This window comes from Doryrhamphus excisus, chromosome 1 (genome assembly GCF_030265055.1).
Source record: "Doryrhamphus excisus isolate RoL2022-K1 chromosome 1, RoL_Dexc_1.0, whole genome shotgun sequence".
Classification (NCBI taxonomy): domain Eukaryota; kingdom Metazoa; phylum Chordata; class Actinopteri; order Syngnathiformes; family Syngnathidae; genus Doryrhamphus; species Doryrhamphus excisus.
The window spans coordinates 12,061,377-12,349,734 of record NC_080466.1 but is presented as its reverse complement, the minus strand read 5'-3'; the positions used below and the strand labels follow the sequence as shown (position 1 = coordinate 12,349,734).

At 43.8% G+C, this 288,358-nt stretch overlaps 8 protein-coding genes and 1 long non-coding RNA gene across 17 annotated transcripts; 1 reads left to right on the top strand and 8 right to left on the bottom strand.

The window, feature by feature from the left end:
* Window positions 1-18,986: 18,986 nt before the first annotated feature.
* Window positions 18,987-27,156, bottom strand: LOC131136495 (arrestin domain-containing protein 3-like). Its single transcript, XM_058083381.1, has 6 exons — window positions 26,898-27,156; window positions 26,692-26,752; window positions 26,067-26,238; window positions 25,902-25,989; window positions 25,335-25,591; window positions 18,987-19,302 (listed from the first exon to the last, which is right to left on the bottom strand). Exons 1-6 carry the CDS (start codon window positions 27,154-27,156, stop codon window positions 19,183-19,185), a joined length of 957 nt encoding a protein of 318 aa, XP_057939364.1. The 3' UTR covers window positions 18,987-19,182.
* Window positions 27,157-75,205: 48,049 nt separating this feature from the next.
* On the bottom strand, window positions 75,206-85,656 carry LOC131141595 (uncharacterized). Of its 3 annotated transcripts, XR_009132551.1 has the most exons (5): window positions 85,474-85,656; window positions 85,064-85,176; window positions 79,123-79,213; window positions 77,369-77,567; window positions 75,206-75,969 (listed from the first exon to the last, which is right to left on the bottom strand). It is a non-coding gene; the product is annotated as an uncharacterized LOC131141595 (long non-coding RNA). The 3 variants fall into 3 exon arrangements; XR_009132549.1 differs by having other exon boundaries at window positions 75,206-77,567; XR_009132552.1 differs by lacking the exons at window positions 75,206-75,969; window positions 77,369-77,567 and adding an exon at window positions 77,719-79,041.
* A 3,306-nt stretch (window positions 85,657-88,962) lies between these two features.
* Window positions 88,963-93,689, bottom strand: si:ch73-109d9.3 (zinc finger protein 37). Its single transcript, XM_058091669.1, has 4 exons — window positions 92,995-93,689; window positions 92,810-92,934; window positions 92,098-92,140; window positions 88,963-91,048 (listed from the first exon to the last, which is right to left on the bottom strand). Exons 1-4 carry the CDS (start codon window positions 93,269-93,271, stop codon window positions 90,060-90,062), a joined length of 1,434 nt encoding a protein of 477 aa, XP_057947652.1. The 5' UTR covers window positions 93,272-93,689; the 3' UTR covers window positions 88,963-90,059.
* Window positions 93,690-95,896: 2,207 nt separating this feature from the next.
* On the bottom strand, window positions 95,897-103,170 carry si:ch73-109d9.2 (uncharacterized protein LOC565042 homolog). The gene is made up of 4 exons (XM_058082183.1): window positions 101,521-103,170; window positions 99,274-99,389; window positions 99,108-99,195; window positions 95,897-98,081 (listed from the first exon to the last, which is right to left on the bottom strand). The coding sequence occupies exons 1-4, from the start codon at window positions 101,792-101,794 to the stop codon at window positions 97,033-97,035; spliced, it is 1,527 nt and encodes a 508-aa protein (XP_057938166.1). The 5' UTR covers window positions 101,795-103,170; the 3' UTR covers window positions 95,897-97,032.
* Window positions 101,274-112,328, top strand: LOC131135832 (mucin-17-like). The gene is made up of 5 exons (XM_058082168.1): window positions 101,274-102,962; window positions 105,823-105,989; window positions 106,865-106,910; window positions 106,994-109,239; window positions 110,081-112,328. The coding sequence occupies exons 1-5, from the start codon at window positions 102,713-102,715 to the stop codon at window positions 112,205-112,207; spliced, it is 4,836 nt and encodes a 1,611-aa protein (XP_057938151.1). The 5' UTR covers window positions 101,274-102,712; the 3' UTR covers window positions 112,208-112,328.
* A 3,381-nt stretch (window positions 112,329-115,709) lies between these two features.
* LOC131135817 (voltage-dependent T-type calcium channel subunit alpha-1I-like) lies at window positions 115,710-217,148 on the bottom strand. 4 transcript variants are annotated; one of them, XM_058082134.1, is made up of 35 exons: window positions 216,546-217,148; window positions 211,787-214,317; window positions 178,441-178,535; window positions 178,143-178,276; window positions 177,714-177,811; window positions 177,432-177,591; window positions 175,967-176,279; window positions 175,494-175,586; window positions 174,713-175,268; window positions 160,362-160,735; window positions 149,886-150,037; window positions 149,625-149,810; window positions 147,329-147,446; window positions 145,937-146,092; window positions 143,960-144,047; window positions 143,691-143,878; window positions 141,192-141,476; window positions 138,041-138,141; window positions 137,825-137,948; window positions 135,551-135,619; window positions 135,285-135,469; window positions 135,077-135,203; window positions 132,975-133,100; window positions 132,788-132,877; window positions 132,349-132,541; window positions 128,362-128,513; window positions 128,183-128,292; window positions 127,994-128,127; window positions 127,863-127,933; window positions 124,439-124,517; window positions 124,132-124,253; window positions 121,694-121,966; window positions 121,442-121,592; window positions 120,152-120,711; window positions 115,710-118,482 (listed from the first exon to the last, which is right to left on the bottom strand). In XM_058082134.1, exons 2-35 carry the CDS (start codon window positions 212,139-212,141, stop codon window positions 117,892-117,894), a joined length of 6,609 nt encoding a protein of 2,202 aa, XP_057938117.1. In that variant the 5' UTR covers window positions 212,142-214,317; window positions 216,546-217,148; the 3' UTR covers window positions 115,710-117,891. The 4 variants fall into 4 exon arrangements, with proteins under 4 accessions (XP_057938117.1, XP_057938127.1, XP_057938137.1 ...); XM_058082144.1 differs by having other exon boundaries at window positions 211,787-212,098; XM_058082154.1 differs by having other exon boundaries at window positions 211,787-212,066.
* A 12,938-nt stretch (window positions 217,149-230,086) lies between these two features.
* On the bottom strand, window positions 230,087-244,045 carry LOC131121059 (E3 ubiquitin-protein ligase RBBP6-like). Of its 4 annotated transcripts, none has more exons than XM_058065276.1 (20): window positions 242,793-244,045; window positions 240,398-240,497; window positions 240,274-240,313; window positions 237,955-237,996; window positions 237,751-237,839; window positions 237,581-237,677; window positions 237,362-237,504; window positions 237,089-237,261; window positions 236,904-237,007; window positions 236,452-236,837; window positions 236,302-236,365; window positions 236,164-236,218; window positions 236,031-236,082; window positions 235,623-235,958; window positions 235,378-235,473; window positions 233,681-235,250; window positions 232,737-233,596; window positions 232,562-232,623; window positions 232,404-232,488; window positions 230,087-232,337 (listed from the first exon to the last, which is right to left on the bottom strand). In XM_058065276.1, the coding sequence occupies exons 1-20, from the start codon at window positions 242,956-242,958 to the stop codon at window positions 231,230-231,232; spliced, it is 5,628 nt and encodes a 1,875-aa protein (XP_057921259.1). In that variant the 5' UTR covers window positions 242,959-244,045; the 3' UTR covers window positions 230,087-231,229. The 4 variants fall into 4 exon arrangements, with proteins under 4 accessions (XP_057921259.1, XP_057921260.1, XP_057921262.1 ...); XM_058065277.1 differs by having other exon boundaries at window positions 233,681-235,247; XM_058065279.1 differs by having other exon boundaries at window positions 230,087-232,334; window positions 233,681-235,247.
* An 862-nt stretch (window positions 244,046-244,907) lies between these two features.
* Window positions 244,908-275,993, bottom strand: LOC131121043 (general transcription factor 3C polypeptide 1-like). Its single transcript, XM_058065275.1, has 39 exons — window positions 275,178-275,993; window positions 273,366-273,554; window positions 273,120-273,296; window positions 272,903-273,046; window positions 272,619-272,715; window positions 272,420-272,543; window positions 272,020-272,205; window positions 271,828-271,943; window positions 271,563-271,615; window positions 268,685-269,025; window positions 266,777-266,892; window positions 266,575-266,681; window positions 266,346-266,499; window positions 262,655-262,761; window positions 262,429-262,565; window positions 261,863-262,147; window positions 261,655-261,800; window positions 259,134-259,231; window positions 258,955-259,051; window positions 258,695-258,878; window positions 258,520-258,616; window positions 256,987-257,119; window positions 256,854-256,917; window positions 256,719-256,780; window positions 255,682-255,790; window positions 255,471-255,613; window positions 254,827-254,969; window positions 254,680-254,764; window positions 254,501-254,613; window positions 252,379-252,438; window positions 252,201-252,294; window positions 251,950-252,122; window positions 249,897-250,310; window positions 248,030-248,169; window positions 247,849-247,953; window positions 247,517-247,788; window positions 246,241-246,647; window positions 245,841-246,027; window positions 244,908-245,191 (listed from the first exon to the last, which is right to left on the bottom strand). Exons 1-39 carry the CDS (start codon window positions 275,396-275,398, stop codon window positions 244,982-244,984), a joined length of 6,090 nt encoding a protein of 2,029 aa, XP_057921258.1. The 5' UTR covers window positions 275,399-275,993; the 3' UTR covers window positions 244,908-244,981.
* Window positions 275,994-276,432: 439 nt separating this feature from the next.
* Window positions 276,433-288,071, bottom strand: LOC131136951 (axin-1-like). The gene is made up of 13 exons (XM_058084332.1): window positions 287,828-288,071; window positions 285,205-285,896; window positions 281,464-281,657; window positions 281,221-281,376; window positions 280,998-281,132; window positions 280,815-280,911; window positions 280,583-280,720; window positions 280,089-280,479; window positions 279,816-279,993; window positions 279,546-279,719; window positions 278,753-279,052; window positions 278,525-278,674; window positions 276,433-278,450 (listed from the first exon to the last, which is right to left on the bottom strand). The coding sequence occupies exons 2-13, from the start codon at window positions 285,823-285,825 to the stop codon at window positions 278,324-278,326; spliced, it is 2,661 nt and encodes an 886-aa protein (XP_057940315.1). The 5' UTR covers window positions 285,826-285,896; window positions 287,828-288,071; the 3' UTR covers window positions 276,433-278,323.
* Between the last annotated feature and the right edge of the window lie 287 nt (window positions 288,072-288,358).

Sequence of the window (288,358 nt, the reverse complement as noted above, 5' to 3'; positions counted from 1 at the left end):
GCCAACAACTTGGATTCCATAGCCTCCTCCCCTACTCTAATGCGATTGGTCAGGACGTGAGGGTTAGCTCCAGCAACCCCCCACAGCTCATATCAGTATAGAGACACCCCCCCCCCCCCCCCCCCCCCCCTAACCTGTTACATACTAATGGTCATCAGCAAACGGTAAAGAGGAATATTGGATATAATTGCATGACTACTGGAGGCTTTAGGGATTATCAGTGGTGCCTTGACCAGTTTTTGAGGTCTTTTGGACATTAAATCTGTACAGCCATTCAGAACAGCTAGCCCAGCAAGAGTGGATAAGATGGAAAAACATCAGTCCAGCTGTACAGGAGCGTTCCACTGACACTGACTGGCAGATCCAAGTTGACCTCAGAAGACTGCTGACATTCCCAGCCAACACTTGGCCCGGATTTGGTTTTAACAACGGATTCTGCTGGAACAAATTTGTCGAGTTCGTGGAAAGCTCATATTAAGCCAGTTGAAGTCGGGTGCCCACTAAAGCAGCAGACCAGGAGAGCCACCGAGAACATCCTGGGGGTCGCAGTCGTGGTGGGGAATACATGGAGCACCACAGCTCACCCGAGGACGCCCAGTTTACCAAGTATCACCAAATGGGTATCCAAACACCGGAAAATCCAAACTATACTTAACTTTTTTAAGTGACAAACTGGTCACTTCTAGAGCCCAATCAACGGTTGATGCTGTTTTCATTTGTAATGCTGCAGCCGTGGGATTACAATTTGTATGTATGTACAATATTGATGTATGTAGTATGACGAGAAAGTAAGAGTGTGTATTATGTATGAATAAACTTGTTGTCATAAAATTGCAAAATGGCGTGATTTGTCATAATCTACTCATGCAAAACCAAATCTGAGATTTCACATCAGGGTATTTTGTGTGTGTGCATGGTCTCCCATATTCATGCATGTGCAATTGAGTGTCTTTGTATGCATGTCCACTCGTGATTAATTGCACATCAGCAGCTTCCAGTGTCATTCACTTCTTTATCTCAAGGTTACAGAGTGATGAGCCAAAGAAGATAAGTGGGTGCAAACAAAGGATTTATAAATCATCAAGCACTTTTCTAGTGTTTACCCTAACATATCTTATCCGCTAGAACAGATTAGAAATTGGCGGATGTGCTGGCAGTCAAACGACAAACGAGATAAGTAGTAAGAAGTAAAGTGAAAGAAACATGAAACAGTTGAAGACAGACCAAACCCTTTTTCTTTAAAATGCTGTGTCTGTCTGTAGTGTGGCAGAGATTAAAGTTGAAGAAAAGACAACAGGGGCATTTGGGCAGAATATGGAACGTAATTAATGTGTAATTATTAATTCATTCATTTTCTACCGCTTATCCTCACAAGGGCCGCGGGGGTGCTGGAGCCTATCCCAGCTGTCTTCGGGCGAGAGGCGGGGTACAGTCTGGACTGGTGGCCAGCCAATCACAGGGCACATATAGACAAACAACCATTCCCACCCACATTCATACCTATGGACAATTTGGAGTGGCCAATTAACATAGCATGTTTTTGGAATGTGGGAGGAAACCGGAGTACCCGGAGAAAACCCACACATGCACGGGGAGAACATGCAAACTCCACAAAGAGATGGCCGAGGGTGGAATTGAACTTGGGTCTCCGAGCTGTGTGGCCTGCTGCGCTAACCACTCAAACGCCATGCAGCCTAATGTGTAATTAATGCCAGTATTTATTTTCACTTATAACATTGTGGTATCATGTGGTGTGATTTATTGGTAGAATAAAAGCACAGAGAAAAGAGAAATCCTCCACAGCTTCCTTCTGGGTTTTTTGTTGCCTTTATCACATGGACATGGTTTGATAGAAATGTAGAAAGGATAGTCTGCATTCTGGTGTTTTCCAAAAAGCAGATTTCAGATTGACTGTTAACTTAATTTGAGTTGGGTATAGTTCTTAAAGCAAGATGAGTCATCCTTTATAAATAACAGGAGCAAGATGTTAAATGAAGCTTTTTTTCAGCTGTGACATATGACTCAAAACAAGATGTTTTCAAGTCCTTTTGACTTAACAAAATTTTCTAGCTCTATTGTCTAAGAAAAAAAAATGAAAAAAAATACTCTCAAGGTGATTTTGTCTTGTCTTAAAGGGGACCTATTGTACTTTTTTCGCCCTTTGTATTGAGTTGTGGACTCCTATAGAGCAGCTGCAGACAATAATTCGCACAGTTTTCTCTATCTTCCAGAAGGTCTATGCTATGGTTTATACCACTATAACCCCATACCACTATTGACCGATACTACATTTTTCTGCCAATATCGGCGGAATATTATCTGACATCCCTAGTAATGCTGCATGTTGAGTTAACGCACAGCTACTGTGTTTTTGTTTTTGAGTTTGGAAAAGTTAATGCTAGGTATAGAGTTCCTTTCTGTGTTGTATGAGAAATCAATGTGACAAGGAAGTTCCGATAATGCTTAAAAATGACCAAAATACTTGTATTACATGGTATCGACATGTTCACAACATGATCACAGCATGGATATAAACCATAAAATGCTGTTCGAGATTTTTAGAGGTGTTAAAATAGAATAGAATGGGTGTGTCCCATTACGTGCATTAATGAGCTGCTCCTTTTTCGCTGTTTTCGAATCTTTAGAACGATGATGAGCAAAATTGCCCTAATAAATTTACAACTATATTTAGGTCATAAACTGGTTTTCTACGCATTAAATGGGAAAATATTTGATTCACTAATAAGGACTCCTACCTTGTGAAGATTTACACATCGTGGTTTGGTCTGGAGCCAATTAATCAGAATAAAAGAGATTACTGTCTCCGGCATCAAAATCACCCCATCATTCAGGATCAGCAACGTGTGTGCAACACACTGCAGCTCCAACCAATCCAAATAGTGCAAGCTTTTACTTAAATCTCATTTTCAAAGGGTGGCTAAGGCTATCTAGCAAATTTATAATCACTGCAAACAGAAAGAGATAACAGGATTGAAGGTGAGCTGGCAGGAGCCGATGCTCATCTGAGGCTTAAAACTTTTTTTAAACGGAGAACACTTTAAATTACGATACATTACTTACGGTAAAAAAGAAGAAACATATAACCCTTTCATTCCATATGCAGCTAAATTCTAACATATTTCCTGGAGCAGATTTTGGTAATTGATACACAATAGTGTAGTGTCCAGAGGTTAGACGTCTGTGCAGGTGAAAAACTAACTTCAAGCGAAATAGTAACCACATCACTACACCTCATGTTTGCCTGATTTCACTGCCACTAAATGAAAAGAGACAGGGATGTCTACTTGGTTTTCTTACTTCTGGTTGCTACTGTTTACGTCGGTACCAATGCATTCAAGATTTGGAACATGCTGTTAAAAGTCCAATTATTTAGTTATGTGTAATGATCTGTGTGAAATTGGTGATTCATGCAAACATGCATTGATGGCAAACAGGGAACTAATCTCTCAGCCTGTATTTTTATCAAAAAGCAAAGTCTTCAGTACACACAAAGTTTTCCAAATGACTTTCTCTCATCAGCCAAATTAAGAGCAGGCGAAAAGAAACCGACAGTGACACAGCAAAACGTATACAGCTCTCTTGTCCACAAGTGTAAGATCGCAATGTGCATACTGCAGCATATTGAGAGTAATATTTGTGTAATATTTGACCTTAGCCATGCGGGCGGTGTTTGATGCAGCTACTGGGCAGGTGTACCTAATGTTGTGGCCAGTCAATCGGTAACTGTTACCACTGTCATTAGACAGTGGTCCCTTTCAGGCAATATTGTAATAGTTATGTGATGATAACTTAATTGAATAAGACAAATACATTTCAAGGGAAAAAGCGGTCATGCTGCCCTGATGCATAAGTGACTGACGTAACACAAACTTTATCAAATCAAATGCACCGTACATACGCTACGAGACAAGTTTACCAAGTAACTTTAGATACAAACAAAAATCAAGGTATGGTTCCCATGAAATACTCATCCCCCACTTTACAATAACCTTCTTGTTTTCTTTATTTGTCCCTAAACACATTATACCTAAAATAAATGGATGGCTATATCACAAAATGAATGTTTAGATGCCATATTCTCCTTTGAAGATACTTGTGCAACTCAAGGTGAGTATGGCATCTCAGCCTTGTTAGTCACTAAAAATTAAAAAGAAAAAAAAACTTTGCTTACCTAGTCTGCTACAGCAGTCACGCACACACGTTTGGCGACAATCTGAATCAAAGACACAGAGTAGACCATGTGTGGGCGAAAGATGGAAAATGCTTTTAAATTGAGGAAGGTGCATACAGTTACAGTTCACAGTCTTATTCATACACAAACATGGAGGCAATCGCGTATCTTTGGCAGACTTTGTCAATTAACATTTTTATTGCATAGAGGGAAGAGGAGGAGAAGGTGGGGACTGAATGTCACAAAACCCTTTGTAGTGTTTGTATATCTGCATGCATGGCTGCCTCATGCTCACACTCATTAATGCAAATGAGCCTGTGTGCACACAAAGTAGCGATTTATGTTTTGAGTTTGAGCAAACTTCTGAAACACTGGAGATGTGCGAACATGTTCAAAACTTGCAAGTTTTTTTACTGAATTGTGACTCACAGGGACTTGTTTCCTTCATTTACTCACCCCTTCTACCGCAAGCTAAATTAAAGAAGGTATCCAGGCAACATGTCCAAGTGTAAAACCCTTCCTCTAACTGCATTTGTTTACATGTATTAGCCACATGGAAAAGGCAGCAGATTTGCTCCTTGCCTCAAATCAACTCTCCTTTCCTGCATCAGAGCTGAATCAGTGGCTCCACAAAACCGACAACTCACTCGCTCAGCCCGCAAATACCACGGGCTCGCAGATGCTCAACAGAGATTAGAGTTTCGCTTACTCATGAATGTTCCACAAAGACACAAGTTTCATTGACCCAAGTGCTCGACAAAGACAATTTCACTGACTAACGGACAGACAAACAAAATCTCGAGTTCCACTGACACTGTCGTGACAATGTTTGACTCGTGTTAGACAAAGACTCTATTTTCATTAAATGCTCAAAGACTCAAAGCTACTCCTTCACAGGTTGACAAAGACCTATGTTTTACTGGCTTGTGGGTGCTCAACGAAGACTTGAGTTTTACCGACTCATGGCTAACCAATCTTTGAGTTTCACTGGTTCACGGGTGCTTGACAAACATCGGAGTTTCACTGAGTCCACAAGGACTCAAGTCTTATTGACTCACAAGTGCTCAATAAAAACATGAGTTTCACTGACACAGGGGTGCTCAACAATGACTTGGGTGACACTGACACTCACTTGCTCGACAAAGACTCACATTTCACTGATTCACAAGTACTCAGCAAAAACAACAAAAACTCACTGACTCACCTGTCGACGAAGACTCAAGTTCCACTCACTTATGATTGCTCGATGAAGAGTCAAGTTTCACTTACTCACGGGTGTACAAAGATAGGAGTTTCACTGATTCATGAGTTTTTGACGAAGACTGAAGTTTCACTGACTCCTTTGTAGCCGCTTGTGAGTCAATGTCAGCATGTAAGACTCCAGTCTTACATGCTGACATTGACTCACAAGCGCTCGATAAAGACCCAAGTTTTACTGACTCAAGTGCTCGGGTGCTCGAGAAAGATTCAAGTTTTAATTACACACGGAGCCAAGCTTACTGTGCATGTGCAGGTGACTCGAGTACCTGATGCACTTCAGTGAGTGGCTCATGAGAAGTCGAGTCAGTCCCATCACTAATTGACAAGGCAATATTGTTAGGAAAATGAAAGATTCCAATTCATTCGATTTATGGTCTTTATATGCAATAAGCTTCCACCAAAAGTCTTGCTGGCAAACTGAACTGTCGGGCCATGAATGAAAATGGGTCTTAATAGTACATGCACCTCTCCTGCAGTATGCAGCTTCATAAATAGTGTCATGGCTTCTTTACAGCCCTGTCACCTCTGCTGGATCTCTTCCTGATGCTAATAAAACCTCAGTGTCTCCTCTCCATTAACCCCTACCAGCAATTCCACCTGGCTGGTCTGTGCTCGTTTCACAAAAACCTACATTTAAAAGATGTGCAAGGAGGAAAGCAAGAAGTGAAATAAACTTGAATGTCAGATCCTTGATTGTTAGCTTGTCAGCTTCTCCTTTATGGTATTTCTAATTGAGTCAGTGAGGAAAAAAACAAGAAAAAAGTAACCGCCACTGAGATGAAAATGCAATAACCTCATCATTGTCATCGGCTGACAAAGCGTGACGATTGAGGGGCGATGAAGACAGCAGAGGATGCAACAGAACTGTGTGGAAGTTAAGTAAGATGGAAGGATGAGAAGACTGAAGGGGAAAGAGACCAGAGAGAGGTGAGTCAGCTTTCTCGGTGCATCAGTGTCAGCTGCAGATTGATGGACATTTTTGGAAGAGGGTGGGGCTCTTGGCAAGCTGGATGAAAATCTACCCTGGTGTACTTGTTTTGGGGAAAGGTGTTCCTTGTGCATGTGTACATTATCCTGTATCACATTTTCAGTCTGACCTCATGATGGAAAGGGCAGGGCTTGACCCGTTTCTGTTCCAACATCAATCACCATCTCATTCCCCCTGCCGGGCTGAAAGCTTGGCTGTGAACCCATGACCCCACCTCTTCACACGCCACATGCAGGGCCAATGGGAGCACACCTGCCCTGCATGCTCTCAGGTCAGATACATTTCAACATAAAGCAGCCATGTGAGGTTAGTCTGCAGCTTGGCGGGCCTCAATAATGCAGGCCTGACTTCTTCCTTTTTGTCTTACTTTTCAGTGGCTATCCAGGTAAATGGGATCACATACCTGTCAATCTCCCCAATTTTCTCAGGGAACTCCACTGTTTTCCATTATTTCCCATCGCACTCTATTTTAAAGAGTTTTCTGTAAATTGCCTTCTGGTACTGCGGGTGATCCATGCTTGAGCCACAGCAATCTGCAAAGATAACTGGCATTGGTAGCAAACATTTTACCTTGTTTTCCGGGAAATTTCCCAATGTATGCTGTGAATACATCGTAAGCTCCTCAATCAACTACAAATTACAGTTTTCACATAAACCCACTCTATCAGACCATGGAGGGACAGTGGCGCTCATTCTGCAACATACTCCTCCAGTTCCGTTCCCACAGTAAACTACCACTAAAATACCTTACTTGCCTATAAAAGGTCATTCACATTATTGCGCCGTGCTGTATAAAGTGTAATTTTACTTGCATTTACCATCTTTCTACACACTATTTGTAAATATGCGAACCTTGTTCAGCTTTTATTATTTGTATTCACCTTTATATTCTTATATTTATTCATATTGCATTGCATTTCACTGTAACCAAGCAATTTCCCTTGTGGATCAATAAAGTCTCATTGTAAATGGCATGCCAATGTTGCGAGACATCGATACTGAGCTAAAATGCCAAATAAACACTGGCTAATGGGAAATAACATATAGCAATCCCCAGATAGCATGGAAATAGGCCTTGAAGGGGCTGTGAGTTTGTTTATGTCAAGGGGACAGTGCATGTTAATGAACATAAAATCCATCCATTTTCTGTACCGCTAATCCACACTAGGGTCGCGGGTATGCTGGAGCCTATCCCAGCTGTATCCCAGATTTGGACTCGTGGCCAGCCAATCACAGGGCACATATAGAGAAGCAACCATTCACACTCACATTCATACCTATGGGTAATTTGGAATCACAAATTAACCAACCTAACCAAAAAACCTAACATGCATGTTTTAGGATGCATGAATGTGGGAGGAAGCCGGGGTATCCGGAGAAAACCCATATGCAAATCAAACCCAGGTTACCTAGCTGAGTGGCCTACATGCTAAGTGCTCGTCCACCTACTACCTGGGCCTACTATAAAGTCTTAATTTTTATATCTGATTGTGGGAACAGTATTGTCTAGCAACCATGATTTAAGATGTTTAGTAAATGAGCTAAGGGTGGGCAATCGTATACAAATTTTCTTTCCATCTTTTGAAAGGCACAATCTGAAAACACCGCCTATCCAAATGTGGTTCTTCTAAAGCAAAGTATAATCACTTGTGGAACAAGTTGAACTGTTTTTCTCCACTGAAGCAGCGGCTTCTGGAACATCTGAAGAATCAATGGCATGTGCAATGATTGTAGTCATTAAGCATTTATTGTGTGAACGGAACTGCCAGAGTCTGTTAGAGAATGAGCTCCGCTGCCCTCTATTGTCCGATGGAGTGGGTGGATGGGGTAGTACATGATGGATAGCAGTTTTCCCCGTGTCCTTCTGTCTCTCACTGTTACAAACTCCAACGCCAAGCTGTTACCAACAACTTGCTCGGCTTTCTGGATCAATTTGTCCGTCCGTTTTTTTTTTTTTTTTGCTGATGCAGCACCCCCAACAAACCACAAGAAAATACAACGCCCTGGCAGCCACAGACTGGTAGAAGATCTCCAGACACATTGATGGACCTAAGCTTCCTCAGGAAACATTGCTGCTGTCCTTCCAGTCCAGTCTGCGGTTCATGTGGACTCCCAAGTACTTGTATCGGTCCAGTACTGCCACATCCCAGCCCTGAATGTTGATGGGCTCACCTTCCTCCTGAAATCGATCACCAGCTCCCTGGTCTTGTCCACATTCAGGAGCAGTGGTTTGCCTGGTCCCATCACCAATCCTGTACTCCACCTCCTGTCCATCTCTGATACACCCAACCCCTGTAGAGTCCTCAGAACTTCTGCAGGTGGCAAGACCCAGAGCTGTACAGGAAATCAGAGGTGTACAGGTTAAACAGAAATGGAGACATTGCCTGGTTATTGAACAATGCCTGTTTACTGACTATGCCTTTTGCCTGCCGTCTTTGGATACCTTTTGTTTATATGGACTGATCCCCTGTGTAATGACATTCACAGAACAGCTGGATACAATTATTTTTTGAAATATTATACAATAAATGTATCCACCATCACTAGATGTGTTTGTTGCTTGTATTTCAGATGTCATCTGGGCTCGGGCGATCTTATAAAGAATATGTCTCCTTTAGCGGAATTTATGGAGTCTTAAAGGGTGACTTCTATCTCAAGGACAACTATAATTTCAAGAAGACATTCAAGCATTCTTTCAAGTATATATATACACACACACACACAATCCGGATTGAACATTGTTTCCTGTTATTGTTTCTCTGTAGCTCAAATATTGCCTGAGTTGCAGGGCATCAAACCAAGGGCATAATAAGTGAGAAAAAGAGTTAAAAAGAGAAGGCGAAAAGGGGTAGAGCGATATCAAAACCCTTGTGGCGACAAAGGTAAAGCTGTGATTGAGGTGAGAAGCGGATGAGCCGGTGTGGAAATCGGGATGAGGAAAATTGCAAACTCCAGGGAGATGGGAACGACTGAGTCAATAAGAATCAACAAAATCTTAGCCAATAACCTACTGTAGTACACTCAGAGGGGAGGAGACATTTGCATCTCTGATTGCATCAGATTTGTTTCATTTAGAAGCCTACTTGGATATCTGTATGCAGTCATGAAAGAACTGCATGATATAGTAAGTCTGAAGTGTGCTGAAAAAATAAGTATTTTTTACTCTGGAGGCTAATACACAACCTCTTCTCTTTGTCTCACCTCCTGGTTGGAGATTGACCTCAGGCTTTTTTCCAACATTTTGAGCTTGTGATTCACAGCCAGGATAAGTCCATATCTCCCACTTTTATTTCCAGTTGGCAGAGATTTTGTGTTTCTGTGATTGTGTGTGTGTGTGTACCAGCACATGTCTAAAACAATATAATAAAATAAAATAGAATAGAATGCCTGAACCTTGCTACAACAAATATTTTGAAGTCTAAGCAAGTGGACTTGTGGAAACAGTGCAGAGAAACAATTACGAAGTTTAGTAGAGGGATGCCCAAACAGACATAGAAAACTCCTGTCTGACCAGCATGCTTTCTCTCCACATTTTATTCTTCCATCCATCCATCCATCCATTTTCTATGCCACTTATCCTCACTAGGGTATGCTGGAGCCTACCCCAGCTCTCTTTGGACGAGAGGCTAGATCCACCCTGCACTGGTGGCCAGCCAATCACAAGCACATCTCGACAAACAACCATTCACACTCACATTCATACCTATGGGCAATTTGGAGTGGCCAAAGAATCTAACATGCATGTTTTTGGAATGGGGGAGGAAAGCATCTTCACCATCTTTCTGACTGTGTGGTCAATATGCTAACCACTCACCCAACTTGCAGGTCCCACATTATATCTTATTTTTCTTCTCATTATTATTATTAGGGATGATCCGATGTTGCCGATTCTGAAACAGATCACCCATGAGTGAAATTGGTCGATACAGATACTGATTAAATACATTAAGTGTCATTTTAAAATGTATTTATGATGAGTGCTATTCGATGGGGGTGCTGTATAAGGGGGAAATGTTAAGAAAATTGCAAGGTCTCTCGATTGCCAGATGACCCAAAAATTTGTTAATTATTAAAAAATAAAAAGGGTCGGGGGTCTGTTGATCCTGGTCCCACCCCTTTCTACTGGCAATATGATATGAAAAATGCAACCATTAATTGAGACAAAAACAAATTTGACTTTTTTTTTTACATATATCACGAAATATATCATGAAACGTACAGAGGATGATATGCCTTTGTTAAGGAGACTTTCAATATGAGGGTGTCTGCCGGTCTGTCTGGTGCTCTTTCAGGACCTCCAGGTAGCACACATCAGGGCACCAGGTTGGAGTTCATTTTTTTTCATGCAACTTTTCTTTTCTTGTTAAAATCCCGTCTCATAGACCCAATTTCATGTATCATCTTGTCCCATGAACTGAGTGTCTCGTGACACCACTAATATGTAGTATGTAATATCGGTAAACACCAGGAGGAGTGAGGTTTGTGAAGGAGGCAGTAGATTAATCCTGCCCAGGCTGGATTGTGTTTGACCTCAGGAGTTCCACTGTGATTACGTGTCCTTCATCAGAAAAGTCTTGCCTACTAATCAACACAGTGAGTTCAGCTCATCATAAAATGACCTCTGCTCTCAAAACAGCACTTTATTTTTTGGCCTACAATTCCTGGCTTTAGTGTAGGAGTGCTGCTATCACTAATTATCCTGCAGCAGTTGTTTTCAAAAGTACTACTCAGGACACTGAGCAGGATATACCTTCAGTGGGTGGCCTGAATAAAGGGCAGGAAGAATGGACCACTCGGGTAGGGATGGCGGATGCCAGGCAGAAACACTTTGGAAGACGACCAGCCGCTAACCTTGGAGGCAATTTTGATGTCAGCTAGCAGGTTTGAGTGGAGGATGCAGCGGCCAGTTAGCTTATTGCTACCATGTTCTAAACTTCCTCCACTGTCCTGTCTGTCACTTCAAAAACATTGTTGGAAACCATCACAACAATGACAATGCTTGCATTCTGGAGTTTGTTTTAAGCAAAATCACATGCAAAACTGCCCGTCTCCCAACTCACTACCACCAGCACCATCCCTGGGGAGACAGAGCCTTCTTCCCCTCAATCTGGAACACTCAACCAAATCACAAGAGCAGAAGGCCGGCAAAATATCACACACTAATGTGAATGGAAAGTTCAATGTCCAAATCAGAAGACTTTACCCTTAACCAAATTGCTTTCTTTATGTCCCATGCTGATGCCGAGCATGCATCGTGTTTCCCATGAGCTCAAGTCAATTCAAGATTATTTGTGGGGTTTTGGAACCCCCAAAAGTAGGAAATGTATTTATTTATTTATAAATTTATTGTAGCCTTTCTGTAAACTCCAACTGCACTAAAACAACAGTTGTTTTTTTCGTAACATGTTTTGCTGAATTCCTTAAGTGTAAAATGCACCCACCATATAAGGTTGGTGTCTGCCAAAAGCCCCACTCCAATAGAAGGAAGGATGTTCAATAGGAGTAACTTCTGGTAAGACCATCTTCTTTCATATTGTGAGCCACATCTTCAAACCGCAGATGTGCCTTTGAGCATTTTCTCAATACTCCACAATAATGGCCATATTCTCTAATCCTTTAAAATCTACTTACCTGTACACACAAAAATCCCTGGATGATTAAAATACACTTAAAATACTGTTTTGTGATTATCATTGCCCCTGATGTTTTGGCACTAGATTAAATATTGCCTCCCCCTGGATTCAGATCATTCAACATAGCCAATAAAAGATTAATGCCATCACAAAAAGAATTTTGTATTTTGTTTTCATTGACTCTCTCTCGAAATACCTTTTTCCTTTTCCATCAAAAGAAAAAAGACAAAAAGGAAAGCATGCCTCACAGCAGCTTCGGGGACTGCATTCTATCTGTCTTCGCCGATCAAAGTTTTAAATGTTGGAGGGGGGAAAAAAGTTTGTCTGTGTTTTCTAAATGACAACTCACAAAGCAATTGTAAATTTCAGATTCACCGCCACAGATTTTTTTCTAGCAATCTGACTGACAGACAGACAAAAATCTTGACAAACAAAGTAGTTGTTCAACTCAAGAGGGTCTGATGTCCTCAAACTTCTCACATCGTCCTTGCCAAGTCCTTCATCAGTGGGGGCTCCCCTTTGAAGTCGCCTTTGCTTCTTGTGGTACTACATCCTGTCCTAGTCCATGTTCCTATGGAAATGCATCCTGTCTGTCACTGTGTCTGGCCCTCAAGTAAACTAACATTATAGCCTATATGTCTGGCCATATGGGGTCACTGGCTTATAACCTACACTACCGCTCAAAAGTTTGGGATCACTTGCAAATTTCTTTGTTTTCCAAAGAAAAACATTTTCATGCATTTCACAAACATTTTTTTTTACATCACAATTTTTTTTTCCATTTCACAAATCATTACGTCTCACAGCTGGCCTGGGAATGCCTTGGTGTCCTCCCGGTGGAGCTGGAGGAGGTGGCCGGGGACCGGGAAGTCTGGCCTTCCCTACTGAGACTGCTGCCCCCGCGACCCGGACCCGAATAAGCGGAGGGAAAAGATAAAAAGATACATCACCATTTATCAACTTCTATGAAATTGGCGGCACAAACCAGAATTGTTTCTTTGCACTTGGAAGTGTGACCAACCACAGCAAAGTGGCCATGCCTGGAGGCGAGCCATGGGTGGAATATAATAAAACAGACCGTATTCGCCAGAACCACAAAATCCAAAGAACATACAGGTCAATAGGTGCAGATTCTGGAAGAACTAGAAAGCTAGGTGTGCTGGTTATCGTGTGTAGCTGCTCTATAGGAGTCCACAACTCAATACAAAGGGAATAATAATAATAATAGGTCCACTTTAACATGCATAGTTTGACATTTAAAATAAGCAGCAAACATGACATATAATAATCTATCCATCCATTTTCTATGCAGCATATGCTCACTAGGGTCACAGAGCCTGGAGCCTATCCCAGCTGTCTTTGGCCGAGAGGCGGGGTGCACCCTGGACTGGCGGCCAGATCAAATAGACAAATGAACATAATTTCCCCTACAGTGGACACCCTTCCAAAGTTTGGAGACACGTTTGTCTGCCCTTGCAAACTCGCCTTGCCTGACGATGCTGTATATCCCTGTTCTTGTATATCTTTCTTTAAATTTGTCAACAGACACATTTGTAGGCGTTTTCTAGGTTAGATCCAGCAGCCTTGCTTGCTGAAACAGGTTAGAGCCAACTACCTCCCTTGAGGCTCTGATGCACAACAGCAACAGCTTCTTAACACGTTCCATGGTTTGTGATCTTTGTTAACACTGTTACTGCTTCCGCAACATTAGCACACTTGATTACATCGTTATCCTTTAGGATGGTACTTATTGATGAGGGCTTCCAGTACATGCTGCTGAGAGCGGCCACATGGATGTCATCTGCAAACATGACGATAACTTCTTTCTTGAGTGAAATGTTGCTGTCACTCGCAACCTCTTTTGGACTCATAGTGGCTTATTTAGAGCTACTTCATTGCATTACAAGCTGCCGTCGTGAAGGGTGAATTAAGATTTAGTCTCGGGTGATATAAAACAAGGCAGCATAAACAAACCAAGCACAAATACAATTTGTTACACTCCCCATATTGCATGCTAATCAAGTGGGTAAACACAAACCAAGGAAAAATTTTGCTGTGTACCCCGCCTCTCCGCCAAAGTCAGCTGGGATAGGCTCCAGCACACTCACATGACCCTAATGAGAATAAGTGGCATAGAAAATTTTGGATGGACATTTATTATATCTACATACTGTATAAATACAGTATATACCTTACCCCTGTCATAGATTGCATACAGTATATCACGTTGTTTAATCATTAACATGCTAATATAACATGCTAATATATGAGCAGTATATCCTTTCAGTTTGTTCCAGTTCGCAGTGTAGGCTTTTTTGTGTTGCGGAGCGGGTGTGCGTACATCTGTGTTCGCCAAAGACAGGTGCAATGTGCACTTCCCCTGACATATGTGCAGATTGGAGCCATCTTCCCATAGTGACTCCAATCACCCCGCTCGTTCAGAAAGCAATCAGGGACTCTGTGGATTCTTTTCTGTATTTCAATCACACTCTGCATCGCTGATGTAATTTGTCATTAGCAGAATGAAGAAACTTTTAATTGAGTCTCAACTGTTTGGGAGCCGATTACCACTCCTTACTCATCTCATTTGGGCATTTTCTGTTTGTATCCTTTTCCATGTGAAGGATTAATTTTGTTTTTTATCATTTAATTATTTGTGTGCGTGTGTGTGTGTAGGCATGTTTTCAGAGTGGAGAGCCTGCATGAATCTAAAGCTGCCTTGCCTGTTATGACCTCTCCAATTAGTTTTGCCATAAGAGCTGCTTCTCAATGTGAAATACATGGATTGACAGAAAGTCACTAGGGTGGATAACCGCACATTTGCAACACTGCAAATTTATGGATGTTTGGTAAAAAAAAATCATTCTGTTTTTACATTTTTTCTCCCCAAATATTGCCATATTTGTCCTGTGGAAACACATCTCATTCACTCTAAGTCATCTTTTGCATGTCATGCTAACATTCGGTCATTTCATCTTTAATGATGGTGGCCACAGTCCAGTGGTTGGGACCAAAAGAGCATCTGTCCACGCTTATAATGATGCTCATCTCACTTCCAGGGTGATGGCTGTCCTTTTCTTTATCGCACTGCAGCTTGGGAGACATACTTAATGGAGAAAGTGAACTAATAACCAGAGGTGCGGATTTGAGTCACACGACTTTGACTCCCGTAAGAATGTTGTTGACTTTCCAATATCACCAAAGACTTACAACTCGACTTGAGCTTTGATGTCGATGGCTCGGGATTTGACTTGGGCTTTAGTCTGATTGTTGCACACATGAATAAGAAAACGATGTGTGCTAGTTTTCTTCTTTAATAAGTGAACTGGCACTTTACCAACGTAACTCTGCTGCATACTTGAGCTTTTCAGTAAAGGTGTTGGTCCATCCATCCATTTTCTGCCGCTTATCCTCACTCGGGTCTTGGCTATGCTGGAGCCTATGTTGAGTAAAACATGTCCCAATTGAAAGTATTCCACTATAGTGATAATTATGTGATGTCCAAGTGCACAAGATACAGTAGTTTCCCTTTTGATTTTGACTAGAATGCATGTACTAAAGTGCAAATGACGCCAAAACATATGCTACTTTTGTTATTTCCAACATGAAAAATGACATTCAAAGGCATATTTCCTGTGTTAGATGTGTACTCGGATGTTAAAGTATTCAATTTTTTTCAAACATTTCTTTTCGATTTTGGAGGAGGAGGGGCAAATTATGTCTAATGGGCACTACACACAGGAGGGGACATGGCCTCTCCTCCATTCAATCAACACCAACTGCATTTCTTCTGCTGGACAACTTTGATGACCCCAAATTCTCTCCCCATCTGATAGCCAATCAAAACTACGGGAGACTCGTAAAATTTGCTCTGCAGGTGAACACATTGCTCAATGATCTTGCTGGTCACAGCTGCTGATTGCCTCCCTTGTGTGTGGTTTGTTACGCACTGGCAATGAGTTTCACCAATCGCAGCCGTGTAGTGTCTCCCTTGTGTGGCACCCAAAACCGGTTTACCGGTTTACCCCCAACTGCACATCCACTCCAATGCATTCTCAACGCTTGTGGTACAGTTATGGATGAATTGCTTTTGTTTGTTTTATATTTTTGTGTATTCTGTCCGCTTGTTGGGTAGAAGGATGAACTGCCCCGCACATTTCTCCTGAAAATATGAACCATAGTATCCAGTTGGGATGAGCGAGTACACCATCTGTATCGGTATCTGTATCTATATTTTCATATATCTGTTCACCCAACTAAATGATCTGTATCTATATCTGTACTCGGAGTGGGCGGGGCATAAACCGGTAGTGAGATGTTGCTATATTTATGATTATTCTGCTACATGTGTACTGTGTATGTGTGTAAATACTCTGTAAGACTTATTTGATTATATGTTTATGGTCTGGGTGGGGTTGTTGATTCATGCAGACATGCAGTGATGCCGCATAGGGAACTCATCTGTCCTTGTCCAATGTATTTTTTTCAAAAAACACAGTATTCAGTGTTCGAAGCTAAGTTTTCTAAGTGGCTTCATCCCACCAACCAAAGACAGCAGACAACGTGACACAACGAGCCATATACAGCTCTCTTGTGAAATGCACGATGCAGGAAACAAGTTTAAGATGCAACGTCTAAAATTGTAGCATAATTCTTCTCATAACCTACAAAGCCCTCCACGATCTGACCCCCCCATATCTCACAGACCTGCTACATCCACACAATCCCCCGGGTCCCCTTCGCTCCTCAGACTCCAACCTCCCGGCACTCCACTGTAAGACCAAGCTCCGAACCGAGCCTTCTCCATCGCTGCCCCCACCCTCTGGAACTCTTTGCCCCATTCACTCCGTGCTTGCCCTGACCTTCCCAGTTTCAAAACGAATGAATGTTGTATTTTCATGTATCTTTTACTCTGTTTTCTTGCTTTTATTCAACTCCATTCTTCTGTAAAGTGTCTTTGAGTATTTTGAAAAGCGCTATACAAATAAAATGTATTATTATTAGTATTATTATTAATGTTGTGGCCAATCAATACGGCAGTCAAATGGTTAATGTTAATATTCATGTCACACAAGCCCGCGTACGTTACAAGTTTACCAAGTAACTGTAGCTACAAACTGAAATAGAGGCGAGCTGAAGAAAACCTAATAAAGTGGAGGCAGTGTGACCAACACAACACCAGCTCTTGTCAACTTGCCTAATGAGATGCCCTTGAGCTCCTCTCCGACTGCCGCTTGTAGAGCCGTCTTGGGAGACGCGGTCGTTGTGAGCGTGAAGACGAATTCATAATGAACATTTTCTTGAAACACAAATGTACTCGTTTCATACTCTTATACGGCAAAAAAGCATTATCTGTAACAGATACTCATTTGTAACGAGCATCCGGCTCATCCCTTGTGTCCAGCATAGTGCTGGCACTAATGCTAATGCTAATCCCTAACTGAGGTGCTAGCTAGACTGCTATTGTGTTATCTGTAGCAATGTTACAAAACACGTATTTTAGCAATGAAAATATCTGACAGTGAGTACACGCTCTGTAGGGAGATTCCTTGCGGACGTTGTTAAAAATATGGTGTTTCATTAAATTTTTAGAATAGATTATTGTTATTATTGATTATTGTTGTGATTATGTCACTATCTTGGCTTTATTGTGAGTTTGTGGTTGCATTGTTTGAATTTGGCTCCCAGACAAAAGTCTGACGGAGCCATCAAACTAAACTAAGGATGGGGGTGTTAAGAATTACTCACTGGGGGGGCGTGTCAAAATTACCTTTTCATTTTACTTCTGCTTCATTGTTTGATTTCTCTGACAGCAGTATAACAAATATGTTTCATTAAGTGACTGTTTTCATTTGGTTATTGTTTTTTTTCAAACTTTGTGATGTCATGAGCACTTTCGCGTCCAAGCAGGTTTAAGAACAAACAAATAAATTGTAAATATCAAACAGGCAATAGCTTTGCGGGTGTGCGGCTAAACGCCTCCACAGTGTGCGTGGAGCCAGACTACTTACCAAGACTCTGCCAAGACTCCAACTATACTCAAAGTAATTATATGCATGAAATGATGCAAGTAAATCACTTAATGGCTGTCTGAACCACCTTCTTTTGTGCAGTATTTGAAGAGATCATTTGCAAAAACAGTGGACGTTTTACAAATAAAATATGTTTTTATATAAATCGTGTAATACAATGCAACTTTTTATTGTTTAACTTTTGAACCCACTCAAGTGACACCCTCACGTCCGGCTTCTGAGTTCCACGGCACCAGCGGTGCTTGGGACAATGTGTGTCTGACAATGAGTTTTCCTCCACGGGCAGGCAAGGAGGACGACACACCCTCGCGTCCCATTTCTCCTGAGCTCCGTGGCACCATTGGTGCTTCTGACAGAGTATGTCCAGCAATGAGTGCTCCTCCTCGGGCGGGCGAGGTTTGATTTCATACATTGTAAGTCAGGGGTCTCCAGCCAGTAGATTATGAGCTGCCAGTAGCTACTAAACACTTTTCAATTAGCTCTCCAAATACTTTATTCATTCATTATATTGAAAAGTGTTGTTCACAGTAGTCGGGAAGTAGTTTGGGAGTGTGACCAATAATAGTGGAGTGGGTGTGCCTGGAGGCAGGCCATGGGTGGAATAAATTAAAGCAGCCGTTTTGGAAGGAAGCACAAATCCAAAAATAATGCAGCTGGAGCTGCATCTAGGTGCAGATTCTGGAAGATCTACAATGTTTTCTGTGCTGGTTATGGTGTGTCAGCCCTGCCCACGTACCAGTACCAGGGCCTGCCCACTAGAATGCTGTACTGAGAATTTGTCCAAGTGGACCACAGTAGAACTGCCAGAACCAGAATATGATTGGCAACTCAAAGAATGGCTGTCAATGAACACCTGAAAATAAGTCATTTTATTTCGCTTAAACACTTAAATAAACATTTTGGTCATTTCATTACCTGTATCATGAAAATGCTGAGTCATAATATTGATCATGTTTTCAGACATGTGGTTCATGGCTACGCCACACAATAAAAAAACAAAGGAGACGATACAGAATACAACTTATATTTCACCATTAGCTAGATTCGTTTAGTTCGCTGCCCATGAACCTGGCACTTTTACTTCCACGTCCCAAGCTTGTCTTTGGGTTTTTTGTGATGTGGTTTGGACGAAGCCAGCAGAATGACCAGGGGAAGTTTGATGTCTGGATCTCTAGCCAAGTGATCACCAAGAGTGACCTGCAACCAAAAATCAGATTTTAATCGCAGTTTGCAGCTCAGAACAAACAAACTTGAATCACTGCATGCAGGGGTGTCCAAAGTGCGGTCCAACGACTGCCTATTTTTTTACTGCCACTCAGCAGCCTAGTCTACAAGTAAAATTAATCAATTATTAATTAGATATATTATTCAATATTACTAATGATGTTTTGCTAAGAATGCTCGGCATACACTGCTACATTAGATTGGTATGTATCAAAATGTATAAAAGTGGCCCTCTGCATCCTTTCATATGACATAATAAAACATCAATATAGCAAAAAAGAACTGTAATGGGAAAAAGTTTCAGTTAAGCTATTAAAGCGAGTTCCATGAGCGTGTACATAAAGGAGGAATACAAGTGATGCATGCTTATGGAAATCAATACATATTCTATTTGACGCACAGTAGGACTGGTATTGCATGAAGAGCACCAGTAATAATCAACCCTGCATTTCCAGGACATGTCCTACTTTCATGTCTTTCCCTAGCCATTGTCTTTCTTTTGTCGTGTTTTTTTTTTTTTTTTTTTTGGAAAAAATGCTATGGTTGTCATTGTATTTCAAATAATGTCTTAAAATTGCAAATACTTTTTGTTAGATAGTTTGTTATACTTATTTGTCACACAGAAGAGACATTATTTATATTATGTCATTCCATTTCACCATTTTAACTGAATTTGAGTCTTTGATTATAGATCGTATTTTGTAATACAGTCGTCCCACGTTTATACCGGTTAATTATTGCCAGACAAGACCATGTTAAATACATTTCCATGATATGGCATTCAATAATACATTTTATACGTTTGTAGTTAGATCATAGAAAACCAGTTTATGACTTTGTAAATATGGGTTTTAACTAGGGCTGTCAATCGATTAAAATATTTAATCGTGATTAATCACATCTTTCTTAGTTAACAAGGGACATATTTTAGACATTGGTTACCAACATAAAACGCCTGTTTTGATGGGCCCACCCCGAGGGTCTACACATCATTGCCGGGGACTTCAATAGGACAGATCTTAAGATTGTACTCCTGAAGTTCCAGCATGCTAAATGCCCAACAAGAGGGGAAAGGACTCTAGATCAAGTGTACTCCAAAATCAAACACGGACACAGAGCAATGCCCCTCCCCCACCTTGGACAGTCAGACCATCTTTCCCTGCTGTTAATCTCTGTGTACACCCTCCTAAGACCGCAGATCCAGGCCCACCACAAAGACTATAACAACTTGGCCTGAAAATGTGCAAGTGAATTACAGGACTGCTTCCAATACACAGACTGGAAATCAGGACCTGGAAATAGTCACAGAGACAGTTCTGAATTACATCAAGTTCTGCATGGGAGCCGTTTCGGTGACAAGAGCCATCTGGGTTTTCCCAAACCAGAAACCCTGGGTGACCAACCAGGTCCTCAAGGCCCGCACAATTCTGCCTTTACATAGGTCAGGTGACAGAGCACTTTACAGCTCAGCCCGGGCTGACCTGAGGAAAGGAATCAAGAAAGCCAAAGCGGACTACGAGGAGAAAATGGAGTCCCACCTCGCCAGAACTAGACCACAGAAAGTGTGGCAGGCCATCAAGAGCATCACCAACTATAGCGGTTGTGATGTGATGGCAGACCAGTGTAAGTCCTTGGCAGAGGAGCTGAATTGCTTCTTCGCCCGCTTTACACCACCGAGGCAACACTCATCTGCTCTAACCGTGCCCCCACCCACATCAGACCCCAACGCACGCCCACTCATTCTTGAGGAGCAGGAGGTGAGACGTGTGCTGAAGGGGGTGAATCCCAGGAAAGCTCCCGGCCCTGACAGAGTACCTGGCAAGGTGCTCAGAGCTTGCGCTCACCAGCTGTCCCACATCTTCTGCAAGATCTTTAATCTCTCATTGGCCCAAACGATCGTTGCCTAAAGTCAGCCACAATAATCCTCATCCCCAAGAAATCACCTCCAACCAGCCTGAACGATTACCCCCCTGTTGCCCTCACCCCAGTAATCATGAAGTGTTTTGAGAGACTGGTACTCCGACACATCAAGGACTATCTCTCCCCTACACTTGACCCCCACCAGTTCGCCTACCGAACGAATAGATCTACACAGGACGCCATCACATAACTCTGCATGCCGTGTTGAGTCACCTGGAACAGCAGCAAGATAGATGCTAGATTGCTCTTCATTGACTACAGTTCGGCCTTCAATACCATCATCCCGGACACTCTAAACACAAAACTGGACACACTCGGCCTCCCCCCTCTCACATGCAGCTGGATTATGGACTTTCTGACCAACAGGCCACAGAAAGTGAGGCATTGGCTCACCACAGGGCTGTGTCATGAGCCCCCTGCTGTACTGTCTCAACACCTACAACTGCAGTCCGGCCCACAGGAACAATATGATCGTTAAATTCGTGGTCGGGCTGATCTCAAACGGAGATGAGACAGCCTGCAGAGAGGAGGTTCAGAGACTCACAACCCAGTGCTCTAAAAAATAACCTGACTGAATACCAGGAAGACTAAAGAGATCATCATGGACTTCAGGAGGACGAAAAGTGATCACCTCCCCCTCTACATCAATGGCGAGGACGTGGAGAGGGTCCATGATTTCAGATTCCTGGGAGTCCAGATCTCCGGTGATTTGACCACTTCCTGAGAGTCCTCAAGAAAAACAACGTGGCCCAGAAACTTCTGTTGGCCTTCTACCGTTCCTCCATTGAGAGCCTGCTGACGTAATGCCAAACCATCTGGTATTGGAGCTGCACTGCTGCAGACAGAGAGCGGCTGCACAGGACAGTCAAAGCAGCACAGAAGATCATCGGCTGCCCTCTCCCCTCCCAGGCAGACCTCCACAACTCCCAGTGCGTCAGCAGAGCTCTCAGGATCATCCAGTTGTTTCAGTGACTACCTTCTGGGTGGCGATACAGATGTATCAGGGCACAGACAAACAGATTAAAAAACAGTTTCTTTCCTCGAGTCATCATCTCCCTCAACAAGATATAACCAAGGCAACCAATCGTCCTCTACAATGTAAACCCTTTGTTATTTATTATTTATTCTTCTAATTCTTCTTTTTATTTGTCTAATTTCTATATTTTGTACTGTCATACTGTCTTGCACTGAAAATGGAGCTGCTGCAATTTCATTCTACCATATGTAAAATGACAATAAAGGGCATTCTGATTCTGATTCTGAGTATCCCATTGCCGAGCTGAGTTTCCAAATATGGTCACCCCTACAGTACATCAGTCCAGTAATCCCTTGTGTATAGGGGTAAACTGCTCCCAGACCTGACCATGAAAAGAGAATTTACACAAAATAGGATTCCTTCTTTATCAATTGAATATTTTCATAGAGCTAAACCTTCTAAATATGATTCTTAACATTATTAGAGCACTCCAGACATGGAACAACACCCCTATAGTCACCTTTACACTCATATTGCCAAATACAGTAGATATAATAATAGAATATAAGATATTATAGACATAAGGATGACATAGCATAGACACACATTAGCATTGACAGCGTATTTCCTGTGGTAGCATTGCCTCATCAATGTAATGTCACTGGCACCTTGTGACCAGTGGAGAATAATACTATTCACTGAATGCCAAACATTTGGACTTTTGAGCATTTAACCATTGTTACTCATGAAAATGCTCAATTTAGGCCAAGAATAATTACTATTTGCTTAAGTATACATATTTACTAATAATCGCCCTGGCTCAACTACAAAACAGCCTGAATTTATTAATATGTTTGAAAAACTGTGACAGAGTGAGGGCGTGATGATTGTGTATGTTTTCAAATATGGGTACATGTGACAATATTGACATGGATTAACACCACACTAATGTGATTCCTGTGGTGAACCCTGAATGACACCACCTGTCTCTCTCACAGCCTGAGGCCGCCAGATCAGTTTACACGACCCTCTAACTGATTAATTGAATAGCGGCTCAAATTTCCAGTGACCTAGATTTTCATTGGCTGATGGCAGCCTTTGAGGAATAAATTAGAAGATAAATGGAGCAAATGTTCATGGAAAACTGAATACAGTCTTGCCACTTCACACTTTGAATTGCGTAGCTTCTCATCATCGCAGTAGCATTGCACGCTATTCACTTGATGCCAGAATTTTCTGTATGATTCAATCGTTTTTAACATTTTTACTAAAACTCGCTGACATTAGCACACTTCCTAATCAAGTGAGGCTGCTGTGAGCATGCTGCGTCATCGCAAGGTACATTTGCTAACAGAGTCAAAGCTTTGAGTGCTTTTTAAGGTAGGGAAGTCCACTTGCCATCCCAGTTAATTAAAGAAAACATTCATTCATTCATTTTCTACCGCTTTTTCCTCACGAGGGTCGCGGGGGGTGCTGGAGCCTATCCCAACTGTCTTCGGGCGAGAGGCGGGGTACACCCTGGACTGGTCGCCAGCCAATCACAGGGCACATATAGACAAACAACCATTCACACTCGCATTCATACCTATGGACAATTTGGAGTGGCCAATTAACCTAGCATGTTTTTGGAATGTGGGAGGAAACCGGAGTACCCGGAGAAAACCCACGCATGCACGGGGAGAACATGCAAACTTCACACAGAGATGGCCGAGGGCGGGGACCAAACCCTGGTCTCCTAGCTGTGAAGTCTGCGCACTAACCACCAGACCGCCGTGCCGCCCTTAAAGAAAACAATTTACAAAAATAAATAAATAAATGTGACTCTCGTCTCAGATCTCGCAACATTAAAATGTGGAAATATTTCCTATTTTGAGAAAATCTCTTCCATGGGAAAGAGCAGCCAGGAGTCTTTCAGACGGGAACTATGGCGTGGCAACTGTGAATGATAAAGAATGTGGAAGGGGCAGTTTGCCAGGCAGGATTGGGAGCACACATTAAGTGCTTTACATTAACCTTTACTTGCACTCAGCGTTCCCTGGGTCATTGGCTTGCAATGTGTGACTGCTTTTGAGTTCAATGGCTACCGCTGTTAATGTCCAAGCAGAAGCCTTAGCAATTTCATACTTGAAATTTGTCAGATCAAAACTCCATCCCTGCATAAGACTTCTATCAAAACGTCTCATTATAGTCCCCCAATTATGACATATATTATATTAAATATGAGATATATTTGTGATGTCAAAAGAGCTCGGCACTGATCTGGAAGTGGTAAACTATTATGGCAGTTTTCCAGCCCACCACTTGACACCACTGACTTGAACAATGTTTGGCATGAGGAACTAACTTGTCAAATAAAAAAAAATGTTACGTCCAGTGCTAACAATTGCTATCAAGACAAGCTAATTGTTGCTAGTATCCAATCTTCAAAGCTGTTGACTACCAATGTTTGTAACGGGCAGAAAAAGGCATCTGCTTTGACGAACTACAGAGGATGAAGACATGGAAGAAAGCCAGGAAGCAAGTATACAAGTAGATAATGTTGAATGACATAAGGAAGAGCTAAACAGAAAAACAAACAACATGAGAAGTAAAATCCTTAATGAAGCATATGTGAAGAAAGAAAATGCATCACTTTGTAAACAAAGAGACGGGCATGAAGTAAACGCGTATGCTTAAAGAAGCAAAACAATGACAAGGATCACTTTATATCGCAAATGGTGTGCTGAGTGGATGATTTGGAGCAGTTGACATGCATGAACAATGCGATTGCGCTTCACATGACACAGGTTTTATGCCAGTGCAGCTGACAACTGGGAGGACAAGATGAATTTCCTCCAACAGAGGATCAGGCGGCCAACTTTCTGGATCGGATGGTTTGTTACAAACAAAAACAATGGATGTGCTAGATACTAAACACGTTGTCTCTCTCCAAACAGCCAATCATTTTTTTCCAAGTTTGATTCTAAGGAAAATCTGGTTGACGTCCAAATAAGTGACTTGAGCCTACTAGCAAACTGTACAAACTGAAACATTATTTGATGTTGTTCCCACCATAAGAAAATAACAAACGGTACAATTGAGAGTTGTTGATATCATTATATATGATTACCTTGATTGTGTGCTCGAGCTTCATCAAAGAGCAGTTGAAGAAGGTGGGGGGGAGCTGTGAAGGGATACTCAGAACATTCCTTATGGTCCGATTGGTCTGAGCTTGGACTGACTCTCCCGTCCCGAAGAGGATCTCATTGATGTGCACAATAGCCTTTGACTGAGCGACAAAGGTCTGTTTCTCACAAAGGTAGAATTTGGGTGTTACCGCTTGAGTTGAGCCGTTGAGTACTTCAACAGACACTTGCATGGTTTCACCTACAAGGAGAGACGAATGCCACTTATCAAGTATGCCATTCATCCATTTTCTGCTGCTTGTCCTGTTTAGGGTTGCATGGAGCCGGAGCCTATGCTAGCTCACTTTGGGCGAAAGCCGGAATACATCCCAGATGGTCAATCTTAAGGCACATATTGGCAAACAATCACATGCAGCCTTCGTGGAAGTCAAAGTGCATAAACCACTGGGCCATCAGTTTATGTTGAACACTATTTAGGAATGTAGTAAGATGCCTTTATTGTCATTGCACCATTTGACTCAAGGAAATAGTGGCTTTCGAAATGTGCTTACCTTGCCTCAGTCCCGTTTTTTCTGAGCTAACATTCAAAGTCACCTTTCCAGATCCATAAAATGACATTTTCATTGCGGACTGCTGCTCCTATGAGACACAGACACACATGTCAGAAAGAACACTTCTGACAAGAACATCCTGCTGATCTCAGCAATAGTCCATACCTGAAGTCCAATGATGATCATTTCTGATTTGGAAGCAAATGGGAATTCAACATTGGTCAGAAATGGGAATTCAATCTTCCTTTTGTGGATGCTCCAGATTGACATGCTCAGCTTTGCTTTTAAAGAGTATTCAATTCTGCCCCATTTTCCCTCGTACGATGAAGGCATATCTCTGTCAGGAAATGATGATTACATGAGTTCCAGAGGCTTTATTTAGTATGAAAATTGGCATACGGAACATTTTAAGACACCTTCACCAAAGAGAAGAAAATGTGGAGTTTGCCTCTTCTTTGTAGCTACAGCAATACCTTGGTTCCTGTACACCCGAGGATTTGTTTTTCAATGAAAACTATTATTATTACCAAAAATATAGCTGTCAACTTTCGTATACCGTCTCAGTTGTCATCCGTGCACACACCTAGAAAACTTGTCCGTATCATTTTTTGATATTCAAACAAAGCATCAAGAACAACAAGAATGGATCGTGCTTCTTTTCTGGGACATTATAGACAGACGGTGGTTGGTGCACGGTGGTCTATTGGTTAGCATGTTGGCATGCTAATGTTTGATTATTTATTAAATCAGAAGTGTGTCCCAATACTGGACTTAAAAGAAGCATACTCACATATTTGGAATTACAAAGGTGAAAGGGTACACATTTCTCCCTTGACCAATGATTTCTGAACCTTGTAGGAAGAAGAAAAATGACACAACAAAGTGACAAAAGATTATTAGTGATTTAGAAAAAATTCAAATCTTTAGGACAAAGCTTGGAACAGGGATAGTTAGAGGTTTTAGTTTAACTTCACACAAAGACAAAGCAATACAGACCATCGCCTTTATTTTTATCCTGAAGAATAATGATCTCCAAACGGAAGTAGTGCTTCTTCTCTTGGTTGAGCGTTGTGGTTGGCCCATCTTGATCACACCATTTGACCTCAGCCTTCCCTTTGGCTTTGACCATCAAACACTGCACTTTGGTCTCTTTCCTGGCCTCCACAGTCACTCTGCCAGAGAGGGTGTCTCCCGGAGAGAGTGTTGCTCTTTCATTCATCTGATCGTACTCCACAGAGAAACACTTGATTATCATGGCAAGGTCACATCAGTCGCACTTCTTGGTTGTGTTGAGTCAACGCAGGCAATGAATCCGGTCAAGTAATGGACTTCTGTTGAACCTGCATTTGTGTCTCATGGTCATGTGATCAGGGCTGGAGGTGTCGCATTCACCGAGGTAACCCAAGCTAAGGGCCTCACGTCAGCTAAATACACCGGAAACATCCTGAATTCATAGTTTTCATGGGACTTGTAGGTTGGTATAAAAGGTTTCAATAAATCCACATTTGCTAATTAGTGAATGTCAAAGGGTTGTTTTTATTTAAATATATATTTCATTTGTTTTACTTCATTATACATCACATACTAGAATTAACAGTTTCACATAATTTCCTCCCCCATTCCAAAAACATGCTAGGTTAATTGGCCACTCCAAATTGTCCATAGGTATGAATGTGAGTGTGAATGGTTGTTTGTCTATATGTATCCTGTGATTGGCTGGCAACCAGTCCAGGGTGTACCCCGCCTCTCACCCGAAGACAGTTGGGATAGGAATGAATGAATGAATGAACATGTCCAAAAGGAGTAGGAAAAAACAAAGCAAAGTTTGTTGAAATGGGCCACTTTAGTGTGTTCATTTAGTGTTTTGTTATTGGTGATTTTTCAGGCATTTTTTTTTAACCAAGGGTCAGTAACCCACGGCAAACATGAAGGAAACGTTCATAAAAACATTTTTAAATTCCCTGAATTAAAAAATATATACAGGAAATTATTCGTGAAATGAAATGTCTCTACAAAGACGGTCAAGGACAGGACCAACAGAATTGCAACAAAAATTACCAGTAGGCAAATTGGTGACATTAATTCAGCATAAGCATATTCAATTTCCTGTGATGAGTCAAGTAATGCAAACGATATTGAGCACACAGCACTGATAACCGAATCTACTGGGCTTTTTTATGTTCAAGTAGGCTACGTCTTGTTTTAATTTAACACAATCTAACACAAATACGTATTTCAGTGTTGGAATTATTTTTTAAAAAGTAGTCCTACAGGTGCACTCTACACTTCTGTTTGTTGAATTCTCTTCTTGTAATAGGTACACCTTTAAAAGTTTATAAGCTGTGTAATGTTGTGTGCTCCAGGATATTTGTCTTTACTGTAGAGAAAGCAAAATGGCTCTTTAGATGTGAAAGGTTTCTGACCCTGACCCAGCCGATCCTAACTAGACTTAACGGATGTCAGCCAGTGTGGCTGCACAAAAGTACATTGGTAAACCTTACCCCCTGACACTTGAAAGGGGACCTCCAAGGGACTTTTCTACTTTTCTGACCTATAAATGTTGTTAGAATGATTTATTATCGTTTGAAACAACACTAACGCGCCAGATAATGAGGTTTGCGTACTTGGAAGTGAGTCCCTTTTAACACAGAGTTCCACTGATGTCAACGCAACACGGACATCCTTATATGGGCATGCCCAGCAACCCTGCTCTGCTTCGCTCTGTTCACCATGTTAGCACATCAAACAATGGCTCCCAGGAGATGTTTGTCCCTAAAGAGGAACGTGGTAGGCAGAAGTGGTTGGAGTTGCTGAGAGAAAAATAGAAAAATATGCTCATCTGTCAAAGGCACAAAACTGTCTACCAAACCAACATTACTTTGTGGTGTTGAGTCAGCAGAAGACCAAGCTGTAAATAACAATTTATCAGTGTCCTAACTGTGTTAATTTCTGTAATCTTAATTAATCGGACAAAAGCGATTGTCTGTGTAGCACTGAGTGTGAATACAATGAGTGCAGGGAGTGTGACCAATCACGGCGGAGTGGTCTCAGCAGGAGGTGTGCCTGTAAAAGGGCGAAAGTGGAGTAAATTACACAAACCATTGGGGTGGGAGGCAGAAAACCTAAGGAAGAGGTGCTGAGTCTGGAAGATCTTGAAAGCCTTTTATGTGTGGCTGAGCTTGCAAAAAAGGTGAATCAGATTTTGTTCCCGAAAAACATTCAACAAAAAAGAAGAATTAGTAACAGAAAGTGAAAGTGTCGAAATTAGACTTTAGTTTCTGTCAAGATCTTTGATGATTCGTTCATTGATGGCAAACTAAATTTCAATGCTTTTACAATAATCAATGGCATTGAATTCAATGAAATATTGTTTGATGGACATTTTCCAAAGAAAAATGTTTTCCCATAAAATCAACGTTGTCTGACAAAGTGCATGGTGCAGTGTTCCGACTACATGTTCTTTAGCATTCCAACTTTGTTAAACGTTGTTTGTGTGTGTGTGTGTTTTGGTGGCTGAGGGGGAACCTCCATAATGGTATTTCTGGACATATCCCAAGTTATTACTGTAAATCAGACAAGCTTTTAAGATCTCTAGCAGTCTAAGAGTCCCTTCGATCCCTATCAGAAGCCCAAGACCGCCATATAGAAATTACATGAATATGGATTAAAAAAGAAAACGTCTGATTTGGAATGAACAACAGCTAGATGGAAGGACAAAGGGAGGAGAAAGAAAAACAGAAACTTGTGTACAGCTATAAATACATGAGATTGAGGGAAAGGCTTTGGAGCAATGGACAAATGGGGCGGGAGTGGTTGGTCAAAGAGACAATTCATGTCAACTCAATCTATTCCACAAACGCAATAACAATGGATGTTGGCATTATTAGATTAGAATCATCCCCAGAATCCTCCCCATTTCTTTTCAATTGCCATTGTTCACTCGGGTGACAGGTTTAAGCCCTTAATATGCCTCAAACATTCATTCATTCATTCATTTTCTACCACTTATCCTCACAAGGGTCGCGGAGGGTGCTGGAGCCAATCCGAGCTGTACAACCTGGCTGGTCGCCAGCCATTCCCACCCACATTCATACCTATGGGCAATTTGGAGTTACCAATTAACCAACCATGCATGTTTTTTTGTTGTTGTTGTTTTTGGAATGTGGGAGGAAGCTGGAGTCCCCAGAGAAAACCCACACATGCAAGGGGATAACATGCAAACTCCACACAGAGATGGCCGAGGGTGGAATTGAACTCGGGTCTCCTAGCTGTGAGGCCTGCGTGCTAACCACTTGGCCGTCGTGCAGCCTCATACATCTATTAAAAGTATAAAATGTTTGACCACTGACCACAAATGAATGATGATAGATGGAACAGATGGAATCAGAGTCATGGTGTAGCATTTAGCCTGGTCATCACGCTAGCAACAGGGGCTAGCAAGCTCGAAAAGATGTTTCTCCAAGATGCATCTACATAATCTACCCTGCTTGTGTTGTCATTCCAATAAAGACTGCCCAGCATATATTAACTTGTGCATTCGGAAACTTTGCCCAGAACTTAAGAAGCTAATATGCACCAGGGATGTCATCACAGACGAGTGGAAGAGGATTCCAGTAACAATCTTTGCAACGCAAAGGCTGTGCTCGGTAACAATGGGCTGTTGACACTTTGGGCACAATTTGGACATGTTCACTGTTAGGCAGACTCACTTGTCAAGAGTGTTGAGTCGATATGCCTTCAGCCAGTTTCAACATGATGTCCTCATACTGTGAATCATTACACAAACATTTAATTCGGGTTTCATTTTCCTCTTCAGATGATGAATGCGAAAATCCTTTTGGTGTCACACTCTATCCACTCCACCGTACGTATTGAAGGTCAGGCCAATGAATTGAAATGCTAACACAGCTTTGAGTGTACTGAGATTCAAAACAAGTTATTGAGCATTAACTAATTCCTTTGAATGTGTGCGTGTGTGCATGTACTGTATGTGTACACATTGGCATACAGAATGTACACTGATATTCTTGGCTTGAAAAGTGGTGGCATTAAAACCTGATTAGATTACTCCTTGAGAAAAAAAATCATAATGAGAAATAATTTAAGCCGCACGGTGGACTAGTGGTTAGCATGTAGGCCACACAGTCAGGAGATGGGAAGAACTGGGTTTGATTCTCCGCTTGGCCATCTCTGTGTGGAGCTACTGCTCTTTCCTCCCCCATCCCAAAAACATGCTCGGTTCATGGGCCACTCCAAATTGTCCATAGGTATGAATGTGAGTGTGAATGGTTGTTTGTCTATATGTGCCCTGTGATTGGCTGGCCACCAGTCCAGGGTGTACCCCGCCTCTCACCCAGAGACAGCTGGGATAGGTTCCAGCATACCCCCACCTTAGTGAGGGTAAGTGACATAGAAAATGAATGGATGGGGATGGGGAAATAATTGAATTACTGTATACTGTGTTGCCATGGCAATACAGGCAGTATTGGCAGGAAGGAGGTTCACTGGTTCATTGGTTCAGCAACTAGACGCGTCATCAAACAATGGCAAACAGAGTGAGCCTTCTTGTGTCTGTGTCTGCTAGCATACCCACAAAGCAAGAGTGGACCTTCGTGAAGAGGGTTGCCAGGTCACATGCTAGAACTTAAGAATGGAAAAGATGCTTTCAAAGCCAAATGCCACAGCCCCCGTGTGGGAATATTAACAAGCAAGGTGATCCTATCAACACAAATGAGACGGATTTATTAAAAAGTGGTGGCAACATCGAAGGCAACAAAAAAACGAGCCTATCTCAAACACATCCTCTCGACCCAGTTTTCTCATCTGGGAAAAAAATAGTCAAATAGTCAAAAAAAAGTAAATACAAATGGAACATCACAAAATGGTGTGCGTTCACAGAAAGGCTGCTCTTTAATCCTGCTGAAAAGCCAGCATCTCAAGAAATGCTGCAAGCGTTTCACAGACAGTATGAATTGTCTGTGAGAAACTACACAAACGGCAATTCCACAGCTTTATAGTGTGAAAGATGATATATATATAATGAAATATTGCATTACTATAATATACTATTACTGTAATGTATTATTTATTATAGCATAGCATCAGTGGTTTATTTGGTCTAAAAATGGTGACAATAATATTGTTTAGCATCAATTTTCGTTGTACTTAAATTGATGTTAAAATCTCGTCCTCGTGCATCATGTCATCGTGCGAGGTGGAGGTGAGTCTCATGACAGCCCCATTCAAAGGCCATTTACTGTAAGTGTTTGTGGCTGAGGCTTAGCAGACCTACATCCTTCATACATGTCAACATTTGCATTTGAAAAATTGGACATTTTATGGAAAATACGTATAGGAAATTCTTCCTACTTCTTCTTACACACCACAACCCCACTCCACCCTGACAAAAAAAAAACTGAAAATTTATGGGAAACTACTTTAACGGGAGGCAAAATATGTTTCCCAGGATAAACGGAAGGCAGGACAGGTATAATCTTTCATCATGAAGAGTGGCGGAGTCCATCTCAGCTGACGGAGGCACCAATCGTTGACTCAGAGACTCCTAGAGTGGGATGTGGGAGGGTGTTACCCTGCAATGGCACCATGACAACACAAGTCTGCCATCATCTACTTGGTGAGGTTAAAGCTGCATTGTGTTTTCACACGTTGAAACACACTTAAAACACCTCAGTAATGTTGGGCAAATTTCAAGTTACTTCGACACAAAAATGGAACTTAAGCTTTGTGGTGGCGTCTCATGACATTTGAGAGGTATTTTATGGGATTAAAGCTCAGGGTGTACCTGGGACATGCAACGCTACGGAAAAAACGTACAAATGAAAATAAATGATTTAACATTTAAGGTTAGTTTTTCCTTCACACTTGGCACTTGCAACTTTCTTTGTCTCCACTGTTATTATGATTATTTTGCAGCTGTGATTAATAAAAAAAAAGGAGAGTTTGTTTGCTAGTTAACTACAGTAACCCCTTGCTGTAGCACACTTCGAATATCGTAGTTATCATGTATTTAACACGGATGGGTCTGGAACAGAGCTTGTTTGTTTCTTTCGGCTTTTTTCCTGATTACGGAGTCGACACAGCGGCCCTTTTTGATCTTCATACTGATTTTTGGCTGGAGCCCTTTAACTGACGCATGCTGACGAATACCGATGGTGCTTACTAGTGGAGATTCCAACCTGAGGCGTCCGCTCCAAAGTTCAGAAAGCTACCTTGATAAACCAGGAGTCAAGCGCTGATGACATCATAAGCCACGTTTACATGAGTTTTTCCTCTTTCCGAAAGGAATCTTACAGAATGACTTTTCCGAAAACAATGGTATCCATGGAAAGGAATATTCCAATCTCTGGTCTACATGCGCCGCTATAGTCAAACAGAATAGTCAATGGGGCATGCACAGTAAAGCGTAAACATCAACATCACGTGATACCGACTTCCCCCGAGTTTTTCTTTCACTTGTTAGACTAACTCTGTATTGTGAGTTTTTTGTTCGTCCAGTCCAATTTAGTTTGGATCAAAAACAAACTTGTTTTGTATAGATATACGTATATTTTCTTTTTTAAGAAAAACTGGACTTGTAAATAAAAGGTTTCGATTCTGTTGCCAACCGCCAATAAACAACAGAAGAAGAAAAACACGACGAAGAAGAACGCACCCTGACAACTTTCCGTTTGAAATCCACCACTGTGAATCCGATTATACATTAATTCCGATTGGCACTTTTTTTTCAGAATGAGATGTATACAGAGGTTCAATTCTTTCTGTTTGAGCAAATAAACCGAATGCAATTGGACTATTTGGGTCCATGTATACGTGGCTATAGACAGGTGATGGAGCTTGGAGACAATAACCTCCGATTCTGGTCGCCATGCTTACAGGCTTTCTATAGCAGAAACATTTTGTGATTAAAAATACCTTACGGGGGCTGCACGGTGGTCGAGTGGTTAGCACGTAGACCTGACGGCTAGGAGACCCGAGTTCAATCCCACCCTCGGCCATCTCTGTGTGGAGTTTGTATGTTCTCCCCGTGCATGCGTGGGTTTTCTCTGGGTACTCCGGTTTCTTCCCACATTCCAAAAACATGCAAGGTTAATTGGCGACTCCAAATTGTCCAAAGGTATGAATGTGAGTGTGAATGGTTGTTTGTCTATATGTGCCCTGTGATTGGCTGGCCATCAGTCCAGGGTGTACCCTGCCTTTTGCACGAAGACAGCTGGGATAGGCTCCAGCACTCCCCGCGACAATCGTGAGGATAAGCGGCAGAAAAATGAATGAATGAAAATAACATCCGGACACAGTTGGACGCACGTCGTGTGACTACCATGACAATACACACCCCATATTGGAAATGTAAGCGAAACAAGGCAAAATCTTGGCATATGTTTTCTGAATAAACTGAAAAATGCCCTCAGCAGCCACATTAACGGCGTCCTCCCAACACCAGCATCAGCTCACCATTATAACCGTATTTCCTGAAAGAATAAACAATACACAAATGTCTTTTCCCTCTGGAAGAAAAAAGGCACATTTACACACGAGGCACAGCGGCACGACTTGATTGGTTAATTACGTCTCGTCAGACACAAGCCGAGCAAGCATCTAAGGGCCGTTATTTTTTTGTTCTTTTAAGCAGTCGCTTTCTCTCTCTCACACACACACCACTATAAAATGATGTATTTGTTTATGACTAATACCGCAAAAACTGTGTGTAGCACAGGACGAACGAGTCTAACAAGCCAGTCTTCCACTCAGGTTTGGACCATGGAAGGCGATGCATTCTAACTTCTGTCATCACCATCACCGTGCCCCCAAGTTCTTCGAAGATGGAAGAGACACACACCAAAACACGCACGCTTACCCTGCAGATATATTCCTACCATTACTGGGCCAGGAACTATTATAGAAGTGCTGCGGTTGCATCTGCTCCTGAGTGTGTGCGCAGCCCTGAGCGTGTCATCTATTTCAGCAACCTTCCCCTCTCCTCAAGTCAACACAGCTGAACACTTGCCGCCTCTGAACTCTACGCTACCGGCTTGAGAAGGACAGACCTTGTTGTTCAGCATGTGTCGGAACACATGTAGTGTGTATCTGCCTGTGCAACAGAAGGCCGGGGAGAAAGCGTATGTGTAAGCATTCGCGAGTGTGAATGATATTTTGTTAACAATGCAACAACCACCGACAGATGTGCCAGTCGATAGACTGGAGTCGGTCGGGAATGATCAAAATCACAAGCTGGGTCTTTTTAACATTAGAGGAGGATTTGTGTGTGTGTTGTTTGTGGGTGTCAATCCGCCTTCTAAGCCACAAGAACAGAAACTAAACAAGGCATTCTACACAATGTGTTGACAGTGACATTGGGAAACTGTCAAGGAGCAAGCATCACAGTGCTCGTCGACATCCTCGCAGCAGCTCTGCCCTGAGAAACGTTCTACACGCACCCAATCAAAGGCAAACAACGTCAGTCAACAAAGAGCAGTGTCTTTGTGCAGTTTACATACATGAATGATAAGGCGTGGTATGCAATATTCATGTGTCTATGTGTGTGCATACAGCATGAATTTGATAACAGCACCATGGAGTGTGGTGCTATCCGTGGTCTTACAGTGCCACCTATGGAGGCTCCTGTTCAGTGGCCTCCATTCACTCTCACGATGGAACCAGAGTGGGTTTCTTCTCAACGTGTGTGTGTGCTTCATTCCAACAGCCACACTGGACGGACTGTAAAGGTGAGAGACTCAAATGAAGGGAATACTTGTTGTGTGCAGGCACATCTTGTCTGTCTCATCTAAAGTTTTCTTGTCCCTTGAAGGACCCCCCCCCAACTCAACACCACACAACATTTCTCTCCGACCATCCATCCAATCCTTTTCACATCATTTAAATATCCTTCTACATTTTTATTGTTTAACCCTTAACTCTGTTATGACTTTATATAATGACAATGTATCCCCGCACGCTCAGCAGGGAGTCCTGCCTCGCGAGTTTATGATTAGAATTCCAAGATTCCAAGCTAAAAATATATAAATGATTCATATAAATATGCATATTTCATTACATTGTATCATTCTTTTAGCTAAATTAAGGATTTAAAATGATTTTTCAAGGCACAAAGATCATTGTGTTTTCAGGCTATACATAGATGGTACCTACAGAACATGATACATACAGTACATGGTACATAGAGTACATGGTACATACAGTACATGGTACATACCCAAAGATTAGAATCGTGTCTTTTGTCAGAAAAAAAAACACTTTCTTTCTACCTTTTTCTGTTCTTTTGTAATCAGCAGTAGAACAAAAAAAACAGCTTTTTCTGAAAAGATCCATTTCAGCTGTAACGTTGACTTTGACCTAAATTTAGGTATCTTTAAAAACAACTATGTCACAACACAAATAACACAAACAAATGTGTTTTCCAGTTTTACATGAAAATAAAAATGTGTTTATATCTAAAACACCATGAACCAGTTACACTTTTCACATGTGTGCGCACGCAAACACGTTTGTGCGTACAGACATTTCCTCTCAATGCGTTACCTCTTGCACAGTACACACCTCGATGCTTTTTGACTTGGCTGCGGAGTGTTTTTTTTACATTGGAAATATGCATACCGAGCTCTTATAAAGTGCCACCTTGTGGCCGTTTTTATGGCTTAAAACCGCACCAAATGAGCTCTTCTATTGTGCAGTTGCATCATCACCTCTTTTTCCAGTAAAAGACATACACGAAAAAAATTTATAAATACATCTTTGATAGTGGATAAGTTGAGCATAAAAATGGCTAAATGAAGTAAAATCCAAATGAGACACATTAAAAAACATTGCGTTATGTCGTATTCTACACTGGTCGCTATGTGAGACATGCACCAGTCTTGGTCGGCAGAACAACAGGCTTTTATGACAGGTTTGAAGTATCTCACAACAGGGAGCTGAATCCGATCTGAATCTAATTTGATCATTACAAACAGTCAACCTTATTGCAAATGTTGATCCCAAATCGGAGGACAATGTCCAAGCTCGCAGGAGGGTTTGTGTAGCTTGCCAGTCATCCAGGTCATGCTCATGAGTGAAGAGTCAAGTGGATTATTCTTGTTTGTTGAATATGTTTCATTTTGAATCCAAAAAGGTTCTTGTGGTCTCTCTGGTGAGTTTGCCCAATTTTGCCGTTGTTACCTAGTGTGGTTGCCGAGCGACCGCCCCTGTATAGCAATAGGTTGCTTCCTATGGAATGAGACAATCTTTGGGGAAGACATGTTATCATGATGGCACAAAGTGATAATGGCCAAAGAAAGTGGGCAATGCAGATTTGCCTTACACGCCGTTGTTCATTCAGCCATTTTCTTTCCACAATCTGTTTATTAATTGTCTCCCACAGAGACACAGCCTCATCTGTGCCTCCTCTTCCTCTGTGGCTCTCGACTCCCTCGACTTGTGTTAATACATGACATGGCAGGAGGCGGAAGCTGTTGCCGCTGGGGCTCAGAGAGGTGAGGAGACACTCTTCCTGTCCTCTCCCACCTATTATTCTCACTCAGCATCCCGCTCTGCAAGCAACACAATGCTTGTAGTTAATTGTGTTCGGTTGCACCCATGGCTTCTTATTCTGGGAAGGATTTTAAACTGGTTTTACTGGTTTATTTTCACTTCAACAATAAAATAAATGTCTGGGGTGCTTCATGGCACAGTCGTGTTGCAGTATTCTGTAGGAAAAGTCTGAGTCCCCCAGTCAATGTGCATCGTCACTGCCTGGATAAACTCCATAGATTCGTCTATAGTATAAAGCTGTCCAACTACTTTGTCCCGGGGGGCACTTTTTCAGACAGCAGATGAACGTTATACATTTTATATTTGACGTCAAGGATCCTACTATTTTTTTACCTCACCAAATGACCATTATTGTCCAAAATCAAAATGCATGCAATATGTTTACGTTGGTTGAGGATCATGTGACAGGAGCACTTTGCAGCTTTTCGGTACGTCCAGCCAAAACAGTCGAACGGTTTCTCCACCGAGGGCAAGGTACTTAAAGAAGTGAAAGGATGTGTGGGTGAGGAAGTTAACACTACAACCTGAATTGGAACTTCCTGCAACATTGGAAAGAATCTCTGCATACTATTAACCGTGTGGGTTTTTAATATGTGTCAATCTAAAGTTGGAGAAAAATGATTGATTTATTAACATCCAGGGAAGGGACATTAAGATGCGACATGTCAGAAGTGACTGGGTATGCATCTGAGCCATAAGACAACTGCACTTTATAAAAAAGGTCAGAGCAGACACTATTTGCTCAGGAGACTGGGGGCACTCTGAAGACCTTCCATGACTCTGTTGTGGCCTCTGCCACTTTGGGTGTGGTCTCCCAGCAGTAACACAGCAGCTGACAGGACGAGGCTGGACAAACTGATTGAGAAGGACGGCTCTGTCCAAGGATGTCCTCTGGAACAGGTGGAGGAGGTGGGCAAGAGGAGCATGACAGCCAGGCCGTTCTCCATGACGGACAAAGAACTCCCACCCCCTCCAACACACACACACACACTTCACTAAGGAGCTCCGTTATTGGCAGAATGATACAAAATGTGTGGAGGAGATGTATTGGAGGGCTTGCCTTCCTACAGCTGTCAGACTCTATCACAAAAACTGTTCCAGAAATCCTGTGCAATAACTGTGCAATAAACTGCAATAAACCTGTGGCACACAGTTGTAAATGGTGTATATAACTTACTATATTACTTGTAATACTTTGATTATTTCTCTTGTGGGGTTTTGTATCTGCTGTTGTGTGATCATTTGCCCTTGTAGGACTAATACATATTTTTTCTTAGTATTATTATTATTCTGCCTCATTTTGATCTCCTGTGTGTGTTTTTTCTAAATAGTTGACTTTATTTTAAATGTCAGCAGACAGCTGGACATCCCTGCTGTGAACATGCCGTGATTATTATCTTTGAGCTTCAACAAACAACATTTCATTGCTTTTGTCCAATTTTCATTGTAAAATGATATGAAATGAAATGAAGCTAAAATCTTCTCGTTTCATCTTCCGTGGACCCAATCATCGTGATGTGAGTTGGGTGTCTCTTGACACCCCAATAAAGAACACAGTTGGACTCACACAGTGTTCCAACAACACAACAAGACGCTAGACGGGAATGCAAACCAAGGCAAATTTGTGCCATACATTTCCAGCGTTAGTCGGCAAACACGCAAATTGAGACAAACTTGTTGGTGTAAACGTCCTCGACCACGCTTGTGAATTGAATGTTGGTTGGTGCGCCACCATGACACACCACGGAGACTGAAATTTAGGTACCAAAACAAAGGTAATGCCTTTTGATTTTACTTGAGTTGGGGCTCTGTAGTACTGACGGAATGTCCTCAGTGTCTATAAAAGTACCATTTTCGGTACCAATCCCTAGCAGGGATAGCTGGGTCCTCACAGAGCTGCTTTATTTGAGTGACCTTTACGCTTGCAGTAAGTACTCAGTAAGTGCCAGTAGCCATCTTTTCTACCTGATGAGTTGTTTCAAAAGAAAAACTTCTCAGGTCTTATGTGAATCCCCTAATGGCATTTCACACACTTTAACACAGAGTGTTAATGGGCAAAGATGTAAAAGCTATGATAATCCTTTTGGAAATAAAGAGCAGATCACGCACTCTGAAAACTGTAGCAGTAGTGGACTTGCACGACATTTACTAAAGGTGTGTCTGCAGGGGTCTCCCAAATGGACCTTAGAAAAAGCTAGAAGCAGCCGTGAAAGGACTCAGGGCAAAGTCACAAACAGATAAATAGGATGATTTGTTGCCTGATGGAGTACCACTTGTCCATTTAAACCCTTTTCAATGGCGGCTGTGCAAGAAAGGCGTCAGAACAGAGAAGAAAAGAGACAGAAGTCAGAGACAGACATGAAAGAGCAAAGTAGGCGGGAGAAGGAGGCCACCAAGGAGACAAAAGCTTTTGGAAACAGCACAAAAGCCGACATGTTAGTTGTCATTTGACTTGGGGGAATTTTAGAAATGACAACCCAGCCGTGAGTTGAAAGAGAAGCATAAACAAGAGAAGGGCTACAGTGGGCGACAGGGGAGTTCTGAAATATTTTGGGTGCACAAAGCAAAGCGATGCTGAGGGGTGTATGCATGTTTGTGTGCAGCTGTGAAATTCCACCGTGACTGTGTCTCCACCCATGTCACCCAGAACAACGGTTGTCATGGGAACACGCTGTCAGAGGAAAAGGCATATTTCCATCACAGAGACTTTTTATTTTTATTTTTTTTTGTTCAATACAATATACTAGGGATGAGCCAGATACTCGGTATAAACCAAGTATCCATTACGGATAATGCATTTTTGCCGAATACGATTAGCGTACGGTGCATTTGACAAGACAGCACTGTGCAGGCTTGTGTTACGTCAGTCACTTATTCATCAGGGGTAACATGACCACTTTATTTCCTTGAAATGTTTTGTCTTATTCCATGAAGTCATCCGAAAACAGACGTGCTACTTAAATATAAGCGTTTTGTTTGTTTTCAGTTGGCGGTTCACAGACAGTGGTAACATAATCCGATTGACTGCCGCATTGACTGGTCACAACCTTGCGTACACCTGCACAGTAGTTGCATCAAACACTCCATACACTGCCTGTATGGTTATGGTCACATATTACACCCCCTGACTGTTTAGCAGTATGCACCTTGCAATCTTAAACCTGTTTCGTTAGTGGTGCATTTCACAAGAGAGCTGTTTCACTGCCAGTGTTTTTTTTTGTCTGCTCTGTTTTAATATAGCTGGTGAGATAAAGTCACTTGGAAACCTTTGCTTTGAGTACTGAAGGTTTTGTTTTTGATGAAAATACAACGGTTAAAGACAACTTAACTTCTTCTCTTCAACTTGCATGTCACAATATTTCCTGAACATAAAAAAAGCATTGTTTTTCGGCAGCTTCTCCATGGTGAAAACCCGGTATAAAATAAAACAAAATGCAAATAATTACAACAACCCTCAGGCAGTAGCGGTTCTAGCTATGGGCCATATGGGCAATTGCCCAGGGCGGCTTTCTCCAGTGGGCGCTGCGGAGGGGGAAAGAAACAAAAATCAAATCTAATGCTCAGCGTTCACCAAAGCCCCATCAGGTCAGCACACGGCAGACGGGCGCCCTCTAAACTGTAAAGTTGACTCGCCAAACTTGATCAAAAGTCCACCACGTAATGTGGACAAAACCAAGCAAGGTCTGAAGGGGGTGGGTGCCGCTGGACCCCGGCCTTCAGGTTAATTATAAGGTAACAGGGGGTATGTGTTTTGGCACCACACCATTGATCCGCCCAAGGCGTCATTCATGCCAGAACCGCCACTGCCCTCAGGACAAACAAAGAACATTGTGCTTGTTCTGATCACAGTTGCTGGTAGCTGCGGTAAATGAGGATCTGGTAAATGAGGATTTCATCAGTGTGTAACAAACACGATTAACAAAGCAGACTCGGGATATCAGGAGTCGGGTTTTCATGCAGAAGTACAAGAGTGTCAAGTGTGGAAATGGATAGGATGCAGCAGGTGTTGCTTGAAAATTGGCAGAAATGGCAATAAGAGCATTTGCTGTTGTGGAGGGATAATTCATTCATTATCTGTGGCAGCTACTTGTGGTGCACACGGGCAAAGAAAACAGATTGCACTATTATGGTAGCCTTCACAGAGGACAACAAATCCCCTGCACACTGGGGATGACGATGACTGTTTATCTTGAACACAAACACACGACTATTCTGACTTGATGATGAGTCTGGTCACATTAATCAATTATCCACTTAGTTCTTTGTGGTGTAATCAGGTACACTATTATTCACTATTTTACTTCGAAGTACTTTGTCCTGATCATGTATGACATTATTTGTAAGCCTTTTGTCATAGAACATTAAATGACGCTTGAGTAGCATCACTTCTGTGTGGATATTTTCACTTTTTTGGGAATAGGATTTGATCTTTCATCAGAAAGTTCCTTCAGTTTTCTGTCTGTCAGCACATTATGCAGGTGGATGTAGTATCATGTAGAAATGTGTGGGAACCTCTCCTACGTGGCCCCTCCTATCGGTGGAGACAAAGCTCAATGACGAGCACAGAGGTCAGCATTTTCTATTTCTGTGACTCCACTTGCAGAACTAACACCATGTCTGCACATTGACATGGCATGCCGGAACACACACACACACACTAAAGACCAAAATGCTGGTTCTTGTCCCATTTCATTTCCAGCCAGTTTCAATATTATGCTACCGTAGACAGTAATGTGGGTTGGATTTGATATATTTTTCAAGCTGACTCAACATTTCTGAAGATGACTGACAGATAAAACAACATCACTTGATGACTCAAGCAAGACTTTCTTAAGCCGGCAGGCCACAAAAGGAAACAGACTCAGAATGTCGGTTGTATTTGCAAGAAGGTACCTTGTACCTCTTTACTTATACAACAGTTGGCTTCTCAGTGATGATGAGAACTGGAATGGAAAAGTGAGGTTAATTCCTTCATTTCTGCTGTAGACTGAAAACATTTGATGGCATTCCACCCTTTACTGGGCAACGACCACTTTAAGGTGCTGATTCTCATCCCAATCATTTCACACTCAACGATCCAGTGAGAGCTGAAGTTCTTGGCCAGATGAAGCTAGCAGAACCCCATCATCTGCAAAAAGCAGAGATCCCATCCTGCAGCCACCAAAGCAGATGTGGCTGTGCCTAGAAAGGATGTCCATTAAGGTTAAGAACAGGAAGGGCAGCCTTGAAAACTTTCACTGGAAATGAGTCTGACTCCTTGTCAGCAATGCGGTCAGCCAAAAATTAAACATAAGCATAACATTAAGCATATTTTTATTGGGGAGACTGGAACAGTAGAAGTCAACTCAAATCTTTACCAGCATTCCAACTGATGTGCCACAGAACAAAAGGAAGAGAGAAGGCAGATAAGCATAACAAAACAATACAATTCCTCATTTCATAACAATATTTTAGAGTCATGTTTGCCACCGGTAAAGTAATTCTCTCTCCCAACAAACATGGCTCCCAAATGTAATAAACCCTCTGGAAGGTTTCATAAATCTGTTTTTTTCTTGTTATCCTTTCATTCTTTTCAACGTCCTCTTCATTTCACGTCTGTGCTTCTGCTTCAGTATGTGGATATGTTATGTCATGCAGGATTTTGTCAAGCACAATAGACTTTAGTTCATTGGCCACTCCAAATTGTCCATAGGCATGAATGTGAGTGTGAATGGTTGTTTGTCTATATGTGCCCTGTGATTGGCTGGCCACCAGTCCAGGGTGTACCCCACCTCTCGCCCAGTCAGCTAGGCTAGCTGATAGGCTCCAGCATACCCCTTCCACCCTGTTGAGGATTAAGCAGCATAGAAAATCAATGAATGAATAGACCACATGTGTCAATGGAAGGGCGAGACACTGCAGCAGTAGACTTTAGTTCCAGCGATGGAGGGATTAGTGTTTGAGATTACCTGATATAATCTCTGGTTGACTATAACGTTGTGTAAGAGCTCCAAGAAGGTGCTGTTCTTGTCTTCCAGAAGAACTTCATGCCTTCTGTGTGCATCTTCATGATTTTGTTGTGTCCAGCCTACTTAATCTTTTCAGGTGGATAGAACACACACACACGCCTGACAGAGTTTAATCGGGGCTCAGGCTTTAATTGTTGGTGTTAGCTGTGGAGTGATGATGCTCGTCACGTCCCTGACCAAAAGAGGCAACAAAGACAAACTAAATGACCTTTGTTTGTGTTTTTGTGAAGTCTGTGCGTGTCCGCGGTGTCGGCAAATACTATCCCAGACGGCAGATTTCTGCTGTTATCTCTGTCCTGTTTGGCACAGCTTTCCCGGGGAAAATGTGTCCCCAAGCATGGCTCTATCATCATGGCCATCTTCCTCCAAGTTGAGAAGCTTCGCAAACCTCTGAATCATTCAAAAGTTTGATATTCTTCTCTCCTGCTTGAAGTCTAAATAATGCTTTTATCAATATCTCCTGGCAAAGACAACCCCCGAGGCCATCTATGTATTGACAGAACGGTAATAGACCTTTTAATTTGCTACAGTGGAGATAAAAAAAGGCTCCTGGTGGAGTTTTCTAGTACCTTTTTATGCATAGCATAACCTTGGTGAGGATTCTCAAGTAATGATGCCCGATGGAAAACTACAAAAAGAGCGCAAACACAAAATTATCACTGATTAGGAAAAGTCAGTCAAAACTGTACAAGGTATCTCTATGGATATGGACAGGATATGATGTGGTAAACCTACTTCCTCCTCCTAGTACAGTACGCCCCGGGTAGCCTGTTTTTGGTGAACGTTGAAATTCAATGTGTTCATTTTCCGATTAGTGTACACCTAGTGAGTACAACTGTGTTCTTTCATTCGTCATTAAAATGCATTTAAATTGTTTTAGGCCTGTCAAACTACAATTGTGAAATGATGAAAATATATTTTTGCTAACATTTTTGAAAGTCAATCTGTGATTACATCATAAATGAGCAACGTATATGTTTTTATCAAATTATGAGTAATAATAGTTTTTTGCTTCATGCTTATACAACTTCAATGGAAGCTAGGTTGGTGTCCGATGGAAGCCTGGTTAGTAGCATGAATCTGTTCCAGCTGAATCAATTATTCCCATACAAAATATTGTACTGCTACCTTGGTTAACATTCGCCCTGCACCTTTTTCGGTTATCATCCACAATTTTTTCCCCCAACAAAACTGGGTGAAGTGATGTTAAATGTTTGGTCGCCCAGTCATTTGTTGTGTAATTGTATTGTATTCTCTACATGTAAAACTATAATTGTCTATAAAATGTGTTTTGTGTTGACATTGTATTGTGTCTGCAAGAATTGATTTACATTATTTTCTATGGGAAAAAATGTTTTGATTAGAGTCAGATTTGGTTTAAATTGGACCATCTGGAATTGATTGACGTTAACAAAGGCAGAAACAGAAAAATGTCAATAGGCGATAATCTTGTCTTCACTTTCAATGTTGATGAGCTTCCCCAACATTAATTAATTCATTTAATTTTCGACCGCCTATCCTCACAAGGGTCGCGGGGGAGCTGGAGCCTATCCCAGCTGTCTTCGGGCAAGAGGCAGGGTACACCCTAGATTGGTGGCCAGCCAATCACAGGGCACATATAGACAAACAACCATTCACACTCACATTCATACCTATGGACAATTTGGGAGGAAGCCGGAGTACCTGGAGAAAACCCACACATGCACAGGGAGAACAATTCCCCATTACCTCCACATTTCCCCATCCATGTGAGTTTGAGGAAGCATCAGCACAGCTACAGTATATTTATATCGCATCACGTTGATGGTGTACAACTTCCAACGAGGACTTTAATAAAATGATTAATGCACCAGTCAACAGCATCCATATTGGATTAACATAAATATGGACAAAACAATGTGAGCATTGAGCAATGAAACACTAAAACACGTCAATGGTAAACTTCTAATTTACTGCATGAGTGATAGCATGGATCCAAAAGGTCTGAATTATGAACACTGTGGAAAATGGCTGGTAAGACATCATGTTAAAGAATGGGAAGAAGAGTGAGTGATAATGGGAAAGAGAGAAAAACGAGAGAGGGTGTGGAGATGGAGAGGAGGAAAAAAGGGAAAAATGGTCCTGTCCCCAGGTTTGGCTTAGAAACACTTATAACTCAGGACCATAGATTATGACAGTCCAATCTTCTGGGCTGCTGCCTGAAAAATAACCACAAGCGTCCAGCTGCCACACACACAAATATTCAGAGAGGAGCGAGGGAGACGGTATAGGGAAATGAAGGGCCTGATGAAAGAGAGAAGGTGGGATGTAATTGAAATGAAATGAGGACGGGTGAATGGAGAAAAGGCTGAAGCAAAAAGAAATTCCCAGTATAAACTGGATTGATGGCAGAATAAAGAGCATAGGGATTTGGGATATTGTTGGAGAGTTTGTGGAAGCAGCGCATGGAAAATAATGATAGAAAAAACTTCAAGGTGCAGAGCAGAAAACAAACAGGAGTGTTACTTTGTGTTCCAAGACATATTTTGTGCTGCATGTTGTGCCATTTTTCCCCACACCCAGCTTGCATCCGTTGGCTATACAACAGTAGATCCGTATCACAGAAACGTACTATTACCTTGGCGGGGGCCACTGAGGGGACAAAACTTGCTGGGACGCTTAGCCTGTACGGAACTTAAAATGGAAAATGGACAAACAGTAGAGCCACAGGAATTCACAGGGGGGCTTCCCAAGACAAGCGGTAGAAAAAATGGATGGATGTTTTGAACTAGCCGAGGTCACAACTGCTCCTACGGCAGATCTACGTGCAAAAGAACAAGAAACCCACGGAGGACATCTGTTTGACATGTAGATTTGCAAGTCCTAGACTGGCCATCCATCCATCTTTTATGCCGCATATCCTCACTAGGGTGCGGGTATGCTGGAGCCTATCCCAGCTGACTTTGGGCGAGAAGCGGGGTACGCCAGTTTTGTCATGTCACTCTATGGGCACTTTTTTCAGTTTGCAAGACAAACTTCGTCAGTGTCTGAATAAATCTGGCAACATTCTAAACTCTCTTCTCTCAAAAGAAACTTTACAATACATTTAGAGTAGTTACTGAGGAACTAAGGCTTATACACTTAGAGTAGTTACCGATTAGCTCAAACATCTATTTTGAGTAGTTACTGAGGAACTAAGACATACGCTTAGAGCAGTTACTGATTAACTCAGACACACACATTTGGAGTAGTTACTGAGGAACTACGACTTACGTATATGCTTAGAGTAGTTACTGAGGAACTACGACTTATATGCTTAGAGTAGTTATTGAGGAACTATGGCTTATATGCTTAGAGTAGTTACTGAGGAACTACAACTTATAAGCTTAGAGTAGTTACTGAGGAACTCAGACACATATATTTAGAGTAGTTACTGAGGAACTACACCTTATATGCTTAGAGTAGTTACTGAGGAACTACAACTTATAAGCTTAGAGTAGTTACTGAGGAACTCAGACACATATATTTAGAGTAGTTACTGAGGAACTACACCTTATATGCTTAGAGTAGTTACTGAGGAAGTCAGACACATACATTTAGAGTAGTTACTGAGGAACTAAGACTTGTACGCTTCGGGTAGTTACTGAGGAACTCATGGAACATACATTTAGAATAGTTCATGACAAACTAATGAGTAGTTGTTAGGGCTAGGTAGGTTTGTTCCTCTTTAGCTACTGTAATTGTGTCTACCTTATTTTAAAGTGTAAACCACACATACGTACATTCACAATAGCTACTGAGGAACCAATGAATAAATATCGAGGATGTAATGAGTAGAGTAATTACGGAGGAACTAATGCATATGCATTTAGAGTAGTTATTGAGAAACTAATGAGTAGAGTAGTTACTGAGGAAGCAAGGCACATACTGTACATTTAGAGTGTTTACTGAGGAAGTAATGAAGACAAAATGATGAAGTAATGAGTAGGGTTAAGGTTAGGTAGGTTCCTTCGTAATGAACTACTACTACTACGACTACATTGTTTACCTTATTGTGAAGTGGTACCCTTGCAACGTATTCTGGCGTTGACTGATAAAGTTAAGCAAACTCGAATGCAACATAGGCTCCGTACTTTCATTTTGGGCTCTTGGCTCTACTTTCCTCATTAATGATGGAATCCAGCCTTGTAACCAAATGTTTTCTTATTTTTAATAAGCCTTCAAATTGTGTGATGATTGACTATTTCTACCATAGCTGTGGTCAAAAGTACCCCAAAATAGCTTTGACATATTTGAAACACACAGCAAGCAATGCCGATGAATATTTTAACTGACCAAACAGTGGTTTTACTTTCTTTTGCTATTATTTGAAGACATATCACGAAGACTCATTAAGACAGCACCAAACTCACTCTGACACCTGATAAAAAAAACTTTAAAAAAATGGTCTAATACCCCCTACTGGGATCAGTCAAACAAGAAACGACAGCTTCTAATTATGGAAGTTGGATGATGCCAAAGGCAAGGTAGGTAGGCATGACCAAGACAAGGTCAAATATGTATTTATGATTGGCAGGAAGTTTATTTTGGCATCATGAAAAGCAGAGCCAGAGTTTCACAAGAGTTATGCTGGGGCTGCATTTCAATAAAGATACCATAACTTTGACTGTTACTCCAAGATGCAATTCATAGTAAGATGCTGAATGATGGCAGTGTTGCTGTGATACTGCAGTGGGAGGACTAATATGCTGCATTTCAATAAGTCAATGTTAAAACAAATATTATCTACATTTGACATTATTTTCCAATACTTAAATAATCTGTGGCTGCACGGCGCTCGAGTGGTTAGCACGCAGGCTTCACAGCTAGGCGACCCAAGTTCGATTCCACCCTCGGCCATCTCTGTGTGGAGTTTGCATGTTCTACCCGTGCATGCGTGGGTTTTCTCTGGGTGCTCCGGTTTCCTCCCCTATTCCAAAAACATGCTAGGTTAATTGGCGATTCCAAATTGGTATACCATACCATATGTACCATAGGCATGAATGTGGGTGGGAATTGTAATGGTTCTCTATGTGCCCTGTGATTGGCTGGCCACCAGTCCAGGGTGACCTGGCCTAGCCGAATCCGAACAGTAACAAATTTCAACTTTTTCTTCTTGTAATGTTTTGACTTTATTTCCATAATATTTATTTTTTTCCCCCCAAAAATACAACATTATTTTGTTTTGTTTGTTTGTCATAATAATATACTCTTAATGTAAATATTGGGCTCCTCCGTATTTATGATATGTTATATATAGTTTTTATATTTCCACTGTATGTCTCAAAATAATGATGTGACAATGAGCTTATTGAAATTTATTATTTTGACTTTATTCTTTCAAAGTTACAGCTGCTTTTTTTCCACTTGTACTGTTTTTTCAACTTTTCTTAATGTCAATCATATTTTGACTTTATTGTTGTAATGTTACAACTTTTTCTGCAACCTGATTTTCAAAAAAATCAACTTGTTTGACATAATATTATGACTTTTAGAAAATGATTTTACTTAAATATTTGAACTATTATCACGTGACAATAAGAGATCACTGTTATTTGTTTTAATATGTTTTATTCTACTTCTAGTATTTAATCTTGTAATTATGACTTTATTTCCGTAAAGTCCATAAAGTCAAAATCTTCAGCACCCGGTCCTCATCTCTGCATCCTGGGGTCGCAACGCTCGCAAGCCACACCGTGACGGTCATATTTTGACATAATATGACTAATATTATAACATTCTCTGAAACTAAATTTTCCAAAAAAACTACAACTTCATAATATTATGACTTTCCAAAAATAGTCTCTTTAATATTTCAACTTCATGCTCCATGTCATTTTTCTTCACACATATGACATTACTGTTGCAAAATTACAACATTTTATCTTAATATTTGGATTTTATTCTCATAAAATTAATGAAGGTTTGTTTTTTTTCTTGTTAAATTAAATAAACGGCCAATAAAAAAAAAACAGCTGGTTGTAAAGGACCCCAGAGGGGGGCTGCACTTTATACGGCAGTGTTGATGATGAGCTGAAGAAAGGGGAATGACGAGAAGTTGGCAGGGAAGTGAGCAGACGCGAAAGGTCAGAGTTGTAGCCAAGGTGAAAAGGAGGGAAGAGAAAGTCGCGGGGGGGGGGGGGGTGATGAGAACACCTGAGGAGAAAAGAAAGCGTTAAGAGTAATAGAGGTGGCAGGCCAGATGATAAGATGATGGACAGAGTGGGGCAATGAAGAGCCAAAGAGCTGCAGGACTGTGAGAGGTGGAGAGGGTGCCGGCGGAGCTCATTATGGCTTATCACTATGGCGGGGCAAAATATTACGTGTACTATGTGTGGCGGTGGGGGGTTTGTGTGTGTGTGTGTGAGGTCAGTCTTTTTTATTAGAATTTCCAGCACAATCAAAATGATTTGAATTGTAAATTTGGTCAAAGTGAGTTTAGTGCACATGCATGCTGCAATAAATACATATCCCAGCATGCATGCTGCAATAAATACATATCCCAGCATGCATGTTGCAATAAATACATATCCCAGCATGCATGTTGCAATAAATACATATCCCAGCATGTATGCCGCATGCCTGAGCAGTGAGTGCAGCATACTAATGTAAAGCCAGATGTGTGAAGCGCAGCCCGAGTATTGAAATGCCTGTTGCATTCGTTGGTCATCCACCTCCATTCCTCCTTGTCTTGCTTCCACAGCTCATCCCTGCTATCAAACTGTTACCCCCCCCCCCCCCCCCCCCCAGCACTACCCCACCCCGCCCCCCACCATCGCCCGGCTGGCTGTGGACCACACTCCATAACGTTGAACTCTGCAGCTCTTCCTCGTGCCGCTAACTGCTCCCTCTCTCACCTTCTGTCATCGTTCCCTGCCCCAAGTTGCACCTTCCATCAACCATGCATCCCGCTCATGCTCCCCCACCCACTCCAGACACCTCCATCCATCTCTATCAGCTGTATACTTGAAGTAAGCCAGACCAGAGGCAGACTTCTCTCTGCTTCTTCTTTGTCCTCTTGCCTTCTGTCCTCCCTCTTCGTCTTCACTTTTGTTTGCATTTCTTTTCTCCATGCTCTTTGGACTGCACTGCATAGAAGTAGTCCATGACAACACAATTTTGATGGTAATACTTTTGGTTTCAGGGCTGGACTCCAGCTTCAACAAGAATGAAAATGAAAGTCAAGTTGAAATTACTTGAGTTCTATTGTAGATACAACAAAAATATTTTATCTAATAAAGAAAGTTCCCAAAACAAACTAACTTGATCTTTTAAGTTGGAGAAACTTTGTTGTGAGTAGAAATGACCTGAAATAATTTGCTTGATTTAATCACAATTTTAAGGCAGCGAGGTTGCAATTTTTTGAAAGTTGAGTCAACTTGGATTTTTTTACAGTGTAGTCATGATAAACGAGGGATTACTTCACTGTTCACTCCTCCTACATAGTGGATGGCAGAGTTGGAGCAGATAACCTTTAACCTCTTTAAACCTCTGCTGTCATCACACAAGTGTGACACACACTCTATTGACACTGTATGACATAGACATGAATGGGGATTGATCTCTTTCTCTCTCACACACACACACACACACACACACTGGGCTTCAAAGGGGACCATGGGCATGCACTGGGTCTGTAGGCTGTGGCTTCATCCATCTCCACTATGACCACCTCTTCATATCATCACACCCCATCCATCCATCATTCTCTGGCTCCCTCTCTCCCTTCTTCTGCCCCCTGAGCCCCCCCCCCCCCCACCCTGTCATATCTTCAACCTACCTCTCTACGCTTTCATCCCCGCCTTCCTTTCTAACCTTTAAGCCAACCTCTGACTGGGAGTGTCATTAAGTTCTTCTCGTCTTCCATCTCTCGCTCATCCGGCATTTCAGGACGTTCCCTTATAATGTGCAATGTTTCCTTGTGTGTGTCCTCTGTCCCTGAGGGCAGGTCAATGCTAAGAACAGTAACAATAACGTTTGACGTAAAGAAGAGTAAAATTAATGAATAAAAACAGTGAAACAATTGGCATGATGAAGAAACCATGAACATACAACTTGAACATAGAACGGCAAATTGCCATCGTAAAAAAAACCAGGGCAGCAGACTTTGTAAAAGTTCCTATTTGTGTCATTGTCAACGTTTGTCTACGAATGTAAACCAACATAATAATGCCTCCTCAACATCCTCAGAACTGCAGATCATCTCACTTTACCGCAGGCAAAAACATACGTCACATTCAGAAGACTGGGTTGGGTTTGTTTTTGGAGTAATAAAATGAAAGAAACCTACATAAAGATATGTACATTTAGGTTGGCAAATTGGGGCAAATCAATGTAAATGAAAGCCTGGCCCCTGCATCATCTTTAGATCAACATATATCGATGGAAGCACTTTATATCGTATTTCAGTTAGCTATTTGTGGGTGTGGAGGCTTTGGCTGTGTGCGGTTTAATATTCTCGTCCTCCCTGGTGTGCAGGCCACTGCACACACCCAGTCTAATTTCATTGAGGCCTGCAGCTGTCGGCACACAGGCCAAATAATCCATGTGCGATGAAGAGGGGCAGGCGAAGAAGAGGTGCGAGGTGAGATTCGTAGCAGCCTGCGTGATATTAAACAGCGATTGGGCTGATTCGACGCAGCCGCGTGTGTCCACGCACGCACAGGACCATAACATGCTCAGAGGCATATACATGTCTGCATCCTGCACAGCTTGGAATTAAAAGCTGAAAGATGGTTTGCATCCCACTATCTTCCTCTCCCCGAGAAGACTCCTTCTCTCTCAGCTAGAAGGATAAGAGGCTGTGATTAATCCCCAACTTTCCCTGTTGAGGAACAAGCACTTGTCTTTGGGACATTGCCTGGGAGAAACAGATTCTGTGTTGAGGATGGAGATCAGCAGGAGGAGATGTAGAAGAAGTAGAGGTAAGCAGAAGGATGCATTTAGTTTATGCTGATGGAGTTTAGAGGAGATGGAAGAAGAAGAAGATGCTTAAGGGCAAGCCATGAAGTTAAGATGCAAGAGAAGTAATTACAGTGGAACATCTTCAAAAGAACCCAGAGCCTTTTCTGGACGGCTTGTCATCACTCTTGTCATGGATGAGATGGAGCCTATCCAATCTGAGATGAGGTTCTGGTGGCTGGTGGATATCAGGACATATAGACCGCGAACGCCCAATATGAATGTCTTTGGAATGTGGGAGGAAGTCGGACCACCCAGAGAAAGTCCAGGCATCCATGACTGAAAAGTCAAACCTATGAAGCACATCTCTGTGATTTCTTTCAAGACAACAGAAACAAAGAGAGTGATTCCAGAGGCCCCCAGGACCACCCTCCATATTTACACTCACCAGTAGAGGTGTTATTCCATGTCTACTGGGCTCTACTAATGTCAAGAACTATTTAGTTGCTATGCTGCAACTACGGAAATATTCCACTTATCAACATTGAATCCTATATTATGGAAATTCAATGACCAGGAATCATTCTGGTGGAAAAGTCATTCTACAAAGTGTACAATATAAGAATATTTTACCAATATGTTTCTTCAAGAACATATTGGAAGCAACAATAGAACGGGTGGAGAAAAGTGTCTGGCTTGATATGTGATAGAAGAGTTTCAGCTAAAATGAAAGGAAAGGCATACAAAACTGTGGTGAGACCAGCCATGTTGTTTGTGCCACTGAGGAAAAGACAGGAAGCAGAACTGGAGTTAGCAGACATGAGGATACTGAGGTTCTCATTGGGAGTGACCAGGATGGATAGGATCAGGAAGGAGTACATCAGAGGGACATTACATGTTAGAGGCCTTGGAGATAAAGTCAGAGAGGCCGGACTGAGATGGTTGGGACATGTCGAGAGGAGAGATAGTGAATATATTGGTAGAAGGATGCTGCCAGGTAGGAGGCGTAGAGGAAGACCAAAGAGGAGGTTTATGGATGTAGTGAAGGAGGACATGAGGGTAGTTGGTGTGAGAGAGACAGATGCAGAAGACAGGGTTGGATGGAGGAGATTGGTTTGCTTTGGCGACCCCTGAAGGGAAAAGCCCAAAGAGAAAGAAGAAGACGTTTCTTCAAGAACCATAACCATAAGTAAGGCCTCAAACCAACAGCTGATTCTATTCTCTGCACATCTGAACATCACCCAACTTTGTTTTGGTAAATTCTGAAAATATAAGGCACATTTTTATCTCTTTCCTTAAAGATATGCTATTAAATCAACATGCTGTTAAAATTGTCTCATTTTTATTGACGGATGAAGATAGGACGGTATCGCTCAAATCGTGTAGAAATAAGGCGAGAGCGCTATAACCGCCTCTGTGCAAGTCAATATCTTAGCTTTAAAGTTCAATTGTGAGCAAATCCCTCATTTTTCCACATGTAATCCTGTTTGTGATCTGGTCCCTCCTTCATTTAGTCTCTCTCCTGTCAGACAAGGCAGGTGTCTGATTTGGCATTCAAAATGCTGCAAAAGAGACCAACCGAGTGAGAAAATACAAATGTAAACTTAGCCCATCCAACCATCTGTCCATCTGTCCGTCCATCAATTCGTCCGTCCATCATCCATCCATCCAACCATCCATCCTTCATCCATCCATTCTCCATCCATCCATCCGCGCATCCATCGATCCGACCATCTACCCATTCAACCATCCATCCATCCAGCTGACTATCCATCCGACCATCCATCCATTCATCCGACCATCCACTCATCCATCCATCCATCCAACCACCTGACCATCCAGTCAACCATCCATCCATTCATCCATCCACCTGACCATCCATCCAGTCATCCGGCCATCCATCCATTCATCCATCCATTCATCCACCCATCCATCCATCAATCCATCCATCCACCCATCCACCCATCCACCCATCCATCAATCCATCCATCCATCCATCCATCCGTCCAACCACCCATCCATCCATTTGTCTGTCCATCCATCCGCCCAACCTTCCATCCTCCCTCTTCAGCTTGAGGTCAGGTCGAGAGAGCAGCAGCCTAAAATGAGAAGTCCAGACTTCCCTCTACCTCCACTCCTTTGTCCAGCTCCTCCCAGCATTCCCAGGCTAGTGAAGGGACATAGTCTTGTCAAAATTGGGAGCTTTACCTTTGGGCTTAGCTCCGTCTTCACCACGAACTGTTGCAGACGGCGCATCACTGCAAGCTTGGGGTGTCACAAGACACAACTCACAAGCCAACACCATGTGTGTGATTGGGTACACGAGAACGATATGAGACGAGACGAGATTTTAATATTAATTTTAAGAGCACAATGAAAGAATGAGCAGACAGGTCTGAACATCTACGTGTTTTGTCTGACACATTCAGTAACTTGTTGCTACTGCTTGGACATTAACATGGCGGCAGCTGTACAACCCCGATGGAAGAAGGTAGGTTGGATTACAAGGTTTATAGTGTGTGTAAAGCAGTTAATGTGTGGTTCCAATAATGCCTTGGGCACTCCAAAAAATAAATCTTGTCACCGTCTTGCCATCCTGACTGCAGACGCTGCACCAAAGCGCCTGTCAGTGTCACGTTCCAGCATTCCCTCGCTTGGGACTCACTCTAAATCCAGTGTAACCAGTGTTTAATTAGTTGTAGTTAGCAGTAATTAGTTGCCTGTTGGGAAAATATCCAACTATAATCAGAAGTGTTAGGTAAGACTCAGGGAGAGAGGAAAAATGACCCGAATACACAAATTTGCTTTAGAGTTTGCTTTAGGTAGTGTATTGCATATTTACAAGCATAAACCACAAAACAATAACAAAGAAAAAAAGAAAATACAAGGTATACAGTGACAATTACAACAACAAATACAGTGGCCATTCAGTAGGTGCTATTTACAAGGATATACAAGTATGCAACGTGTGAGATTCACAATGGTTCCGCTGATATTCAGCTGATAATTAGTCCATCGAGTCTTGGTGACCCAATAATGAGGACTTCGTGTGAGAGGTAGTGACCAAAAAAAGAGAAAAAATTGGGGAACAGTTCAGGTTGGCTGCAGTGCAATCATCTACCAGCCCTGAAGGAGCAGGTGGGTCGTCAGTTCATCCACTTGGAGTCCAAGTGCTAAGCAAGAGCTGTCCTACCTAGTCTTTGTAAGAAATTATAAGACAACTTGAACAGTCCAGCTGCAATGGATTCAAAGCCCTGAGAATTGTCATCAGGAAAACCCTGGGTTGCTCCCCTCTGTGAGTGGGAAGAATAAATTGGGTCCGAGACAGTCTTTCAACTTGATGGGGACACTAAATAGGCCAATTAAATAAACCAATTGGCCACTGTGGTGTGCTGGCAGAGCATAGTGGGGGGAACAGGACGAACGTAAGAAATTATATTTACTACCTTGTGACATATCACCTTGGTGCGTACGTGTGTATGCTAACCAGTGTGTTCTGACAGCAGGGATTGGTGAGTTTAGTCCATTTGTCACAAAGCCCCAGCCCAAGGCTAAAGGTGCTATCTGTCATACCAGATGACACTAAGACTGGAAGTCCATGACGGGGCGGTAGGAAGTGGGGGTTATCACACCACAGCAGCGAGGATGTGTAAAGTAAGGCAGGTCGGGTGATGAGAATGAGGTGAGCAAAGGACGGCGGGGTATTTCCAAGGAGAGAAATTGAAGAATTATAGATATTATAGTCAAGAGGTGTTAAAATGAAGCTCAAGCAAAACAAGGATGTGTCAGGGCCTTAAAGAAATAGAAATGACACGTGAAAAGAGAAAGAAGCAAGCCCAGGTTTAACCTCGGAATGAAAATCAGTTAAGGCGCAGACTGGAGTGCAGAGTGTTAAAGTCGGAGATTTGTTTCATGGTGCTTTCAAACGCGCACCGCAGAGGTGTAACTCTCTTTTCAATTACGTGCGACAGCCGCTGTCCCCCTGATCCATGCACTTACTGTGACAAGAATGATGGTGGAGCAGACAGGTGAGTCGTAGGAGAGAGAGAGAGAAAGAGAGAGAGAGGGGGAGAGAGAGAGAGAGGAAGACAAAGGCTGAGCTGGGAATGCCAGCGCTGGAAATGTTCAAATGTTCATTTGCACGGTTCATTGTGGTTCATTGTATTGCTTTACAAAATATCAAAGTTTCACGATGTGACCCTGCTGGAGATAGTCTGTACACCCCTGGTTTGAATGCATTAAGCTCATAAAAACCCCATTATGTATATGCAGTGAACATTGACTGTATTTGTATTACAAAAATAACCCAACATGTATTTTTACTGCTGCTTTACATACAATAAAAGGTCAATTATTTGATTAGTCATGATGAGCCTTGCACCATCCACATGACATTTTGTGTCATAACAGAGATCGTACTCGGCCTTCCTGCCTCCTTGTTTGTTCCGTAGGGTATCTTTGCCCTTTTACCAGCCATCCATTTCACATTATGAGCCTGCATTACTTGAACATGCAGCCCCGTCTCGTCCTCAACTCTTTCATCACATGGAGCCAGAAGCAACATCGTGCAGGAGCTTTTCGCCCTCTGCTTGGCCGATAATATGCGACGTGTCAAACGGGGGGGAGGTGTAGACGTTATACCATCATTCTGTTTTAGCAAATCTTCACACGGTCTTTCCACCAACCTGTTATGAGCAACTTTAACATCTTTTCTTTTGCAAAGTTGATCCAATAATAATAAGTACAGTCATTGCTCTCATGATTTTATTTATTGGTGTATTCTGTCAAAGGTTGCTTGTTAATTAGTTTTTTTACAATAGGAATGAGGCGAAAAAGAGAATAAACAGATGTTCCCACATGCCTCCCGTCTTTGAAAGTTCAGTGGCATGCAAGCATGGGGCTTGTTTAGAAGGGAAAATCTCTGGTTTTGTTTTCTGATTGTTAGAGAACAAAATCGTGCAGCAGCAGGGACAGTCCGGGCTGGACACAGAAAGCAAGGTTTCAAACGGAAGGCTTTGTATCTGTCGGGCCTTCAACTTACTTTTGGAATGTTTGGAACAACACAGTGCTGCCGTGGGGTGGGATTGGTGGACGGCAGCTTGCCACCGGTCAGACGAACACATTTTAGCGGACCACACCACATAATCACACACAGACATTACACTTCCTGGCTGATTGAACTGGCTCCATGTGCTGCAACCATCATTTGCAGGCTTCCTTTCTGAGGGTAGGTTACAAGAAAGAAAATATAGAGGGACGCATAACACAAAGTTATTTCTTCAGGCTCAGAAATGGCAGCCAAAGTAAAAATGTTTAAAATATAACAGTGAGCAAACTGGAGCGCATTGGTCCCAATTCTATTACAGTGGAACTTTGGTTAGAGTCACTAATTGGTTCCAGAAGGACGCTAACCAAATATATTATTTCATAAGAAATAATGGAGCTATTCATGGCCCATTATAAGTTCAAATATATAGAAATACAGGGGGTATGTAGTATTCTGGCCACTAGGCAGCAATAATGTATGCCTTACATGGATGACACTTCCATCGTTATTACAGTACTGTAAAACAGGATTATAAGGGGCGGCGGGGTAATAAGGGATAATTTTCGGAAAAATGTTTTAAATGTAATTCTGCCTTTTCATGTTAAACAGGAAGCTGCTTTGTGTTGTTTTTTTCAAAGACGCATATATTCTTGACCAAATCTTTCAAAAACATTTTCCCGAAAATTGTCCCTTTTTTTTTCTTCTTTATTTCGAACATCATCCAAAGCACAACAAACCAAACATAAATCAACACAAATAAAAATACCTATGTACACATAAACATACACATGTTCGAAAGGGAATGGGAAGAAGTCAAGACATATTAAGTCCCACCCCCCAACCACCCAGATTCCAACCTCATCCCAACAAAACAAATATTATTCCTTGTCTACCAGAATGAAAACCCCACATCCAACCACCCTCACCCAGCTTGAGGCGCCCAACTACGCGCCAAGAGCAACCGGTTCATGACTAGTCATCGAATCGTACATAGTCCAGTACAAAAGAAAGAAAGAAAGAAAGGAACCACTCCAACTATACAGTCACCACACCAGTCATCACAAGCTAACATGGATATAAAAATGTTATGGTATTGTTTCAGTAAGATTGAAAAATAAATGTAAAATTACCCCGCTGTCCCTTATAACCCCGTTTTACGGTACATTGCTGAAAGTAACAAGCCACGTCGGCAAATATGGAGACAAGAGTAGTTAATACTTTACATATCTTTAACTTGTATTCGAACCAACATTTGTGGGCGTGGTTTATGCAAAGTGGAGAGTTTATGGGCTTTTAAACACACCCACCAGAGACATAAATACTAAAACTCTACACTTCAAATGTTCAAAACTAAAGAAGCCAAACTTTTTTTCTCTCACGGAGGAAAAAACTTAACAAAACATTTTTGTGTTTGTTGTAATTGGAATGCTCAATGACTCCTCCTCACATTTAAGAGGACAATTTCTTTTCAATAGCACTCTGACTCAGAACTCTCTCACTGCCTGAGACAGGCTCTGATGTTTCAGACTGGCTCCGCTTTTGTTCTTCTTATTATTTCATCTTTGTCTGCTTCTGAGTCCTATCTGCTTTGTGCCCCCCACCCAGCACTTTAGCTTTCTGTTCACAGATTGCCTATTTTTCTACAGAGGACCCTCTCACTGAGTAACCCGAGGTGCATTGTGTGGACTGTAACAAACCGTTTTCGAAATGGTAACCATGCAACTGTGCTCTAACGCGAAGCAGAGGCAAACTTTTTGACACCGGTGCCACGTTGGGTTAAATATTTTACAGGGTGGCTGGGCTGTCAAGCAAAACACATCAAAAAAGTAACCCAACATACAGGACTCAAAAACGAAAAGTAGAAATCAGCCACAGGGCTTATCCAAGGTCACCATGAGGGTTAGCAGCCCAAGCAGGGAAGACCAGACTTCATCTAACTCCTTCCTAGACCAGTAGAGAGACATAGTCTCTCCCAACATGTCCTGGGTCCTCCCCAAGGCCTTGTACTGGTCGGACGTACCCTGAACACCTCCCCGGGCAGGCATCCTGACCCAGATGCCACCTCATCCACTCCATGAGCCCAGCCACCCTATGGAGAAAAGTCCTTCCCAACGCATTTTGGCCACTACCCAAAGCTCATGACCACAGGCCAGGCTACAAACATAGTACAACTCCTAAATGGAGACCTCCCTCTTCATCACAACACATCACTGCAGACACCGCAATGATTCGCCTGTGGATCTCACTTTCCATCCTTCCCTCACTCACCATCACAAAGTCCCCAAGGTCCTTAAAGTCCCCCACTTGGGGCAGGATCTTATCCCCTTAACGTAGACTCTACTCCACCATTTTCAGGGTGTCAATATGGACTCCGACTTGCAGTTTGAGTCCTGGCCGCTTCGCACTGGCCTGCGAACCCATCCAGCTAGCACATCATCTGCTAAATGCAGAGAGCCAATCCTGCAACGACCAAACACTTCATCGACACATCAAAGTTACAAGAAGAAAAGATTTACCACTTTTCTTGTCATTCCATCGAAAGCTGTAACTGCATTTTGCAATGCAAACAACCCAGAGTAGCCACAATGGGTCATAGGAGATCATTCATTTTCTCCTTTCCACATTCTTTTCATTTAGATGTGATTGTTTGGGAGAATGACATCCTGTCACCACACAGCTTATCACGCACAATAAGTGTGGCGTTTCTTTGCCATTTTTGATCTGCCTCCAACACACCTGTACCCACCCAGGGGCCCGTATCAGAGGCAGAAGGAGAGTTAAGGCCTTTGCTTTTACTCCATCAAATCCTCCACGGAGCCCAGAGCTTTGTCTTTCCATTATTTTGGTAGAACTCTACTCTGTTCTTTCAATGTTCTCCCTGCTTGTCTGGAAGATTTCACTTTAACCACTTTACAGTGTATGACCTTGGCTTCACAAAGGGAAAACAAACAGGTCTGAGGGGCTGCAGTTCTGGGGGTCTGCAGTTCTGGGGGTCAGCAGGTCTGAGGGTCTGCAGGTCTGCACCACTAAGCAGAAAGCAGCTGACCCAACGTTTCCTTATAATGAGACACAAATCATACCATCTGACAGACAATGTGAAAAGTTGAGGAGGTTTCACAAATAATAGAGCTACTTCATGGAATATGTCCATTTCCAGGAGCTCAAAAGTATTTGGACATTTGACAACGAATGAAAATGGATCTCTCAAAGACTTCCGGAAATCTGAAGCCCATCAACATCTCCAAGTCTTTTCCCCGGAGATGCTTTGTCTTTGTCCGTCTGTTGGTGCTTGTTGGCGCCAATTTTGTCTTCAGTACAGCAAGACGGGGAATAATTGTGGAAAAATAATACTGTCATTAATTTTCAATATGAAATGTGGGAAACTGAAGATTTTACAGCACTGTAACACCAAATTGCATCCCATGAGGATTCATGACACCAAAATTGATGATTTTTTACTTTTTATTTTACTATTTAACTTTTTACTTTATATTTATGAAATAACATCGAAAGGCATATTTTCTGAGTTGCATGCAGTATGTAGCTGAATGTTGACAGATTTATATTTCTAATATTTTTCACCATTTTCACCAGTCGAGGACTAGAGAAGAATGACATGAGGTCCCTTCAAGAATGCACCCTCTTGGATAGAATTTGCATGGAATACGTTTACATATTGTCAGGGTGCATTTTTCCCTTTTTTAATAATATGCACGATTGTGGTATGGCAGGTCTTTGCTCGAACACTTCACATTTCCAAAAGAGTTGGAAATGAGTTTGATACTGTGTCTGGTGTGAGGCGGGTGTATCCCGCCTCTTGGCCGAAGACAGCTGGGATAGGCTCCAGTATGCCGCGACTCTCATGAGGATAAGCGGCACAGATGGATGGATGGATGGATGGATGGATGGATGGATGGATGGATGAATGGAGGATGGTCAGATGGACGGATGGATGGTCAGATGGATGGATGGTCAGAGGGATGGATGAATGGATGGATGGTCAGATGGATGGATGGTCAGATGGATGGATGGTCAGAGGGATGGATGGTCAGATGGATGGATGGATAGATGCATGGTCAGAGGGATGGAAGATTGGATGGATGGAAGCATGGATGGATGGATAGTCGGCTGGATGGATGGATGGATGGATGGATGATGGAAATAAACCCAAAAGTCAATAGATAGAATTCTACGACTCTTAAAATAATGTTTGTTTTAATCGCTAATTTCAAGGCTAGCTAAACAAGTACTTGTATCTTCCAGTCTCTGTATAAAGCTTTCACTGTCAATCACACCTGCTGTGGCTGATTTTACATCCATCTTACATTTTACATACATCTCTTCCAAAACCATGAAGAGGTGTGGCATTACAGAGAGCCAGAGAAGCAGCATCAGTACTAAAGGACAAAACCCTGTTAACCCTTCAGCCAATACATCATCACTGACATGACTCAGCTCCACTCCGACAAGCACCGGTGGTAGCAAGCTGCCTGTTGCCGTCCAGTAGAGTGTAGCAAGCGACAAACTGCTCTAAACCTCTACACTACAAAATCATCTAGAGCTGTTCAGAGTCCATATTGATCTAATAAGATGAGAAAAAACATAAAAACTAAACATGAAAGAAAAAATGGTGGAAATGGCAGAGATACTGGTATGCCTCTGCCTGGATGGATGGATTGGAAGGGATTGACTCTCCAAAGATGGCTCCCCCTGCTGCCTCAGCACTTTGCTATGAGGTCTGGTATTATTCATAATTGTGCAATATTTATATATGCATAATTTCTGTCCAAGGTTGACATTTTCAATTTCACTTTCACCTTTGGTTTCTATTCATGATGGCGTTCCCATGAAGCAGTTGAAATACTAATGTCTGGACCAGGACTAGGATGAAATATGCAGCACATTCTCAGACTCGCTCATCTAAGCGTTCTCGCCAAACCCTCAACTCTCCAGGGACCAAACATCATATCTCACATCTCGACCACTGAGGTCAATAGTGAGTGATGCTGATGCGTTTGATACTATTAAGCAGTCTCACCTTTACCGGAAATGAAGTCACACACTTTGGAATTGTTGTCCACTGATCCCTCTCCCTTCTTTCTCTTCCTTACAGTGTTTAGATTTATTTTTTCATATTTGAATAATCCCTTGGGATCAATCTTTGTGCTGTTTTATTTGTGCTACACAAGAGTCAGTATTGCCAACCTCTACCAGGAAAGAGCGCATTGATCTGTCACAGATTGAGATTATTTCACCACTTCATAAAAAGGTCAGCTGTTACGTGAATTTCGGTTTACATTTGATTTCATTCTTAGCCAGCAAGCATCCAACAGCAGTTGATCAGCGGTGGACAAAGCTACTGGTGTGTGTGTGTGTGTGTGCTGTATACAACCCTGCTGCTTCGGGAGTTCCATAATTCCATATGAGCTTGATACCTCAGCTCATGAGGTTTACAATTTCCATTTCCCATTGCTGCTGTGTTTTCCATTTGAGTGTCTCTTTGGAAAATCCAATCTGATTTATTCAACATTTGCACACGTCCAGGTTAGAAATCTATTTAAATCTATTTTCCCAGGACTGATGCAAAGAAAGGTCTAAAGAGGGATTCTCGCGCACCTCTCAAATAGCAGCAGCATTAGGTCTTGATAAATGAATCATAAATCAATAGTAGGATAAAACATTAAATTAAGTATTCAGTATCTGCAAGAATAGCCAATAGACGCACTTTGGCTTTTATTTTATTGTGTAATCCAACCGGCTCGGATGGTGGGGACAGCAGGGGACAGAGAGACACAGGTTGTATCTGAATCCGGGGTCTGCATCCTACCAGGCCAGTAGCCTACCTGGTCTACGAAGGCCAGACATCGGGAGGCTCCTCCTCCAGCCACAAACCAGCCTGGTGAATCCCGACGGTATAGCCTTCCGGACACTTCCTGGTCGTGTCACGTGGTCTCATGTTTACCCTGATGTCCTAACAGAATATCTACCTTCAATCGCGACAGTAAAGTAACAAAAGTCTGAGTTTTTTAAATGAGGTTTTACAGGAGAGGGAAGAAATGTTATCCTTCTACAGATTTATCCCCAGCTCACAGCTAAACCTGAAATAACACCCCTATAGTAACATTTACTCTCTTATTATTCATTGATAACATCAAATTGCGCAGCAGGAGCTAGCTAGCAAATTAACCAGTTAGCCTCAAACTTTCTTCTAAACTTAAAGGCCCAAAATGTACCACTTCCACACAGAATGGGAGGAAAACATTTTTTTCTCTCTATGATGTAGGTCAAGCCAGTAGTGTTAACATGTAGTGTTAAGTTAATGTAATGGAAGCTAAAGTCTCAATGTTTTGTGTCATCCCTTTCGCCTAGTGACCAGAATACTACATATCACTTGTACCTCCATTCAGTTTGACTAAGAATATACTATAGTTTACCACATAACAGCAATCATTTTTCATTAGTTCATCTAATTTCTGAAAAAAAACAGAGCTAGGGAGCCATAACTGAACCACAACATTTCAAGGGATGTACATATATTTATTCCATCAAGTGTATTATATGCAAACATTGACGTCATATTGTACACAATCCAGGGCGATGGTGACTCTTTTCTTTTTTATCACACAGTCAAACCATTTTATAGCTGATATATTCAATGCAGGATCCCATTCATGAATGTGAAAATAGAAAGCAAATTAGTTCTAGCAATTACACAATCTCTTTGGCTTAGCGGAGCTCGGTACTCAACTATGGATATCAGAAAATAGCATTGTTCATCATCTCCCGCCAACGGAACAACATTCCCTTTATTTCATATTCACACCTTTGCTCCCATTTTAAATTGGTACACTCACTCTTTCTGTCACCCTCCCCCGCTCTGCTCACACGGGCCGATACGTTGCGGCCACTCTCAGCAGTTGCTGAGCTCCTCGCTGAGGACAGCTTCATCCATTGTGTGTGAATAATGTCCAAGGTCACTGGCTGCGCTCAGAGGGCGATCATGAAAATCCTACTGTAGCTAACCATGGACACCACTGCCCTGTTAGACAGACGCTGGGTGTGGCGGGAAAGGAAGGAACAATGAGTCAGGTGGAGGTCGGTGTTATTGGATGTGCTGAGCAAGGACTGAGACAGAGGGAATGGGGAGCAGACAAGACAGTGGGGAGGAAAGGAGGATACATGGGGGTAGGTGAGAAGGAGTTTATAAAGGACGGGTAGCAAATAAAGGGGGAGTGGTTGGATAAGGTGGAATTAGGTAGGGTTGCAGGGTTCAGTTTTCACTTCCATGGTGATGGCTTTCCTTTTCATTGGTGCACCAAAAAAAAGCAAACAACCTGCCTGGATAAAGAAGTATACAAAATAACATTCATCCATTTTCTATACCGCTTATCCTCACTCAGGTCCCAGCTGTCTCTGGGTAAGAGGTGGGGTACACCCTGGACTGGTGGCCAGCCCCAAAATTACGTTTAATGAATTTACAGGATGAACACGGGCCACCTGTATACTATATGGCCAGCCGTCGAGGGTCCCTGTCACAGATGGTGCACCACCAGGAACACCACCTGGAACACCACCAGGAAAACTATAAGGAATACCACCTGAAACACCACCAGGAGCACTACCAGGAACACTACCATGAACATCACCAGGAACACCACCTGGAACACTACCAGGAACATCACTAAGAACACCACTTGGAACACCACTTGGAACACCACCTGGAACACTACAATGAACACCACCTGGATCACCACCAGGAACACCACCAGGAACACCACCTGGAACACCACCAGAAACACCACCTGGAACACCACCAGGAGCACTACCAAGAACACCACCTGGAACACTACCTGGAACACTACCATGAACACCACCTGGAACACTACCAGGAACACAATCAGAAACACTACCAGTAACACCACCTGGAACACTACCAGGAACACCACCAGAAATACCACCTGGAACACCACCAGGAACACCACCTGTAACACCGTCAGGAACACCACCTGGAGCACCACCAGGAACACCACCTGGAACACTACCATGAACACCACCAGGAACACGACCATGAACACCACCTGGAACACTACCATGAACACCACCTGGAACACTACCAGGAACACCACCAGGAACATCACCAGATAGACAGCTTACATGACTGCTCTCCAAATTTGTTTTCACTGCTGTTACACTCAGCAAGATGTAAGAGGCTTTTTTCCCTCTTAATTGGGGTGATGCTTAAGGTCAGGACAAGCCCCCGTGGGACGAGTGGTTGGTGCTGTGTTTGCTAAACGCTTTGTGACTGCGTCTTACGGCGTGATATCTCAACGGACAGTGAAGCAGACGTATTTGAAAGCGCTGATTTGGGGTCAACCCGGGTTCCGGCAAGCCTGTTATTTTCCATCCTGGTGAAGATGAACAAGTTTGCTCATATGCTACATCAACCTGTAAGGCAACCAGGAACACAGCTTTGTGGAAGTTTTCCTCATTGAAATGGTGGTATTTACATTTCCCATAATTGGGATGCACATGGTGTTTTTGGCTGTGAGCGTGTGCATTACCCCTCAGCTCCCCATGCGCCTCCATAATTAGCGAGAGCTTGATAATGTAGTCTAATGGCTTCACAGGAACATTCTGAAATACTGATGAACATCTGCTTGGCAAGAAACGTGCACACTCTCATCCATTTCCTCTCAAGCTAACATGTTTGCTAGAATCCATGTAAGAATACACAGCAAGTAGGATGGACCTCTGAGAATGTATTTCAATCTCCAAGTAAAACTCCTGTAATTAAAAAAATATCTACGCACGGTATTCTGCCAGATTAGTGTTGGTATTCATGGAGAAACACCCAGGAGAGGCCTCAAATTCTTCATATCTGCAGTAAATAAGACAAGTCTCATTACTAGCGATGGAACTGGAAGTCTACAGTGGACCATTCAGGAAATTAGCAGTTTGTCATTGGATTTTATTATTATTTATTCATTTTATTATTTTATTTTTTTTGTATTTTGTCCACCTAAAATAGACTTTTTTCCTCACAGAAATCACATATCATTCACCATGAACCGATAATAATTTATAAATGATTAGAAATAGAAATTACAACATATTGATACGTGAACAGACAAAGACACAACAAGATAAGACCGATAAGACACCAAGCAGTGTGCTTCTGTTGTTCATCAGCGATGGAGGGTGGGACTACAAGCTGGAACCATGCAGGGCGGACTTCATCGGCATCCTTCCGTCTTCGTGAGACGGTGGAGTAGTTCCGAGGAGATGGGCTTGGCGGCAACGGTTGAACATTGGCTTAAAAGTACATCAAAATCTATCTAGGATCACCCCCCCCCCCCCATTCTCTAGCAATGGACTGTTCTATGTTACTGTGCATGTGCAGATACATTCCGTTGATGCTTTTTTTGTTGTTAAATGTCATTTTTAGAATGCACTGTGACCAATACACCCCCGACTTAGCTCACCGCTTCTCCTTGTGTCAGTCCGTCAGATGTTTGAGAGTTTGTTTTTAGCATTTTGTATCCGACATTTCCGTCTGAGCATCAACAGCGCTGACCTCAGTTTGGGAACTGTGATGCAACTGGATCAAGACTCCATCCATCCATTTTCTATACCGCTTATCCTCACGAGGGCCGTGGGTATGCTGGAGCCTACCCCAGCTGTAAACCCTGTACTGCTGGCCAGCCATGGACCAAGACTCTCATTTTCTTCCTTCATGCTCAGACGGCAGGATGGATGGACAAAGGGACAAAGTGAAGGACCAAGACGTGGAACCATGTGAAGGCTCCTCAAACAAGCCAGCTAATTGGACACAAGAGGCCTGTCAAGTTTAGTGATGAACACTTTAAAAATACTTAAAAACACTCACATCACAGACGACATCTTGAAATATTAATGCTAATTACACGATTGCGTAAGTGATGTCTGGACTCACTGATGTATGGTAGAAGCCAAAATGGCAACATTTCTATCCTTTTACAAAGGAAAAGAAAGAGAAGCCGTCTAAAGGACACACAGACATTTAATATAATTGCAGTCCCTCAGATCTCAAAGCAGTTGCATTATTTAACAGCAGGAGTGGGATACCCTCCAGTGTGTGTGCATCTCCGCTATAAATACACCTGCATCGACGGCATGTTCACTCAGCTGCCTATAATCCCAATCTTATTTTCTCTTTGGCAATTCCCTCCTCTCAATGAAGAGGCCCTCCAAATTCTTTTGAGTCTTTGGGTTCATCCACCACAGATAGAGGTAGATCATGCCTCTTGCCCTGTCCTTTGCATCTCCAGTGCTAGCCAACCATGTCTGACCTCAACTTCTCCCAGATGTCCTCCAATCTGCTGACTTTCCGACCCTGCCTCGCTTCCAAGGAAGATCGGAGCACAGGGCTGGACTGGGACAAAAATGTGGTCCTTGACTTTGACGAACATCTGACCTGCATCTTCCGCGTTGAGAGGGAGCAACTTTTTCCCGGTAGCAGAGTCGGTGAATTGGACTGACCTGCCGCTGAATGAACGTGTCAAGGCAGCGATACACGTCCAACTCGCCCTCTCTGTTGTGTTGCGTTTGCAGAGGCATGACATTTAGTCACCGTGGCTGCCGATGCAAGGGGCAGCAAAAAATTCATAAATAAATAAACGGCCCATTATTGATCGGCCCACTGGGAAAACTCCCAGGGTCTCACTTTGCAATACGGTACACCATACGGTACTGAGGAGCTAAGGCACATGCATTTGGAGTAGTTACTGAGGAACTAATACACATACATTTCGAGTAGTTACCGAGGAACAAAGGCACATACGTACATTTAGAGTAGTTACCGAGGAACAAAGGCACATACATTTAGAGTAGTCTCCCAAGAGTTTGCTGCAGCGGGACACTCTGACCCTCCTTTATTTCTCCACAAACACCCGTTGTTTCTCTTCTCTTGGCCCGCCACAGACTTCTCCATGGCAACTGCTATGTATCGCAATAACACCCTGCAAACTGAGCTCCAGGTTGGGCGGGGAAGTGTCACAGGCACTCATACCCCCCCCCCCCACCATCCGACGCCTTTGCCGCTTGTACTTCTGTATAAGTGACAACAATTAAGGGCTACATCACCATAGTTTCTGGGGAACTAAGGCACACACATTTAGAGTAGTTACTGGTGAGCTGAGGCACATATGTTTAGAGTAGTTACTGATGAGCTAAGGCATATATATTTAGAGTGGCTACTGGGGAACTATGGTACATACATGTAGAGTAGTTACTGAGGAACTGAGTCATATACATTTAGAGTAATTGCCGGGGAGCTAAGGTGCATAAATTTAGAGTTGTTACCGACGAGCTGGGGCATATACATACAGTAGTTACTATGGATGCTGAGGCACTTACATTAAGAGTAGTTACTGAGGAACTAAGGTACATACATTTAGAGTAGTTGCTGAGGAACTGATGCACATGCATTTAGAGTAGTTACTGAGGAATTTAGGTATATAGTACGTAATGAGCTATGAGCTAAGGCAAATATGTTTAGAGTAGTTACTGATGGGCAAAGGCATATATATTTAGAGTTGTTACCGAGGAAATAGGGTACATACATTTAAATTACTTACTGACGAACTGAGGCAAAAACATTTAGAGAAGTTACAGAGGAACTGAGGCATATGCATTTAGAGTAGTTGCTGAGGAACTGGGGCATATACATTTAGAGTAGTTACTACGAATGCTGAGGCACTTACATTAAGAGTAGTTACTGAGGAACTGATGTATGTACATTTAGAGTAGTTACTGATGAGCCAAGGCATATATATTTAGAGTTGTTACCAAGGAGATAGGGTACATACATTTAAATTACTTACCGAGGAACTGAGGCATATGCATTTAGACTAGTTGCTGAGGAACTGAGGCACATACATTTAGAGTAGTTACCAAGGAACTAGTGCGTTATGGTTAGCTGGGATGGGTCCTCATTAACTACTGTAATTGTTTGTACCTTACGGTAAAGCGCTACCAACTCCCAGGACTCCCCACAGCCAGGCCGCCTCTATCTGTTGGTCATGGGCGCCATCTCTAGACCATACATCAGGGCTGTGAGTCCATTCGTTCTGGTTGATACTTGTTGTCACAAAGGACTCCTGGCACCCTTCTCCCCCCGCCTGCACTCACTTCTTCACCTCTTTTCCAAACTCTCTGGTGCTCTGAACGCTTGACCGTAAGTACTTCAACTCCTCCGCATCCTCTCTCTCTTTGCTCCTCGCATGCTCACACTTCCACCCCTTGCACTTCACCCTCGACAAAAATATAACACTTTGTTTTTCCTCCCATCGTTCATGAGCCAAACTCAGAAGATGGAAAACTTTTTGTACGTGCACAAAAGGCATTTCAAATATTGTTGACCAAAAAAAGTCTGTTAGTGATGATTTCAGCCCTGCTAAGATCATTCATCTACCTCACAGGTGTGGGATATCAGAATGCTGATTGGACAGCATCAGCCTTAGACAGCCTTAGACTGGCCACAGTAAAAGGCCACTCCCTAATGTCCACCTGTCACTCCCATGTTTGGTGCTGTAGGTCATTTTGTGATGTTGAATGAGACAACGCCTTTGAAGGCCTTTTTTTGTTTTTAAAAGACTTCTCTGTCAGATGCCATCTTCACTTCACGTGGCATCAGTAACAACTTTCATTTGGGCCGAGGATTGTCTCCTGTCTTGACGGACAGCCATTGGGATCCTCCGGCTCAGTGCCAGTGACATTTTTTGGAACTTTTTGTTCCATAACCCTCATGATCTTTGAAGACGTTTCAAATGACTTGCTGATGCAGCTCAACCAGGCCACCACATTCAAAGAGAGAAAGCTTTTTAGCCTTTGCCATCAAGAGCTCATCATAGTGTGAATACCTGACGGAAAATGGACATTTTGCTCAAGACGTTGGCTTTTAAAGTCTGTGGTCTTAAACTTTTGATCAGCTGATGAACAGCCTTAAAGCTTGTTTGTATTAAATTGCTTAGTAGGATTGTGTTTGTTTGTTTCACTCTCCTTTCTTGCATTTTCAAGCTCTGCTTCGAGCCTCCTTAAGATCCAACAATGCAAAATGTTCAATCTCATTTTTTCAACAATTCTGTGTGTATAGAGTGTATAGTTAAAATGATTTTGAATCCTCAGAATATTTCCCATCTTCCTCATAAATGTTGTGAGGCTTGGAAGTAAAAAGCATCACATCCATTGCTACATTCCAAGCAAGCTAGCACTGACAGTCATGTAGAAACAGTCTTCTCGCTTCTTGGGAGAGGTGTGATTTAATTTCTGTGAAATTGACTAAAAATGAATCTCCCTTGTGAACGATGTGATATACACGGTGACTGTACAGTTTAGTCACCTTATCTTCTGACGGTGTGGAAATATCCTGACATTGTCTCTCCGACTTGTTGTTGATAGGGTAACTGCACTTTGTGGAATTTTGCCCATCATTCCCAATCCTTATGTGAAACATGAATATATATTTATTTCCTTTTTCTGTGCATTATAACACATATTTCTATTATGAAGCCCTATAAAAATAAACCTCTACCAAGGTTGCATGGTTTGATATCCATGCTGTGATCATGCATTAACACATACACTGATGATAACATGGAATAGTTACAGTATCTTGCCCTGATGATGATTTAAAACACTACCCAGCTTTTTTCCGGAGTGCATTGATACTAGCTAACTAACACGAGAACTCGCTAGCTGCTCGTCTCAAAGACTCAACAAGATGCTGGTTTGACATCAGTGTTTTTTACCTGAGGACTGGAGCACACGTCTTGTGCTTTAAACACAGCCAACCCAAAGAGAGTGGACATCGGAAGTGTTGCCGCTGTTGTTGTGTAACCATGTGTATTGATCCGCTGAGGAAAGAAGTTTGGGTAGTGTTTTAAATCATGAAAATAGACCAAGGTATACAACTATTCCATGTTATTCCATGTCCAGCATTGATATCAAACCACGCAAGAGGTTTATTTTTAGAGGGCTTCATAATGGAAATAGGTGTGTCCCAATGACAGCATTGTTAGCAAGCTCATATTAACTCATTTTCTACTGCTAGAATGCACAGAAAAGGGAAATAAATGTGTGTTTATGTTTGACATAAGGATTGGGAATGATGGGCAAAATTCCACAAAAAGTGCAGTTCCCCTTTTCATGCATGGCCAAAAATACACAACATTGTCGACCTCTTCGATTACTTCGGCCGTCTAGCAGGATGGGATTACCCTCTTCTTATCCACTACTGTAATCCTAGTCTTGTCGACATTTAACAGGAGCCCCTTTGTTCCACTTTCCGTCTTAACTCTCTGTACCATGCTTTGCAGAGGGTCTCTTCTGCTGCAAATGAGAGTTGTGTCATCGTTGAAACACAAGTTCCTCAGCCACTTGTCTCTAATCTGCACCCCACTCTCAAAATCCTCAGTAAGAGCTCTCATGACAAATGTGGAAATTCGCAGCTTAGCCTGACATCCTGTGTCTCCTACTGATGTTCTCACTGATGATTGGTGTTACACCCGCAAATGTAATAACTGCCCACAAACGTAATAAACCACAAACGTAATACAAATCTGCAGCTTTGAATGTAATAATCAATAAATTTCCCACAAACGTAATAAAATTTGCCTACTGCAAACGTAATACAGAATAAAAAAGAATTATTACATATGTAGGAAAGTGAAAAGCTGTAAATGTAATAACTTCCCACAAATGTAATATGAGACAAAAAAAATGATCTTTGTGGTTGTTGTTGTTGTTTGTTCTTTCTTCTTTTAATGAAGGAAAAGGTGTAGATGTCATTTTGGGGATTTTAACAAGATAATTCTTTGTGGAAAAAATATTATTCAAAGAGTATCATTTGAATACATTAAAGGAATCTTTAATTATTAAATTATAATTTATTTTAAATTAAAAAAAAGATAACATAATTGTGATAATTGCAATTGTTTTAATAAAATTATTATTATTATTACATTTGATTATTTCTTTTGATTATTTCTTGCCCATATACACACAAAATCACACATACAATAATATACTGTAACGAAAACGCACATGTACGCACACAAACAAAATGTAATAATTTCAGTATTACGTTTGCAGTGGGCAAATTTTATTACGTTTGTGGGAAATTTATTACATTTGCGGGATTATCACATTCAAAGCTGCAGATTTGTATTACATTTGTGGTTTATTACGTTTGTGGGCAGTTATTACGTTTGCGGGTGTAACAACTGGCATGGAAACTACTGATCGAGACGAAGCGATGCAGAGTTCTTCGTGATGCTCCACATTCAGGGTGGTGCCAAGTGCTGAATGGTTTCTTCTTTCAAAGGTGGTGTCGGGGGTCAACAGCTTCATAGATGGAGGAACCAACAGTGTTCAAGGACCTGTCCCTGTGTGGAAAGTATAGTGCCAACCACAGCACCCTGGGTGTCATCTTAGATCTCACGCTCTCTTCGACCTTTCCACATGAAGTCCATCACCAAAACCCCCTCAGGACCCTCATCCCAGCCTAATCACCGTTCACTTGAAGCACAGCATTTGGGTCTTGTTTGGGACACCAAGTAGCGATCAAACTTGGTAGCGACCGACTCTGGTACCAGGGTCATTGGGAGAAATTCCCCAGATGGGCGCTGAGACTTTCTAACGATATGCTCAAGTTACAGAATCTTTAAATAACGCCCTGCACCATGTTATTTCTTCAAACACATAAATAGATTTAAAAAAAAGATTATTCTACTAATTTTTGTTCAAGAAATATAGCAACAAACTGGAGCCTGTGTCTTTTGGAACCCTCAAATTCTCATGGAGCAGCTGAGACATGCCAAAGAAAGGATTTGTGTGCTTCTGTTCCGACACAAGACAATTCATTCAGACGTTGAGTCCAAGTTGGCACGAGGACGCCAAGAGGATCCAATAATCAGGAAACAACTTTCTATGTTTCTCATTCTACTTGAAGACTTTAGTTTCAGACCTTTTAGTATTGATTTTGTATTTTGTATTGATCAGAGATCAGGAGATGAGCCCACCTGGTCTTTGAAGTGCTTGGTTTCTACCATCAATTCCAGCGAAATGTAAGACGCACCCAACAAATTGAAAAAATAAAAAGATTTGTCCATACTGAATGTAGGGCACACCCGTCTATAAGATGCAGGTGTCTATGTTTAACATAGGATTCATTCCTTCATTCATTTTCTACCGCTTATCCTCACGAGGGTCGCGGGGGTGCTGGAGCCTATCCAGGCTGTCTTCAGGCGAGAGGCAGGGTACACCCTGGACTGGTGGCCAGCCAATCACAGGGCACATATAGACAAACAACCATTCACACTCACATTCATACCTATGGACGATTTGGAGTCACTAATTAACCTAGCATGGGGTATTTAAGTATTTTTATTGGGGGGGTCAATGGATGAAAACATATTGGCTACACTGGCCACTTTTGTATCTCATAATGATTACTTTTTCTCTCATAAATATAACTTCGGTCTTATAATTATGATGTTTCATCTCATAAATTGGACTTTTTATGTCATAATTGACTTTTGTATTTATAATTACGACCTTTTATCTCATAATTATGACTTTTATCTTGTTGTTGTGAATCTTTATTTCAAAATATGACTTTTCTTTCGCATAAGTATGAGTATAAGTATTTATGTATATGCATCAATTTTTTATGCTGGTTTTCCTCAACAGGGTTGCAGGGGTATGCTGGAGCCTATCCCAGTTGTCTTAGGGGAGAGGCGGGGTACACCCTGGACTGGTGGCCAGCCAATCACACGGCACACATAGACAAACAACCATTCCCACTCACATTCATACCTATGGAGAATTTGGAGTCGCCAATTTAACCCAGCATTTTTTGGAATGGGGAAACAGGAGTACCCGGAGAAAACCCACGCATGCACGAGGAGAACATGCAAACACAGAGAGATGCACAATACGAGATTCGAACCCACATCTTCCCGATTTCCTAATCTCCTAATGATGCCTTCCCATTGGGGTAGGGCGTAATGACCCTTCGGAAGGCTTTCATCACTAAAGTCAGCTCCCTCTATATCATGTTTTAATGGACACCTCCTGGCTAGTGAGCGAAAACAGTTTGAATTAAATGTGATTTTACCAGCACAGTAAAAGAATAGAATATAAGAATAGAAAATTACATATACTTCATAAGGAGTTGTATTTTTTTGTTAGCAGACCCCTTGGGTCACAGTGTTCCATTAGCACACAGTCACACAGTGCATAAAGCGAACAGCAGCGATGCCCCCTGCAGCATCTGAGGCCCAGTATGAGGTCTGCAGCAATTCCAACCTTACAGGGTTTGCATTCTGGTATTAAAAGATCTGCTAATATCTCTTGGAGGTTATTTTTCTGTCCAAATAGCATTATGTTTCAGCTAATTAGCGAAAGCATGTGTAATCACATCAGCACATAAAATAAAGTTGGCCTCACGTCGACAAGTTGAGGAGCAGGAGCGTCAACTTTTATGAATTTGATGAAGTGTCAAAATAGCCATTAAAAGGAATTCATGAAAGCTGTCAGGTTATTTTTGCCAGAAAATGATGTCACGCTGTGCTGTGTACTACTCCTTTCAAAACAAAGTCAGCAGAAAGTGACAGCGACAACCAAATAGAAAAATATCGTGACGAGGACGGTGCCGGAAGTCAATATCCTTCAAGCTGAGAAAATGGAGAATCCTTTGATGACTGTGAAAAAAAATAATTGGATAAGAATTTACTTTCAACACCCAAACAAGGTATATACACAGATATGCAATGATTTATTATTTCATGGCTGGGGAGACCTTTCCTCCTGCACCATCTCTCCCGTCTTGCTGCAGGGACATTGTTGTCCTGCTGATAATGATCTGCACGCTTACGTTCCGTAGAAACAAAAAACACACACCAACTTTGTTAGAGAGCCCCGAAAGTTTGACGGGGAGGAAAGAGGAAGTGAGGGGGCAGTCGTGGGGGTGTTTTAGGACGACATCTGAGCAGACGGACCAGAAGAGAGCAAGGGAAATGATAATGATGTGTGCAGATGGACAGCAGGAATCAAATCTTTTAATCTCTAAAAGTGGCAAAAAAGCAACCTGCGGCATTTTAGACCAGAAGTCCACTCGTAGGTCAGTAATATATTTAAAAAAGGTATATAGCAGTATATGAGATAATATCGTGTCTCATTAGCAAGAACGGCAGTAAGGTGAGAAAAGTTTGGTGTGTCATTCATTTGTCCTTACTTCAGAGGAAGGAGTTTGAGCAGCTTACAGGAAGTTGCTGTGGCTTTGTTGATGGATATTTTGGAGCAGGTAGTGAATATACCGTGGTAGAAAAGCTCTGCAAAAGAGCGCTGGGTAACAATGGTGTACCTCGCAGGGGCAGCCTTGTTAAGGCGAGTCGACATGATTGGGGTTCCGTCCGTCTCTCAGAACCTTGCATCGCCAGTGCAGCCATTTTGGCAGGAGATTCCTGCCAGCCCACGCAAAGCTCTCAACCTTTGAGACAAAGCAGACAAAGGTTGGTGCTGTGCTGCTTTATGTGACGGTGTAATGATGGTTTGTGCTGGTAATAATATTTCATCATAAATGGTCACAATTATTATAATTATAATATTATTATATATTATAAGATAATAAGTCATAAGTATTACATTATATAATATATTATATAATTATATTATATTATATAATTATATATTATATTATATAATATATTATATTAGGGCGGCACGGCGGGCGAGTGGTTAGCGCGCAGACCTCACAGCTAGGAGACCAGGGTTCAATTCCACCCTCGGTCATCTCTGTGTGGAGTTTGCGTGCATGCGTGGGTTTTCTCCGGGTACTCCGGTTTCCTCCCACATTCCAAAAACATGCTAGGTTAATTGGCGACTCCAAATTGTCTATAGATATGAATGTGAGTGTGAATGGTTGTTTGTCTATATGTGCCCTGTGATTGGCTGGCCACCAGTCCAGGGTGTACCCCGCCTCCCGCCCAAAGACAGCTGGGATAGGCTCCAGCACCCCCGCGACCCTGGTGAGGAAAATGAATGACTTATTTATAATAATAATTAATAATTAATAATTGTTATTATAATATAAATATATATTTTATTATTTAATTATTGTTATTATTTAATTGTATATTATTATTATTTAATTTTTAAATTAAGTCAGAATTATGAATCTATATGTGCCCTGTGATTGGCTGGCCACCAGTCCAGCTGGGATAGGCTCCAGCATAGCCCCACCCTACTGAGGATATGCGACAAAAAGTTGACATTATGAGAGGTGTTTGTTTGTTTCTGCTCTTTCCTGATTATGGAGTCACCACATCAGATAGTTTGACCACATATTTTTTCAAACCGCATGATTTTGGCTTGAGCACTTCATATTCCGGATGCCCTTCCTGACCAATACCAATGATGGTTACTAGTGGAGGTTAGAACCACTACACCACGGCGGCTCCTGGCATTATGAGAGATGAAGTCCTAATGGTGCCATAGAACTCATTCTATATTTCAGAATTCACGTGATTTCCACTGTAGTGCCTTCACCTACTGTAGTTGTCATACATACTTTGGGGTGCCTGGAAGGGATTCAGTGGCTTTGCATTATTTGCAATGGGAAATGCAAGTCAGTTTTCATCTGACCTTTTGAATGGAATAGCAAAAACCAAAAAGCTACTGCTGAGTGTCTGTTTTGGTGACCGCAAAGGAAAGTTGTATACAAAACAAGCACACATTTGCATGAATGAGCTGGTGCAGAAATATTCCTAAACATGTCTGCGTAATACACAGGAGAAGTTGCTGGCGGGGCAATTTCAGCTTCTGGACTGGAGACAGATGATGGATGGAAGAGAGTTGATGACTGTGTTGGGTGACTGCTCACCCTTTACCTTCTCATTTATCCCCGTCCTGCTCTCTTCCCATTCTTTCCCTTCATCCCTTTCCATGTTTGTGCAAATCTGGCTCCTTGTTTCAGCTGATGAATGATAGATGGAAGATCTGGCTCGACACATCTCTGTTCCTACCGCCTCCATTGTCGGCCTCACTCTCATCTTTGTGGTTGTGGACTCGTACGTTTATAGAGGAGCGCTGCGGGAAAGACGAGGATGAGGGAGTGGGTTATCATACTGTCAGAATCTATCATAGCGAGTAATATTAGTAATATATTTAACATTCCGGAAGAACTATGCTCATGTTTTTATGCCTGAAATTGGCATATTTTCCCTTATTTTGTCTTCTACGTCAGGTAATCCGTGTGACTGTAGGGGGGTTATTTCACAACCCCGGGGAGGGCTCACTTTAATACTGTAACTGGGACAACTGTAAACCAAAAAATATGCTAACCAGGGTGTACTCTAACAGGGGTTCCACTGTACTGTAAAATCTAGTAAACTGCTGCTGATTTTCTTGCAACAATTATAAATATTTGTTTGGAATTTTATTTCCCATCGGTGGATTTATTACTCAATCGTTTCATTTTATTAATATACAGTGGTGTGAAAAAGTGTTTGACCCCTTCTGAGCGACACTCCAAGAGGTCACAAAAGGCCCCACACCAACATCCAAAGAACTGCAGACCTCACTTGCCTCAGTTCAGGTCAGTGACAGCATAAGAAAGACACTGGGCAAAAAAGTCCAAAACCACTATTGACCAAAAAGAACACAAAGGCTGGTAAAGGCCAGAAAAAAAATGGTTTTTACTGAACAATATGAAATAAATTATGGGGGGAAAAAAAAGGCCAGAACATGAACAGACAAAAGTTGAACTTTTTGTGTTGTGTGTCATATTACATCTGGCAGTAAAAATAAGAACATCATAGCAACAGTAAAATATGGTGGTGGTGGTGTGACTGTGGTCTGGGACTGCTTCAGGACTGCTTCAGGACCCGGAAGACTTGCAGCCAAAAATCTGTTGGTGACCCCAAGCTGAAAGCCACTTGGCTTCCACATCATGGACCATGATCCAAAACACGCCAGCAAGTCCACCAAAACAAATGAAGACTTTGGAGTGGTCGAGTCAAAGTCCTGAGCTGAATCCTATTGAGGTGCTGTGGCACGACCTTCAATGACCTTGATGCTGGAAAACCAACTCATTGCAAGTTATCACCAAGGTTTGATTGCAGTTGTTGCTGCTCAGCCACTTATTAGCTTAAGGCCAATCAACCACACAGGGACATGGAGCTTTGGATAGTTTTTTTTTCTCCCTTCATAATAAAAGGTTTCATGTAAATGTAAATGATCTGAAATATCCCCCCACCACTGTATAAAAGTGCGAAAGCAATGAAAGAGAAAGACGAAGGCACTCCAAAGGGTCGGTGATATCCAGTAATGAGTAGCTGCAGTGATGAATGGCGGCCAACGTGTGACTATTTAACCAAACTACCATCCGTCCCCCGGGAGACACAGTAAAGTTGTGCTCCGACCAGAAAGTGACAAGCGATTAAACTGTGTGAGATAGCTATTAGGATTAGCAGAGAGCAATTAAATGCTAATGATATACTGAATAATGAGCCTCGGCTCACTCTCATTAGCAAACTGTTGTCATTGGTGTACGAGGCAGAGGCTGCAAGGAACAGGAAGGAAAGGAAGGATCAATCGGAGGACACAAAGGGGCGCGAGGGAGAGGAGAAGTTGTGAAACGTACATTTCCTAATGATCCTGTGCCGAGTGGTACAGTCAGATGGGCATGCCTTGGTATCCTCCTGTCCTGGAAGCGGCACAAATTCTCTCATTTCCTGAAAGCAGATTTTCAGATTGCGCTGATGAGAAATGTATTCTTAAAAAAAGGATTTTAATAAGGCCTGTTTTGCAGATGTATGTACATTTCTTTATTTTTATGGATAACCTATTTCATGTCGCCAGCTTGCCCGAAGCTTCCTTGGCTATGTCAAGAGCGCCTCCATGAGGCCGGGAGGCAAAAGGCCTCACTGTCCGAAGGGATGAGCATCACTTTGGAGACCTGCCGGTGCACCAGAGTAGATTAAGAGGAGAACATTATTTATACATTTCTCCTCAATTATTTATTCAGCAATCCCTTGCAGTGTTTACTCAGGGGTTCTTCATTTTATGCTGCTAAGCTCCTCAAAAGACACGGAGGGCATCCCTGGATACATTTCATTTCACATTCACACAGCTTCCAGCGGGATACAATTAATAAAATGCTTCTTCTGTCAATTTCCTGGATACTTTCATTCTTTGCATTTTTTGTCCGTCTCTATTTGAGGCTTATGGCTAATAGAATAAATGTGACTCAGCTAATCCTTCCTCTCTTTTTCCATCCCCAGCCACCCTATCTTCTCTCTCTGTACATTGCAGGACAGCATCCTGTCTGCTCGCTCGGGGCCTGTCAGTAGTTTGTCCAGATAGGAATGGCAGGCTTAGCCCGGGAAAGGGAATGAAGCCGTGGATATGTTTTTTTCCCCTCCTTCTTAGCTTCCATGACAGCCACCTATAAGGGCTCCTGGACCTTTAATGGACAGAATATGAACATTACACGGCCACAGCCGCCTGGCCGCCTCTGATAACACACACACATGCATTTCTATTATTTATTAGTACTTGTCTAGCATGCATACACACCCAATGTTTACCCCGGCAAACAAACAGAAACTAGGCAATCAAAGTGACTCAGCAAAATATATGTTGGTGTAAAGTCTACTTATAGGAGCCGAGGGTGTTGGGAAATAGGAAAAGGACTTGTTGCCCAAGGTGACTCATTTGGGGGGGGGATTGGGGGGGACGACAAACCAGTGTGATCTTCCTATTCCAATCACAGGAATAATAAATAATATATTATTATTAATAATAATAATAATAATAAACAGAAACAAATGTGTCTTTGTGTCTTCAAAGTATGGTTAAATCATAAATATGAAAAAATAACATTAAATAAATTATTACAATGTTTAAAATCTATAAGCAGATTGTAAAGACAAATTACCGTCTGTTAATTGGCTGCTGATTTCTGGGTGCTTATGGGTTTTGGATGTACTTATGGATGTGTGTGTGTTTACAATGTACGTTATGTTATAATGGCTCAATATGCTGCTGTTATTTCTGCGGTGCAACACTGACCCCTACTGAACGTTCCACTTATTGTTCTGAGTGAAAGTACATGTCCACATGTGATGTGTATTATGTGTATATTAAGTGTATTATTAGAGTAGCATCCTTGACTGGTCTGCCATCATGAAGACAATAAAACTGATCAAATCAGTACCAAGATGTATGGCTGCTGCTGTTTTTAAAATTGATTAAAGAAAAGTTGTTGGTGTTCTATACTGTGTTTGTAGGCAGTGTTATTGTAATGCGACTGTAATTAGTGAGAAAGCGAGATGCATTCAGGGACACTCCAAACATCACAAAGCAGCTTTAAAATGTGTGTATGTGTGGTCAAAACTAAAGAAAACCACGAAGTGCCTATTGTTCTCACTCACTTTTCATGCAATGATGTAAAATATACTCAAAACATGTAAATGTACCTTAAATGAACATGTCAATTTAACAATCAACTTTTCTCTTCACATTATGACTTTACTCTGAATATTTTATCTTTACTGTTGGAAAATTTCCATTTTAACTGTTTTTTTCTGAGGTGGGGGTTCTTCTTTATTTGTATTTTTACAATGTGGTGAGGGCCAGTAAAAGAAGACCCCCGGGTGTACTGTACATTATTGTGGAGTTACACAACATTACTTCTTGTCAAAGCATCTTCCTGCTGGAAAATATTGAGTGACTTGGCTTGTGCAACCACTTTCTATTTGACTTCCCATGTAAAAAATAATGACTTCCAATTTAAGACAGAGACAACAAACCCCGAGTGGGAGGGGAAGTGGGTGGGTGCGTACATACCCGCAGCTAAATGACGGGAATGCCGAGGCGCCTTTCCATGTCCGAGGTCGTCACATCAGTGCTGCTTTACCAGCTCAACATTTGCAATCCCATGCTTGGGTTAAAATGTCAAGGTGCATTATGTGCAGTTCGTGTGTGGGACAATAAATGATCAGCACTGATCAACACTTTGAATTCATGGCCACTCAACCAGGCTTTGGCGATGATGGAGACAAGGTAGGCTTTCAGAGGAATGTAACCTTAAATGTTTATTTATCCCTTTCACTCATCATGTATATGCATTTTGAATTTATGCATGTAGTGCAAAACTATAAAAACATGTTATTGACATTGATATTCCTATTGTTACGCCAAAGCACTATATTACAGGTGTAGTGACACCTCGCAGGACTCACGCTGTGTATTAATAACACTGCGTATTGTACACGGACCAGAAAATGTATGCAAATCAAGGAGAGTCAAAAAATGTGTCGTAAATGTTTAACGTTATCCGGAAAACATGCAAACCGAAGATGTCCTGCATTCTGATGGCTGGAATGGACGTTCTATTCCAGGTTAAAGCATCCCTTAATGCCCGTCTTGGGAAACAAGGAGGAATACAAATAGTGTTCACATGTAGCCAGACACTTGAGCCCGATATGGCATTGGCTTCTGGCTCAATGATTCATCACCGCCAGAGCGCTCGGATAGGAAGCAGTGGTGCTCAGACAATTTGCGTTTCACACTCGTTTCACACTGCACGAGAAAAGTGAGGGTGAAAGGGAGGTCATCGTCCCTGCTTGTCTGGACACATTGGCGTAGACCGTGATCAAAGGGTCACGTATGGTCCGTTTCTCCACCTGCTGGCCCCCGATGCTTCAACATGACATATTTCCAGACTGGGAGTAGCTTCTCCTCAAAGTCCACCCCAGATGTCCCAGGCGGCGTGTGTGGCATGCATCTTCTCTGCACCAGTAAACATCTGTCTACCCTGACAGGAGATGCACCCGCAGGAGCCCCGTCACTCCTCACTCACCACTGGCTCATCTTTAGAGTTGCCTTGGAATATTTTAAAACCAGCTCTTGGTGTTTACTGTTGACTTTGGCCGAAATCTTTGACAGTACACCAAATAGATCAGCCGTAAAATGTACCTCCGTCAAGTAATGCAAGGGAGCAAGCGCCAGTGTTCGGCATATACAGTACTACGATTAATTAATAAATCATAGCTTTATGGTTTATAATGGCCTGTTATTACTTACATACTGTATGTATATTTCAACAAATATTAAAAAACAGCCAAAATATAGAAATAGAAGGCATCCAAAGACATGTGTTATGTAGTAGTCCATACTGGTCAGTAGGTGTCAGTAATGTTACAATAGCCAATCAACGGGGCACACAGACAAACCTATGGACAATTTGGAGCCGCCAATTAACCTAGCATGTTTTTGGAAAGTGGGAGGAAACCGGAGACCCCAGAAACCCACGCATCCTCAAGTAAAGTAAAAAAAAAAAAAAAAAAAAAAACAAGGGATGAGTCGATATGTCTTGCCTATATGCTTATAAAGGTGACTATAAGGGTGTCATTTCTAGTCGAGGGGACTCTGTTAAAAAATATTTACAAGGTTGGTATGCTCCAACTACATAAATATTCCATTTATAAGTAAGGAATCCAACTTTGTGGAAATAACTGGAACCAATTAACTACGATAAACAAGGGCTTGAGATTGGGTCCACAACGAGACAAGATGAGATTTTTCAGACAATGAAAAAATATCCTATATATATTGCCTTCTACTAATTACAGCTCTACTATATTACACTCTTCTGTACTCCGTGTGTATTCTACCGGCACCGCCTCCACCCACTGAGACAAAAAGACCATATGAATGACAAAAAAGGGCTCACTTCGTTCGTGCAGTTGTTCTATGGACCAAGGTGCTGAAATCAATGCAGAGTGAACCGTATTCCTGTTTGTTTGGAAGCAGGAGACAAGGAAAACAGACATGCATGTACATAGCAGAATATATTGGGGTCTTTTCATATAGAGCTGTTTTTTAGTCAGGAACTGATATTTTCCGAAACGTACCTATAGTTACTGCTGATTACTAAAGAACAGAAAAAGGTAGAAACAAACTTTTTTTCGGGTGAAAGCCGCAAGTCTAAACTTTATTTTGTTAGGTTCCATTTTTCTATAGCTGTAGAAGCCAATATTCTGTGAGCCGTGGAAGATCAACGTAAAATGGCCCAAACTGAAGGGGTTGTCTTTTGAAAAATGGCTGGGAGTGAATGAGTTAATGAATTCATTCATAATCGCCCCAGGCCATGTTCCCACGACATCTTCTTTTTTCAAAAGAGAAATCCTGTCACGTTTTAATCTTGCAAGATCCTGTGAAGCCCCAATTGCATACACAGGGGCTACTAATATAACATGACGTACTTCATAGAAATGTGTACATAGAGTCAGTACTGGCTGGTGTTCAGTGACATGCCGCAGCTTTTATTCTTTCCATCTTGTCAGGCGTTTGAATCACACGGAAAGCTTTCCGGCTCTGAATTGAAAACGAGCAGCCAAAGCAAAGAGAAGCGAGAGAAGTCGTTTTAAACTTCACGGGCATTCTTCCAAAGACTGAGATGAAGGAGGTGGAGCTGAAGGACTTAATTAGAAATGTGCTCAGTGCTCCTACAACAAATGGGAATGAAAGAAGAACACATCAAAGTTCAAGTACTTCTGCCAGGGCTGCGTACAACAATACGAGTGGAGCATAAATAAAGCAGCGTGGCCTTCATCGCTTGGCCTGAATGTTTTGTGGTGCTTTTTGTTTCACTCCATTTAAGTAAGGACTTTGTTTCTCAGGTCCTGTGATTGTCATTGTCATCTATTTGTTCCATAAAGCAACATCAAATGTCTGAAAAGGAGAAGATGGGAAGGAGCACATCTCTCCATGTCCCAGCCCCACGTTACAGTCTCCTGCCCCGTCTGCTGTGCGCTGCTGGTCCTGCCGGGGCAGAGCTACCTGTGCACACCTGAGAACAACTACTCAACTACTATCGCGTTTCATTTCCATTTGTATGTTGAATTAAGAGGCACGCTTACAACACAGAGTCACGCAGAAGAACACGGGAATAGAGCAGCGACACAATTTAACATTAATGAATCAATGGTGCGGAAGTGGAGGAAGCAAGAGGATGAGCTGCGCAAAGTAAAGAAGACTAAACAGAGTTTCCGCAGGAACAAAGTGAGATGGCTACAGTTAAAGGACAAACTTGAACAGTGGTTTGTCGAACAGAGAGCAGCAAGTAGAAGTGTCAGTGCAATCACTATTCGAATGAATTTGCCGTAACAGCATCAGAATGTTTTCTACGTGTTTACTGAATGGAGGAAAAGTTCCCCTCCACTATGTGATATAAATGTTGCACTACATGTTATACCTTGATGTTGTTAAAATATAAACTGTCACAAAAATACTAATACTTTAATGTAATATTTTTCAATTGCGATCAATAAAAACTGTTGGAAAATACTGGACTACAAGGAACAGATTAGGTAAACGAGAAGAAACAACCCAGATACACTGTCTGAGTTTTGCTAATGGAGTGTATTCAATATTTACATCGATTCACAATGTTTTCTTTCGATAACTAGTCCATCGAGTCCCGGTGATACGATGCCGTGATGACCTTGTGTGAGAGGTAGTGACCAAAGGGGGAAAACATGGACAACAATTCGGGTTGCTGTGCAGCAATCTCCTACCAGCCCTGAAGGAGCGGCTGGGTAGTCCATTCACGTGGAGTCCAAGCCAGTCCAGGATCTCAGCCTCCCCCGCTTAGCTCGCCATCAATTTCTCTGTACCAAAAAATCCTGGCCTGTATAAACACAGGGCCACAATCAATCAATCCTTGCCGACTACAGGCAGTAGACGGTGTTAGTGTTAAGTGTCGGTGTGCACACAATACGCAATATACTAATTGCATAAAGTATCTAGAGTATAACAATTAATATATTTCAATCTGTGACATAATATTGTTCTATATTATTCATCCCATAATTCTACCTGAATGCTATACAATAGTAAAGTGCATTCATCCATAACTCATTCACAAGTAGTGATAAAGTACAACTAGGTGGCTAAGGTAAGTAAAGCCAGTATTAGCAACACTTACCAGTTCCGTTCGATATATACATGAAATGCTCCTCGGTAGTGCTCCCAGGTAGTGTTCCCAGTCGCGGCAGTGGTAGCGGGGGCCTACAATGTATTTAATACAGCAGTGTACAGCAAATTATTGCGCTGGAATAACTTTGCGAAGCCTACTATGTGCGGCTAGCGCTTCCCCATGTGTGTTTTGGTCAGCGTCTTCCGGTTATCTATTTATTGGTTCTTGGGCGTCATGTGATCGAGAGGTGACCCCTGATTGGGTGCACGGAATCACATGACTCAATCATATGAAGCTGACTAACGCGCGTTAGTTTAATAATAATAATAATAATGATGATGATGATGATGATGATAATAATAATAATAATAATAATAATAATAATAATAATAATAATAATAATAATAATAATAATAATAATAATAATAATAATAATAATAATAATAATAATAATAATAATAATAATAATAATACATACTCTTACCCCCCCCCCCCCACGCTCTGCTCTCCTCCCATGCCAAAGCCTTAAAAAAGCACGCACTTAAAACTGAGGGAGACACTGAAGGCTTGTATTCAAACACACGGCCTGTAAAAATATCCAATTTTTCTTTCAGTGTCTTTTATTTGTCACTGGAAAATGTCAGGGAACACATTTAGCCGTCCAAAGTGGATTCCAAAGCGGACGTGCTAACCACGTCTGCTGAGGGGCTAAATAGATCTCCCTTAAGTTGTGATAGCATCTACAACAGAGGAGCCGCTTATAATCCACATTCCTCATCCTATCACTTTCACACACACCTTATTTCCACCTTTTGAAAATAAGATTAAAACCTTATCAGCTCCAACACCCGCTAGCTCAAACTTTAACTACATTTTACCCACTTTAATCCTGCACAACCATGTAATGCACTTGTGATACACACTTAAACATACGCTGCTTTTTAACAATTTGTCTTTTGCCATTTTAGTTTTTAAATGAGCATGTCCGCATCATAGTCTAGTTCAGGAGTGGCAAACTCAATCGCACCGGGGGCCAAAACTCAAGGCCTACTTCAGGTTGTGGCTCGAACTGGAACTCGAACATGACCCCCCTCCCACGTTGACATCTTTTTACATTGGAGTGGGGGAAATGTGCATTTTTTTGGTGTCCATTCGTGCCTGCTTGAAATGTAGTCAAGACAAAAACATCAAAACCTGTGAGATATGTAACCCGGACAAGTTAGCAGATGCATGATGTGCATTTCCCAGCATCCTTTGCTTTAGTTAAAATGATCACTCTTGTGCCTTTTTAAGGTGTTATTTTGATTCATTTTTAATAATCTAAACAGAAGTTTTGCCTCTCTATAACGTATCAAAAGTTCATTCTTCTACCTTTTTTCTGCTACTCTTTTTTGTGGATGTGGCTCCCCCAGCAGGAAGTACAGGGTGATGGTGAGATAGTGGTGGGAGTTGATGACCCTCTGTTGTTTTGTGCTGCCTGGGTGTTGGCAAATACAAGCCTGAGTGAAAGTTGAAGTTTGCCTCTGATCATTTCTTGTACGACTCCAGCATACAGTAAGTTGTATTGTAATGCGGTTATGTACGATGATATTTTTGCTTTATTATCACATTTGTGTGTTTCTACTGATTTAGGATGAATGAGACGTGCTTTTTACAGAACGCCGAGTGCAGAGCTCGGCAACCATTTCCATTCAAAAGCCATTTTGCCTCCTCAGGAGTTGAAAAACGTCACACAGCTTATAAAAGTTGTTTAAAGGTTCTAATCTTTTCCAATTTCCCTTGTTGTAACAACATAATTGAACTAAGGCAGGGGTCGGCAACCCGCAGCTTCACACTCCAATCAGTAGAACATTATAGATTAACCTGAGCATTGCTTTTTGTTGCTTTCATATATATACAGTGAAGAAAATAAGTATTTGAACACCCTGCTATTTTGCTATTTCTCCCACTTAGAAATCATGGAGGGGTCTGAAATTTTCATCGTAGGTGCATGTCCACTGTGAGAGAGATAAACTAAAAAGAAAAATCCAGAAATCACAATGCATGATTTTTTAACAATTTATTTGTGTGATACAGCTGCAAATAAGTATTTGAACACCTGTGTATCATCTAGAATTCTGACCCTGAAAGACCTGTTAGTCTGCCCATTAGAAGTCCACCTGCACTCCATGTATCATCCTGAATCAGATGCACCTGTTTGAGGTCGTTAGCTGCATAAAGACACCTGTCCACCCCATACAATCAGTAAGACTTTAACTTGTAACATGGCGAAGACCAAAGAGCTGTCCAAAGACACCAGAGACAAAATTGTACACCTCCACAAGGCTGGAAAGGGCTACGGAGCAATTACCAAGCAGCTTGGTGAAAAAAGGTCCACTGTTGGAGCTATCATTAGAAAATGGAAGAAGCTAAACATGACGGTCAATCTCAATCGGAGTGGAGCCCCATGCAAGATATCACCTCGTGGGGTCTCAATGATTCTAAGAAAGGTGAGGAATCAGCCCAGAACTACACGACAGGACTTGGTCAATGACCTGAAAAGAGCTGGGACCACCGTTTCCAAGGTTACTGTAGGTAATACACTAAGACGTCATGATGTGAAATCATGCATGGCACGAAAGGTTCCCCTGCTTAAACCAGCACATGTCAAGGCCCGTCTTAAGTTTGCATATGACCATTTGGATGATACAGAGGAGTCATGGGAGAAAGTTTTATGGTCAGATGAGACCAAAATAGAACTTTTTGGTCATAATTCCAATAAGCGTGTTTGGAGGAAGAAGAATGAAGAGTACAATCCGAAGAACACCATCCCTACTGTGAAGCATGGGGGTGGTAGCATCATGCTTTGGGGGTGTTTTTCTGCACATGGGACAGGACGAGTGCACTGCATTAAAGAGAGGATGACTGGGGCCGTGTATTGTGAGATTCTGGGGAACAACCTCCTTCCCTCTGTCAGAGCATTGAAGATGGGTCGTGGCTGGGTCTTCCAACACGACAACGACCCGAAGCACACAGCCAGGAAAACCAAGGAGTGGCTCCGTAAGAAGCATATCAAGGTTCTAGCATGGCCCAGCCAGTCTCCAGACCTGAACCCAATCGAAAATCTTTGGAGGGAGCTCAAACTCCGTGTTTCTCAGCGACAGCCCAGAAACCTGACTGATCTAGAGAAGATCTGTGTGGAGGAGTGGGCCAAGATCCCTCCTGCAGTGTGTGCAAACCTGGTGAAAAACTACAGGAAACGTTTGACCTCTGTAATAGCAAACAAAGGCTACTGTACCAAATATTAACATTCATTTTCTCAGGTGTTCAAATACTTATTAGCAGCTGTATCACACAAATAAATTGTTAAAAAATCATGCATTGTGATTTCTGGATTTTTCTTTTTAGTTTATCTCTCTCACAGTGGACATGCACCTACGATGAAAATTTCAGACCCCTCCATGATTTCTAAGTGGGAGAAATAGCAAAATAGCAGGGTGTTCAAATACTTATTTTCTTCACTGTATATACGTATATATATATATATATTACTATTTTTACCATTCAGCTGTACAATTTATAATTAGGGGTCTGTGTGTGTGTGTATAATTTTGTGTTTTGGCCACTGTGCAGCACTTTGGGCAGTTAACAGTTGGAAATGTGCTATATGAATATAGATTGGAACCCCCTTCTTAACTGTGCAGCCCAGAAATATGTATTGACCAAACATCTTCCACTGTATATACAGTGTAGACAAATTGCAGAATGGGTACATGAATGAAACCAATACTTGGCCTACATTTAATAAATGACAGCAAAAACAACAACCCCTAGGTAAATGATATTTGAATACAGTGGCACCTCGGTTAGCATACTTGCTAGCATATTTTTCCATTTCGGTTTGCATACATTTTCCAGTGAGCTTACAATATGGCAGGCGTGTGTTCTTAATGTACTTTTTATCAGAAAACATCCTTGACAGGAGCCTTGCTACTCCACAGGAAGCTGAAGTCAGCGATGTCATCAGCCGTTAACTGGAGTTGTTTGCTACCAACACAGTCTCTTCTCACGACGGCAACATAAGATATGGCTAGCTTACCGGTGGGGTAGAACACCCCAAGCACATATTGGCAACAAAACGTAGCCAAAGAAAGTTGCAAGTGTCAGCATTTTGATAAAGAAGGTGACAAACACTGTCACATTATTTTCAGAATTCCAGAAATGACTCAAGAGCAAAACATGAAGGTAGCTTCCAGTCCGGCTCTTGCTGCCCGGTTGTCGTCTTTGGTAGCAATGACGCTAACAATGAAGGTGCGAGTGTGGGTTTATCCCTTTCATTCATCATCCATATGCATTTTAACAATAATTGTAAAAATATGAAAACATGTTTGGCTTTCTGGGACGGATTCACTAGGTTGACATGGATTCAGTTAGAGTACGTTTCGGTTAGAGTCGGACCTTCTGGAATGGGTGAATGACACTAACCAAGGTTCCACCGTACATGGAACGGACTTCAAGAGTCAAATACAAAGTATTACAGGGACCGCAAAACGTGACAAAAGACACAAACTCAGACATTTACACACACACACAAAAAGCTGCGGTCACGACCGCCATCAGTCGTCCATGTGTATCCTCTGATGGCGTTTCAGGTTGCATTTCTGTGTGAAGCGTTTTCCGCAGGCTAAGCAGCAGTATGGTCTCTCCCCAGTGTGGACTCTCCGGTGGGCTTTGAGGTTGCTCAGCTTGGTGAAGCTGCGACCACACAGAGAGCAGCAGAAAGGCCTCTCACCGGTGTGAGTCTGCAGGTGGGTCTTCAGGTTGCTGAGATGGGGGAAACATTTGTCACAATGGCCGCAGCGCAGGGGGTGCCTGAGGACGCCCTCTGGGTGGGACGAAGAGTGTGCGTGGTGGGAGGTGGCACACGGGGGGCCGGTTCGACTAAAGGTTAGTTTATTTGCAGGCTGATTCCGTGGAATGGCAGCAGGGGGTATGGCTTTAGATGTGGTGGGAATTCTGTTCAGGGGATCCAAGTTTAAGGCCTGAGAGTAAGATTGAGATGCTGCTGCCGTGTTGTTGGACAGTGCGGGCGTGGGCTTTTTCACGGACCGAATGAGATGCTTCATAGCAGCCTGCAGCCTGTCACATGTAGCGTCTTTAGAATTCACCTTGATCCCCTCCTGTGCCGTGGGTTTATGGGAATTTGTATTGTGCTTTGGTGCTAAAGAACTCAAACTGTTCCTCTTTATTGCACATGAGGCGGATGTAATCCCGGACTTTGTCGTCGCTTCCTTCTTCACATGCCGGATACCCTCAGCCTCATGTGAATCCACGATAATCTCCTGCTTGATTGGCACAGCGAGCGAGGCAAGGTTCTGTAGTCTTCCCTTGGAGGAGGAGCTACAAAGCTGATGTCGAGTAGCAGGACTCATATTCCCGTCTGGAAAACAGTCTTCCTGGTCTGCTCGCTGTGGAGATAATTGGGCTGTGTTTGGATCGCCCTCTCTGTCACCTCCAAGTCTCTGATGATGCAGTGTTTGGCCAGTCCAAGCAGCGTCCATCTCCAGGGACAGATGCTTGGGAGATGCCCTCACGTCCTCCGGGCCTTCAGGAAAGTGGAATGCGTTAGATATGCATGTATGTGCTTCCATCCTTATCATTACCCTGCGCTTCTTCATCAAGAGGATTTGACTACGGCCTAGTGTTAGTCAAAAATATTGGTACTGAAAGAAATTGTAGATATTCTTGGCCTAAATGAAGCATAAGCGGATCAGACGCAAGCAAACAAGTCATGTATATTACTTTACACTGGGTTCAATGTTTTCACTAATGTTACATTGATAGACAATAGCCACTGCAGAAAAACACAGGAACTCTCCAAATGCGGTCTGATTGGTCTTATTTAATATTATGTCGACTATATCTGGTAATAGGAGTGACTATAGGGATTATTTCATGTCTAGAGGGCTCTAATGTAAAAAAAAAAAACATAGATAGAAGGTTGTAAACAGTATTAGTATGCTCTGCATATGAAAATATTCTATTTAGAAATGGAATGACTTCGGGTCTGGTAGGGGTTAACCGCACCAAAAGAGGAATTACTGTATGTAATGCACCTGGCATCTCATCTATATATAACCATATGGAATACTTAACCACCCTTGTTTGCATTATTCTGTCATTCGTAGTCACGGCGAGTGAGACGCCAAAGATTAATTACAATACTTGCAGATAGCTCAGAAATATTTATCATTATGTTGACATGAACAAAATATTAGGAGTATTGTTGTTATTAACTAATTTTGTGGATGGACATGCAAGTGCTGTTTTAATGTATCTTTTAGTCAGGCAATCAATCTTTTTGGAATCACCACTAAAACTGTATTTTGCCAGGCTTTTTGTCTATTAAGTCAATAATAGCATATGGATAAACCTTTATTTATTCCATTCCATTCCAACATAGGATTTCACTTTACCACTTCAAATGTGTGTTCACCTCTTTGCCATGTCTCCACAAAGTGGCGTACTGGCGCTCAAGTCATGTTTTTTTTTTTAAAGATCACATACTTTGCCTGCAAAACGGCATACGCCATCTTTATTGGTGATACTGCAGTCTGACAGAGAATAAGATGATGTTGCAAAATGACAACTTACCGACTTCTTTCTTCACCACTGGTATCACATCATCTTCTGTTGTCTATTAAAAAAAAGAACATGGTCGCATTTACTCGCTTAACTTCATACTTGCATCCACAAGGATCCTTAGCAGACCAAATGATTTGCTATTTGTTACCCGGCAGTGCACACTAGCGATGGATCGTTCAAAACCATTTGGTTCTTTGAAGTGAACGAGCAGTCATTTGTTTGTGTCTTGTCTATTTGAACTGTCAAAGCCGCACGTGACTGGTGGCGATTTTCCTTTCGACATCGGGCTGGAGGAGCGAACACGAGTGCACACACTGCACAGGTTGAGCACACCCAGAGGAGGAGGGAGATGAATTCATGGTTCGTTTACGTACATTTCAGTTTTAGTCTGACCTTTTGGAAAAGGACTAATGGTGAAACCCAAGGTTCCACATCGATTTAAGCAGGAAGATTCAGAAAAGCTTTTCGGAGCCGAAAGAAAAGAGCTGAAATTCCCATTACTCTTACTCTTACTATTGTTTTTATTAGGGGTGTCGCAAGACAACACCAGACTACAAGAAAAGTAAAATTCAACTTCTACTACTAACAAACTCATGGATGGGATGAATGCTGTTAACCATGTATTTATGATTATCATAATGGCATCTGCCTTTTTTTCCTGAACGAGACATCTTATCATGTCTTATGACACCCTGCCTCTTTATGGTTGTGAGATATTTACATGTGTGTCCTCCTCGGGGCTGAGGACTGATGGAGCCTCGTCCGATTGCATTTCACATCTTTGGGTCCCTAATGACCTTTCGGCGCCGTCTCTCTCTCTTTTCACACTGCAGTCCATCAAAACATCTGAAAATGAATGCAGATGGTTATTTCCAAATGACTCCATGCCTTCATGCATGTTCTTACCATCTTGCAGGTCTTCAAGCCGATCTGCTGAAGCGTCGCCAGTGTCATTGCTAGCAATATCAACACACACGCCTCCTTCTTTCACACTTAATTTCCTCTCAGCAAACTGCAGCTTGATCCTCAGGGTTTCCACCTCTTGGTTCTTGCGCTTCACCTCCTCCAAGAAGCTGTCCTCCACCAACTGCGTGACCTTATACATGGCGGTCTTCACCACAGTCTCCATCACGTCCAGGAGCTGCGTGTGGAAGGTGACAACGAGGGTGTCCATATCTGACATGATGGCGCCTCCGCTGCTACACCGATAATATATGTTTAAAAACAAACCAAAGGAAAGTTTAGTCTTGTCCGTGCCACCGCTGCTAGACTACGAGCTTAGCATAGTTATGCTAACTCCCGATAACACATTTCATGAAAGTCAACAAGAGCGCCATCCGTGCCAATTATGTCGTCCTGGTACCACCCGCTTTCATATTTGCCCCCAACAAGAGCGGCACGGCACAGCTGCAGCACGCACACCAACACGCCTGGTAAAGCCGTTAGACTGGGTTGTCACCAGGTCGGAGGCCGACATCTTGTTTGTGGTGGTGACGCCATAACACGCAGTACGGTGGCCGCAAGAAGGACAAAACCTGGAACCAAACGCGTTTGATTAAAGTGAAACCCATATGCTGCACTAGATTGTTGCTTGTGGATGAGGTTTTAACTTTATGGTTAAACTCCCACGACGTTATACGTACGCATTCGCCAAATCTGACACTCCGCGTTTATTTGAAAAAAAAACAGCATAAAATTGTGTCATTTTCGGCGCTGTAATGAAGACAGTGACTCAATCTCCTACTTATAAAGTCTTAACGCGTGTTACACTCACAAGTTGTTGGAACATGTTCTGCCCCTTGGTATCGAAAAACAAAACACAATTTAACACAGTTTAAAATGCAATTGAAATAAAAAAGGCAAAGTTCTTGATCACAATTTAAAATATATATGAATTTTAATAAACTACTCCTGGAACCTCAGTTTGTTCCAGAGGGTTCCTACTCTAAACGAAACTGACTTTAACTCAATTATTTTTTCCTATAAGAAATTACATAAATCCATATGAATCCGTGCCAGAAGACCCAAAATGTTAACACAAAACACATTTTCAGAGTTTTACATGCAAAAAAATGTAACTGAATGAAATACATAGAAATGATGACAGAAATGGATGAATGAACAATGAAGATTACTTTCACCTTCATATAAAATGTCAAGTGTACTCTACTAATTTGCAAAAAACTGCATAAAACTTTAAGTTAATTGGACTTAAATCATTAAGTTTTCATCATGACCACACCTCTTTATCTGCCCTAGTAGCCCTGAGTTCATTCATTCATTAATTTTCTATCGCTTTTCCTCACAAGGGTGGGAAAAACGAAAAGCTGTCTCTACACAGCCAGGGTACACCCTGGACTGGTGGCCAGCCAATCACAGGGCACATATAGACAAACAACCATTCACACTCACACCTATGGACAATTTGGAGTGGCCAATTAACCTAGCAGGTTTTTGGAACCGGAGTACCCGGAGACTCCACACTCCACACGAGGGTGGAATTGAACCCTGGTCTCCTAGCTATGAGGTCTGCGCGCTAACCACTCGACCGTCGTGCCGCCCGCCCTGAGTTCATCTCCAATTAAATAATAAGTATTATATTCCTCAATTGCTGTTGTCATCACTCAAAAATGCTGAGTGTATTCAATAAGTCTCTGACATCGCCAAGTTAGCGTCATGGCCACAACTTCCTCCCACATTCCAAAAACATGCTAGGTTAATTAGCCACTCCAAATTGTCCATAGGGGTGAATGTGGGTGGAAATGGTTGTTTGTCTATATGTGCCCTGTGATTGGTTGGCCACCAGTCCAGGGTGTACTCCGCCTTTCACCCGAAGACAGCTGGGATAGGCTCCAGCACCCTGTGCGACCCTTGTGAGGATAAGCGGCAGAAAATGAATGAATGCATGAATAATCATACTCAATGTTTGTCTGTGGATTTTCACTTGTAAATCTTATTTTCTCGTCAGAATGCAACTGGCAATGAATCCTACAGTCTCCAGTGGGAAGTCCCAGCTGAACCCATCCAGAGTGGCTATCGTCTTGAAAGGGACTGTGGTCATGGACTACCCTGGACTACCCCAAATATTTTGGCACTGAAGATTCTGTTTAGAACATTGTGGTTAGTAGTGGCAGTTTTGCCATGTACAGACAGCTGGGATAGGCTTCAGCACCCCCCACAACCCTTGTGAAGATAAGCGGTAGAAAATGAATGAATGAAGGTATCAGGTGCACGTTTTTTCTGTAAATGTCGAATAATACATGTTTGGTTTATTTGCATATTTTGCACTAGCCCATGGCATTTTACTCGTGGTGAAATGTCCTTGTGATGTGAACTTGGGACATGATGGTGAGATTTAGTTTTTTTTCTACAAGAACTTTAAAAAACTTTTAAAGTGGTTTTATGAATATGTATTGCTTAAAATGTTTTAAATGTGTATTGCTTAAAATGAGAGTGGATTCATCCATCTCATTGTATGTGATTTGTTATAATGTAACTTATGTAAGTACAGAAGTAACGGTGTTGCAAGACATTTTTTCACTTCCATATGAAATGTTTAGGTACCCGTTTCCTACATGTAAGAGCTAGCCATTATGCTGCCTGATTATGTAAGGCTCACATGGGGAGAAGTAAAACTGCAAAAATGCATTTTTGTCATTTGCTTTTCTTTTTTATTATAAAGTCACTACTACTTATGAGTTGAATGAACTTGAAATTTATTGAAATATTAAGTAAAATAATTATACACAACAATTGACTTAACAAACAATTGTCAGTTAAATCAACTTGATGTTGATTCTAATGAACTTAAGATATTAGGTTTAATGGTGGTGCAAAGCAATTTATGTTTGTGAATTATTTTAAGTTAAATGAACTTGGCTTTTAGTGCATTGTACGTAAAGTACCTTTAAAGTCTTTAATTTGAACTCACTCAAGTTTCATTCATCTCATTACTTACTTATTACAACCGGTTTCCTCTAATCTTTTAAGTAAATTAAACTTATCCAGTTTTACAGTGTACACTAAGGAAGGAGTCCAAGTAAAACAAGAACACAGTAGTGAAAAGGCTACTGGAAAAACAGTAAGACTCTGGAACAAAAAAACAGCTGACAGAAGGTCAGCACGCAGAAAACAGCGAAGCAACAAAAAACACAGAGGCGGAAACCAGCGGGCAGATACTCACAAAAATAGAGATAAAAGCCAGAGAGTAAGGGAACAAAGGGTGCTGCACCTAGCCGAGAGCGGAGGACATGCAACAGGCACACAAGGAACATCAAGGTTGCCAGGGATCTTATATAATCCCATCCCAAACTAATTGGGTTCAGGTGTGCAGGAGGAGACCGCCGAGCGACACAGATCATGACGCAATGTGGCTTTCCGAGCCATTGCTGGCAAGTAAAAAGGGAAGCAGAGCTTGGGGGAGACCTTAACTGGCTTACAGAGATGCCCATATAAGGAATTCAGTTCCTCTGTGACATCACAAAGGGGTTGTTTTACCACGCCCTCAGAAACCTAGCGTTTTGAGCCATCCCAAAATTCTTTCAGGGCTCACTTTCGAATGCACAAACGTCATTATATGAAACTTTGGCATGGTTTAATACCAGAATACAACATTCTAACTACATTTATTGGTCAGAAAAGTAAAAAAATCATACATCATACATCATAGTTCCCTTTAAATCATCGTTTGGAATGCGCCGAATACCAGTTCACTGTACGGTATGCGTGCATCATAAACAGCCGGATACCACATTGGAATCACAGACATAATGACAGTTTATTAATCCTTCTGTTATATTTTCAAACAAATATCATCATTGTAATTAAATAGAAAGAGCAAATAAATGAAGTGACCGGGCAACACCTTTTAGATTTTCACACCTGAAAAAGCTGCTGAAGTATTTTATTGTATTATCAGATAGTTTCATTTTAATGTGTATACCTCTACAGATGTGTCAAATGTTTGCGTTGGTGTGTTTTCAGATGATCCAGACGTTTAAAAGTGAGGCCACACGCGGTGCAGCAGTATGGTCTTTCTCCTGTGTGGGTGCGCTGGTGCACCTTTAATATGTCTGCTCGTGTGAAGCTCTTATGACATGTGGCGCACTGATGGGGTTTCTCCTGGGTGTGGATTCTCTGGTGCAGCTTCAGATTCCAAAGACGGCTGAATTTGTTTCCGCATGTAGTACAGCAGTAAGGCTTGTTGCCGGCCTGGCCACATCTGTGAGTCTTCAGGTCGTAGAATGTGGGGAAGCCTTTGCCGCAACGGCTGCAGACATGAAGCCCCTGCCCTGAGTGGATCTTCTGGTGGACGTTGAGTTGACCGACTTGAGTCGATGTTTGCCCCATGGTTCCCCTGTTTGCTTGCTTTTGCGCCTTCAGAGGGGCAGAGGGAGGAAAGGGCTGGTTACAAATGTGCCCCCTCGCTCCTCTCCCTGCTCTCTGATGCGCATTATCACAAGCGTGGAACGCCTTTGGGTGTCCATACAGATCTCCTCCACCAGCCAAACCTGAGTGAATGTCAACATTTTGGTCCTGGTAGCTCAATCTCTCACTTGAAGCGTGTGCAGAGTGCAAGAGGCTCTGATTCTGAATGTATCCTTCCTCAGTGATCAGCAAACAAGAGAATTGTCTTGAATCAGCATTAGTCCTGAGCCCCATCCCGCCTCTATATATAGCTTCCCCCGTTTGGAACGTTTGCCGCTCAGCCTCCTCTGGTGCGTCAACATCCCCTTCATAGTGACCAGTGTACGAAATGCTTGGTTGTGATGATCCTTGCACTTCCAAGTTGTCGATGTCTATCATGCTCTCGTCTCCATAGCCACTGTTTTTAATGTCGTCCATGACGTACCTGCCCTGGAGAGGCAACTGGCCGCCCGAGTCAACTGTTGGAGACGATTCTAGCCTCTGGTTGAATGCTTCCCAGTTGATGTCAGACTTTCTCTGTAATCTGGAGTGTTTACTTGGACCTGGCAGAGCTGCTGTCTGTGTTTCTGATTAACACAAACAGGAGACAAGAAGCAACATCAATAATTCATTCACTTCCTGTGCCGCTCAAACCTCATTGGGGTCGCAGGGCAATATAAATGAGATCAAAATGAGGTATGCTACGATGAGAGTTTTATGCTGCCGATTACAAGACACTGATGACATGGATTTATGATACATTTATGATACTACCCTAAGCTGCACCCATTGTCTCTCCAGACAAAGGATGCTTGCAATATAAATATTCATTCATTCATTTTCTCCCGCTTATTCTCACAAGGGTTGCTGGAGCCTATCCCAGCTGTCGTCGGGCGAGAGGCGGGGTACACCCTAGACTGTTGGCCAGCCAATCACAGGGCACATATAGACAAACAACCATTCCCACCCACATTCATACCTATGGACAATTTGGAGTCGCCAATTAACCTAGCATGTTTTTGGAATGTGGGAGGAAACCGGAGTACCCGGAGAAAACCCACGCATGCACGGGGAGAACATGCAAACTCCACACAGAGATGACCTAGGGTGGGATTGAACTCGGGTCTTCTCGCTGTGAGGTTTGCGTGCTAGCCACTCGCCCGCCATGCAGCCCTGCTATATAAATATAAATAACATAAATCTAAAAATAGGTATCTTAATAAAACTTGTAATTAGTTATTAAAAAGGGGTTGAGAGTGTGTGATTTTTTTTTCATGTGGCCCAGAAACCAAGAGACCAGAGACCAAGGAACCATAAAATCACCTTAATGTCGACAAAAACATTTGATTTACTTTTACAAGAGAACATACAATATACCTAGTTCCCTGCTGCCTCGCCTTCTGACTGTGTTGTCCAGCCGTTTGACTGATGACCACACCGTGAGCCTCGCAAACTCCCCATCTCAGTCAAGTGTCTGTTCTTCAAATCCCGCATTCAATTAAAGATTCTTAACAAGCTATCCCACAATAACGTTTTTGTGACATGTGTTGGTAGTTAAGTTCCACACGGCATATGATCGATCGGAGCATGCCGGATAAAGATAAAATACTCACCATCCAAATCCTCAGAATCATTTGCTTCGGGTGTGATGCGAAGGCCTTCCTCCTTGAGCAGCCGGTCCAAATTCTGCACATTTGAAGACTGCCGGCAAGAAAAACCAAACCAACTTTGTCATCCGACCATGTTTGTTCAATACACAGAGTCATAGACAGCAAATACCTGTGATGCTTTCATGTCAGTGCTGGCCTCCTCCTCTGAACGACATGTTTGTCTATCAGCTCCCTCTTGGCTTTGCAGAGCTTCTTGCATCCCATACTCTTGCTTAAGATTATGCCCTGCAGGAAAAAAGAGTGAAAATATTTGGGATTTGTGTTGTGCAAAACCCATTTGTACAAACACTTTGGACTATTACTGTAACAGTCTTCTCGCCGGGCCCACTAAACCAGCTGTAAAACAGCTGCAATACAGCCAAAGTGCTGCTGCTCGAGTTCTGGCTAGAACCAGGAAATATGCCAATTTTAGTCCAGTGCTTAAATCACTGCAATGGCTTCCAGTCGGTCGGAGAATGGTCTTTAAAACAGCTTGGATTGTGTGCATGAGTTTTCACGGTGTAGCCCCAAAATACATTTCTGACATCTTCAAGCCATATGAGCCACCACAGGCTCCAAGAAGCTCAGGGAGTGTTCTCCTGAAGGTGCCCAGACTCAGGACTAAACACGATGAGACTGTGTTTCACATTCTTGCTGCCAGAATCTGGAAGTCTTCCAGAAGATGTGCAACTACTCTTAACTTTGGCAACGTTCAAATCCAGGCTCAAATCGCTTCCATTCAACAGTGCATTTGACAACTGAAAGTATTGTATCTGCACATCATGAAATAACTTTATGATGTGACTGTACCCTTCTTTCCTGTAGAGCTTGAATTACCTTGTGTAGAAATGGTCTCAAAAATAAACTTGCCTAAACTAAGCATTAATCAGTAATTAATCAGTGATCACTAATATAATGTAATTAATTGGTACTAGGGCTGCAGCTATATTTTAGCCATCGAGTATTCTACCAAAATCTTTGTCGATTAAGTTAAGTTTATGGCTATATATATATTATATGTCTTGACTGGACATAGTACATAGTGTAAGTTGTGCTTATGTATATATACTATATGTCTTAAATGGACATAGTACATAGTGTAAGTGGTGCTTATGTATATATACTATATGTCTTAAATGGACATAGTACATAGTGTAAGTGGTGCTTCTGTATATATACTATATGTCTTAAATGGACATAATACATAGTGTAAGTGGTGCTTATGTATATATACTATATGTCTTAAATGGACATAGTACATAGTGTAAGTGGTGCTTATGTATATATACTATATGCCTTAAATGGACATAGTACATCGTGTAAGTGGTGCTTATGTACATATATGCTATATGTCTTAAATTGACATAGTACATAGTGTAAGTTGTGCTTATGTATATACACTATATGTCTTAAATGGACATAGTACATAGTGTAAGTGGTGCTTATGTATATATACTATATGTCTTAAATGGACATAGTACATAGTGTAAGTGGTGCTTCTGTATATATACTATATGTCTTAAATGGACATAATACATAGTGTAAGTGGTGCTTATGTATATATACTATATGTCTTAAATGGACATAGTACATAGTGTAAGTGGTGCTTATGTATATATACTATATGCCTTAAATGGACATAGTACATCGTGTAAGTGGTGCTTATGTACATATATGCTATATGTCTTAAATTGACATAGTACATAGTGTAAGTTGTGCTTATGTATATACACTATATGTCTTAAATGGACATAGTACATAGTGTAAATTGTGCTTATTTATATATACTATATGTCTTAAATGGACATAGTACATAGTGTAAGTGGCGCTTATGTTTAGGGCTATATATACTATATGTCTTAAATGGTAAAAGATCATTCATTAGTTGAGTTCAGGCTTAGCAACCATTAAAGATACAACAAACAGACACAACTTTTTTTAAAAAAACATAACCAAAATGAAGGTAAGACAACAAAAACCTAAGCCAATGACACCACTAGTCAATTAGTCAGGCAATAATAAATCAACTAACTAGTTAACTACGTCCATGATCAAATGATCACAATGACGTTCACGGCATGAACGACACAACCAACCAACCCTCGTGAGGATAAGCGGTATAGGAAATGCATGGATGGATGTCTGAAACATTTTAGTCGCAGACTGGAGCTCTGCTTCGTGACCAGGGTAGACTGTGTTTACAAACGTGTTTACTTGGTCCTGGAACGTCACAACTACTTCTTGATACAGAAGCCACTTTTTTAACCAAGGTGACAACTGGAGTTGATGAACAACTCTGCCATGCTGTCATTTCGTTTTCACGTTAGACTGAAGAGACACAAGGCAAGAAGATAAACCGCTTAACATGGGATATCACCTGGCTGGATCATTTCCGGCTTCTCTTCGTTAAGCATCTCCAATCCGCCGTAGTCAGCACATTTCGGGCCCCCATCGCCCAACTGCATCTCTTTGCGTCGGCTCTCCGACCACTTCAGCTTCCTCTTCAAGCGCTCCACCTGCTCCCTGCACCGTGCAACTTCATCCATGAAACTGTCTTCCACAAGCCTGGTGATCTCGTACATGGCAGCTTTGAAGACAGTCTCCATCACACCAGACAGATGCGACTGAAAGGCCACGAGTGGGTCGGCCATGACGGTGGCCGTTACAGTCCTGAAAATAGCTTAACAAGTATTTATCGAGCTAACTTTCAGTTGAATTAAGTCCATGAATTGTCCCATTTGCGGGTGATGGTTTCGTTACAATCGCAATGGAGATATAATGTGGCATCTGATGAATACCCCTGGCACTGACCCTCTATTTTAGTTGGCTAACGTGAGCTTAGCAGAGAGGCTTCCATGACCAAGATTAACTGTAATTTTTTTCTTACGATGCATATGGCATTAATATTCAAAGGTAGGCACGAAAAATAACCGTCAACTACCATGAAAAAGCAATTCTACTTAATTTTGTGCGGCAAGTGAATTTCATCTTGGTTCCGTCAACAATCACCCATCCGCCATTTCGACTACGGCGAGGAATTAGGGACAAAATAAAAAAAACAACCGCCATTAAATTGATATGACAATTAATACTGCAGAAACAATTTAAAAATATAGGTTATTAAATATAGAACTTGTTCTTAATTATGTACAGGCAATCCAATTATTTTGTTCCGTAAATATTCGCCCTGCCGACATTTTGACTACGGCGAGTAATTAGGGTCAAAACTTATCAACTCGACAACAACTATTGTTTGCGTTTATCGTTTTAGACATCTAACTCTATATACACTGAAGCTTTGGTATGCTTAGACACAGAAACCTTGTTCGTAATTAGAATTGGCTATTCTTTTTCTCTTTGTTGAAAGTCCGCGCGTGCGCATTTGTCGTCTGTTACTGACAGAGACGACCGCAGCAGATGTGCGTCACGATGCACGTACACACAAAGCCAGGACGGTTCCAGGAAGCCATGTTGACGGCGGTAGTCACTCCACATTTCGACTAACGTGGAAATACTGGTAAAACGCAGGAACCTTATAACTAACTCGGAGGAAAGACCACCATACTAGGATGTCTGCGGATGCTTTTCAGACACAGTACGCCTCCTTTATGGAGAGTATAGTGAAGAGTACCATCGCGGAAACTACGAAACTTTTCGAAACTATGGTCGACGAATTAAAGTCGGAATTATCCAAGGTCAAGAAGGAGAACGAGGCCCTCAGAACAACATCCAGAGAAAAGGAGAACGCCAAAACCGTGTCGACCACCGAGTCCTGTAAATGGGACGGCCCTGACATGCGTGATTCCGCTGTTCAATGTGGTGAGTTTTGTTTGGGAGTCGTCAGATACTATCGGGGCTCGTTTAATTGTCAAAGTTAGTATTTGTAAAGATACATGTTGCAGTATATATGATTATATTAAGTTCATCTAGTCAAATGGGGGAAAACAAGAAAGGATACACACAAAAATCCCTTGCGTAATGTTACAGCAATGCTAATGTCCACCTCAACATGTTGATACCATCCAACATCAGTCGGCAGAAAACACAAAAGTTGACTATATTAGAAGATAAATGATGGCATTTAACTTCCGGTAGCAAGCTTTGTGTCATCGCACAGGCTGCACCTTTTCCGGTGACACTCGCGGTGCATGACTTGAAGGCAACACAGTCGGTCACAGGAAAACGGTCGGCGACCAGCAGCGTCTGGATCAAAGTCCAGCCTGCCAAGCACGTAACTGATGAACACTTGAAAGGCCGAGCATCCGGGACTGATGACACAAGAAGACGTTTGAGAATAGACAAGAAAGTGGTCTGCTAAGTGGAGCTACAGGGAGACTCCCTTAGAAGATGTATGGGTTGAAATGAGGTGTTAGGTGTCAAATATAACTATATATGTTGCTGTAAGGTATGTGAAAGGTACTGTTAGGATATTTGACAAGATATATGGAATTGTGTGTGTATGTGTGTGTGTGTGTGCGACAGAGAGACAGAGAATGGAAAAAGTATTCATGTGGTCTTAGTTAGACGATGATCCAAGGTGAGTTTGGTATAAGACAAATCATATTCCTAAATAAATTCTGAAATAGATTCCGAAATGAACACCTAAGTCACACTGTACACGGAACCCATGAAGGACATGTATAATTCTGTAATCAAATAAGGAATTACAATAATTAAATGAATAGTAAGTGGGAGAATAGACCACAGGATAACATTGTTTGATCCTTCTCCTGAACCGACATAAGGCTCACTCGGGATATTGACTCTTCCAGCACTAACAATCTTTCCATCTCAATAGTAAGACCACTATGCTGCTTAGTTATTACTGTCACTTTCATAGGAGCAGAAGCTTCATCATGCTCAATGATAACATCTTGAACCTGAACGAAGGTCGTGATCATCGAACGTTTAACCCTTTAGGTGTCAGAGGTTTTTTCAACAAAATATTCAGATTTGCTGCTACTATTTTTAAAGGTTGTGGCTTGAAAATGGTTAGTGATAAAGGCATACTGGAAATGAGAACAAGTATCACTCAAAGTCATATTCTGATATATTTAGGTAGAATATCCATATACGAGATACATATATCCCCATATTTTTTTCCACATTGTGAGTTTAAACAAAAGGTAAAGCCAAATGTGCATGCAAAGTTTTATAAAAATGTAAACAATCTTATGGAACAATAGCCGTACAAACATACACAAATCTTATCTAGCCTATAAGGTCCTTTACAAAATCTAATGTTGAATCTTCCGTGCAATCATGCCGCAGTCACGGTAGTCTCTGTAGCCAGGTTAGCGCCGTTAGCGCTTCCATCTCACGTTCCCATGATGACTGACGGTAAACATGGTTGATACCGTCTTTATAAAGAAACCTTTATACTGTCTTTTTGCTATTGAAACCCACAACGCAGCCTCTCCTCCTTCCTATCTCTGCGGGGATCTACGATCGCTAGCCGTAGCGAAGAGACGCTCAACGCTAATAGCTGATCCAGAGTGTCAACAATGGAGGAAACGGCAAACTACAAACGTAACAACATGAACATCCATAGCTGCACACTTGCTTAAGAGGCCGCTATGGCACAAGAACAATAAGGAAGTAATAAGTAAAGCACTATTAAAGACTAAAAACACAGCAGAACATACGGAGCTGCCTTAACTAGCTTGCACTTGGGTGGCGCCATCTTGGCGGAGGCATCAAATCCAGTCTATATCCATATGAACATATGCTTGTTTTTCATTTGGTGCTTACTAGAAAAATTTATATTCTATAAAATGTGGATAGCCATCTCCTGGTGAAAAGTAGTAACTACATGAGCCATCATATTTGTCTTTGTGGAGTGTTAAATTCAACAACGTTGCTTGACACAATTCTGCGACTATGGCGCTTCAAAGGTTGATACCAAACGTGTGTCCAGTATGGGTGGGTGTTTCTCCTTCCTCAGGACATTTTCACTTCCCTGGTGATGGCTTTTCTTTTACGTTAAAGTTTTTAATTCACCATGGAGCCTTGGTAAGCACAAAATGAATGGAGCACCACCTGTATTATGTTGCTGTCTGTGAAAAGTGATTTATGTCATTGTTGAACTTAAATTGGAAACAACCTGCAAAAAGAGGTATTTTAGCTGCAAATGTGTGCATTGATTCCGGGATTTATTTTGCTCTCCCAAGTTGGCTTCATCACGTTCAACTTGAACTGAACCCACTGCTTTTGAAGCCGGTCTGACTGCTTCTGTTCACTCTTCCGTTTGGCTGGTGTGTTTCGCTTTCTTTCGAGTCCTGGATGAGTCAACTTTGTCAGCTTGCTTGTTTGTGGAAGTCAGACAGAAAGGTATTTAACTAGACGCTTTAAGGGAACAAAATCTGTGATACATTTGTGACTGGGACCGGAGAAACTGCTACACTGCTCACCTCTTATTTCGAATACAACATGAGGAACCTCACTGAAAAGTGAAACGTGTCATCCTGTTTGCTGCTCTGTCTGCTGTGGGGGTGCTGTGTGAGTTTGCGTATGGACCAAAATGACTGTCATTCTTTAATTTTTAAATGTTTTCCTCAGATCCTAAACAGATAAATACCGGCGAGTCCTGAACATATGGAGCTTTGTTTATGGGTTCTGCTTGGTGTGGCAAAGGCATGGTACCATTAATTTTTGGTTTGACTTTTATTCATGTCTGCAGACCTTCTTCCCGGCCACCCTTTGCTCGGTGTGCAGTGTCAACCAATGGGACAAAACACTGATCATCAAAACCATCGGTTTGATCAAGAGGAGCTGGTATACAACCTACTGAAGGACCATGACTATGATGCTGCAAAAGGAGGACATTATCAGCTGGCAAAACCTGAGGTGTGTGTGTAGAATTTGCTTGCAAAACGTTAGACAAAACACAACCTGTCTGAGATTTAACATGTTGACCATTGTCACACACTTGGGAGTTTGTACAGGCGATATCTGGTGGTGTGGAAGTGGTAAGTTGTTAAAAGGAATGCGTTTGGTTCGCTGGCTATCTTGCCAGATAGAAGATGAGTCAGCAGCCTTGAAATATGGCGTGAAATATACTATATCATTCTCAAAACCGTAGAATACATCTAGGAGAAAAAATGTGGATCTGTTCACTGCCACTTTGGCACACTTGTGGGTTTTTGACTTTCTTCTACCTGCATCTGCATCAGTGCTTGTGTTTTCCCCGGCCCGTTTGAACAAAGATATTCGGGAGTGCTGACCCTCTGGTAATACACATTCAGTCTCAAACTTGACTTTGTCTGATGACCAGTATCAGAAAATGGTCCTGGAGACATGCCGAAAAACTTACTCTGGTTCCCCCAGTATTTCAGCAAAGGCTTTGCACACAACGAACATGATATCAAAAAAGACTATCGAGCAACAGACATTCAACCAAAACCACACCACAACAATTTGGAAGGTAATAGTCCATGGGCAGTTCTGTGTGGGAGGGTCCTGGACGAAGCGTCCTTTTTTCCCTTGCTGGTGTCAGTGATGAAAGGTCCAAGAACCAGTACGTATTTCAACATTTGAGCACGAATCTAACTCATTCTTCACGGCGAAAGTAGCAAGATTAACATATCTTGGTGACACCAGCATGATTCCACTAGTCGTATCCCATCCTTCCATTCACAAGAGGTCATGTGCATGCATGTTGTGGTTGAAGTTGGTTGCTGTGAAATTTCACCATTTTTTTTTCTCCACTGGGTATTTTGAAGGTCTCTGAAGCCACTGTCTACAGCAAGGAAGTCTGTACTGTTCCAGGTAAGTCATTCTTGCCATTCTGTGGAACTGATTCTGCAGTCAAGCCATTTATTTGACAATTATTTCTTGCTTTACACCCACAGATTCAGCACCAAGCTCTCCCGGTGGAAGTGAAACAGAAGGCCCCCGGATTGACCAGCAATGTTTGAACGGACGTGACAAGGGTCTAGTTCAAGCCAGTCTGGAACGGGATTGCAATTTACTTGAGTCACAGAATCAGTCAATGAACTCACATTCTACAATAAGTCATAACATGGAAGTGGCATCCAGTGCTGACCAAATGTTATCAGAATTCAGGATGAAAGGCTGCACCGGTTCTACAACCTTCAAAGAACTGCCAGCAGCATCACAGGTAAAAATTCAACAACGATCATTAAGTGAAACCCCTGGAAAGGAGCATGCCCATGTCGCTGTGGTGCAGCACAGTGGTGTTCCCCTTGCAGAAGAACAGCAAGTGGAGCAAACGCTGCTGAAGGAACAACCAGAGTGGGTACAAATTATATGTGGCTCGACTAAAGATAAGACCAACATTGAAATTGATGTGGCAGTAAAGACAAACAGAAGAGAAAGGAAACAGCCCTCAAATAAAGTGAAACACCTGCAAAAGACTCAATCAAATGGCCATGCAGGACATGATGAAAACAAGAGTTGTCCTTCATCGTCGTGTAGGCTTCCAGAAGTCTCTCCGAGTCAGTCAGAAGTTAACATTGTTACAACATCAGCGCAAAACAGAGACGTATTGGAAGACGTGGAAAACCCTAACGCTGCGCCTCTGTCAGAAACAGGTGTATCCTCTCAATCCCCACACCCCTGCACGGACAAAGTGTCCAGTCGAGCGACAAGCGGTGGGCTCCCATTACACAGACTGACTGCAGCATCACTGCCAGAAGCATCGTGTAAGCTCAGGGAACGCAGCACATCCGTAACGCTTCAGGATGCCATGCTGCTGGTTGAAGCGATGGATCAGTCAACGAAGAGTCGTGCCTCCGCACAAGAAGAGACAACCCAATCCATATGTAGATTACCATCTGAGGTCCACTCTCCATCACCTACTCAAGCGCTATCATCACAGCCACAACCAACGCCACAACCTGAAGAAGAGATACCAACAGCAGAGCAGTCGACAGACACATTCAGTGATTCCCAGTCTCGCACTGGAGTAGTGCAACAACAGCATCGCCTGTCAAACATGATTACATCTGTATCATCTACAGAAGCAGAGTCATTGGAGCAGCGCTCACCTTCTCCGGTTATATGGCCAGCAACTTCACAAACACCGGGAGACCAAGTCCAGAATAAAATCATTGTTAACCCTAAATCATCATCCTCCAGTCATCCACCACGTACCATCGCCCCGTTGTCCGCAACTCAGATTTCAGCTGTGGTGTCAACTGTTGCTGCTGCACAGAATAAATATTCCTCATTTTTGGGACTCTCTGAGAGGAAGAACGCCACCTACACAACGGCTATTGAGACGACCATCAGCTCAATAGAGCAGAAGTCACACACTCACACACAAATAAAAATAATCATTCCTAGACCTACATCAGCTGTTATGGCAAGTCCGACACAACCGTTGGAGGCAGCAATCCTAATTGCCCAGCAGAATTCTGTCGAAATGTCAAAATCGCAGTCGAGTCCTCAAATTACTTCAGACGGAAAGGAAAACTCATCACCGACTGTGCAAATACCATGTATTTTATCACCGGATTATGGTGGTCTAGGAATGACTGAAGAAGCAGAGGCATCTTTGACCGAGAGTGTACCAATGGACTCTTTTCCAGTGGCCCCAGCGATGGCCAGATCACAAACACCGCCATTGGCCACCATGCTGGCTGTTGTTCCAGAACTGCAGTCTCATGAAAGGGAGGTGTCGGAAGTCGCCAAACCGGACAGCACACCCCCTGCTGTACACGTCCAGGCACCAGCCCCAGCCCCAGAAGTTTCTGGGTTATCAACCAGCCTTTCTCCCACTTCAAAAGAAACCTCTGCTGATGGAGCTCTCAGTGACTCTTCAGTGTCAGAGAATATATCGTCAGCCGCCATTTTGGAAGAGGAACCAGCCGCTTGTGTGCCACCTTGTTCACGTTCCGGTGTGCACAAACGTGTCTCGGTGAAATCAACAATAGATATCGACAAGGCTGAGTTATCGACTCTACCCCATCAACCGACTGAGCCTTCTTCCACCACGAATGAAGCCATCATAAGCAAAGTGATACAGTTAACCCCCATCATACCCAAGGACCTATCTGACCCCCGTTCACAGTGGACTAAAACACAGTTCCTTGCACAGTTGGCAGTGATACCTATAAGCCAGGATCCCCAAAAGGTAATGTGAATGTAGTGTGTTTGCTACCGTGATGGTACAGTAACTATGACTTTCTTTGTTTATGAGTAGGGCTAGGAATTGTTGAATATAAATGTCACTATGTTTCTTTTGACAGGAGGGCACTTTCACAATGTTGGTGGAAGCTATTTTTTAATGACACTCTTATTTTGATAACACAAACAGGATATAACCCTCTTATTTTAAGTGCTGTGCCAGTTTAGAAAATCCCTTGTCAGTTGGGAAGAGAGACATACCGTGCAGGTTAAATAACTTGCCTAGCTTTAGCCCCCTTCCTGGGTCTTCCTCGAGGCCTTCTACCGGTCGGACGCGCCCTGAACACCTCCCCAGGGAGGCGTCTGGGGGGGCATTCTGGCTCCTCTCAATGCAGAGGAGCAGCGGTTCTACTCCGAGCTTCTCTGGGATGACGGTGCTTGTCACCGTCTCTCTAAGGCAGAGCCCAGCCTCCCTACAGAGAAAACTCATTTCATCCGCTAGTAGCAGCGATCTTGTCCTTTCGCTGACTACCCAAAGCTCATGACCATAAGTGAGGGTAGGAACCTGGATCCACTGGTATAAAGTCATTGAGAGCTTTGCCTTTCGGCTCAGGTCTCTTCACCACAACAGACCAATGCGGAGTTCGCATCACTGCAAACTGCACCAGTTTGGTGCGGTTTCTCGCTTTTCGGTCGGCAAAGTGAGCATCACATAGGAATTGAAATAAGTGGAATGTTAGTCCCGGTACCCAGTGATGCTGGAGACTCCATGCCTAACCCTAGCTAACCCAATGCGAAATACTACATGTGCTGCAAAACCAGTAAATGCATGTATTCATATGTTCTAGGTATCAACAAATGGGTTTGCAGAAGGCCGCGCTACTGAAGACGGGACAAAAGCAGATCACAGCAGAAAGCTGCCGAAAAAGTCAATTGTCGCCCGTCTTCGATCGCACCTCAAAATGCACTCCCTAGCTAAAAGAAGAGACACACACCCTGAGCCACTTGAAGGAAAACAGCATCGCCTCGTGAGCGCCAAGAAACCTTCATTGGAGAACGTCGGCACTACTGACCAAGCATCCGCCGAGTCCATTCCTGTCAGCACAAAAGCTCCCCCAGAGCTACAAACCGAAACCAGCTTTTGCCAAACAACGCTCAAGACACAAATGACTACAGATATCAGTCTACCTGAAAGAACTACTTTACCGACTGTTCTTGTTTGCCCCAAAGACCCAGTTGTCAGCAAAGACGCACCGTCTCTTCAAAGCAGGACAAACAGCACTTTCATTATTTCCTCACTGCCAGACACTGGGGAAAGCATCACCCAGGGAAACACAACACAGCGTACATTAGATGACGACAGTTTCAAAACAGTAGCACAGACAGAACCCTTGCCAAGAAACCCAAAAGAACCAATTATTGCTCAAGAATGTGAAAGCAAAAAGCTAGAATGCTCTGTCTACCTCAGTTCATTTCTAGATAGCAATGACAGGATCAGGACGAGCGAAGATGAGGTTAGCTCAAACAAGTCAAAAGCTACTACTGTGTGTCTAAGGTCAAGTACGACTAAAGACACCGCCAGTCCTCAAAATATTACGTTCCCATCTGGGTATCGTAAAAGGTGTATCACCGCTCAGGAAAATGCTGTTCCCAAAAAGACCCAAACAAATTACCCACACCAGGACAGGTCGGCCCTTAAAAAGACTGAGACTTTAAGGCCAAGGTCAAGCAGGGATGATGCTGCTTCAAGCAAACCCCATTTTCCTGCTGCCACTCCAAAGGAGTCCAATTTAATGAAAAGTTGTTCTAGGTCTAAAAAGTCCTGCAGTGAATCACTCGATAGTCCTAATTTAGCCGAAGAAGAGCACACAGCGAAACAGTTAAAGATGTTGGGGAATACTCCACCCACAACAGACGGTACCAGTCCAAGTGAAGCTATTGCCAAGAAGCCCAGATTCAGTCAAAATTGTAGTATTTCAGAAAATGTCAAATTACGTAATGCCCAGAAATTGGCTACAGCGGCAAAAGCAAAGTCTGAAAACATCAAATTACGTAATGCCCAGAAATTGGCAAAAGCAGCAAAAGCTACAACTATAGCAAAAATGAACAAATCAAAACAACCCAAATTAACCAAAACAAACCAAGTGGCCCACAGTTGTACCGGCGAGGAGACTGGGAGCAGGGAAGGAAGCATGGAAACTACCTCCTTTAGGGGAAAAGCCTCTTCAATGTCACCCATCCAGAAAGAGGCACGGCCCCCAAGAGCTCAGACTCACACTGTCGTTTCTCACCTGAGTCTTTCACCCCAGCCGCTACCTGTCAAAGCGGCGCCTGTTGCATCACCACTGCAGCCCTTAAACCTCGCCGGTTCTCGACTGCTCAAGAACCAGTGTGGCGAATGCGGTCGTGTTCTCAGCAGCGGGGCTGCCCTCGAGAGCCACATCAGTCTCCACACAGGCCACAGACCGTTCTGCTGTGCCCTGTGCGGGAAGAGCTTTCCTGACGCCAAGGGTCTGAGACGGCACGGCAGAGTGCACCGCAACGGTAGGATCCATATCTGCCAGCAGTGCGGGAAGGGTTTCGTCTACGGATTTGGACTCGCCAAACACATCCAGATGGTGCATGGGAAAATTAAACCATTTGTCTGCCAGATCTGCAACAAGGCCTTCTTCACAAAGCGAGACGTGGAGGACCACATACGGATCCACACGGGGGAGAAACCATTCCACTGCCACTTGTGTGAAAAAAAGTTTGTAAGGAAAGTGGAATTAAAGGTGCATCTGAGGTGGCATAACGGAGAGAAAAGACACTGGTGCCCGTACTGTGGGAAAGGATTTTTAGACTACAATAACTTGAAAAGACACAAGTTAATCCACACGGGGGAGAAACCGCATTCTTGTCCTCACTGCCCGAAACACTTTACACAGTCAGGCCACTTGAAGAAGCATGTTAGAAATGTACATAAAATCCAATGAGAAGAGTTAGTTGTTTTCTTTACAAATGTGTCATGTGACACGTTTATGTTGTCACAATTGATAGAGGAGGTGAATTCAATAAAAAAGAAGAAAAGCCATCACATGGACTTGTGTTGAATTATTTTCATTGCAATGTAATGAAAAACAAATTGTATTACGACTGTTGCATGTTGCAGTTTTATTAGTCAGATATAAGTATGCTTTACAGGTCTACCTTCTAAATCAGCCAACCCTTTAGTCGTGAAAAACATTACAAAACTCATTGTACTCTGGGTAACTTTAGTCCAACTATTATGACAAGCTCAGAGAAACCAGGTTTATGCTCCTTGTGTTTTTTTTGCAAAGAAAGCAGCCACTTAAAATGACAAAAAGCAGCAAGGCCAGCAGATCTTACGCTGCAGTGATAAATACTTCCCCACATTGCCAACGTAAATCAACACTATTGCTGTAAACGCAACAGTTTGAGACCAGCAGGAGGCGCTCTAGCACTCCTGTCAGCCCATAGGTAAAGTAGTGTGAATGCTCCCACCCATCTTTTTTTTTCATTTCGATTTAAATGTTGGAATTTTCATCTATCATTCATCTATGCCACTGATGGATCCGGCTGTTGCCGTTCATGCAAAAGAATATAAATCATAGAATAAATATCCTTGCTGGTGTGTCGTGTTGGAATTTTACTAAAATTACAGCTTTTACCAAAATTGTGGGAAATGTGGCGTCTGGGGGAAATTTCATCATGCATATTTCCATATGGCCTTCTAAATTGGATTTTTTGTAAATTAGAGCACTCAAGGTGTGAACTAACACCCCTATAGTCACCTTTACACTCCGATTACCCAAAATAGAAGACATAAAGTAGTAACATGTGGAATACTACTCACCACGACACCTTTGAATGCGTTATAATCCTGTGTTATAAAACTGGCCCCTTCCTGGCCCTTCCTAGGTGAGAAGTCAGCAGGACCATGTTAACCTGGGTCAACCCTTGTGTTCTGAGGAGTTGTGCTGCTAAGCTGAGAGGAATCCTGCATTTCATTTTCAACCTGGTAATGGTTTCATTATATTTTCAACATGCATACAGAGTTCTCTTTAGGAAATAACAGCCCTGTCTTCTTCACCGACTCAAGTGTGTGAGTAAATTAGCTAAAATGCTAACATGCTAATAGTTATCATGCTTGCACCTAGCGAGACAGCCTCAAGTACAGAAAGTGCCAAGGCGGCCCTATAACCTCCTTGCATGAGGCCCTATAACCTCCTTGCATGAGGCCATGTGTGTATTTGCCTTTAGACATGAGTAAATTAGCTAAAATGCTAACAGTCATGCTAGCACCTAGCAAGAGAGCCTCAAGTACAGAAAGTGCCAAGGCTGTCCCTAACGTCCCTCTATAATACCATGTGTGTATTTACCTTTAGACATGAGTAAATTAGCTAAAATGCTAACAGTCATCATGCTAGCACCTAGCAAGAGAGCCTCAAGTACAGAAAGTGCCAAGGCAGTCCTATAACTTCCTTGCATGAGGCCATGTGTGTATTTGCCTTTGGAAGTGAGTAAATTAGCTTAAATACTAACATGCTAGCAATTAGCATGCTCACACCTAGCAACATAGCATCAAGTAGTGAAAGTTGCCAGGCACTGCAGTGGTGTCTGCACATCATGTCATGTGTTTTCCAATTGAAAGCAGCACTTGCCTTATCATGCAGTACTAAAGGGCAGAGAGGTAGTGACGTGCAGGTCGATACCAAACTATCGATTCCTGACATGATGATAACACAGCTTAATGCTGTATCATGGATTCATGTTGATATTTTGAGGTGACTGCAGTCACTGTGTTTAATTAGAAAAAAAAAAACTTTAAAAATCTACCAGATACATGAGCTGTATGGTATCAGCTGGGAAAGGAATCATTGTAATCGCACATGACTAACACAGTCGTTTTCAAAGGGAGGGGCTGGGAGGAGGAGAAGATGGCGGCCATATTGACAATGAATGAGCACAAAACACTGAAAAGTCTGAATTGCTCATGTCGAACAGAAGCTTCTTACATCCAAACGATTCGAGATATTGACACAACAAGATGACCGTGAGTGGCTCCGGGGTTGGGGCTTCGCATAGATCTGCTCATTTTGCAAATCGGTTGAGAAATGACCGCAATAGACGGGTCGAAAACATAGAAAGTTGAAGAGCTGGAGAAAAGAAAGACAGTGTCTTTAACATGGGAGTCAATCGGAGAATTTTGGGGCTTTTGTCGCTTCTAGGGGCCACAGAAGGCGATCCGTACATCTCTCAGACATAAGAGTTACATTTTTGTAAAGTGGGCAAAGATTTCCAAGTTCTCACCAAAAGAAATCAAGCTAGCTAAAACGGTGTGGCCAGGAGGAGGAGTTGTTTGCAAAAAAAAAGTTATTTTTCGGCCTCCGATGTTCTAGTTTCAGAGTGGTGGATTTTGGCCCTGCGCACACCTCCTTCTGACAAATATAGAACCCAAACTAAACATCCAACAAAAAAACGAATTAGCCACAGAGAGAGTTGAAAAGTTTGTCTAAAAAATGAGCCATTAATCACACTTCTTTGTGACCGTATGGCTGAGCTACAAGGCTGTGAAAAGTCTGTTTGAAAAAGTCTAAAAATTTTCGTTTTTCTCTGGCATGTGATGTTTCTAAAAATGGATTTGGGTGTACCTAATCTAGGGGCCCGTTTTTTAACATTTTTGTTAATAGCATCGCCATGCTAACACTAATTTGTCCAAAGAATAAATAGCGACCTAGTTCCGAGTGTCATGATTCCGGCGGTGTAACGTGTGGGGGTCCTTCTTGCGGTTTTGGCCGCATTAAGTGTGGAAAAAATTGGAAGATTAAGATATAATAACGGCTGAATGTCGGCCGAGTGGTTAGCACGCAGGCCACACAGCTAGGAGACCCGAGTTTGATTCCACCCTCGGCCCGCTCTGTGTGGAGATTGCATGTTCTCCCTGTGCATGTGTGGGTTTCCTCCCCCATTCCAAAAACATGCCACACACTCACTCCAAATTGTCCATAGGTATGAATGTGAGTGTGTACTTGTATGTATATACTAGATAGTGCACTTGTATGTACTTATATAGACTTATATAAAATTGAGCCCACACTGGCTGGGGTCAGTGGGTCAATGTTAACAATGTCAACATTGTGATTTCCTATCCTATTTGAACACATCCAGATTTGGCGATCCTGAGAAATGTCAATCTGGATTATGTCAAATATTCACAGCAATATGGCAGTTCAGTTGTGGACTGAAAAGTATTTTACATTAAAACGTTTTAAAATGTTACATTCAACCACTGCGAGCATGCATTCAAAGTGTGTTTTTGGTGTAGGTTCGCACCATGGTGTGTACAGTTTGGTGCAACTGGGGTGCATTGCTGGGCAGTAATGAGAGTGAGAAAAGTACCAAATTCGGTGTGAGTAGGCGTTTTAAGAAGGTTTTATGTGGTTTGTGGCATGTTATAAATAAGGTGATGATCAGTAAAAGTCAGACAGGAAGTAGTTTTATTCCAGGACTGTCCAAAAGTCTTGTCAGTGCTTGAGAGCAAACCCTGCTGTGTGGTTGTACATTTCATCACCAACAATGTCAGCTTTTGCTGTAAAGCCTCCTGTGGTTACCACAAACATCAGCATCATCACTTCCTCACATCAATGGCGCTGGTTCGAAAAATCAATCACTCTACATTTCACAACCTGAGTAAGCCCTTCTGCACCCTCTTTCTCACCCAATCATGTCCTCTTGGAAGGCTTGAAACACACAAAAAACAGATCAAAAGAGAGCATCAATTCCATTTCCCAACAGCAGGGGGCAGTGCAACACTTGCTGTTTTTGTCATCTACGTCTACCCTGAGAATACAAAGACAAGAGGAAGGAGGCTTGGAGAAGAGGAAAGAAAGAGGTAGAGAGGGCACTAAAGGAGAGGTCACAGTAGTGCAGCAAGCTTAAAAAATCAACTGGACCGAAGCGGTAGCTTGATAAAAATAAATAATACTGATAATATTATTACTGTGGATGTAGTTTGCATTCAATTAGAAAAGCATTCTATCTTACTGAGAGCTGTTTCTAATTTGAATGGTCATAACATGTTTTATTCTATTTAAATTTATTTTCATTGTATTTAAAATGGGTGCCTCAAAATAATTCAGTTTCAGAACTCTTTCCACCAGCAAACCCAAATCCTAACCAAATCCTGACCCTCGCCCTGACCCTAATGCCCAGACGCTAACCCAACCCTTGAAAACCGGCTTAACTAAACCCCAGCCAAAGTTAGCCCTCACCACAACCACGAACCGTAAGACTGGGCTCACAATCTGGTCCTGATCGGCGAGCGTCCACTCCGGTTGCGGAAACCGCACTCGCGAGAGCAGATGTCCACACGATAACTAGCTTTCTATACAAGTTCTTGTAAACAATCACCATATTTGTCTGCACAACCGAGGTGTTGATGATATCTGTGTTGACTTCTCCAATGAGTTATTACAATACTGTATCTTTTTTCATTATTTTTATTAAGTAGTGTTTAATCACTTCATATTGCTTTTTGTTCTTGGAGTGTACAATGTTGATCAATATCCCGTTGACTTGACCAGAGAGTGCTCCGGCGTCTGCAGCGTCCCCCCCAAAAAGATTCTTGACGGAGATGGCTCGTGTGAACATGCAACGGGGATTTCAATCTTGCGGAATGCTTCGGGGGGCCGCAATGGCGCCGCAACAGATTCAGTGTGAGGTAACCGAACAAAACCCCACTGCCAAACCCCAACGGACCTACAGAATCCAAACTAACCAAGTGCTTCTCAAATAGTGGGGCAGTTTGTACAGTACAGATAATATAGATAATATATGATCAGATTCTCAATAGTATTTCAAAATCGGGGGTACATGACGGAAAAATAATCGACAATCACTAACCTAGTCCGATACAAACCATAACCTCAAACCCTCACCCCAACCACAAACCCTAACCTCGACCAACTCCACTGCCAAACGCTAACACCTACAAACCCTGACGGAATCCAACCATCTGCCACACCAGACCAAACACTCACCCCAACCACAAACCCAAACCCCACCGCCAAACCCTAACACACCTGCAAACCCTAATCAAACCTCAAACCCTCACACCAACCACAAACTGTCAATCCCTGACACTCACCCCAACCCAAAACCTCACCCCGACCACAGACCTTAACCTCACCCAACCCGCCGCCAAACTCCAACGCACTAACCACAAACCCTGACCATAATCCAAACAACTTAAAAACCCAACTGTAAGCCAACCCCAAACCTGAACACAAACCCTGCAGTGGTTAACTTCTTTTTACAATTGCATGAAAACTAAGAACGACAACTCTCAGAATGGTGCAGCGGGAAAACAACGAAGGCCGTGGCGAGCAAATCTAGCAAGAAGTACTAGTGACTTTGTCATAACTTTGAAGTAACTTTGTCTCTAAACTCTGGGAAGGTTTATTTGTGCATCCGGTGTGCAAAAACCTGCACTGGGAGAAAAGAGTTTACCCTCATCCAAGAATGGTCTTGGTCTTGAAGTGGTTTCAACATATTCAAGTCATACACACGGCCTGTGATAGGACAGGACAAGGTAGGTGGGTGTGGCCTGAAACCGGAACAATTCAGGCCCTTCAAGTGTTCTTGACTCAGAATGTCTTCAGTCGTCCACAGAGCCCGACTCAGTCTGATTGGGAGGAAGAGTCGTGGCGTCAAACGACAACGTTCGCCTCCTGAGTTCGACGCTGCTGTCCATGAGCTGGGTCACCATGGTTAGAGGCTCCTCACCCGGTGGCGGGCTCATTCTCTCCTTCCTGTTCCTGCCCGACACAGGGGACACGGATTGGCTGAGGTGTCTGCTTTTGTGTGAGGAGGGGGAAAGTTGCGTGTGAGCGGACGTGTTAATGCTGCGGACCTCCTCGTCCATGTCGTCCAACTGGGGACCCGCGTCTGACCTGGGGGCAGGGCAGAGCCCAGCCGGCGAGGGGGAGTCCCCACTGATGCCCTGTGGGCTAATGGGCCGCTTCTCCACAACATTCGCTTCTGAGTCTGGTCCCGTTCGGGTGTCACCATGACCCTGACTGTGGCTCTTGCAGGAGATGACCCTCTGGGGTTGAGTGAATTTCAACGTGTGTACGCTGGACGACCGCTGACGCGGCGGGGTGTGGGAGGGGGCGGGCATGGGTAGGTGGCCATCCGTCATGTTGTCAGCTGAGCCGCTCTGGTCCAAAGAATCACAGCGCACGGCTTCCTGCACATGCACAAAGCCCAAATCATGAATTTATTACAAGGACACTGACGTTTGTACATTATAAAACTTTGATGGGGCACCAACCACTTAGGAAAGCTACAAGGCAAGCTTGTCAAGCTGGAAGTGCCTTGTTTCCTTGCAATTTCTCCTCCAACAATAACATACTAAACCTAGGGATAGGTACTTTCACATTTGTACCGATACTTGGTTCACCCGTACCGATTTTCTATACTTTTATGTGTGTTTATGTGGTAATAAATATAAACATTATAAACCATTCATTCATTCATTCATTTTCTACCGCTTTTTCCTCACGAGGGTTGCAGGGGTTGCTGGAGCCTATCCCAGCTGTCTTGGGGCGAGAGGCGGGGTACACCCTGGACTGGTCGCCAGCCAATCACAGGGCACATATAGACAAACAACCATTCACACTCACACACACACTCCATTCACACGGAGAAAACCCACGCATGCACGAGGAGAACATGCAAACTCCACACAGAGATGGCCGAGGGTGGAATTGAACCCTGGTCTCCTAGCTGTGAGGTCTGTGCACTAACCACTAGACACGTGCAGCTAAATAATAACCATTTTAATAAAAATGTTTTCAATATAAAATATTTCCCTTTCGATATATGAAGTTTAACCAATATACCAAAACATGCCAACTCTTTGTACTGTGACATTGCAGTAATTTCACACAATTACTGCAATGTTGACATTTAAGTAATCGGTAAAATCAGGGTATACCGTGATTTTAATAAAACAAAAATAAAATAGAAATAGTGATTTTATTATAATAATAATAAAATAAAATGTAGCTCTCTACTCTTTCTCATCTCACCCATCATCATCATCATCATCATTTACGTGGGTCTTGAACACCACTCGTTAATGAATCTCATTAAACTGCTTAAGAGTTAGGAAGTGAGTGATAAGAATATCCAATTCATGTTTTCTTGATCTTCCTGTTTATTTACACACACACACACACACATTATTAAGCCGTTTTTGTGATGTTCGGAGTGCGCCTGAATGCATCACGCATTCTTGTACTGAGAATGTGAAAGAAAGGAAGAAGGAAGTAGAGACGTGTGGGATGGACATACATACAGTATATAGTGTTGAAATTGTACTGCAGTGTGTGTTCAGGTCAGAATGAAGTTATAAAACAGTGTCAGGCTCTGTGGGACAGAGAAGAAGAACGCACCCTGACAACTTTCCGTTTCAGCAGGTACAAGATACCTCAATTGGATTGGGGAAAGGAATATTCCATCCCTGTTAATCCGATTATATGTTCATTCGAATTGGCGCTTTTCCTTCGGAATGAGGTGTATACAAAGGTTCCATTCTTTCCGTTTGAGCAAATAAACCGAATGCAATCGGAATATTTGGGTCCATGTATACGTGGCTATTGAAAGTTGTCATATTTGTCAGCATGAAGACTCACATAGTGCCGCACCTTTATTTGCTCTGCGCCGGTATGAAGAGTTTGCTTGCAATTACGATAGCGCCATCCAGCGCTATTTTTATACTATAAAATTGTCTCACGGGCCAGATTAAACCCATCTGTGGGCCTGATCTGGCCCGCAGCCCGTATGTTTGACACCCCTGGTCTAAAGCAAAACAAGTCACAGTTATAAATTTAGAATCCAAATAAAAGACACACCTGTCTCCGCAGCTGTCTGCTAGCAGTGCGGAATGATGCTGGCCTCTTGAGGACAGAACTCTCTGGGACATAGGAGGGACTCAGCTTGTTCCGGTCCAGACTCTCCTCTGGGCTGAGCCAGTGAGAGGGCCCCCTGCTGGCTCTGTGTAGAGGACTCAGCCTGAGGGACGGATGTCTGTCTATGCTGTAGCTGGACACCAGCTTGGATCTCTCAGCGCCGAGCTCCACATCTGCATTGTACCCGTCCATGCTGTGGGGCGAGCTCAGCCTGTGTCTGTCCATGGCTCGGGCAGGGTTGAACTTGCATCCGTCGATGCTGTGAGCCGAATTGAGTCTTTGTCTGTTCGCGCCGTGAGCCGGGCTCAGCCTGCATGCGTCCCCACTGTCTGATGGACCGGCTCGGTAGGGGGCGTACCTGTCCATGCTCTGGGAGCTGCTGAGGCGGATCATCGGCCGGGTGCTGCGTCCCGATCCCAAGGAGGCGTGGCTGATGGCAGGCAGAGCTCCTGGTACCTGGAGGAGGGAGCCGCCCCCGCTGGAACCCAGTGAGGACATGGAGCCTAGAAAGGAAGTTTTTGAGCAGATGATTACTTTTCTGCAAATTCACTGTGAACTCTGACTGTCGTTTCAGGTCCTCTATTATGTATTAGCCACCCAGAAAATCAGGAGGCGGGGTACACCCTGGACTGATGGCCAGCCAATCCCAGGGCACATATAGACAAACAACCATTCACACTCACATTCATACCTATGGACATTTTGGAGTGGCCAATTAAGCTGACATGCGTGTTTTTTGAATGGCGGAGGAAAGCAATACACAAAATACGATATGTGGAAATCAGACATGTATGCACATGGCAATACCAATTAATGTTCATTTATTGTGTGATTAATTAATCAATTAGGTCCTAGTGCCCCCAGGATACCAAGATATTATTTTTCTGAATGAGAAATCTTCCATCCATTCTCCTCCGCTTATCCAGGTCGCAGGGGAAGCCCAGACTTCCCGGTCCCTGGTCACCTCCTCCAGCTCCACCGGGAGGACCCCAAGGCGTTCCCAGACCAGCTGTGAGACATAATCCCTCCAGCATGTCCAAGGTCTGTCCAGAGCCTTCTCCCGGCTGGGCATGCCCGTAACACCTCACCAGGGAGGCGTCCGGGAGGCATCCGGACTAAATGCCGGAGCCACCTCAAATGGCTCCTCTCCATGTGAAGGAGAAACGGCTCTACACTGAGCTCCTTTAAATAGCTGAAAAATACCATAATATGTGACCTTTAACAAAAACGGACCTGAGTAGCTGTACGCTGTGTATCCTTCCATGCCAACCGGAGGATACGGAGGACATCTGGGGGGCTGACCGTAGCTTTCGCTGGGAAGAGACAGCATGCGTCCAAAGCTCAGCAAGTTTCCACGGCAATGGTCCTCACCCTCAACCTGCACCTGCAGTGAGATCAGCCATCATTATCATCATCGCCTGCATCAAGATGGACATTCACACTAAATTTCATACTTGTTTGTGATGTTGACATTTTTTTCCTTACATGGGCAGGTGCATCCCCGTTGTTTGCGGCATCTCCGCTCGCCGACACCGTGCTGTTCCTCCTGTTGGCCTCCTCACGCTCCCTTCTCTCCTCCATCTCCTCCAGCTGCGCCTCCTTGTTGCTCTCCTCCAGGTGCTTCATGAGGACGGCCACCACCACGTTGACCAGGACGAACTGAGCCGTCAGAACGAAGGTGACAAAATAGACGGGTGAGATCAGCGGCAGGTAGGTGAGGCAGTGGCGGTCCTTGGGGCGGCACTCCCGCAGCGTGTCCTTGAAGTTTAAAACACTTGTTAATACATATACAGTATCGTTCCCATTGCACAATACTATAAAAATACACCCGTGATGAAACATTTTTAATGTCTACATTTTTAATTTCTATGCCGCCGATTCTATGCAGGGCTGTGCTGGAGCCTATCCCAGCTGAGTTTGGGCAAGAGGCGGGTGTACACCCTGGTGGCCAGCCAATGGCAGGGCACATACAGACACACAACCTATGGACAATCTGCAGTGGCCACTGAAGCTTACATGTTTTTGGAATGGGGGAGGAAAGCGGAGTACCCGCGTGAACATGCAAACTCCACACAGAGAATTGAACCCAGGTCTTCCCAATCTCCTGACTGTATGGCTAACATGCTAACCACGTAGACACAGTGCGGCCATTAAACAGTCTAGTGCTAGGTAAATAGGTGGCTTCGAGGGCTGAGTCTGGGAGTCCGGCCTTGGTTTTGCCCTCGGTGGCTCTCTGGTCTAGGGGTCTCAGCCTGGCTGTGTGAGGCAGGGTCTACTGGGTGGTAGGAGGCAGTCCCTCTCCATCCATGCATTGTTCGCTGTTGAATAATACACTGTATTATGTACCTCTTGCTTTTGTTCACAACGAAGGAGGTTGCATCTTTCGCCTCTCATCTTATCTCCCCTCTCTTCCCTGCTTTGCTTGTTTCTTATGTCTCCTTTAGTCCCATCTTATTCTTTTTTAAGAGCCTCTCTCTGCACTGTTCTCCAAAAACCTAAATCATGGAATTGAACAACTGGTCTCGCCACACAATTGACACGATCTTCTCGACGTGAAGCTCAGGTTCGGAGGAACCCATCTGCCCTGACGGAACGTTCACCGCTGGGTACGTGGTATTAGGGGGAGTGGAAGGTCATGTGCCTGGCGATTCTTTCCGTGGAGGACATGGAAGACGTCTACCTTTTCGGAACCATGACAACAGGTCTGTTGCTGATTGGATTGGACACTTTCCTGATGTATCACAGAATTGGTATGATGGAGGCAGCGGATGGAGTTGCCCACAGCTGCCCATCGTGAATGATTTGGTGGGCAAAGCCGTTCACACTCCGACTGTGTCTGCCAATCACAACAAGGATGCCATCTTGGAGAAGATATCGGCCTTGCAAAGGCAGTTGGTTCAATTGGGAGACCAGAATGGACAATAGGGTGGTCCGGTCTATTGGAATGTGGCTGCCCGAACTAACCCAAACAATATTCTTAATCTGGATTTCAGCGTCCCCACTACGGCTAACCGTTGTGAAAACAACTTCTCCCAAGAGATTGCGGCAGCGGGACGCTGTGACCCTCCATTATTTGTTCACGGACACCTGTTTGTTTCTCTTCTCACAGAAGTCTCCATGGCAACTGCTGTTTATCGCAATGACACACTGCGAACTGAGCTCCAAGACTGGGCACCTGATAGGGGGAAGGTCGCAGGCCATACACTCATGCATCCAAAGACACACATACGCATTGCACTCACAGCCCCCTCTTCATCCAACGCCTTCGCCAGGGTACACCCTGGACTGATGGCCAGCCAATCACAGGGGCACATATAGACAAACAACCATTCCCACTCACATTCATACCTATGGACAATTTGGAGTGGCCAATTAACCTAGCATGTTTTTGGAATGGGTGAGGAAGCCGGAGTACCCGGAGAAAACCCACGCATGCACGGGGAGAACATGCAAACTCCAGGGTGGAATTGAACTCGGGTCTCCTAACTGTGAGGCCTGCGTGCAGCCCAAGCATCAACATATTAAATAATAAAGAAGGTGTTGACTATACTTTAAATTTGTAGTCAGAACTGTTGTATTATGTTAGTTAAACAAACTTATGCATGGAACACATTTTTTGAATGACATAAATGAACTAAATTAATTTTTTGAGCATATATTGAAAACATGTTGAAATGTAAATAAATGCGGCACATTGTACTTCATGCCATTCCCAACAGGGGGAGACATGGGTGGATCAAAGACCTTGAGCATAATTGTGTCTTTTCGCCTTTCTATCGTTCACCAGCAGCTCTTATTCTGCTTGGAGAGACAACAGTGACGTGCCCGCCGCTTAATGCACCACCCGTCTCATAAAGTAAGCTTAGTGTAAGACACAAACGCCCCTTCACATCCATCCATCATCACCAAAGCTGAGGAATAACCTTCATGATCCCGTTCCAGTTATCCCCTGTCGACACACGGAAGAGCGTGAGGAACGCCATGCCAAAGTTGTCGAAGGTGGCGTGCCGGCTGAGGCCCTCACATGGGTTCTCCTCAGAACACTCTAGAAAGGATGGGAACGGCGTTAGACGAAAGAGGACGGAAGTGAAAATACAACTGATTTTCGAATGCACATCATTAATGCATAAAAATGTATGCAAGACAGCTAGATTGTCTCTTTCACAAACACACGCACACACACACACACACACACACATTTGAAATACATGCATGTGCACACACACTAACCCAGTTTTCCAAAGAGCTCAACTCCCAGAGCTGCATAGATGAAGAACAGCAACATGAAGAGCAGACCCAGATTCCCCACCTAGACAGACATACATACATATACAGTACGTATATACATATACACAGTATGATAAACACATAAAGAGACAGGTATACACAGAAAGAGAGAGGGACAAACAAAAGGAGGTTGCATAGACAAGCTAAGCTTGATTGTGCCTTTATCATGCCTTCAGAATCCCAGATATCTCAGGCTCATTTATTCTGATAACAAAGAAAGCACAAGCGGCGGTGTGACGCCACATCCCTTCTTTGCTAGGAGGCGCCCAGATGCCTCGAAAGATGATTTACAAGCACTCTGATGAGACCCCTTTTTGCTTGTTGTTCCTGCTGAAAGCATGCCTATGGATGTTCCATGGATTATCTACCATATAAACATATTTGTGTTGTATACATGTTTCTGTATTTCCTAGGCCATCGAGGGAATTAACCTACCTAACCCTAACCGTTCCTCATTAGTTCGTCCTCAGTAAATACTCTACTCATTATTTCCTCATTAGTTCGTCCTCAGTAACTACTCTACTCATTATTTCCTCATTAGTTCGTCTCAGTAACTACTGTACACATTATTTCCTCATTAGTTTGTCCTCAGTAACTACTCTACTCATTAGTTCCTCATTCGTTCATCCTCAGTAACTACTCTACTCATTAGTTCCTCATTAGTTCCTCAGTAACTACTCTACTCATGATTTCCTCATTAGTTCCTCAGTAACCACTCTACTAATTAGTTCCTCAGTATTTACTCTACTAATTAGTTCATTAGTTCCTTTGTAACTAATCTACTAATTATTTCATTAGTTCCTCTGTAACTAATCTACTAATCATTTCTTCATTAGTTCCTCAGTAACGACTCTACTCATGACTTCCTCATTTGTTCTTCAATAGTTTCTCGATAACCACTCTACTCATTAGTTCTACTTCATTAGTTCCTCATCAGTTCCTCAGTAATTACTCTACTCATTAGTTCCTCCGTAACTACTCTACTCATGATTTCCTTATTGGTTCCTCAGTAACTACTCTACTAATTAGTTCCTCAGTAACTACTCTACTAATTATTTCATTAGTTCCTCAGTAACTACTCTACTCATGATTTCCTCAGTAACTACTCTACTAATTAGTTCCTCAGTAACTACTCTACTCATTATTTCATTAGTTCCTCAGTAACTACTCTACTCATGATTTCCTCATTAGTTCCTCAGTAACTACTCTACTCATGACTTTGTCACTAGTTCCTCTGTAACCACTCTACTCATTAGTTCCACAGTAGTTCTTCATTAGTTCCTATGTAACTACTGTGTTTGTGTGCACCTTATTGTACCTTAATCATAAAGCGTGGGCATTGCAAGTTTGTTGAGGGCTTTGTAGTTTGCAGAGGCTGACATCCCATTAGAAAAGCTAGCCAGGCTACAACCATGTCGGAAATTACTGGGCAAAATTGTTCCATTAATGTATTGCATCAATAAATGTAAGTTGTTTTTTTTTTATTCCTTAAACATCACACACTTTATGCTTGTAAAATAAGTATAAAATGAGCAGGAATGGAGAAAGAGAAAGGTAGTGTGTTTACACAGCTAAATACGGATGCTAACTAACCAAGTGCCTCATCCATTGCTAGGAGGGCCAGGCAGACAACCTTGTGTTGCTCTGTCCACGCCCCCGACTGCTGAACACCAGTCATCATTCCATTGGCTGATCCGGCATGCACTGCGGCCTCACCAAGAAATGCAGCTTTCTGATGGGATGTTTTCATTGCTCCCCAATACTAATATTTTAAAAAGTATTTGTTCCAATTCATTATTCCTAAAAAAAAGTCATTATTGGTGCCATGCCAAATATCGTATTGGGGTTCGGCCTCACCCCCAGTGTTAACGTAAGATGGCGATCAAGTGTGAAAATGTCTTCCTGCTCACACACGCTTCAAGAAATGACTCATGTGGGAAAATAACCTGCCAGGCCTCATAAATCACTAACCAAAAGTGGCATTTACACTTGCGCGCACTTTGTCCCCCCCAAAGGTCAATGAGTAAATTGGTGGTTAACAGGTGAGAAATAGGTGTAAAGTGTGTGGGGCTGCATTCCAGTGTGCACAGAAAATGTTTAAATGTTAAATTTGTGGCATGCATAGTTTTTATGAATGCACCACAACCTATGTGCAAGCAATGCAGTGCATATCAAAGCGTATCTTTTCCATCACATAAATTTTCTGTAGCCTCTTGGCTCTTTGGTCAGCAATTCCATGTTGTTGTTTTGTTCTATTTCATTGCCTCCTCCCTGCTCTTTGCACATTCTCTGCCCTTCTCACAGCATAGAGGCATGGAGAAAAGTGTCGGGCATGATGTGTGATAGAAGAGTTTCAGCTAAAATGAAAGGAAAGGTATACAAAACTGAGACCTGTTGAAAACTGTTGTTTGGTCTCGAGACAGTCTAAAGACAGGAAGTAGAAATGGAGGTAGCAGAGATGAGGATGCTGATGTTCTCATTGGGAGTGACCAGGATGGATAGGATCAGGAAGGAGTACATCAGAGGGACATTACATGTTAGAGGCCTTGGAGATAAAGTCAGAGAGGTCAGACTGAGATGGTTGGGACATGTCCAGAGGAGAGATAGTGAATATATTGGTAGAAGAAGAAAGAAAGTAGGAGACATCGAGAAAGACCAAAGAGGAGGTTTATGGATGTAGTGAGAGAGGACATGAGGGTAGTTGGTTTGAGAGAGACAGATGCAGAAGACAGGGTTGGATGGAGGAAATTGATTTGCTGTGGCGACCCCTGAAGGGAAAACCCCAAAGAGAAAGAAGAAGAAGAAGATATCCACACGCTGGAACAGGAGACTTTCCTTTAATCAGTGGGAAACGCCCTTCATGTAGAAGATCTTTGACTTTTGTGGTAGTATCCTACAAACCCTAAAAAGCTCCTGTCATGCAGAGAAACTGTGACTTGAAAATATCAGAATGGACCTGTCACATGGAGAATCTTTGACAAGCATTCTTTTCAGCAGATTCCTGCATTATATTATTCAAAAGTGGTCCTATCATATAGAGGATCTTTGACTACTGTTTTTTTAAAGCAGACTGCTACAAACAGCAGAAGAAATCCTCCGTCACCTAGAGGATCTTTGACGAGTGTTTTGGCAGTAGGTCATTAAAGACAGCAGAGCACTCCTGTCACATAGAGGATCTTTGGAGCTTTCATTGAAATAATACAAAATAGGAATGATAAAGCGGATAAAATGGGAACAGGGTAGTCACCCTGCCTGACAGTGAAGACTTACAGAGCCACCTTGTGCTTTGGCGTATTGTTTTTTCAAGGTTTCATTAAAAAAGCTGGTAAAAGTGACATATCACATGATGATATGCAATGAGGCGTACCTGAGGCAACGCTTGCATGACGGTGTCCAGCAGTGCTCTCATCCCTGTGGCCATCTTCAGCAGCTTCAGCACTGAAACACATGAGGAGCATTGACACGCTTCCATGTTTGCGCGCGTCCTCGCTGCCGTACCTCGCGTAATCCTCAGCACTCTCATGATGCGGATGATGGTGGGGTTGATGGGCAGCGAGGCGTTTAGGTCGATTTCCTCCAGCGTGATCCCCATGATGGACAGCAGCACGATGGCAAGGTCCAACTGGTTCCACCTGGACACCACAGCAGTCAGCGTCACATGTTTTCGCATGGAGATCATGTGACTACCTCTCTTTGAAAAAGCGGCGAAGGCCGAAGGCGATCAGCTTCAGGATGGCCTCGATGACAAAAACCACAGTGAAGACATAATTGCAGTACTTGAGGATATCCACCAGGTACTGCAGAGGACAGACACGGCATATTCATGATGTGCATCTGGTTGATGGGCAGCTGGTTGCCATGGTTACCTGAGGCTGGTTGTAGTGCTCCATGCTCATGGTGAGGAGGTTGGTGAAGATGATAATGGTGATGAAGAGGTCCAGGTAATGGCTGGTGCACACGTTGTGGATAGATCGACGCAGCGGCGAGTAGTCGGCATAGTACGGTTTCTCCAGGGCCTCTGCAGAACAATGAAGAACTTTGGTCACGCTAGAAATAGGACCACTAATGTTCAGTAGCGCTGTGTTTACGTACCATATATAACTACAGAGTAAAGTCTACCTCTTAAACTAGGCATCCCCTCAGAGTAATGCGTACTTGCAAAGTTATCTGTCCCCTCAGATTACTATTTACTAGAAAACTAGGTGTCACAGCGATGGAGAGGGGACCTCTAAAACAAGGAGCCCCCACAGAGTAATGGGTACAGTACCTACAAGTTTATGTGTCATGTGTTATGTGTGTATCAGAGTTACAGCCTACAGCATGTCCCTATAGAATGTGTACCTGCAAAACTAAATGTCTCCACATAGTTGCAAAGTCTGTCTCCTCAAAGTTGTGTATTTTTAGCTATAAAACCAGGTATACCAAAAAGTAACAAGTACTTGCCCCCACAGTGCACCTAGTATTACGTATGCACTAGGGGTGTGAATCTCAGCACTGAGGACAATTCGATACACATCTCGATGCACTGCCAGCGATACCATATTTTAACGATACATGGAATTTTCTGGCGATACGATGCAATACCATGCGATGCAATACCATACGTTACGATGCAATAATCATTTAGTTCAAATGAATGCAGTCCGATATGATATGGTGCACTTTCTTGTGATATGATGCAATTCAACATGATGCAAATAAGCAAAGGGAAAAAATGAAATTCAGTATGGTACTACAAAAAGGATTTGGCTTTATTCCTTCTAGGCACTTGGCAGTATTTTACTAAAGTACTGTCTGTCTTTTTTTTACTATGCACCACTTCTTGATCATTCTTTTTGACATCTTAAAACAGCAACAACTTTTCAAAAACAACTTTCCTCACACTTTCACATCGGCTATGCAATTACAATAGCAGTGGTTCAGTGGTGGAGTAAAACAATTCAACAATATATACACATTTATATACATTATATATACAATACAGCAACAGCAAAGTTAAAGTGACACTTTCAACAGTGCAATCAATGTTTGTTTATATTCCTGTCTGCAAAACATACTGCTAATATGAATGAGCTAGCAGTTAGGCTAATACAGTAGTGGGGAGCAGAAAGTGTAAAACAACTTCTACCCTTTTGAAATTGTTTCCAACTTCAGGAAGAAGCCAACTGCTCTGCTTTTCTAATGTCACCTGCTGTGCTGAACACTCCTTCGGGGACGGGGGGACACTTGTTGGGGACGGACACATAGAAGATCCACTTGTTCTGACCTGATTTGCTTGGTTTTTCCCCAGTGTCTGGCGAGGAACTAGACGGGGGCGGGCAGTAGACTTGTCCGTGTTGTGGTGTCTCCTTTTTAGGGGGGGTCTGCATGTGACCCCCCATGTCGTGCTGCCGTTGTACGGCTTCTTAACGCGGCATTCTTTGGAAATGACGGACGTTTTGTCGAGCTTTCCGCCATTCTTTGAGAATCCGTAGTGTTTCAATACAATTTAATACAATACAATTTAAACGTTGCGGGGAGGGGGGGTTAAATATAGAAACTTCCTCGCTGCTGCTTGTGTGCGAACGTCCATGCTGTTTTACTAGTAGTTGTATGTGCCTCACGGCTTCCGTCCGTATTCAATATAAAACACCAAATAATGATGGTGCATTCATGGTGCCTGGGGAACAGCATATGGGGTGAAGTTGAACATGAATAAAATGGCGCTTGCATACCGATACCCTCAAACGCATCGCAATGAATCAAGATTTCACTTGTCAATTGCATCCATACCCGGTGAACGAGCCGATGCACTCGCATCGCACGTATGTGCATCGATGTATCGATTAATATCGATTATTTTCCACACCCTTAGTGTGCACATGTCACATCACAAAGTTGCGTGTACTCACAGACTAATGCATCTCTACAAAACAATAACAATAACACTCACACACACACACACAACGGTAATAAAAGTCTTGCATGGAAAAAGATGGTACAGTAAAGCAAAGTCATTGATGAGAACTGAGTGTGTGTGTGTGTGTGATAAAAAAGTGCCACCTCATGAGTCCATCCCTATCCATCACAAAGACACACACTGCATGTCCCCTCAAGGTGTCTTTGGGCCAAACTCTCCTGCTGCTGCAGACATTTATGAGGGCGTGGAGGACAGCAGGAGACAGATATGAGGCGGGAAGACAAAAGCGTGCCTTCACTGCAGTGCCGGGTGTTTATCTGTGTATAATATGGTCAGGAATTATGCATGTTCTCATACAGTATGCATAAAGAGAATAAGGGGGATGCTACATCAGTACCATGGGGGTTAAAGTCTTTGCTAAAACTGTTGACAATTCTTTTTATTTACTTTTCTAGCATGTTGTTTGATGCCAATTATCAAAGACAGCCTGAGTCAGGAGGAGGCAGCCATGTTGATTATAGAATTAAAACTAACAAACATGACAGCAACAAACCTAAACATAAGACAACCAACCGCTTTATCAAGGCCTGTTTTTGAAAAAGTAAAACAAAAAAAAGTTAAATTTCTGGTTAATTGCAATACAAATATTTCATGTTTTGCTGACCCATCTTTATTATCATACACTTAGCATCATAACTCCAATCTTTTGTCCTAGCAGGTTGTCTCTGTGGCACAGGGTTGCCAGTTTATATACCCTAACATACCCCAGTATAAGATGAGCCATCTTTTTTCTGGGGAAGGAAGCATCCATCCATCCATTTTCTATACCGCTGGATATGCTGGAGCCTATCCCAGCTGCCTTTGAGCGAGAGGCGGGGTACACCCTGGACTGGTGCCAGTCTAGGGAAGCAGTATTTTCTTCATTTTCATCATACATTCATATAGATATATACACTACTGCTGAAATGTTTGGGATCACGGCTTTTTCTTGGCAATCCTGCCATGAAGTCCAGCATCCTGAAGTCGCCAATTCATTGTTGATAATGACACTGGTGTTTGACGGCTACTATTTAGTGCAGCTGCCAGGTGACGACCTGTGAGGTGTCTTTGTCTTGAACTACACACTCTCAGATATTTGTCTTCTTGCACAGTTGTGCATCGTTTTTCTGTCCTTGTTAGACCCAGTTTGTGCTGCTCTCTGAAGGGAGTAGTTAACAGCATGGTCAGATATTTTAGTTTTAGTTTAGATTTTTAGATGGGTTTTCTAATAATCTATTATCCTTAAAAAATGATGAACTTGGATTAGCAGCCATACCAGGAGATTGATGCAGAGGACTGACAGTTGTTGATAGTAGGCCTCTATGTAGATCCTTCTTTGAAAATCATCTGATTCATTTTAATTGTGTGTGAAATGGATCAAAATGTTTGTGAAATGCATGAAAATGTGTTTTTCTTTGGAAAACAAAGAAATTTGCAAGTGATCCCAAACTTTTGAGCAATAGTGTAAATTCTTTGTGTAGGTTGTATTTTTACATAAAAACCAATTTCACTCACCCTGAGTCAATATAACTTGTAAATAATGAATGGCGTATGACAGTCTACATGTATGTAATTCATCTCCATGTTTGTAATAGCATACCTGTAGATGTTTGTGGAGTTACTGTATGTTCCGGGACCACAAACAATGGCGAGTAATTGATATGCCAGTATAAATGTCCATGTTCATGTTACCAGTATTATGTATTCACAAATGATCATCGAATTATAATGAATAATAAATAATGCCGCTTTTTCTGTGGAAAAAGCAGCTTAAAAACAAGTGAATTGGTGTGGCCGTGAAAGTGTGGGGATCCAATGCGTTTATTATTGTGGTTGCACTTTGCTTTGGTGTTTTTTTTCATTATGATCGGCGGTACCTGGAGAAATCAAACACAAGAATAAACATTGCACTTACTCCTCCTCCTCTTCTCCAGCCGCCTCTGCCGCTTCTCCTCCCTCAGCCGGGCCTCCTCCTCCTCCTGCTGCTGGCGACACTTGTGGAAGTTCTCCACCACCACGCCCACGAACATGTTCAGCACAAAGAAGCTGACGATGAGGAGGAAAGAGATGAAGAAGAGCAGCATCCAGGGGTTGTTGTTCCTGATTGGCTGCGGCAGGCAGGAGAGAGAACGATGGGAGAAAGAAAGAAGGAGAATGATGACAAAGACGAGGAAAAACAGGAAGACGTTAGTCCTGAGTCAGCAGCGCTGTCACCTCACATCATTTATCTACTCCCCACTTCTCCTAAAATATCACCCTTTCTTCTCTTGGAAACATCCAAGATCACACACACAGCATCTGACTGAACATCGAACATCTCATACATCTGACTAAATATGTCATTGCGGAGTGACCTGTTGGTCCACGCCCACTGCATCCAGGCCGTCATACATGATGCTGACCCAGCCGTCTTTACACGACAGCACAAAGAGAGACATCAGCGCCTGCAAGGGAAACATTCTGTCATTCAAAGAGGCTTTTTGTTGCTTGGAGAGTGTCAGTACACGAGTGTGTGTGTGTGTGTGTGTGACATAGACAAACCTGTCCCAGGTTGTCAAAGTTGTACTTCCGTCGAAGCCAGCGGTATCCTGCATCCCAACACTGAGTTTTGTTGGTGATGTTTGTCACGTTGAAGCCTTCGCAGTAGAAAAACTTCCCTTTGAATAGCTACACAAGAACACACACTTCAAGTACACATCATTTACTGTATCTGACAAAAGTGAGGACAGTTCACGTTTCAGCATTTTACGCAGTGTATCTTATCAAGGGACAATACGGTACTGCAGAAAATACAGCTATTCCATGTTGGCTTTCCTACTGATACTGATATAGCGATTCATTCATTCATTTTCTACCGCTTTTCCTCACGAGGGTGGTGGGGGGTGCTGGAGCCTATCCCAGCTGTCTTCGGGCGTGAGGCGGGGTACACCCTGGACTGGTGGCCAGCCAATCACAGGGCACATATAGACAAACAACCATTCCCACTCACATTCATACCTATGGACAATTTGGAGTGGCCAATTAACCTAGCATGTTTTTGGAATGTGGGAGGAAACCGGAGTACCTGGAGAAAATCCACGCATGCACGGGAAAACATGCAAACTGGCCGAGGATGGAATTGGACCCTGGTCTCCTAGCTGTGAGGTCTGCACGCTAACCACTGACCGCTGTGCCGCCTATACCGATTAGGTACAAACTACACTGATAGTTATTGTTCAGCATTTCCTTTGAAATATCGATATCTATTGTTTCAATACAGCGATATTGTCCACTTACAGCGATATCAACCAATACATACCAATGTCAACCAATACTGATACTGATTTTGTCCAGCACTTTATTTCTGATTCCCTTATCCATGATATCGATAATGCCATATTGGCCAGCATTTCATTACCGATACCAAAATCGACAATACAGATATGGTGATATTGTTCCGCATATTATTACTGATACCATAACAGCGATGTTGTTTGGCACTTCATAACCAGCACCAATATCAATTGACACTTTTATTGTTAGGTTCTGTTGTGTTGCCTCTGTTTTGTGTTACTTCTTTCCTTTCTATTTCCCCTTAGGACCTTCAGGATGTTTTGCCCCTCTAAGAAGCAAAATTGGCGCGCAAGTGGTGGTCAGGTGATGTTGGACTGAACAAAATTGCAAACAGGGTGCTGCACCCTTATTGTTGAGTGGGTGTGCCCAAGGGAGGGGAGCGAGCATTTACAGGGAAGGTCTCTCTCCAGGCGGGGAAGAGAGTAGATTGAGAAACCATTGTGTGAGAGTAGATGGTGATAGTAGAAGTGGTACATCGTTACATTGTTGGTAATGTGGGCTTGCATTTTTGACTTGTTTTCTTCTATATTTCTTTTGTTCTTCTGAGCCATCATATTTTGTTCGTTTTGTTTAGTTCTTCTCACATCGCCCCACCCAAGCTGAGGGTAATTATGATGTGGGGAATAGGGAGCTGCTGGTCATCGTTTCTGATGCTATGGGAGTGGAGGCATTGTTATGACTGACCATCAGAATCTGTAGTACATCAGGACTCCACAGAGACTGAATCCCTGGTGGTCACTGTTCTTGGCTCGCTTTAACATGGTCATAACCTACAGGCCCGGGTCCCGTAATGACGCCCTGTCCAGGATCTTCTGCCGCACGGAGTTGGAGGTGGTGCCAGAGAACTTCGTGCCTGTAGCCCAGGTGCTAGGAGCTCTCAACTGGGAGGTGGAGAGAAGGATGTCCAATGCCATGCAGGACCAAGAACCACCTGAAGGGTGTCCCCCAGACAAGCTGTTCGTCCCGACCGAACTAAGATGGGGGGGGGGGCACTCTAACCACACTAACCACTCGACCGCCGTGCAGCCCCTTATCAGTAATTTGTATTTTTATTTTATTTAATCATTATTTTTTCCCAGGGGGGACTAACAGCCGTAGGTTGTTAGATAGTAAGATAACAATGATCTTGCTATTTAGATAATAATAACTGTGTGTTCACTCACTGCCAGTGAACATCTTATATTTAATAGCAGATTGTAGATGCGAGTAGTGTTGACCCCTTCAAAATAAAAGCACAATCTTCGTATAATATTGTCCATTGACAAGATATATCCTCATAACAGTAATTACTGAAATGTGTGGGTTGTTACCTGGACTCCCAGAATTCCAAAGACAATAAAAAAAGCGCAGCAGATGAGGACAATGTTCCCAATGGGCCTGAGGGACGTAATTAAAGTCTCCACCACCAGCTTCAGACCTGGGGCCCGACTTATCACCCTGCAACACACGCACACATACACACGGCAGGTCATGCAAGCACACGCAAAGAAAGGAAGTGGCATGAACTCGTACACACACCTGAGCGGTCGCAGGGTGCGTAGTAGACGCAGCACACGCAGGATGCCCAGGATGCGATTTCCACCCGACGACGCCACCGAGACCAGGATGTCCACTAGCGACACAAACACCAGCAGCCCATCCAGGATGTTCCAGCTACTCTGCAGGTACACGCCCTTTCCAAAGTAGAAGCCCATTGCTACCACCTTCATCCACGCACACACACACACACAAGCCTGAGACAAGGAAGGAGATGACAATGTGAGGGAGACTTTTGTTGCAGTTACCTTGATCATCATTTCTCCCACAAAGATCACAGTGAAGATGTAATTGGATACGCTGAGGAACACTCGCTCCTGTAACACACACACACACATTTATCACATTATGTTTTAGTTTCCCTTTTATTTTGCCATCATTTGAAAAGAAGAAAATAATGTTGATGATGAAAGATGATACAAGCCAAGTTGGAATTGGAGATCAATCCATGAAATCCTCAGGGAGGAAAAGAGATGAGAAACTACAAATTTACTCGACGTATTGTGACACTTTTTAAAGTGGAAAACATGATGGACAGCAAGAGTAATATTGGTAGGTTCTTTTAACGATACACCATCATTGCAAGATGAGGGTGAAAAAACAAGCCATTACAGAGCACATAATGAGCGATGGAATCTCGTACTGCTCTTTAAAAGCTCAACTGTTATTCATGCAGCCCCCCCCCCCCCAGGGTTATTGCTGTACGAGCACCCCCACCACTGCCGTGCAAAAATGAGATGACATTCATTTCTTCAATCTACCAAACCACTTGGAAAAACACTCAGACCACGAATGATTGCCGCTTCTGCGCCTCTTAAAAAGGACATGTGAGATACATTTGTGTCCGAGGTGACCCATATGGGCTTTTTTTTTTACTAATATCCAATATGGGCGGGCTGAGTGGTTAGCGAGCAGACCTCACAACTAGGAGACCAGGGTTCGATTCCACCCTCTGCCATCTCTGTGTGGAGTTTGCGTGTTCTCCCTGTGCATGCATGGGTTTTCTCCGGGTACTCCGGTTTCCTCCCACATTCCAAAAACATACTAGGTTAATTGGCCACTCCAAATTGTCCATAGGTATGAATGTGGGTGGGAATGGTTGTTTGTCTATATGTGCCCTGTGATGGGTTGGCTCGCCCGAAGAATGGTTGTTTGTCTATATGTGACCTGTGATTGGCTGGCCACCAGTCCAGGGTGTACCCCGCCTCTCACCCAAAGACAGCTGGGATAGGCTCCAGCACCAGACCCTCGTGAGGAAAAGCGGTAGAAAATGAATGAATGAATGCATATCCAATATTGTCGTGCAGCCATACACCCTCAAGCGATTTGATACAATCTCTCATTTTTATGCCAATATTGGACGATAACATCGATGTTGTTGGACATCCTTGGTTTGTATTCATCAGCTGATTCATGTTGACGTACACTAATCAGTCTTTTTGGGAGAATGGAATTGACAATGTAATGTCGTGACATGTAATGAATGCATCCAACAATAACAATAGCTTTCATTAACACTGAGAGCTATGAGTTCTTATGTTTATTATTATAACCCCTTTTCACGATTGGCTGACAGGTAAGGATGCTAGAAAATGTCGTCAGTCATCACTGCTGTAGAGACTGGGTATTCTATTTGTGTCCGACCTTAATCATAAAAGTACTTAAAGATACTTAAGAACATTAACACATTACCATAACAGTGGTGAACTTTTTACACTTGTATGGTAGCAAACAATGATAAAATATTTCTACATTCAAATATTTATAATATGCCGTGCTTAAATTGATTTGGCACTTTTGGACTTTGGTAATGGTTTTATTTCATTTGAACATGCATCACATAATCAGTTCATAGTTCCACATGTCCAAAAGGAGTAGGAAGAAGCAAAGCTTATTAAATCCTACCCCTCCATCTGGTACTTTTACAATCAGTAACTGTTACTTTTGTTCACTTCCTGCTTTCCTAATATAATTTAAGTTTTTTTTTTACTTTATTTTTTAATGTTTAATTTTTATTTTTTTATGGTTTTTATTTTTTGTCACGTACCAAAGTACGAGGTGATATGACCATACAGTGACATAATGGGTACCATAGTAACCGTCAATATAGCGATATATATATAGCACATGACTATATATATGCATGACAGGTTCAAGACTCCTCATCCTTGTATTTAGCAAACATCAACTGCTTGTATTGTTGCTTCAATTGGCTCATCATTGTGCATTGTTTGAGGTCCTTACTCAATCCATTCCATAGTTTGATTCCACATATTGAAATGCTATGGCTTTTTAACGTAGTCCTAGCATATAAGTGACTTTTAAAGTAAGATGAGCTGTCTGAAGGTGACGTTGCATTTTGCCTTCATTCTGTCATTAAAATGAAGGTGGACTAGTTTTATTTAATGACAGAGATATTCATTTCGGGACTGTATCTTTGTTTACTTGCAAAGAACATCAAGTGACTAATGAGTGCAACGCTGTGCAAGTGTGTGTGTGTGTGTGCGTGCGTGCGTGCGCACCATGCTGTGCGGCTGGATGTCAGGCCTCTCCAGGGCGATGGTGATGCAGTTGAGGAAGATGAAGAGGAGGATGATGTGGTCAAACATCTTGTGGCTGATGGTCTTCTGACACCACAGCCTGAAGCTAAGAAAAAACAACACGGGTGTGACGGCGTGTGTGTTGTGACGCGTGAACGTCACTCAGCCGCACATGAGAGCGGGAAGGGGAGGATTTACCGGTTGTGTGGAGCGAACACATAAAGGGACCACTCTTCGTGTTCCAGGCACCACTGAGGCTCGTAGGGCTCTAGCATCTTGTACAGCTTTTGATACAAACTCTGCAAAAAAAGGGAACACACACACATGAAGACAAGGCACACAACAACGCTGCGTTTTTACATCCCTAGTGTGGAACACCGTTGTGTTTAGAGTGATTTTTGCTTTGGAAAAAATCTCATGAAATGAGCTGGCAGAAATGTTCATTTTGTACTTTGTAGTACGTTTCTTTAACAGCTTTAACTGTTTTTTCCTCAGTTCTCACACTCAGTTAGTAGAATTCTGTTTGCGTACACACAGCACAGTCGTTGGCAAAAGTTTTATTTGTTCATTAATTTTCGGGTTTCTATTTAGTTGTAATGTGGAACAATAATTAGGGCTATGAAGTGATTATGAATTTGAATCAAATTAATCACAGTTTTTAAATGAATTAATCATCAATTAATGTTAAAATAATTAATCATGATTAATCATGATTAGTCACAACATCCTTTGTCATGGGAGCTTGTGAGATTAAAACATGACAGGATTCTTGTCTCACGATAATAAATAAAGAATTTAATTATCCTATATTAATCGTTAATTGTAATCCTATATTAATCCTATATTAATCATCAGCCTTCGTCAAAACTCACTGGGACATTTGGTCAACAATGTACACACAAACGCAACAGCGAAAAATGGTGATCTTTCAGAGAAATGCTCTTTTATACAGTAAATACATTTTTTTCATTGATTAGTCGCCCTGGAGTATAAGTCGCAGGAACAGCCAACCTATGAAAAAAAGTGCAACTTATAGTCCGGAAAATACGGTACAGAGAAATTCATCATGATATTACAGTAAATATTATTGTATTTCAATACTGTAACTATTCATTAGAAATCCCACAGTTTTTACATGTTTAATGTGAGCTTCAATTTGTCCTACTTTTTGATGGTCATTCTTCAGCCATGGTCATCACATTGACAGCCTGTCAATAGCAGCTGGAACTCCAATTTAGCTGGCAGTTCAATGTAAACATCATCAGAGAGATGTTAAAAAAAAAGGGGTCACAGGGGGTGCTGGAGCCTATCCCAGCTGTCTTGGGGCGAGAGGCGGGGTACACCCTGAACTGGCCGCCAGCCAATCACAGGGCACATATAGACAAACAACCATTCACACTCACATTCATACCTATGGACAATTTGGAGTGGCCAATTAACCTAGCATGTTTTTGGAATGTGGGAGGAAACCGGAGTACCCGGAGAAAAACCTCGCATGCACGGGGAGAACATGCAAACGCCACACAGAGATGGGCGAAGGTGGAATTGAACTCGGGTATCCTAGCTGTCTGGCTAACCACTCGACCGCCGGGCAGACGTTCATTCATCATTTACCGTATTTTCCGTAATATAAGTCGCTCTTGTTTTATTGGTTGGCTGTTCCGGCGACTTATACTCCATAGCGACTTATAAATGAAAATATATATATATAAATATAATTTCACAGACAAGCCACAAGAGGGCACTCTAGACTTTTGCAGCGATATCTCCTACTCCTTAACATTCAATATTTAAACATTAGACGTTAGCTTACAAAGACAACTTAGAACGACAGAACACAAATCCCCCCCAAAAGAAAATAATATTCCGCAGATGGAGCAGCAGAGACAAAGTTTGGAGTAAGTGAGAAACTTGTTAGGGACTGGCGTAAAGCGGAGGCTACTATTACTACGATGAAGAAAACAAAACAGTTACTGTACTTAAAAGTGTTTATGTTACATAAACACTGGACACCTTTTCTGTTCATGTTTATTTTTTTGTAGCTGAATAACCATTGTGTTAGCATGTTCTCTATTCTGTTATTAATGTTACAACTTGACTTACTGACGTAACGTCTGTTTTGGTCAAGTAGTTTGTAAAAGAAATTACCCACATAAAATATGACTTGTACTCCAGTGTGACTTATGTATGTTTTTTTTCTACCTAATTATGCATTTTTGGCCTTGTGCGACTTATACTCCGGAGCGACTTATAGTCCAGAAAATACGATATATGCATTTATTGTTTTATGCATGTAAAACTATGATTGTAAAACTAAAAAAACATGATTTGTGTTAAAGTTTTTTACGACATCTGGACGGGCAACGTGACATAGCTGACTTCTGGTTCGCCATTTTGTTTAGCTAGCTAAACAAGGAATGCTAACAAAGAAGTTCATTTCGTCGTGAAATATTCTCAAAAATAAAAAAATAAAAAAATTAATCACAGTTTTCAAATGAATGAAACATGCTTAAGCGCTGTATTTTATGAACAAAAAAATAAATAAATGATGGGATTCTGTAATCAGGAAAAAGCCAAAAGAAAAAGACAGGATTAATGATATTTGTATGTACTAACAGCTCCAAGTAAAGTGAATATTTAACACAAGCTAAAAGATAGCACACATCTATTTAATAGTGGCACAAACTTTGAAACACACTTTAACCGTTTTATCATGAGCCGGAAAGAGTTCAAAGACATCACGTAACCTAAGTCGATTTGACATGTTTCGTCAATACTCAGCAAAAGTTACATTAGTAAGTGATAGGAATTTCCACTTATTGTTTTTCTGTGTCTTTTATTTACACTCATACACGCATCATAAAAATGTTGGGATTTTCGGAGTGTCTATTGACATTGAGGAAGTGCGGTTCCAAGCAGGATGAGAGATGTGTTTGTGAGTTGGAATCGCACTGCTTTGATGTGTTCAACTCAGAATAAAGCTATAAAAGAGCATAAGACTGTGGCTGTGTGGGGACGCTACTCTATTCTTCTATCTGCCGTCTGAGAGGCGTGGCTTCACATGGTGCGCTAAAAATGTTCCCGTATTTAATGATTTCAAATATTTACTAACATTAACGCGCTAAAGTGGATTGGATTTTTGACAGGCCCTAAAAATATACCTTAAGAGCACAGTTGTACTCATGCAGTGTATTAATAACACAAGACGCACTCCATATCGTACACTCACTTGAGTCAAAATGGGTGTAAATTTTGGCATTCACCAAAAACTCGCTAACCGGGGCATATGCTAACTGAGGTGCCATGTATCGGGCAGTACAGTGAATAGTGCAAAAGTTCTACAACAAACCTCTTCAAGTTCCTCCTCCTCCTGGTGACTGTGGTGTGACGTGTGGGGAGCATCATAGTTGTCATGGTCAGGCAGGTGGTAGGTGGTACCGTTGCAGTCAGGTGTGTGCAGCATTGGGACCTGCAGGTAGTCCTGTTGGTCCATAGACTGTTCCCTGGAGCCTGTGTGGGTGTCGGACAGCAGGGACTCCATCTCTCCCGACTGGCTCTTCCTGTGCAGACTGGGGGCTCGGCTGATGCTGGCCCAGCTGGAGCGGCGGCTCTCTGGCCTGCTGTCCAGTGGGGGCTTTGTGGGGGTCAGACACATACAGTAAGACAAGCCTCCTCAAAGCACTGGATTGCATCACTATTTTCCATTTCTTGCTACGGTCTTGAAGGATCCACATTCATTGAGCATCCAACAGAAGATTTTGTGAGATGCAATACATTTTTCTTATATTCCAGCCTCTATCTATGACTTGTACCTTGTGAAGTTGTGTTTCATGAAATCATGAAGGAAAAAAACCTTTCTGCAGTCCAGCCAAAGGGATCCAGAAACCGACAACCTTCAAGCATGGAAATACTCATTCAAGCAATGTACCGACAAAAACAGGACAGTGCAATAGAAAATAAGAGCGTCAAACAGGAACTAATGCATATAGAGGGAACATAAACTGTCACACTACCACCACTCAAATATGAACCCCAGACTTCTTTAAAGTCCAGAGTCAAAAACAGAGTGGGTGGCGGTGGGTGGTTGGTGGGACTCGGGACGCCATGCCTGGCGGAGCGAGCAAGACCATCTGGGGAAAGACCGGGACGGCAGGCCCAGCAAAGCCAGCAGGACTCCATTGGGGAACGACCAATGGTGAGCCCAGCAAAGTCAGCATGACCCCCCCCAGTACAATGAGCCAGGCGGAACCAGCAGGACCCCTAGGGGGATGGCCGGGTCAATGAGCCAAGTGAAACCGGCGCCTATTCCGAGCGAGCCGAGCCGAACTCCAGGCAGAGCGGGCTGTACGTTCTCGTTCACACAGCTGGTAGTACTAGCTCCCTCTTCCGAAGGCGGGTTTCAGACCTCGTCCGGTGCCACCGTTGGAACTGAAGGGAGGAGGTGCAGTGTCACCAGTATGGTCACCGCTCTGACCCCTGAACAGGAACCATAGTGGACCTTTGAAAAGCTGTGGAGCGGGCACCGGGAGGGTCTGGGAGGGTCTGAAGGCATCAAGTGCTGACGTAGTGCAGGCTCCAGAAGTGTCTCCAGAAGTGTCTGATAACGATGCAGTGCGGGCTCCCGGTGATACCGTAGAGGGGGCACGTGGCATGTGAACCTTGTGACCTGTAATGCGGTAGTGGGGAGTGCAGTGACCTCCTCACCCCATTGCACTGGAGGCCACGCGGGAAGGAACGAGGAGGAAAGAGCAGTGCTGGTGCTCGGGCTAACATTGAGTGGTCGATATGGTGAACTGAACCATGGGCCGACACTCAGGAACAGCGTGTGGGGGTTGCTGCACCTCGGCATCTGACTCCAACTGTGGACGCCGTAGAGCATTCGCTGATGTTGGCCGAGACATGCGTCTGCACTGGGGTCGGTCCGGTGTGTGAGTGCCGGGTCCTGAATAAACCCACGCCATGGCAATTACACACCATCGTCTCCAGCTCTTTTGGAGTGAATTACATTCTCTCCTATTACATCGCATTGAGAACCTGCCAGGTCCACAAGTCCATCTCGGCGAGGTCATCTTGTGGTCAGCTCATTCTCTCACGAGACGGCATAATGGTGATACTTTTTTTGATACGACCCCATGATACGAGATGAGACCCAATGCGGCTAAAAGCATATATACAGTATCAAAATCATAATCATAGTTGCAGTGCAGACAAAGGGATCCATCAACTGACAGGCTTCAAACACGTAAAACGCTCATTCAAGCAACACAGAAGCACCTGACTGAATGCAACATAAGGCAAACTAAAATTAGCACCAGGTGCAAGTGACAGCAGAAGAGAAAAGCAGACAAAACAGAGGACAGGGAAAAAAAGGAAGCTCTACAAAATAAGAGCACAGAACAGGAACTCATACATAATGAGGGAACATTCAGGTCCTGGCGTTCCCAGTCTGGCTTAATAAAAGCACTCTGTTTGATTTCATTTATGTATTTTTTCATTATCTAGGTATATACTGTATGTATTTTAAATTGCTGATGAATATGAAACATAAATATTTACAGTTAGTCACTATTTCAGTCATTGAAAGACGCGATTTATTTACTACAGAAGGCCAGCCATAGGTTGAAAATAGGTGTTCAGAACATTCATTCATTCATTTTCTACCGCTTTTCCTCACGAGGGTCGCGGGGGTGCTGGAGCCTATCCCAGCTGTCTTCGGGCAAGAGGCGGAGTACACCCTGGACTGGTGGCCAGCCAATCACAGGGCACATACAGACAACCAACCATTCAGGGCAGACTGACACCGGTGTAATCCGTCTATTAACAAATAAACAAACAGTACAAAGCTCACCGGCGACCTCTGTTGCTCCAGGCTGTTTACATCCATGGAGGCAGCACCGGCACGTTGCAATTGACTGGACATCATGGTGGGCGTGGCTGCAGTGTGCGTGATGACGGGGAGGGACAGGGGAGGAGGCATGGAGGCTTTCGGGTTGAGGAGACCATTGGGGCTACGGATCATGGCCTGGATCTTCAGCTCTTGTGGTCACACACGCACACGCACAAAAAAACACAGCAGTTGTAGTGACAACACGGTGTTGTCGATCCATGGGTTTGTACCTGCGGTGTACATCTCCCTCAGCTTCTCCTCATCCTCGTAAGACAGCGACTGCCTTTCGTCGTCTGTTTCTGATCTGTTGGCGTCACCCTAAAAACAACACAGCAATGACAATCACAAAACCGGAAGTAAGTGGACTTTTGGCAGTTGAAGACCGCTTGGATGTTGATGGAGCCAAGGTGTCATACTCCCATGTAGTTTCAGTGACAAGACTAAAATCTAGGAATAAAGTGTGTGGAAAATCCTATCCAGGATCGGTAGATCCACATTGGAGCGCAGTAAGGCTGCATTGGCGTGCAGGAGTCGCCGTACTTGTGATGTTATTGCCGCCGAAATTTAAAACAGATGAGGTCGTGCCCAGAGTTATATTTTCAGGGTATCTAGACCAGCTTTGCTGATGTGCTGTACAACAACAATGCCCTCCTCGCAGTTGTCCAAAATCCAAGCTCAGATGGCTGAGAGATGCAAGTCAGAGGGACAGAGTAAGAACTTCTGACATCGGAGTGGAGCAAAACTGCTCCTGCAACATCAAAACCTGCTTATGTGCCCAGCACCTCTGCCAGCCAGGGTGAGATGGACTTTTTCAGTTATGAGGCTGAGCCTGAGGAGATGTATTGAGCAGAAAATTTGTTTTTACTTGATTAATCGACAAAAATTTCAGTAGAATACTTCATTCATTCATTTTCTACTACTTATCCTCACAGGGGTTGCGGGGGGTGCTGGAGCCTATCCCAGCTGTCTTCGGGCGAGAGGCGGGGTACACCCTGGACTGGTGGCCAGCCAATCACAGGGCACATATAGACAAACAACCATTCACACTCACATTTATACCTATGGACAATTTGGAGTGGCCAATTAACCTAGCATGTTTTTGGAAGGAGGGAGGAAACCGGAGCACCCGGAGAAAACCCACGCATGCACGGGGAGAACATGCAAACGCCACACAGAGATGGAATTGAACTCAGGTCTCGTAGTTATGAGGCCTGCATGCTAACCACTCGACCGCCGTGCAGCCATAGAATACTTCATTATGAAAATATTTGATAGCTGCAGCCCTACACAATAGCCCACTTTATTTTATACTGTAAAATTCATGTCTACATCAGCAAATGTAACCGCTGAATCGTATTGAATCAAATCATTCGTACACTGTATTGAATGGCTGTGTTTTTGAAATATATGGTTTTTAAATTATATCTTAAGAGCCTCACGTATGTCTGCCCTTTCAAACACAATTCAGATTCTTCAATGGTCATTCTATGGCGTCTTTATAGCCTCTGACGTACGAGGTCTTAATGATGAGAGTTTAATCTTCAATTCAGTGAATGTGCAACCTCACATACCCACCAAAGACACTTTCGACTTTAAACGTAAGTCTAATCGGAAGAAGCAAGCCTAACATATGTGTTTTTTTGTAAACTTCAGACCCTTTAGTGTCTGCTCAGATCCCAGCATGGATTGTCATAAAGACTGAAGACTGTTTTGCATCTTCAACAAAAAGCACAGCGTGTCAGCTGGCTTTCCTGACAATCACAAAAGGATGAGTAAGATGGGGACAGCAAGCGACAAACAGCGATGAGGCAGACGGGCCGCAGGCTGACGACTTTGGGCAGCAATCTCCTGTCGTCACAGCAATAAAGCTTTGCTAAATTTAATTAGCATTCACACTAGTAAGATGGAGACGGACGGCTTAGGCAGTGTGTGTGTGCGTATTCTCCAATGGTGGAGATAAAACAAACGAAAACGAACAAAAGCTCGCCAGCTGTGAATGGCAGGCGATAACAAACACGCCGCTGCCCTGGAGAGCATTGTGGAGATGCGTGTATCAGACAACACAACCACAGCGATGCAATCCACGCAAGAAGCAGGATTGTGGAGATTATTCAGCTTTGGTATCATCAGCACAACACAGCCAACTGAGCCACCGTCGCCGCCTCCTCCCACCACCCCTTTAAGTCGTTTAAACACAAAATCCTTACTTCCGCCTGAAAGCCCTCGACCAAAATGGCCACTAGCAGGTTGAAGAGGACGTAGTTTCCAAAGGTCATGAGGGCCACGAAGTAGAGTGCAGCCAATGGCGTGGTGGACGCCATGCCGTTGTACAGGACGGCGTTCCAGTCCTCCTGGGTGAGGATCTGCAGATGGGGAGGTGGAGACATATTTAATGGACACAGAAATGGAAATAGTCTTATTGGAAATGTTGAACTGGAGGATACTAAGTCGCTCCAGAGTTTATTTATCTTTTTGTTCATAAAATATAGCGCTTAAGCATGTTTCATTCATTTGAAAACTGTGATTAATTTTTTTTTTATGTTTTGAGAATATTTCATGACAAAATGCACTTCTTTGTTAGCATTCCTTGTTTAGCTAGCTAAACAAAATGGCGAACCAGAAGTCAGCTATGTCACGTTGCCCGTCCAAGATGTCGTCAAAAACTTTAACACAAATCATGTTTTTTAGTTTTACAATCATAGTTTTACATGCATAAAACAATAAATGCATGTATCGTATTTTCTGGACTATAAGTCGCCCCGGAATATAAGTCACACAAGGCCAAAAATGCATAATTAGCTTGAAAAAAACATACATAAGTCGCACTGGAGTATAAGTCGCATTTTTGCGGGTAATTTATTTTACAAACTACTTGACCAAAACAGACATTACATCATTTTGGAAGGCAAGTTCTAACAATAAAAGAATAGAGAACAGGCTGAATAGATGTAAGTTATGCTAACACAATGGTTATTCAGCTACACAAAAAATAAACATGAACAGAAAAGGTGTCCAGTGTTTATGTAACAAACAGTTTTAAGTACAGTAACTGTTTTGTTTTCTTCATCGTAGTAAGAGTAGCCTGCACTTTACGCTAGTCCCTAACAAGTTTCTCACTTACTCCAAACTTTCCCTCTGCTGCTCCATTACTGTTTTCCGCTGCAAATTTCACAACTTGTAGCTTGTAGTCTGTAGAATACTTGTCTGTGTGAACTGTGCTTTAGCGTTATAATTATTTTTCTGGGTGTAAAATGACAAGTAAGAAAATGAATTAAAATGATTTCAGCCCAGCACAAAAAACGTGGAACACCTCCTGTCCATGTAATGAGGCCGGTATTAGCAAAGAACTTAATATATATTCGCCAGATAAACAGGAATGATGCTTGGTCTTGCTGCTGAAGTGTGTCTTTATTGCTCTGCGGTTGGGAGGGGTTGTGTCCTCATTTGTGGAGGGAAAAATAGCAGGATTGCATTAAAACAATAAAGTTGATTGTTTTGGCTGTTGCCAAAAACACAAACTGTCACTGTTTTAAATATTTCAAATGAAAATACAGGCCACAGCCACTTTGTTTATGAATAGAACTGTGTGTGTGTGTAACCTGGAAGACGGTGACTGTAGCCCAAAGCAGGGAGTCAAAGTTCTTTCTGTCCGGGAAGGTGTCGCCGCTGTCTTGCCGGAGACCAAATTTACATCCAAACAGATGCATCCCCAAGATACTGTACAAAAAAGATGATTTTTCATCATATGGTAATCTTGTGTTTACTGTAAATGCTGTATTTTCTTAAGCTAAGGGTGGAAGGATGGATTCATTGGAAGCAGTTGGAGGAGGATGTTGTTTTCTAAATGAAATGAAGTTATACATACATAAAATAATTTATAACATTTTTTACTTAAGCCTAGGACAGGGGTCGGCAACCCTTACTGTGCAAAGAGCCATTTTACACCCTTGTCCAGTAAAGAAAAATATCCTGGAGACGCAAAACATTGGGTTAAAAGAAGGTCTTCTAAAGTCTAAGAAGAGAATAGAAGAATAAAAGTGCAGTGGGTGTGCATGTGTAGGGGAAGCCAACATGACATGCTGAGCCAATTAGGAGTCTCCCACCATTTTGGCTGTCAAATTTGAAAATAATTTTGGGGTATCAAAGTAGTTCAGATAAGAAAAGACCAGTTGATGGAGTACTCTTGCTAGTATTGGTATGTGTCAATGACTGTAAACTTACTTGATTTGTTTACTCTGTGGCAAACAAGTTCCCATGCTGCTGTTTTTCAAATTATTTCGGAATTATTTTTTTTAGAAATGCCAAATAGCTCTGGGAAAATATTAGTTTTTCCCTCCATGTTTACCAACACTTCATAGCATCCTGTCTACTCATCCTCGTGCTCATCCAATCACCAGCCAGAACCCAGGATGCATTCATGGTCTCACACAAAGTTGGATTTTTTAAAACTGTTTACAAAGATGTGCATTTTCAACACTCAGGTGTTTAAGAAATATTTGAGTAATGCAAAGGGAGCCACAACAAAGAGGCTGAAGAGCCACATGGGTTGCTGACCCCTGGCCTTGGTCCTAACCGGTCGTATGAGCTTGGTTTTTTTTCAGGTTGCAAAACAAACTTGTGCTGTTCATCTTTGCTGCCTTTGTGTGTCTTTGGTACATTTTGCTTGTGTCAGGTTTGGGCAAAATTTCCTGTATCATGCGCCACATGTGCACCCACATACGTAATTGGTACAACCAGTGCTTCTTCTTTCTCTTTGGGCTTTTCCCTTCAGGGGTCGCCATAGCAAACCAATCTCCTCCATCCAACCCTGTCTTCTGCATCTGTCTCTCTCACACCAACTACCCTCATGTCCTCCTTCACTACATCCATAAACCACCTCTTTGGTCTTCCTCTACACCTCCTGCCTGGCAGCATCCTTCTAACAATATATTCACTATCGCTCCTCTGGACATGTCCCAACCATCTCAGTCTGGCCTAAAGGACTTTATCTCCAAGGCCTCTAACATGTAATGTCCCTCTGATGTACTCCTTCCTGATCCTATCCATCCTGGTCACTCCCAATGAGAACCTCAGCATCCTCATCTCTGCTACCTCCAGTTCTGCTTCCTGTCTTTTCCTCAGTGGCACTGTCTCTAGACTAGGGATGGGCAAACTTTTTGACTCAGGGGCCGCGTTGAGTTGTCCGGGGGACCAGAAAATATCTTCAACACACACACACACTATTTTACACTTATAATTCTAACATTCTGCATTGAGTTATTTGCTATATATGTTCTCATGTCCCTTTTTCAGGAGCACTTTAAAAGGACCATATCAAAATTTAATTTTACTTTTTTTTTTTTACTGAATAAGACATCCCACTTGCAAGTCATGTATGTATGTATGTATGTATGTATGTATTAACTTGTATGTTAAAAGTTGAAATACTTAGAAAGCAACTGGCGGGCCAGATTCAAAAGCTTGGTGGGTCGCATGTGGCCCCCGGGCCGTAGTTTCCCCACCCCTGCTCTAGACCAAACAACATGGCTGGTCTCACCACAGTTTTGTACACCTTTCCTTTCATTTTAGCTATCACACACACTTTCTCCACCCGTTCAATCCTGCAAACAATGTTCGCCATGGTACCCTGGCTTTAAATAATGATTTGGAGTGCATGTGAAAGTGAAACATGTAGCTTTGTTTCACCACGTGGCCATTCATGATCAAGTATATTGTACAACACAGCAGCGACAGAACAAATGTTGTAATAGCGGTAAAGAGCAAACTGCTCAGTCAGCATTAACAGCGCTGACGAGCACGCCCGGTGGTGATAGTAGACTGCGGTTATGCAAGCAAAAGTGTTAAATGCAGCATTTACCGTCGGGCCACTAATTTGATAATTGAATGACATTGCACCTGAAAATAAAAATAAAGAGCATGAGCAGCATGCAGAACGTGGCCACGTTGTCCATGGTCTTCATCAGCACCACCAGCTGTCTCCTCAAGGCCGGCAGGAAGCGAACCAGCTTCAAAACCCTCAGCAGACGGAAGGTCCGCAGCACGGACAGGCCGCCCTCTGCCTCGCCCACAATTTCCCACACACTGGCACACACAAAAAAGGGGTTTGTAAAACAGACACTGAATGCACCATTCATTCAGACCAATGCAAAGCCCTACCTGATGATGACAATGATGCTGTCAAATCCGTTGTAAGGGTTTTTGATGTACCCAAAGAGCCCAAGGGCGAGGACTTTAAGGAGCATCTCCAGACTGAAGAGGCTGGTGAAAACCATGTTGCTGATCTCCAAAATATCAGTCAGCTCCTGCGGCTAAAGACACATGAAGACAGCGGTGTGTTTATGGACAATGAACAGGACACCAAGCACTTTGGTCACAAAACGACAACACTAACTACCAGGTGATGCTTTTTCTTGTCTTAGCTCTCTCTCTAAATTGCATTCTCTTAGCATCGGCCATTCGTATTTTCATTTTAGAGTGGTGCCTTGGTTAACGCCATGAATCCGATCCAAAAGGTCAGAATCAAAGCAAAATGTACACTAACCAAAGCAAATGTTCCCATGGAAAATAATGCATAAAAATGACAATATCATGAAAAAGTTATATATTTTTTTGTCACTCATTTCAGAACGTAAAACCCATATATTATACAGTGAAACATTTATTTTTTGAAATTTTGATGATTGTGGATCAAAGATAATGAAAACCCAAAATGCAAGGTTTCAGAAAATTTGAATATTGTGAATATTGTGTGTCCACACAACCTTGTATTTAAAAAGAAATGCATTGTGAACCACCGGTGCGGCCAACCGCCTCAAAGCTGTTGCCGTAGCAGCACAAGAAGAAAAGGCAACAGCCCCATGCTGACATACGTATGGTGGAGTAAGTTTCACTTTGGACATTAAATATGAGGCTTCGCAGATACAGCGGTAGTTCCCCCTCACTGTGCTTGGGCTGCTGTGTCATGGTACAGTGAGCTTGCACAGGAAGTGCCGCTCTGACTGCTGACTGCGGACCTCCAACAAATGATGATTGCGTTGAAGAGGGTGTAATGGAGCGGGTGAGGATTCCCATAATGCTAAGGGAGGTCAGAGTGAACAAAAGGAGCTGCAGGGGGCATGTTTATTCTTAGCCCCCTCTTTTCGCCACTGACTCCTGTCAAGTACATTCAGCAACACTTTGGTTGCAATATTTCTAATGCTTTGAAGATCTATTTTCATAACCATACTCAATTCCGTAAATTCACGTTTGTGACAGACGCTTATAAGCAAGTTGTTCTTATTCGCATAGCTTGATTGAAGTCAGTTTTCCTAACAAATATTCATCTTTAGGAGGTGGACGAGGTTCAGAGTCTCCATTTGGCCAGCATGCGAGTCCCTCATGTGGACGTTCTGAGGGAGATTTGATTGTGGGGCCAACATACTACCCACTCGACCACCGTGCAGCCAACATCTCAGCATGTTAGTTGTGTTAGTGACGTCTTCACTAGTTAAAGCTTTTCAACAAGCATGAAGCATATAAAATGGATGGAACTTTTGTATTTAAAAAGAAAAAAGTGGGATTGTATTTCAAATTGAATTAATTTCGGAAAACCTTTACCTTTTATGGAGACGACAAGCAGATGGAAATAGATGTGGAACGTTACAGTACATAGCAAAACGACTGCTTTCACAATATTGCTTGATAATCCAGACAGGATACAAAAACCAAGGCAAAATTTTGGTTGAAAGTCAAATCATACCAAAACTGTGGCAATGGAAACTGCCTGAACAAAGGAGGAATTTTGTGTCGGCCTCTTACAACAAAGTCCGAACATCTCTCCCGCAAGCATCATCTCATTCCACGGGAAGATGTTGTTTTGTTCGCCCAGCCACGCCTGAGAACAATCACAACAACCAATACATGCAAATATAAAGCGAGAATTACATTGCATTGCTGTTTAAAGAAACGGCCACCAAAAACAAACAGCGAAACGCAAGCCTTTTAGCGACGCGTTACATTGAAAAGAAATTTGAGATGAACAAATGAAAATTGAGGACTCTGAGAAAAGTCGGAAGAATGCAAAGAAAAGGAAATGCAGTTCCAACAAGTTACCTCAAGATATGATGAGACTGACTAATTACAGCCTTTATTGTGAAATCCTACTGGTGATTCAGACCAATTTTTTTATGCTGATAATTGCAATTACTGCAATTATGTGTTCTTATTAGTAGATCTATAGTAGTTATTTTGTTGCACTCGTATATATTATATGTTACTGAACAGTTAGCATGGTGCATGGTGGACCTTAAGATATGTGCTGTAGTTCTCTGATTGGTTTATCGCTCTCAAGCGGAGCACTTACCGAAGTAGAACAACATAGGTACAGATTTTGGAACATTAAAAAGGTGCATCGTTGATTTTTGAGAAAATGTAAAAAAAAAAAAGTGTGCCTTATAGTGTGGAACATATGTTAGTTCAGGGGAGGAAAATGTGAATGCGTCGCCTGTCGCTTCCCTCGTGCATGGCCATAAAGCGGATAGCCCGAAAAGTGGTTGGATCGTCGTACTGCAGGGGTGGGCAAACTATGGCCCCGCCAAGTGTTTGAATACAGCCCGCCCGTTCTTTCCAAAGTATTTCATTTCAACTTAACATACAACCTGGCATCGTGGATTGAGCCAACCTTTTGATGATTTAAGTAGCTGTTTTATCAATTTCGTGATTTGCCCAAAAAGTTTGCCCACCCCTGTCATACTGCATGTGGGCCCAAGCTGATCTTGCATCTTCACTTTAGAGAAGGCACCTGATTTTCTAAGTTTCAGCTGTAATTTTGATAAAGTTAAATATGTTTTTGTGTAAATGTTATGGTTCCCTTTCATATCATATAGTATCTCAGTGGTCATGAACACGCTTAATGCCCACGAGCCCCTGACCCCTCCCAACACATGAGGTGCCTGCAAGCCTGCTTTTCATTCAGGTTTCCAGTGAATAAAGTGAGAAGACTAGAAATAAATGCATTGTGAAATGGAAAAGCTGAGTTGTGGATACCAGCATGTTGTTCATGGTCTGGTAAAACCAGCATATTGGATTAGTGTGGCTTGAAGTAAGCTTTGAAACTAAATGTTACAAAAATGTGTAGCTTTTGGCCATTTTCCTTTTGTAAAGGTGCTAAACAGGTTTATTGGACTCTAACTACCAAAAAATAAAATTCTGGGAATCATATTGTATGAAAAATTAGCTGAAATATTAAAAATATACAACATAAGGTGGAAAGAAAGATTTCAATAGATCCAGAGAGTGTGAAAACACACTCCATACGGTTTATTGCTCACTGGATCTAGCATATTTAACTTACTGTGTGGAGATGTGGATAACAACTAGAAAAGCAATCTTTACTGGCTAAATATAGAAATGTACAGCAAAAAAGGCACCTTTAGAAAACATACTAATCCTTTATTTCTAAAATCACAAATCTTAAAACTAACTCATATAGTTTTTTTTTTCTCCACAGCTAAAATAATGCACAAAGCTAAAAATGATCTATTGACTGCAGAAGTATGATCTCAGGGAAAACTAAAATTGACACGCTTACACTACCGCTCAAAAGTTTGGGATCACTTGTTTTCAATTTCTTTGTTTTCCAAAAAAAAAATAATTTCACAAACAATTTTTATCCATTTCACAAACAACTAAAATGAATCAGATGATTTTCAAAGAAGGATCTACATTTTTGCATAGAGGCCTACTATCAACAACTGTCAGTCCTCTGCATCAATCTCCTGGTATGGCTGCTAATCCAAGTTCATCATTTTATAAGGCTAATAGATTATTAGAAAACCCATCTAAAAATCTAAACTAAAAGTAAAATCTCTTACCACTACTCCCTTCAGAGAGCAGCACAAACTGGGTCTAACACGGACAGAAAAACGATGCACAACTGTGCAAGAAGACAAATATCTGAGAGTGTGTAGTTCAAGACAAAGACGCCTCACAGGTCGTCACCTGGCAGCTGCACTAAATAGTAGCCATCAAACACCAGTGTCAGTATCAACAGTGAAGCGGAGACTTCAGGCAGGACTGTCAAGAAAAAGCCGTATCTCAGACTGGCCAAAAAATGTCCAATTGATCCCAAACTTTTGAGCGGTAGTGTATATGCAAACACAAGGTTCAAAGTAATTAACTTAAACAATGGATGAGGATGAGCCAATTCAAGAAACAATACAAGCACTTGATGTTTGCTAAATACAAGGAAGAGTCTCTCTCTCTTTATCTCTGTTATTATTTGTCAGCATTCTGATTGTAATCATTATTTATTATGGTTGTGAAAAATCACTGTTACATCACTACATGGTTACACTACCTTACACTTCCTCATGTTATTACTTCTTATTACTCCTTCCTGCGGAACTGTGGATTGATGATGTGATGTATTCCATTGTAACCTGATGCATGTTCAAATAAAATGAAACCATTTCCATATTCAGCTATTAAATCAGGAATCCTACTGTGTGAAAAAGCACTCATCATGATCAAGTCTGGAACCAATTAACCACCATAAACGAGGGTTGACTTTAGGGAGACTCCACACTTCATTCAATAGTACCGCATTCACCCTTTGAGAACTTTTTTTCTTACATGTTCATTCAAGCGGACTACTGCAATATTTCTCTTTTAGTATGTGTGTGTGTTTGTCACCAAGATGTGAGCATGCCCAGTGGCATCTGGCGGAACCACGGATTTCTCTCAGGGGAGTGAGTCTCCAAGGTGTTTCAGACTAAACATAACGGTGTCGACGTGGTCACGTTTGTTCAAACGAGGGAATATGTGGCTGCAGTTTTACAGATTTTTACAGATTTTTATGCTGTGCTGCAGTGATTCAAACATACATCGGCAGAAATAAAGGTCCCTCGTTGATGGCAGTTCATTGGTTCCAGACCAATTTCCACTAAGCAGGATTCAATTTTACCAAATGCATAGAAAACCAATTTACTACCTTGTAAACACAATTGTTACCATTATTAGAGCCCTCTAGACATGAAATAACATCCCAATCAGAACCACTTTAAAACTCCTATTACCCAATATAGTCGACATAATAAGATAAAATAAGCCATCTGAGACATAAATAAGGTAAGACAGACTCAAAAGTTGGCATTGACAATGCCTACTCCTGGTGGCTATTGCCTCAACAATGTAATGTTACCGACACTTAAGAGACCTACTAGTCTACTGCTGCTGTTTAAAGGGGACCTATGATGCTTTGTCCACTTTTCTGACCTATAAATGTAGTTAGAATGTTGTATTCTGGTGTTAAACCATCCCAAAGTTTCAGATAATGAGGTTAGTGTATTTGGAAGTGAACCCTAAAATAAGTTTGGGATGGCTCAAAATGCTCGGTTTGAAAAGGTGTGGTAAAACTGTTCCTTTGTGACATCACAGAGGGGTGGACTTCCTTGTATGGTTCATAGTTAGGAAGCACTTGGGCGTGTGACCAATCACAGCAGAGTGGGTATGTGGGTGGACTAAATTAAAACAGGAAGCACAAATCAAAGGAATAGGAATAGCTGGAATACGTGCAGATTCTGGAAGATCTGTGCGGGTTATTGTGTGCTTTATAGGTCGGGTTGGGAATCTTTTGAATTTGAGCGAAACCGGTTCCGATTTCGATTCCTTGTTTTGATTCCGGTTCCTAATGATTCTCGATTTCAATTCTTTTCAGAGGGTCATATAACGTTTGCATAGTTGAAATGAAGGCGCGAACCACAGTTCTTGGATGAAAAGTCTGTCTCCATGAGTTGTTTTTTTAATAATTTGACCTTATTACAACTCTGTGATTGGCTGGCCACCAGTCCAGGGTGTACCCCGCCTCTCGCCCAAAGACAGCTGGGATAGGCTCCAGCATGCTTGTGACCCTACTGAGGATGGACCTTTTTATGCCTGACTTATTAATTACCATGAATTCCTCCCAAGGCTTTTAATAACTAGTATATAAGTACCAAACCATTGAACATGAACATAAATATTTAGAAGACTCTTTATATCGGAATACACTGCTAACCTGCTGCTCACACTTAAGTAAAAGGCAACTCTAGCCAGCTGACGTCTCACATGTCAGTCCGAGGCCGGCTTCTTTAAGGCTCACAAAAGTCACAGATACTACATTACACTTCATAATTAAAGTTCATGCATACTGTACTTGCTTCTTTGGTAATTCTGCCAATAACTACTTGAACTAATTACTTAAAATAGTAGCAATCTCATCTGTCAATAGAAAAAGAATTAAAGACGAGTCAAATTTTAGTAATTATTTTTTTTAAAAACATATAAAAAAAAATTTTTTCAAAAAAGCTCTTTAACCTAATTATTTTTATTAATTAATTTAAAATTAGGGCGGCACGGTGGTCTAGGGGTTAGCGCACAGACCTCACAGCTAGGAGACCAGGGTTCAATTCCACCCTCGGGCATCTCTGTGTGGAGTTTGCATGTTCTCCCCGTGCATGCGTGGGTTTTCTCCGGGTACTCCGGTTTCCTCCCACATTCCAAAAACATGCTAGGTTAATTGGCGACTCCAAATTGTCCATAGGTATGAATGTGAGTGTGAATGGTTGTTTGTCTATATGTGCCCTGTGATTGGCTGGCGACCAGTCTAGGGTGTACCCCGCCTTACGCCCGAAGACAGCTGGGATAGGCTCCAGCACCCCCCGCGACCCTCGTGAGGAAAAGCGGTAGAAAATGAATGAATGAATGAATTTAAAATTAATTGTATTGCTCCTCCTATCTCTTGGGGTGGGTCTAGCTACCCTTTGGAGGACACTCATTTCAGCCGCTTGTATCTGCAATCTTGTTCTTTCTGTCACAAGCCAAAGCTCATGAACCATAGGTGGGGGTGGGGACATCGTAGATGGGGGGGGGGAGGGGGGAATTGCGAGTGTTGCCTTTCTGCTCATCTCTCTTTTCACCACGACAATCCGGTACAGCGACAGCATTACTGCAGACGAAGCAACCTCACGCTTTAACCTTTCCTCTCTCATGAACAAGACCCCAAGATACTCCTTCACTTGGGGCAGGACGTCATTCCAAACTCGGAGGGGGCACTCCCCCCTTTTCCGACTGAGGACCATGGCCTCTGATTTGGAGGTGCAGAGTCTCATCTCTTTAGCTTCACACTCACATGCCCGGCTGGGCATGCCCAGAACACCTCACCAGGGAGGCGTCCAGGAGGCATCCGGACTAGATGCCCAAGCCACCTCAACTGACTCCAGTCGATGTGAAGGAGAAGCGGCTCTACTCTGAGCCGCTCCCGGATGACTGAGCTCCTCAGCCCATCTCTTAGGGTGAGTCCAGCTACCCAACGGAGAAGGAGTTAAGGAGAAGATAAATTCTATTATTATTGGATTCCAGTCTTTGCACGTCAGCTTGTTCTTTCACACCAAACTCCCCCAAGCAAGACTTTATTGGGTGTGCACTGAGAACTGCAAAGCAGGCCTTCCTGAAAAGTATTCCCACAATATCTTCCCTACAATGAAGAATTAAGAATTAAACCTTCCCATCCAACCTCTGATTGATTTGTTTGTTTCTTTCGGCTTTTTCCTGAGTCACCACAGCGGATCTTTTTGATCTGCGTACTGATTTTTGGCTGGAGCCCTTTAAATTCCAGATGCCCTTCCTGATGAATACCAGCAATGCTTACTAGTGCAGATTCGAACCTGAGGCATCCAGAACGCTACCCACTGCACCACGGCGGGCTACGACCTCTGATTGATTCATTCATTGATTCAAAGCTGCGTCTCGATACTCTATGTTTATGTCACTCATTTATAAATCATACAGAAAATATGAAGGAAAATAAATTTCTGGGGATCACAATAGATGAAAATATGAGCTGGAAGCCTCATATTACAAATATACAACATAAGGTGATGAGAAACATTTCAATATTGAACAAAGCAAAATTTGTTCTCAATCAGAAATCACTCCACACTCTTTATTGCTCTCTGGTTCTACCATATCATATTCATTGTGTGGAAATATGGGCTGAAACCAATCTTTACTCGCTAGATGTACCAAAAAAGGTCAGTAAGGATAATTCATAATGCCGCCTATAGAGAACATACTAACTCCTTATTTCTAAAATCACAAATACTTAAACTTGCTGATATAGTTCATCTTCAAACAGCTAAAATAATGCATAAGGATAACAATAACAAATTACATAAAAATGTCATCCAATACTTCTCTACAAGAGAGGAGAAATTTGATCTCAGGGAAGAACTACATTTGTAACACTTACAGTGAAGAAAATAAGTATTTGAACACCCTGCTATTTTGCTATTTCTCCCACTTAGAAATCATGGAGGGGTCTGAAATTTTCATCGTAGGTGCATGTCCACTGTGAGAGAGATAAACTAAAAAGAAAAATCCAGAAATCACAATGCATGATTTTTTAACAATTTATTTGTGTGATACAGCTGCAAATAAGTATTTGAACACCTGAGAAAATGAATGTTAATATTTGGTACAGTAGCCTTTGTTTGCTATTACAGAGGTCAAACGTTTCCTGTAGTTTTTCACCAGGTTTGCACACACTGCAGGAGGGATCTTGGCCCACTCCTCCACACAGATCTTCTCTAGATCAGTCAGGTTTCTGGGCTGTCGCTGAGAAACACGGAGTTTGAGCTCCCTCCAAAGATTTTCGATTGGGTTCAGGTCTGGAGACTGGCTGGGCCATGCTAGAACCTTGATATGCTTCTTACGGAGCCACTCCTTGGTTTTCCTGGCTGTGTGCTTCGGGTCGTTGTCGTGTTGGAAGACCCAGCCACGACCCATCTTCAATGCTCTGACAGAGGGAAGGAGGTTGTTCCCCAAAATCTCACAATACACGGCCCCAGTCATCCTCTCTTTAATGCAGTGCACTCGTCCTGTCCCATGTGCAGAAAAACACCCCCAAAGCATGATGCTACCACCCCCATGCTTCACAGTAGGGATGGTGTTCTTCGGATTGTACTCTTCATTCTTCTTCCTCCAAACACGCTTATTGGAATTATGACCAAAAAGTTCTATTTTGGTCTCATCTGACCATAAAACTTTCTCCCATGACTCCTCTGTATCATCCAAATGGTCATATGCAAACTTAAGACGGGCCTTGACATGTGCTGGTTTAAGCAGGGGAACCTTTCGTGCCATGCATGATTTCACATCATGACGTCTTAGTGTATTACCTACAGTAACCTTGGAAACGGTGGTCCCAGCTCTTTTCAGGTCATTGACCAAGTCCTGTCGTGTAGTTCTGGGCTGATTCCTCACCTTTCTTAGAATCATTGAGACCCCACGAGGTGATATCTTGCATGGGGCTCCACTCCGATTGAGATTGACCGTCATGTTTAGCTTCTTCCATTTTCTAATGATAGCTCCAACAGTGGACCTTTTTTCACCAAGCTGCTTGGTAATTGCTCCGTAGCCCTTTCCAGCCTTGTGGAGGTGTACAATTTTGTCTCTGGTGTCTTTGGACAGCTCTTTGGTCTTCGCCATGTTACAAGTTAAAGTCTTACTGATTGTATGGGGTGGACAGGTGTCTTTATGCAGCTAACGACCTCAAACAGGTGCATCTGATTCAGGATGATACATGGAGTGCAGGTGGACTTCTAATGGGCAGACTAACAGGTCTTTCAGGGTCAGAATTCTAGATGATACACAGGTGTTCAAATACTTATTTGCAGCTGTATCACACAAATAAATTGTTAAAAAATCATGCATTGTGATTTCTGGATTTTTCTTTTTAGTTTATCTCTCTCACAGTGGACATGCACCTACGATGAAAATTTCAGACCCCTCCATGATTTCTAAGTGGGAGAAATAGCAAAATAGCAGGGTGTTCAAATACTTATTTTCTTCACTGTATATGCTAGGACTACATTAAAAAGCCATAGCATTTCAATATGTGGAATCAAACTATGGAATGGATTGAGTAAGGACCTCAAACAATGCACAACGATGAGCCAATTCAAGAAACAATACAAGCAGTTGATGTTTGCTAAATACAAGGATGAAGAGTCTTGAACCATCATGATGTGCTATATATATCACTATATTGTCAGTTACTATGGTACCCATTATGTCATTGTATGGTCATATCACCTCGTACTTCGGTATGTGAAAAATTAAAATTAAAATTAAAATTTAAATTATATTAGGAAAGCAGAAAGTGAACAAATATAACAGTTACTGATTGTAAAAGTACCAGATGGAGGGGTAGGATTTAATAAGCTTTGCTTCTTCCTTCTCCTTTTGGACATGTGGACTGTGAACTGATTATGGGATGCACTCAATTGTAATCTGATGCATGTTCAAATGAAATAAAACCATTACCATTACCAAATATGAGAAAAAGGCAATCTTCCTTCCCTCAACAAGTCATCATGCGCCGTTCATCTTCCTCTACTCCAATTTTACTCTCCCGCATGTCCCAGGGTCACACTTTAATTAACACTTCAGGTCTTATGAGTTCCTCCATCATCAGACACACAAAGGCAAACACGCACACACACGCAGGTGATCCCAAGTGACTCGTGCAGCAAATGTCTATTTTCCTTCAAACTGCAGTAACGCATGACCGCCACACACACCCATATGTAACACACAGCTCCAATGAAAGCATACCTGTTCATGATACTCAATGCCCATGGACAGCGTGTTGATAAGAATAGCAATCATGATCCCCCGGTTGAAGTATCGGCTGCCCACAATCAGCTCGAGTTTGGTCCTGAGTTCGACCCAGCAACGCTCACACAGCCGCCTTCTACCCCCGGTGGGAGCCACGAGCCTCTCGCCGAGGTGGGGGCTGCTACTGCCGCAAGACTCCGAGCTCTTGCAGGCCAGTGGGCTGCTGTGACCGTGCTGACGATCATCGGGCCCCTCATTGACAATTTCGGGGTCACACCGTTGGTTGTAGTAGATGCAGTATGGACACGCTGCCGAGGACTCCATGGGCACCTCGCCTGGCAACGGTAGCGCCGGATGGGCGACACATCCACCTGGGCACAAAGAGACATGAAGGATATACTCGTGACTCCTGTACTCGCTGCAGTCTACACTAATGCATGTCATAGGGATGACTATTGGACTACATGGTAACAGTTTTCAAAAACTCATATGCTAGGTTGATTGAAGACGAAGGGGCAAAGCAAATTTAGTGGGTTGTGGGTTAATGTATCGCCATGGTAACAGGTCAGGACCAGGTTATGTTTAGGCTTTCAGCTTAAAATCAGCTTGAATTTATTTAACCATTATTTAACCATTTATTGGAAAAAATATTGCAAAAGACATAGCTGTGGAGTGTTGAGCATTGATGAATGAAAAGACTAGTAGGCTGTATTAGTAAAGTATTAATATTAAATAATCTTCCACGTGTACTCGTTCATGAAAAATAGTAGATTACCAAAACACATGGACCCGTTCATGAAGGAATCTAAATAGTATAATACTATTCGATGTTTGCAAATGTTCAATTCATTTAAAACTTAAAACGTTGATGTTTACGAAAACATGTATGCTAGGGTCGCTGAAAACGCCTTCAGCCTTCCGAAAATAGGTACAAGCGAGGTACTTCATGTTCAATGAAAATATGTAATGTATATAAAAGCATTTTGTTAGTGGTGGTTTTACATAGAATTGGAATAAATAATGCTAATTTAGAATATTTATTTCAAATAATATTTAAAATTTACCCACGACCCTAGTGAGGATAAGTGGTATGGAAAATATACATGTCCGTAGGTATATGAATGTGGGTGGGAATGGTTGTTTGTCTATATGTGCCTTGAGATTGGCTGACTCGCCCGAAGAATGGTTGTTTGTCTATATGTGCCCTGTGATTGGTTGGCCACCAGCCCAGGGTGTACCCCGCCTCTCGGCGGAAGACAGCTGGGATAGGCTCCAGCACCCCCGCGACCCTCATGAGGATAAGCGGTAGAAAATGAATGAATGAATTATACCATGATAACCCTACTAGTTGGCATGCCTTTGTATGTTTTGCGGCTCCAGGCTATTTTTGTTTTGTGGATAAGGGGGTAAAATGGCTCTTTTCATCGTGAAGGTTGCTGACCCGTGGTCTAAAGACAGTGCCACTGAGGAAAAGACAGGAAGCAGAACTGGAGGTAGCAGAGATGAGGTTTCTGAGGTTCTCATTGGGAGTGACCAGGATGGATAGGATCAGGAAGGAGTACATCAGAGGCACATGACATGTTAGAGACCTTGGAGATAAAGTCAGAGAGGCCGGACTGAGATGGTTGGGACATGTCCAGAGGAGAGATAGTGAATATATTGGTGGAAGGATGCTGCCAGGTAGGAGGCGTAGAGGAAGACCAAAGAGGAGGTTTATGGATTTAGTGAAGGAGGACATGAGGGTAGTTGGTGTGAGAGAGACAGATGCAGAAGACAAGGTTGGATGGAGGAGATTTGTTTGCTGTGGCGACCCCTGAAGGTAAAATCCCAAAGAGACAGAAGAAGAAGACACCTAACTGTAGTTCACTGACTGCACGTTTTTATGAGTTGCGGTGACCTTTTTCCAATCTTTGTTCACACACTTTCATTTCATTTCTGGTGGAATAAAAAAGTCAATAACGCTGAAGCTGCTGTTGGGATGCTTTGTGCAAGAGGGGGCGGAGTTCCACTTTATTACTGGAGCATCTGTGCGTGTGTGTGTTGTGGAGGAGTGGGATGAAGATCATTAGGAAGCAGCTTGGGGAAAAGAAGAAAACACGTCTATGACATAAAAACAGTAATCTGACGCGAGTGCTTCCCTCGTCGTCGTCAGGACCACTGAGGAGTGAGGCGGTAAATCCAATCAAGTCGCTCTGTGATGTGTAACTCCGTACGTGATGTGGGCTGCCAGGAAACGTCCTGCCTGCAGACATCAATTATAATGAACACGTGCGCCGCACATGGAAACACTTCTACTGGCTTGTTAGTGCTACAATTAGAATTGGATACATTTTATGTCACGACACGCCAATCAGGGTTTTACGCTGCCCATTCCAATACCAATCATCCATGAGTCAAATTGATTAATTATAATTATTTTAATTGATTTATGATGAGTGCTATTGGCCAGGGGTGCCGTAGAAATGAGGGGGCAATTTGAATTTTTTTTCATGGGACCCCGAATTCCTGGTTGCACCCCTGCTATTTGTTCACGTGCTTCACATGCTACCCTTGCCAGATATTTTTTTCATGGCACGTGTTGGCACGCCTGCACGGTGTGAAGGAAAGTGGGAAGAGGATGCTACCTGAGATGCTACACCGCCACCGGGATTGGCCAGAGAGCACTTTAATATCCTGACCGAGCACACAGATGCTTGGACTACTAGAGAGATTGACGCCAGCAGAAATAAAGGAATTCATGTTCAGGCAGCAAGAATGAAACTAAATGATGGAAACCCATCAAATGGTCATGACAGAAGGACTCAAGGAACTAAATGCTGCATGTTGTGTGCGGATACTGTTAGAATAAAATGTAGATAGAATGAATCTTATGTTAGTTATCACCCTTATATCCATTTGCTTGGACATTAGAAGGTCTTTGAATGTGCTGAAGATGAAATGTTCCTGTGACCCTGATCAGAGACCCCCAGTGACCCCCAGGTCCTGGAGGTGCCTGGATGCACCAACAGCGACCCTGCAGATGTTCATGTTAATCCTGCAAGAATGTGTCACAATAAGAACTCATAAAACAATAAAAGTAATCACTCTCACATATACACACACACATAGACAAACAAATACAGCTTGTGCAACTGCCCTCCCCCACCCCCCCTTAGAGTTGCACGAACATGTAGTAGGGACCCTGAAAGAGAATAAAAAGAGGAGCTTGAACTGCATATTCAGAGTGGAGCGGCATGTCACTGCGTATGTGGTTTCACTCTCCATTTCTCTGCATTTCTGTATTTAAGTGTTTTTACAAGTGTCACAGGAGTTTGAACCTGACAGATACATAAAACAGGAGGTCCAAGATGTAAAGCATAAAGCTGAACCATCTGAGAAGGGAGAACAAGGTGTTACAGGATAGTAATGCTGCATTGAGTGCCCCCCTCAAAGGATAAATTGAAGAAAAAAAACAAACATTGAGCATCTGAAGATGACCAGAGATGGCATGGATCAGAACATACGGATGAATGATGTGATAGTGACAAGGCTGGGAATTAGACCCAGGTCTTATGCCAGGAAAGTCGGGAATACAAATGAATCAGATCAAATGGATGTCACTTTTCTACAATTGAGGTAGATGTTGACATCCAATCCATCAACACTGTACGGCAGGAGCCGCACTCATCATCAAGTTCACTATCAGGAAATTCAAACCGGCACTGTTGAAGCAGGGGAAGAAGCCGAATGAGCATGAATGAGCACCTGACAAAACACAACGGCGAAATGGTCAAGAAAGCACGTGATCTGAGGAAGCATGGTAGGATCCAAGGTACTTGGAGTGCCAACTGCAAAATCTTCATCAAGTTAAATGGAGGACCAGAGGCCTGAGTACTTGTTGTCAAAGACATCAAGGATCTGGATGAATACTAAATATCAAAACACTACGATATGGAAGAGGAAAACATGCAGACGGAAGGATCACACGCATCAGCATATGGCATCATCGGTATGATACAGTAGTATGATATCAGTATGATATCTTTGGTTGGACACATTTTGTTTCACAGACATTAGACAAATAGATTTGGAAGAAGACATCAATCTGGACACAAATTATTTGTCATATAAGAAATGACTTTCGTGACTATACGGAGGGTCAACACAATTGTTGATGTGCTCTCATTTCATTTTGTTTGTTAAAATGTCATGATTTATTTGTTCATTTTGGTATCACGTGACTGTGATTAGGGAACTGCCCACATGCTCTAATTAATATATATAAAACAGGTGAGCCCGTGTGTGCGGGTGCTTCACTCAGCTCTGAACAACGTGTGCCGTGTGTTATGTGCGTTTAACGTTTAACGTTGGGTAAAAGAACTCTGCCAACAGGTTATGGGCCCAGGTGAATCCCATAACACAAAGTTTGAAAGTCGGTGAAAGGTGAAAGTCGCAACTTGTACCGCGTGCACCTGAGAGCTAAAGGTATGAACAGAAAGGAAAGGGAGACAGCGAGTAGCCGCTGGGCGAGGCTCATTTTTGACGGTGACGAGAAAAACTACGAAATATGGGAAACCAAGTTTTTAGGCCATCTGTGCCTTCAAGGATTGAAAGACACAATATTGAACGAGCCCGACGATGCAGACGAAGAAGACGATGGGAAAAACGCTGAGGCTTACGCGGAGCTCATCCAGTTTTTGGACGACAAAAGCCTATCACTGGTGATGCGTGAAGCCGCAGATGATGGACGCGGTGCGCTGAAGATACTTCGTGAGTACTATGCTGGAAAAGGAGAGCCCAGAATAATTAACTTGTATACAGAGTTAACCTCACTGCAGAAGTCGCCAACCGAGGATGTCACAGAGTATGTTATCAGAGCAGAGACTGCGATTACAGCCCTGAGAAACGCAGGTGAAGCGCTCAGTGATGGACTTTTAATAGCAATGGTGCTGAAGGGGTTACCAGAGACATTTAAACCTTTTGCCATACATGTAACCCAGAGGGAAGCCAAAATGACTTTTGCTGAGTTTAAGACAAAACTCCGAAGTTATGAGGATGTTGAAAACATGCGCGCAACTGTGTCTGAGGACAATGTCATAAAGGCAAGAACACAGTTTGGCACAAAGCGCGCGCCCGCCGGAGTAAAGGACAGCAATTATATGGACGTTGTATGTTACAAGTGTGGTGCAAGTGGACACATTGCCAGATCCTGTTCGCGCAGACGATGGTGCCATCACTGCAAAAGCAACACACACAACAGCGCCAGCTGCAGGCGGAACAAGCAGCGGGATGACGTGCGTAAAGCAGCCGACGAGACTGGGGGCAAGGAGTATGCATTTCGGATATGCGACTCTGAAGAACCAGCGCTGGATGTCAAGAGGAAAGGCCTGATGGTGGATGCAGGTGCGACGTCTCACATAATCACGGACATCGCAAAGTTCAAGAAGTTTGACAGCAGTTTCCAAGCCGGGTCTCACTGCGTGGAGCTGGCTGACGGCTCCAGATGCAGAGGAGTGGCCAAGCGCAGAGGTGACGCGGAGGTGTGGCTCATCGACAGCGGGGGCAGGAGCTTCCGAACAACGCTGAGGGGTGCCTTATACATCCCAACGTATCCACAAGATATCTTTTCAGTGAAAGCTGCCACTTCCAGCGGAGCCACTGTGACCTTCAGTGGGAAGAAAAATGTGCTGCTGCACAGAGACGGTACCAAATTCCCCATACACATACACAACAAACTTTATTATCTGCATACATCAGAAAACATGTGTAAGACTAATGACCAGTGTAAGAAAAGCCTTGATTTGCAGAGTTGGCATGAAATCTTAGGTCATTGCAATTTTGCAGATATAATGAAACTGAAAAATGTTGTAGATGGAATGGAAATTAAGAATGAAGGTAACAAACCTGTTTCACAGTGTGAAGTATGCATTCAAGGGAAGTTTGTCCAAACTAGAAACAGAGGGCCAGATGTGAGGGCTAAAGCACCTCTGGACATGGTACACACTGACTTAGCAGGTCCTATAGATCCAGTGTCTAAAGATGGTCATAAATATGCACTTTCTTTCACAGATGATTACTCTAGTGCAATTTTTGTTTACTTTCTGAAACACAAAAGTGACACTGTACAAGCAACAGAAAAATTCATTGCTGATGTGGCACCCTATGGCAAAATAAAATGTATGCGATCTGACAATGGCACAGAGTACACATCCAGAGAGTTCCAAGCATTAATGTGCAAGATGGGTATTAGGCATGAGACTTCCGCTCCATATTCTCCACACCAAAATGGTACAGCGGAACGCAATTGGAGAACCCTGTTTGAAATGGCCAGGTGTATGCTAATAGAGAGCAAGCTGCCAAAGATGTTGTGGACCTATGCTGTCCAGACAGCTGCTGTGGTGAGAAATAGGTGTTTTAATAGACGTACAAAACAGACACCTTACTACATGTTAACAGGCAGACAGCCAAATATTGCCAGAATGCAGAAATTTGGACAAGTGTGTTATGCTTACAAACAACAAAAAGGAAAGTTGGACTCTAAATGTGAAAGGGCCATTTTTATTGGATATGATAAAAATAGTCCGGCCTACATGGTGTACTATCCCAGCATCAGAAAAGTACAAAAACACAGACTTGTAGAGTTTGTAGTTAAAGAGAATGAGGAGGTACTGGATGCAGATGATGATTTTGACATTCAAAATGAGAGAAAATGTGTGACAAGCCCACTAGCTAACCCACAAGTGATAGAAAGTCAGGAAGTGTTCACAAACAATGAAGCAGATGTGAAAGACGAACAAAATGCTCAAACAGTGAAGTCAGAAAATGAAGAAGGTAAACAGGAAGAATACAAACCTGCTGAGAAACGTTATCCTGATAGGGAGAGAAGAAAGCCTGACTATTATGGTGATCATGCATGTGTTTTTGAGGAGGATATTACTAATATTGACTACTGTTACAGACTCCTGTGTAATGTTCCTCAAACATACACAGAATCAATCACTTCAGTTAATGCAAAACAATGGGTTGATGCTATGGATGAAGAAATGCAGTCACTACAAGACAATGTAACTTTTACCTTGACCACTCTTCCCAAGGGTAAAGATGTAGTGGGGGGTAAATGGGTTTATGCAATGAAAAAGAACATTGATGGATCAGACAAGTACAAAGCCCGATATGTAGCCAGGGGGTTTAGCCAAAAGAAAGGTGTAAACTATGATGAAACTTTCTCCCCTACAGCTAATATGACCAGTGTCCGGGTATTAGCACAGAAAGCAGCACAGGAGCAGCTAGTTGTTCACCAGATGGATGTAAAAACTGCTTATCTTCATGCACCAATCGAGTGTGAAATTTACATTGAACAACCTGAAGGTTATGAAGTTGTATCAAAAGAAGGTGACAAATTAGTGTGCAAACTAGAAAAATCCCTGTACGGTCTAAAACAGTCAGGACGCAACTGGAATAAGATGTTGCATGATTATTTGTGTGAGATGAAATTTGTACAGAACCCAGCCGATCATTGTGTTTATAGCAAAATTACTGAACAAGAAAAAGTGCACCTAATCATATGGGTCGATGATTTGATTATTGCTGCCAATGATGATGATGTCTTACAATGTGTTAAGGAAATGTTGAAACTCAAGTTCAGAATGAAAAACTTAGGTAAACTAACACATTACCTGGGTATTGACTTTGAACAGTCTGCAGATTGTGTTAAGATGTCACAATGCAAATATGTACAGAAAATACTGAAGAGATTTGACATGTTAGACTGTAAAGCCAGAGCTACCCCTTGTGAACAGAAACTTGACTACAGTGATGATGCTAAACTAATGGATGATGTGAGGAAATACAGAGAGGCAGTTGGGAGCTTAATATACTTAGCAACATGTACAAGGCCAGACCTGAGTTTTATAGTGAGTAAACTATCTCAGTACTTCACTAGACCGACTACTGATCAATGGACAACGGTAAAGCATGTGTTGAGATACTTAAAAGGTACTCAAAACAAAGAACTTTGTTTCAAAAAGCACAAAGGTGAAAGCACAATCCATGCTTATAGTGATGCCAACTGGGCCGCTGATATTGATCGAAAAAGCACGACAGGTTACTGTATCAGCCTGAACAAAGATGGGCCATTTGTTTCATGGAAAACTAAAAGACAACCTACAGTTGCACTCTCTACTTGTGAGGCTGAGTATATGGCTTTAGCTGCGACCATGCAAGAGTGTCTGTATTTAAAACAGCTTCTGAAGTATTTTGATGGACAGGTATACAGGTGTTTAGTCTACGAGGACAACCAGGGCACTATAGCTCTAGCCAAAAACCCTGTACATAGGCAAAGATGTAAGCATGTGGACATTAAATACCACTTTGTGAGATCTACTTTACACACTGATGATGTGACATTGGAATATTGTCCAACTAATGAAATGGTTGCAGACATCCTCACGAAACCAGCCAGTAAGCTGAAGTTGATGAACTTTGAAACCTTTATGTTTGGTGAATGAACCATGGACTATGAACAACTAATGAACTCTAAACTTGTGATTTTTGTGTGAGCATTGGAAAAAAAAAAAAAAAAAAAACCTGTGAAGTTTATGTTGACATGATTCTTGTAAAATGTGAGCAAGTGGGGGTGTTGATGTGCTCTCATTTCATTTTGTTTGTTAAAATGTCATGATTTATTTGTTCATTTTGGTATCACGTGACTGTGATTAGGGAACTGCCCACATGCTCTAATTAATATATATAAAACAGGTGAGCCCGTGTGTGCGGGTGCTTCACTCAGCTCTGAACAACGTGTGCCGTGTGTTATGTGCGTTTAACGTTTAACGTTGGGTAAAAGAACTCTGCCAACAACAATATTAATAATATCGGCAATACGTATGTACATGCAGAAGCATGTACGCAAATCATACCAATATCAGACAATACCTCAATCAATTCAAGGAACCCTACAAAGTAATCACAATCAGGGAAACTGACAACACCGACAAAGCCTAGAACTTTGAGCTGGAAGGTTATGAAATGATCTGCATCCATAGGAATAACAAAAGTGGAGGAGGAATGGTGATGTATGTGGACAAACACTTGAAATATAAAACGGTAAAGAATATGACATTTGCTATTGATAACATTTTGGAATGTATATGTAACCCAGTGAAAAAAATGGTTCCTTTCAGCATAGTAAATAGTTTGTAATGAAATGGTAGTAGTCAGTCCGTGCAGTGTGTGGGTATTTTTTTTTACGTTATATGATCTTTTCGTTGCTGCTAGCAAAATAAATGGCTGGCCAGGTTGGTGGTGTGATGTTCCCGCTTTTCTTTGTGTTTATTTCGTTTTGTGTAAGATTCTGTGATTACTGTATTTTCTGAACTATAAGTCACTCCAGAGTATAAGTCGCACAAGGCCAAAAATGCATAATTAGGTAGAAAAAAACATACAAAGTTGTCTAGTGTTTATGTAACATGAACAGTTTTTTCATTTATAAGTCGCATTTTTTGCATTTGCGGGTAATTAATTTTACAAACTACTTGACCAAAACAGACATTATGTCATCTTGGAAGGGAAGTTCTAACAATAAAAGAATAGAGAACAGGCTGAATAGGTGTAAGTTATGCTAACACAATGGTTATTCAGCTACACAACGAATAAACATGAACAGGAAAGGTGTCCAGTGTTTATGTAACATAAACAGTTTTTTTAATCATAAGTCGCTCTGGAGTATAAGTCACAGGAACAGCCAACCTATGAAAAAAAGTGTGACTTATAGCCCGGAAAATACACTTTGTATACTCAACAGTATATACAAATGTATGATTTCTAAGCAGATAATTTAAATCTACATTAACTTCTTATCGTGTGTTTAACAAGTCAAAATACAGCATGGGTTCTAAATGGAGAAATCTTATAAATATTACGACTATGAATTCTCTGGGGTGAATAGCCTCATCTAGCCCTCTTTAATGAAAATCGGCCTCATGAATATTAAGATCACTCTCCTCAAAGGCTGTGCACATGATCGATCTCATATGAGACCACAATCTTAACATAATCAGAGACCTGGTTGAAACCAAACCACTTTACATAACTTAATGAAGCATCTCCCCCTAATTTTACGAGTTCTAAGGTTGCGTGTCCGAATAGGAAAGGCAGAGGCGTTGCCCTCATCCATGAATCTGCTCTTAACATTAGTACTGGCTCAAAATCTTTGAGGTACTTTTTTGGAGTTCGCCAGCATCAATGCCATTTTATCTGGCCCCTCTCTATTGTCCCCTCGGTCCCTACTCTGGCTCCTTGGATGAATTCTTGGAATTTACTGCAGACCTGGTAACCCACACAGACAATATTGTACTCATGGGTGACTTTAATAGTTACTTACATTTTCCTGAGGAGTCCCTTCATGTGGCTTTTCAGACAATAATTGATACTTTTGTTCAATTAACAAATTATTTATTATCATTACTTGTTATTTTGAGATAATAATTGAGGTAATCAATGCCTTTGTTACCTCTCTGCAATGCAATGATTACTGCAATGCCTTATATGTATGTGGGGGTCAGTGCGTCGCCATCTCTCACCTCCAGTTGCCTCAGAATGCCGCAGCACGTCTTTTAACTGGCACAAGAAAATGTGAGCACATTACCCCGATTTTATCTTCACTCCACTGACTGCCTATACTGCCCATTTTAGGGTTCATTTCAAAATTCTTTTATAGGGCTGCCCTTCGGGGCGTCTGTTTGTTGTCCCGGGACATCGACCTCCGTTGGGCACGAGTCCAAGATTGTGTGCCACCCCAGGGTATCTCACACTGTCTTCCTCCTGGCACAACGGTTTTGGTGGCCATCCTTTCGAACCGATGTACGGGAGTTTGTGGCTGCCTGCCCTGTCTGTGCTCTGAACGAATCCTTCGCGGGATTCCTGCACTCGCTCCCCATTCCCTCCCGCCCGTGGTTCCATGTGGCTCTGGACTTTGTGACAGGCCTCCCCCCCTCCAATGGCAATACTGTCATACTCGCGCTGGTTGACCGATACTCTAAAATGACTCACTTTGTTGCCCTTCGCAAACTCCCATCAGCCCTCGAGACGGCCGACCTCTTGGTCCACCACGTTTTCAGACTGCATGGCGTCACCCTGGATGTCATCTCGGACAGGGGCCCCCAATTCACATCAGCAGTCTGGAAGGTGTTCTGTAAGTCCCTTGGAGCTTCCCCCAGGCTGTCCTCAGGCTACCACCCCCAGACCAACGGCCAAACTGAGAGAGCCAACCAGGATCTGGAAGCCGCCATTCGCTTCGTCTTCCACTAACAACCTGCCTCCTGGTCCTGGTCCAATCTGCCCTGGATCGAATACGTACGCAACTCTCTGGTCAGTTTTGCCAGAGGCCTCTCCCATTCCATGTGGCATATGGATACCAACCCCAGGCCTTCTCCTCACTGGAGTCTGAGTCCGCTGTCCCCTCAGTGGCAGCCCACTTTCGACGTGTTCCCGAGGAATGGCACAGCACCCGGGCCGCACTGAGGATAACCACCGCTCGGCCAACCGCCACTGCTCAGCTGCCCCCAAGTACAAGAGTGGACAGAGGGTGTGGCTCTCGTCTCATGACCTACCCCTCTACACAGACTCCAAAAAGCTCCAACCCAGGTACATCGGCCCATACCCCTTGGTACGTGTCCTTAACCCCTCCTCTGTGCAGCTCCGTCCCCCAGACTCTCTCAGGATACACCCAGCATTCCACATCTCCCTCCTCAAGCCGGTTGCCTCTAGTACCCTCAGCCCCCCAGAGGTGCCTCCTCCTCCCAGACTGGTCGAAGGCCACCTCGCATTTACGGTTAAGGCCATTTTAGATATGAGAAGAAGGGGCAGGGGTTTCCAGAAGACCGTTCATGGATTTCCCGCTCCCTAATTCTAGACCCCCATCCCTCCTTTCTGAGTTCATCTGATTCTGAGTAATCATTTTCCCAGTCCCAAGAACCCAGGTAAGCCGCCAAGTGGCAACCTTTGGGAGGGGTGTGCTGTCACAGTTCTACTGCTGCCTCCTTGTTGGGAGTCCCTGCCTTCTCCTGGCCTGTGGTTTTTCCTTGTTTTCCAGATGTCTTTGAACAGGCTGGAGGTGGGAAGACCTGAAGCATATTACACTTCTCCCTATCGTAGCCAGATACGCTGGTTCCTTGTTCCAGACACCTGCTAGCCCACCGGCGCTTGGGTCACCCCAGCACTCTCCATAACCCTTTTGCTAAGTGTACTCTTGTGTGCCTCCTGCTAGGTTAGCCCAGCTCTCCCTCGCCATCCAGACAGCTTTTTGCCAAGTGCTATTTGTTTCCCTGATCTGGCTTTCGTGGTGAGACTTTCTGTTCTTATCCTATTTTTCACCACCACTTTGTGTTGCCCTTTTGGATTTTACTTTGGACTTTTTATTAAAGACTCTAAACTGCTCCTCGTATTTGATAATAATAATAAAGAAAGTATTTGATAAAAATATTTAATTCATTCAGAATTGAATCTAAGTAAAACATAACATAACACAACATGACATAACATAACATAACATAACATAACACTATTTGGTAATAGTAGAAAAAAGCAAAAAATAGATTGATAATAGATCATAATAGATTAAAAGAAATCTCATATCAAAACTCTGCAATAAAAGGTGGTGAGGAATAGGTCAATATAAACCATCATTTTTCCTGCATTTTTCCTGGTGATATGGGCTAATAACTATAAGAGCAATCTTCAAATCAGGAAAATCCATGTTTGTACACTTGAAGTAATTATATTAATGTTGCACCTAGACAATAATGTTTTTCTTAGCCTCACACAAAGCCTCTATGGGTAAGGTGACGATGTCCCTCCGCATGCTGTCGTGCAATGTTTGTTCACTGGTACTTAGCTTCAGAGCCAATTATAGTGACTGACAAGGTGTTACACCTGCTCTCTTATTAGCTTTTAACACCTTACTAACATTGAGAAGAACTGCTTTATTGTGTCGTAAAACATGACAGAACACAAGACAGGGGTACCTCTTTTTTCCCATGAATTCTTGCCAAAAGGTGAGATGAAAACCGAAACATACAAACAAAGAGGTAATTTTTTCCATAGCAAATAATGTAAATCCAGTTTATGCATTCCATGTTATAGATAAAAATTATAGTTTTAGATGGAGAAATAAAATGCAATGATGCATTTGATGAGTTTGGCCGTGCTTTTTAGTTAATTTGAGGGCATGAATTTTTTTTCCCCGAACAAGTCGTGTGTTTTTATTGTTGCAAAAAGACAAAACAATGTACTAAGTATGGATATGGCATAAATTAAGCGCAGAAGAGCAAATAAAAATACTTGGAACATAATTATATAGCAACAGTTTTCCTTCAGCATCCAAAGATTCCAGCAGTAATTTGCTATCATGCTGACATTCCACCTTCCCTGATCATTTGTTCCACTGCTTTCATGTCTTTGTGAATTCTTGCTTCATGACAACTGCACTAAGACCGGCAAAAAGAGGTAAGGGGAACAGAATAGAATACCACTCCTGCTTGTAGTGAACTGAACCAATGCAAAAGTTTCAGCAAGAACCTGCCCTTCACTGCTGCAAATTTAGCCTACAGAAGGCCAATTGGAAATTACTTTGCTTTTTGTGTATGCCATATGGCATTTTTAAGCTTTTTAGGGGGAGTGAGCATAAAAAGATCAAAAATGAAGGCTCATACCAACAAATGGACATCACATTCGAAATATCCTCCTTTTTTTCAAATATTGTGTAGACCGGTTCTATAACTGAGGAATGGCAGGACCGTATTGTTGGTGCCTGTACATTCAAGTAAGACTGAATTCATTTTTTCAAGCATATTGCAGCCACTTTTGTCCCCATGGCGAGTTATTTAGCAGCGTTGGGTGCTTTTTATCGACACCCCACTTCATAGAGCGCTATCGTGCATTAAAACCAAGACACAATCTGGACAAAAACTGGCGCATATGAAAACAGAGGTTTGACTGTATTAGCGTTTTAACATTTTGACTTCATTATTTCGACACATTGATTTGAATGGTGCCTAATTACACTTGTTAACAAAGCAAACATATGTTTACACTCGTTGCGCTATGCCAGTTCCTCCTTAAAACGGTTTTATTGTTTGACAAAACAGCGGTTAACTTCTTTTTACAAAAACTTTAACATGTGACCTAAAACGTTGCCTGTGGAGTTAATAAATGTTCTATGATGGCCACACTTTGACCCTGGCACAGATTTTGGAATGAGAACAGCTTGAAAGTCAACCAGCTTCAAGCGTACGTATGTATTTCTATGTGAATGCCATGGAAATAATTGATATCTTTTGGTGCATTAAAATACGTATATTTAGACATCTCACCGTGTTCCAGCACCAGCTGTGGCAGCCTGTTGATGGCATCCATGGCAACCGGCCTCTTATGATCCTGACTTTTTGCATCCAGGTGACTGAGGAGGGGCGAGATGACTGGGTAATTAAATCCATTCCCTCCGCTACTGAGCCCACGCTCCGGTGGTAGCGGGAGGCGCTGGCGGTAAAGCTGATGAAGGTTTGACATGTCGCCAGGGATGTGACCCGAATGCCGATGGGCCAGCCCGTTCATCTCCCCAACTGCGCCCCCTCTGGGGCTGATGCCCCGGTCCTGTCGGAGCATACCCGTGCAGCGCAGGCATATGGTGGCGCGGGCCAGGAAGCGGGACAGGCGTCGCCATGCCTTGCGGCCCAAATGGGCCATGTAGCGGATCATTTCCTCGTAGCAGCTGCCCGGTTGGCTGTCACTGGCCAGCGTGGAAGCCGATTGGTGGAGCTGGCGGGCGCGCTGCTCTGATTTCATTAAGGCGTGCTCCCGTTGTTTGGTCTCGGAAAACTGGGTTGCTATGACAACCAGGCACAGGTTGATCATGAAGAAGGATCCCACCTGGATGTGACAAGATGTGCGGTCAAACCTGGATGCTTTCACAGCATATGATGTCTCTATTATGATCTTTCGTCTCCTAACATTCAGTGTCAGGAGTAAGGTTACGCCACATAAAATAGACCCGCTTTGATTCCAGCCTGTCAGATATAGCACTTGATGCGCATTAATAAGACATTTCTGCTCCTAGTCTCAAGTATCAAGATGTGATGGGGGGAGGGTACTTACTATAATGAGGAAGATGAAGTAGATAAAGTTGTAGAAAGAGTGAGCATCCATTACGTAATACATGATGTCTACCCAGCCTTCCAGAGTAATTACCTGCAAGAACGCACGCAGCAATGTTAGTACAAAGTGTCGAAAGTTTTTGTCAAGACAGAAATTTGTTATTGCAAAATATATCTATCTGTAACCAAAGACACAAATTTCAACAAGACATTCAAAGAGTTACGTAAATGAAAAGCTTAGCGCAAAAAAGAGAACTGGTTACAGTACAAAATATTCTGAACATCATAAAAAGAACATCATAAAAACCGTTGAGAGAGGAGAAACGGCCACTAATATTGGCAGCATTTCTGCTCTCAATGCTCGACTGTTGCGACCATCGCCGACCATTTCAACACTAATGACTGCCAGGTCGCTATAGTAACCTTGACCATGTTAAAGGATCAGAGAAATGTCATCAAAAATGAATGATTGACCTGAAAAATGGCAATCCATGCATATCCAATGTTATCAAAGTTAATGGCTCCTTTGTGAGGGTTGGTCTCCCCAGCACGACACTCGTTGTAGTACTGGTACCAGTTTACACACGACACCCCGTTTTCTGCCCCCGGCGCCCTCTCCTGCCGCCCCTCCTCGGCACCCAGGAAGCAGGAAGTCCCGCCAACCCGCCGGCGGGGCACGTCGGAGCAGCGGAGCATGCCGTTGTCTCTCTCGGTAGAGCAGATGAAAGGGTGGTCGTCTGTGCCGCCCGGGCGGTAGTAAACACTCAGGAAGGAGACGTTGTATCTCCTGGAAGACAAGGTCATCGACTTTCATCAACAACCTTGCATCTCATTCCAAAGAGAAATGGTGGATGCTACTCAGAGATAGCAGCACTTTTCCCCCATGTGGCGCAGATTAAAAATAGACAATGTTCATGGAGGACAAACAACACAGCGAGAAACATCCCACATCAGCAAAACTTAGCCAGATTAATGATGTGCCCTGTTTCTGGTTGCTGGTGAAGAAACATGCAAAATACTCGCTCAGTGCTAGTGGCTTTTAGCGTGGCAGATCAGTTGAGAAGTGGTTCGGGGCAAAAAGAAAGCAATATGGTGTAGAGCAGGGGTGGACAAATATTTTGACTCGCAGGCCGCATTGCTTCAACAAAATTGACGATGGGCCAGACTATATATTTTACACGAAACAGTCCACCTAGAATTATTGTATCTGTAAAAGTGTCATGCAATCTGCTATTTGTGCTTGTGTCCCTTTTATCGGGAGCACTTTGTAAACAGCAGACCACATCAAATGACCAAATTGATTTAAAAAAAGCTAGCGTGCAGACCTCACAGCTAGGAGACCAGAGTTCAATCCCACCCTCACCATCTCTGTGTGGAGTTTGCATGTTCTCCCCGTGCATGCGTGGGTTTTCTCTGGGGACTCTGGTTTCCTCCCACATTCCAAAAACATGCTAGGTTAATTGGCAACTCCAAATTGTCCATAGGTATGAATGTGAGTGGTTTTATATATTTTTAAGTGGTTGTTTTAATACAACTTACAAATGACATGACCGAAGATAGCAGCTTATTTAATCACTGATTATTACCCAATTGCATACCATTAAGGGCCATACTGACAAGGAAAAAAACTCAGTTGTCATGTAACAAGTTGTCAGTACTTAATATGGCACTTTTTCTCTAACTTGCATTGCATATTGCAGTACTTGTCTTATTCTGCACAAAGATTGTTGATGTGTGAGACTCGCATGTGTTGCAGTGAAACAGGAAAAGCAACAAGAGAGACTGGTGCGCCAGAGACTTTATCTATAATAAAAATTTGATTTCATTCTATTTTTATATTACAAATTCACTATACTTGAGAAAATAACCATTTGGGAGCTAAAAGGGCCAAAATCACAACATGTGAGCAACAGGACGTGCTAGCTAACAAGCGACTCACGTCTTGACGTCCTCCCCCATGAAGCAGCGGTTCCTCAACAGCCCCGCCCACAGCTGCACACCAACGATGCCAAAGATGAAGAAGACGAAGAAGCAGAGCGCCAGCACGTTCCCCAACATGGGGAGGGTGTCCAGGAGGAGGGTCACCAGGATGCGCATGCCTGCATGCACATGAAACATGAGCTGATATGATTTCCTGTGAAGACTATTGTTTTAGAAAATGGAACACATTGGAAGTGGACTACTGTCCAAGAATGGATTATTTCACTTCCACAATACTCACTGGGAACTCTGTTGATGGCCCTCAGCGGGCGGAGAACTCGAACAGTGCGAATGGCAGACAGGCTAATGTTGTGTCCGTCCAAAGAGTACTCCAACATCCTAAAGGAAGAGGAAGCGGTGGGCGGGTCACTGCGGTCACTCGGGCTGACCTTGGCAAAGACCGGCTCGTTTGTCCAGAGGGGATGGGACAGAATCCCTGGGATACCCTGTAGCCTTTTAATAGCCAATCACAGAGGCCCGCGTCTCCCAGGACTTCATGATGACATTGTCATTCTGCAACGCTTTCTCTCTCTCACACACACACACACACGAACGTGTGCATGCTTGACATTTAACTGGCATTAAACAAGTGTCTATGCCGCACACAAAAGCCACACACACACACACACAATTCTGGCTGGTATTTAATGTCACCATGTCAGAAACTCACCCCACGATAACAATGAAAAAGTCCAGTCGGTTCCACGTGTCTCCTAGGTAACCTTTCTGACCTATGACCCCCAGAGCCACCATCTTGACCAGCATTTCCCCGGCGAAGAACACAAAGATGCCATCATCCAGCGCCTACACACACACACACATTCACGCACACAGAGGAAACACAGTATAAACTGATTGAGAGGAAAAATAAATGAAGCCAGAACCTCTTGGCCCCTTGATAATAATCCTAGTCTCACAGAAGAACATAATTAGTCATTTCCCATTGTGTGTGTGTCTGTGTGTTTTACCTGCAGCAAGAAGTGTGTGTCGTCACAGGGTTGGAACATTCCCAGAGTCACACAGTTGAGGAGGATGGCCAGGATGCTCACGCGCTCAAACCATGTGGTGTAAAGTCAAGGCTCATCCCAGGTTCCATATCAGCAACAACAGACTGCAATTCTTCATCATATTCTCAAAAATACTGTCTGATGATGTTTTGAAGGGATATTTTGCATAGGAAAAGATGTAAAAGACACTTTTTAAATAGGTTTTAACAGTGATATGTAGGGGTGACTACAGGTGGGGGGAAACGCTCTTGCTGGCGATAATAAATACATCAATCAATCACACAATAAATGAAAATGAACATCATTTTATGATACATATCTCAATACAGAACTGATGAAAATGTTCAAACTAGCTAGAATGGACCTTTTACACATTTTAATGAGGTTTTAAGTAGAGCTACAATGCTAAAGCAAGAAGGGGGAGTGTGACTGAAAAAGTCATTAATCAAAAAAAGGGGGGACTTATCAAAAACATTTTCTACAGCTTATCCTCACGAGGGTCGCGGGGGTGCTGGAGCCTAGCCCAGCTGTCTTTGCGCTGGTGGCCAATCACAGGGCACATATATACAAACAACCATTCTTCAGGCGAGCCAGCCAATCACAGGGCACATATAGACAAACAACCATTCACACTCACATTCATACCTATGGACAATTTGGAGTCACCAATTAACCTAGCATGTTTTTGGAATGTGGGAGGAAACCGGAGTACCCGGAGTACCCGGAGTACCCGGAAACCCACACATGCACGGGGAGAACATGCAAACTCCACACAGAGACAGCCGAGGATGGAATTGAACCTGGGTCTCCTAGCTGTGAGGTCTGCACGCTAACCACACAACCGCCGTGCAGCCCCTCGAAAAAAACAATTGAAGTGAAATAGGCTGGAACTGATGGTCATTTTTATCAACGTCCATCCCCAAATGCTCTCTATGGGATGTCAGTCAGGGGAAGATGCGGGATGTCATTCTCCCTGAAGAAGTCCTTGGTCAAGCCAGCATTGTGAACAGCAGCGTTGTCCTGTTGAAGAACCCAGCTGGTACCACACAGACCAGGGCCCTCGGTCATGAGGGAGGCCCGCCGCAACACCTGAAGCTCCGGTGTTCCACTGAATGAAAAAGCCCCCCCCCTCCCCTGCCGGATCATGATGGACCTCCCCCTTCCACTGTGCCGGGTAGAAAACATCTCAGGTGGATCTCCTTGCCATGCCAGGAACATTGGAAGCCATCTGGACCATCAAGGTTCCTTTTTTCTCATCAAATCAAACTTCCACCTTTCAATGTCCCATGTTTGATGCTCCCTGGCAAAGTCTAAACGCGCAGTTTAGTGGCCTTGAAGGAGACCGGGTCTTTGATTTCCTTTTTTGTTTTCTGTGGTCTTAAACTTTTGATCAGGTGCTAAACAGCCTATTTCAGTTTATTAGCATTATTTCTTGAATTACAAGTTCCAAATGTTTTTGTCACAGTCCCCCTTCTTGCTTTTGTATATTGTAGCCATACTTAAAACCTTGTTAAGGTCCAAATATGCAAAATGCATATTCTAGCAATGTTTCAACTAGTTTTAAGATTATGATCATCTGTGTATATTACCATGTGCATGTGTCCATGACCATGTGTCTGTTTTCCTCATCCCCGCCTCCCAACAGGCAGGAAGAGAGTTCACTCTGTGCATGGCTTTCAGGACCTTGTTCCACAGAACAACAGCATGAACGGAGTCAGTCAGTCATACAGTCTCTTTGTCTTAGTGGGATGAGACGGGGCTGCTAGCGCATACATTGAGTGCAAAGAGTGTGATTAAATTAGTCACATTAATTGCAATATATTGTCTATTTTTTATTATACGTTTGATAAAAGTAATAATGAATCTTGCTTTCTCGTCAACCCAACCTCGTGTATCATCTCATCTCGTGATGTACATGAGCATACCCCCTTCCTCAAGGACATGCAAAACTCTGAGCCGCAGAGTATACACCATATACACCACTTCACGGCGGAAAAGAAAACAAAAGGGGGGATTTCACATCCTAAAAACATTTTTAAAGCCAAACTGCAAGCTTCATTTTTTGTTACTGCTTTTTACATCCAATGATCCCCTCTATTGTAAGGTGTACATACAATACATACATACATAACAGACCGTCACTTTTTGCCCTCTGGACCAGTTTGGTCTGATTTGACTCCCCATAAAAACCACATGCTTCTGATGTGAAATAATTATAAATGAGGAATGGATGGAACTTGTTGATTCCCGTACATCCTGGAGAGGTGGACTTTAACAGTGTTGGCTACCAGCTTTTCTAATTAGTTTATTTAGCAGTCCCACCCAATAAAAAATGTGCAGCAAAAGCTGTGTGTAGGGTGCTGTGTTTGAGCACTCCATTTCACGGAAACACACCGTCAAAGACAAAGGGACTAGCTTGTTACGTGTAATATTGCACCAAAACTGAGACTGTACACAGACCGAGGTTTGGCTCTCCTGTATTTTAATAATCCTGATATATTATAGCTTTACTCATGAATACCTCAAGAATCCCTAATATATCAAAGCCTACTTGACCAACTTCTAGATGATAACTTCTAGTTAAAATGTAATGTTCTGACTGAATGCTTGTGCTTGTGCCCTCCTGTCCCACTCCTTCATGCTATGTTATTGTCTGCGATATATGGCCTGTACGGTGGACAAGAGTTACAGTCTATACAGTTGTGCCCAGAAGTTTACACCCCCCAGCAGAATTAAAAATGTGTTGGCCTTTTCTCTGAAAATATGAATGATAACACAAAAACCGTTCTGTCACTCATGGTTAGTGGTTATGTGAAGACACTTATTGGAGAAAATTTATTTTTTATGCTTTTTAAATCATGCTAAGACAAACTTCAAAAATGACCCTGTCCAAAAGTTTACACACACTGGTGGTTTTGGCCTGATTACATGAACACAAGTTGACACAAATGGGTTTGAATGGTCCCATAAGGTAACCATCCTCAGCTGTGATGTATGAGCTTGGAATCAATGTGTGTGTAGAAAAGCTTAGAGCTGCGTTGAAGTTTCTGGTTTCTGTGTCATGGGGAAAGCAAAAGAATTGTCAAAGGACCTGCGAAACAAGGTAACCCAACCGTATGAAACAGGAAAAGGATATAAATAGACATCCAAGGAATTGAAGAGGCCAGTCAGCAGTGTTAGAACTCTAATCAAGGGTTTGAAGATGGCAGTAAGCAGTGTTAGAACTCCAATCAAGAAGTGGCGAGAGAGGGATTCTGTTGAAACCAAACCACGGTCAGGCAGACCAAAAAAAAAATTCTGCACCAACTGCAAGGAAAATTGTTTGAGACGCAAAGAAAAACCCTCAGATAACTTCAGCTGAAATACGTGACTCTCAGAAAATGGATGTTTCCAGATCCACAATAAGGAGACACTTGAAGAAACACAGGCTGAATGGAAGGGCCACCAGAAGAAAGCCATTTCTACGCAAATACCAGAAAACATCCCTCTTACAATACGTCAAACAGCACAGAGACAAGCCTCAAAACTTCTGGAACAAAGTCATTTGGAGTGATGAGAGCAAAATGGAACTTTTTGGCCACAACCATAAACGTTACATTTGGAGAGGAGTCAACAAGGCCTATAATGAGAGGTACACTATTCCTACTGTGAAACACGGAGGTGGATCACTGATGTTTTGGGGATGTGTGAGCTACAAAGGCACAGGAAAATTGGTCAAAATTGATAGAAGGATGAGCGCAGGAGGTTATCAGAAAATACTACACTCATCAGCCCAGAAGCTGCATATAGGACGTTCCTGGATGTTCCAACATGATCCATAACACAAGGCCAAATCAACCTGCCATTGACTACAGCAGAAGAAAGCCAAGGTTTTAAACCAGCCATCTCTGTCTCCTGACCTCCATATCATTGAGCCACTCTGGGTCGATCTCAAATGTGCAGTTCATGCAAGATAGCCCAAGAATTTCCAGGACCTGGAGGCTTTTTGCCAAGAATGGGCAGTTTTCCCATCCGAGAAAATAAAGACCCTCATCCACAACGACCACAAAAGACTTCAAGCTGTTATTGATGTTAAAGGGGAAAATACCAGGTATTAAAAACTGGGGTGTGTAAACTTTTGTTGATGAACTTGGATTAGCAGCCATACCAGGAGATTGATGCAGAGGACTGACAGTTGTTGATAGTAGGCCTCTATGCAAAAAATCATCTGATTCATTTTAATTGTTTGTGAAATGGATAAAAATCTTTGTGAAATGGAAAAAAATCTTTGTGAAATGCATGAAAATGTGTTTTTCTTTGGAAAACCAAGACATTTGCAAGTGATCCCAAACTTTTGAGTGGTAGCAATAAATGTCTTCACACAACCACTAACCATGAGTGACAGAAAGGTTTTTGTTTTATCATTCACACTTTCTGAGAAAAGGACAAAAAATCTTAAATTCTGCTGGGGGGTGTAAACTTTTGGGCACAAAGATGGATAAAGTACCTAATAGCACAAGGAAAAATATGCTACTACCTCCAAAATAGACAAGAATTAAGACTTTGTCAATGATTGAGGTACAATACAATTCAATACAACAGACAGCAACAGACGACAATCTGATTATTTATGCTGAATGAAACCACATAGGTGAGGGGAGGAGCGATATCCTCCTCTTGTGAGGGACAAAGACGATGAAGGGTTGGCAGACTGGCATGCCAAGACACCCAAGGCTATTTGAATCAGGTGATAAGCATGGGGAGAACATCAGATCATCATAGATATGATGTCAAATCAAATGGAACAATGGACACAAAACATTTTACAAGTACAATAACATACCCTATTTCCCTGAAAGAGGCAAACACAGCTCATTAGCATTAAAGCTACACACACAAAATTGTGTGTTGACAAAAAAGGGCTACATTTTTGGACTAGTCTACACTTCCAATAGACTATTGTGGGACATGAAAAATATGATAATATGGCAGGTTTAAGGAAAACAGAAAAAGATGGCACTCTGTAGAACACAGACCTCCTCCTTATTTGGATCAGCAGCAAACTGCGGCTGAATGTCTTCATTAAGATTCATGCATTATTTAAGCAGAAATGAAGGAAAAGGTTTCTGAAAAATATTAAATGTTAACAAAGATGGTGCCTCCTGCACCAGAACGTCATCTAAAAATCTAAAAAGCTCATCCTGTGCCCTCGCTGCACCCCTCCATAAAAGGTTTTGTAGAAATTGGTTGGCTTGTTTTATAACAAACAGCAAACGTGCCTCGGAGGAGACAATTCATCGTGGAGTCCACAGAGCTATAAAACTGCAGGATGGTTTTCAGTGAAGCGCTGGTGGCCAAATGTAGAAAATGTAACGGAAATTATTCACAACATTTCCATGCTGCTCAAAGCCTTCGCTGACCCGCTTTGACCTTCTTGGGAAGTGTCTGCATTCATTAAGCCTCATCAGAGTTGTTGTTTTTTTTCTTTTGATTGGTTACCAATCCATACCCAGACCATGACGCCCCAAAAGTCAAAGGTCAAGCCGCATCTCTCCAGCCAGGGACAACAAAACGAACTTGCAAAAAATTCCTTTTCTACTGCTTATCCTCACGAGGGTCGCGGGGGTGCTGGAGCCTATCCCGGCTGTCTTTGGGCAGAGGCGGGGTACACCCTGTACTGGTGGCCAGCCAATCCCAGGGCACATATAGACAAACAACCATTCACACTCACATTCATACCTATGGACAATTTGGAGTCGCCAATTAACCTAGCATGTTTTTGGAAAAACCCACACATGCACAGGGAGAACATGCAAACTGCACACAGAGATGGCCGAGGGTGGAATCAAACTTGGGTCTCCTAGCTGTGTGGCCTGCGTGCTAACCACCGTGCAGCGACATTTTAGACTTAACTCATAAATTTATCTGGCCTCATTTACAGTGGCAACTTCTAACGAGACCTTTTGACACGTTTAATATTCACGACTACCAGAGTAGCCGGCATCAAACATGCGGGTGTTAGCTAGTGAGCAGGGCGGGAGGGCATTTTGAAGCGAGTCAGCGTTTGTGTCGCATGCTGGCTGTCAAAACCGATTTTTATGCTCACGTGTCGTAAACAGACAAAATAAAGAGCCAAAAGTGACATGAAGGATAAGTACACAGCAGAGCCTGGAATGCACACACACACACACACACACACACACACTCGGACGATCCCCTGTGTGGACACTTTGCTCTCAAGGGGCAGAAAAATTAATGAGAGCAAAATCCTTTATCACCCTTGAGACACACACAGAGAGAGAAAGAGGGAGGGGGTGTGGGGTAATCCAGTGTCATCCCTGTGCTCAGGTTGCCATGGGAACCGCCCATCTCACCGTGGGAACTGACTTTCACAATCCACATGTTTGGGCTGCAACACAACACAACTGATGCATGTCAACACGCACACACACACACAATCACAAAGGTGAGGACGCCCCTCACATTCAAGCCAGCATTTTCTTCCACGGACAATTCTAGAAAGCAAACCGAAGTTCAGTAAGTGGACAGCTTGGATCTGCATGGATGTATGATCAGCACACAGCCATGACTGTGCAAATATTGCCAGATAACTGTCCCGCTTAGAGCCATGCATGGTGGTGGTGGCGTGTATGAGTGCTGCCGACACTGGGAGAGTCTCAGCTCGTTTAGGGGTTACGTTTTAGCTTATTTTGCTTATTATTTTGTTTATTAAGTTCAATTCCAACATGTACTGTGACACTGTGAAGGAGAAAGATGCCCAAGAGGATTAAGGCAGCGCATGAGAACAATGGTGCACACACAAAACATTCACACCAACCACACAAAACGTTCACTGTTAGGTGGGCTCACTTAAATGCTTTCTCCTCAGTGAACCGCAGCTCCTCAGCGGCGCTCGTGCACCCCCAGATTGTGAAGCTACCACCACTATGGCTGACGACTCTGAGGTATATACAAGTTGACTTTTTACTGGAGTTGTCTGATATTGTTGCTTGAGAGGCGGGGTACACCTTGGACTGGTGGCCAGCCAATCACAGGGCACATATAGACAGGTGGAAGGTGGGATTGAATTTGGTTCTGCTACCTGTGAGGTCTGTGCACTAACCACTCGACCGCCGTACAGGCGGCTATTGTGTTATTTCCACTTAATTCAAATTTTAAGTGTTTAATTTAAAATTATTATTTTGAATGTATTTATTTTATCACTACCTTTTTATTGATTGATTGATTGATTTTATTGACTTTTATTCTGACTCCCTTTTGTTAAAAGTAAAATCTAAATATTGGTCTTTTTTTATTAATATGCCTGACTTAAGCCTTCACATTTTTTCATGCTTGATTTGTTCCATGAATTATTAGCAAAAGTTAAGATAGGCTTAATATAAATCTTTGTGATGATCACCTTTTATCATGTCATGTTATTATTCATTAAACTTTATTCAGGTTTTAGCTTGTTAGCTTGTTAAACTGTGAGTGGATTTGATTTATTATTGAAAACAAATGAATGAGATCAATTAAATCTATACATTGTTAATATTTAATGGGCCCCGGGCCACTCTACACTGAAAGAAATCGGGCCTCAAAGTCAAAATGTTATGAACCCCTGGCCTAGTCAAAGTCCTGACCTTCAATGGCCTTGATTCTGGAAAAGCCTCCACAGCACTGGAAGAGACTCATTGCAAGTTATCACCAAGGGTTGATTGCAGTTGTTGCTGCTCAGGGTGGCCCAACCACTTATTAACTTATGGCCGATCACTTTTTCACACAGGGACAAGGAGCTTTGCTTTTTTTCTCCCATTAATAATAAAAAGTTTCATTTCAAAAGTGCATAAAGTGTTCAGTTCTGTTGTCACTGACGAATATTCATTCATTCATTTTCTACCGCTTATCCTCACAAGGGTTGCGGGGGTGCTGGAGCCTTTCCCAGCTGTCTTCGGGCGACAGGCAGGGTACACCCTGGACTGGTGGCCAGCCAATCACAGGGCACATATAGACAAACAACCATTCACACTCACAATTTGGAGTCGCCAAAAAAGGCGGAAAAAAGGAAGAAACCGGAGTACCCGGAGAAAACCCATGCATACACGGGGAGAACATACAAATTCCACACAGAGATGACCATGGGTGGAATTGAACCCTGGTCCCTAGCTGTGAGGTCTGCGCGCTAACCACTCGACCGCCGTGCAGCCCACTGACTAATATGAAACATTAAAATCTAACAAACATGCAAAAGAAATAACAAATCAGGAAGGGGGAATAACTTTTTTTCACACCACTGTACGTGCCCTGTAATTGGTGGGCGGACAGTCCAGGCTGTAGCCCGCCTCTCACACAAGGTCAGCTGGGATAGGCTCCCGCATACCCAGGCAACCTTAGTGAAGACAAGCAGCATGAAAATAAATGAATATATATAGTACGTTATGCACAGACAAAATAGAAAGTGATGCCCTTCATTGAGTGAGGGTCCTTGTTTATACGGCGGGGGAGGGGGGATACAAGACATTAAATAAAGCAGAGTGTCTACAGAGCTAAACAAGCGAGGACAGGGTCAAGGTGCGAGTGATGGATGAGGTACGGGAGTCATTTCCTCAGCGGGACCATCATTCAACAACACAAGAAGAAACATCCTCGCTTCCCTTTCATCGCCACACTTCCTCCTTCCTCTCTCTTGGCCCAATTAGTTCCCTTCCTCCCCATTCTTTCCTTCCTGACTCCATGCAGTGAGCACCATTTCCTCGTTGGCATTTCTTCAACTCCTGGAAACCTCTCACTTAAGTCTTTTGTCAATCCCGCTCCTCCTTGTCTTTTGCCTCTCATCCACCTCTATCGCCGTGGGTTAGAGAGCGCTATCAGAAACCCGAGTCTCTCTCTGAGCCGACAGATAAACTGCAAGTACACTCAATAATTAACATCGCCACAGAGATGGGGAGAGCTGCAGGGCAGAAGGACGGAGGTATAGTAGGTGAAGTAAGGAGCAAGTGAGGTTGAATCATTCATGGCAACTCCAATGTGTAGTTTGGAGGTAATACAGAACAACAATTGTAAAGTGAATGTGTACAAATAAAGGTTTCATCCACAAATTTCGAAACTTCGAATTTCTTCACACAATCACAGTTTTGCAAAAATATATTTGATAAACTATTCTGTTTTGAAAAGCCATGAGAGAGTTAAGCCGCTACATTTGGATTACAACTGTAGTGCTGCTCTTGGATCCAATGCATACATCATTTCATCAAATTCCAACTTCCTGTTTTTTTGTTCCTTTAGATCAGGGGTCGGGAACCTTTTTGGCTAAGAGAGCCATGAAGGCCAGATATTTTAAAATGTGTATCTGTGAGAGCCATATACATTTTGAATGCAATAAAATGTGTGCATTTTTATGTAAGACCAACAGTTTTAGATATAATGGGCTCTAATTATGTAGACCAGGCACACTACCCCACGCCAATGGGGTGTGGCCAGCATACTTTCGTGAGCAGCGCAGTGTCTAATAATAAATCAAATACTTGCTGCCATTAATGCAACTTCTGCTGCTGCATAGTTTTGAACCGTATTCAGTACACGTATTTCATTCTTTTGGCCATCTTCACCAGAAGGCTTGGTTCTGCAGCTTTAGCTATTTGAGAGGAAAGTTTACATTTTGTCACGCTCCACCTGAACTATGATTCGGTAGCTTGGGTGGTATAGTCATGCTCCTTGTTTGTATTGCTTACTAATTCTGTTGTCCCTTTTAGATTTTTCCACTCCCACTTTGGGAGGAGCCACAGGACGTGCCACAGCTGTTCCTCATTCCATTTCCCCCATTTATACCCACCTGTGGCGACTGGAGGGTACTCGGCTATTGTTCTGGTCTCCACGCCATATGCTCACGCGTCTGACCTTCTGGTTACTTCTACTATCCCGGGTGCCCTCCAGTCAACGTGGACTGCTCCTGCTGCACGCCCTGTGGCCCCCTCGATCCCTGTTAATACTTTGATTTCCTGGTTTTTACCCGCGGCATCTTTTCGTTCCTTTTACATGCCGTTGTCCTTGGTTACCCCCTCGTTGTCACGTAAGCCAATTAAAAGACTTGAAGTGCAACTGAACACGGTGTCCTCTGCATCCTGGGATCCGAACCCGGTTCCTATCGCCAACTCGTCACAGAATAGCCGAGTCAGGTATGGATCCCGCAGAGGACGACGGGGTGCGACAAGCCCTCAGAGCCCACGGCCAGCTAATAAGCCATCACGAGCAAACCCTTAACGAGCTAACCACACTCGTTACACGCGCAGCTGTCAAGCAGGCCCGCTACCTCCACGCCAGATCCTCTTCCACATGCCGCCGGAAGCGCAGCTGGCGCGTTGTCTCCCAACTACTTCCCCCGGGAGCCCAGTATCCCCCACCCCATGAGGTACGAAGGGGATTTCGGACAATGCCGGTTGTTCATCCACCAGTGCTCCCTCATTTTTGCACAACAGCCTCACACATATGCCACGGAAGCAGCCAAGGTGGCGTACATGCTCAGCTTGCTAGCGGGACGTGCGGCAAGCTGGGCGATGTCGGTGTGTGAGGTGAAACCAGAACTGTGCGCCAGCCTACCTCTGTTCATCGCGGAACTCCGGAGCGTATTTGACCACCCGGTGAGAGAGAGAGAGGCAGGCAGCCGCCTCCTCGTGATTCGGCAGGACGGCGCGTCAGTGGCCGACCACTCAATCTCCTTCCGTATCCTGGCGGCAGAGAGCGGCTGGAATGACAAGGCGCTGCGAAGTGCGTACCGGGCGAGCCTCAGCCAACGTGTGCAGGACGAGTTGGCCGCTCGGGATGAGACGCAGACGCTGGAGGAGCTAATCTCGCTATCCATTAGCCTTGACAACCGGCTGCGGGAGCGCAGCGCGCAGCGGAGGGCGGAGCCTCTCATACCAACACGCCGGCTCCAACCTCCACCTCCCGGGGCTCTTCCGGCTCCGCTCCTTCCTCCCTCCTCTAGTGGCGGGGCGCCGTCTGACGACGTCAGGGGTGTCGTCCCCATGCAGCTGGGAGCCAGCCGCCTTTCGTCGGCGGAGAGGAGTCGCCGTCTACGCCTGCGGCTGTGCCTGTACTGCGGGAGCCCCACACATATGATTTCCCGCTGCCCGGTACGCCCATCACGTCAACGCTCATCCTCCACCGGGGATATTCCCCAGCTGCTGGCACTCCCCGCTCCTACCACACCGACGACGTCATCCTCCCTGGTGGGTCGACTTCAGGTCGAAGGTACGATATCCTGGGCGGGGGGAGTTTCTCCCATCACTGCATTAATTGACTCCGGGGCAGATGAGAACTTCATCGATAGCGGACTGGTCAGTTCTCTTAAAATTCCCACAGTCGAACTCGTCCACCACAAGAATGTCCGCTCGCTTGATGGGCGCCACCTGGCTTGTATTACGCATCAGACATGCACCTTATCCTTACTACTGTCGGGTAACCACCAAGAGGTCACTAAATTTTTTCTTATGCCCTCTCGCTCAGCGCCGTTAGTACTTGGGCTCCCCTGGCTTCGCCAGCACGGTCCTAACTTTGATTGGAAAACGTTTATTTCCAACTGGAGCGCATATTGTCACAGCCGTTGTCTTCGTGCCGCCTTACCCCCCGCGCCCCCTGTCGGCTTAACCACCATTGACCGCCCAGACCTGTCCCTGGTTCCGGGGGAGTATCATTCCATTAGTGACGTGTTCCGCAAAGACCGGGCCATGACCCTTCCGCCTCACCGTCCCTATGACTGCGCCATTGATTTGCTTCCCGGGTCACCACTCCCCGCATCACGCTTGTACAATATCTCTCAACCCGAACACCGTGCTCTCGAGGAGTACATCTCCACCTCCCTCGCTGCCGGTCACATCCGACCATCATCTTCCCCCCTCGCGGCAGGGTTCTTCTTTGTCAAAAAGAAAGACGGCTCCCTACGCCCCTGCATCGACTTTCGTGCTCTTAATAAAATCACGGTCAGGAATAAATATCCCCTTCCCCTTCTCAATTCTGCTTTTACTTCCCTGCACGAGGCCGCCGTGTTTACTAAGCTCGATCTACGTAGCGCCTATCACCTGGTGCGTGTCCGGGAGGGCGATGAGTGGAAAACAGCCTTTAATACGCCGCTCGGGCATTTCGAATACCTCGTGATGCCCTTCGGCCTTACTAACGCCCCTGCCGTCTTCCAATGCCTGATAAATGATATCTTGCGGGACATGATTGGCCGTTTCGTGTTCGTTTACCTGGACGATATTTTAATTTTTTCCCCCTCCGTTTCGGTACACCGCCAGCAGGTCCGATTAGTCCTCCAGAGACTCCTGGAGAACAGACTATTTGTCAAACCCCAGAAGTGTACGTTTCATGCTTCCTCTGTGTCTTTCCTGGGGTTTATAGTGGAAAAAGGCCAACTCAGACCCGACCCTGCCAAGGTTCAGGCAGTGGTTGACTGGCCTACTCCTACGTCAAGGAAGCTGTTGCAGAGGTTCCTGGGGTTCGCCAACTTTTACCGTCGTTTTATTCGGAACTTCAGTAAGGTGGCAGAACCCTTGAATAAGCTTACTTCATCCAAGGTACCCTTTTTGTGGTCTCCGGAGGCTACAAAGGCCTTCCAGCGCCTCAAATCCCTGTTTACGTCCGCTCCCGTACTGGTACATCCTAACCCCTCTCTCCCTTTTTTTGTTGAGGTCGACGCTTCCGACTCTGGGGTCGGGGCCGTGCTCTCCCAGCGCTCCACCACCGATCAGAAACTGCACCCCTGTGCCTTCCTCTCCCGTCGTCTATCTCCGGCCGAGAGTAATTATGACATTGGGAATCGGGAGCTCCTGGCGGTGGTACTGGCCTTACAAGAACGGAGGCATTGGCTGGAGGGCGCCACTCACCCCTTTACCATCTACACCAGGGGTGGGCAAACTACGGCCCGGGGGCCACATGCGGCCCACCAAGCGTTTGAATCCGGCCCGCCAGTTGCTTTCTAAGTAACTTCAACTTTTAACATACAAACTGGCAACATGACTAGCAAGTCGGATGTCTGATTTAGTAAAAAATAAACAACAAAACTGTAAAATTAAATGACATAGTTTGATGTGGTGTGATGTTTAAAGTGCTCCTAAAAAAGGGACATGAGAACATACAACTGATATAGGATAACACTTTTACAGATAAAATTAGACAAATAATTCAAGGAAAATGATAAGCATAAAATAGTGTGTGTGTGTTAAATATATGTTCTGGCCCCCCAGACAATTTTGTTAACTCAATGCGGCCCTCGAGTCCAAATATTTGCCCACCCCTGATCTACACGGACCATCGGAATCTGGCCTACATCCGCTCTGCCCACCGCCTGAACCCCCGGCAGGCAAGGTGGGCCCTCTTCCTTACCAGGTTTGACTTCTGCATCACCTTTCGCCCGGGGTCACTCAATGGGAAGCCTGATGCCCTGTCCAGGATGTTTGCGCCCGCAGTTGAGGACTCCCTCCCAGAGACCATCCTGCCACAGTCCCGAATCATAGGGGCCCTGCGATGGGAGGTAGAGAGGCGCGTGGCAGAGGCGGCCAAGGACTCACCAACCCCAGCTGGATGCCCCCCCAACCGCTTGTTCGTCCCGGTGGCACTCCGTCCCGAGGTGCTGGTGTGGGCTCACGCCTCTAAAATCGCCTGCCACCCCGGGGCTCGACGGACCGCCTTCCTCCTGGCTCAGCGGTTCTGGTGGCCTACCCTTCATGCTGACACCAGGAGCTTTGTCGCAGCCTGCTCCGTCTGCGCCAGGAATAAATCTTCTCATCAGCCTCCTGCTGGATTGCTACGACCCCTTCCAGTCCCGTCCCGGCCCTGGACCCATATCGCTTTGGACTTTGTTACCGGATTACCCCCATCTAGTGGCTTTACCGTTATTCTGACCATTGTGGACAGATTTTCTAAATTGACACACTTCGTCCCCCTCCGCAAGCTCCCCTCCTCAATGGAGACGGCCAAACTCTTGGTCCTGCATGTGGTCCGCCTGCACGGGATCCCACAGGACATAGTGTCTGACAGGGGCCCTCAATTTTCTTCAGCCACTTGGAGGGCTTTCTGTAAGTCCCTGGGGGCCCGACCCAGCCTGTCATCAGGCTACCACCCGCAGTCCAACGGACAATCCGAGCGTGCTAACCAGGACTTGGGGGCAGCCTTGAGATGTGTTTGTCACCAGCGTCCGTCTTCCTGGTCCACCTACCTCCCTTGGGTAGAGTACGCCCACAATACCCTGGTCTGCTCCGCGACAGGCCTCTCGCCATTCCATGTTGTTCATGGCTTTCAACCCCCCATCTTTTCCTCCCAGGAACCCGAGTGCACAGTCCCCTCCTTGGCTGCCTTCCTCCGTCGGGCTCACCGGGTTTGGCGCAACACCAGGGTCGCCCTCTCGCGTACCGCCAGGCGCAACCAGAGGCTGGCCAACCGCCACCGCAAACCAGCCCCGAACTACAAACCTGGCCAGAAGGTATGGCTGGCATCCCGCAACATCTCCCTGGCAGGCGAATCTAGGAAACTGTCCCCTCGATTCATTGGGCCATACGAGATTAAACACATGATCAATCCTGTGACCGCACACCTTATACTTCCAGCATCTATCAAACGCCACCCCGTATTCCATGTGTCCCAACTCAAGCCGGTGGCTTCATCCGCCCTGAATCCCCCCCCTGCATCACCACCTCCCGCACGGCAGGTTGACGGCCACCCTGCGTTCACAGTAAGGTCCATCCTGGATGCAAGACGCCGAGGCAGGGGAACGCAGTTTCTGATCGACTGGGAGGGCTACGGTCCCGAGGACCGATCATGGATCCCGAGATCACTTATTATTGACAAAACCCTCATATCCGATTTCTATCGCAGGTTCCCCAACAAGCCTGGAGGTCCGCCAGGTGGCGTCCATTGATGGAGGGGGGGAATACTGTCACGCTCCACCTGAACTATGATTCGGTAGCTTGGGTGGTATAGTCATGCTCCTTGTTTGTATTGCTTACTAATTCTGTTGTCCCTTTTAGATTTTTCCACTCCCACTTTGGGAGGAGCCACAGGACGTGCCACAGCTGTTCCTCATTCCATTTCCCCCATTTATACCCACCTGTGGCGACTGGAGGGTACTCGGCTATTGTTCTGGTCTCCACGCCATATGCTCACGCGTCTGACCTTCTGGTTACTTCTACTATCCCGGGTGCCCTCCAGTCGACGTGGACTGCTCCTGCTGCACGCCCTGTGGCCCCCTCGATCCCTGTTAGTACTTTGATTTCCTGGTTTTTACCCGCGGCATCTTTTCGTTCCTTTTACATGCCGTTGTCCTTGGTTACCCCCTCGTTGTCACGTAAGCCAATTAAAAGACTTGAAGTGCAACTGAACACGGTGTCCTCTGCATCCTGGGATCCGAACCCGGTTCCTATCGCCAACTCGTCACACATTTACATGTTTTTTTGACATCTCAATGACCGAGGTAGACTACAGCATTACCCAGTAATAATCAAGTTTTGGTGTTTGACCTGGAAAATATCATCAGGAAAGATAGATATGGTTGGCTGTATTGCAGCAGAATATAGAAGGACGAATTAAAATGCATAAGAAAGTTGTTGATTTTGAATATTATTTTTAACAGTCATTTCTGTGATGGTTTACTTTAAAATGTTAGCAAAAATGCATTTTTATTGTGGTAAGAAATGCTTGAGAGCCAGATACAGTCATCAAAAGAGCCCTACCTGGCTCCCGAGCCATAGGTTCCCTACCTCTGCTTTAGATCATGGGGCAGCTACATATAATTAGCCCCACTGTATGAAATCTATGAGTGACTAAACCCTAGAAATAAATAAAAATGTTTTGCAACTTACATTCTAACAGTGATTAAGAAATACAAATTTTTATTGGCCAATAGAACAGGAATTTACTGTTAAACATGGAATCTTGCGGAAATTGACGTATAGTATGTGAATGAAATTGTCACGAGCGGGCTTAACCCCCTCGTGACAGCTCTCTTAGTTTCCTTCTTTGCCTCTGTTCCGGTTTTCATGCCCTTATTTTGGTTCAACTTCCTTTCTTGTTCCCTTCTGCTCTCTGACTCATTTCACACACCTGTCTCTAATTTCCACTCTCCCTATTTAGTTCAGGTGTGTGCTCTTTCGTTTGTGGCTTCATTGTCTTTGTTAGGTTTGCCTGTAGTTGCTGTCTTTGTTAGGTTTGCCTGTAGTTGCTGTCTTTGTTTTTTGGTTTGCCTGTAGTTGCTGCCTACATTGCTTAAACTCCATTAAATCCCTTGTACCTACATTTTTGGTCCTGCTCTCTGCATCCTGGGGTCGCATCGCTAAGCTCGCAAGCCTGCTCGTGACAGAATGAAGCCACCACAAGACGACCTCGCGGAGAGCGATTTCTGGACCTGGCAGATCCTCAAGGCCATGGAGAAGGAATCAGCCATGTTTACCCCGGAGGAGCTGGAGGATATGGTGTGGGGGCCGGACGGCACGCTCATCCCCATGGCGTGGGTGTATCCGGGACCCGCAATGGACAAGCCTATCCGACCACGACGCCGACGCACGTCTCGGCCGACCTCTGCAAAGGGTCCGCGTGGCTGTAAGGTGAGGGCACCCCCTTCCTCCACGCCATGCCACGCCAAGGCGGAATTAACCCCCCACGCTGTCGTTGAGTGCCGGCCCATCACACCACTATTGATGGTGCCCCCGTTACGACAGCCCGCTGAGCCCCAGCCGCCTACCGTTTCAGATTCCCTGTTGCCCCCCATGCAACACGAAGAGGACCGCGGCACACGTTCCCCTCCTGTGCCCAAACCACGCAGCCCCAAGGGTTCCCAAACCCCGGCTCCCGTGCCAAGCTGCGTGGCGCCACAGATTCCTCCAGTGCCCAAGCCACGCAGCTCCAAGGTTTCCCAAAACCCGGCTCCCGTGCCATGCTGCGTGACGCCCCGGATTCCTCCTGTGCCCAAGCCGCGCAGCCCCAATCCCCAGCATCCCCTGGCTCTCGTGTCCAGCGGCAAACCCCGCCTGAGGTCCCTTGTAGACCTGGTCCGGGCAGCAGAGCGGGCTGAACTCAAGACCCTCCTCCAGGTCCCCCTCCTCCCGTCCCTGGTTCCACATCCAGCAGCATACGGCGTCTGGAATCCGCCTTCGGAAGGGGGGGCTAGTAGGACCAGCAGTGCGTCGGAGGACGCACATCAGACCCTGTCCGTGGAGTGTGGGGATGATGCCCTCTGCTGGTCGCCCGAGGAGGGACAGCCCACCGGACCTCCAGCACGACCGGTTATAGCAGCTAACCGGGATGTGCTGTCCGGTATGTTACCATTCGCCCAAGACTCACATTGCTGTTCCTCTGCTCCACAGTCCAGCCAAGATCTAGGACTCGCTCCTCCTCCTCCGGCGTCACCGATACCACGGCGGGACGCCACGCCTCCTCCTCCGGCGTCGCCGATACCACGGCGGGACGCCACGCCTCCTCCTTCGGCGTCGCCGATACCACGGCGGGACGCCACGCCTCCTCCTCCGGCGTCACCGATACCACGGCGGGACGCCACGCCTCCTCCTCCGGCGTCACCGATACCACGGCGGGACGCCACGCCTCCTCCTCCGGCGTCACCGATACCACGGCGGGACGCCACGCCGCCTCCTCCGGCTCCACCTCTTCCACAGCGGGACGCCACGCCGCCTCCTCCGGCGCCACCTCTTCCACGGCGGGCTGGCCTCCCCTGCCAGGCCCACCACCCTGGCCGCCCCCCAGAGGGGTCCATCCATGGCTTCTGCTGGGCCTGCCGTCATGGGCGTCCTCCAGAGGAGCCCGGTTCCCTTCGGGCTGCTCACCCTTCAGGCCGCCCTCCTGCGTGGCCCTGCCACCCTGGCCGACCTCCGGAGAGGTCCGGCCAGCAACCCACCTCCGGTCCCCCCGCCTCCCATCCCTCTTTGCCTGTGGAACTTTTGGGACGTCTGGGATCCGTCCTTGAGGGGGGGGTACTGTCACGAGCGGGCTTAACCCCCTCGTGACAGCTCTCTTAGTTTCCTTCTTTGCCTCTGTTCCGGTTTTCATGCCCTTATTTTGGTTCAACTTCCTTTCTTGTTCCCTTCTGCTCTCTGACTCATTTCACACACCTGTCTCTAATTTCCACTCTCCCTATTTAGTTCAGGTGTGTGCTCTTTCGTTTGTGGCTTCATTGTCTTTGTTAGGTTTGCCTGTAGTTGCTGTCTTTGTTAGGTTTGCCTGTAGTTGCTGTCTTTGTTTTTTGGTTTGCCTGTAGTTGCTGCCTACATTGCTTAAACTCCATTAAATCCCTTGTACCTACATTTTTGGTCCTGCTCTCTGCATCCTGGGGTCGCATCGCTAAGCTCGCAAGCCTGCTCGTGACAGAAATGCTGTCATCGTGAGAAGTGTGGGGAAGTATTTCTCTGTTGGACAGCTCAATAGTGGCGGAATCTTATAACAAAAACTAAAACTCCCCGTCCCAAGCTAAATATGTTGAAATGGCATACTTAAAGGAGAACTTTTCTTGGAATTTTGCCCATCATTCCCAATCCTGAAACATGAACACGTATTTCTTTCCCATTTCTGTGCATTACAACATGAGAAAATGAGTTAATATCAGCTAGCTTACAATGCTTACAATGCTGGGATACGCCTATTTCTAATATGAAGCCCTCTAAAAATAAACCTCTACCAAGTTTGCATGGCTTGATATCATATCCATGTTGTGATCATGCATGAACATGTACACTGATGACAACATGGAATAGTTACAGTATTAGGATGATTTAAAACACCAAACTTCTTTTCTCGGGGTTGGCTTAGTTTAGTCCTAGTTTCGCTGTGTCCACAATAAAAGGCCACCCTAAAATGTGCTTTTTTTTTTTTGCTTTATTGATGGTCTGGGGACTCAAAATCAGTCAGTATCTGGTTTGACCACCATTTTCCTCATCCGTACATCCATGAACATCACCTCATATTTCAGCAAGATAACGCACGGCCCCATGTTGCAAGGCTCTGTACACAATTCTTGGAAGCTGAAAATGTCCCAGTTCTTGCATGGCCAGCATACGCACCAGACATTCACCCATTGAGCATGTTTGGGATGTGCTTGAACGGCGTATACGACAGCGTGTACCAGTTCCCACTGATATCCAGCAACTTTGCACAGCCATTGAAGAGGAGTGGACCAACATTCCACAGGCCACAATTGACAGTCTGATAAACTCAATGCGAAGAAGATGTTTTGCACTGCATGAGGCAAATAGTGGTCACACATGTCCACAATTGTCCAAAACGGTCTTTTGTACCATGTACAGATGCATACATGCATCATGGCAATGAATGACATCGGTTTGACTAAATGATTTATTTGAACCGTTCTTTGTGCAGGGTGAAATTATTCCTTTATTTTGGATTTTTTCTTGTTTGTACTGTACAATTATACTGCATGTACAGTCATATAAAAATGCTTTTATTCCAGAAGTGCTGCATATAAAAGGGAGAAAATCAATGAAAACATGCACAGCGTTGACATCCGACAGCATTGTCTGTGCTATTATTTTTCTAGACAAAATCACCACACAGTGGCGCTGTTACTAAACCACATAAGTGGTATGGGAATGAAAATTGGGAATTTTGGTATATGCCCAATAGACTGACAAGCATGTGTGTGTAAAATCTGAGCAGGATAGGTGAAAGAACTTACTCGCACGAGTGCTCCCTTGTGCAAGTGAAATGCTGCACTGTTACACAGACACCATACAGACAGGCGCTGCAGCCTGCGAGTCTGTCGAGGGAGGGGTGGTCGCAGTATGTGACATGCCAATCACACTTTCCGTCACCACAATTATGGATACTGACGAGCTATGCTCATTTCATGCAAAATGAATTAAATTAATTCATCGTAACACAGAGGTGGGCAAACAACGGCCCGAGGGCCCTATGTTGCTTTCTCAGTATTTCAACTTTTAACATACAAACTGGCAACATGACTTGCAAGTCAGATGTTAGTAAGCTGATAGTATAACACTTTTACAGATCAAATTAAAGGAACATTATAAGCATAAAATAGTGTGTGTGTGTGTGTGTGTTAAATATATGTTCTGGTTCCTAGATAATTTTGTTAACTCAATGCGGCCCACAAGTCAAAAACAAATATTTTCCCACCCGTGTCGTAACGGATACTCGTCTACAATGACTATCGGGCTCATTTATGGAATTTTCTCATAAAATTATAGAAAATGGATGGATCCCCCTCTGCTGGATCCCACTGCAAGTGGACAGTAACAGCGGGTGTCAATGTAAGTTCTTCACAGCGCACTTTGAACGACTTTTCATTGTGCAATCTGCAACATTTGGTAGAAACTGCTACTGTTGTTTTTTCGAGGCTAAAATCAATCAAATGTAATGATCGCAAAGGCAAAGGCAGAGGCAAAGAAAAAAAAACGTAACGTCCTGCTGAATAAAGGGACGATAAGCCGAGTAAACAGATGTTAAAGGTCTTCTTTCCCTAATTAACTCATCCTCAAGTCTTCTGGGTCTTCCATACTCAGTCCAAACTAGTCCCTCCTCCTTGTTCCATGGTGCCCACACAGGTGGTAAAGGTCAGGCAGACATCATAAATCAAACCCAATCACATCAGCACCAATCTATGTGCATGCATGCTTTTCTCAGTCCTCACGCTAAAAGGCTAAAACCTTGTGGTCTGAAGCCTTCATTAGGTTAAAAGCAGGGACGTACACGAGGATGGTCATTATATGGATTGTGGGCCGTTGTAATCATCTTTATGAAGGCTTTAAAGACCGCCACCTATGGACTGATGTCGCCATGACGACCACAAGCTTTACAAACTATGACTGCCACATCAACTCATTCGGAGACGATCCTGGGGTGAAGGAGCCTTTGCTATCACTGCCCCCTCCTTCCCTGCACCTTCTCAGTTTAACTTTATGATTGATACTGTATTTTTAGTATTTTATTACATTATTACTTCTGCCAAGCACAGTGCAGAGGTTATTTTTGCCAGCGTTTATCTGTTTGTGTTCAAAATAACATGAAAAGGTTTTAATGGATTTCGAGAGTATAAAACTGATTCAATTTTTTGAAGGGGACCTATGATGCTTTTTCCCACTTTTTGGCCTATAAATGTAGTTAGAATGTTGTATTCTGGTGTTAAACCATGCCAAAGTTTCTAATTGTGCATTTGGAAGTGAGCCCTGAAAGAAGTTTGGGATGGCTCAAAACGCTCTGTTTCATTGGATGCTGTAATAATGTTCCTTTGCAATGTCACTGAGGAACAAACTTCCTTATGGGGGTTCCCTCTGGTGGCCCATGTTGAGTGTGAAATGCCGTTTTAAAATGCATTTCTTTTGCAGGTAAGGATTCAGGAAGTCCAACCACTTTTCCCTGAAGATGGCGTCTTTAGGAATTGGAAACAAATGTGGTGTTCCCTTTCCAGGCATTGCTAGTAAGTCAACAGCGGAACAAAGCTTGGGGGAGGGCTTAATTTATAAGGAAGTCTGGCCCTCTGTGACGTCACAAACCACACCTTTTCAAACCGGGCATTTTGAGCCAACCCAAACTTCTTTCAGGGATCACTTCCAAAAGCGCAAACCTCATTATATGAAACTTTGGCATGGTTTAACACCAGAATACAACATTCTAACTAAATTTATAGGTCAGAAAAGTGGAAAAAGCATCATAGGTTTCCTTTAATATACATACCAGTGGTCAGCAACCCACGGCTCCAGAGCTGCATGTGGCTTGTCAGCCTCTTTGTTGTGGTTGTATTTTTTTAACACCCAAATGAAGGAAATACACATCTTTGTAAAGACTTCTTAAAAAAATCCAACTTTCTGTGAGACCCTAGATGAATTGTGGCTGAGTCAAATCATCTAATCATTAAAAAATCATACAATGTGATTTTTTGTCGTTTTTTTTAGTTTATGTCTCTAAAAGTGGAAATGCATCTATGATGAAAATTTCAGATCTCTCCCGATTTTCTAAGTGGGAGAACTTGCAAAATCGCAGGGGGTGTAAATACTTATGACCCTCACTGTTTGTACATTTATCTTCAATATTAGCAAAACCGATGCTAGCAAGAGTACTTGATCAATTCCGATTTTCTCCTCTGAACTACTCTGATACCCCACAATTCCCTCCAAATCTGGCAGTCAATCAAAATCTTGCAATTCGCTCTGGATGTGAGCACGATGCCCCATATTTCTTCAGGCGTCAGGTATTGAGGTTTAACTAAGATGATACTGTCATTAGCCTATGAGTTGGCATCCATTACCCACTGCACTTCTATTTGTTGTATTCTGCTGTTAAAACTGGTCAAATTAAGAAAGATTCAAACTTTTGAAAGTTTGTTTTGAAATGTTTTACTGCTCCGGTCTATTTTTTTATTTTCGAGGAGGTATAATGGCTCTTTTGATAGTAAAGGTTGCCGACCCCTGTGCTAAACATTACGGATTGATACCGGTATCAGCTATGAAATAATAGACAGTATGGGTATATTGGTATGACTTAATGTGGGTGATTCAGATTCAGAAAACTTGATTCATCCCCAAAGGTGGCAAATCATTTGTTGCTCACCAGCCATACATCCATCAATCAACAATCACAACAAATCGACAACAACAATAGAGCAATAATAAATGAAAAATTAATAAATATATAATATGTGTTGGACAACATGGGTATATCAGATATCAGTAAGAAAGCCAATATGGAGCATCCATAAAGAAAATGAGTTGTTGACCCGGTCAAAGCTATAATAACCATACATCCCACACATTCCACTTTATCTCCTTTTGGGAAAAAGATGCATATTTTCAGTATGTTTCATGTTGCATTGAAAAAAGCAGGATAAAAAAGTCTTAAATGACTGATATTTCTCACTGTTTAGCGCAAGAAAGGATAAAATGGTGGATGTTACTCCACCATCTCCAGCGGCGTCAGCCGAATGTGCACTGATAATGAAAGAGAATACATCTGTCTTTCCCACTGCATGAATATTAGAAAATGAGTGTTTTTATGTGATGGAATAGAATAAACACTCAGATCACATCATTGGTCAATTATTCATGGCTATTCATGGATTCATATCTTCCCAACAAGGACAGAGAAGCTTATAATAAAAATAATAACGAATGTTTGACACAGTAGGGACAAGAACTAGGACACATTCCACGCGAGATGATATTTCAGAGAGGTGAGAACTCGGATTTAAAGCAGCGTTACAGGCAAGTCTAAGATGTCGGCGTATAGCTGCACATATGCATCATGGTAATGAAGTTTGGCTTTCCAAATGATTTATTTGAAAGGTTCTTTGTGCAGGGTGAAATTATTCATTTACTTTGGATTTGGTCTTGTTTGCACTGGGTTGGAATTATACTCTACGACACCTAACTCGTTGTCCATAATAAATAAATGTCTGTTACTTGCTTGCTTTTCCTATTATTTTGTCCCTGCCTTTTCCTCCTCTTTCCCTTTTTTCACAGAACTCCCTTCTCTGGCAGGAGGCTGGTCCACTGGGCACACCTGTAATTGATTGCAGCAGAAACTTTGGCTCACTGCTGTCAGCTGAGTTTTGCTGGATTATTCCTTTGTCTTCCATGGCGTTTAGACACACGCTTTTCCTCGGTATGTAGCCCCCGCCCTCCATTTAATCCTCCTGCCTTTTTTCTTGTAGTTGAGCCCTACACTATTTTTGGCCCCCACAACTGCCCAGTGGACCGCAGCCTCCTCCAGCCGTGTTTGGGAGTTCTTTTGTCTCTGGACTGCTCCATGGTACGCCTTCTGACCCCATAGCCTTGTTTGTACCATTTTTTGGACGGCATTAAAGAATACATATATTCTTGCTGCCACCCTTTGTCTCTCGTCTCTGCATCTGGGGTCCACCATAAAACAAAACCTGACAGAACAATCCAGCCACTTATGGACCCCGCAGAGATACGCGAGAAGGAGCTACGCCTCCAGACCCAACACGCTGAGGAACAATTTGAGGCCCTTGGTGCCAGTGTCAAAGGCTTGGCAGAACAGCAAGATGCTCATCTGGAGGCCCTTGAGACACAGCTTGGGAACCTACTTAACCTGCTGCAGGTACAGATGCACCTGAGCTGCCGTCCCCAGCTTCCAGCCCACCACTCTCCAGACCCGGGCGATTCTCTGGTGAGTCAGGGGATGTGCGGACGTTCCTCACACAGTGTGAGATCCATTTTGAACTGATACCCACTGCCTTCTGCTCAGAGAGAGCCCGAGTGGCATTTGCCATGTCCCACTTGACTGGTCGCGCAGTGGCCTGGGCTACAGCTGAATAGAGGCGCCAATCTGCCACTTGCTCCTCTTACGCCACTTTTGCCAAGGCTATGGAACAGATTTTTCAACACCAACCACAGGGACAAGAGGAAGCAAGAGAACTTGCCTGCCATCCAGACTTCACTCGCACTACCTTCCCCCTGTCCCAACGCTTCTGGTGGCCCACCCTCAGAGCGGATGTCAGGGAGTTTGTGGTGGCATGCACAGTGTGCTCCCGGAATAAGGCTCCCCACCAGGCGCCAGTGGGTTTTCTGCATCAGCTTCCCATTCTGTCCCGCACGTGGTCCCACAAGGCCTTGGACTTTGTTACCGGACTCAAACCATCCAATGGCAACATCGTCATCCTGACCCTTGTCGATCGATTATCGCCCTCACCAAATTGCCTTCGGCACTTGAAACGGCTCAGCTTTTGGTGTGTCATGTGTTCCGGCTGCTTGGGATCCATTAAAGAATACATATACATATTCTTGCTGCCACCCTTTCTCTTGTCTCTGCATCTGGGATCCACCATAAAACAAAACCTGACAATGTCATTTATTAAGATATTTGAGATGTTTACATTCAAACATTTCCGCACTTTGGGTCGCTGCTCGTCGTTGACGGGTGATGGTGGGTCCCGAAGTCGAACCAGTTGAAGCACTGGTTTCGACAGTTTGAAAGTGCTTTAAGTAGGCCCAACTGGAAATAGAGCGTTTTGTGTGTGCGTAGCTTTTGTCATGATCTGTGTGTCCCTCTGCTGCCGCCTGCTGCTTCTTCTCTTTCACTGCACTTTGAGTGGCAGTAGGCGGTCTCCTCCTGCACACCTGAATTCAATTAACTTGGGACTATATAAGCTCCCTTGGTTCCACCTGCAAACCGCCAGATTGTCCATCAAGCAACCTCTATGTCCCTTGCTCGCCTGTTGCATGTCCTTCGCGCTCGGCTAGGTGCAGCACCCTTTGTTCCCTCGCTCTTTGGCTTGTATCTGTATTTTTGTGAGTATTCGGCCGCTGGTTTCTGCCTCTGTGTTTTTTCTTCCCACTGACCTTCTGTCAGTCGTGTTTTTGTTCCTGAGTCTTACGCCCTGTTTTTCCAGTAGAATTCACTACTGTGTTTTTGTTTTCCTTAGACTGCCTCCTTAGTTTTACTTTTGTGTTTTGTTTACTCTATGGGGACTCTGTGTTTGATAAACATCTTTTGTATGAAGTTTGACAGAGTTTGACAGCTTTAATGCTAATAAGCTATGTAAAGTCGCTTTTGATTAACAGAGGTATTTTTGCCAAATTTGCATTTTGGTTTGATTTCTAGAGACTTGTGCACTTTATTTGGAATTTTGCCCATCATCCACAATCTTATGTGAGACATGAAAACTATTTTCTGTACAGTAGCTAAAAAATAGGCAGCCAATGATGCAAGTAATGGGACACACGTATTCTCCCAACACATGAAGAGTGAGTCGCAGCAGTAGTCTGAGTGTTTCTGTCAATTTGAAGAAACTCCGTCCCCCCACTTCCACTTTGCCCTCAAGCTCCCATGATGAAGTGTGGCAGCCGGTAACCACGGCAACACATGCTGCAAACATGTTAATTGGCTGAAAAAACTCAAAAAGGGAGCAAAGAAATGTGACAGCTCAGCCTACTTTGAGCTGAACCACGTGTATCAGCTGACCCCCCACCCCTCGCCATCCTCTTCCCCACATTACACAGCTCTTCCAGCCCAATTAAGATGGACAGAGAGAGAAAGGTAAATAAGATGAAAGGCACTGAAGGACTGACACAATGAAGCTTTTCTCATCTTTAAACAAAAGGAAACACCCTGAATGATTTATGTACTGCTGAATAACTCATGTCTGTTCCTGTGTGTGTGTGTGTGTGTACGCATGTCCATCTTCACGTGTAACATTGAAGAAACAATATGAGAAAGCAGTGGCCGCCTATGATTTGGAAGCAGCAATACCATTTAAAATGTAGAAATAAGAGAAGGTTCTAAAATAAGAACGAGCCTCTTTTCCATGAAGATGAAAAACAGGGAGGACCACTTTGTGTCTTCCTGTCGGGGAGGAAATGAGGATGAGAGGGGATCGTGAAGTAAGAATACAACAACAAAAAAGGACAATGGGGGCAGGGTTCTACTCAACTCCGCACCCCTCCGAGCTGGCTCCATGTCGAGCAACCACCCTGAAGATCACTTACACTGTGCTGTGTGTGTGTGTGTGTGTGTGTGTGTGTGTGTGCACACGTGTGTATATCGTGTGAGAGTGTGTAAACCTCACACTAAACACGCAAAAGAGCTCGACACAGCGAGCGGAAGTAAGGCCGTCACACCAGAGTTGCCTAGCAACCAGGTGATTCCTCCAAAGAGAGTCTCTCTATGGGAGATTCCTTGTGAGGACATTCACTAACTGTGTGTGTAGGTTTGTGTGGAGGTGTGTGTGTGTAGGTTTGTGTGTGAGAGACATATTTTGTCTTTCCGGGACATTATGAGAAGAAAATGTACACATTTTGGACAAGAAGACCAAAGGTTTGAAAGAGTGGTGAGAGAAGCCATCTCTGTAGAGAGAGAGGTCTGCGACACCACCTTTCTATAATTTTGATCATGTGTAAATGTGAAAACACAAGTGTAATTATTAGGGGTGCTCTAATCGATCGGTCGATATCAGCGAAAAAGCCCTCTATCGTCCGATACTTGCGTGTGCCGTCTACAACCACTTCAGACTCTGTGAGCACAGTCGTGGTGGATGCACGTCAGTTTCGGCACTTCCCCAGTTCCGCTGTCCAATAAGCGTACACAGCTTGCGTGGACTGTGACAATTGAGCGCAATCGAACCGGGCGTTGTGCCTTGCCATGATTTCAGCAGTGCTGCCAAGCTGACGGATGAGTGACGGCATTTTGTGTCCCCCCAGGACACAGAAGACGGGGTCGGCTGCATCTGCGGTTCAGAAGGCAGCGGATGCAGCTGGAGAGGCCTGGCAGAGGTGGATTAACCTGATTTTCAATCAGGTTTCCAGTGAATAATGTGAGAAGACTAGAAATAAATGTGCCCTGTGATTGGCTGGCTCGCCTGAAGAATAATACTAATAATTCATTCATTTTCTACCGCTTATCCTCCACGAGAGTCGCGGAGGTGCTGGAGCCTATCCCAGCTGTCTTCGGGCGAGAGGCGGGGTACACCCTGGACTGGTGGCCAGCCAGCCACTGTGCAGCCCACTTTTATATCACTTGCACTTAATTTACAATGTTCGATTCTTGTCTAAATCAACAAATAGAACCATGGAATCGTATCGAATTGTGTGTTTTGTACACTGCGTCAAATGGTCTCCAATGATTCTGTGTTTAAATGGTATCTTAACCGGTGTATCTAGATGCCTATCAAATCATTTACCACAAAGTACATCCGTGCATATGATTGATAACAACTTCTATCTGCAATTAATTGTGATTAATTATGAGTTAATTATGGAAAAAATGTGATGAATTGCCGTGAGGTATTGTACACAGTATGGTTGTATGTATGGTTGTACATTAGGGTGTTCAGCCCTTATATGGTGATTTTTTTTCTTTCGAAATTTGAAGCGGCTAAGTGCTGAATCGGTTCCATTTCGTAAAACCATTAACTGAGCAAAATAACAGCTTTTTTCACACACGCATTCCCGTGCCTCACTATACCCAGGTATGTGATAACAACATTGTACCAGTACCAGGTGCCCACTGAAGGACGAAGTTGCATGCACTGCCAGCCGAGCCCAGTCCAGTTTGCTGCCCCTAGGCAAAAGCTCCTATAGTCCGCTGCCACAGGGGCGAGAAGCCGATGCCTTTATTTTCACATTACACATAGGTAGACACCATTACACGCAGCCAATGCCATTACCATGTGTTGCTATAGTGTGAAGGTGCGTTCACTGTACATGCTGTTAACTCGTAAAGTAACTGTTTTGTTTGCGTGTTCTGTTTGTTGTTCTCTGTTCAGTATGCACACTCGGCATACTAAACACGGACCAACAAGGCCAGAATGGTGTCACTACAGACCATCGGATTGGTTCACGAAGGATTTTTTGGTTGGCTGGTACTCCTGACGGTGATGCTGAACCACTCGGAAGATGAACTGCCGCTCCTCTTCAGACTTGGTAAGAGCCACGTTGTAGTCTGTGGCGAGCTTTACAGCTCGTTCAGCGGCGTCATTGACCACCTTTAGTGCTGCCAGAGCCTGAGGCATGATCTCCAGGTCCTCCAGAGTTCGCGGCGTGTCGACCATCAACTTCAAGAATAGGTTCTGAGACCGTTGTGTGACGAACAGACTTAACTTCAAGTCAGCTGTTTTTGGACCAGCCTCCACGTTGAGGTTCACCCGACGGAGGTCCTTCTTTGTTGGCGGCACAGATGCCATGTTCTCCAGCATCTCCTTCTTCTCGTCCGGCGACACCTTCTTGGAGAACAGGGCAAGACCAACGAGATCCTCGCTCAGGTACCATAAGTGGCCCTTTACTTTCTGCATCGCCTTCCCCGCAACGTCAGCGTCGACCAGTTGACCATAGGCTTCGATTTCCTTCACCAGAAGCAGGTCGTTGATCGGAGCGTCCGCGGCGTAGGGAGCCTCGAACCAGTGGCGCACATAGACAGAGACCAGGAAGGTACACAACCGCTGGATGGCCTGTTCCTGGTGCTTGCTGATGGCGAAGTTCGCTGCTTCCTTCAGCTGCCGTCGGAAGAGGCATATCTTCAGACAGTAAAGCCCCTTTGCCATCCAGCGGGCTCGGTGGTAGGCTCCAGGTCGGCGGAATGCCATCTTAGGCTTCTTCCCCAAGTAGGCCAGTGTCAGGTTCAGCAGCTCCAGGTAGTCGTCCCTGGTTTCGGCCTTCTCCATGTGATTGAGGACGAACTGCTCGATCTCGTTGGCTCTGTCCGATATCCATTGATGGGACTTCTGGTCAGAGTCATCGTAGGCATCGTAGGAGGACTGGTCTAGCCTGCCCCAGAAGTCTTTGAATCTCCCAAAGATGGGAATGTCTGGTCCAGACGAGGAGAAGTGGTCAAACACCGCTGACATTACCAACTCTGCCATGTGATGACGGCATGCCAGGAAGAGGAGTCGGGATCCAAGAGCTCGCTCCACTACAGCACAAGCGCCACCGTGAACGCCTGTGTTGGCAGCTGTCGTATCGAAGCAGAGTCCCGCCAGCCAAGGTTTGACTTGAGGCCATTCTTCCAAAACCTTCAGGATTGCTCCTCCCATGGCCACGCCAGTCCCTGCCGGGATGGAGGGGACGGACAAAATCTTCTCCAGACCCATTCCTGTCACCACAATCGCCAAGCGATCGCTTCGCCCACCCTCAGGATCCGGGATGTGGTGAGGCACGGGATAGGGATGTCGCGGGAGAAATTGCAAACTGCGGTGCAATACTCTCGGGTAGTAGAGCTGAATCAAAACTCAGCACAACGAATATCACAAACTTTTATTTTTCTGAACACCCTATTGTACATATGTTGTATTATCATGACATCCTGGAAAAAGAGCCATAAGAAGCATGCCACCATGACGGACGGCTGCGCTGAGGCTGCCTTGTGTTGTGTTGCGTACTTTTCCTTTTTCTACTGTAATTCTCTTTTATTTATTTATCCAGCAATTATGTATGCATGTTTCATGGAGCGCTGACGACAGCAAACACCCTCCTCAGACGGGAGAGGAAGAATGTGGAGTGCAAAGGGGGTGAGAAATATTCCTTTTTTGTGGGGTGGGGGGGTGACAATAAATCCCTGCGGTGTTGTTGCTGACGTTGATGCTTTGGAGTATTCATAGCTACACGATCGCACCTTCTCCAGCAGCAACGGTGGTGGATAAGAGTGAAAGACAAGGAGGAGGTGAGGTGGGGGGTTTGGGTGGTGGTGAGGAGTGAAGACTGCGAGGTTGAAAGGGTGACGTTTTGTTTTTTTTTTGCTACATAACAATGGCATAGACAGGCAACTGTAACCTTGGAGATTCATTAGGGGCTCATCACTATGGAAACATCCAATCAGGGAGGACAAGAAAAAAACATCCAGGCAAAAGCATCCAGGACATACCTGAACACACACACACATTCCATGTCCCTTGTGTTTACAAAGAAAGTCAACACTTTAGCACGGGGGGGCACCAAACAAGCAAAAAGTCGTTTATACGGCGAATTACATACATGGTAGAACCCGCGTAAGTCTGTCCTGCTTATGTCGACCGCCCGTCTATGCGGACCAAGTCATCAAGTCCTGGTGTATTGATTTGACTAATATTAGCACACATCATCGTCACACTAACTTGCTTAAATTATCTGCCTGAGGCTCAGAGGCCTCTTGTGTCCAAAACAAGTCCTCCACATGCTTATCACCTTATACAAACAGCTTTGGGTGTCCAGGCATGTGCATCTGTCCATCACTGTCTAGAGTACCCCTTGCCTCGCATTCGTGCTCTCCTATGGTAACAATTTTTGCATGAATAACATTTTAACAAAATAACATTTTCTGTAGAAGTCATCTGTTGTACTGATTTGACTCCTATTGAATTCAATCCCTCCAGGATGTACGGGAAGTCCACATCAACAATAAGTGCCATCCATGCGTCATTTGTAATTATTTCACATTGTTTTGTGCATGTAAAACTAGAATTATTCTCGATATAATCTAGATTTCTTCATATTTTTGTTTGGGATTGATGAATTCCATGATCTCTTAAATGCTTTTCCTCTTTCCTGACCTAGTCAATGCTCTTACTGTGTTACTGTATTCTCATGTTAAACCATGCCAATGTGTCAGATAATGAGGTTAACATCGAGTTCCACTGATGTCATGCAACCCAGAATTCCTTATATGGACATGTCCAGGTATACACTGGAGGCCTGCCCTCCCCCAGCTCTGCTTCACTTTGTTCGCCGTGTTCGCACTTTGAGCTACACCTCCAAGGAAATGTTTGTTTGGGTGTGAGGGAAAGCTAATTTTGTTCAACTGTCCTAAAGAGGCAAGCAAGCATCAGGCAAAAGTGGTTGGAGTTTCTTATTCCAGGCCAGCAAGGGAAAATATGCTCATCTGTCAATGGCACTTCACACAAGACTGTTTGCTGAACATGGACAAAGCATATTATACAAAACTGGACTTTCCGCCAAATTGTTGCTGAAGTCCGACGCCTTTCCAGCATTACTTGGTCATGTTGCAATTTTTAAAAAGGGAGACATATATCAATTCACACTACCGACTAGTGTTCTTATTACCACCATTTTCTAAAATTATTGAAAAGCTATTCAACAACAGTTTTTGACATATTTATTAATAAAAATGAATTACTTGCGGCTAGCCCTGTTATGCGTACAGAACTAACATTTCAACTTCCATGGCACTAATTGAAAGTACAGAGGAAATTACCAATGCCATAGACCACAGAAAGTGTGCAGCTGTTGTATTATTGGTTCTAACAAAAGCCTTCAACACAATTAATCACAATATCCTGATTACAAAACTAGAAAGGTATGGAATCAGAGTGTTAAAAGCTACTTGGCAAAGAGGACGCAATATGTGAAGCTTGGACAACACACATCCGCGAGCTTAGATACACAGTATCATGTGGCACGCCCCAGGGGTCAATGCCTGAACCAAAACAGTTCAATCTATACATAAACGACAACTGTTACGAAAGACTGAAAACTAATATTATAATGCTAATATTATTTCCAGATGATACATCTGCATTCCATTCTGGAGACAGTACACAGTAACTACTTTTACTTTTTACAATAACTTTTTAAATCATAGAGTAATTAACAATACCCAAAAGATGGCTTGTTAAAAACATACTATCCCTGAACTTGAGTAAAACTAAAATAATGCTGTTTGGTAAGAACAAAAAGGATACGTGTGTTCAAATACAAATTGAAGGCATAGCTACTGACAGGGTGAATAAAAATAAATTTCTGGGGTTAAAATACCGTATTTTCTGGACTATAAGTCGCTCCGGAGTATAAGTCGCAAAAGGCCAAAAATGCATATTTAGGTAGACAAAAAACATACATAAGTCACACTGGAGTATAAGTCGCATTTTTGGCTGGTAATTTATTTTACAAACTTCGTCCTCTTGGAAGGCGAGTTCTAACAATAAAAGAACAGGCTGAATAGGTGTAAGACATGGTAACACAATGGTTATTCAGCTACACAAAAAAATAAACATGAACAGAAAAGGTGTCCAGTGTTTATGTAACATAAACAGTTTTTTTCATTTATAAGTCGCTCTGGAGTACAAGTCGCAGGAACGGCCAACCTATGAAAAAAAGTGCGACTTATAGTCCGGAAAATATGGTAGTTATCTATTTTTATCATCACCAAGTCTGTAGATGCCTTACATTAAGCATCAATTGTGACTATCACTGCACTGCTTTAACTCTGTTCTAAGTATTTATGCGTGTGATGTACTCCGGTGTAAATTGTGCGCATGTTGAAGATGAATGAAACCATTACCATTACCATGTTGAAATGTCAGAAGAGAAGCTGTAATTAACAATTCATCAGTGTCCTACTTGTGTATATTTTGTGTATGTCGTCGGACAAAAGGAATGGTCTGTGTGGCATTATAGAGTGTGTTCACGGGGAGTGGAAGGAGTGTTGCCTGCATGCATGCATGCAAATTACAAGCATTTCCACTACCGATATTGTTGGCAAGGTTGCCTGCACTCAATGCGGACCTACGCTGCCATGTTAAAAGAGGTCAATTTAAAAAGAGAAATTGCGGTGTGCTATCAGCTCCTGTACTGGCAAAATTAGGACGTGGGCTTCGGCAGCTGTCCGGAAGCCCTCGGGAGCCCTTCAGCGTGTGACTGATCACAGTGGGGTGGGCTCTGCAGGAGGCACATCCGCCATAGTGGTAAAAGACGTTATACAATCATTAGCTTGAGTAGCACTGTCGCCCTGTGTCACCCTGTGAAAACCAAACCAATTGTGCTGTGAGTGAGGCAGGACTCTGGGACCCATTTGAACACAAAATGGTGTGGACAGTATTTCAGTGGATTCGTGCGGACAACGCTGGTGGAAGGATATGGGTGGCAGACGACTCGTAGGCACCAGGATCTGGGTGGGCTGGTTTGGGTGAGCGCTAAAAGAACCACAGGAGCAAGAGACGGATACGGCAGCTCCTCCTCCTCGTCCTTGCCATTTTCCTCTTCCTCCTCCCTCCCTTCCTCTCCGTCCATGGACACATGCACCCTGTCCCCACCCTCCTCGTCCTCATCCCCATCCTCCAGCGCGCCTCCTCCGTGATGCTCATGCAGGTCTGCCTCCTGGGGTCCCATCATAGCCGTGCTGGGAACAGCCTGGACCACCTGGAAGGAGGGTGTGAGGCCTCTTATGGCTCCTATTTCGGGAATGAAAGTGCAGCGAGTCCGTCCAGGAAACATAAATCTCCATAAATCCTAAGTAGGTGCAGCTTGCAGAAAGCACTTAATGTGCTTTATTGTTACAAACAAACACACAATAACAACAAAAGGTAGCCCAGTAGGCACTTTAGCATGAGAGTTGACATAAATAAATGGCTTTAATTATTATTTTCACGTTGAATCAATTGTGTGGAATTGATTGTTGATTAATCGTGTCTTTAAGCAAGAAACAGGAGTGCAGTACGTGCCTGCAACCAGCAGACGTCGTGTTTTCTCCCAGAAAATCTGTCAAAATCTGTCATGACATATACAATAAAGCCATATCAAGCTAAAGATAATCTTATGTTTGCTTACAACAAATCCATACATTTGTGAACTTGCTTAATGGCCGCTAAATCTGGTAACCTGCGATACACTTTTGTTGATGTATGATAAACCAACAACAATATCATATTAGCTTACAACCAATTATTGTTAAATGATTGTTAACTTACAATTTCAATGGAGTCTACCCACATTAAATCACCGTTAATTTACGCCAAAGCCATGCCAAGGTACGATACATCCATGTAAACTTCTGATGAAGCCATGTCAACTCATGACATTGATTCATCCACGTAAACTTACTGTATGTTGACGTGCGCTAAAGCTGTGTTAATGTACAATAAAGACGTGTTAACATCCATTAGTTTCATGTTAACTTGGTAACCTATGATAAATCTATGTTGACACGCAACATATCCATGTCAAAACCCAAGATAATTTATTTTAGCTTACAACAAATCCATGCTAAATGACAATGGAAGTACTACATTTGTCAACTTGCGCTATCAACGTTAACTTATGCTAAATCCACATCAGTGTTCCACATGGCCATAGAAAGTGATTGTGATAAATGTGGTAACATATGATAACGTACCATACAGCCACGTAAACCTATGACAAGCCTGTGTTACCTTTCAATAATAATAATAATAATAATAATAATAATACCTTTTATTTGTATAGCGCTTTTCAGAGTACTCAAAAACGCTTTAAAGTAAAGAAAAAAAAGTTGAGTAAAAACAGAGTAAACGATGCATTAAAATACAATATCTAAACATTCATTCAGAGCTAAAACAAGGCTAAAGGTGGGAAGGACAAGCCCGGAATGAATGGGGTGAATGGTTCTGTATCCCCAGGTTCGGAGCTTGGTCTTACAGGGGAATACAGGGGAATGTTGGAGTATGAGGAGCGAAGGGGACGCGGGGGATTGTGTGGATGAAGGAGGTCTGTGAGGTATGGAGGGGTCAGATTGTGGAGGGATTTGTAGGTGATGAGAAGGACTTTGAAATGATTGCGTTGGGGGACGGGAAGCCAGTGGAGGTTTTTAAGGACCGGGGAGCGGGTGGAGCTCAGTTCTGAATGTATTGTAGTTTGTTGAGGGTTTTGGATGTTGTACCGTAAAGAATACTGTTGCAGTAGTTGATTCTGGATGTGATAAATGCATGGATTCAGCGGCAGAGAGTGAAAGTGATGGACGGAGTCGGGCTATGTTCTTAAGATGGAAAAAATGCTGTCCGGGTTAATTGTTTGACGTGGGGTTCAAAAGAAAGGGTGGGGTCCAGGAGGATGCCGAGGTTGCGGATGAGCGGTGATGGAATGAGGGTGGTGCTGTCAAGTTTGAGACAGAAGTTATGGGTTGATATTTTGATGTTTTTGGGACCAATGATGATGGTAATGGTTTTATTTCATTTGAACATGCACCAGATTACAATTGAGTGCATCCCATAATCAGTTCCCAGTTCCACATGTCCAAAAGGAGTAGGAAGAAGCAAAGCTTATTAAATCCTACCCCTCCATCTGGTACTTTTACAATCAGTAACTGTTACATTTGTTCACTTCCTGCCTTACTAATATAATTAATATCTTTTTTTTTATTAATTTTTATTTATTTATTTTTTTAATTATGATAATATCTGTTTTGTCACTGTTAAGTTTGAGGAAATTGTGTTCCATCCAGGTTTTGATGTCAGTTGATGTCAGCAATTGGTGAGGGTGGAGTAGATGTTGGAGTTGATGGAGGTGGTGGAGATGTAAAGCTGAATATCATCAGCGTAGCTGTGGAAATTGAGGCCGTGACGACGAATGATTTTGCCAAGTGGGAGGATGTAGAGGATGAAGAGGAGAGGACCAAGCACCGAACCTTGGGGAACACCTTGGGGAGCAATGTTATAATTAGAGCAAACTATAATTAGAGCAATGTTTTGTTTTGTGATAAAACAGTGTTCACGTACAATAAAGTCATGCTAACATAGAATAAACCATGTTAACTTAAAATACCTTCATGAATGATACATAAATGTACAATAAATAAACGCTAGCTACATTCTCCCATCTCATTCAAAACAACTGTGCGTAACTGTTCAGTGCTTTGGTGCTGGTCTTTCAAATGGAAACTTTTAAAGATCAGAAGTCGGGTTTGGCATGGCGAGATAAAATCGGAGATCTGGGAGCGTGACTAAGTGCACGGTAAACATTTCGGTGTGTGTGTGTGTGTGCGCGTGTGTACGCCAAACATATTATTTTAACAACAAACACAAGGCCCAATCAAGAAAAATCAAGTACGAGGCCAATTATGAAGTTAACCATAGGAGATCTGGCACTTTAAGCGACATCATGAAATACAGTACACTGCCAGTGTGTGTGTGTGTGTGTGTGTAGACGGGCATGAAGCCTGGAAATATGCGAGGCTTGCATCCACTTTGAGGCTTTTTTTTGGAGTTTCCACACTAGCTGTTGGGTGGACATCAGTCAATCGTCCAACGCCAACAAAAAAAAACAAAAACACAGCAGAATGCGATCCTTCTGCGCTGTTAAAAACCTGCTGATGAGTCCTGCCATCACTTTAAACGCAGTGCAAGACAAACTAGACTTTTTAATACACACAATGGACTCTTCCAGGCTGGAGAAGCAATAGATGAACAATGAATTTAAGGTAATTTCTGATGGATCTATTTCCCTATCAATTCTGTGTTAACAGAATCGCAGATGGAATCATGAAATTGGCTAATAACTGAATCTACTTTGGAATTTGGGGAAATTGACAGTGTGAATGAAATGCTGTAACGGCGAGAAGGAAGTATGTCCCCACCGGAACGCTCGTTCAGAGTGGAATGTCCTGACAAACGCTAATGAGCCCCCTCCTGAGGTAAACATGTCCAGGCAGAAACCGGACACATCAGCTGACTTCAGCGTTGGTGCAACAGCCACGTCTCCAGAGGCACTCATAGAGCTAACTCACTTATCCACTGGGCAACAGTCAAGACACAACACACATCATGCTGCTGGCCTTCAAAATAAAAGCGGTGCATATCCTGGTAATAAAATAAGATTAAAACATCAAATGATTAATGAACCAAATTAATGATAAAAAATAAAAATGTTGAAAAAAAATTTTTTTAGTTAAAAATTGCTTACATTAATAAAGATAACATAATGCATCTGCAGCTACGCCATCTTTACCCACAAGCACGGATATAATTGTTGGTTGGAGATTTTGTAACAATGAAGTTAGAAAGGTTAGTGGGCAAAAATTGCCCAATGATGTACTGCATCAATAAATTAAAAAAATAAAACGGATTTCATCAGACCCTACATAAATAATGATAAATTATGACATTAACATCTACAGTATGCTCATTTACCAACAACTCTGTCAACAAACGATAAGTCCATGTTACAATAACTTTACAATAACTATGCTTAACTTTAACTCGTAAGGTAATGCATTACCTTACGATAAACCCAGCAATAAATCTATTGACAAAGAGAATATATCTCTCAATTTAGCATTTGAAATCTGTGAAATCTCGCCATAAAACCAAATGAGGAATGTTTTTGTCGGGCAGCGACAATGTGAAAACGTAAATATGCGTTAGTTTACGACACAATGAATGTGGTAAAAATCTACTTTAACACACAAGAAATCTGTGTGGGTTAGCCCATGTTAACGTACAATAAGCCATAACATTGCTTCCCCATACAAAGCATTATCTGTGTCTGAAAAACAACTAAGGAATGGATATGGAGGTACAGTACATGTTTTTCTGGATAAACGTTGCCAGCAAACAACATCCCATAATCAATGCATTAAATAATAACGACGATATTGTCAATGTGTAAAAAAAAGAGCAATGAAATATGTTAAAAGGCTATAAAAAGGCTATTATGGCTGTGATGTGGTCACTTGATGTAGTGTCAGGGGAGCACAGTGGAAGTGGATGATTCTTACACAGTGGAAGTAATAATGCTGCGTTACTTCCAATAAAGCTTACAATACACAGATGTGCTTGTAAAGAGTGGCATCCCATAATGCACGCTGATATTGTAAAAGTAGATTTTTCCAGAGCTAATGAACAGTAAAAAAAAGTTGTCGCTGCTTACCGGGGAGCACCGTCGGTCACTGCGGGTCCACCGTGCGCCCTGAGCTCCACCGGGAGCCTCGCTGCTCCATCTGACAGCAGCCCGGTGGTCCTCCTTCTCCTCCTCCTCTTCTTTTTCTTCTTCTTCTCTTTAGTCCTCCTTTAGCCCAACTTGAGCAGTCCAGAGGATGGATGGATGGATACGTAAAAAAAGAAAATAAAAATTACGTATAAGTCCCGAATGAGGTGGAGGGAGTTGTTTAAATAAAGTTAAGAACAGGGCGACCCCCGACTGCTTGCGCAACCCCCTCTGCCGCCGGACGCGTTGTGGTGTCAGGTGGAGGAGTTCATCGGCACCCGGGAGAGGAAGAGGTAGAGGTAGAGAGACAGAGAGAGAGACAGAGAGAAAGCGACAGAAGAGGCGTCAAGACAGCAGAATAAAAGATGAGCCTGACCGGAAACACTTTGCTTGGCTACTTTCAAAATAAAGACAATCTCCGGGAAAAAAATACGACATTCTTGTACGGCATTGTCGCTGCTACAGTGCGACCCCCATGATGCCGAGATGAAGCGAAGGTGCAGCAACGGCATACAACTAGTAGTACGGAACAATGCACCAACAAAAGGCAGACGCACCCGGCTGAACTAAATACAGCAATCAAATTAGAAACAGGTGCGCGTAGAAGAGGGTGTAAACGTGACGGAACACAGGACAGATCAACACAGGAAAAACTACAAAATAAGAGCATGAAAGCAGGAACTAAGGCAAACAACGGGAGAAACAAAACTGTCACACAGGAAGCGATGCAGACTGTGGAGCAGAGGAACAGCAATGTGAGTCTTGGACGAGAGGTAACATACCGGACAGCACATCCCGGTCAGCCGGAAGAACCGGTTGCACTGGAGGTCCGCCGGGCTGTTCCTCCTCAGGCGACCAGCAGAGGGCATCATCCCCACACTCCTCAGACAGGGTGTGATGTGCGTCCTCCAACGCACGGCTGGTCATACTAGCCCCCCTTCCGAAGGTGGATTCCAGACGCCGTATCCCGCTGGACGTGGAACCAGGGAAGGGAGAGGGGGGAACCTAAGGAGGGTCTTGAGTCCCGGTTGCTCTGCCTCCCCGACCGGAGCTCCAGAGGGCCTCAGGCGGGGTTTGGGCTCTGGAGGGGTCTGGAGCATTAAGCCGCTGGGCACGGGAGCCAGGTCTTGGGAACCCCTGAGGCTGCGTGGCTTGGGCACAGGAGGAATCCAGGGCGCCACACAGCTTGGCACAGGAGCCGGGTCTTGAGATCCCCTGGGACTGCGCGGCTTGGGTACAGGAAGACTCTGGGCCGTCACGCAGCTTGGCGCGGGAGCCGGGGTTTGAGAACCCTTGGGGCTGCGTGGTTTGGGCACCGGAGGAATCTGGGGCGTCACGCAGCTTGACACGGGAGCCGGGTCTTGAGATCCCCTGGGGCTGCGCGGCTTGGGTACAGGAGGAATCTGTGGCGCCACGCAGCTTGGCACGGGAGCCGGAGTTTGGGAACCCTTGGGGCTGCATGGTTTGGGCACAGGAGGGGAACGTGTGCCGCGGTCCTCTTCGTGTTGCGTGAGAGGCAACGGGGATTCCGAAGAGGTGGGCGGCTGGGGCTCGGCGGGCTGTCGTGACGTGGGAACCATCAATAGCGGCGTGATGGGCCAGCACTCAGCGATAGCGTGGGGGGTCAATTCCGCCTTGGCGTGGCATAGCGTGGAGGAAGGGGGTGCCCTCACCTTACTGCCATGCGAACCCTTTGCGGAGGTCGGTCGAGACGTGCGTCGGCGTCGTGGTCGGGTAGGCTTGTCCATTGCGGGTCCTGGATACACCCACGCCATGGGGATGAGCGTGCCGTCCGGCCCCCAAACCATATCCTCCAACTCCTCCAGGGTAAATCACGCACACTCCTCCTCCATCGCCTTGAAAACTTGCAGGGTCCAGAAGTCCATCTCCGCGAGGTCGTCATTTGATTGGTGCATTCTGTCACGGTACGGCATGTCGCTGCTACGGTGCGACCCCAGGATGCAGAGATGAAGCGAAGGTGCAGGTAAAAGCTTAGCTTTATTTTCTCAAACATGATTGCAGCAACGGCATACAACTCGTAGTAAGGAACAATGCACCAACAAAAGGCAGACGCACCCGGCTGAACTAAATACAACAATCAAATTAGAAACAGGTGCGCATAGAAGAGGGTGTAAATGTGACATAACACAGGACAGACCAACACGGGAAAAACTACAAAATAAGAGCATGAAAGCAGGAACTAAGGCAAACAATGTGAAACACAAAACTGTCACACAGGAAGCGACGCAGATTGTGACAATTCTTATTTCATTTTCATCCTACCTCGTATGTGTATGTATGTACGTAAGTATGCATGTCAGAAAACGCGAGTGAATGTTTTTATACTGTGGTTGGACCATTACCCCAAAACTAAATCCTGCATTAATGCTCATACACAGCTAGGCCAGCTTTACGTAAGCATGTTAGCTAGTGGACATTTTGAGTCTTGGACAAGAGCCCACTTACGTCTTAATTCTTCACCGTCAAACATTGTGGATGTTTTAGAAGATTCAAACTCTTCGAAAATAGTACACTTTAATAAAATGGATGAATTTTATATATACATATATAGAGAGAGAGAGCTATGAAGCACTTGCAGCCTCATGTTATGGGGCACCAGGAGTTGGAGAACATCACGGGTGCCAGTGGTGGTAGAGAAGCTGGTCACGGCTGACAAGGCTGATGGGCCACTGCCACTGAGTGAAGTGCCTTAGTCTCCTGGTCAAACATGGAGATGGCTGCCCATGCTGGTCTTTGGCCGGCCTCCAGCCATCCTTGGACACGACCGAGGACACTGTCCTCTTTCTGGGTATGTTGTAGTTGGGCCAGGTCGACTTCTGACATGTCTGGAGCCGTTGATGATGCTTGGGTGCGGGTTGCACTCCGGGCAAAAGAGTTCTCTTCCCTGCAAGCGCCTCTTGGAGGCCGTTGGAGGCAAGGGTTCTCTTTCTTCCAGAAGCTGGGAGTGTTGACAGGGCCATCGGGACAGGGTATTGGCATTGGTGCGTTGGCGTCCTGGTGGATTTCAAAGTAATAGTGCTACAGTGTCTCCATCCTCCGAGCTACCTGCCCTTACGGATCCCGGAAGTTAAGGAGCCAGGTGAGCAATGTGTGATCTCTGCGCAGGAGGGACTTCTGCCCATACAGGTATGGTCAGAACTGGTCGGAACAACAGCCAGCAATCCTTGGACACGCGGGACACAGTCGTTACATTCAGGGCGACTGAGGGCACGGCCATGGGAGGCAATGACTTGCTCCCCTTTTTCCCCTTTCTGGGATAGCATAGCTCCCAATTCCACATTGCTGGCGTCAGTGTCCACTGTAAACAGCCGCTGGAGGTCAGGGTAGGCCAACACCTGAGCTTCACTCAATGCTGACTTGAGTTGACCAAAGGCACAACCACAGTCCTCGTTCCAGAACTCTCTCCATTAAGCGTTCAAAGGTGGCTGGGGCATTGCAAAGTCAGAATGGCATCACTCAAAACTGCCAAAGCCCTTGGCCTAGGGAAAATACGGTCTTTGGTCGCGCCTCTGGGGCCAGCTCCATCTGCCAATATCTGCTCCGCAGTTTGAGGGAGCTGAATCAGATGTAGTCAAGGGCGTCATCGATACGCGGTAGGGGGTAAGAGTCCTTGCGAGTGACCTTGTTGAGCAGACGGTAGTCCACACAGAACCGCCAAGTACCATCCTTTTTCTTGATCAGGCCCACCGGAGCTGCCCAGGGGCTGGACAATGGCTCTATCACTCCTGCTTCCAGCATCTCTTGGATTTGCCTCTCCGCCGTGGCACTCTTGGCAAAGGGAAGTCGACAAGGATAGGAGTCGTGTTCCTGGTGTCAATCTCATGCTGTACCAGACTGGTGTGCGTTTGGTGCCGGAGCTGGGCAATAGCATGCAATGTGCCTCGGCTCCCCACACCAGTAGCACCGTTGTTCCTGATGAGGGCTGCTGGGCGCTTCTCCATAGGACCCTTGGTGGCAGCTGCGGGTCACCTCCACACAGGACTCTTGGCAGCGGGGGTTGCTTGTCGCCTCTTCAAGGCGCCCCCGGTGGTGAGAGAGGGTCCCGCCGTGGGCTATTTCTTGGCGATGGGGTTCGCTTGACACCTCTTCCAGGCGCGCACTCCCCAGTGCCCGTCGATCTTGGGGCTTTTCACAATGCCAGAGGACGACATGCAGGTTCAGAGTGAAGATGGGAAGCACCTTTATTCTTGTACCCAATTCCTCATAGAGACATTTTCAACACACAGAAGGCCTTCAAAATAAAAGCTGTCTAACTGTGTAAAGAGTGTAATGAAAGGGGACCTATTATGCTAGTTTTTGGGCCCTTTGTATTGAGTTGTGGACTCCTATAGAGCAGCTACACACAATAACCAGCACACATGTCTTTCTTCTTCCAGAATCTGCACCTATTCAGCTGTATTTCTTTGGATTTTGTGGGTCTGTTTTAATGTATTCCATCTCATCACCGCTCTGCTGTGTTTGGTCACATTCCCACATGCATAGAAACCCTTCTGATTTGTGACGTTAACTTTATGGGAGGTGATAATAATCTGTGATTTATCTTTTCAAAATGTCCGCTTTTAACATACTGCCCAATGTGTTGATCCCCAATCTGATCCGGAAGTTGAGCCTGGACAGCACCTTCTTCAAGGCGACGCCAAGGTAAGTAGCTTTTTAGCATTGTATAGTAGCATTCATCGGTAACGGAATGTGGCCACTAATTGTGGGGAGAATATTAGCAACCCCGCTTCCTGTATGCAAGCGCTTTTGCTCCATGACTTACACAAAGGAAAACACAGTTAGGACACTGGTAAACTGGGTCTTACTGCTTGTTCAGTCCACACGACCAAGTAACGTTGGAAAGGCGTATTCTAGTCCCTGTAAAGCAGGTAAACACAGGTGCAGAGCAAGGGTGAGGGCCGAAGAAGCCAAGGGGGATGGCAGAACTTACAGACTGTCCGGCTTACAGAGACACCCATATAAGGAAGTCCACCCCTCAATGACATCACAAGGGGCAGTTTTACAACCATGGGTTTTGACCCATCCCAAACTTCTTTCTGGGCTCACTTCCAAATCACAAACCTCATTATCTGAAACTTTGGCATGGTTTGACACCAGAATAAAACATTCCAACTACATTTAGAGGTCAGAAAAATGGGAGAAGCAACATAGGTCCACTTTAAAAAATATTGTCCATATGCAGTTGGAATGGCATGGGTGACTACATCTTCCTTAACAACAAGCACAGGCATTACACTTTGTTGAAGATTTAGTATAAATGTGTGTCGAGGCTGGCATCCCATTAGAAAAGTTAGCCACTTTCTTACCAATAAATACATGTGCTTTACAACTTGTGTATTTCATTATATGGCTTAAGAGTTATAGATTTTCATAGAAGACTCTGCTGAATTTCAATATATTGTTTTATATCATGATACTGTATATGCTAAGGTCCATATCGCCCTACTCTCAATATTGGCGACTATGTCAACAACCGTAAAAAACAAAACGCTTACCGCCTATCTTAGCACAAATATCCTAGACCAGTGGACATCTGGTCATCCGGCAAGCGCGAGCAGATGTGTGAGGGTCAAGGTTCAAATGTTGCACTACAATCCCTCCATGTTAGCCTTGGTTTGCCTTTGACTTCCAGCTGTAAAAGGACACAAAAATGAGGTTGAAAATGAGCAGTGGTGTCGGGTCAGTACACAAGCACCGGTGTTGCCTCAGGCTGGAAGCAAACATTATCGGGGTCGTCATGGAATTTGCCATTTACAGAGTGGGAGTGGGAATCTCCACACTGGATTCATTGGCCAAAACCATTAGTCGCTTAAGCACTCCTATTCTATTTGCTTAAGGGACTGACAATAAATGAGAGAGAAATCAATTGTAAATGTCTTTGTGGAGAACGTTGACATATCAGAAGACAACATACATTTTTATGATTGAAAATGCTTTATTTACACAAAACAATAAATCAGAATATGTTTTGACTAAAAATAGGCCATATTCAACCACCAAACGCCAAGATTTATTCAGATATTTTTGAAGAACAGTGAAAGAGTGAAACGGCCAAATTTGAAGTGGCATTTTATTTGGTAATCACCAGGGGTGTCACAAGATCTTGGGTTTTGCAAAAATAAATAAATTACATTGAATGAAAATGAATTTGATCATGTGCATATTTTTGCCCTCTCTCGCCTGGAAACAGGGATGAAGAGGATTGGTGGTTCACACCCAAAACAAATGGGAAATAAATCGGAAAATGGAAGTCAATCAAGAAATAAATTAATTAAATGTGTCATTAACTAATTAAATCAATAAGTAAATCCTGAAATTCAATGTGTCTTTAACAAATTCAATCAATAAGTAAACATTTAAATTATTAATTTGATGTGTCATTAACTAATTAAATCAAGAAATAAACCTCTAAATCATTAATTTGATGTGTCATTAACTAATTAAATCAAGAAATAAACCTTTAAATCATTAATTTGATGTGTCATTAACTAATTACATCAAGAAGTAAGCCTCTAAATCATTAATTTGATGTGTCATTAACTAATTAAATCAAAAAATAAATCCTTAAATCATGAATTAAATGTGTCATTAACTAATTAAATGAAAAATAAACCTCTAAATCATTAATTCAATGTGTCATTAACTAATTAAATCAATAAATAAATATTTAAATCATTAATTCAATGTGTCATTAACTACTTAAATCAAGAAAAAAACCTCTAAATCATTAATTTGATGTGTCATTAACCAATTAAATCAAGAAATAAACCTCTAAATCATTAATTGCATGTATCATTAACTAATTAAATCAAGAAATAAATACTTAAATAATTAATTAGATGTGTCATTAACTAATTAAATCAATAACTAAATATTTCAATCATTAATTTAATGTGTCATTAACTAATTAAATCAAGGCATAAACCTCTAAATCATTAATTTCATGTGGCATTAACTAATTAAATCAATAATTAAATATTTAAATCATTAATTCCATGTGTCATTAACTAATTCAATCAATAACTAAATATTTAAATCATTAATTCAATGTGTCATTAACTAATTCAATCCAAAAATAAACCTCTAAATCATTAATTACATTTTATCTCCCGCCAACTCCCAAGAAAGTAAGATTATGCTCTCTGACTTCAGAGCTTCACACCAACGCAATCATTGGACCAGATTGGTGGTAGTCCCGCCCACAGAAGTGAAGTTGCGCTCAAAAGTCTGTGAAATAACAAAGTACTGAAATAATGAAATACATAATGCTTTGAAATAGTGATTCAATTCTCCATGTTTTTACATTCAATGAGCTCCTACTTTCATTATTGAGGACAATTGCCCGGCCCAGGAGTAAAAGTGTAAATATATAAGTAAGTATAAGTATAAATAAGTGGTCGTTAAAACGTGTGTTGTTTACTCTTGGAAAAAGATACAATAACTGAATTTGATCATTCTAAGAAATAACGATTTTGAAATTGGTAATAATACTTATTTACTTACATATTATAGTATTATTAGTATTAGTATTAGTATTAGTATTAGTATTAGTATTAGTATTAGTATTAGTATTAGTATTAGTATTAGTATTAGTATTAGTATTAGTATTAGTATTAGTATTAGTATTAGTATTGGTATTGGTTGACGTTGCCAAACACGATGGCGCTGAAGGTCGTGTCAAGGGGAAAGGGCGAGATGCAACGATCCTCAGAGGTCGTCCACATTCTCTATTGATCCCCTTGAGTGTGAGACGCAGGACTGGTCGATTCCTGACAACCCAGCTCATCTTGTCAGGAGCGACTTGGGGTCTCTGAACGCTGTCGTATTTTCTCCGAGTGACAAAATAAGCAGAGAGTGAAGAAGCATTGCTAGTGCAGATGCTGCCGGCCATGCTGGCTCGCCGGACGCTTTAATGAGAATGAAAATGACGTTGGACTCCAGTGACAGACACTAATCCTCCCCTCTCCTTCCCCCCATCTGCTACAAAACAGAACGGAGGGAGGTCTAAATTTAGGATGACTACATACATGCTTCTTGAGATGGGTGGGGGGGATTAACATGTCGCTGCGTTTTGTATCAGGTGACAATTTGTCATCTCACAGGATTTGAGCCAAATGCTTTTATTTGATACAGCTAAGTCATGCACATTAGCAATAGAAACAGCCAGGGAGGGAGACTCCTGGGATAGATTGGGAGGGCCCAATCAGACTTGAAATAGTCCTGGTTGAGTGTAATTGGCTCCGGGTCACATCGGGAACCATTTCCCCTTTATGGTGCTGTCTTATGTGTGTGAACAATGTGTTTTACTTGTATGCTAAATTGTATGCCGAAGTTTTTTTTAACAGTCCTACACTTCTTCTTACGAGGCTAGTTTGGAATTGTTGTGTTTTTTTACTTCCCCTTCCTCACTGCATAGTATGCTGTATATGTCTGGACGGATGATTGCACAATTTCGCTTGTACTTCTCTATAAGTGACAAGGCTAGTTCATAATGCTCATAAAAAGTAAATCTATGATACGTTTAAATATTTACAGATTATGTTTAGCCAAGGATTACACAACAAGCTGTAGAGATAGGTGCATTTAAAATGACGCTTGGACTAAACTGCCTGCTGCTTAAACCAGGACGCTGCTAGAAGGCGCTGCCACACAAATCCAATCACAAAAGAGCAAAAGTGACCACTAGTGGAGAAAAAATGAATTACACCAGCACACAAAGAATGAACTTGAGGGGCAGAACACGCATGCTCCATAGCTTAGCATGACTGAAGACCAGAATGGATGCAACTAGCATTAGCAGCATGCTACCTAGTCACCAGGAAGGATTGTCAATACATCAGCAAAGCGTACATAAGTTATAGCCATCTCTTATTCATGAAGTATTGTGTAAAACTAAGACGGAAAGAACATAAATTAAAAGCACAAGATGAATACGAGCGACCATCCACCAGTACCAGCCTCGACTATGTTTTTCAGAGAACAACAATTTTTCTGAGAAAAAGCACAAATATTACGATTTCCAACCGGATTTCTTTCAAAATAAAATAATGGCCTCTGTATGGAATTGTTTACTACAAAGATGCAGAGAAATAAAATAAATATCCTCGTCTGTTCTCCTCTATCTTACACATACACAACTTTATTACACATAGGATAATAATGTAACACCATGGCCTCTATTTTTGTGGCGCAGCGCAAGGTGGAACAGGGTGTAGCGCACCCCGTGTTGTGGTAATTTGGACCAGCGCACCATTGTGCACAGCCAATATGGTAATTTGGTACCCGAGAAGGGTATGGCGGCACACCAGAGGGAGGTGTCCACATTTTATGACAAAACAGTGGGCCCAAGTCTATTCTTAGTGCAGGCGTAGCACACCCTGCACAATGGTCAATTGGCTGACAGGTGCACTGTGCAGATGTCGCCAAAACCTCACAGATAGATTTTAGATTGTCAGGCACATTTCGATGCAACCAGCAACCGCTATTTGATGTAAGCGTTTGACCCAACATTGTTGGATTTATTGTCTCATCACATCTGATGAACTAATAACAGCCAACCACAAACAGCCACAGCATCCCAGACGGAGGATATATTTGACTTCTCTCATTCAAAGAGAAAAAAAATGAGAGACGCTTGTTGAATAAATATAAGTCAGTCGGCGTCTTAAGGATTTACCAATTTGATTGTTTCCTTTCGCCTTTTTCCTGATTACGGGTCACCACAGCGGATCTTTTGATCTGCATACCGCATATGATTTCCATATTTCTCCGTTTTAATCTTTATTCTTAACGTGATCTGAAAAGATGGAGTACATACAAGGAGGATGAGGAGATCCCGAGAATATACCATCAAAGGTTTTCCTATTTTGCCATGAGCATGAATCACAGGTGGATCACAAGCATGATGCCTGGATTAGCCTGCTGCTGTGTTTAATGTAACTTTCAGGAACAGATGACTTGTCCCACCGGGTGGTTGATGTGGTGACGTGCATTCCAGTGGGCCCTGCGCATTGAAAGGCAATGAGAGGCATTGATTTGAAATGGTTGATTTGGTTAGGATTACACTCGGCTGTGTTAAACCCTTTCACGCCTTCTCTCCTCCATCTTTGCGCCGGTGGGAGGGATGGAGGTGTGGGTGCACCGTGCTGCGCCAGAATGCGTACGAAAATTGCAAAGTGCGCTGGCCAAACAAGCACATTGTGAGGCACTGAAAGGAAGGAGCCCGGGGGTAGGGGGGGAAGCAGGGACGGAATTCAAAGAAAAAAAATTAAAACCTGGATATACAAATTGAGAAAAATAAATAACTCCATCCGTCCATCTTCTTCCACTTTTCCGAGGTTGGGTCATGGGGGCAGCAGCCTAGGCATGGAAACCCAGACTTTCCTCTACCCGCCCACTTCGTCCAGCTCCTCCCGAGGCGTTCACAGGCCAGTTGAGAGACATTGTCTCTCCAACATGTCCTGGATGTTCCTCAATACCTCCTACCAGTCAGGGGTGCCCTGACCACCTCCCCAAAGAGGCATCCGGTAACCTGAGCAGATGACCGAGCCACCTCATCTGGGTCCTCTCAATGCAGAGGAGCAATGGTTCTACTCCGAGTTTCTCCTCGAGAACATTGCTTCCATACCTCTAAGGGAGAGCCCAGCCACCCTATGGAGAAAACCCATTTTGATGCCTTGTACCCCGCCATCTTGTTCTTTCGGTTACTACCCAAAGCTACCCATAGATAAGAGTAGGAACGTAGATGGAACAATAAATTGACAGCTCTCCACAATAGGCCGATGCAGAGTCTGTATCACTGCAGATGCCGCACCAATTCCCCTGTACATCTCGTGTTCCATCCTTCCCTCACTCGAGAACAAGACCCTGCGATACTTAAAGTCATGCACTTCGGGCAGGATCTCATTCTAACCCACAGATGGCACTCCCTTTTTTGGGACTGTAAATTGAAGAAAATTTAGGACAGTTCCGAGGGCCCCTGACATTGAAGATCACAGCCAGGCTGCCCATGCAACCCGGATAAGCGGAGGAGAATGGAATGGTAGAACTTCGGATATTATAGTCTTCTTGTCATCTCCAAACGGGTTTGCATTTTTGGAAAGGGTCTCCACGCTACGCCACAAAACAAAAGACGAGGGTGAACATGTGGTGATGTCACGGATCTCACACACTTCCTGTCGTCATGCAAGCCTCCTTCCTTTCTGCTTCACGGACTCATTTCATGCATTTTTCACTGCGTCGCTGTCACTGTGCTGTGTTCTGAAGCTGCTTTACATGCACGCATACACACACGCGCACACACACTCTGGGGTTGAGGATGAGTATCTAGGCCAAACATTATTAACAGTGTGTGTGCTGGCTGGGTGCCCCCATGGGTGTGTTTCCATGGTGACCAGCACATAACGTAATTCGGAGGGAAGTGCCTCGCTCTATCACACACGCACACACACACACGGTCACTGTGGGAATGTGATAGCCAATCAATACCTGCAGATCAGTCATCAGGATTACCACGGCGACCACTGAGGGTGCATGTTCGCTGTGACACAGAGACCGCCTGCTTACTGCATGCACACGCACACACTTAGCGTCAGAGGTGTCAATGTCAACGTAAAGTTTCAGTTTTCAAACGTGACAGGAATAACATTTTGTGTGGACTCATCACTCAGTTTCCGAAAAGATCATACATGACGAAGGATGAACACGGTCCCCGACTGACCCTCACCAATGGAAAGAAATGCTCACAAAAGTAAGAAAAGTGAGGAAAAAAGATCCCATCCTGGATCCTGGAACATTTTCTACAGCTGGGCTTTGGGCTTTGGGGTGTGAATGAGAAGCTGAATCATCATAATGGAGCCCTGGTGGAGCATGTTCCATGTTCCATGTTAGAGTGCCACGACACGGCTTCCAGGTATTGGGAAACAGCCATGGTGTTGGTGTGCATGTGTGTTTTTATCCATCCATCCATCTTCTAACGCCCATCCAAGGTGGGTCCGCAGGGGCAGAAGCCCAGACTTCCCTCTCCCCGGCGGATCCCGAGGCATTTCCAGGCATGTTTAGAGACATAGTCTCGCCAACGTGTATTGGGTTTTCTCCAAGGCCGGAGGTTAATACCCATGAGTACCCATCAGGTATCGAGGAAGCTAGCTTGTTACGTAATGACACAAACGCCACCGCAATGCATGCTGGGACTAGACTAGTAGTAACATCAGCCCCGCCTGACCCGCAGGGGTATGAGCAAGCCAGTTTAAAACCAACACGGCACACAATAAAATTAGGAACATTTTCATGTGTTTTTAAATGTGGATTGTACAAATAGAAATTATGTATATAAAAAAAGTTTAACAAATTAAATGTATTTCTTACTTATAATAAACTCTGTTTTTTTTTAAATATAATATTCAAAAGTTACATTTTTTAGTAGAAATGTGTCATATTTATGTACTGCCACCGGAACTTAGCACATTGAAGGTGACAAGCTGGGAACGACGTAGTGACTCGGTGTGCAGATAAGCATCCTTTGTGACAATATGCAGGTACGTTGCTTAGCAACCTTTGGCCTCGTTTTCAGGAAGTGACGTCACGCTTGCGAAAGAACAAAACGTCAATAGAGACTTTGTGAACAAAGCACGCTCACAAACACGTGTAAACCTTGCTCGATACACGGATGTTGGTCGCAGGAATAATGGATGATAATCTGTGTCCAGGGGGGTTAAAACGATAAATTAATCTCCTTGTGGCGGCCTGGGTTCATGTGTGCACCCATTAAGGGCGATCCTTCCATCTATACGTGCCGCACGTGCGAATGCACTAATCTGACTGCGGAGGAACACCACATCTGCTCATTGTCATCCGCTCTGGAGAGAACATGCTCTTCTAGTGATCGAGCATCAAACGGTAGGAAACTCGCAGCGCCGCCCGGTGGCCAACCTGACCCACTGCAACACCTTGCGGCGGGACGTTGAAAGGGGTGTATGACAAAACTTCCCATCCAGATCATGGGACTCATAAACAATAGAAATATATATTTTTTATTTTTTTTAATTTAGACCAGGGCTTTTCAAAGACTTCATATGAGGCTGCAGGGTGGAAGTGGTTAGCGCGCACAGCTTGGGACCAGAGTTCGATTCCAACCTCAGCCATCTCTGTGTGGAGTTTGCATGTTCTCCTCCCACATTCACGCGTTCATGTTAGCTTCATTGGCGACTTCAAATTGTCCATAGGTATGAATGTGAGTGGGAATGGATGTTTGTCTATATGTGCCCTGTGATTGGCTGGGCACCAGTCCAGGGTGTACCCCGCCTCTAGCCCAAAGACAGCTGGGATAGGCTCCAGCACCCTCTCTCCCATGCGATCCTGGTGAGGATAAGCGGTAGAAAATGATTTAAGCTCCTACAGTGAGTAAACACGCCAGAATATATGTTGGCTTTAATCCTTAGAATTAAGGTATATTTCATATTTTGTCATTTTTTAATTTGGATGAAGTCTATCCTGCTTTTTATATGATTTGACTGATATTTTCACAGCAGGCTGTGACCTTCACTGCGCACAGATGAGTTTGCAGCGGCGAATCAGCAGCTTTGAGTCAAGAGTCCATGGTTCCAGGGTGGGTGGAGCGCCATCTACGGGTCAGGGATGAGATCCTGCCCGAGTGGAAGAGTTGAAATACCCCGGGGTCTTGCAGACGAGTGACGGAAGGGATGCCCAATGAGATGGACAGAGGGATTAGTGACACGTCGGCATTCGTTGTGGCGTAGAGGGCATTGAGCCCAAAAGGCAAAGCTTGCAATTTACCGATCGATGTAATATGGTCATGAGTTCGTTCATCCCTTTCATTCCTCCACTGCGACTATTTCACATTTTCTACATGTAAAATGATGGATTCAGGACAACGTTTTCATAAGTTTGGACTTCTGGAAGGACAAAGGCGATATCCCTGCAAGCCTCCACATTGCAGGAGTCAGCCACACAAAGACCGCATTCAGAATAAAACAGTGAAAAGGTTTGGTGTCGTTTGTGAGGACTTAAATGATTGAAAGTCTACTTGACTATTTTTAAATAAAATAAAATCAAGGTGGAATGATGACTTCCTCGGCTGAATGTAATGGGGGAAAAGAAGAGGAAAAAGCAGCTCTTATGAGGTCAAAACATTTTAATAAAAAAAAAAAGGGGGAAACGATCAGCCTTCCATTCGCTCCTTCAAACCAAGCCCGAGACAATGGTTGTAACTCCTGACACCCTGGGTGTTAGAATCCAGTGTAGCGTCGCGGGAACCTCAGCCTAGAAGAAGCACCCACATCTGGAAACCCTGCCAATGTCCAAGTCAATTTCAGGACCAATACATTTGTCTGGGGAAAGCAAAGGTCTTAGGTCCTAGCCACGGAGCTGTTAGGTTGACATTAAGCGGTGGACGTGACTGCGTTCTGAACATGGCGAGTATCGGAGAGAGAAACTGTACATTTACACATATTTCACAGGGAGGTGCTGGAGGCTCCTCGGGGGATGGTTATGTACAAGTGGAGGGTCTGCACATCCCTGAGTAAATCCGGATTTCTGTGCTTGCACCAAGCACTGTAAAGGTTTTCCACTAGCCAATTCACAGGATGTTAAGACGGTGGCGACTCAACCTCAGCTTTGGCGTCCTCTGCAACTTTGTCCTTGGTCTTTTTGTGTTTCTTCTTCTTGTGTTTTTGTTTGTGCTCCTTAGGTTCGCCCTCCTTGTCCTGCACTTTGTGCTTCTTGTGCTTCTTGTGTTTTTTGTGCTCCTTGTGTTCGCCCTCCTTCTCCTGCTCTTTGTGTTTTTTGTGCTTCTTGTGTTTCTTCTTCTGCTTCTTGTCTGCTGTGGCGCCGGTAGACAGGCTGGCCGTGTCGCTACGGTTGTCTGGCTCGACGCTGTTGGAGTGCTGGCTAGCAGAGCGCATGGGGGTGCTGCTCCTGTCCGGGTTGGAGTCGGAGCCCTCCTCCCCTTCGCTGTAGTCGGGGATGAAGGCGGCTTCGTCGGTCTCACGAGCCAGGTCGGAACATAGCCGCTGTCTCCTTGGCTCAGGGCCTCTGTTCTCTCGCCCACCGTTCTTGTCCTCCTTTGAGGGCCTGCTCTTCTCCTCCTTGACAGGCCCACCACGCTCCTCCTTTGCAGGCCCCCTGCTCTCGTCCTTCAACGCACCCCCCCTTATCTCCTCTTTTGCCACTCTGCCTCTTCCATCCTCTCTTGTAGAGGACCCCCTTTCCAGTCGGCCTCCTTTGCCGTCCTCTCTTACAAGTTTTACTTTTGGGGGTTTATCACAAGTGGGCAAGGTATGCCTGCAGCCTTTGCTCTCCTCCTTAGGCACCCTCTTCTTCTCCTCCTTGGCAAAAACTCGCTTTTCATCTCGTGTGAATACACGTGCTTCACTCTTAGCAGTTTTGGGCGCTTCCACCTGTGCCTCTCTTGTTTGAGGAACGGGCGAGGGCTCCTTAGGTGCGCTGGCTTCCTTCTCCTGTGCCGCCGCCGCCGCCGTCGCCGCCTCCTCCTCCTCCTCCTCCTCGTCTTCCCTCTCCCACTTAGAGCGAGGGGGTGCCTGAATGAGCAGCTCCTCTCCGAGTGGGCCGGCTTGTGTGACACTTATCGGGCTGAAGTCGTGGTTCCCGGTGCTAGGTGGGGGCTGCTCTGAATGAGCAGGAGATTCACTCTTCTCTCCTTTCTCAGACGTCTGTTTCATCTCGTCAGTTGACCTACTGAGGAAGAGAAGGATGAGGCCAAGGCAGAGGCCGGGAAACCTTCATGTATGCAACATGACGCACCTGGTGGAGCTGGTAGGCTGACTCGATAAAACCTTGCGACTGATTCTGGGTTTGGTCCTCACGGTTGTGGTCTCACTGTCTTTCCCTGGTAAATAAAGGTAAAAATAGATAAAGGTTTGTGACCACTGGATTATAATGGATGGATGGATGGCCCTTACCTCTGGGAGCAGCATCAGGCTTCTTCCCAGACGACAGGCTCTTGTCTGCTCTCTCAGGAGCACTTGTGTGTAGAAAAGAAAAGCATCTAATAAGTAGGATCACTTGGTTGACCAGCAATGACAAGCAACAAGGAGACTTCATTGACAAGCAACAAGGAGACTTCATTGAACCTACCGGTCAGATTTGGGGACTTTCTCGGTGGCTTCCCTCTCCTTGGAGGAACTGCTAGGCTTCTCCTGCTTCTTGCTGATGGCAGATTTTTCTCCAATTGTCATGCCATCCAGGCAGACGGATCTCAATGATGCACCTCCAACGGCGTTTTTACGCTCCATCTTGTGTGATTTATCTCCAGCATCGGCTTCCTTTCCTGCTGAGGCCGACACTGAGACTCTGTCCCGCTCTTTGTCAGAACCCACAGTCCTGTTTCGGTCCGAACCAGAGGCTCTTTCCCGATCTCGGTCAGGTCCTGAGGCTCTTTCCCGATCTCGGTCAGGTCCTGAGGCTCTTTCCCGATCTCGGTCAGGTCCTGAGGCTCTTTCCCGATCTCGGTCAGGTCCTGAGGCTCTTTCCCGATCTCGGTCAGGTCCTGAGGCTCTTTCCCGATCTCTGTCAGGTCCTGAGGCTCTTTCCCGACCTCGATCAGTAACTTTTTCCTGGTCTCGGTCAGAACGTGAAGCTTTTTCCCGACCTCGATCTGAAGCTGAAGCTCTGTCTCTCTCTCTGTCCACTCTAGAAGTACTTTCCCGATCTCTGTCCACTCCTGAGGTCCTGTCAGAGTCCCGATCAGAGGCAGAGGACTTCTCCCCAGCTTTTTCTCTGGAGACACCTCTGTCAGATGAAGCCGACCACTCCTTTTTGACAACACTTTCAGAAGAACTGCCGGGTCTGTCAGCCTCCGGGTTGTTGGCAGCAGAGGGTCGGTCTGTGGTGGTCTTCTCGGCACCAGAAGATTTGTCTGAGGTTGAGGTCTCCAAGTTGCCTTTTCTTCCAGGATCTCTGTTCAGAGGGATGTTTCTCTGGGTCACAGGCTTCACCTGGATGTGAACAAAGATCACAATAAGGACTTACAATTAACTGCAGTAAGGAGAATTATGAATAGTATGTGGTGGAGGTCTCACCGGCACCTCCATGAGAGGTCTGATAGGTCCTCGGTCTTTGTCCGCCCAAAGCATCTCACGGCCCACCATAATGGGGAGAAGACCAGCTCTGTCAGATGGGTGCGAAATTCTCTGCTGATGAGCCGCATGTGTGTGAGTGAAGACATCGCCTCCAATCCCAGGTCCATCTAGTCTTCTCAGTTTTCCAGGAGGAGAGCCAAGTAAAGAACGGCCTTCTTCTCCCATCCTCCGCCTGTTGTCAAGCGGCGAAGGAGGTCCGTGGAGGTACGCGAGTCCTTGATGGGGGAGGGGGATGAGACCGCCCCCATGTGGGGGGTCTCGACGGCCACGATTGTCGTTGCCAGGTCGAAAGCTCTCATGGAGAGAAGAATGTGGCAGAAGTACGCCTTGGGAGAACAGTGGGTGTGTCTTGGGTTGGGGGGGTCTCACAGACGAGCTTTTAGCCTTCTCCTTTTTAGGAACGGTTGAGTTGTGGTCATCTTCGGGTTTGGCTTTGGTGGGCTTTGATGTTTTAGCAACAGTAGATGGGTCTTTCTTTTTGGTTGCTGCGGTTTCACCAGTCTTCTTCTTCACTTTGTCGCTTTTGACTTTTGAAGCCTCTGTTTTCACCTTGGCTTTTACCTTCTGGGCCTTATCCTTCTTGGTCTTGTCAGTCTTGGATGTTGACTTGACCAAGGTTTTAACAGATGGAGTGGAGCTTTTGGAGGCAGCAGCCTTGGAGGTAGTGGTGGAAGATGGTGGTTTTGAGGATACGTGGGCTGTTTTATTAGGTGATAGGATTTCGTCCATAGGCTCGTCTCTGACTGGAGTAGCGTCACCTCTGTCCATGGACTGCTGTGATTGCTCAGATTCGTCCCCAGTTTTCTTCTTTTTTACCTTCTTTGTTTTGAGAACCTTGGTGCTGGTTTTTGTGCCTGTTGAGGATGATGGAGGATTGTGAGATGGTGCAGCTTTCTCATCTCGCCCTCTTCTCCCTCGTCCTTGGGGGGAGTACTCCCTGTGCAGGGGAGACACTCTGTTCCGTTCCCTATCTCTGCTACCACGACCTCGATGATGCACTGCCTGATTCTGATTCTCATAGTCCTTGTAGTACTTGTTGTACCAGTCTCTGTACTCCCTCTCCCACTGCCGATAACGGTCCCGCTCCCAGCGCTCTCGACTCGCAGGGCTTAGTCCCTTCAGTTCATGCAGCTCTCGCGGTGGTGGCTTTCGTACACCGGGACTGCGGCTCCGCAATGCACCCGGAGAGCGAGAACGTGACCTAGACCTGAACGGTCCTGCCCCTTCTGCCCCTTCCCAACCTCCTCCACGGAAGGAGGGTGGAGATGTTCGTGGAGAACCAGACCGCCTGTACCCGTATGATCTTGAACGGGAACGAGACCTTGATCGTGAGCGTCCATAACTACGTCCGTTGCGTCTGGAATACGGAGAGCGAGGATATGGCCGCCCGTGGGAACGTGAACGGGACCGTGATCGACTCGGGGTGTAGGAATAAGATCTTGACCTTGACCTGGATCGAGAGCGAGTGTATGAGCGGCTGAATGGAGAGCGGCTATATGACCTGGACCTGCTGAAGGAGGAGGGGAGAAAGAGAATGCCAGCAACACCTTAATGATTGGTAGGTCATGTGCAAAACATTGTCTCATGACAAGCAAGATTTGCTAGACTGCAAACAAAGTATGATCAAATCGGGTTACCTTGAGTACGAAGGCCTCTGCCTCTTTGGTGCATTTCGGTACTTCATGAGCTCTTTGTGGAAGTCTTTTGTAAATTCATCCAGTTTAGATGTAATACTGCAAACATAGATCACATGACAAAAGATGTCAAAACTTCATCCTTTCCAGTGGCTTCAAGTCAATCTCCCACGTATAGACCAGTACTGTGGGAATTAGGGTCCACCCCCAATTCCCACAGTCCTTCCTCAGTCAGTTTGCTCACTCACTTGTCTTGTCGGTGGTGTCGCTGCCTGTAGAAGTCCTCTTTGGAGAGAGGAGGTGGATTGAGATTTAGGGACGGGGGCAGGGGAAGAAGAGGAGGTTGGCTACCGGGGGCGCCCCAGGGCGCGTTGACCCCGGGATGTCCAGGGGGATACATGGGCTGAGGCTGGTAACCCATTGTAGGGGGGGGTATGAGGCCAGGGCCAGTGGGGTACAAGGGTGGGTAGGGCTGCGGGGGGGGCGGGTACAGGGATGGTGCCGCATAGATAGGGGGAGCAGGTAGAGGAGGTGGAGCTGTCGGAATGTGAGAGGAGGGTGGGTCGCCTCTGCTTCTGTAGGACCTGACAAGAAAAGTGACAAAGGTCAGATGGAAATATTCATTTTAACATGCAGTAGGAAAGGCACGCCCTCACCTTTCCCAGTGTCTTCCTCCTCTGTGATGTTGGTGGGGTCGGGAATGCTGGCCTAGGAAGACAATTGACCAAGTTCTTCTAGCATTTCTACCAAGATCACAAAAGTCCCTTGAACGCAGAATAGGCTTCTTACCTGATGGATGAGGTGGCCTTGAAGGCGGTGGCAGACCAAGATTCAATTGGTAACCCTGTGGGACAAAATCAAACATTTCTTTGCAAAATGCCAACAATGTTCGATTAGGCTACAATCAGATCTTCAAGGCTGACTCACCTGTCTGTCTCTGTCTGCATTTTTGGATGAGCTTGGCATTACAATGGCCTCCGGGTCCGTCTCCCTGTCAAAACAAGACCAATGATAACTCAAAACAAAAAAAAAACCCATCGATTGTGGGATGTTGCCCAGTTCAGAGCTTCAACTCACCCTGGTGGGGGTGGCTCTCCCTGGTTGATGGGGACCCGGGAAGAAACGTGGTCCACAACAGGTGCAGGAACTGGTGAGGCATCTTGTGGTTCTTCAGCAACATCGCCATCGGTATGACCAGGAGGAGGGGGGGAAGAAGGCGGCGTAGGTGTAGGCGTAGATGTGGTGGTAACGGAAGGCGCAGGCAAGGCTGGGTCCTGAACTTGAGGCGCATGGGTCATGCTAACAGCAGCAGGGGGCTGGGAGATATTGGCCAATAGGGGGTCCTGCTGCCTGGAGTGGAGAGGCCTGCTCAGATGCAGACGTGGGGGAGGGGGAGCTGAATGTTGAACCTGTCTACGCCCATGTTTGGTGTAGCCTGTCTCATTTTTGAAGTTGTTCACAGCCTATGGAAAAAAGAAATATGTTTTAATATACTTCTCTGGTGAAAGACAAAGTGTGTGAGAATTTACCTGGCGAAGAAACTTGTTTGCGATTAGATTGTCAGGGGAAACATCTGACTGCTTGCATGTGAAGCAAATGTGCTCCTCAGAGTCCAACAAGGCAGTCCGAATACCTGAAATGCGTCAGTAAACAGTCCCTTAAGCGGAGCTCTAGTGTACCTACAAGGAAACTACATTTGATGATCCATACTCACACTCGTCACAGTAGCTGTTTCCACAGCAAGGAATAACCACAGCATCGGTCATCAGGTCACTGCAGATGGGACACAGGAGCTCATCAGGGATGGGATCCGAGTCATCTTCGGAGGAAGACTGATCATGTGGGACAAATGGCGGACGCTCCTTCTTTCCTTGCGCGTACGCCTCCCTGTTGCAAGAGAAGGTGACAGCTCAGGGCAACAGGCAAATATGACCAGAGCCTCCCTGTGAGGACGCCACATCGTTCTGTACATGGCAGCGAGACGTACGCATCTATCGCGGGTATGGCATATTCTCCAGTGCTGGTCAACATGGCTCCTTTGGTGCCAGGATCCGCCTTCACCATGAAGCTCTGCGGAATCCCCTTACTCGTCCTTACTGGCTTGGGACCCTCCACGCTCTTATCTTGGATCTGAGCGGGAGACAATGAGAAGAGTTGTCACACAAAAACAAACAGTTGCGAACACAAGCAGCTCCGTAATAATTACCAGGAGCATGGGGCACTGGCGAATGTAGTGGCCGGTCTTTCCACAACGAAAACAGGTGTAGTGAGCAGGTGGCGGTCCAATTGCTTTTTTGGAGTAACTGCAAAGACAATTGCAAACAATGAAGAGTTCCGCCAGAGTGGCGTTTCCAAGCAAGCGGAGGGAATACTAACTGTATAGGGTCATAGTCGTGGTTCGACTGAGACATCATTGCTTTAATCTTGTCCTCCTCAGATGCATTTGCGTCAACCAGGTTAGCGGTCTAAAGAAAACAAACAAACATGTCGAGCGAGGTACAAAAAAAGCAGCATGGATGTTAAGACAGGGAATGTCGTCCAATGTGCGGCATATCGTCTAGAAGCAGGAGTGGTGTGTACCTTGGTGAGTTGGGCGAGAGACATAGAAGGGGAAGAGTCGGTCTGCAGGAGAGTCAGAATACAGACATTTCAGGCATCAACATGATCTGGATTGCATTCAAGGACCAGATTGTCCCGTGTCTTTGTCCGCTCCCTCACAGAATCCTCAGAAGCAAACAATTGCTTGCGTGTTTAAAAAAATACACATATATTCTTTTTAAAGTCAAGGAAATTTCAACAGTAGGTTTGAATTACATCTTCACAGGTGCCCTGAACATAAGGTGACTTATTACATTTATAACCTATTAGACGCAGTGGAACCTCGGTTTTCATGCAAAATTGATAGAAACTGAACATTCTATTCTTGGTACATTCATCTGAAGCTTGTTTTTCCCATTCATGGTTATGCCCGAGACAGGGGTAGGCAACCTGCTATTCAATCTCTAGAATTACTTTTTACGTTTCTTATCTCGGAGCTGTGGCTTCCTGAGTGTGAAATTGCTGCACTAAGCTAACCATGAATACATTTTAAAAAATGTGTTCAATTTTGGCCGACATCCGGACCATCAGCATTGAGCATCACCAATAAGTCCCAATATACGTCATATTTGTCAGAGAAAAACATCTATTTCCCAACAAAAAATGTTCCATTTCATTACTTTTTTTTTAAACCAAGCTGCAGGTATGTTTTTTTAAGTGATATAAGTGGTGAGTTTAATTTTAAATTTACACCAATGAATACAGGAAGGTGCGTTACAAATTGGACTTGTAATGGGTCAAATTAAAAAAAATAATAAATTTGTGGTTCCAGACTGTTTTTATTCATTAGTGTAAGAACTCCCAGAGATGTCTCCAGATAGTAAAGGTTGCTGACCCCTGGCCCAGATAGTGAAAATCAATATGAGACAAACACTTGGTGGGTTTGGCCCACAACGCATCCAAAAAAAGCAAGAACGTCCATCAGTGTTTCCCCAAAGTGGAAATGTGGGAATATGTTGTTTAATCTAAAAAACAATAACCAAACGGCAACTTTTTAAATATTCGCCTTTAGGCTAAAATCAGATGCATTTTAAATGACAAAAAAACAAATGGTAGATTAATTACATTATCAATCATCTGCGACACCAGGATTGTAATGCAATGGTTCCTAGTTAAAACATGTTTGAAGGGATTAAAAACGAAGACCGAGGTTCCACTGGACTATTTTCCATAGCGAAGCAGCAGCGTTGCACTGGATTACATGTGACAACCAGTTCACAAACCACCTGAGTGGATGGCACACAGTTTCCCTACACATCTGTAGCCATGGCAAAGCAGTCATATTCAAAGCTGACTCAGCTAATAGGAGGGCCCGTTTTCATGCAAACAAGGACGTGATTGAAAAAGCCTGTTGACTCCAAATACACGGGCAGGTCGGGCTGTGGACTGGCTGTCACAGGGACGCTGCAGAGGGAACACACAGGGATGTGGTGCAAGCGGCTCTGACACAGAACCGCTGAAAACCTTTATTGACAGGCTATGCAGCTTACAGGACACTACACCAGCACCCGTCCAAGCAAATGAACCTTTCAAGGTTGCTGAACATCATGTCAGTCACCGTCTCGGGCCTAAATTTCACTCCCTATACTAGACTTGGCTTGCGTTTCTGTTGTTGCATATGAAATGCCAGCCTTTAGATGTAAGGGTAATGAGCAGTCCATTCCGGATGTAAAACAGACATGGTCATGGTGAAATTGTACATGAGGACAACAACTCTAAGTAGCAGACTTTACCGAATGACACACTGTGTATAAATTCTTCTTCCTTCGTGAAACATTCTAACAGAAATGACTCAAGAAACCTTTCCATTCACACAACTTTCATGTATGTAATGACATTCAATCCCAGCCACGCTTCACTTTTCTTAGACCGCATCCGTTTTTTCACAGAAAATACAATATGACAACAATAATAATGATAATATGAATAACAGGCACAGTAGCTGTTATTTGCCTGCACTGAAGCAGGCTACAAATCAATTTCAATGTGAAACACAGTCATAGCAGTGAATAGCCACTTGTTTAACAATTCAAATCAGCATCACATTTTCATCAAATGGCAGCTGCGTACTCTGTTGCTTCTCAACTTCATCTCATCAGTAAAAAAAAAAACAAACAAACAATGAAAGCCCCTTTGGATTGTTTGGTATTAACATCTCCCTCAAAAGACACAAAAATACACAGCCATCAATTAATGGTTGACAGAATGTTGTCAAAGAGAAGTTTGGGGCAATGAAAGCAGAGAGGGGAGGAGAGGTGAGGGGGGGGGGTGAGTGTTGTTTTTTTGGGTTTGTTTACATACGGGTCTGGATGATCCCACCACAGAAGTGTCAGAACGATCTCTGTGGGAAAGGAAGGAGGCAAGGAGACGTTAGCCATCAGTGGTGTGCACAACCGGGACAGGATGCAAAGAAAAGAATACGTACACAATGAACGTCCTGCCTGCAGGCTTGACGCCGCCAATGGGAGTCCTGCGGACAATCACTGACGAGTGTTTGGGGATGTGCGCTTCATCATCCGTGTATTCTACAGAAAGAGACAAGCCACAGGATAATAAATACATCAAGAGTAATTTTTCCCCAAGATTGATTATGACTATGTCTGTCGTTTCTGAGGTGTGAAAATGTTAAGTAGGTGTCACGAGACGATACACGAGATTGGCTCTGTGAGAACAAGATGTAATTTTAAGGTTACTTTACAGACATTATGTCATCTTGGAAGGCAAGTTCTAACAATAAAATAGAGAACAGGCTGAATAGGTGTAAGATATGCAAACACAATGGTTATTCAGTGAAACGAAAAATAAACATGAACAGAAAAGGTGACCAGTGTTTATGTAACGTAAACACTTTTTTCATTTATATGTCGCTCTGGAGTATAAGTCGCCTGGAACAACCAACCTATGAAAAAAGTATATATATGTATGCATATATACACACACACACACACACTTATACACATACACGTATATGTGTACAGTATTGACGGTATTCTCTACGGTACACCTTCCAAAACCCTCAACAAACTACAATATATTCAGAACTCCGCTGCCCGCCTCCTCACCTCCACCCGCTCCCGTCAACACATTACTCGTCCTTAAAAACCTCCACTGGCTTCCCGTCCCCCAACAGATTCACTTCAAAGTTCTTCTCATCACCTACAAAGCCCTCCACGATCTGTCCCCCCCATATCTCACAGACCTCCTCCATCTACACAATCCCCCGCATCCCCTTCGCTCCTCAGACTCCAACCTCCTGACACTCCCCTGTAAGACCAAGCTCCGAACCTGGGGTGACAGAGCCTTCTCCATCGCTGCCCCCACCCTCTGGAACTCTTTGCCCCATTCACTCCGCGCTTGCCCCGACCTTCCTAGTTTCAAAAAACAACTAAAAACCCACCTCTTTAAATCTGCTTTTAATGTCTAACTTTTTATACCTGACTGCTGTGCCCCGCCTTTTCTCGTGTTTTAACTGTGTATTAACGAATGAATGTTGTATTTTAGGTATCTTTTACTCTGTTTACTTGCTTTTATTCAACCCCATTCTTCTGTAAAGTGTCTGAGTATTTTGAAAAGCGCTATACAAATAAAATTTATTATTATTACATACACACACACTACCCCAAAGTATTTGCTCACCTGCCGTGACTCATATATGAACTTAAGTGCCATCCCATTCAATATGATTTCGGTCCACCTTTTCCAGCTATTGCGGCTTCAACTCTTCTGGGAAGGCTGTCCGCAAGGTTGAGGCGTGTGTTTATCGGACTATTTTGACCATTCTTCCAAAAGTACATTGGTGAGGTCACACACCGATGTTAGTGCAGAAGGCCTGGCTCTAAGTCTCCAATTCATCCCAAAGGTGTTCTATCGGGTTCAGGTCAGGACAGAAGGGGCTGCTACTAACTGTTCCCACGAGGTTGGGAGCATGAAATTGTCCAAAATGTTTTGGTATCCTGGAGCATTCAAAGTTCCTTTCACTGGAACTTAGGGGCCAAGCCCAACTCCTGAAAAACAACCCCACACCATAATTCCTCCTCCACCAAATTTCACACTTGGCACTGTAGAAATGGTCTGCATGCCTCGGTGCTAGATTTTATACACCTGTGGCCGGGCCAAGTCATTAGGATACCCGATTCTGATCATTTGGATGGGTGAGCAAATACTTTTGGTGCTATAGAGTGTGTGTGTGTGTGTGTGTGTATACACACACACACAGCTCATTTACACACATCAACCACAATGACAATGATTTTAAATATCACCTTCTGCCATTTTTGTTTACACGTATTGACTGGCTAGCTCTGGGCTACAAGTGGCTATTACGCTCATGGAATATGATCATCCATCATCACAACTTTCATTTAACATGAAAAAAATATATATATCCACTACTGTTTGCTTGCAAATCCTTCATTTTTGTTTGACTTATTTTTTTACGGGGTAAAAAGACAAATTTCTCTCCACAGATATACAAATGTTGTACAACACCACAACATATCCCACTGGGCATTCAATTATCATCATGTATAAGAGTTCAGCAAAAAAAAGTGATGGAGTTGCAAGGTAGACAAGCCTTCCTTTAACTATGCATGCATGCCATCAGTATGTGGCATCGGCCACTAGTTAACGAGAACACTAGAGAGAAATGCATCCTGAAAGCCAAAGGAGATGGGGATAGCAGCATTTAGGTAATTTTCTGGTAAAACAAGCATATTCGGTTTGTTTGGGTAGAAATAAGCTATGAAAATAAATGCCATACAATGTGACATGTTAGTAAAGAGTTATAAAGGACTGCTAGTGAGAGGAGGACGGCGGCTCACCTTCCCGAGTCTGCGCGTTGGTGATCTGCAGGTCGCAGTCTGTGGCCTTGAGGCGCTCCCTGGCCATGATCTGCCTTTTGAGCTCACTCAGGGTGATGTGGAGCCCATCGAAAGTGACTGTGTTGTAGTCCAGTTTGGAGGAGAACTTGTAGTGAACACACGACATTTTGTGACAGGCCTAGAAGCACTTATAGATCAGGTACAAGAGGAGGGAAGGAGGAGGAGGGAGGAGAGACAGGCTTGATAACGAAATAAAACAGCGTCAACACTCAACACAGGAGGCCAAAACCTGGTAACTTTTAATACGTAAAGTTGTAAATGGGCTGAAACACTGGACAAACTTAAAGGGTTTGATTAAAATGGGCGAGTGGTTCAGATCGCAAGTGACGAAAAGTCCTTGTTAATCCCAACCAAAGAGGTCGACATAAAGGCCGGCCCGCCAACCGACGGCCCATGTGCCGTGTGTCAGTCCTCAAAGTCCAACAAAGCCCACGACAACAGGGTGCCAACACAGTCAGAGTGGATACAATAGAGTGCACTCCTATTTAGAGTGGCGATTATAAAAAGGGGGCCACATCCGCCATGAAATGTCCTTGAGCGAAAAACGAGGCCGCTAGCTAATGTTGCTAGCAGTAGTCCGTGATTTAAGACGTCCCAAAAGTCCACAGAACTGCGTGGTGGCAGTCGAAACGAGTCCACAACGTTTACGCTAAGATGAATGTCAAATGAAACGACAATTGACGCAAAATTAATACGAAACACATCGACATTAACCCGCTACACAGTGACACAAGTAGCCAGACATGCGCCGCAAACCAACGCCATCACCGACTCGAGGCCGTGCTAACGAGCTACGCTAACTAATCATAATGCCAACACCAGCTGAACCCAAATGGGAGCTTTTTCCTCTTCTGGTCCATCAGTCGTGTTCCCCGACGGAAAGGTGATTAAGATATTTCCACAATGCGTATGTCGACACAAAATCCAACAGTCACACAAGAGTTCCCTTCTCGTCGCTGTTTCATCAAAATGGCGTCGAACGGAAGCGCGGTGAGTCCAAAGAGTACAAATAAGCATCAAGATGAGCAGCCCCGTTTGGCTTCCGGGTTGACATAGTGACCACGAAACAGTCACAAACTTTATATAGCCGTTCTTCTGTGTTGCTTGTCCGTTCTTTTATATCGTCACTTTTGATGCGGAATCGAAGACGAAATGTTGTTGACGCTCAAGCGTATTTTGACGTTATTTTCAAAGAAATCAGTTTAAATTACGGCGTCCCTCTCGCTGCCTGAAGGACCCCAAACATCGATTTGCCAAACTGACGTTCTTTTATTCATCTAGGTATTTTTAAAATGCGTATAAAAAGCACCAAAACGACGAAAGAAGCCCCCCGCAGTAAAAATGCCAATGTTGCCGTGACTTCCACATTCTTGAACGGTACACCACCTGGAACCGTCTAGTTTACTAATTTTTCTTTGTCTCCATTAGATGGCACTGTTGTTACTTCCGGCTGCTCATACTCGATACCTGATTTGAATAAATTAAGATAATTTTAAGATAATACAGAAAAGATTTTTTTTACCAGTAGATGTTTTGTGGTAATAAAAGAAGAAAAAAATGTTAAAGTGGCTAATGCTAAAAAAATAGTAAACCCAATATAGTATACATAAAATAGGACATAGAACACCTGTTTACCACCTACTAAATATGCATTTTACATTAGAGGCATCTTGGCATGAAATAGTCACCTTTACACTCTCAATACACAATATAGTAGGTATGAGAGAAAATAAGACATAGAACACCTGTTTACCACTTTCTACATACATTTTAAAACATTAGTAGAGGCCTCTTGACATGTAATAACAACCATATATTAACCTTTACACTCCTATCAACCAATATATTAAGACAAAATAAGACTTGTGCTTGTGACAAGAAGTGATGTTAGGAGGTGAGTTGGGTTTTAGCTTGGTGTGTCTTACAGGTGCAACAGTCGCCCATGTAAGGGATTAATTTGCCTTTTGTGAGATCATTCTGAGCTGCAACAAAAACACACTGACACTTAGTGACCAGTAAAGCACAGAACCAGAAGAATAAATGGTAGCACAAAAATACAGCACCAGTCATTTTAATTGCAATTTAATTCAAAACTTAAGTTCAGTGAAGTTAAAACAAAAAAAAACACCTTATGTACAATGGTTCCAATGGCGTTCGTTGGGCAGCACCTGAGCAAGTCTCAGGCAGCAGCTAATGGTGGGTTCATAAAACACGCAGTCTCGCTCCACTGTCATTGGCTCCGCCTCGCTCCTAGCTGCTGGGACGGGGCGGCTGAACAGTGTGGCTTTCGGCTTTTTGACCAGAGTCTTCTCTGTCAGACAGCCTAGTTCTATGAGGGACTGGACACAAAGGCGGGGTCAGGTTTCATCATATGCTGAACTCATAACCTGGGGTGCTCCGATCGATCCGCTCCGCCCATCGGTATCAGCCAATTTCTATGAAAAAGCACGGAATCGCCGTATCCCGTTTACTTGCTTTTAAACGCCGCCCCCAAATTCCGTTCAGAGTCGGAAAAGCGGCCGTTGTTGACAACTCGCTCTGGCTGTGAATGCGTGGCCCCCACCAACCGCAGCTGCCCCTCGCCTCCCATGTGTGGCAGCCATAAAGTGGCTAGCCCGAAAAGTGCTTGGATTGGCCGGAATGCCAGGGGGTCCTGATGGAGCGCAATCAAGCTGATCTTGCGTCCAAATTCTCTTTAAAGAAGATGCTTGATCTAGTGATTTTGAAACCTGTTTCAAACCTGTTTTGTCTAAATGTGAAGGTTCCCCTTTCATATCGTATACATACGGCGCAGGGGTCACCAACATGCACGACACCAGGTGCTTTTCATTCAGGTTTCCAGTGAATAAAGTGAGAAGACTAGAAATAAATGCACCCCTGATCTATGTGATCCGTATTGGCACCATTTCACTCATGGATGATGGCAGCATAAAACCCTGATCGAAGCACCCCCCCCCCCCCCTCCCCCCATGACACGTGTTTGTTTACCTGCACGAGTTCCATCAACACCACTGGTTGCAGCACGCCCTGGTAGTATTCCACCAGCATCTGCTGACTGATTCCAGGACAGGACATGATGTGGAAGAGGACGCCCTCCAGCATCCCTTTACACACCTGCCGGTTCACTGTTCCGTCCACCAGGCGCCAAGGTCGACTCACGAAGCTGATATTTTCCCTGTGAGAGAGAAAGTACACAGAAACATGTTGGCATGTACGTGGCGTCCCGCAGCTGACATCGTGTTCTTAGTTGGGCTGCTCCACTCAACGCCTCTGCTCCTACAGTTGCCCAGTGTATGCTCTATAGAAGCCAACACCCCCCAGGGTCTTAAATTAGCTGCAATTAGGTGATCATGTGGTCAAAGAGAGCTGTGTGCTGAGAGAAACTTACTCGTGAAGGTGGGCTTGTGTTGCTTCTCCTTCTTCGCTTTCATCCTCATCCATCTTGTCCTCGCAGTGTTCCTCACATTTTCCAGCCGGCTTTGCCCTCTTCTCTTGTTCAGTCTCCTCCTCTCCCTCGCCTTCTAGCTTCTCCTCGCTCATCTTCTCGCCTCTGTGGCCTTCTTCACTTCTCACAGCTGCCTTCTTTCCCGGCGGCTCCTCCTCACCGCTCCGGTGTCTGTGTCTCTTGCGCATGAAGGGGATGTTGTGCTGAGAGGGACGATGGAGGACAGGTGTGTTCGGTAGAGACCAGTTCCTGGAGCTGACGGTCAGGATCCAGGGCTCGGCATGCTTCATGAGCACCCAGCGAGCGCCACAGCTGCCGACTTTTAAGACCTGGCCTTCTTCCTGTAAGTCCTGCAAAGGCAGAGTGGGAACACTGACACATTTACACGAGACAGACGACATGGCGCCATGACAACGAGACAATACAAGACTGTAACATTCATTTGAAGAAAAAGTACACCTCCCACATGGAGACAAAGCAAGTGGATGACTGACTCCGTTCATGCTGTTGTTCTAAGCGTCTAGCACAAGAGTTGGCAACCTTTAGCGTCAAAAGAGCCAGAGCAGACCTGGCAACATCAATGCTATTGGCAACATTCTTGGAGACGTTTTCTCTTTCATGTAATGGTAATACGTATATGGCGTAATCATGCCAGTACACCGTATCAAAAGCGGTCGGGGCAATGAATTCCAGAGGGTGGGGGCGGCGATGGAGAGGGCTCCGTCTCCCCAGGTCCAGAGCTTGGTCCTACAGGGAAGGTCAGGTCAGGGATTGTGCGGATGGAGCAGGTATGGATATTGTGGATTATTGTGGGTTGGCAGAGGTGTTGAAGGACAGGCGTCATGTGTTCACCGGAGCCGTCTGGTGAGGATTTGGATGGAGTCCCATAGGGAGGAATGAGGATTTCAGCGGCAGAGAACATAAGTGGTGGACAGAGTTGGGCGGATGATGTTACCCAGCGGGAGGCTAAAGAGGAGAGGACCGAGCACAGAACCTTGGGGAACACCTTGTGATAGATAGCTGAAAACAATGGCTGAGCTCAGCAAAGAGTCTGAAGAGCCGCGGGTTGCAGAGCCCTGGTCTCGGTGCTGAACCGATGCACAGAGTGAACTCTCTCCCTGCCTTCCTGTGTAGTATTTATTGTTTTTCTGAATGGGATAACTTATCAAGTTATTCTTGTGAGATCTTCTAATAAAACTGCGCCGCTTGGGCCCTTTACCTCCAGGTACTGCTGCAGGCCCCTGCTGCGTCCAGACTGGCGCCGGTAGAGGTGAGCGTACATTTCAAACAAGTCCTGTTGGTGCACTCCCTTTTCACCCGCTTCATCCAGGCTCGTCCTCAGCTCAGCACACGCTGCCACATCCTCAGGGGTGTACCCTCTCTGCTGCACCAGACCAGCATCACACTGGGAGGAGGCGGGTGGGACAGAGCGGCTGAGGATTGACGGCAGCAGAGAGGGGCCGCATTTGGAAAAGTCCAGGGGCGGGACACCTAGAAAAGAGGAGAATGGAATCCTGTGTTTTTACACAGAGGTGTGTGTTTAACACTCACTGTCGTCCGTCAGGATGCTGTGGGCCGGCGTGTTTCTCAGCCGCATGCCAATCAAACACGACTCCACCACGATGCTGTCGTTGGTGTTCAGGTTGCGCAGCTTGACTGGAACGAGGAAAGCGTGAGCGTGCAAGTGACTAGAATAAAACTATGTCAGCATCTCTTGGGAAACAAAAGGTACCAATGCCAGGAGCAAAGTATCCTTTCATCAGAAGATACTTGGTGTGTGACGCCTGATGAGCTTTCACTTCCATCCTCTTCTTGCCTGCACACTCGTCACCATCCTCGTTATCGTCCTCCTCTTCCTCCAGGGACACCATGCTGGAGCGATATCCATGATAGGATGGATGAGAATCGGCTTCTTTTCATTCAAATCAATTCTCTTTGCCTTTCTTTAGCGGTAAATGTTTTTATTCTGCACCGTCTCATTCATCGTAGTTGAGGATAAAAAAAAAGTCTGGGGCTAAAAAAAGGCTAAAAATAACCAATTACCTAAAACTTCTCTACAAGAGAGGAGAAATATGATCTCAGGGAAGAACTACATTTGAAACACTTATATGCTAGGACTACGTTAAAAAGCCATAGCATTTCAGTATGTGGAATCAAACTATGGAATGGGTTGAGTAAGACCCTCAAACAATGCACAACGATGAGCCAATTCAAGAAACAATACAAGCGGTTGATGTTTGCTAAATACAAGGATGAAGAGTCTTGAACCAGTCATGATGTGCTTTATATATCACTATATTGACAGTTATTATGGTACTGATTATGTCTTTGTATGGTCATATCAGCTCATACTTCGGTACGTGACAACAAAATAAATAAATAAATAAAAATAAAAAATTAAACTATATTAGGAAAGCGTTACTGAAAAGTACCAGATGGAGGGGTAGGATTTAATAAGCTTTGCTTCTTCCTACTCCTTTTGGACATGTGGAACTGTGAACTGATTATGGGATGCACTCAATTGTAATTTGATGCATGTTCAAATGAAATAAAACCATTACCATTACCATTGAGTAAGAACTTACAAATATAGGATAATACTTGTCAAAAACACAGCAAACATATACCACTGTTGAAAAATCGCATGACTGGGCTGCACAGCGGACTAGTGGTTAGCACGCTGGCCACACAACTAGAAGACCCGAGTTCAATTCCACCTTCGGCCATCTCTGTGTGGAGTTTGCATGTTCTCCTCGTGCATGCGTGGGTTTTCTCCGGGTACTCCGGTTTCCTCCCACATTCCAAAAACATGCTAGGTTAATTGGCGACTCCAAATTGTCCATAGGTATTAATGTGGGTGGGAATGGTTGTTGTCTATATGTGCCCTGTGATTGGCTGGCCACCAGTCCAGGGTGTAGAAGACAACTGGGATAGGCTCCAGCACCCCCAGTGAGGATAAGCGGTAGAAAATGAATAAATGAATGAATGTTTATGTCTATGTTTTTCTGTCAAGTATTTGTTAGGTCCTTGAAAGCACCATAGCGGCGTGCCGAGACGCAAAAGCACCTGCGGCTCATTGAGAAGAGCAGTACAAGTAATCCCTGATTTGTGGTGGTTGTGGATTACGGGTGCAATAGTTATAGCACCAGCTGTCAGCTCATTCAAAGCTGCAATAAAAAGCCCATTGCTCCACCCATCAGGTCTGGTGCTTGTGCGTCTTACCCAACATTACAGACACCTAGTGACCGGTGTACAACGCTATCTATTTGAACGCATATTTAGTTCATTTAGCTTGAAAATGCTATCTACAATTTGCTTAAATTGGGTATTTTTGACGAGTAGGCCGTATTCAACCACAAAAAAGCTGTCTCCTTATTCTCTGGCGGACCATGTGCTAGGAACTTACACTGCCATCTACTGCACGGAGCTGCATGCACAGACAGTCCCATTATAATGTGTCTAAGGGCAAGAGCCAAGTGTAAATGCATGGAAATCAGTGTGATAGCCAATTAGTCACAAATGAGCCGCCCCGACCCATCTTGACTCATTTCAGCCACGCCTGCGCCCCTAAACGTCCCTATGCTACAGGAAGGATGTACCTCTTGATGTCAGCGTCCACCATGTTGCTGTCCACCACCACCATCTGCTTAGGGACGGACAGGTGCACCGACAGCAATCCCAGGCTCATCAGTGTGAGGGACACCATACAGGCGCCCCCGGGAGAGTCCAGACCAAAGCAGAGCATTCCGGAAAGATCCTGCGATAGTGTTTTGCCACTATTGGCTTGGTCGCATTCTCCTCCGCTTGCGTCTCGCTTCTCTGCCTGCTCTTGGGTTTGATTCTCGCCCGCAGCGGGCGGTCCCTCCGACGCGTACGCCCCGCTTTCCATCCTGGATTTGGTCTCGAGGTGGAACGAAACCAAAGACCTGTCATCTGCACCGTTGTTGAGTAGAGTCCTTGTGAAGCGGAATGAGTCGGTGAGCAGGGAATGTGGAAAACGCCAGGAAAACAACCTGGTGGGGAAGATAATAGGAGGAGGGTGCATCACAAAAAAGTGCCTGCAAAAACTGCCATGTTAAAGGAAGAATGCACTTTCTGGGGGGGGATGTTGTTTTTCTCTGTTCTGTGCCTTTTAAAGATAGAAAAATGGCTACAAAGACTTAGCTTGTTCAAGCACAGCTTCTCAAGCATATTCACCAGTCAAATTGCATGTTTAGTACTAAAATGTTGCCAGGTTTGCATGGAAATGAAAACCTCTCGCACCCCCCAGTGGGTCCCGCCCCACTATTTGCCATGCACTCATTTAAAGGGTCTCTGACATGATCCATCAACTATATATTGTATGTACTTCGAGTGGCACCCCTGATAATATTAAAGATGTTCCCGGGTGTTGGGATCACCCATTCCAGGTAAATATATCCTATAGCAGACCAACACAGTGATGGATGAGAAGTGAAATTAAGTTTATAGGATTTACAGGAAGTGGGCAATAATTATTTCAACAAAAGTAGGCAGGTTTCCTTTTGCAGAAATGAATGCTTCCTATTGCTTCCAATGAGGTTCTGGATTCCGGTTGAAGGTATTTTGGACCATTCCATTTGAGCAGTGTTTAGGGTCATTGTCTTGTTGGAAGTAACTTCAGCCAACTTCAACTTTGTCACCGATTCTTGAAGACTGTCGGCAACAATTTGCTGATACTGACTGGAATCCATGCCACCTTCAACTTGAAGATCTCCAGTACCTGCACTGGCCACACAGCGCCCCCAGCATGATGGAACCACCACCAAAAGTTACTGTGGGTAGCAAGTGTTTGTCTTGGAATGCTATGATCTTCATCCGCCATGCATACCGCCCCGCGTTATGTCCAAATAACTCCATTTGACTTTCATCAGTCCACAGCACCTTATTCCAAAATGAAGCTGGCTTTAGAATACCTCAAGCCACTCCCTTTTTATGGCATGTGGCCATTTTCTTTCACTTGTCGGAATAACTCCGTATTGCGAGTTTTTCGTTCGTCCAGTCTTGAAATTTAGTTTGGATCAAAAACCAACTTTCCGCAGCAGTCCAATGCCAATTGCTCGCCTCCATTTTTAAAACTGAAGAACGTCTGGAGCTATTTTCTTTTATTATTTTCTTTTTTAATAAAACTGGACTTGTGAATAAAGTATAGAAGTGTTTACATTCTGTTCCACAGATTGCGCTAATGCACACCGAAAGCTGCTTGCCAACCGCCAATAAACAACAGAAGAAGAAAAACACCACGAAGAAGAACGCCCCCTGACAACTTTCCGTTTGAGAAGGTACAAGATACCTCAATCGGATTGAGGAAAGGAATATTCCACCCCTGTGAATCCGATTATATATTCATTCGGATTGGCACTTTTCTTTGGGAATGAGGTGTATACAAAGGTTCAATTCTTTCTGCTTGAGCAAATAAACCGAATGTAATTGGAATATTTGGGTCCATGTTTCCATGGCTATTGATGCCACGCTCCTGAGTCCCTTTGCATTGGTCTCTTTGTGGTGTATGAAGACTTAGTCAGATTTTTTATAGACGACGGCCCTGGTCCATAGACCCAGTACCTCCTCTAAGGAACAGCACTGATAAGGAAAAGGGCAGGAAGTATCAAGGGTTAGGATCACTGGTCTTACCTGTAGTAGGACTGGGAGAGCTGGTAGGACATGGGCAGGATAGGCACCGCCCTGTTCTTCTGGGGACCGATCTTATGACAGACGCGTCTGCGGTTGACGAGGCTGCGCATCCGGCACTGGATGAAAACTTTGCAGAGCAGATCCTGTTGGTACTTACTGTACACGTGGAAGGTCTGAGGGACAAGGAGCACAGTTGAATAAAAAAACAGATAGAGAGGCAACATTCAAAGTGATCCGGGTTGTCGCTCTACCTGGAAGGATCGGGAGTACTTCATCTGGTAGTTGGTCATGGCCAGTGTGCTCTGGATCAGGTTGTGTAACCCGATACTGTGAATATCGGTTGTGCTGCAGTGGATAAAAACACAAGCTGCCACCCCTTTTCATTCTAATTGGGAGGAAAAAAAACGTTGAAGAAGATGAAATCCATACTTGCTCAGCGTGTCTTTGCAGGGAACCTCCTTCCTCGTGTGTATCGAAGACACTTTAAACCTGCAGAAATAGAAACATAACAAAACAGACTGGAACTGTAGCCTACATCACGAACCTCAACAGCCTCAAAACAACTGTCACACGACCTGAGAGGAAAGACTGTTCAACATCATGGTCTAGGGGAGTGATCTTCAACCTTTTTTTTTTGAGCCACGGCATGTTTTTAACATGGGAGAAATCTCACGGCACACCACTAGCCACCTCACGCGCATCACTAAGTCTATTGGAGGAACGAGGCCATCAGTTACGTGTTGCCGCACGGACCGATATTACATTGCTCTGCCAGTCTTTAAACCACGGACACTCGACAATGACATCATATTGTTAAAGGTAATGGTTTTATTTCATTTGAACATGCATCAGATTACAATTGAGTCAGTTCACAGTTCCACATGTCCAAAAGGAGTAGGAAGAAGCAAAGCTTATTAAATCCTACCCCTCCATTTGGTACTTTTACAATCAGTATCAGTTACTTTTGTTCACTTCCTGCTTTCTTAATATAATTTAAGTTTTTTTTTTTACTTGTAGTTTTTATTTTATTTTTATTTATTTTAGTTTTTATTTTGTATATTTTCTTTTATTTTTTTGTCACATACCGAAGTACGAGGTGATATGACCATACAATGACATAATGGGTACACAGAGATGGCCGAAGGTGGAATTGAACTCGGGTCTTCTAGTTGTGTGGCCAGCGTGCTAACCACTAGTCCGCTGTGCAGCCCAGTCATGCGATTTTTCAACAGTGGTATACGTTTGCTGTGTATTTGACAAGTATTATCCTATATTTGTAAGTTCTTACTCAATGGTAATGGTAATGGTTTTATTTCATTTGAACATGCATCAAATTACAATTGAGTGCATCCCATAATCAGTTCACAGTTCCACATGTCCATAAGGAGTAGGAAGAAGCAAAGCTTATTAAATCCTACCCCTCCATCTGGTACTTTTCAGTAACGCTTTCCTAATATAGTTTAATTTTATTTTTATTTATTTATTTATTTATTTTGTCACATACCGAAGTATGAGCTGATATGACCATACAAAGACATAATCAGTACCATAATAACTGTCAATATAGTGATATATAAAGCGCATCATGACTGGTTCAAGACTCTTCATCCTTGTATTTAGCAAACATCAACTGCTTGTATTGTTTCTTGAATTGGCTCATCGTTGTGCATTGTTTGAGGTCCTTACTCAACCCATTCCATAGTTTGATTCCACATACTGAAATGCTATGGCTTTTTAACGTAGTCCTAGCATATAAGTGTTTCAAATGTAGTTCTTCCCTGAGATCATATTTCTCCGCTCTTGTAGAGAAGTATTGGATGACATTTTTAGGTAATTGGTTATTTTTAGCCTTATGCATTATTTTAGCTGTTTGAAGATGAACTATATCAGCAAGTTTAAGTATTTGTGATTTTAGAAATAAGGAGTTAGTATGTTCTCTATAGGCGGCATTATGAATTATCCTTACTGACCTTTTTTGCAGTACATTTAGCCAGTGAAGATGGCTTTTATAGTTATTACCCCATATTTCCACACAATAAGGAAAATATGGTAGAACCAAAGAGCAATAAATTTGTATGTTGCAAAGTGAAATCAAGTATTACAGATTATCATGAATGTACCCGTTACTACAAGGTCACAGCACGGATAGAAAACCACATAACCTTGTTGGAGCCGCCTTTCTGGGCGGAATAGGTGCGCCCCATGACGTGCATTTACTACCTGTCTTTTTATCTGGTTTTATATATCTTTCAATGCACAATCCTTATGTCTCATACTGATTGTGATCGATGTGCAAAATTCCCCACAAAGTGCACTTTGGTGCTTCTTATAATGCCTGGCAATGCTACTTCCGTCCCTTAACCATCATCCATACTTGCAATGTAATCGTTCACTGTCTGATTGGCTCTCACCAGACAGCTTTTCCCCAAAGGAGAAACTTCCTCATATTTTAGTCTTGCGAGACCCGGTGACCCCTACAGGAAATGTATGACATGAAATTCCCTCCTTGTGCAGTAACCCTGTGAAGAGAAGCAGCCCATGTCTTCCTTACTGTGAGAAAAGCTGATGTTTGCTGTCGGGCATCTTCACAGCCTCGGCATTCGGTAGCGGACGCAGCTTCTGTCTGAGAAGCCTGACGTACTCCAGGAAGGATTTCGTACAATCCTAAACACATACATAGAATTCAATGAGGCAAACGGATGGAAACGAATGCAATGAAAACAAGCGCACCTCTACATTACTGGGATCAGATGGCTTGTTGTCTTGCAAAAGTTTCATCAAATCTTCATCCTGGTAGACCTCAGCTAAGCAGATCCTGCAGCACAACACGCTCTCAGACAAGTTGTCTCGTCAGCACAAACTGATGGTGGCAATTACCTGAAGTTGAGAAAAGCCTGAGGATTCTTGAGGATGTAGCGAGAGCGCCGCCCGACGGCCAGCGACGTTTTGTCCTCAGAGATCTCAAACTCCACCTGGAGAAGGTCTCGCACCACGCAGTGGCCAACAAAGGTCCTTCTCAACTGCAAAGCATCACGCATTGCGATTGTGCTTAGCGGGCTGGTGACAAATTCCCCACCGATTAGCCATGTCTCCCCAATCCCAATGGAATTGAGGCGGTAAACAGGAAATAGAATTCTATAGCTAAGTCATATTGAATGTCGGAGAATGCAGGATTCACAGGCACGGACCGTAATGAATCTAACTTTATGTCTGTGATTACTGATGCCTAGTGACCTTCATAATGCTACATAGAACTTGTCTTTAATATTTATTGACTGATAAAACACCAGTCAACCACCAGACAGCCATCCTTTCAACAATATCATATTCCAACCGCAATATAGTCAGGAAGGACAGACTTTCAGAATATTCAATACATGACTGTTTTATATATTTCATTTCAATACTTCCTGTTACTCGGCTATGAGGAATTTCTCTATATTACAATGAATGTGAGTCCAATTCCTGCCAAAGCAATCCTGCCCAAGTTGCACTTTCACCCATGAGGCCGTGTTGCGTACCTTGCTGTTGAGCACATGTGACGCCACGTTGCAAAGCATCAGCAGGGAGTCCTCCGGCACGGTCCAGTTGACTCGCTGCCTGGTCATCATTTTCAGCGCTCGATGGTCGGCCTCGTCGTGAGAGCGGGTGCGCTTCTTGGGCTCTTCACGGTCGACAATGAGCATGAAAATAAAGACGCACACAAATGGCAAAAGCCAGACGCTCACGCACCTTTCTTCTTTCTGCGAGGAACCTTGATGACCTCCTTTTTGGTCCTTTTCCTCCTCTGGCGCTTCCCTCCGATCACCTGCTGGTTCCTGGACGAGGACTCCATGGCCACCTGGATAACAGCACCAGAGACGGCACACACATCTTACTGTCACTGAACACTGTACATTAAGGGTGTGGAAAATAATTGATATTAATCCATACATCAATGCGCATACATGCAATGCGAGGCATCGGCTCATTCACCGGGTATGGATGCAATTGACGGGTGAAATCTCGATTCATCGCGATGCGTTTGTGGGTATCGGTAAAAATCCAATGCAAGCGCCGTTTTATTAATGTTCAACTTCGCCCCATCATGCACCATCATTATTTGGTGTTTTGTATTGAATACGGGCGGAAGCCATGAGGCACATACAGCTACTTTAACCCCCCCCGCAATGTTTAAATGGTATGTTTGGAAACACTACGGATTCTCAAAGAACGGCGGAAAGCTCAACAAAACGTCCGTCATTTGCAAAGAATGCCACGTTAAGAAGCCGTTAAGAAACATGCAGACCCCCTTAAAAAGGGGATACCACAACATGGACAAGTCAAAACATTAAGAGCCAGAAAGCTGCAATCTAATGAGACAAAAGTAAAAGTAGTTTTAGGGGAACACCGTCACTTTTAGTCACAAAAAGTTGAAGTATTAAAGAAAAGAGACGCAATATGAGAAAGAAACAAGTAAACAAACAAAGTTGACATTTTGGAAAATTTGTTTGCTGACGGAATAAAGTCCAAACATTCTGCAATAAAGTCAGAATTCAGAGAATTAAATTGAGCGGAATAAAGTTGAAATAGTTGGAAAATAAAAGGAAAACATTTGTAATTTGAAGTCATATTCTAACAAGAAAGAAGAAGAAGAAAGGGGGAAAGAAATATTAGAATAGCAGCAAAGAGTTGAAATATTAAATGTGGCTTTTCTTAAAAATCATAATATTAGGAGAAGCAAACAACCAAATAGTTGTCATTTTTGGTAAAATAACGCCAGCTCCTACCTCCACATTCTCCTCGGTGACCAAAGGTTTCTTGGCTGTCAAATATCGAGGTCTGAGCGTGCCTGTTGAAAACAACACATGTCAGAAGAGCGCCTCAGGGGACATGGTCGCCATTACGTGAGCCCAGCGACTCACCGTCTCTCAGTGCGGCCCTGAGCGAGTCTTTGCTCAACAGGCTCCTCAGTCGCACTTTACTTTTCTACAAGTCAAGACACGAGTCATACAGGGAAGACCGCAGCGCTCAACAAGCTGCAAGCCGTGTTCCTACTTCAGTGACGGGGAGCAGGCTGTTGGTCCACAGCCAGTTGCGTTTCAGGTGGGCGAAAAATTCAGAGTCCAGGCCTCCTGCTCCTTTACCGTCTCCCGGTGTCGTGCCGTCGTCGCACAGCTCATTGCTGCCTCTGTTTGGGTGCACACAATTCATGCAATCTAGGCTGCAGCTAGCCAATCTTTTAGTCTAACGAAGAGTCTGAATAGTCTAATGTTTAAAATGATGGAAATATGGCAAAAGACAGCAAGTACTGTATGTTATCATGAATGTGCTCGTTAATACACAGCTCACAGCATGGCTAGAAAAGCTTGTTGGAGGATTTTTAGAGGGCTTTATAGTCCTTTATAGACCTTCATGCTAACTGTTTTTCTCTCTTTAGAATGCACAGAGAAGGGAAGGAAATATGTCTTCATGTTGCACATAATGATGTGGATGAGGGAACATTTCGTCCGTTAAAATAACACAATTATAATGAATGTATGTGCCAGGGGCGTCACTAGGATCTGAGGATAGGGGGGTGAGGGGCTTAGCCCCCTGGAGATGCACAGGATATGGATGAATATAGTAGACATTCAAAAATAAATAAATAAATAAACCTGGGATATAACTTTCCCACTTTTGGACAGATTTAGTAGAGATACTCAATTGTTTTAGGCCACCATTACATTTACACAAGTACACACAATCTACACTGCAAAACCGCTGCTCAAGCTCTGCAACCATTCTGTCCAGTGGACAGTGGTCAATGATATAATAATTCATTCATTCATTCATTTTCTACCGCTTTTTTCCTCACGAGGGTGGCGGGGGGTGCTGGAGCCTATCCCAGCTGTCTTTGGGCGAGAGGCGGGGTACACCCTGGACTGGTGGCCAGCCAATCACAGGGCACATATAGACAAACAACCATTCATACTCACATTCATACCTATGGACAATTTGGAGTGGCCAATTAACCTAGCATGTTTTTGGAATGGGGGAGGAAACCGGAGTTGATATAATAATCATTATTATATTATTAATTAGCCTATTATTATTACTATCATCATTATTCTTCTTCTGATTATTACCAGGCTATTAATAGGCTAGTATTAGCCTGCTTATTGGCTTGCTTATTAGCCTGCTTTTTCCCAATTGAAATTTGTCAGAGATTTTTTTTTGTAAAAAAAAAAACATTTTTTTTATCTATAAAAAAAATATTTAGGGAGGCTGAAGCCCCCTAAATAATTACATTATTATAATAATTCGAATATAATGATTATTATATTGATTATGATAATGATTATTATAGAATATAATTATTATTATTGACTAATGACGCCACTGGTATGTGCCAAGAGTGGATGAAGTACAGAATGGTGCTTGTCATAAAGCTACATACGCACATACACACACAGCAGGCCATTCTTAACGCACATGATTGAAGATTGGGCATTATTCGAAGAATAGAGCAATATTCCACCCCGGATTACTCGGGAAGTGCACTTTCAACATAGTGTCATCTTAGAGCCCCCCCCCCAAAAAAACACCTACTTGAGCAAAGACGCCATTCCGACAAACACGTTACGCTCGTGCACAAAAGAAGGGGTCACCTCATCTTCTGAGCCGCTTCTCTTTGGTCGAATTAGCCCTGCGATGGGATCCAGAAGAATCATGCTATCAATATGCTATATGCTGTATGAAGAACTGCCCGTGTTTGTCATGGTACCCAGTGGCGTGTTTAGGCAGACACACATGAGGTCAAACCAGTAGCTTTCCACATCCTCCACTGTGACAAACGTGTAGCGGCGTCTTTCAAAGGGCTTGTCGCTGGGTTCCATGACCAGCCAGTAGTGAGGCTCTGCGTTGCTGGTGTCAACGATGGTGGCATTCCGCTTCAGGTAAAAGGATGTCTGGACCAATGGCGATATGGGTCACAGCATTGAGGCGTGGAAGAGAAGCGGATGGATATTTTATGCAAATGTGTACCTGAACTTTATCTTTTGCCTTCATCACAGGAGCAAAGTGCACCAGCCCCATGCACACCAACCTTTGAAGGTTCTGGAAGACAACCCAGATGTATTTCCTGGCATGAAGAACCAGTAAAGACATGGTTTAGATGGTCATGTCATGCAGGGAGGCGCAGGAGGTGGCTGGTGTGTAGTTACCGTTTATAAAAGAGCTTTCTTCTCATTTCCAGGGGCAGCTGCCTAATCAGGAGGTGTTGCTTCACGGGGTCGTTCAGAAAATCTTCCAAGCCATCCACCTGCAGAGAGCTGACTATAAGGTTGTCTTACCAGTCCAAACACAAGTACTGTATACATAAACTGGGAGTATTTTTCAACAGAAAGTATTTTGATGTGATATTTCTGCGTAGTTTATCTGCTGGTGTGTATTTCTGTAATGAGGGAGGGCGGCTCTGCAAAGCACGTTCTGCACCAGCAAATAAAGGACCATACAGCAACCAGAACTCAACTTGTGCCGATTGCCTGTGTCCAGTCTTCATATGCACTGTTGACTGTCATGCCTAGCGCCACCAGTAAATGTACTCATAACCTCAGTGAGGGGTGGATGGCTGTCCGTCCTCCGTGCCGTGCCATCCCATCCCATCCCATCCCATATTGTTGACACTCAGGATCAACTGTTAGCTTTGAGCACCCTTCTGCTACACGTAGCGAACGTGGATCCCCGCAGAGATATGAATGAGGAGAGCTGCAAAGCGGAAGTGAACAGCAAAAAAGAAGGTATAAAGGTTGCTGTATAAAGACGGAATCAACCATGTTTACTGTCTGTCGTCATGGGAACGTGAGATGGAAGCGCTAACAGCGCTAACCCGGCTACAGAGACTACATGAGTTGTGGTCCATATCGCCCAGCCCTAGTGTGGAGTGAACTGAACTTGAAGAACTATGAAGTTCATCTGCCCCCACCCTCCGACCCCCATCAATCACTGTGTTCACCAAGAAGTCTTCAATAAAGTTAAAAGTGAGTGAAATCTCTATGAAGGAGCTAAAACCCTAAAAAAAACACCTATACATGTTGTATTATGGTTTTAAACCATGCCAACATTTCAGATAATGAGCTTGTCGTGCAAATGAGCCAAAAACATCAGCATAATAGGTCCCCTTTCAAATGTCATTTGAGGTTGCATTTGGAATGGGCAGAGAGCATGGTGGTTGCTCTTTAATTGTATAAATACATACCATTCATGGAGGATGATGAAAATAATGCATTAACAGTGGTAACTAATTTATTTCATTACCTTACATTTTTGGAGTAAATAACGCATGTCCAAGCCGCCACTTTCTGTTATGACGACAGACGTCAGTGTTAGCGGAGCTCCACACAGTCACACAGACTCTGTTGCCTCTTTATAACTTTATTCTGACATGAACACATCTATAGCAGTTCAATTTAAACACCATTTATGTATCTCAACTCTAAAACAAACGTCTCCAGTCCGTTCGGCACCGCAACACTTCCGCACTAGACAGATCCCGAGATGCTTTCACTGACACCCCTACCATCACAAACATGTCTTTACACGTGCATGTATGGTCTAAACCAGGGTCCAAACCACCCACGCGGTTCCCTCTTGCACCAGGTCACTCCTAAGACCACACGAGTCTCCTGCCAGTCTGTTCTAAAAATCGCCCAAATAGCACCACTTACCTGCGAGCTGCATCTCATTTTTCCGTTGTTATTTTTGTTTAAATACCAATTACATGTAAACTGGAAATGACAATATATTTTAAATAAAACACTTTAAACATTTGTAAAAAAAAAAATAAAAAAAAAGACTGGTTCACTAGTGTCCTTTTTTTTTTGCTGCTTGAAGTGAACATGATTAAACACAGCTCGCATTTACGACACTAGATAGGCACCTGAATGCACCAGGGCAGCCACGCCGATTTCAGAGTTGTCGCAACATTTGATGTTCGACTAAAGGTGTGGGCTTATAAAACCAGTAGCCTGGTTATTTCTCGTTCCTTCATTGTCATATTGGTGTGCGCTGGCATTCAGCCGCAGAGCTGGTCGCTAACTGCTGAGCTAAGTTCGCCATTGCCACTAATTTATGCTATTGTTAGCCTGCTATTTCAGTGTGTTTAGTGTACTGCTTATCGCGGAGATGTTATGCTGCTAACTGCTTTGCAGTCGGGTAGATGAATGTTATTAATTATTCACAAAAGGGCAAATTTTGAGAAGTGTGTATCACTCTTAGCATTCATCAGCACCCAAGAAGTAATTCTGGGTTTCAAAAAGGTTGGTGACCCCGGTCTAAAACGGTCTAAAATGCAAATAAAAACAATAAGTGGATATTCTTGTCACTCACTTTGTAACCCTTAATGCTCGGTACATTTTACTGCATTTAATGATGCTGGGAAATCCCATTCATCTTAAATGACATGGAGTTTTTGAACGCAACTCCTCATTGCTCATAATGAAACAGTTCAAGTCTGATTGAAATCATCTGTTAATTCATACAAACATGCATAATCCTGCCGTATTATTTATCTTACTTTTAATAAATACACAGTAAAAATGGGCATATTTCAGACATAGTGAGACATGGCGATTAATTAATTTGAAAACTGATTAATCCGATTTAAAATGGTATCAATTGACAGCCCAAATAAAAATGCTCATCAGTGTCGTTGAGACATGAGCAGCAGGACGGACGTGTGCTCACCTGGTAATTGATCTGTATGACCTGAATGAATATGGAGAGCGGCAAGCAGAAGAGCATGTCCCTCATCCTCACCCAGCCACTGCCTCTCTCTCTGTGCACGAGCACAGGCGGGACAAACCTCTTCCACGAATCCTCATCCAAATAAACTAGCATGAAGAAAAGGTGACATCAGGGTTAAGTAGAAGAGAAACCACCCATATCTTCTTACCTTCTGGTTCACATTCGGACGGTCCTGCTGGAGAAACATCCATCAGTTCTTCATCGCCAAGTGACGCAGAATCCACGTTAGACTCGGGGGGGCCGCCACCTTGGTTGGTGTCAGACCGAGCGTTTTCTGGTTGGCCGGCCTCAGGAGCCTCCTGCGGATCTGCTGTTGGTCCAGAGGAGCTTTTCATCACAGGATGGTCGTAGATGACGTACCAGAGGAATGTGTGAAAAACACGCAGGCGATGCATCTTCGGCTGGAAACCCAAAGTCTTCCCCAGTCCTCGAACTAGAGGATGACAGAGCGAGAGGGATGACCATCTACTGTGAAACACTATTAGATGCAATATATCACCATAATTCTAATTATTCATCTGTTTATTTCTTTTACCCACTATCTATACTGTAATTGATCTTTTCTTTTTTTATTCTATGTTTGCACTAAAGGAGCTGCTGTCAATCTCATTGTACATGTGTATAGTGACAATAAAGACATTCTATTCTATTCTATGCCACGGAACAACACAGATGAAATTGAGATTGTACATTGTGCAATCCCGCCTTACTTACCTGTTATGGGCTTGAATTGCGGTTCAACTCGACTTTTCTCTTTCAAGTACTCTTCCTTGATTTCGCTGAAGCTCCTAAAACTTTTGCTCGGCTCTTCTTTTTCCACTTTGGGAGTTGGCTCTTGGCTGGCCTCCGGGCTGCAAATACCGACAGACGGAACAGATGAAGATCTGCCGTGTGTGTGTTTAGTGCACGGCCGAGTGTGACTGCACTTGGCTGTGCTCACCCTGCCGTCACGGTGCAGGAGCTGCTGATCCTGAAGCGGACCTGATCAAGGACTGCAGTCACCAATTTGTTGCTAGGCTGAATGGTTGGATGAACAATTAGCTCAACCTGGGTGGGAGAAGGTAAACAGACACAGCCATGAACTATTTGTACACCTCATCGGTGGGCTTCCATGTACAGCAGTATTTATCATGTATATACAGAGGAGTTGTGGAATGCTATCAGCTACTACATGCAAATTTTGGTCAGTAAAAAGTCAGTAAAAAGATACGCCAACACAATGGTTATTCAGCTACACAAAAAATAAACAAACAGAAAAGGTGTCCAGTGTTTATGTAACGTAAACAGTTTTTTCCATTTATAAGTCGCTCTGGAGTATAAGTCGCAGGAACAGAAATTACACAAAAAAGTGTGCCTTATGGTCTCGAAAATACGGTAATATATATATATATATATATATATACACATACAAATATACGCATATATAGTATACATATATATATATTTGCAAACACATATATATATTTATATGTTTACAAATATATATATATATATTATATATTTTTAAATATATATTTTTTATTAAAAAACATTTATATATACACAGTGAAGAAAATAAGTATTTGAACACCCTGCTATTTTGCTATTTCTCCCACTTAGAAATCATGGAGGGGTCTGAAATTTTCATCGTAGGTGCATGTCCACTGTGAGAGAGATAAACTAAAAAGAAAAATCCAGAAATCACAATGCATGATTTTTTAACAATTTATTTGTGTGATACAGCTGCTAATAAGTATTTGAACACCTGAGAAAATGAATGTTAATATTTGGTACAGTAGCCTTTGTTTGCTATTACAGAGGTCAAACGTTTCCTGTAGTTTTTCACCAGGTTTGCACACACTGCAGGAGGGATCTTGGCCCACTCCTCCACACAGATCTTCTCTAGATCAGTCAGGTTTCTGGGCTGTCGCTGAGAAACACGGAGTTTGAGCTCCCTCCAAAGATTTTCGATTGGGTTCAGGTCTGGAGACTGGCTGGGCCATGCTAGAACCTTGATATGCTTCTTACGGAGCCACTCCTTGGTTTTCCTGGCTGTGTGCTTCGGGTCGTTGTCGTGTTGGAAGACCCAGCCACGACCCATCTTCAATGCTCTGACAGAGGGAAGGAGGTTGTTCCCCAGAATCTCACAATACACGGCCCCAGTCATCCTCTCTTTAATGCAGTGCACTCGTCCTGTCCCATGTGCAGAAAAACACCCCCAAAGCATGATGCTACCACCCCCATGCTTCACAGTAGGGATGGTGTTCTTCGGATTGTACTCTTCATTCTTCTTCCTCCAAACACGCTTATTGGAATTATGACCAAAAAGTTCTATTTTGGTCTCATCTGACCATAAAACTTTCTCCCATGACTCCTCTGTATCATCCAAATGGTCATATGCAAACTTAAGACGGGCCTTGACATGTGCTGGTTTAAGCAGGGGAACCTTTCGTGCCATGCATGATTTCACATCATGACGTCTTAGTGTATTACCTACAGTAACCTTGGAAACGGTGGTCCCAGCTCTTTTCAGGTCATTGACCAAGTCCTGTCGTGTAGTTCTGGGCTGATTCCTCACCTTTCTTAGAATCATTGAGACCCCACGAGGTGATATCTTGCATGGGGCTCCACTCCGATTGAGATTGACCGTCATGTTTAGCTTCTTCCATTTTCTAATGATAGCTCCAACAGTGGACCTTTTTTCACCAAGCTGCTTGGTAATTGCTCCGTAGCCCTTTCCAGCCTTGTGGAGGTGTACAATTTTGTCTCTGGTGTCTTTGGACAGCTCTTTGGTCTTCGCCATGTTACAAGTTAAAGTCTTACTGATTGTATGGGGTGGACAGGTGTCTTTATGCAGCTAACGACCTCAAACAGGTGCATCTGATTCAGGATGATACATGGAGTGCAGGTGGACTTCTAATGGGCAGACTAACAGGTCTTTCAGGGTCAGAATTCTAGATGATACACAGGTGTTCAAATACTTATTTGCAGCTGTATCACACAAATAAATTGTTAAAAAATCATGCATTGTGATTTCTGGATTTTTCTTTTTAGTTTATCTCTCTCACAGTGGACATGCACCTACGATGAAAATTTCAGACCCCTCCATGATTTCTAAGTGGGAGAAATAGCAAAATAGCAGGGTGTTCAAATACTTATTTTCTTCACTGTATATATATATATATATATATATATATATATATATATATATATATATATATATATATATATATATATATATATATATATATAATTTTTTTTAACTGGTAAACTACTGATTAGTATTCACATTCAGTTTCAAAGATTAAAAAGCTTTCAGTAATGGGACCATTCTGCAATTCATCATGAAATAAAACTGTCTATAAGGAGAAGTGTAGAAAACACACATCCAGGAGGGCAAACAGGTGAAGGATAACTGTTCTTACATCTTCTTGCAGCTCGCTAAAGTTGATCCATAATCGGATCAAAATGAAAGTTGCATTTCCGTGTGTCGTTACGAGACATCTGATCACCACTTCTTCTTAGCCACGGGTGAGCAAAAGTGAATGTCATGTCAGCTGACTGTCATCAAAGTGACGTTTACGATGTAAGTGACACACGCTACCTTGGCCATGGACATAAGGGGTACCACTGGGTGGCTGGCAAATGGGTACGCTGACATGAGAACGATGAGGAGGCCAAAGCAACAACCCTCAACTGTCCCTGTCTCTGCTCACAGTCACAACTTGTTTTACTACTCACAGTGGCCACAAACGCAAAACATTTATGGACGTACATCACCTTGCAAGTACGTCCCTCGTCAACTGAACACGGGATAAGCACTCTGCCCTCCCCCAAGCTCTGGTCCTCTGTTTACATGCTAGCAATGGCTCGTACGAGAAAGCCACATTTGTTTCCAATTCCTAAAGATGCCGCCATTAGGTGTGCCTGATGGCGGTTGGAGTTCCTGATTCCCTACCAGAAAAAAAGCATTTTAATCTGACAACGGCATTTCACACGATGCAGCCGGACTAGCCCACCAACTTGATCAAACCTACGCCTTTCCAACGTTACTTGGTGGTGTGGAAGAGTAAGCAGTAACAGTTTCAATATCCGAACTGTGTTTATTTTGAGTAAGTCACGGAGCAAAAGCGCTTGTCTGTGTAGCATTATAGAGTGTGCATACAGGGAGCGCTAATAGCTAACAGCCTTTTCCCACCACAGTTAGTGGCCACATTAGACATTACCAATGCTGTAGGGAACCTAATACTAAAATGCCATAGAACTGACCATTAAGAGACACCTTGAAGTAACCTCTTTTATTGAGAAACTTGGGACTCTTCAGTCTCTACTTCCGGATCGGATTATTAGGAACTGATAATAAATGGATCACTGTTTATTATCAACTCCTATACTTGTTCGCAGTGGGTGTGCCTGGATGTGGGCCATGGGCCATGCATTAAAACAGACCGTTTTTGCGGGAAGCACAAAATCCAAAAAAATACAGCTGAATAGGTGCAGATTCTGGAAGAAGTAGAAAGCTTTATGTGCCGGCTATGGCGTGTGGCCAAAAATGAACATAATTGGTCCCCTTTAAGAGTAATATCCCAACTCTGTGCTGTAAAATTACACCAGGAAAAGCAAAACTTGATGTAATAAATGTTTGTTTGTACCGTCTTGCTGATGCCGTCTTGGATGACGGTGGTGGTGAACATCTTAAGCAGGCCCTCTCTGGACAAATTCTGCACAAGACGTGCCGTGGTCTTCTTGCAGCATTTTGTGGTGACTCCTTGACCCTTCTCTTCATTATTGATCAGCTTCTGGAGCCTGGAGAAGAGGGTAAGCTCCATCATCATGACAATAACAATCATGCTGGGGTTCTTGCTAACATGGCACACTGACTGGGTCAGGCCTTCTATGACTTGGAGCTTATGCACCGCCTCAGTGATGAGGTTCTTCCTCCTCAGCAGGCGGTAGGTCTCATGACCACTGCGGATGCTTCCTGATACCTGCAGCAATCAGACAGGAAAGGAGCTGCATTCATTAGCGTTACTTGAAACACCTTAGCTCAAAATGCTAACAGCGGCAGAGCAAGGGTCCCAACCGGCCTCTTGTAGATATCCACAACCGCAATGTTGACAGCCGGGTCTGTCGCTTTCTTCTCCTGGCCCTGAGAGCTGGAAGCTTCCTCCGCCTCCTCATTGTCTGTTTGGGCTTGCTCTGAAAGAAAAGCCAGTTTCATCCCGTGAGCATCCAGTAAAGGCAAGGCAGACCTTGCACAACCAAAACCCAGTGGAGAGAAACAGCATCATTGGAGAAGACACTTGCCATTCATTGTTTGAGTATGCATCACCAACAGTGGACGTGAAGATGCCCCTAAAATGCCCATAAAATTGTAAGTTATGGGGGTTTCCCTTATAATGAAAAACTGCTACGGGTCCTGCTGGCTTTCATCAAGCGGCCACCATGCAGTAACACTTCAGCACGTCCTGCGACGAGTCAAACCGGGCCTTGACGAGTCAAAACCAAGGGCGTGCAGACAGCACACATCAGTTGTCATCCTGATAGACCCAATCTGGCATATAGTCTTATATGGTCTCATCCCGGTAGACCTGATCTGGCGTTTAGTCTCATCTGGTCTGATCCCGGTAGACACATACTGGTGTATAGTCTCATCTGGTCTCATCCTGATAGATCCAATCTGGCGTATAGTCTCATTCCAGTAGATCCGATCTGGTGTATTGTCTCAGCTGGTCTGATCCCGGTAGACCCGATCTGGCATTTAGTCTCATCCCAGTGGACCCGATCTGGTGTATAGTCTCATCTGGTCTCATCCCGGTAGATCCAATCTGGCATATAGTCTCATCTGGTTTGATACCGGTAGCCCTGATCTGGCGTATAGTTTCATTCCAGTAGACTTGATCTGCCGTTTAGTCTCATCCTGATAGACCCAATCTGGCATGTAGTCTCATCTGGTCTCATCCCGGTGGACCCGATCTAGTGTATAGTCTCATCCGGGTAGACCTGATCTTGCGTATATTCTCAGCTGGCCTCATCCTGGTAGACCGAATCTGGCATATACTCTCATCTGGTCTCATCCCGGTAGACCCGATCTGGCGTATAGTCTCATCTGGTCTTATCCTGGTAGACCCGATCCAGTGTATAGTCACATCCCGGTAGATCTGATCTGGCTTATAGTCTCATCTGGTCTCATCCCGGTAGACCTGATCTGGCATATAGTCTCATCTGGTCTCATCCAGGTAGACCCGATCAAGTATATAGTCACATCCCGGTAGACCTGATCTGGCATATACCCTCATCTTGCCTCACCCCGGTAGACCCGATCTGGTGTATAGTCTCATCTGGTCTTATCCTGGTAGACCCGATCTGGTATATAGTCACATCCCGGTAGATCCGATCTGGCTTATAGTCTCATCTGGTCTCATCCCGGTAGACCTGATCTGGCGTGTAGTTTCATCTGGTCTCATCCAGGTAGACCCGATCAGGAATATAGTCACATCCTGGTAGACCCGATCTGGCATATAGTCTCATCCCGGTAGACCCGATCTGGCGTATAGTCTCATCCCGGTAGACCCGATCAGACGTATATTCTCATCTGGTCTCATCCGGGTAGACCCGATCTGGCGTATAGTCTCATCTGGTCTCATCCCGGTAGACCCGATCTGGCGTATATTCTCATCTGGTCTCATCCGGGTAGACCTGATCTGGCGTATAGTCTCATCTGGTCTCATCCAGGTAAACCCAATCTGCCATACAGTCTCACCTGGTCTCATCCGGGTAGACCCAATCTGCCATATAGTCTCACCTGGTCTTATCCGGGTAGACCCAATCAGGCGTATAGTCTCATCTGGTCTGATAAGCATGTGGAGGATGAGGCCTCACAGCAAGTCAGTGTACTATGAATGTGTACTAATATGAGTCACATGCAATATGAAAACCTAATTTCCTACCAGGCACCAGGTTAGCAATATTGTCGAGACAAAGTACTCACTATGAGCAGGATTATCTTTTGCTGCAGACTTCCTCGTCTTGCCTTTCTCTGCAGCCTTTGCGCCTCCTTTAGACTTTCTGCAGACTTTCTTTCCGCTTGCGCCTCCATCAAAACACAGTTCCCCTGCCACCTTCTCTCCCTCTTCCTCTTCGCCTTCACTCGTTGTCATTCTGCTCTTCTTAAATGGTGGGGGTTTTCCACCACATTTGGCTGACTGCTTGGAGGTGGACGGTGTGAGGGGAGAAGGACTCGCCGACATCACCGACGCGGAAGAGTCGTAAAGGTTTTTGCGTTGCTTCTCTTTGGCAAACAGCTGCAGGTGGTCGCTGCCACCCACACACCTGTCAGACCAACAAGAGAAACCAAGACAATGCAACACAAGAGCATACAAGGGTATTCAGGAGTACTGCATGCGGAGTACTATAAATATGTACATGTTGGCAAGGCTGGCCGAACACTGAAAGTACCACCTGCATCTCATGCGGTATCAGATCGACTGTCTCATCAATTTCCATTGCTGACACCTTGTGCCAGTGTACAATACTACATATCATCACACGGTCTTGGATTTAATTTACTTAATTTAGCCATTTTTTATGCTTGAAAATGACCCTATAATAACAACATCTGCCTCGATGGTTGGACAGGACAAAAAATAAAAATAAAAATAAAAATAAAAATAAAAAGTGGTTATTGAGTTTATATTGAATGCATTGTTGGACTGGAACGGGTGCAATGTGGTCAGAACATTTAGTGTTGGGAATAATTCTGGCAGGGCAGTTTTGTTTCTGTGGAAGACCGGTCAGAAGGGCATTATGGTAATGGAGTGAAAGTGACCAAGGCCTTAATGAGGATTTCTGATGAATGTTGAGAGAGAGAGAGAGACATAGAGGGGGTCGGGTCGGGCCGGGAGATGTTGCCAAGATGGAAGAAAGCTGTGTGTGAAATATTATTGATGTTGGATTTGAAGGAGAGTGTGCCTATCAAACAATAGGAACTGAGAATCCATCAAATTGAATTGTAAGGGGATGGGCCACGAACAGTGAAATATAATAAATATAAAGTGCATCCGGAAAGTATTCACAGCGCTTCACTTTTTCTACATTTTATCATGTTACAGCCTCATTCCAAACTGTATTAAATTAATCTCTTACCTCAAACTTCTACACAAAATACTCCATTATGACAATGTGAAAAAAGGTTTTTTTGACATGTTTTGAATTTATTAAAAATAGAAAACAAAAAAATCACATTTACATAAGTATTCACAGCCTTTGCTTAATACTTTGTTGATCCACCTTTGGCAGCAATTACAGCCTCAAGTCTTTTTGAATATGATCCCACAAGTTTAGCACACCTATCTTTAGGCAGTTTTGCCCATTCTTCTTTGCAATAAGTCTCAAGCTCCATCAGGTTGGATGGGAGACGTCTGTGCACAGCCATTTTCAGATCTCTCCAGAGATGTTCGATCAGATTCAAGTCTGGACTCTGGCTGGGCCACTCCAGGACATTCACGGAGTGGTTCTGAAGCCAATCTTTTGAGATCTTGGCTGTGTGTTTCGGGTCGTTGTCCTGCTGAAAAATGAACCTTCGCCCCAGCCTGAGGTCAAGAGCGCTCTGGAGCAGGTTTTCATCCAGGATATCTCTATATATTGCTGCATTAATTTTTCCTTCTATCCTGACTAGTCTGCCAGTTCCTGCTGCTGAAAAACATCCCCACAGCATGATGCTGCCACCACCATGCTTCACTGTAGGGATGGTATTGGCCTGGTGATGAGCAGTGCCTGGTTTCCTCCAAACATGGCGCCTAGCATTCACACCAAAGAGTTCAATCTTTCAATCAGACCAGAGAATTTTGTTTCTCATGGTCTGAGAGTCATTCAGGTGCTTTTTGGCAAATTCCAGACGGGCTGCCATGTTCCTTTTACGAAGGAGTGGCTTTCGTCTGGCCACTCTACCATACAGGCCTGATTGGTGGATTGCTGCAGAGATGGTTGTCCTTCTGGAAGGCTCTCCTCTCTCCACAGAGGAACGCTGGAGCTCTGACAGAGTGACCATCAGGGCCTTGGTCACCTCCCTGACTAAGGCCCTTCTTCCCCGATCGCTCAGTTTAGACGGCCGGCCAGCTCTAGGAAGAGTCCTGGTGGTTCCAAACGTCTTCCATTTACGAATAATGGAGGCCACTGTGCTCATTGGGACCTTCAAAGCAGCAGAAATTTTTCTGTATCCTTCCCCAGATTTGTGCCTCAAGACAATCCTGTCTCGCAGGTCTACAGACAGTTCTTTTGACTTCATGCTTGGTGTTTGTGCTCTGACATGCACAGTCAACTGTGGGACCTTATATAGACAGGTGTGTGCCTTTCCAAATCATGTCCAATCAACTGAATTTACTGCAGGTGGACTCCAATTAAGCTGTAGAAAGATCTCAAGGATGATCAGTGGAAAAAAGATGCACCAGAGCTCAATTTTGAGCTTCATGGCAAAGGCTGTGAATACTTATGTAAATGTGATTTCTTAGTTTTCTATTTTTAATAAATTAAAAAAAAAGTCAAAAAAAAAACTTTTTCACATTGTCATAATGGAGTATTTTGTGTAGAATTTTGAGGTAAGAGATTAAATTAATACAATTTGGAATGAGGCTGTAACATGACAAAATGTGGAAAAAGTGAAGCGCTGTGAATACTTTCCGGATGCACTGTATGTATTATATTGTATTCAAATATAGCGATTATTAAATGTACCATATTCAAGCACAAGACAGCAATTATTTACTACTTTAACGATTATATGACAGCCCTATTTATTGCGTCATATATTTCGGAATAAATACACCTGTTTATTACAACCATGACCTCAAACGAGCAAAAAAGATGCAGACCTGTGACTGATGAACTTTGTGATCCTCTGCCGACCTTGGTCGACCATGAAGCCCTGCAAGGTGGAAGAGCTTATCAAACAGAGAATACAGTGCTGGTGTGTAATCACCTTTATGCTCAGCACTCATTGTGTGGCAAATGCTTGGCAAACGGAAATTAGATTTCTTCAAATAGTGGTGTTTGTTATTCAAGTGTGTGGTCACATGACCAACTGAGTCATTTGTTTGCTGGAAAGCCCAAACCTGAAATAAATAGCATACATCTCACCTTGATGATGCCGTCCCTCTCCATCTTTCGCCACAGCATGCGAGCTTCCAGATTCCCGATGTTCATCCTTGACGAGATGCCCGACTGAGGGATTCCATTAGCCCCGCTGGACAAAACTACGACAAGACAGAAAAGCTTTGATGAGACCCAAACACAAAGCGGACATGAGCGGCGCTGGTGGAAGTGACGCACTGAGACGGTAGGCCTGCAACATTAAATCGTTCTCCATGATTCGGCCCGTCGGACGACCCCTCCTCTTGGAAGTGGATCTGTCGTCTTCCTCCTCGTCCTCCTCCTCGTCCTCGTCTTCCATGGCGGCATTCTTCCCCCCTGCGTAGGACTTGAGGAGTTTCACGCAGCGCACCATCACTTTGTTGCCTGGCAGGAAAAAGACAAAAGGCACAAAACCCACAAGAACGAAATACTGTAAATAAAGCACTTTTAAAGACTAAAAATGCCGCAAAAGACTGCCGGAACAAGCTTGCACTTGGGTGGCGCCATCTTGAAACATGATATCCATATGAACATATGCTTGTTTTTCATATCTCCATATATCGCCCAGCCCTAGAAGAAAGTAATAATCAGTGCTGACCTCTCCGATTCACCACGGGTCCGCCCTCGTTATCCAAGTCCTCCAGCGGCATGCTGCAATAGTCCACCACCTTGGCCGCTCGCATGTACTGAAACACGCGCTTGCAAGTGACTTCTGGGAGATTCTGCAGAAGAAAGAAAGCCAACAAACAATAAGCGGCACTCCAACACAAACAGACGGAAACGAAGAAAAGACTCACAAAGTGATCTCGGATGGTGACCATTGCCGCCAGTTGGCCGGGCATCTTCTGGAGGAACTCTGACACGTACTCCATCAGCAAGTCGTACTTGGACCTCCTGCAGAGAATACAGCTATGGCAGACAGCCTCAAAAGACCCAATGGTGTCCCCACCGGGTCCTTCACTCCCTATTACACGTACACCACATGCCCAACTCATCTTGGCATGTGGGCTATGAAGCTCAGCTTGGGCAGAGTTTGACCCCGGAACAGAGGATTTAACGGCTGGTATGAGGACAAACGCACCTGATGACGTGGAAGCGTTTGAGCATGACGTGAATGGAATTCTGGCGCTGTCCGGACTTGAGGAGAGTGTTGCAAGCCTGCGTGCGCACCAGCCCGTGTCGGTCCAGAGACTTCCTGATGTAATGCAACTTGCGGGAGTCCATCCTGCCAGACAAGACGCTGCCAGTGCCGTACCACTAGGACACTGTTTAAAGTGTACACGGGTGTGTGTCCGTACTTGAAGGAAGACTTTTGTAATTCATTCTGCAGCTCCCCCTGCCAGCGCCCCCGGCCCACACGCTCCAGCATGCAGTAGGACTCGTCCGTCAATTTGGTGTCCGGGTCGTTATCGCTGCCGATCAGCGCCCGGAAGCGAAGCATCTGGGACGCCACGATGACAAGCTTCCTGCCGTGCCTGCAGGAGGAGACGGAGCTCATTGTCAGATGGACGCTCGCATCATAAAGCGAGCAGAAGCACGCTGACTTTTTAAAAGCATCATCCAAGCTGACGAGCGGGCCAAGCGACCGGGAGCGGAGATGTGAAGTGACATCTTTCCTCTCGTGGAAAAATGCGCACGAGCCCTGAATCCCATCCTTCTCCTCATGGAGGATGTGCAGCGGGTAGACGTCCTTCTTGTCTTCCAATGACACCGTTTCCTGAGAGTCTTGGAATCTGGAAATGGACAACATTTGGGCTGAGGTCCAAACTGTAAACTCACACATGAATACGTAGGAGCTACACACCTGCATATTAAGGGTGTGGAAAATAATCCATATTAATCGATACATCGATGCGCGTGCATCGGCTCCTTTACCGGGTATGGATGCAATTGACGGGTGAAATCTAGATTCATCACGATGCATTTGTGGGTATCGGTAAAACCAAGCAGATCAGGTCAGAACAAGTGGATCTACCGCTGCTTTCCAAATTGTCCAGGAGCTATTTGTCCGTCCCTGCAACAAGGTCCCTACTTGTTCCATACACCCTTCCCCCTTTTTCTTTCACCTCATACTTGCTCCTGAATGCTGACACTACGTGGGAATGCATAAAGGTAAGATTTGATGACTTTGAGTGCTAATCTGCATCGTTGCGGTAGTTCCATGCTAAATGGTTAATGCTAGCACAACACTGGACTTCAGCCACGGTCCTCACATTGACAGCCTGTCAATAGCAGCTGGAAGTCCAATTTAGCTGTTAGTTCAATGTAAACATCATCAGAGAGATGTAAAAATGTGAAAAGTACTGGTTAGTTGGGCCACTCTTATGCCAAGGTAGCACTGTATATGACAATAAAAACAATACCTGTACTGCTCCAGTCTCTGTAATCTGTGATATAAATAACTTTGGTCTTGCTACAAGAGCCATCTGCCAGGGCTTTGAAGCTAACTTTACCAATCTAAATACTCTTTTCTTTCTCCATTTCCCATCAATATTTGCTCCAGCTTGTTGCTACAGAGTTACCGTGCTTCAACCAAACTACGGTGGGGGCCATGGGTCAAACAGGAGGAGCTAACATTAATCGTGCCGCAAAAAAATTGCCGACATTAAAGGGAACTTCCGTTAAACTTTGACAACCCTAATCCAAATACATCCATACATCCCTCTGTGCATCGGTGCATACAATCAAAAAAAAATTGAAAAACTGTGGGATTTCAAATTAATAGTTAGAGTATTGTTACTCTGTCATGTTTAAGAGCTAATATGCTAATAATAAAGAAAAAAAGTAATACAAAAATATGCTGACTGTATTGTTTTCAATAATGGCCCATAGTTCCCAAATTTATACCTTTGACATTAAATTTAATGTAATGTAATGTAATTTGAATTGTTTATCACAAAGAGATTTCCCCTACTTATTATAAACACTTCTTTCTATCTGCGATTAAATGTGATTAATTGCGAGTTAACTGTGGCCCAAATCCGATAATCGCGATCAAATATTTTTATTGATTGACAGCCTTAATTTGTAAATGTCTAAATGAACCGAATGCGTCAATCAAGGTAAAATACACCACACGTCTATTTGTGAAACAATAGTCTCGATAATAGCAGTAGAACATTTCAATGAATTTATACACGTCATGTTTATTTGATAACTTGCCATTTACACAATGAAAATTGAGAATTCTCAATTCTACGACAACATTAAATAATGAAGATTTTAAGACCATCAAGTGTAATCTTTCCTTGCTTAAGTCAAATGCGTTTCATTCATAAGCTTTGTGTACGTTTTTAAAAATAGCGTTGAACATGTCCTCTTTAGTAGTTATGTTAGCATCATTAGCATGAACCCACCTGTCGTAAAGCACAACATCCTCCCGGTCAGTGGGTAGCAGGTAGAATGTCAGCTCACTATTGCCCACCAGTGACTTCCAGATGAGCTCTTTGGTGCTGTCGTCGAGCTTCAGAGGGAACTTTGGCTTCCTGTCTTCGAGTCGTATCCACAGAGAGGGGATCGTTATCCCATCCAGACCCTCCAAAGCCACTTCATCCTCCACCATGCTCAGTGGATCCATGGCTGGCTCAGCAACATAAAGCTAGCACGAGTATCAGCGAGCTTGCTAGCTAGCATGTGAGCTTACCTGCTACGGTATGTGTTCGTTCGTAGAAGGCTGATCACTTGGTTTATCCAAAACAATCTTAGGAAAGTTTAACAAACAATCCGGTTTCGCTTTCATTACAACTCTTGTCTGTCAAAAATGTTCATACTGTAACGGAGCTCTAAGTCACGAATCTGCCTTTGGTGTAGAGACATTCCCGCCACAAGATGGCGGTGGATCCACGGCTTCTAGCTGTAACTTCTTGTTCTGTGGTTGTTTTACGACTGCAATTACTGCCACCTATCGGTAAAATTTAAGTACCGCGACGTCACACGTTGCTCGTACATGCCGGTACATACACTAGACAAAAGCATATGCTAGCATACGTTTGAATGGATGGATGGTGTTTGGGCGTGTTAAGAAACGAGCTTAATCCTCAAGATTAATCAATCATTACACGGCATTTAAAATGTTGTCTTGTATGTGAATTGTCCATAGGTATGAATGTGAGTGTGGTGTGAACGGTTGTTCGTGCATATTGTGCCTTGTGGTTGGCTGGCGACCTGTCACGCCCGCGATCCTTGTGAGGATAAGCAGTAGAAAATGAATGTTTTTTTTTATGTGTATGGTACACGTGACCGGATATGACGTTACGCTACACCCAGTCTCGGTGTCGAATGGCGATAGAAACATATTTGAAGTCTTTTAGTAAGACTCTCTAAGAAAATGTCCGCAATATATTACATACAAGAGATATGGCTACTGACCAGCTTGGTCCATATATTTAAAAATAGCTACCACTTCACTTGACGTCGCAGTAAGTGACGTAGTTTTGTGCATGCGCAGAACGGATCGCGTTTATTTTTACGACTGTACTTTTCTCAGTACACATTTGTCCATGAGTTTAATCTATCAAATCATGTTTAATAAATTATTGAAGATGGATGTTTTTAGATATTGCGAAATGAGTCTATTTGACCCAGCCACGTAATATGTGAAAAAAGGAATGGTGACTTTATCCAACATCTTTATTATGAAGTACCTTTTGCAAAGAAATGTACAAGTGGAACCAGCACATCAGTGATATCTTGGCAACAACCCCTGTAGGTGCGGCACGGGTGAGAAAGGCGTGTATGAAATGATAAATGTACATATTTACAGCAGACCATCATCATGGGACGATGACAAGGAGGAAGTGACCGAGCATGTCTGGAAGCTAAAAAAAATAGATATAAAATAATTACAATAGGTCTAAGCTAAAGGGAAAAAAATACACATGAAACCGATGAATTGCTTCAATCAACAAAAGCTAAGATAAAAAGGCACTGAGTTTCACACAAACTGGCAACACAACTGGTGTCGCCGTTTGCAGATAAACATGGCAACAAAATGGACTGGAAAACATTCCTTATAAACATGCTTGATGATTATTCAAATTATTATTTTCAATAAATCAGTTCAAAATAAGTCGTATCCAAGTCATATAACGAGTTTGAAGTCAGTTTGGGTTGCTGTGCTTGTTTCCCTCCCCCAGGACAACCACTTCCTGGTTGGAGAAGCACATTCATTCATTCAGAGTTGACATTAAGCCTCCATGAAAGTTACATTCACTTTGTTCATGTCCAACATTCAAAGTCCCTTTTGCTCGTTATGATGGGACGACTCTCTCGTTCAAAAGGTCAATTTAGGAAGTCATTGGCAGATCACCCATATCTCTTCACCTCTCGATGAACCTCACCTCTTAAAAACAGATCTGCACAGAAACAGGCCGGAACGCACCGCTTGGCTGCTGGTTTGGGCTCAACTGGTTTGCCATAGAAAGACTTCATGGTCAGTTATTCTGGTCAATACACATCAATAATTTAATGCTGCTGTCCAACAAAAAGCATGTATCCCCCTATTTCTAAAAAAAATAAGAAGTGTTTTTTTAGATTAAAAAAAGACATTTAGAAATATGATTTTTAAATGTACAGCAACAACATAAATTAGTATTAAATAAACTGATGGTTAATTTAAGAACGAGGACATTTAGTGGGGTGACTTGATTTAGAAATGTACCAGCTAGCATAGTCAATTCTGTTCAGGGCACTTGCTGCCATGTGGCGTTCCAATTAAAAAAAAATAATAATAATAATCAGAAAGACACTTTATTTTGTGCCTTGGTTGAAATGCTCCAAACTCAAAAAAAACAAAAACCCGGAAGAAACAAAACAAAGTTTGCAGTATCAGAACATGGGGTGGGGGGGAAACGGCGGTCCGGGACGCGTGTGCTCTCTTTGGCTAGTTCAGGCGTGGGCAGCGTAGGCACCTCCACTTGGTGAGTAAATATGTGCTCTTCTTGTTCATGATACTTCAAGACTGGTTGGTGAGGATTAGGAACAAAAATAGGTGAAAAGATGTGTAAACCAAGAGGAAAGGTCCTGGATGTAGATGATAATGGAACATCAGGTGGAGATATGTCAACTAGGGTGCATTATTTCATACGTCGTAGTACCGGTCTGGTAAATACTTGTCCTGTCAAAACACAAACCAAAAAAATGTAGCTTTGGTAAACAGGTCGTGTCGAGAACTGCTGAATTGGAGACATCGCTGTGTGATGTCCTCCAAGTGGACGAGAGGAGGCGCTTCCCCGTTGATGAAGCAGACGAAGCGGGGTGTCTGAGTGCCGTGGTCACATAGCAGCATGGTAACGGTCTGGAGAAGGAAAGTGGAAGACTTCAACCTCGGCCTTTTCTCCCCATGGCGGTGGCGCAGTGGAACAGACACCGGATTTGAACAAGGTCCACAGTGAAGGGATAAGTCCGTTGTGGTCCAACATGAGATATTCCATCAGCTCCTCCAACACTTTCAATCACACGCCGCTCCTCCTGGCGGACCTTCACATCGCTTATGCCACCTGCTTCAATCCACCTTCTCCACCTTCCCGATGATCTTCTCCTCAAAGATGGGCAGTATGGCGTCGTCATCTCTGACCTCCTCAAACACCACGCCGCAGTCAAACTCGTCGCTGACTTTCTTGAAGTAGAACCTGCATGCGGGAAGGGCAGACACGCTGGTCAGGGTGTGGTCTATGAGCGTCTCCCGCGGGAGCTTTCACCTCACCTGTAGTGCCCCTTTTTGGTCAGCAGCTCCTTGAACTGGCCCAGAGTCACGACCCGACCTTTGACCGAGGTCCGGTACGGGATTGGCTCGCCACAGAAGTAGTAGGCCACGGTCATGTTCTCGCACACCTGACGCTTGCCAGACTTGTGCCTTCAGAAGAAGAACATGGAGGTTAGCAAGATGTTCGCGTAATGTTGAGAGGCACCACAGCGCCGTCTTGAGGCCCACCTCTGCTTAGCTTGCTGAGGGGCCGCCCTCTTCCGCTCCTCCTCCAGCCTCCGCTTGGCCTCCTCCAGCTGGGTGAGGGGGTTGGGAGCGGGGTTGGGGGGCATGGCGGGGTCCTGGATGAAGGGGTGCGAGGGCTGCACCTGTGCCGCCGACGGATGCGAGACGGTGGGGGGCACAGAGGAGGGGTTGTTGCGCAGGTGGGCCGAGACCCACGGGTGGACTGCACCGGGTCGCTCCACTGAAGCAGGACGGGGCGACTCGTTGCTGCCTCCTGTCCGCCTGGAGCTGCTTGTGCTGCCGCTGCAAAGAAACGCCCGCGTTCAGTGATTGAGGCAGACGGTAGAAAACAAACTGGTTGGCGTGGTTCCAGTGGAGCCAAGAATAAAAGAGGGCGAGAGGAAGCCAAAACTACCCCAAGTATGACAACAAACGTAAACACACGACAACACGCAGCATTGCTGTCCGTGTCGGCCAAAGAGAATGTTCTCCGCTCTTTCCATCACCAGGATGGGAATATTCAGGTGGTAAACTCAATGCTGCTTCATCTTCTTATCAATCGATTGACTTTCTCATTATGAGTTGCGCCTATTTCAACTTTTTAATCTCATAATTAACGTTTTTACCTTCTATGTCACTTTTTCATCTCAGAATTTAGACTTTGTCTATGTTGGACGTCACACAAGCCCCATTCCACCACAAATAGCTTGGAAATAGCTGCCGTCGTGTAAGAAAGGAGCCAGGTGGAAGTTTCTTGACATGCAGTATTTTGTTGAGATATCGTCGCAATTCTCACCCGTGTGAGCTTTTCCTCTGCCGGTCGCCCTCCATCATCCACTGGAGGATCTTCTGGTTCCGCTCCAGGTCATCCAGAGGTACCTGGGTATCCATGCCACGGCCACACTCGTCACCTTTGCCTGACGCCTCTGATGGCTTCTTGCTACGTCGTGATAGCGTGCTCCCTTTGCTGCTGCAAAGCAAACAGTTGGCATCACTTGGCCACATGGCACACAGAGAGGGTCCTGGTGAGGAGGAGGAGGAGCAGCATACGGCCGGTCTGACCTACCTGTAACCCATTCCATCCAGGGTGCTGGCTCCAGCCCCGTCGGCGTAGTTTCGACTTCTGGTCGCATACTGGCTAGCTGGCTCGCCGTTCCAGAGGAAGTTGGGCTGAGCCCTGGATCCCGTCTCCTCCTGGCCTTCTCTTCCTCTATGGTGGTACAGCTGCTTGTGGTGATGCATTCCTGACAGCGCATGGGTGGCATGTTAAGGACATTTTGGTCATACTTGAAGTATTTGCATCATTACTTCGGAAAAATTAAACCTTCTAACCGCTCACCTTTAACCCCAGAAGCAGGCAGACTGTGACCCCCCCCTCTGTGCGGCGGGTAGTGAGGCGGGCCGACACCGCCGTCTGGCGATCGTGAGGACTTGGGAGGTGTCTGTCGGCCGCTCCCTCCTAAGGTGGCATTGGTTGCCCCCGGCGACTGGCATCCCGGAGTTTTCATCACCCGCTGCACATGGTCATCCAGAATGGACTCCGGGTCGTCGTCGAGTGAATCCTCCATGGCGACCAGGCCACCGTATGTGGCCACGGCTCCCGTGTTGGCGGTGGTCTCGGAGTAGTGAGCGCCATAGAGAGGGGGGAATGACGAGGGGAGGGGGAGCGGTATGCTGTGGGACGACATGGAGGTTGTGACGGAGATGTCGGCGTCGTCACCCTCCTCTTCCTGTTGGGGGTGGCAAACAAGAAGTCACATGACCATAGATCATGCTTGCTTGGAGTGGACCACCTTCCCCCATGTAGTGAAAAGCCACGCTGCCAAGACTCACCAGCCGTACTCTCTTCAGCCGCTCTTCCAGCCTCTCCTCAGCCTCCCGCTCTCTCAGAACCATCTCCAGCCTCCTGATGAGCTCGGCTGCAAACCTCTCAGGCTCTACGTGGATGTCCTTTGGCATGCGGTACGTGCGCTGCATTACACACACACACACACGCACAGTGTGAGCTCTTATTGTGCTGGGGGACCAAACAAGGCCTCGTCAGTCCACCTTGTGGAGAACTCACAGGTATATGAGGTAGGGGCACACGTCCGTTAGCTTTGGCACTTTCATGCATCTCCTTGCGATGCTGCTTACGATACCGATAGGGAGGGATACCATCTCTGGACACACAAGAGGGGGGAGATTGAACAATCAAGAGGGGGTTCAGACTGGGATCAGTAGGAAATGAATAGAAATGCCGACTTACACACTGCTGTCAGTCAGTGACAGCGTATCAGCGTCGCTGGACATGCTCTGCTGCTCACTGTCGTTGGCACTGGTGGCGGGGGCACGAGCGTAGCCCATGTTGGCATAGTACGGGTTCACCGGCTCTCTCCAAGGTCTAGCGGTGAGTCATGGAACAAACACCTTTAAACACCTAGAGCACTCTTGGAGATGGATGATATAAAGGGGCGTGGTCTGCATCCCACCTGTACTCCCTGCTGTCCTGCCGCCTCCTGCTGGACGAGGATCTCTGTGGTACCGTCTTCATCAGCAGGCTGTGGGTCAGCCTTCCAACCGGTGTCTCCCCGCACTCCTTCTCTTCCTCCTCGTCCTCCTCCGCTTCCCTCGGACCGCCTCTGCACCTAAAAGGTTATTCCATCACAGGAATTGAGCACCACTCTGACACAATCATTGGCTATTGGACACCGAAGGCTGACATTAACGCTTACCTCCACTCCTCATCCTCAGGCAGCGTGGGCAAACAGCCCGGCACGGGCTTAGCAGGCCCTGACAAAGGGCTCTGATCGCTGGGGTTCAGCTTGGGGCTCTCCCCTCCCGAACGCGTGTACTCCAAGTACAGGTCTGACTTGAGGAACAAAGGATAGGTGTTCTCCTCCATCATGGCCTGGATCTCCGTCTGGGCCTGCCACACACACACATCATAGGTGTCACATGACTGCAGCAAAGCATGGGCAATAAAGCCGAAGGACTGTAATCTATCTGTGGCATTGGGTTCAAAGTGCTGTTGGAAAAGCGGCTTCATGGTGTCGGAAATGTATGTGGCATACATTCAGTACTAGTTGTGTCCCAATCTGATCTTCAGCACCGGCATTGGCTATCAATCCACTGAACTTTCAAGATCGTATAATATTGGCGTCTGCCATGAGATCGGGCTGATCCGGTTGCTGTATCACGTTCCTAACAAAAGGGCCACACACCAACACGCCTCACAGCTGGATGCCGCTCCACTTGCGACAACCGCAATAGCACCATGCAGACATGTCGGCGGGGTAGCATGTTAGTCACGTTATTTTAAATCACGTCTATCACACATACATGGCGGCCAAACCTGCCCGTCCAGGGCATAATTCAGGAGTTAATGCAGAGTTGGCTGTCCTGTTGTATAATCTCCTTGGTAACTACAGCGGTAGTTTCCCCTCACTGTGCCTGGACTGCTGTGTCATGGTGCGGGGAGTTCGCACAAGAAGCGTTGCTCTAACCGCTGGTAGATTATACTATGGACAGTCAAATTACTGGGGGTGCAATGACACACAATATTCCCAGTTTGGTTTGATACATTTGTGTTACGCAGGGCTGAGCGATATGGTTCTTATGGATATAGACAGGATTTGATGCGAAGTTCTCATGTTTCAAGATGGCGCCACCCGAGTGCAAGCTCGTTAAGGCAGGTCCATGTGTGCCGTTTTTTAGTACTTATTACTTTCTTATTGTTGTTCGTGCCATACCGACTCCTTAAGAAAGTGTGCAGCTATGGATAATACACTACTTTATGTCAGCGACTATTCTATACGATTATGTACATTTTAATAAAACTTTGACATTGCCAACACCTTAAAAGTAGTTCCGCTGCACACACTTGGCACCATAATCAGACCAAAACAGCAGCCTGTTAGACGAATATAAAATACATGTATCTGATGGAGATACATTGATGTTGTGCATTCTTAGCAGAGTAAATATAACAAACCACAGCAGTCTTCTGGGGTACATTGTCAGCAGCGTATTCAACACAATAGGGGTGGAGAGCATCAGCAGTAGCCATCTTTTGCCCTCTTTGAATCATGTGTTAATGGCAGTCTAAATGCCCGAGCCAAGAAAGCCCGCTATTCAAACACCTCCACAAAGCTTCAACAAGGTTTACTGCTTTTCTACCCATGCTGTGAGCATGTAGTAACAGGTACATTCATGACAACATCACACTATTAAGCATTATCTCTAGCATCTTCTTGGGCATAACAAGGTGGATAGGTGTGTATGGGACACACCTACGTCCGTTCTTACCTGCCTCTTTTACCTGTTTTCGTATCTTTAGAATGCCCAGAAAAGAAGTGTGTTCATGTCTCACATAAAGATTTAACATTACAACTGCCTTCCATCCTAAAGTCAGACTTCAGCTCAGTGAGCATTACAAAGGATAAATGCCACAGAGTGTAGCGTTTTCCTCATCTATCGCCTCATGGCGACCGGCTTGGCGTTGTGGCGATGGAGTACTTTTCTGCCGCTAATAGTCATGGATGACGTCAATGCAAACTATAAGTCAACGCAAGAACTGCACGTCGTCACTCTGAATCAAAAATGGCAGCAGCTGCCGCAGCATCAAGTTGCGGAGAAGAGGAAAAGATCTCGCAATAGAATGTCAAATGTATGTGAGTACTTTACACTAAAAGGTAACGATTTGGTGGTCTGTCACCTGTTCAAAATGGAGACGGCGTACCATAAAAGCACTACCGCGATGCACCAGCAGCCGGGAGATGCTTGTGTGAAGGAGAAGAAACCGTACGTTTTCAACTTTTTTTTATTTCCTCATTTGCAATGAATAACCCCATAATGAGAATAAACTCATTGGTCCAAACCACCACGTAACATGTACGCCGGCCTTGCACACAGAGCATGTGCCCACTCAAACACACACCTGAGTAGACGCACACACGCATGGAGTGAGAGTGGTTGTGGAAAGCAAGAGGGAAAGATAAAGTGCTCTTGCGGAAACACACACACACACAGCTGCTGTTATTTTATGGATTTATTTCATGTTTGCATTTTGATTCAGATTGTGTTTTTTTGCACAAGTTTTATTTGTTGAAAGGTTATAGGATTCCATTGTGAACTTTGTTGTATTCGATACAATTCATTTTGGAACAAAATTGAAAATATAATGGAAAGAAGAAATTTGTGTTTTATTTATGGAGATAAATTAGCATTAATTGCTATATAGGTCAAATGATGGGGAGATAAGTGAATCGGCAATCGGATTCAAAAATGAATTGTTAGATTAACCGATGCATCAAAAAACTATTTTCTAGATTAATCGATTACAAAAATACAAAACAAATTGGTCGATGTTTTTTCATAAACAAAATACGGATGCTAACTATGTTGAGCCTCCTCCACAGCAACTTGAGAGGGGCAGGCAGACTGCTCTGAGTCACTCTGTCCCCGCGCCCGACTGCTGAACACCAGTCTCTCATTGGCTGATCACAAGGTCACAACCTGATGAGGTCATCAGCAGCGCATCATGTGCGAAGAAGAAATCTTAAGTGCCCCAAAACTGGACCCCCTTGACTAGCTGCCAGTTTTTTTTCAAGAAAAGAAGAAAGATAGTGTATATACTGGTCATGTATCTCATTTCATATTATCTTGCAAACTCTATTTGTACATAACAATGTGAAAAATTGTTCATTTGTTAAGATTGTTTATTTTGTACTGTTTAACTGGTTCTGTCCTCTTTGCTGATGTGCAATGCAAATTTCCCCACTGAGGGACGAACAAAAGCGTATCTTATCTTATGTTCGTACACTGTGTTTGTGGATCGCACAGAAGCCAAAAAACATTACACCGTTCCACCCAATCACGCCCTTCCGGGTCCCCGTCTGCCCACATGGGGGTTGAAATCTCCCGGTAGAGCTACGGAGTCATGTGGAGGTGTTTATGTAGAGTATAAAGACATGTGATACATGTATGCTGTACATTCCACCTGTGTTATCAACTATTTACAAATCACCACCAGCATATTTTAAAAAATAAATAAAAATAAAAAACATAAATCCACTCTTTTTTGCCTTTATCCCTCCAATATTTCAACTTCAATTTTATTTTTGGGATTTTAATTTTCGGAAAAAGACTACTTGATTTAGTTTTGCTTGTAGTGTTAAAGTTTTAATTTTCCTTAAATTTTTCTTTTAACTCGATGCTACTGAATTGACATTAGCTTTCCTCACTTTCCTCGAGTTTATTCTCACAAAAAAGCAATATGACTCTCTTAATATTTAGTCTTAATGTTCTTCTATTATTCTTTTACTCATTTTATTCTTATAAGATGACTGCTGATTGTTCCATCTGTGCTGTTTTAAGCTTTCTTGTTAAATGAAATGTTTAGAATGTGCCAATAATAGCTTAGCGTGTGAATGAAAAGCATTTCTCGCTGTACTAGAAACGAGCTAGAAACGTACCTGCTCAAACATAGCGGGGTCCGGATGCGGCCTCCCCACACAGTCTCGGATGAAGCTCTTAGTGGCCGGCTTGATCTGCCTGGAGACGATCCCGCTTCCGTCCATGATGTACTTCCTGTAGATGGCCTTAGCTAGCTTAGTCCTCTTGTCCTGGCTGGTTTTCCGAAACCCAGAGCAAGCAAACCAGAAGTCCAGCAGGTCGGCACACCCTTCCTGGCACAGGAAGTTCCGAAACAGCTGGATTCCTTCCTGGTCGTCCAGGAGAGAGTGGAGGGACTCGGCCCACTTCAGGTAAGGCGGTGTGGGCGAGGCCGAGCCCTCCGGTTCGTATCCCAAGTCCAGGTCGGAACGACGGGGGGTGGCGGACGAGGAGGAGGGCGTGTAGCTTGAGGAATCCCCCATCTTGGCAGCTGAAGACGACAGGGCAAAGGCAAGTGTCTGAGAGATGCCGCCTGGACGGCTGACTGTCGACTGAGCCGGGGGGTCCACGTCAGAGCCCTCCTCGCCGGGTACCGGTGGTCGCGGCGCATCCTCTGTGAAATGGGCTGGGCCGTTCAGGGAGGCCACCACTCCGCCGCCCCCCCTGAACCCAATCCCATCCAAGTCCCTGACAACGCTCATGTCTCTCCGTGCGCACGGCAGAGGTCAGACGACCCCCCTACAGCGACCAGTTTGCAGAGCAACAATTCTCCCTGCGATGGAAGACAAGAATAGCTGTTGGTGTCACAAAGGCAAGCATGGAGGGATGCAGTCGTTCTATTTACACTAACGTCCTCAATAATAGACCAATAGCGGGTTCAACTTCCTGACAGCAGTGACTCAAACCACCTGCTTAGATTATCCAGTTCAAGGCAACACTTTGGCAGGTAAGCAAGGAAACGGAATCACAAGCTAGCATGTATGAGCCGGCTAAGCTAACCAGCTGGCTAGCCTAGACAGCTAGGAGACCCAAGTATGACTCCCACCCCTGTGTGGAGTTTGCATGTTCTCCCCGTGCATGTGTGGGTTTTTTCCGGGTACTCCGGCTTCCTCCCTATTTCCAAAAACATGCTAAGTTAATTGGCCACTCCAAATTGTCCATAGGTATGAATGTGAGTGTGAATGGTTGTTTGTCTATATGTGCCCTGTGATTGGCTGGCCACCAGTCCCATGGTGTAACCTGCCTCTCACCCTTGGACAGCTGGGATAGGCTCCAGCATCCCCGCGACCCTCGTGAGGATACGCAGTAGAAAATGAATGAAAAAGGCTAACTTTGCCTTGGATGTCAAGCCTTGGGTAATGCAAACAAACAACTTGTGTGACTCGCTAGCTAGCACTGGTTATTTAGCTAAACTAAGCTATGTGGTGCTCCCTTTCCAATCCTATACGGGCCAAAATTCAGGATGGTATAGGCAATATCGATCGGATGCCAACACTTTCTGCAAATTACACTGGTAAATTTAATAGTATATAGTATTTATAGTATAGTTTATAGTAATAAATAGCATTTCTGAATATAACATCAAAAATACAAGACATTTATTTAATGTGTTCATATAACACGTAAAAAATTGATTGTTGATTTTGATTCAAGTACGTTGACGCAGAGGGGCCATTTCCAATATAGCCAAGCTAATAAACAAAAAAGGGAGTGAATCAGGAAAAGTCAATGAATGAAAATGAGTGATTAACTATTAAGAGCCACTATAAGAATGACAATCGTGTTCATAATTCACACGTGCCTCCTTTGACGATGCGTCATGCCTTCAACAAATGACCCACGTCTGAGACATGATTTTCTGTCACAAGGAGCTGGTATGGGAAGTATTAGCATCTGGGTATCAATCATCACTAGTCTAATCTAAGATAGCCTTAAAGAGGTGCAGAGGATTTAAAGCGACTTTTATTTTTACGTGTCACACTTTATCTAACATTTTTACAACATGTCTTAACCAAAATAACCTTAAATGATGGCGACAGTTTGACCCCGGAACAGATTATATCTGTTTTCACTGCCTCAATTGGCGTAACTTGATCCTGAATGATATTACGTTAGCATCTCCCACTGCACAAGTGGAGGCGACAGTGACAGTTGCTTGCTTGTTATTAACAGGCAAACTTTTCTTAGCAGCGTTCAACTATCGGGATGTCGCATTGAAAGTTAAGGAGGTAGCTTGGGTAGGGGGGTAGCACAAAAAGCCGCGCAGGACAACACTTGTGGAGTTAAGCCAAGACAAGTGTTAAACGTTAGCTGTGCACGCTAAGCTAGGTAGCTAGCCTTGCAGCAGTGCCAAGGCTTTGAAGTGAGCATCTCATTCATGTTGGCCTGCGAGGGAGGTGGGGGATGGGTGACTACAGAAACAAACTCCACAACCACATAAAACGGCCCGAGCGTGCAAAGACACCCCCCGAAACACGGACGCACTCTCCAAAAGTAGTTTGTACAGGCGGGGGAGCTCTGGTGCTTTTTTGGCACTCCGCAAACTCCACTAAATCGGACTGGTGTGAGATCAAAGAAAAAGAAGAAAGCGAGAGAGGGCACGTTTTCCACTCTCTTGCCTGTTAGCTTAGCTCCCCGCAGCTAGCTAGTTAGCATGCTAGCTCAGTGTGTGTTTCTTTTGGCTTGTAAAAGTCTTCGTCCTACCGTCTCTGAGAGGCCGACCCCCGTGTTGTGCCGCATGGGGGATACAGGCGGCGACTGTGTACTCCGAAAGGCAGCATGAGGAAGGCTTGATCGGGTTAAACGTGAAGGAGACGTCTCAACTCGCCATGGTGGCTTCACGGCAATAATACTCACTAGCCACGGGCTCGTGCGTGACTGCGTACGTGCACGCCGCGCGAGCGGTGGACGCTCGGAGAAGTGGAACGTATAGGACGTAAGGGGCGTATACTTAAAACATCCATGTTTTTATAGTCTCCAGGGCTAAAAATAGTGGAAACATTCTACCCATCTACAACTCTTTCAATTTGTAAAAAAATATCCTGTTATATGTTAATACACCCCTTTGAAATATTATTAATTTCTAGGCTTTTATCGACATGTAAATCCTTGAATGGAAATATATCTCAGATTTTCTGACGTCTACTATACTACTATACTATTGTCTAAACACAATTGAAATAGACCAATTTATTATTATTTTTAGTTTAGAAATACAACTTCAATATTTAAACA

Coding starts and splice junctions, on each gene's coding strand:
- LOC131121059 (XM_058065276.1), bottom strand. CDS start 242,958: ATGTCGTGTGTTCACTACAAGTTCTCCTCCAAACTGGACTACAACACA. Junction 236,366..236,451: donor GGAGAGCCACCCCCACCAGG/GTGAGTTGAAGC, acceptor TTGTTTTGACAG/GGAGACGGACCCGGAGGCCA. Junction 235,251..235,377: donor CAGAGGCCTTCGTACTCAAG/GTAACCCGATTT, acceptor CTCCTCCTTCAG/CAGGTCCAGGTCATATAGCC.
- LOC131121043 (XM_058065275.1), bottom strand. CDS start 275,398: ATGGATCCACTGAGCATGGTGGAGGATGAAGTGGCTTTGGAGGGTCTG. Junction 273,555..275,177: donor GATGTTGTGCTTTACGACAG/GTGGGTTCATGC, acceptor GTCCATTTCCAG/ATTCCAAGACTCTCAGGAAA. Junction 266,682..266,776: donor TGGATATCTACAAGAGGCCG/GTTGGGACCCTT, acceptor TGATTGCTGCAG/GTATCAGGAAGCATCCGCAG.
- LOC131136951 (XM_058084332.1), bottom strand. CDS start 285,825: ATGAGCGTTGTCAGGGACTTGGATGGGATTGGGTTCAGGGGGGGCGGC. Junction 281,377..281,463: donor CCTGAGGATGAGGAGTGGAG/GTAAGCGTTAAT, acceptor ATAACCTTTTAG/GTGCAGAGGCGGTCCGAGGG. Junction 279,720..279,815: donor CTGGATGGAATGGGTTACAG/GTAGGTCAGACC, acceptor TTTGCTTTGCAG/CAGCAAAGGGAGCACGCTAT.
- LOC131136495 (XM_058083381.1), bottom strand. CDS start 27,156: ATGATAATCAAGTGTTTCTCTGTGGAGTACGATCAGATGAATGAAAGA. Junction 26,753..26,897: donor GGATAAAAATAAAGGCGATG/GTCTGTATTGCT, acceptor TCTTCCTACAAG/GTTCAGAAATCATTGGTCAA. Junction 19,303..25,334: donor AGCTCGAGCACACAATCAAG/GTAATCATATAT, acceptor TTTTGGTTGCAG/GTCACTCTTGGTGATCACTT.
- LOC131135817 (XM_058082134.1), bottom strand. CDS start 212,141: ATGTTTCCTGGACGGACTCGCTGCACTTTCATTCCCGAAATAGGAGCC. Junction 178,277..178,440: donor ACACACACTTCTTGCTGCAG/GTAAAACACACA, acceptor GTGTGTGTGTAG/GCGCTGGATGATGGCATCTT. Junction 176,280..177,431: donor ATGGGGGAGGACGTCAAGAC/GTGAGTCGCTTG, acceptor CTTGTCTTCCAG/GAGATACAACGTCTCCTTCC.
- si:ch73-109d9.3 (XM_058091669.1), bottom strand. CDS start 93,271: ATGTCAGATATGGACACCCTCGTTGTCACCTTCCACACGCAGCTCCTG. Junction 92,935..92,994: donor GCTTGAAGACCTGCAAGATG/GTAAGAACATGC, acceptor ATTCATTTTCAG/ATGTTTTGATGGACTGCAGT. Junction 91,049..92,097: donor AGTGGTGAAGAAAGAAGTCG/GTAAGTTGTCAT, acceptor ACTTTCCTGAAG/GCCCGGAGGACGTGAGGGCA.
- LOC131135832 (XM_058082168.1), top strand. CDS start 102,713: ATGTCTGCGGATGCTTTTCAGACACAGTACGCCTCCTTTATGGAGAGT. Junction 105,990..106,864: donor ATCAGCTGGCAAAACCTGAG/GTGTGTGTGTAG, acceptor GGTATTTTGAAG/GTCTCTGAAGCCACTGTCTA. Junction 109,240..110,080: donor TAAGCCAGGATCCCCAAAAG/GTAATGTGAATG, acceptor CATATGTTCTAG/GTATCAACAAATGGGTTTGC.
- si:ch73-109d9.2 (XM_058082183.1), bottom strand. CDS start 101,794: ATGGCCGACCCACTCGTGGCCTTTCAGTCGCATCTGTCTGGTGTGATG. Junction 99,390..101,520: donor GCCGGAAATGATCCAGCCAG/GTGATATCCCAT, acceptor TTTTTCCTGCAG/GGCATAATCTTAAGCAAGAG. Junction 99,196..99,273: donor CTGACATGAAAGCATCACAG/GTATTTGCTGTC, acceptor TCTTGCCGGCAG/TCTTCAAATGTGCAGAATTT.